Below are 285,630 nucleotides of genomic sequence, written 5' to 3'. Positions count from 1 at the left end.
TTAAAAATGTTTATTACTTCAGTTAAAATTATAGCAATAAACCCATTGTATGTTTATATAACTAACATACTACATGAAAAATAATTATATTTTCTAAAATAACAATTAGTGAAAAAAATGGCATGTTTTACTTTTTTTGTTGTTTTTTTTTTTGAGATGGAGTCTGACTCTGTCACCAGGTCGGAGTGCAGTGGCTGATTCTCCTGCCTCAGGTTCAAGCAATTCTCCTGCCTCAGCCTCCTGAGTAGCTGGGATTACAGGCAGCCACTACCAAGCCCAGCTAATTTTTGTATTTTCAGTAGAGATGAGGTTTTGCCATGTTGGCCAGGCTGGTCTCAAACTCCTGACCTCAGGTGATCTGCCTGCCTTGGCCTCCCAAAGCGCTGGGATTACTGGCGTGAGCCACCGTGCCCAGCCATGTTTTGTGAAGTTCTTTCATGTCTTGCTTAATAGAAAAGAGCTGGATTCTCATATCTTCTGCTTTCAGTCTACTGAGATATGCTGTTTTGGTTGAAGCATATGAAGAAAATCTGGTCTCATGCAGATATGTTATTGGAAAAGGGAAGAGTATTTTAAAAGTCTTTTTTAAAATAATTGTGAATATTTTTCTTTGGTATTATACCATAATCAACAAATTGTAGTTTCCTTCTGTTTTTTTTAATAGGATCTCACTCTGTCACCCAGGCTGGAGTGCAGTGGCATGATCTCGGCTCTCTGCAACTTCCACCTCCTGGATTCAAGCTATTCTTTTGCCTCAGCCTCCTGAGTAACTGGAATTACAGGTGCGTGCCACCATGCCTGGCTAATTTTTTATATTTTTAGTAGAGACAGGGTTTCAGGTTTCATCATGTTGGTCAGGCTAGTCTTTTTATTTTATTTTATTTTTTGAGACAGAGTTTCACTCTTGTTGCCTAGGCTGGAGTGCAATGGTGTGATCTCAGCTCACTGCAACATCCGCCTGCCAGGTTCAAGTGATTCTCCTATCTCAGCCTCCCGTGTAGCTGGGATTCCAGTCATCCACCACCATGCCTGGCTAAGTTTTTGTATTTTTAGCACAGACAGGGTTTCACCACGTTGGTCAGGTTGGTCTCGAACCTCTGACCTCAGGTGATCCACCCGCCTCAGCCTCCCAAAGTGCTGGGATTACAGGCATGAGCTATTGTGCCCAGCCAGCCAGGCTGGTCTTGAACTCCTGACCTCAAGTGATCCACCTGCCTCGGCCTCCTAAAGTGCTGGGATTAGAGGAGTGAGCCACCGTGCCTGGCCAACAAATTGTAGTTTCTTAAAGGGTAGTTTCAATGTGGAATCTGAAACCACACCAATGAATTTTTGGTATTCTGTTACATCAAAATCCCTCAGTCTGTCTTGTAACGAGTGACTGTTCTACCTATGAATAATTTTGTAACACCATGCATTTGGAAAATATTGATTCACGAAGTTATGCCAATCTTTCAAATAAAAGATCTCATTCATTAATATCATTATAAACATTAAAAAATCCCATTCATAATATCACAACCAATCTTATAATAAAAACCTTCAGTATTGCAAAGTTGTCAAGCTCAAGATGGCAAATACAACTTTTCCAAAATTCTCATTTTATGTGAAAGCTTGGATTTATTATTGGCAGTGAATACTATCGGTTGTTTTCCATGAATTAATGGTCTCACTTCACTCACTTTTGAGAAAAATGCCAAATACCCGTCTGTATAACCATAGTTTATCTGTCAGTCATTCTTCCAAGCAAAAATGGCATTTTATGAAAAAAAGGGCCCAGCAAGGTGGCTCATGCTTGTAATCCCAGAACTTTGGGAGGCCAAGGCCAGTGGATCACCTGAGGTTAGGAGTTTGAGACCAGCCTGGCCAACATGGTGAAACCCTGTCTCTACTAAAAATACAAAAATTAGCTGGGCATGGTAGCGGGAGCCTGTAATCCCAGCTACTTGGGAGGCTGAGGCTGGAGACTCTCCTGAACCCAGGAGGCAGAGGTTACAGTGACCGGAGATCGCGTCATTGCACTCCAGCCTGGGTGACAAGAGTGAAACTCCGTCTCAAAAAAAAAAAAAAAAGAAAAGAAAAGAAAAAAAAAAGGAGCTATTCTGTTCCTAGAACTAGATCCAATCCCACAAGTGCTTTTCCTTGAAGTAGTTATTATGCTTGGATGTACAGCAGAAGTGCTTTATTAAGAAGACATGTCTTGGCCAGGCGTGGTGGCTCACGCCTATAATCCCAGCACTTTGGGAAGCCAAGGCAGGTGAATCACCTGAGGTCAGGAGTTTGAGACAGGCCTGGCCAACATGGTGAAACCCCGTTTCTACTGAAAATACAAAAATTAGTTGAGCGTGGTGGTGCATGCCTGTAGTCCCAGCTACTCAGGAGGCTGAGGCAGGAGAATTGCTTGAATCTGGGAGGCGGAGGTTGCAGTCAACCAGGATTGAGCCACTGCACTCCAGCCTGGGTGACAGAGTGAAACTCAGTCTCAAAAAAAAAAAAAAAAAAAAAAAGACATGCCTTGAGGGTTGTGATTTGATAAAATTAAAATTAATAATTTTTACTGCTTCACCAAGAACATTTGTTTTACTGTGTCAGTAAAGGTGTCGGTAAAGAGTGTAATGAGGGCCGGCCGCAGTGGCTCATGCCTGTAATCCCAGCACTTTGGTAGGCCAAGGCGGGCAGATCACAAGGTCAGGAGATCGAGACCATCCTGGCTAACAGGGTGAAACCTCGTCTCTACTAAAATACAAAAATTAGCCAGGCATGGTGGCGGGCGCCTGTAGTCCCAGCTACTCGGGAGGCTGAGGCAGGAGAATGGTGTGAACCTGGGAGGCGGAGCTTGTAGTGAGCCGAGATCACGTGCCACTGCACTGCAGCCTGGGCGACAGAGTGAGACTCCATCTCAAAAAAAAAAAGAGTGCAATGAGTACAAGGTCAGCCTGGCACCACTGTGTTAAGTAAGGTCCAGCAGATAAACCTGCCATTGATTTGCAGCATCAATGCAAATGTCAGCCCAGTTAAAAAGGCTAATAACAGAATAGAAAATGGTGTACCTGCTATGGAAAACAGTATGGTGGTTCCTCCAAAAATTAAAAACGAAAATACTGTATGATCCAGCAATCCCACTGCTGAGTATATACTCAAAGAAATTGAAAGCAGGATCTTAAAGAGATATACGCATACCCATGTTCATAGCAGCATTATTTACAATAGCCAAGAAGTGGAAGCAATCCAAATGTTCATCACAGATAAATGGGTAAACAAAATGTGGTGTATATATATGCAATGGAATATTACTCAGACTTTAAAAAGAAGGAATTTTTTTTCTTTTTTTTTTTTTTTTTTAAACAGAGTCTCGCTCTGTCACCCAGGATAGAGTGCAGTGGTGCCATCTCGGCTGATAGCAACCTCTGCTTCCCAGGTTCCAGTGATTCTCCTGCTTCAGCCTCCCAAGTAGCTGAGATTACAGGCACCTGCCACCATGTCCTGCTAATTTTTGTGTTTTTAGTAGAGACAGGGTTTCTCCACGTTGGCCAGGCTGGCCTCGAACTCCTGGCCTCAGGTTATCCACCCGCCTCGGCCTCCCAAAGTGCTGGGATTACAGGCATGAGCCACTGTGTCTGGCCTAAAAAGGAAATTCTGACACATGCTACAACATGGATGAATCTTGAGGACATTATGCTAAGTGAAATAAGCCAGCTACAAAAAGACAGCTTCTATATGATTCCAATTATATGAGATTTTTTTAAAAAAGTTTATCAATCTCAAATAAACTATATATCTGTATATGCTGTATATCCAAGCATAATAAAAAAAGTCTGTAATCCTAGCACTTTAAGAAGCCGCGGCAGGTGGATTGCTTGAAGTCAGGAGTTCGAGACCAGCCTGACCCACATGGTGAAACCCCATCTCTACTAAAAATACAAAAACTTGCCAGTCGTGGTGGCAGGCACCTGTAATCTCAGCTACTTGGGAGGCAGAGGCAGAAGAATCACTTGAACTTGGGAGGCAGAGGTTGCAGTGAGCCAAGATCACATCACTGCACTCCAGTCTGGGCAACAATGTAAGACTGTCTCAAAACAAAACAAAACAAAACAAAACACAAATGTAGCAAGGAAGCCCCAAACCAGAATAGGTTCAGAAAGGCTCCTTTTAAAAGGTGTCCAAAGTAGTAAAATACCCAGAAAGATAAAGTAGGATTGTGGCTGCCAGAGGCTTGCAGAGGGGGAAAATGAAGAGTTGTTTAATGGGTATAGATTTTCAGTTTTGGAAGATGAAAAAAGTTCTAGAGATCTGTTGTGCAATAATGTGAATCTACTTGACACTACTGAATTATACACTTAAAAATGTACAAACGTAGGCTGGATGCAGTGGTGCATATATCATTATAGATGTTTAAAAGTGTTATTCATTAATATCACAATCAACCTTATTAATATAATAAAAACCTTCAGTATCACAAAGCTGTCAACCTCATGATGGCAAATACAACTTTTCCAAACTTCTAATTTTATGTGAAAGCTTGGATTTATTATTGGCAACAAATACTGTCTGTAGTCCCAGCTACGCGGGAGGCTGAGGCAGGAAGATCACTTGAGGCCAGAAGTTTGGAGCTGTAGTGCACTATGATCATGCCTGTACCCTAGCTTAGTAAACATAGCAAGACCCCATCTCTAAAAAAATAAATAAATAAAATTTAAAATTTTTCAATGTACAAAGATGGTACATTTTGTTATTTTTATCACAATTTTTAAAGGCAAATAAGGTAGTATAACTATTATCATCATTACTGTAAGAATAGTTTTGACCTCATAAACCCTCTGAAAAGGTCTCAAGGATTCTCCAGAATCAGGAATCCTTGAGAATCATTGCTCTAAACCAGGCATTGACATAATATTTTTGTCCTCATTTCTGCTTATATATTTCCTGCATTCAGAAACAAGTCTACACTCCACAACATGGCCTTCAAGACCATTCATGATCTGGCGGTATTACCCCTTTTTGTTCTGCCTTCTCTGTGTTCTAACCACAATGACATTTGTTGTACTCCGCACACAAAATACACTTTCACACTTCTATGATTTTGCTCAAGCCACATTCTGGGAACCCCTTTTCATTCTGTTAAAATCCTACTTGTTGGGCCAGGCGCAGTGGCTCACACCTATAATTTCAGCACTTTGGGAGGCCAAGACAGGCGGATCACCTGAGGTCAGGAGTTCAAGATCAGCCTGGCCAACATGGTGAAACCCCATCTCTACTAAAAATACAAAAATTAGCAAGGCGTGATGGTGGGTGCCTGAATCGCTTGGTCTCAGGAGGCGAAGGTTGCAGTGAGCTGAGATGGCGCCACTGCACACCAGCCTGGGTGACAGAACAAAACTCTGTCTCAAAAAACAAAACAAAAAAAATCCTACTTGTCCTTTAGGATTCAGCACAAACACCTGTCCCTCACCAAGTCAGGATAAAATGTCCCTTTCTGTAGGCTCTCTGGGCATTTTATTTGTCCCTTTACCTTTCTACTTATTTTCTTTGTTCTCTATTTAGTCATTTGTGTGTCTGTGTTTTCACTAGATTGTAAAAATTCCCAGGGTGATTTTTACAGGAAACAGGTAACCTGTTTCCCTTGCTGCATACTTAGCACAGTGCCTCCTTGGGTGAGCTGGGCAAGTTAGCTGTTCTCCTAACTTCTGTTTCCTCATCTGTAAAGTAGGAACAACGACACCCATCTTGTAAGTTCCTGGGAAGATTCAGTAAGATCATATCTGTTGATGTCTAGCCTAGTTCCAGGGACATTGTAGGACTGAGGTGGGAGAATAGGGTCTGGAGACAGGAAGCCTAAGGCCAACCCATGGTTGCCTTCTTGGAAGTGGACTAAGAGGAAAACCCCACCTTTCCACAACAAAGTAATGAGGGACCAAATGTCCCCCACTTTCTGAACCTCTCCTCCCCTACATCCTGAACAGGAATGTCTGTAATTGGTCTATTCTGAAACCTTCATTTGCATATGCATCACAGGCAGGATGCCTCTGATTGGTCCTGGGCAGAATCCTCCCTCTGACTGGTCCTGGGCAGAAGTCTTCATTTGTGTAGGATATAACCTATACAAATCAGAGGTCTCTAAAGGGTACTTAGGGGTGTTACCATGCTCTTTTAATTCAATAAAAATCCCAAGGAACATTACAATCAGGGCTCTTGCTCCAGTGGTCTCCAACTCTGTGGAGTGTACTTTCACTTCAATAAATCTGTGCTTTCATTGCTTCATTCTTTTGCTGCTTTGTTTGTGCATTTTGTTCCATTCTTTGTTCAATGTGCCAAGAACCTGGACAATTGGTAGTCAAGACTTTCTATCCGGTAGGAGGACCACAATAAATGGGAAAGCCTTCCCTTTCCTTAGTACGTATTTAGTGAACAGATTTGAATAGGGAAGCATTATAAAATACAACAAGGGGATTTAGACAAATCTCAGAATGGTTATTAATAAACAATACTAGTATTATGATGTCCTAACAGTTGTTGCTACCAATACCTGGAGAAAATTTGTTACAAGGGAAATCTAGTCTTTTCTCCATAGCCTTCTGACTTTATCATCCAGGTTTGATCTCATGAGCCTTTTCATACTCCCCCAGGGAACACTACCACTCAAAAGTTAGTAGAATAGGCCGGGCACAATGGCTCACACCTGTAATCCCAGCACTTTGGGAGGCTGAGGTGGCAGATCACGAGGTCAGGAGTTTGAGACCAGCCTGGCCAACATGGTGAAACCCCATCTCTACTAGAAATACAAAAATTAGCTAGGCGTGGTGGCAGGTGCCTATAGTCCCAGCTACTAGGGAGGCTGAGGCAGGAGAATCGCTTGAGCCCGGGAGGTGGAGATTGCAGTGAGCCAAGATCGTGCCACTGAACTCCAGCCCAGGGAACAGAGTGAGATTCCAACTCAAAAAAAAAAAAAAAGTTAGAATGATCTTTTAGGCTGTAAGTGCAAGTCAGACAAAATCTATGAGATATTCAAAATTAAGTGAGGTATCAAATATTCAAAGGAATTGTTTCACTCTGGTAATATGTAAGAATGCAAGATTCTAAGATTCCTCTAAGCTCCAGTCTTTAAAACTCAAAACATTTTAAATGGAAGATACTAATATATTATAGGATCTCATCAAATTAAATGGTTTTAAGAATTTGAAAAAAAAAGACATGTACACATCTGAAGAACCAAAGAAATGCAAAATCAATTAATTAATTAACATGACAAGAATGTGAGAAAAAGATAAATTAGGAAATGGGTATATTTGACGTGGGCTGTGGTATCATTGTGTTATAACTCCACTTGATGTTACTGATTCATCAATATAATTTTTTTTTTTTTTTTGAGACAGAGTCTCGCTCTGTCACCCAGGCTGGAGTGCAGTGGCTCAATCCTGGCTCACTGCAACCTCTGCCTCCCAGGTTCACGCCATTCTGCTGCCTCAGCCTCCCAAGTAGGTGGGACCACAGGCACCCGCCACCACACCCGGCTAATTTTTTAATTTTAGTAGAGACAGGGTTTCACCGTGTTAGCCAGGATGGTCCTGATCTCCTGACCTCGTGATCTACCCACCTCAACCTCCCAAGGTGCTAGGACTACAGGCATGAGCCATGATATAATAATTTTAAAGAGTTTTCAGTATGTCTTTGGTCATTCGTAATCTCAATCAATGTTTCCTTTTCTAGTCTACATCTTGAAACTCTGGAAAGTTTTATAACGTAATATAGAAAAGTTTAAGGGAATCAAGCCATATTATTAATATTTCTGTGTCAAGAAATTTGTAAACAATTGACATTTTATATACTTTTTTTTAAGATAAATTGTTTCCAGATTGAAAGAGCTTACCAATGGGCCCAGCATATGAATTTTAAAAGCCTGGAATCACAGTGAGACCCCATCTCTACAGCCTAAGGCACGTCATCTAAAAATTTCAAACTGCAAGATATTAAAAAAAAAAAATCCCTCAAAGTCTCCAGAGAGAGAAAACAGATGACATTCTGAAAGCAGAATGTAACATTGAAAGCTGAAAGACAATCGAACAAATCTTTTCAAACATTGAGGGGGAGAAACAGGCTGATCAATCTAATTTTCTTCAACTAGCCATACTAGTAAGTGTGAGAATAGAATTAAGACATTTTCTTTCTTTTTCTTTTCTTTTCTTTTTTTTTTTTTTTTTAGTCAAGGTCTCACTCTGATGCCCAGGCTGGAGTGCAGTGGAGTGCAGTGCAGTGGATCTTGACTCATCACAACCTCCACCTCCTGGGCTCAAGTGATCCTCCCACCTCAACCTCCTCAGTAGCTGGGACTACAGGTATGCACCACTATAACTGGCAATTTTTTTTTCTTTTTTTTTTTTTGGTAGAGACACGGTTTTGCCATGTTGCCCAGCCTGATCTTGAACTCCTGAGCTCATATTCCACCTGCTTTGGCTTCCCAAAGTGCTGGGATTACAGGTGTGAGCCCCTGCACCTGGCCAAAACATTTTCATTTTATAAAGATTCAGTAGATTTACCTTAGAAACTCTCTTCAATAGAGAAGCAACTGGGAGATGTGCTGCAGTAAAATAAGGGAATAATCCTACAAAGATAATGAAATAAGATCAAGGAAGCAGAAGACACAACACAAGAAAATGGTGAAAAGAAGTCCAGTGGTAACATCTTGTTGCAGACCTAGACATCTAGCTCTTACTGCAGAATGTAGTAGTAGCGGGCTATGGAACAGCAATGTCGGTGGGGGGCAGGGAAATGGAATTGATTTGATCAGTTGAAAAATAGTATTGATAGGCATACAGTGTATCGTGGAACACATAAGGAAAGCTGATCGTATGAATAAGGGAAACTAAGCAAATTTAAAAGTGAAGCAATACCTGTAGGAAAATACAATAGGACAAAAACTAAATTGCATAGTATACTCATTGGCATAGAAGTAAATAATGCTTATGAAACCATAATAATGCAAATATTGATTACTGATTCAACGAACAATTGTGATACTGGGAGAATGAAAAGAGGAAGAGGGAGTGGTGGGTGTTAGGAGCTAAATTATCACTTACCTTAAGAAGTCAATGAATAATGTTTAAAGTTTAGAAATCATGGCTGGGAAGCGATGGCTCATGCCTACAATGTTAGCACTTTGGGAGGCCAAGGCTGGAGGATCTCATGAGGTCAGGAGTTCAAGACCAGCCTGGGCAAAATAGTGAGATCCATTCCCCCCTCCCCTCCCCAATCTCTACACAAAAATTTAAAAATTAGCTGGGCATGATGGTGTGTACCTATAGTTCCAGCTACTCAGGAGGCTGAAGAGGGAGAATTGCTTGAGCCCAAGAGGTTGAGGCTGCAGTGAGCCAGGATTACACCATGGTATTCCATCCAGCATGGATGACAAAATAAGGTCCTGTTTCTAAAAAGAAGAACAAGGCTGGGACTTTGGGAGGCCAAGGCAGGCAGATCACCTGAGGTCAGGAGTTCGAGAACAGCCTGGCCAACATGGTGAAATCCCATCTCTACTACAAATACAAAATTAGCTGGGCGTGGTGGGGCATGCCTGTAATTCCAGATACTTGGGAGGCTGAGGCAGGAAAATCACTTGAACCCAGGAGGTGGAGATAGTAGTGAGCTGAGATTGCGCCACTTCACTCCAGCCTGGCCAACAAGAGCGAAACTCCATCTCATAAATAAATAAATAAATAAATAAATAAAGGCCAGGCGCTGTGGCTCACACCTGTAATCCCTGCACTTTGGGAGGCCAAGGCAGGTGGATCACCTGAGGTCAGGAGTTTGAGACCAGCCTGGCCAACATGGTGAAACCCCGTCTCTATTAAAAATACAAAACATAATTAGCCTGGTATGGTGGCAGGTGCCTGTGATCCCAGCTACTCAGGAGACTGAGGCAGGAAAATCACTTGAACCTGGGAGGTGGAGGTTGCCCTGAGCTGAGATTGTGCCACTGCACTCCAGCCTGGGCAACAGAGTGAGACTCCATCTCAAAAAAAAAAATAATAATTTAAAGTAAATAAAAATAAAAGAGGAAGAGGAATAAAAAATAGTGTATCAGTATATGATTAAGAGATATGAAAGTAGATTTCAGAAAAAATATATAGGTAATATAGTTGACATCCTGGGAAGTGAAGCTAGTGGGCAGGGACTGGTAGGAAAAGGATCACTGGGTTTCTTGATAATTCTACTTATATTAATTTATATATTAGTTTTATGTAATATTTAAAAGTGTTTATATTTACATTTATATTTATTTATTTATTTTGAGAGTGAGTCTTGCTCTATCTCCCAGGCTGGACAGTGTAGTGGTGCAATCTTGGCTCACTTCAACCTCTGCCTCCTGGGATCAAGCGATTCTCCTACCTCAGCCTCCCAAGTAGCTGGGATTACAGGTGCCCGCCACCACGTCCAGCTAATTTTCATATTTTTAGTAGAGATGGAGTGTTACCATGTAGACCAGGCTGGTCTCAAACTCCTGACCTCAAGTGATCTGCCTGCCTCAGCCTCCCACAGTGCTGGGATTACAGGTGTGAGCCACTGTGCCGGGCCAATATATTTATATTTTATTTTATTATTTATTTATTTATTTATTTATTTGAGACAGAGTCTTGCTCTGTCACCAGGCTGGAATGCAGTGGCATGATCTTGGCTCACTGCAACCTCTGCCTCCCTGGTTCAAATAATTCTCCTGCCTCAGCCTCCCGAGTAGCTGGGACTGCGGGCATGCGCCACCATGCCCAGCTAATTTTTGCATTTTTAGTAGAGATAGGGTTTCACCACATTGGCTGGGATGGTCTCAATCTCTTGACCTCGTGATCTGCCTGCCTCGGCCTCCCAAAATGCTGGGATTACAGGCATGTGCCACCACGCCTGGACTATATTTTAAAAATTGAAAATGATGCTACAATAAACATCAATGTATATACATCATCGTGCTCATTCTGATTATGTCCTTACAATAAATTCCAAGAAATGGAATTTCCGGGTCAGGACACATACATATGTTAAAGGCTTTTGATACAAGTTACAGAAATAACTCTCCAGCAGAAAAATAACTTCTCTCAGCAGAGAAGTAGCCTGGCCTGTCATCTCCCAACCAGATTGTCAATAGCTCCAAAGCTAAATTAACAGATTATTCTCCTTGGCTTTCTGACTCATTCCTCTGCCTTTTATTAGAAACCAGAATTTTGAACTGGGAAGGTTGTCTGGTCAAACAAGAAGCCTGGGTGAGAAATACTATTTTGGCTACGCTACTGCCTGTCTATATGGTTTTGAACACCTCTCTTCCTTTCTCTGGCCTCAGTTTTATCATGTCTAAAGTGAGGTGCGTGGACCAGATTATTACTTCTCAACGTTTTTACTACCCCTCTCTTGAACAGCATGTTTTTATCTATTAAACAAAATGCGTTTACTAAGAAATTATTTATTCTCCTTCCTGGTATGTATTACTCACATAAGATGACAGTTGACCAGGCGCAGTGGCTCACGCCTGTCATCCCAGCCCTTTGGGAGGCCAAGGCAGGTGGATCTCTTGAGGCCAGTAGTTCAAGACCAGCCTGGCCAAAATGGTGAAATCCTGTCTCTACTAAAAACATAAAAATTAGCCAAGTGTGGTGGCAGGTGCCTATAATTCCAGCTACTTAGGAGGATGAGGCAGGAGAATCACTTGAGCCCAGGAGGCGAGGTTGCAGTGAGCCGGGGTCGTGCCACTGCACTCCGGCCTGGGCAACAGAGGGAGACTCTGTCTCAAAAAAAAAAAAAAAAAAGATAACAGTCTATGAGAACTTCTGGATAGCAGGGGAGAGACACCCCTTGCAACCTAACTGAATTAATAAATTTAAGCCAAAAGAATATTATTTTCCAGCTTGCACAGCCTGACTGTAGCAAATAATGTAAACTATGTTAGCTCCCTTTGCTGCTTGTAGATTCCCCAGGGTGAATGGGGTGAGATAACTGTCTCAGATTCAGTAATCAATTTTCTCTACCTATGCCCCACCATCATCAGAGTTTATTCTGTCAAGACCGCTGCCCAGGCCAGGTGCTATGGCTCACACCTGTAATCCCAGCACTTTGGGAGGCTGAGGCGGGAGGATTGCTGGAGCCCAGGAGGTCGAGACCAGCCTAGGCTGTAGCCAGACTCCATCTCTACATTTAAAAAGAATTTTTTTTTAATTAAAAAGAAAAGAGACTGCTGTCTAGATAAATCAGTTAAACAACTGGCCTTGTACATATTTACGGAAGCTAGCCTACAGCAAAGGCCAGTGAAGCAAAGATTAGCACCAAGGCTGGGCATGATGACTCTAGCCTGTAATCCCAGCTACTCAAGGAAGTGGGTGGAGGAGGGTTTTGAGGCAAGAGGATGGCTTGAGCTTGGTAGGTCGAGGCTACAGTGAGCTGAGATGGTGCTAATGCACTCCAGCCTGGGCTGTCTTAAAAAAAAAAAAAAAAAAAAAATTAGCACCAAGCCCTGTAAGGAGAGAAGGAGGGAAGGAGGATTTATTTTGAAGTTAATGGAGCTTAAGTTTCAGGGCCCCTCACTTGCAGGGGCTCCTCTGAGAGATGGGTGTTGCTAGGAGTTGTAGTCTGCTCTAGAGAAGGAGAGGAAGCGGTTTGCAATCAAGAAGAATTTCTGCATAAGCATTTCCGAAAAATTGCCTGGAATATCTCAGAAAAGAGGGATCTGAATCTCTGTCTTCAATAATTTGTCTTGATGTCTTTTCTCATTCCAAACAAATATTCGCATGCATACTTAATACTGTAGTCATAATTTTGTATTCTCTTTCTTGGAAAGGGCCTCAGGAATTGCAAAAGCTCAGGCCCTACAAAACCTGGATCCACTCCAAATATAGAAATGCATCTCCTCCCAGCAAGATAAAAGCTAAAGATCTGGCTTATTCACTGGTAGCAGAAGAGAAACAGTTTTACTGCCTCTCCATCTTTGACCAGCATATGTGGACAAATATCCTCCAGGCCAGGCCTGTAACATGAGAGCACATGTGTAACCAACAATTCCAGTGTAGTCCCAGATTATTGCAGCTACCTCTCTGGGGACCCTGATAGTCCATGCGAACGACCAGCTATTCAGATAATTTCTCAAAACTAATCTCTTCTTAACCATTGCTTTCAAATCTTCTTCCAACAGTCTTTTGCCCTCCCTTGTAATACATTTCAAAAGCAATGTGTTTGCTTTCCTATGCCTGGCACATTTGAAAGCATGCAATAAATAATTGTTAAATGAATAATTTAGGAGAATGAATCCTAGCCTTTCTGGTTCCCAGCCTCTGACAAGAGTGTGAATAAGCTGTAAAATTACAAAAATATGGGCAGTCGTAGGAAGTAGGATGACAGCTTTTCTTTTCTGTTTATTCACTAAAGCAGCGATTTGCAAACTTAGTGTGTTTTAGAAAGTCATATTTAAAGTCCAGATTCACAGGCCCTGCCCCCAGAGGTCAGATTCGGTGGTCTAGGAAGGGATTCAGGAAGCCACATTTTTGTTAATGAACACTGGTGATTCTGATTGTAGGCCACTTTTTGAGAAACACTGAAAAAAATGACTGGGTCTGTCTAGGTACAGAATTTACTGATCTCACCAAAAGCAGTGGCTCACACCTGTAATCCCAGCACTTTGGGAGGCTAAAGCAAGCAAATTGCCTGAGCTCAGGAATTTGAGACCAGCCTGAGCAACTTGGCAAAACCCTGTCTCTACAAAGAAATACAAAACTTAGCTGGGCATGGTGGTACATGCCTGTAGTCCCAACTATTTGGGGGGCTGAGGCAGGAGAATCACTAGAGCCCAGGAGGTGGAGGCTGCCATGAGCCAAGATCTTGCCACTGCACTCCAGCCTGGGTGACAGAGCGAGACCCCATCTGAAAAAAAAATAAATAAATAAAAAAAGAATTTACTGATCTCTTGCAACCATTCTGTCTGGGGGTGGTTCTAGAAGTTTGGTCCCTTGAGATTGTAGCAATCCTTAATTTCTTTTCTGTACATAAATGTTAACAGCTGCTATAGTGGAAACAATACAGGTTTGAGAAATCAGACAGATCTGGGTTCAAATTGTTTAATCTCTCTGAGCCTCAATTAATGTGCAAAATAGGCATAATAATGCCACCATAATTATTGTGAGAACTAAATACACTGACATGTGAAAGTCTTGTGTAGAATGCTAGTGCATACAAGCCTTCCATACAAAGCTGTTCAGTAAAAGCTCATTTTTTACCTCATTCTTTTGCCTGAATGATATGAAAGATGAAGGAATTTCCCCCAAGAACCATGGAATTCTCCCATTTAGACATTCACTTCCTAGGCTTCAGTCTTTAATTCTTGTTAAAATGTATATGGCTCTGAAATTAGTAACCAGACATCCCATTGTTATTTATATCTTAGTTAAATGCAGTTGCTGAATTGTTTTGGGAAAGCAAAGGCAAGAAGAAGGCTTGGGGGGTGAGCAGCCTATGGTGGGAAAAGAGAGAGGGAAGAGGTTGAGGGAGAGGAGAAGGATGTAGGGGAAAAACTGTAGGCACTCTTCAAATGTTTATAGTCTCATATGGGGCCAGGAAGCCTGCTGTGAACAATGATTTTCAGCCTATGCTCCTAGTGGCCATGTGAAGAAACACAAGGGGTCTGTTGGTGGGGAGGACGTTTTAGTGAAGAGGTGCTGAAAATGTTAGCAATTTTTGTGGCCAGGTGTGGTGGCTCACGCCTGTAATCCCAGCATTTTGGGAGGCCATGGTGAGTGGATCACTTGAGGTCAGGAGTTTGAGACCAGCCTGGCCAACATGGTGAATCCTGATCTCTACTAAAAATACAAAAAATTAGCAAGGCGTGGTGGCACATGCCTGTAATCCCAGGTACTCTAGGGGTTCAAGCAAGAGAATTGCTTGAACCCAGGAGGTGGAGGTTACAGTGATCCTGGATCCTGCCACTGCACTGCAACCCAGGGGGCAGAGTGAGACTCCATCTCAAAAAACAAACCATTTTTGTAAGGGAAGGTATTTCTTTGGAAAAATATCTTGGTAAAATCCTCTTGGAGTGAAGGCGAAACCTTAAGGGCATGACTGTGGCTAAACTACTTTGAGTTGAAGAGTTTAGTTTTTCTCCTGAGTGGAAGGGTAATGGAGAGTGGGGTTGGAAAAAGAAAGGTGGAAATGGCATGAAGGTGGTGACTCTGTGGAGTGAAAATTATTGGTGTAAAATCCTTAGCAGTGGGCAGCCAGATGACATTAGAAAGGAATGTCTGGCTGGGCGTGGTGGCTCACGCTTGTAATCCCAACACTTTGGGAGGGCGAGGTGGGTGGATCACCTGAGGTCAGGAGTTTGAGACCAGCCTGGCCAACATGGTGAAGCCTCGTCTCTACTAAAAATACAAAAATTAGCTGGGCGTGGTAGTGGCCACCTGTAATCCCAGCTACTCTGGAGGCTGAAGCAGGAGAATTGCTTGAACCCAGGAAGTGGAGGTTGCAGTGAGCTGAGATTGCACCACTGCATTCCAGCCTGGGCAACAAGAGTGAAATTCTGTCTCAAAAAAAAAAAAAAAAGAAAAAAGAAAAGAAAAGAAAGAAAGGAATGTCTGGTGTTCACATTGACATTTTTGATAGTAATATGGAGGTAATAGTTAATGGCCACTAGAGTGTGAGATTTCTGGGTTTTCCATGTCCATCTTTCATGGCTGGATAATTGCAATCCAGCTTTGGCAGAGATTGTTGACTGGCTCCCCCAAAGGCAGCCTCCTCTTCCTTGATAGTTATAGAAATTGTTATTATTATTATTATTATTTTGAGATGGAGTCTTGCAATGTTGCCCAGGCTGGAGTGCAGTGGCACGATCTCTGCTCACTGCAAGCTCCGCCTCCTGGGTTCACGCCATTCTCGCCTCAGTCTCCCCAGTAGCTGGCACTGCAGGCGCCCGCCAACGCGCCCAGCTAATTTTTTGTACTTTTTTGGTAGAGACGGGGTTTCACCGTGTTAGCCAGGATGGTCTCGATCTCCTGACCTCGTGGTCTGCCCGCCTCGGCCTCCCAAAATGCTGGGATTACAGGCGTGAGCCACCGCGCCTGGCCGATAGCTATAGAAATTTTAGCTGAGCATAGAGCTGCCTAGTAAAAGACCACATTTTTCGGTCTTCCTTGTAACTAGACGTGGCCATGTGACTAGGTTCTGGCCAATGGAATATGAGCAGGATGAGTGAAATGTCCAACTTCCAGGTGTGTCTTTAGAAGCAAAGAGTATATCCTCCCTTTTGCAGTGGATGTGCATGTGATGGCAGGTGCTAGAGTACCTATACCTATGCAACCACGGAAACTTCCATAATAGCTAGGGAAGCTACTTGCTAAGGAACACAGAACTATAGGATAGAAGAAACCTGGACCTCTTACTAATCTTGTGAAGCAGATTGCCCAACCAGGCCCCAACTGCTTTGTCTAGACCTTTTGTTTTTGTTTTTCTTTTTTTGTTGTTATTTTATGTATTTATTTATTTTATTATTATTATTATTTTTTTTTTTTTTGAGACAGAGTCTCGCTCTGTTGCCCAGGTTGGAGTGCAGCGGCGCGATCTCGGCTCACTGCAAGCTCCGCTTTCCGGGTTCACGCCATTCTCTTGCCTCAGCCTCCTGAGTAGCTGGGACTACAAGTGCCCTCCACTACACCCGGCTAATTTTTTTTTTTTTTTTTTTTGAGACGGAGTCTCGCTCTGTCGCCCAGGCTGGAGTGCAGTGGCGCGATCTCGGCTCACTGCAAGCTCCGCCTCCCGGGTTCACGCCATTCTCCTGCCTCAGCCTCCCGAGTAGCTGGGACTACAGGCGCCCGCTACCACGCCCGGCTAATTTTTTGTATTTTTAGTAGAGACGGGGTTTCACCGTGTTAGCCAGGATGGTCTCGATCTCCTGACCTCGTGATCCACCCGCCTCGGCCTCCCAAAGTGCTGGGATTACAGGCGTGAGCCACCGTGCCTGGCTGTTGTTATTTTAGAGACAGGGTCTTGCTCTGTCCCCAGACTGGAGTGCAATGGTGCAATCACAAGTTACGGTAATCTTGAACACCTGGGCTCAAGAGATCCTCCCACTGCAGCCACCCAAATAGCTTGAATTACAGGCACATGCCACCACGCCCCATTAATTTTTTAAATTTTTTAAATTTTTTGTAGACATGGGGGTCCCACTATGTTGCCTAGGGTGGTTTTGAACTCCTGGCCTCAGGTGATCCTCCTGCCTCAGCCTCCCTAAACACTTGAATTACAGGTGTGAGCCAATGGAACTGGCCTGTCTAGACTCTTTTTAGAGAAAGAACTTCTATCATGTTTGAAATTTGGTTTTGTTTCTTTTTGTTATTGCAGTCAAACTTCCAACCTAAGCTAATATATAAGAAAATGCACTGGATTTGTTCTTGAGCAGAACTTTAAAAAGCACACATTTATTTCTTCATTATAAAAAGAACCTGGCCGGGCGTGGTGGCTCATGCCTATAATCCTAGGGCTTTGGGAAGCAAAGGTGGGTGGATCACCTAAGGTCAGGAGTTGTAGACCAGCCTGGCCAATGTGGCAAAACCCCATCCCTACCACAAATACAAAAATTAGCTGGGTGTGGTGGTGGGCGCCTATAATCCCAGCTATTCCAGAGGCTGAGGCAGAAGAATGTCTTGAACCCAGGGGGAGGAGGTTGCAGTGAGCCGAGATCACGCCACTTCACTCTAGCCTGGGTGAAAGAGCGAGACTCCAGAAAAAATAAATAAATAAATAAATAAGTAAGTAAACAAACAAACAAACAAACCTACCAACAATACTCTTGATATGATGTGATGAGCATGGTACCTGATTTCTGTGGTCTTCTTCCCCAAAACCCATAACTCCAGTCTAATCATGAGAAAAACATCAGATAAGTCCAAATTGAGGTTTATCCTACAAAATACCTGGCCAGTGCTCCTCAAAACTATGAAAGTCATCAAAAAGAAGGAAGCCCAAGAAACTCACAACCAACGGGAGCTTAAGGAGACAGGACAACTAAATGTAATGTGGTGTCCTCTGAGGGATTCTGGAACAGTAGAAGGACATTAGATAAAAACCAAAGAAATCTGAATAAAGTGTGGACTTTTATTTATTTAATAATAAAATTCAATAATTTTATTGATTTTTATTACGTCAATAATGATTCAGGCCCAGCACTTTGGGAGACCAAGGCAGGTGGATCTCTTGAGGTCAGGAGTTTGAGACCAGCCTGGCCAACATGGTGAACCCCATCTCTACTAAAAATACAAAAAATTAGCTAGGCATGGTGGCAAGTGCCTGTAATCCCAGGTTCTCAGGAGGCTGAGGTAGGAGAATCGCTTGAACCTGGGAGGCAGAGGTTGCAGTGAGCCAAGATCGCACCACTGCACTCCAGCCTGGGCGACAGAGTGAGACTCCATCTCAAAAAAAAAAAATAATAATGATTCAATAATAATTTAATATTGGCTCATCAATTATGACAAAAGATGTTAACAGTAGGGAAAATTGGGTATGAGGTATAAGGGAACTCTGTTCTATGTTTGCAACTTCTCTTTAATCTAAATTTCTTCTAAAATAAAAAATTTATTGAAAAAATAGGCTGGGTGTGGTGCCTCACGCCTGTAATCTCATCACTTTGGGAGGCTGAGGCAGGCAGATTGCTTGAGGCCGGGAGTTGGAGACCAGCCTGGCCAACATAGCAAAACCCTGTCTCTACTAAAAATACAAAAATTGGCTGGGTGCAATGGGTCACGCCTGTAATCCCAGCACTTTGGGAGGCCGAGGCGGGCGGATCACCTAAGGTCACAAGTTCGAGATCAGCCTGGCCAACTTGGTGAAAACGTGTCTCCATTAAAAATACAAAAATTGGCCTGGCATAGTGGTGGGCGCCTGTAATCCCAGCTACTTGGGGGGGCTGAGGCAGGAGAATCACTTGAACCCAGGAAGTGGAGGTTGTAGTGAGCTGAGATCATGACACTGCACTCCAGCCTAGGTGACAAGAGCGAGACTCCATCTTACCAAAAAAAAAAATTAGCTGGGCATGGTGGCGCATACCTGTAATCCCAGCTTCTTGGGAGGCTGAGGTACGAGAACTGCTTGAACCCGGGGGGGTGGAGGTAGTAGTAACCCAAGATCACACCACTGCGCTCCAGTGTGAGTGACAGAGCAAGAGAAAAGGAGAAGAAAAGAGAAGAGAAGAGAAGAGAAAAGAGAAAGAGGCGGGGCGCGGTGGCTCATGCCTATAATCCCAGCACTTTGGGAGGCCGAGGCGGGTGGATCACTTGAGGACAGGAGTTCAAGCCTGGCCTGGCCAACATGGCGAAACCCCATCTCTACTAAACATACAAAATTAGCCGGGCGTGGTGGCGCGTGCCTGTAATCCTAGCTTCTCAGGAGGCTGAGGCAGGAGAATCGCTTGAACCAGGGAGTCGGAGGTTGCAGTGAGCTGAGATCATGCCACAGCACTCAAGCCTGGTGACAGAGTGAGACTCCATTTCAAAAAAGAAAGAAAGAGAGAGAGAGAAGGAAGGAAGGGAGAGAGAGAGAAAGAAAGAAAGAAAGAAAGAAAGAAAGAAAGAAAGAAAGAAAGAAAGAAAGAAAGAAAATATTACACTTTGAATTTTTTGTTTGTTTTTTGTTTGTTTTTGTTTTTTTTTGAGACAGAATCTTGCTCTGTCACCCAGGCTGGAGCGCAGTGGTGCGATCTCGGCTCACTGCAAGCTCCGCCTCCTGGGTTCACGCCATTCTCCTGCCTCAGCCTCCGGAGTAGCTGGGACTACAGGCGCCCACCACCACGCCCAGCTAACCTTTTGTATTTTTAGTAGAGACGGTATTTCACCGTGTTAGCCAGGATGGTCTCGATCTCCTGACCTCAGGATCCACCCGCCTCGGCCACCCAAAGTGCTGGGATTACAGGCATGAGCCACCGCGCCTGGCCACACTTTGAAAATTTTAGAATACAAATTGAAATGAAAAAAAAAAAATCACCCCAAACACCATAATTCAGCAATTTGCTATATCTGCATGTGTGCTTTAAATGAAAACTACCATACTGTATATACAATTTCTGTCTTATGTTAATTAAAATTTATCCTTAAGCATTTGTATATACATTCATTTCCTAGCTTTTCAAGAGGACCTGAAATCAATGACATATAACAGCAATTAATACAGTTGGTTTCCAAAAGGAACAGAGCCCCCTAGAGAAATGACCGATTCCAGAGTTGGGACAGAATGAGCCTGTGGATATTGTGTGCCAGACAGTAAATAGTGCTCAAAGAATGACGGCATAAGTCAAGAGGACACATGAGTTAGCTCGAACAGGCTCCACTGGCCAAATCTGGGACAACTTGAGAATCAACATCAATAGAAAGTGTAATGAAAAATAACACATTGAATAAAATAAGAAAGCAATTGTACCAGTTTACTCTTCCCTACACTCTTGCCAATACTAGATATTAGCAACAGTTTACTTTTTGCTAATCTAAAGGGTAAAAAGCAGTATCTTACTATTGTTATGGTTTTAGGAATTGCTATTTATTAAGCAGGAAAATTTATTGACCATATGTGTTTCTTCTTCAGTGAATTTTTGACTCCTATTACTTGCCAAATATTTCAACTGGGTTATTTGTAATTTTCTTATTAATATGTGAAAATTCATACACATTATGAAGACTACCTTTTTGTTTGCCATATGTTTATTTCAGGGGCAACTATAATGTAATGGTCAAGAGTATGAACCCTGGAACCAGACTGGATGAGTTCAAAACTGGGCTCCACCACTTAATAGCTATTTGATCTCTAGCAAAAGATTTAATCTTTTTTTTTTTTTTTTGGAGCCGAAGTTTCACTCTCCTCACCCGAGCTGGAATGCAATGGTGCAATCTCGGCTCACTGCAACCTCTGCCTCCCAGGTTCAAGTGATTCTCCTATCTCAGCCTCCCAAGTAACTGGGATTACACGCACCCACCACCATGCCTGGATAATTTTCATATTTTTAGTAGAGACAGGGTTTCACCATGTTGGCCAGGCTGGTCTTGAACTCCTGACCTTGTGATCCACCCGCCTCGGCCTCCCAAAGTGCTGGGATTACAGGCATGAGCCACCACACCTGGTCAAAGTATTTAATCTTGTTGTGCCTCCATTTCCTATCTATAAAAGGCAGATAATCATAATGCTTGCACCATAAGATCACTAGGATGCTTAAATGAGTTAAGACATGTAAATTGCTTAGAACAGAAATTGGCATGTATAAAGTGATAAATAATTGCTGGTTATTATGTTATTACTCTTCAGATAGAATGTCTAAAAAAATTTTTTTTTGTTTTGAAACAGAGTTTCGCTCTTGTTGCCCAGGCTGGAGAGCAATGAGGCAATCTTGGCTTACTGCAACCTCTGCCTCCTGGTTCAAGTGATTCTCGTGCCTCAGCCTTCCAAGTAGCTGAGATTACAGGTGCCTGCCACCACGCCCAGCTAATTTTTGTATTTTTAGTAGAGACGGGGTTTCACCATGTTGGGCAGGGCTGGTCTGAACTCCTGACCTCAGGTGATCCACCTGCCTCGGCCTTCCAAAGTGCTGGGATTACAGGTGTGAGCCACCGTGCCTGGCCCTACATTTTTTATGTAGTCAGATCTAGTGATCTTTTTCTTCATGGCTTCTTGATCTTCTCTTTTGTTAAGGAAGGTTTTATGAACCCCAAGAATAGAAAAATAAATGTTTCCTAATATCTCCTTCTAGCATTTGCATAGTTTGTTTTCTATGTTAGTATCTATAACAATATGCCAGGCATTCTGTTGGTTGCAGGGGATAGAAGGATGAGCAAGACAGAGGGGCCTGTTCTTGCCCCTCCTGGAGCTTACATTGTAGTGGGGTAACAGACAAAAAAACAAGAAACCGGGCGCAGTGGCTCACACTTGTAATCCCAGTACTTTGAGAGGCCAAGGCAGGTAGTTTATCTGAGGTCAGGAGTTCGAGACCAGCCTGGCCAACATGGTGAAAACCCATCTCTACCAAAAATACAAAAGTTAGCCGGGCGTGGTGGTGGGCACCTGTAATCCTAGCTACTTAGGAGGCTGAGGCAGGAGAATCCCTTGAACCCAGGAGGTGGAGGTTGCAGCGAGCCGAGATTGTGCCACTGCACTCCAGCCTGGGTGACAGAGTGAGACTCTGTCTCAAAAAACAAAAACAAAAGCAAACAAACAAACAAACAAAAAAACCCAAGAAAACAATCAGTAAAATGATAAATTCAGTAAGTGCCATGAAACAAAAACATTATAAACTTCTCTATATATTTATAATCTGTTACCTCCTCCCGAGAAAAGTCTCTCCCCAATCTAATGTAGGGAAAACAAATACAAAAGAAAAAAGGGAGAAGGCAATAAAGCTGTCCCAGCCACTTTTGGTACAGTTATATTCCTTTTCCTCCATTTTCTGTGGCCTGGGTATTATCTCCATGGTTCTGTGGCATTGTAGAGCTTTCCTGTAACCTTTTGACTGTGTCCTTGCCATTGTGCCCTTAACATACCTCTTAGGACTTAAAGGCTTCGGTGTGGAGCAAGAAGTGACAGCTGGCCTCTGCAAGAAGGATGAAGGCTGAAGAAAGGCCTGGACTGGCTCAAAGGGGATATCGGTGACTTCCAGAGTAACAACTACCGTAACATGTTTGAGACAAGGGCAAAATTTCAAGGCATTTGAGCTCGTCTTTAGTTGTGCTTGTGGACACTGCCAACCCTTCTAACCTCTGAATCAGTCCTTGTTCTCCTTCTTGAGGCCTGCTCTTCCTTCATTCAACTCTGCAGACATTCTCATTTCCACGAGTTGAAATATTTTCAAATCCAGAAATTGAGCCACTGCTGTTTCACCAAAAAAGTTCTGACCAGATGGGTTCATTTAGCCTCTTTCACTGATGAGAGGTACTTTACCCTTGTAAGATTAAGCATTCAGGTGACCAGATCGGAGAGTGGGATAAGGTTGCAATAGGGTTTAAATAGACTGGGAATGGCCAGGCACGGTGGCTCATGCCTGTAATCCCAGCAATTTGGGAGGCCAAGGCAGGTGGATCACCTGAGGTCAGGAGTTTGAGACCAGCCTGGCCAACATGGCGAAACCCTATCTCTACTAAAACTACAAAAATTGGCTAGGCGTGGTGGCACACACCCGTAATCCCAGCTACTTGGGAGGCTAAGGCAGGAGAATTGCTTGAACCCTGGGGGCGGAGGTGGCAGTGAGCTGAGATCATGCCACTTCACTCCAGCCTGGGCGACCGAACGAAACTCAGTCTCAATAAATAAAATAGACCGGGAATAATGGCTTCTCAGAATGATCTGGGATGTAAGTTCCAGTTGCCATCTATTTACTGGTGTTCAAGTCTACATTCCAGTAAAACAATAGCATGCATTTTTCCAGTATGTTTTATGTGCTATCTGCTGTTCTATGTGCTTTAAACAATCATTTAATCTTCCTGATGATAAAGGTAAATATTATCGGTATTCTTGCATTTCATATTGAAGAAACTGAAGCCCTGAGAGGTTAAGAGATTTAACAAAGCCAGGCTGGATATGGTGGCTCAGGCCTGCAATCCCAGCACTTTGGGAGGCTGAGCGGAGAGGATTGCTTGAGGTGGGAGGATTGCTTGAGGCCAGGAGTTTGAAACCAGCCATAACAAGGCCTCATCTCTACAAAACATTTTGAAATTAGCCGGGTGTGGTGATGCATACCTGTAGTCCTAACTGCTTGGAAAGCTGAGTAAGGATGATCCCTTGAACCCAGGAGTTTGAGACTACAGTGAGCTATAATTGCACCACTGCACTCCAGCCTGGGTGACAGAGTGAAAGAACTTGTCTCTAAAAAAAACAAAAGAAACACACACACACACACACACACACACACACACACACACACACACCCACCCACAGAGAGAGAGAGAGAGAGAGAAACAACAAAAAGGGAGACTTAACAAAACATTTACAACTAGTTAGTAACCGGCAGACCCAGGATTCAAAACCTAGACAATCTAGAGTCTACGCACCACTTTTTTTTTTTTTTTTTTGAGACAGCATTTCACTCTGTTGCCATGCTGGAATGCAGTGATGATGTGATCATAGCTCACTGCAGCCTTGACCTCCTGGGCTCAAGTGATCCTCCCAACTCAGCCTCTCAAGAGTAGCTAGGACTACAGGTGTACACCACCATGCTCGGCTAATCTTTAAAATTTTTGTAGAGACAGGATCTTGCTATGTTTCCCAGGCTGATCTTGAACTCTTGGGCTCAAGCAATCCCCCAGCCTCAGCCTCCCAAAGCACTGGGATTACAGACATGTGCCATCCTGCCTGGCCTTAGAGTCTCTGTCCTTCTTAATAGCTACGCTATATTGCCTCTCAAGAGTAAATTTGTTTTTATTGCCTGACATGTTTTTTGTTATTTATTTATTTTTTCTTTCATGACCAAGAAACTGGTTTCAGACATCTGGAGGTAGGCAATTCCTTGAGAATGTTGAGAGCATGAGAAAATAGCATAGGGGAATTTTCTTACAGAGTTGGATAAGAGATCCCAAGAAAAGAGGTGGGAGGTGCTAAAGTTTTAGAAATAAGGGTTTTGAGCTTTTTTCAGAATCAAGGATTTCAGACTTGTGAGGCTGAGGTAATTTTCTGAAAAAAACTTGTTAACTCGGGGGAGACAGAGGGAGTAAAAGAGGCCATTCTCCCCAGAGTAGGCAACAGTGGGAAGGCATTTGGAAAGAAGGCAGTGGCCGGTGGTGGACGGGTGCTGAAATGATGGCCCAAAGGGGTTGCTGCGGGATTTAATCCAGCGTTATGAATATGCTGTTCATAGTTTTGGCCATTAACTCCAGATAATGGAGGCCAGCTGCAGAGAAGAGAGGGCGCAGGCTGTTTAACTTTGTGCAGTGGATTACCGGGCTGCTGCAGAAGCATCAGATCCTCACTCCCAGGTGGGCTCTGAAGAGGCAGCAGGCACGTGGCTTGTGGTCTAAATTCAGCACGCAGTACAAAGGCAGTGGGGGAGGGCTGCAAGGTGGGCGATGCCGGACTGCAGAGGAGGTACTGGCAACCTCAGAATCTGGCTTACATCGGCGTTCGTAGGAAAATCTCTCCACTTACCCTTCTGGTTTCTTTCTCCTTCTCATCATCTTTCACTCTCTGCCTCAGATGTGTGTCTGTTTAAAAGACAGTCTCCTCTGTCAGACTCAGCCCTTGCTGTCAGCCATCCGCCAGGCCTGGTGAATCCTGAGTCCTGTTTCCAGGCTTGGTCTTGTTGGGGTGGCTCATAAGAAGCTCCGGGGGGAGGAGGAGGATGCACTTAGCAGGGTCTATTGGTGTCCACATAGAGGACTGGGAAAAAATGCAGCTGCCTGGGGTGGGGGATTGGCCCCAGGCCTCCCTGATGACTCCCTCCCTGGGCCCTCCCTCCTGTGAGTGGCATTCCTTGAATGAACTCCAAGGAGAATGTATTTACATCCGTAAGGTCAGACTATCAGAGAGGGCTTCATTAAGCACAGGAACAAAACACACGACTTTCCCTTCAACTAATGCACCATTGCTTAGCCAAAGACATCAGAGTACTTTACATTGACCTCATGTATTCTGACTCCATGAGAATTTTACAAGTGAAGGAAACTCAGCCTCCAGATTTGTGTTTCCATCTCTTTTGCTTATTAGAAAGGAACACATTTACTGAGCACCTAAAATTGGCCAGGTCCTGGGGATACATGTTTTCTTATTCTATCCTTGTTAATCCTCACAACAATGCCACAAGGGAGTCATGATTGCCCCCGTTTTTAGGTGACGAAACTCTGAGAGAAGCAACTTACTATGGTTACACAGCTATAATGATGAGGCTGGGATTCAAATCCAGGCCTATAAAGATTCTAAAATGCAGCCAGGTGTGGTGGGTCACACCTGTCATCCCAGCACTTTGGGAGGCTGAGGCTGGTGGATCGCTTGAGCTCAGGAGTTTGAGATCAGCCTAGGCAACATGGTGAAACCCTGTCTCTACAAAAAATACAAAACTTAGCTGGACATGGTGGCATGCACCTGTAGTCCCAGCTACTCAGGAGGCTGAGATTGCAGCGAGCCAAGATTGCACCATTGCACTCCAGCCTGGGCCACAGAGTGAGACTCTGTCTCAAAAAAAAAAAAAAAAAAGTCACCAGAAAAGAAAATAAAAAAGACTCTAAAATGCACACTTTTTTCAACATACTTCACTTTATTTAACAGTCATGAAACATTCATCAAGCACCTAAGATATGAATTCACAGATGAAAAACGTGATCCCGGGCTGAGCATGGTGGCTCACACCTGTAATCCCAGCACTTTGGGAGGCTGAGATGGGTGGATCTCTTGAGGTCAGTAGTTCGAGACCAGCCTGACCAACATGGTGAAACCTCATCTCTACTAAAAATACAAAAATTAGCCAGGTGCAGTAGCAGGCATCTGTAATCCCAGCTACTCGGGAGGCTGAAGCAGGAAATCGCTTGAACCCGAGAGGCAGAGGTTGCAGTGAGCCGAGATGGTGCCACTGCACTCCAGCCTGGGCAACAGAGCGAGACTCCATCTCAAAAAAAAAAAAAAAAAAAAGATAAACGTGATCTCTGCCTTCAGAGAACTCACAACCATGTGGAGGAAACACACAAGTAAGCAGACAATTGAAACAGAATGTAGAGTGGTAAGTATAGTGACAAACAAAGAACAGGAGATTTAGGAGCCCAAAGGAGAAATTATGGGCTCTGCCCAAGGAAGTCCCAGGAAGGCGGCCTTTAATCAACCCATGCCCACTGCATTCCTGGTCACATGAGCATGGAGGTGCTGAAGAAAAAATAGCTGACATTTCTTGGCGGGCATTTTACTAAATATGCATTATTTCACTTAATCCTCACAACCTTGATCCTGAATAGGGCAATGAAGGATGGCAAAAGGATTTATAGGCATGCCCCCTGTGTTAGTAAGGTGCTCATGGAGCCCAAGGTAGGTTATTCAATAATAATGAGAGCCTTGAAGAGTGGCAGTAAGCCTGGAGCTAAGTCCTCAGTCTGGGCCTGTCTGGGGGGAAGCAGGTGAGACGAGGCTCTTTTACTGTGTTTACTGCAGTGCCAGTGTCCAACCTGGCTTCCACCACAGTGTCTTATCCCCTTTGTGGTCTGAAGAATATTGAAAGCTAATCCTGCTTGCCCCAAACACTCCCCTGCAGTGCACAGAATGCCTGCCAAAAACCAACCAGACTAGGTGATTTTGCCTGCTTGGCCCTGACCTTCCAGATTGTTTCCTTGTCTTCTCAGGAAATATCACTCATGCCATGCTTCCATTGTGTTCTTCTCTGCTTAAGCAGGTGAGATTATATCTGTCTATCTATCTATCTATATAACATGTATTATTATATATTATATATTATACATATATACATATATATTATACATATACAATACATATATTTTTATATATAATATATGTATTTTTATGTTTTATATATATAGTCTCACCTGCTTAAGCAGAGAAGAACCCAACGGAAGCATGGCATGAGTGATATATATATGTATTGTGTATATATATATATATATATATATATATATATATATATTTTTTTTTTTTTTTTTTTTTTTTTTTTTGAGATGGAGTCTTGCTCTGTCACCCAGGCAGGAGTGCAGTGGCATGATCTCAGCTCATTGCAACCTCCACCTCCTGGGTTCAAGCGATTCTCCCACCTCAGCCTCCTGAGTAGCTGGGATTACAGGCACTCACCATCATGCCCGGCTAATTTGTGTATTTTTGTAGAGACGGGGTTTCACCGTGTTGGCCAGGATGGTCTTGAACTCCTGACATCAGGTGATCCACCTGCCTCAGGCTCCCAAAGTGCTGGGATTACAGGCGCCTGCCACCATGCCCAGCTAATTACAAGTTTATTTTATTTTATTTTATTTTATCTTATTTATTTATTTGGCACAGAGTCTCACTCTGTTGCCCAGGCTGGAGTGCAGTGGCATGATCTTGGCTCACTGCAACCTCTGCCTCCCGGGTTCAAGCAATTCTCCTGCCTCAGCCTTCCGAATAGCTGGGACTACAGGCGTGAGGCACCACACCCGGCCAAAAGTTTATTTTATTTTCTTATTTTATTTTATTTTCTTATTTTATTTTATTTACAGGCATGAGCCACCACACCCAACCAAAATAATTTATTTTAGATTAGCATATAGTTAAAGGCAACATTATACAGTTGTATTTATAAAGCTTTTTTCTTTTCTTTGCCAGACGTGGTGGTTCACGCCTGTTATCCTAGCACTTTGGGAGGCCGAGGTGGTCAGATTGCCCGAGCTCAGGAGCTCGAGACCAGCCTGGGCAACATGGTGAAACCCTGTATCTACTAAAATGCAAAAAAAAAAAAAAAAAAATTAGCCAAACGTGGTGGTGTGTGCCTGTAGTCCCAGCTACTCGGGAGGCTGAGGCAGGAGAATTGCTTGAACCCGGGAGGCAGAGGTTGCAGTGAGCTGAGATGGGGCCACTGCACTCCAGCTTGGCGACAGAGCGAGACTCCGCCTCAAAAAAACAAAAACAAAAACAAAAAAACTTCTTTTTTTATTAGTTTTTTTTTTTTTTGAGACGGAGTCTCGCTCTGTCGTCCAAGCTGGAGTGCAGTGGCATGATCTTGGCTCACTGCAAGCTCCGCCTCCCTGGTTCATGCCATTCTCCTGCTTCAGCCTCCCGAGTAGCTGGAACTACAGGTGCCCGCCACCACGCCTGGCTAATTTTTTGTGTGTTTTTAGTAGAGACGGGGTCTCACCGTGTTAGCCAGGATGGTCTCGATCTCCTGACCTCATGATCCGCCCACCTTGGCTTCCCAAAGTGCTGGTATTACAGGCGTGAGCCACGGCACCTGGCCTTTTTTTTTTTTTTGAACTAGAGTTTTGCTTTATCACCCAGGCTGGAGTGCAGTGGTGCCATCTCAGCTCACTGCAACTTCCGCCTCCCGGGATCAAGCAGTTCTTTTGCCTCAGCCTCCCAAGTCGCTGGGATTACAGGCATGCACCACCACGCCTGGCTAACTCTTGTATTTTTAGTAGAGACGGGGTTTCACCATGTTGGCCAGAATGGTCTTGAACTCCTGACCTCAGTTAATCTGCCCACCTCTGCCTTCCAAAGTGCTAGGATTACAGACGCAAGCCACTGTGCCTGGCCTGTATTTATAAATCTTTAATAACACTCATAAACTGTAATTTTTTACACTTGCCCATTTAATTAGTGATACATGTTTAATTTCAATAAATCATGTAACAAAAACATCTATATATATATTTGTGTGTATGTATATATATGTGTGTGTGTATGTGTGTGTGTGTGTGTGTGTGTATTTTGAGACAGGGTCTCACTGTGTTACCCAGGCTGGAGTGCAGTGGTGTGATCTTGGCTCACTGCAGCCTCAACCTCTTGGGGTCATGTTGATATGGACCAGAGGCAGGGAAATACTGGGTAGAAGAGGGTGGTTCCCCGCAAAAGCCCCACCCACAAGCCTGGGGCTGCAGCCCTAAATAAGAGCTTTACATCTCTCTTTTCCCACCCACACGTTGCTTTTTCCAAAACCACCCTGGCTTGCCATGCCCACCATCCTGTATGCATAAAAACCCCAAACTCCACTGGCAGAGGAGCAGAGTAGCATGGCAGAGAAGGAGAGAAGAGAAGAAGCGTCTGAATGTTGAAGAGACAGCTGGACTATCAGAAAGGAGGTCAGCTGGGGATGGCTGAAATCCAGGGGAAGATTATTTTCCCACTCCACACCCTTTCTAGCTCCCTGTCCCACTGACAGCCACCTCTATCACTCAATGAAACCTCCACATTCACCATCCTTCAAGTCCATGTGGCCAGATTCTTCTTGGGCACCAGAAAAGGACCTGGGTACCAAGAAGGAAAGGTGTAAAAGGCTGTCACCCTGACTCTCCACTGAGCTGGTTAACACTTAGCTGTCTGCAGACAGAAACTGCTAAAAGAACATTAATTGTAGCATACCCTTAGATGCTACCATGGAGATGGAGCCCAAAAGCTCTCGTCAGAGCCCCAGCACCCACTTGCCTGCATGCTCCCCCTCCCACAAAGGGTTTCAGGATGGCAGCCGAGTAAGTGAGCCACACTCCTGTTGCAAGTCCTGTGAAGTGGTCCAGGGGGCTCTCCTGTCTTAAAGCAAGCCTCCCACCTCAGCCTCCCCAGTAGCTGGGACTACAGGCACATGCCATGACTCTCGGTTAAATTTTGTATTTTTTGTAGAGATAGGGGTTTCGCCATGTTGCCCAGGTTGGTCTTGAACTGGCTTCAAGCGATCCACCTGCTTCAGCCTCCCAAAGTGCTAGGATTACAGGCATGAGCCACCACACATGACCTACAAAAAATATTATTTTTCCATCAATCCATTTAAAAGTGGTATGTGGCCCAAGCATGGTGGCTCACGCCTGTAATCCCAGCACTTTGGGAGACCAAGGCGGGTGGATCACCTGAGGTCAGGAATTTGAGACCAGCCTGGCCAACATGGTGAAACGCTGTCTCTACTAAAAATACAAAAAATCAGCAGGGCATGGTGGCACACGCCTGTAGTTCCAGCTACTCAGGAGACTGAGGCAGGAGAATCGCTTGAACCTGGCAGGCAGAGGTTGTAATGAGCCATGATCTGTCACCCAGGCTGGAGTACAGTGGCACGATCTCAGCTCACTGCAATCTCTGCCTCCTGGGCTCAAGAGATTCTCCTGCCTCAGCCTCCTGAATAGTTGGGATTACAGGCCTGTGCCACATACCCAGCTCATTTTTGTATTTTTAGTAGAGACAGGGTTTCACCATGTTGGCCAGGCTGGTCTGCAACTCCTGACCTCAGGTGATCCGCCCACCTCAGCCTCCCAAAGTGCTGGTATTACAGGAATGAGCCACTGCGCCCAGCCTCATATGTTGAAATTTAAACAGATCGAGAAATGAGCCCAGAGTGAAATAAATAAATAAAAAAATAAATATAAATAAGTTTTTATTAATTTATTTTTTTGAGATAGAGTCCCGCTGTGTTCCCCAGGCTGGAGTGCGGTGGCTGGATCTCAGCTCACTGTAACCTCTGCCTCCCAGGTTCAAACAATTCTCCTCCTCAGCCTCCCAAGTAGCTGTGATTACAGGCGTGCGCCACCACACCTGGCTGTTTTTTTAAATTTTTAGTAGAGACGAGGTTTCACCATGTTGGCCAGGCTGGTCTTGGACTCCTGACCTCAAGTGATCCACCTCCCAAAATGCTGGGATTACAGGCATGAGCCACCACGCCTGGCCAATAAAAAGAAATTTAAACAGATATAACTATACATCAAAAAGATAATTCATAATTGGGTATTTGGGATTCTTCCATTTTATTTGTTAATGAATTCTTGCATTTTATTTTCAATTACTGTATTTACAATGTATTTATAATTAGTGGACTTAAGAGAACATATTTTGTTTGTAAGAGATAGACACATTTTGGGGCTACTATTTGTATGTACTTTCCAAATAACATTTGTGAGCATAGGTAATCTTTATCCCCCCATAAATGAATAAGAAGTCCAACTGGATATAGTTATCCCTATGGACAGGATAACTTGCTGTTTAAAGGTCTGGATATGGACTATGCAGGTGTAAATCTTGGTTCTATCACTTCATAACTATGTGACTCTCGGTGACTTAATCCCTTATCTTAAAAAAAGGGGGTGAAATAAGAAAAATAAATAATTACGGGGTTGTGAAAATTAAATGAGTTAATGCACGTAAAGCCCACACACGTAAAATCCATTTTAGAAAATCTAGAAATTGCAGAAAAATAGGAAACCAGAAATCATCCAACCTTAGTAACTTAATGGACAGTGGCTAATCCCAATGGTGCTTTTGTACAAATTAGAAAAACTGGCCCTTCCTCAAGATACTTGACTGCTATCAGCCAGAAAGCTGTCTTAGTGGGGGGGGGGGGGGGCACTATTTATTAATTATACTGGGATATCAAACATAAACTAAGATTGTCTTAAGCAAAAGAAGACCTTGCCTCTGGATGACAATGTAGACAATGTAGGATGTTTTTGATTTAATGCTATTAGTAATCATGTGGAGATGAACAAATTTATACATAAAATTTTTCTGTATTTAGAATTTAGGCTAGATTCCAGCACCTGGCAGGCACACAGAGGGTATTTGTTAAATAAATGAATGAATGAAAGCGGGGAGGATGCAGAGAGGGAGGGAGAGGGGGAGGGAAAAGGAGAGAGAGAGGGAGAAAATGAATTTGCCAAATTATTTTTCAAAAGAATTATGTCAGTAGTGGCTGTTTAAATTTGTGTTAACTTAGATGAAAAATAGTCTCTCATTTTTATTTCTAGTTCTGTAATTATCATCAGAGGATGAATATTTTCCATGTGTTAGTTCATTTATTTTGGCTATTAATTGGGATCTTGATTATTTTTCTTATAAAATTGTACACATCCTTTACATAGGAAAGATATTAACCACTTATTATAATTTTTTCTTGCAATTATTTTTTCAATTTAACTTTTAATTTTTATTATCGTCTTGGTTTTTAACCTGGTGGTTTCTAATCTTCATGCAGGGAAATTTACTAATATTTTGTTTTGTGATTTATTCTATCAGAGTAAATCTTAAAAATTGCCCTTCCTGACAAAGATCTGATATTCACTTCTATTTTCTTCTCATTCTTTCTGGGTTTGTTTAAAAAATACACATATTTCTTTTATCCATCTAGAATCAGTTTGATTATATATATATACATATATACATATATATACACATATATATACATATATACATATATACATATATACATATATATACATATATACATATATATACATATATACATATATATACATATATATACATATATAGCAAATTAAATACTCTAATACCATTTGTTGAATATTTCTTTCCTTTCTCATTAATTTCTGAAGTACACTTATGGTAAAAATTTATACCTACCTCTGAGCTATCTTCCTCCATTTGATGAGTCTTTAAACTCCATTTTTTTTTTTTTTACCTTTAAAATCAGTTCAAGTGGTAAACTTAGGGGCAGCTGAAAATAAATGCCTTCAAGACTAAAGTAACTGTGTGGAAAAAACCTGGAAAGATATTTAGTTCAGTGTGGGGGTGACAGGTGATGAATATGGGGTCGCTCATCATGACTAAGGAAGACCTCTCCCCATCCCCCAACACAATAAAGAAATAAATTAGATGGAGAAATAATTAAATAAATAAAGGTACTACAAACAGAGCACGTTTTCCCTAAATAAAGGAAGGCAGTAACAGAGGAAGACACTGCAGTTAATCCAATGTTTCTCTCATTAAGAGAGGCAATCTAGATACTGATTAGATCTACTGGAAAATTTACCCAGGTATTGAAATCAACCCTTCCAAAAGGTTCTTTGCTTGGAGGCTCAATAACAATAGAGTAATGGAGTGTATGCCGCTATTTGCTTTCCAAGGAGATGGAGGAAGTGGCACAGCCACTGAGACACCTAGTGGTGAGGGTTTTACTGCACGGTTAGAGTTTGCCAGTTGGGCTCATCTAAGAGCCACTTCCTTGGGGGAGGCAGTGTGCATTTGAGGAGCTTAGATGTCCTTCTTTTAGCTCTCCTTTTCTGCCCCCAGCAAAATAATTTGAGCTCTCTATTGTGTGCATGAAGCCTCAGAGACAAGCGCTGATAGATCTGAAAACTGAATAGCCTCTTCAAAGTTGGAAAAGAGAACTACGAAGCTAAATTAACACCTGCTGACCAACATGGTTTCTCAAGCCCTGGGGGACAGCTGAAGATGTAAATTTAGTCAATTGAATTAATATTCATTAGAGAGCGGCAGCGTGTTTCATCAAGCATATTATTTCCATCCCCTACCCTTCTAGGCCTTATAAATACTCAAACAAGAGGATAATTATAATTTTCATTTTATTGTAATTATAGTGTTTGAACTGTAAGTTCACCCACATTCAGAGTATTACAAGGTAAAGATTGTTCTACATATTATTCAGGCATGATAATTGACCACAGATGTGAACTACAGAGTTGTGTTTAATATCTGAAATTTGTCATTTATGTTGAGGACATTCTTCAATGGTTCAGAAAAGGAAAGATTAATGGGCTCATTCACTTATTCATTTGTTCAAATATAGAGTATCACAGCACTAGGCCCTGAGGATTTGGTGCTTAAAAGAGAATCTCAGTCATTGTCCTCATGATCTTACAGGCTAAAGTGTACAATTTTGCAAGTCTCTATAATAAAGTGGGATGAATACTATAGGAGTGAAAGTACAGGATGCTAATGAAATGCAGCAACTTGGTCCTTGGGGTCACAGAAGGCCTCCAGAGAAGGGCAAGTGTAAGTCAAGTCCTGAAAGATGGATAAGAGCTAACCATAAAGGAGGGAGACGGTGACCAGGAAGATACTATTTCAGGTGAGAACGTGAGAAGTTAAAAGAACTAAAGGCAGTCAGTGTGACTACAGCAAAGAATTCAGGAGTCAGGGATGAGGCTGGGGAGGAATGCGATGGCCAGGGAATGGAGGGACATCATAGGAGTTAAGGAGGTTGTTTTTTCTCCTAAGGGCAATAGGAAGACAATAAGGAATTTAAAAGAGGGGAACTGAAGCATCAGATTTGCCTTTAAAAATGATAATTTGCTTGCTGCCTGGAAAATAGGAAGGAGGAAGGCAATTGGGATGACCAGTCAGAAAGCTTTTGCAGAAGTCTAGGTGAGAAATCATGTTACATTGTTAGTTTCCAGTGTGTATCCTGGATGTAATAAAACAACGTTAGCTTGGCTGGGCATAGTGACCTGTGCCTGTAGACTCAGGAGGCTGAGGTGGGAGGATCACTTGAGCACAGAAGTTTGAGACCAGCCTGGGCAACATAATGAGACTCCACCTCTCAAGAAATAAAAAAGAGAGAGAAAGAATAATGTTACCTTGGATTACAGTAATGGTGGTTTTTTAATCTGAAAGATGAGCAAATAATACTATAAATCTCAGAGTTGTAATAAGAATTCAATATTAAGGCCGAGTACAGTGGCTCACGGCTATAATCCCAGCACTTTGGGAGGCCAAGGTGGGTGGATCACCTGATGTCAGGAGTTCGAGACCAGCCTGGCCAACATGATGAAACCCTGTCTCTACTAAAAATACAAAAATTAGGTGGGCCTGGTGGTAGGTACCTGTAGTCCCAGGTACTTGGGAGGCTGAGGCAGGAGAATTGCTTGAACCCAGGAGGCGGAGGTTGCAGTGAGCCAAGATCGCAATACTGCACTCCAGCCTGGGCGACAGAGCAAGACTCCATCTCAACAAAACAAAACAAAACAAAACAATACCAAAAACAAAAACACAATTCAATATTAAGTATTTACTACATTGTATGGCATAAACTAAATGATCAGTTGATTTTGGCTATTTTGATACTGGCTATTATTTGAAGTAGATATTACTCACAGTATTAAATAATTACTCTTTTGGTACACATACCAAACTTTTAACTTTTATTTAGAGACAGAATCTTGCTCTGTCACCCAGGATAGAGTTTAGTGGCACCATCACAACTCACTGCAACCTCCAACTCCTGGGTCCTGGCTTCAAGAGATCCCTCCACTTCAGTCTCCCAAGTAGCTAGGACTACAGGCACCTGCCACCACGCCCAGATAACTTCTTCTTATTACTTTTTTAGATATGGGGTCTTGCTATGTTGCCCAGGCTGGTCTCAAACTCCTGGCCTGAAGTGGTCCTCCTGTCTCAGCCTTTTGAATAGCTGGGATTACAGGCTCAAACCAGTGCACCTGGCTTTACTGAGCACTTAGAAAGTACTAAACACTTCACACGATCCTCACAATGTCCCCAAAAAGCAAGTGTGTCAGAAAAGTGAAAGATCTTGGGACAATACCCTGCTCAGATGGAAACAGCCTGTTCTTCACCATTATGCTTTTATTTATTCATTCACTCAACAAATGTTTATTTCTGTGCTAGTGTCTGTTTTAGGTGCCAGTGATACAGCCTTAAAGAAGTCAGAGTTTCAGTCCAACAGAGGAGACAGACAATGGACAAATGAAGAAATAGGCTGCATGCGGTGGCTCATGCCTGTAATTCCAGCACTTTGGGAGGCTGAGGCTGGCAGGTCACTTAAGGTCAGGAGTTTGAGATCAGCCTGGCCAACATGGTGAAATCCCATTTCCACTAAAAATACAAAAATTAGCTGGGTGTGTGAGCCAAGATCGTGCCACTGCACTCCAGCCTGGGTGACACAGTGAGAATCTGTCTCAAAAAAAAAAAAAAAAAAAAAAGAAAAAAAAGAAAAAAGAAAGAGAAAAAAGAAATAAACAAGAAAACACAAGTTGTGAAGACAGCTATAATGTATATTACATACAGGATGTTATAACAGAGAGGAGGAGCCTACTTTGGATGTGATGATGAGCACAGAAGACTTCTCTGAGGTGATTTTCAAGCTCAGATAGAAGGATGAAGAGATCATTCCATAAAGCAGCGAAGGAAAAAAAAAGATTAAGAAAAGATATCTGTGCAAAGAGCCGGGGCGGGGCGAGTGGGGAGAACACTGCAGGCTGAGTAAAGAGCAAGTGCAAATGCCCTGAGGCAAAACATACAGGTAAAGTAACTTGATAAATCTTAAGAATAGCTAGCGCCGGTGGCTCACGCCTGTAATCCCAGCACTTTGGGAGGCCGAGGCGGGCAGATCACAAGGTCAGGAGATCAAGTCCATCCTGGCTAACGCGGTGAAACCCTGTTTCTACTAAAAATACAAAAAATTAGCTGGGCGTGCTGGTGGGTACCTGTAGTCCCAGCTACTTGTGAGGCTGAGGCAGGAGAATGGCGTGAACCCGGGAGGCGGAGCTTGCAGTGAACCGAGGTCGTGCCACTGCACTCCAGCCTGGGCGACAGAGTGAGACTCCATCTCAGAAAAAAAAAAAAAAAAAAAAAAAAAAAAAAAAAAAAAAATAGCTAGGGCTTAGTGCAAATAGAGTAGGGAATTAGGGAGGTAAGACTGGGAAGGCAGGCAGGGGTCAGACCAAGTCAGGACGTGTAGACCTTGCTAAGGTATTTGGATTTTATTCTAACAACAATGGGAAGCCATTGAGGGCCTTTAAATAGGGGAAACAAATTACATTATTTGATTTTTTTTTTTTGAGTGAGCTGAGATCGCTCTATTGCACTCCAGCCTAGGTGACAGAGTGAGACTCCATCTCAAAAAGAAAAAATAAATAGATAAATAAACAAATAACACTCTAGCTGCCATGTGAAGAATGGATCAGAAGACCGAAATATTAGTGGTTGCAGGACTTTACGTGAGACATAGAGATGGAGAAGATTAGGATGTAGTGGTAGAGGGGGAGGATTCAAGATATACTTTGGAGGTAGAACCAATCTTTGGATTTTTATAAAGAGGACCAATTCTAGGTTTTTGTTTTGAACAACCAGGTGGTACTATTTACTATGCTGGGAGAGTTTGAGGGAAGGAATAGGTTCAGTTGATAAAATCAATAGCTCCAAGTTGGACATATTAAATCTGATATATCGGTCAGACGTAGTGGCTCATGCCTGTATTCCCAACACTTTGGGAGGGTGAGGTGGGAGGATCACTTGAGGTCAGGAGTTCGAGACCAGGAGCTCAATTACAGGCTCAAACCAGTGCACCTGGCTTTACTGAGCACTTAGAAAGTACTAAACATTTCACACAATCCTTACAATGTCCCCAAAAAGCAAGTGTGTCAGAAAAGTGAAAGATCTTGGAACAATACCCTGCTCAGATGGAAACAGCCTGTTCTTCACCATTATGCTTTTATTTATTCATTCACTCAACAAATGTTTATTATCTCTGTGCTAGTGTCTGTTTTAGGTGCCAGTGATACAGCCTTAAAGAACTCAGAGTTTCAGTCCAACAGAGGAGACAGACAATAGACAAGTGAAGAAACAGGCTGCATGCTGTGGCTCATGCCTGTAATTCCAGCACTTTGGGAGGCTGTTCGAGGTCAGGAGTTTGAGACCAGCCTAGCCGACACGGCAAAAACCCGTCTCTATTAAAAAAAAAAAAAAATTAGCGTGGTGGCACGTGCCTGTAGTCCCAGCTACTCGGGAGGCTGAGGCAGGAGAATCACTTGAACCCATGAGGTGGAGGTTTCAGTGAGCGGAGATCACGCCACTGCATTCCAGCCTGGGCGACAGGGTGAGACTCCGTCTCAAAAAAAAAAAAAAAAAAAATCTGATACATCAACTAAGTAGTCTCCAGGCGGCTATGTCTAATAAACAGCTGGATATCTCAGAACTGGGTCCTTTTTTTTTTTTTTTTTTGAGACGGAATCTCGCTCTGTCGCCCAGGCTGGAGTGCAGTGGCGCGATCTCGGCTCTGCAAGCTCCGCCTCCCAGGTTCACGTCATTCTTCTGCCTCAGCCTCCCAAGTACCTGGGACTACAAGCGCCCGCCATCACGTCTGGCTAAGTTTTTGTATTTTTAGTAGAGACGAGGTTTCACCGTGTTGGCCAGGAAGGTCTCGATCTCCTGACCTCGTGATCCGCCTGCCTCGGCCTCCCAAAGTAGTGGGATTACAGGCGTGAGCCACTGCGCCCGGCGAGAACTGAGTCCTAAAATATTTCAATGTTTGGAGGTCCTACAAGGAGGAAATGGGATGATCAGTGAGGCAGGAAGAGAAAAATCCTGAGTGTGGTGTCACAGAATGCCAGTGAAGAAAAAGTGCTTCAAAAAAGACAGATTACTATATATGTTGAATGTTGCTAACAGGTAAAAAAAAGATGACTATAGATAAGTGTTTACTGGATTTGGCAACATGGAAATCATTGGTATCCTCCCCAACAGTTTAGGAGGAGTAGTGTGGACAGACTGGGGTGGATTGAAGAGGAAAGAGAAGTGAGGAAATGGAGACTGTGAGTGTAGACAACTTGTTTTAAAAGTGTTGTTACAAACATGGCCGGGTGCGGTGGCTCACCCCCATAACCCTAGCACTTCAGGAGGCTTAGGCGGGTGGATCACTTGAGGCCAGGAGTTTGAGACCAGCCAGGCCAACATAGCAAAACCCTGTCTCTGTTAAAAATACAAAAAAAAAATTAGCTGGGTATGGTGGCACATGCCTGTAATCCCAGCTACTCAGGAGGCTGAAGTAGGAGAATCGCTTGAACCCAAAAGGCAGAAGTTGCAGTGAGCCAAGATCGGCCACTGCACTCCAGCCTGGGGTATAGAGCAAGGCTCCGTCTCAAAAAAAAAAAAAAAAAAAAAAGCCAGGCGTGGTGGCTTATGCCTGTAATCCCAGCACTTTGGGATGCTGAGGCAGGCGGATCATGAGGTCAGGAGTTTGAGACCAGCCTGGCCATACGATGAAACCCTATTTCTACTAAAAATACAAAAATTAGCCAGGCATGGTGGCACGTGCCTGTGGTCCCATCTATTCAGGAGGCTGAGGCAGGAGAATCACTTGAACCCAGGAGGCGGAGGTTGCAGTGAGGCAAGCTGATGCCACTGCACTCCAGCCAGGATTTTTTGAGACAGAGTGAGACTCTGTCGCAAAAAAAAAAAAAAAAAAAGTTTTGTTACAAAAAGGAGCAAAGATGAGATAGCATAAAAGAAACGGGATGGTGATGATTCAATAGAAGTAATTGATAGACTAAAGAAAAATTCTGGTGAAGGCTTGTGTAGATGGAATCCATAGCACAAGAAGAGGATTTGCTTTTTTTTTTTTTTTAAATAGTGCCAGTCAAGTGGGAATGGAGAAGGAACAAATAAATCTGTAACTGGTTGTGATCAATTAGTTGTAAACACCGCCGCACTCAGACCAGCCATGGGTTTGCCCTTTGATAAGGGCAAAGACACATTTTTCGTGGTATCAGGGAAAAAGATTTAAAAAGACAAGGCAAATTTAAGTAGGCTCATGGCTTTTCCAGTTGGGTTGGAAAGTTCCTCTCCGATGACTGTTATATTCTCAAAGAAATATGAGGAGAGGGGCAGGGCATGGTGGCTCACATCCGTAATCCTAGCACTTTGGGAGGCTGAGGCGGGTGGATCATCTGAGGTCAGGATTTCAAGACCAGCCTGGCCAATATGGTGAAACCCCCGCCTCTATTAAAAATAAAAAAATTAGCCGGGCGTGATGGCACGTGCCTGTAGTCCCAGCTACTCGGGAGGCTGAGGCAGCAGAATAGCTTGAACCTGGGAGGTGGAGGTTGCAGTGAGCCGAGATTGCACCACTGCACTGCAGCCTGGGTGACAGAGCGAGACTCCGTCTCAAAAAAAAAAAAATAATGAAAGGAATCATGAGGTTACTATGTTATGTGAGTCAGAAAGAAAAGGGATGATCAGTAAGAGGCATGCTTGAACTAAAGATTTCAGAGATAGTGCAGTTACTGGTAATAACAATCAGGAGTGAGTGTGATGAGGGGAGGATGGGAGACTGGATGGTGATACAGGGTAGAAGAAAATACTAATGGAGGAGGTAAGGAACTGAGCCATTAGGGTGTTGGGTGGGTCATCTGCCTGGATCTTTTTTTGGTTTTTATGAGACGGAGTCTCACTCTGTGCCCAGGCTGGAGTGCAATGGTGTGATCTCGGCTCACTGCAATCTCTGCCTCCTGGGTTCAAGCGATTCTCCTGCCTCGGCCTCCCGAGTAGCTGGGATTACAGGTGCATGCCACCACGCCCTGCTAATTTTTGTATCTTTACTAGAGAGGGGGTTTTGTCATGTTGGACAGGCTGGTCTCGAACTCCTGACCTCAAGTGACCCTACTGCCTCAGCCTTGGGTCCCAAAGTGTTGGGATTACAGCCGTGAGCCACCGCACCCGGTCCCGCCTGGATCTTGAATGAAGAGAGTTAGATGCAGAAAAGAAGATAGAAGCTATGAGCTAATGTTGAGGGAGGAATTATTCCGCAAAAGGTCTGTGGACCTCAAAGAAACTGGAGATTGTGAAATACAGGCTGGGCGTGGTTGCTCACTCCCATAATCCCAGCACTTTGGGAGGCCTAGGTGGGTGGATCACTTGAGGTCAGGAGTTTGAAACCAGCCTGGCCAACATGGCAAAACCCTGTCTCTACTAAAAATACAAAAATTGGCTGGGTATGATGGCTCGCGCCTGTGGTCCCAGCTACTCGGAAGGCTGAGGCAGGAGAATCACTTGAACCTGGGAGGCAGAGGTTGCAGTGAGCTGAGATAGTGCCACTGCTCTCCAGCCTGGGCAACAGAGCGAGACTCTGTGTCAAAAAAAATAAGACTCTGTGTCAAAGAAAATAAGAGAAAAATAATTGATGCATCTGACTGGTTAATACCCTATAGACATTGTAACATTGTAATTTTTTTTTTTTTTTTTTTTTGAGACAGTCTGGCACTTGTCGCCCAGGCTGGAGTGCAATAGCGCGATCTCGGCTCACTGCAACCTCCGCCTCCTGGGCTCAAGCAATTCTCCTGCCTCAGCCTCCCAGGTGGCTGGGATTATAGGTGTGCACTATCAAGCTCAGCAATTTTTTTTTTTTTTTTTTGAGACTGAGTCTTGCTCTGTCGCCCAGGCTGGAGTGCAGTGGCACAATCTCGGCTCACTGCAACCTCTGCCTCCCGGGTTCAAGCAATTCTCCTGCCTCAGCCTCCCGAGTAGCTGGGACTACAGACGTGCACCACCACGCCCAGCTAATTTTTGTATTTTTAGTAGAGACGGGGTTTCACCATATTGGCCAGGCTGGTATCGAATTCCTGACCTCGTGATCCACCCACCTCGGCGCCCAAAGTAAGTGCTGGGATTACAGGCGTCAGCCACCCCACCCAGCCAAATTTTTGTATTTTTTAGTAAAGACGGGGTTTCGCCATGTTGGCCAGGCTGGTCTAGAACTCCTGACCTCAGGTGATCTGCCCGACTCGGTGTCCCAAAGTGCTAGGATTACAGGCGTGAGCCACAGTGCCCAGCCTAACATTGTAATTTTTTAAAAGTACCTTAGTCTGTTCGTAAAGTGTTGAGTGGAATATTTACATTCCTCCTGTGATTGGTGTTTGTAAACGTGTATATATACACACATACACACAAGGGCTCTTTTTGAACAAAGCGCGCACCCACAGAAGCCTATTGAAAAGTTTATGCTGCTACAATAAATCTGTATTCCTATGAGGTTCCATAATGAAATCAGTTAAGACTGCGTATGTTTGAAATCGGTAAGATTTTACTTCTCTACTTTCATTGAGTTGGCACGAGGTAGGGTAGACAGCAGGCACTCAATTTCTGATTTTGAATCGGAAAACATCTGTTTTTCTGGGCAAGGATATCAGTAGATTGCTCCTAGGGACAATCAAGAAAGAAAAGAGACCTCCAACGCTTCTCTGCAGGAGCGGATAGAGCCCTGGTTATTTGCTCGCAAGTGAAAATTGCCCTGGCATACCCATTCAAATTTCTCCTAGCAAATCATAGTGGCCTACAGCCAACGCCTTCTTCGCTCACTGGCCAACTGGAAACTTCAGTCCCCCCATGCCTCCCGCCTCTCACCCAGGGGCCAATAGGAATGATCAGAGGTTCGCAACTTAGTGTCATCAAGCATAGTAATTGCAATTGGCTATTGGAGCTGTCGATCGTGGAGTAGGCGGGGCCGTGCCAGCTGGCCTATATAAGACGAGGACAAAGGCGGCGCGCCGCCTGTGTCATCCGCCATTTTGTGAGAAGCAAGGTGGCCTCCACGTTTCCTGAGCGTCTTCTTCGCTTTTGCCTCGACCGCCCCTTGACCACAGACATGTCTCGGGATCGGTTCCGGAGTCGTGGCGGTGGCGGTGGTGGCTTCCACAGGCGTGGAGGAGGCGGCGGCCGCGGCGGCCTCCACGACTTCCGTTCTCCGCCGCCCGGCATGGGCCTCAATCAGAATCGCGGCCCCATGGGTCCTGGCCCGGGCCAGAGCGGCCCTAAGCCTCCGATCCCGCCACCGCCTCCACACCAACAGCAGCAACAGCCACCACCGCAGCAGCCACCGCCGCAGCAGCCGCCACCGCATCAGCCGCCGCCGCATCCACAGCCGCATCAGCAGCAGCAGCCGCCGCCACCGCCGCAGGACTCTTCCAAGCCCGTCGTTGCTCAGGGACCCGGCCCCGCTCCCGGAGTAGGCAGCGCACCACCAGCCTCCAGCTCGGCCCCGCCCGCCACTCCACCAACCTCGGGGGCCCCGCCAGGGTCCGGGCCAGGCCCGACTCCGACCCCGCCGCCTGCAGTCACCTCGGCCCCTCCCGGGGCGCCGCCACCCACCCCGCCAAGCAGCGGGGTCCCTACCACACCTCCTCAGGCCGGAGGCCCGCCGCCTCCGCCCGCGGCAGTCCCGGGCCCGGGTCCAGGGCCTAAGCAGGGCCCAGGTCCGGGTGGTCCCAAAGGCGGCAAAATGCCTGGCGGGCCGAAGCCAGGTGGCGGCCCGGGCCTAAGTACGCCTGGCGGCCACCCCAAGCCGCCGCATCGAGGCGGCGGGGAGCCCCGCGGGGGCCGCCAGCACCACCCGCCCTACCACCAGCAGCATCACCAGGGGCCCCCGCCCGGCGGGCCCGGCGGCCGCAGCGAGGAGAAGATCTCGGACTCGGAGGTGAGTGTCTATGGGAGCGACGCGTCGGCTCCCCTAAGATGGCGGCGGCCCCCTCCTCGCCCCCGCCCCCGCGCTGGGCTTCCATTTTGTCGGCTGCCGGAAGGGGCGCTTGCGCGCGCCGCTGCGGGGGCGGGGCGGCCTGCGGGGCCGTCGGTCGGCGGGGGATTGGCCGCCGCCGGGCCTTGCTCTCCCGGCGGGCGGAAGGCTAGGGGAGGTTTCCTTTCGGAAGGAAGCGCGGGGCCGCGGTGGTCGGCCCTGCAGAAGGTATCCTGTCCCTGGGACTGGCGTAATGCAGAGCATGCGGCGTAGGTTTGGAGAGAACCGGGAAGTTCCATAAAAGCGCAGGCGCAGATCGTGTAGGTTACAGTGGCATTTGGATTTGTGTTATTTTCCTATTTTAATTTTCATACTATTTAGATTTTTTTAGGGACACTCAACATATGTGGGTGACAGTTGCTGATGGACGTCTACTCTTTGGGGAAGTGTGTCTATTCTCGAACATTCTGGATGATGGGGCTCCTTTTTCAATGTTAAGATAGTGCTCATGTTAGAAATCTCACATAGTAAAACCTTGATTTTGACCAAACGGAACAGAAAGGCAACTGATAGGTTTCAGATAAGCAAATACTATCTTGGGGATTTTCACTTGCAGAGGTCTCTGGTGTTTGAAAACTTCTTTCCTTTTTCATTAGGGGTTTAAAGCCAATTTGTCTCTCTTGAGGAGGCCTGGAGAGAAAACTTACACACAGCGATGTCGGTTGTTTGTTGGGAATCTACCTGCTGATATCACGGAGGATGAATTCAAAAGACTATTTGCTAAATATGGAGAACCAGGAGAAGTTTTTATCAACAAAGGCAAAGGATTCGGATTTATTAAGCTTGTGAGTGTAATTGTTTGATTTTACGTAGAATTAAAAAGGGTGGGGGATTTTTTTGTCACTACAAACGCTGAAGGCTTGGTTTTTAAACTGGGGAGGATAAATTGATCTTTTAGATTTTTCACCATTCTTACAGGAAAAATGCTTGCGGTATAATGCATAATTGTTGCTACCTAAGAGAAAAGAGGGGTGGGGTGGGTAAACTAAGTGGTGTTAGTGGGTGCTGCCTAAAGGTAATGGTCGAACTGAGCTGAAGGAAGAAAGGGAGTAGGAAGTAGGCCTATGACAATTTAAGAGTAGACATCATCCAATTTTGAGGTCATTAACATGAGTGTCTCTGATACACAGGAATCTAGAGCTTTGGCTGAAATTGCCAAAGCCGAACTGGATGATACACCCATGAGAGGTAGACAGCTTCGAGTTCGCTTTGCCACACATGCTGCTGCCCTTTCTGTTCGTAATCTTTCACCTTATGTTTCCAATGAACTGTTGGAAGAAGCCTTTAGCCAATTTGGTCCTATTGAAAGGGCTGTTGTAATAGTGGATGATCGTGGAAGATCTACAGGGAAAGGCATTGTTGAATTTGCTTCTAAGCCAGCAGCAAGAAAGGCATTTGAACGATGCAGTGAAGGTGTTTTCTTACTGACGACGTAAGTTGTCTTGTTTATTCTAATAATTTCTATCAACTTATATGAGAATGGTGGCAATAAAACTGGAACAAAGCTAAGATGGAACCATTTTTGTTATTAGAACTCCTCGTCCAGTCATTGTGGAACCACTTGAACAACTAGATGATGAAGATGGTCTTCCTGAAAAACTTGCCCAGAAGAATCCAATGTATCAAAAGTAAGATTGATTAAACTTTTTTGGCAGTTTTTAAATCAAGTGTAAAGGTTAAATTTATTTTAGTGATTTTCCAATTTTGCTTAAAATATGCAAAATTATTTGATGTGGATATGCTTATTAGTAAAAAATCTCAGGCTGAGAAAGATTTGAAGCTGTTATTCAGATAGCTGTTTGCTTCTAAGGTGGATACATTCACATGCAGTCCTGTTTTGTCCCTGCAATAATGGCATAAAGTCACGTGTGTGACTGAGTCTCTGTTGCCCAGGCCAGAGTGCAGTGGCATGACCTCAGCTCTCTGCAACCTCTGCCTCCCAGGTTCAAGCGATTCTCCTGCCTCAGCCTCCCAGGTAGCTGGGATTACAGGCATGTGCCACCATGCCTGGCTCGTTTTCTATTTTTAGTAGAGATGGGCTTTCACCATGTTGACTAGGCTGATCTCGAACTCCTGACCTCAGGTGAGTCGCCCACCTCGGCCTCTCAAAGTGCTGGGATACAGGCATGATGCACCGTGCCTGGCTGAAGTACGTTTTTTTTTGTTTTGTTTTTGAGCTGGAGTTTCGCTGTTGTTTCCCAGGCTGGAGTGCAGTGGTGTGATTTCAGCTCACTGCAATCTTTGCCTCCCGGGTTCAAGTGATTCTCCTGCCTCAGGGTTCCAGAATAGCTGGGATTACAGGTGCCTGCCACCATGCCCAGCTAATTTTTTGTATATTTAGTGGAGACGGGGTTTCATCATGTTGGCCAGATGGGTCTTAAACTCATGACCTCAGGTGATCCACCTGCCTTGGCCTCTCAAAGTGCAGGGATTACAGGGGTGAGCCACCGCGTGTGGCCTACAGTACATTTTTATGGGTGGAAAAAATAAGCCTCGGTAAGGAATTTGGCTAGAGGAAAACAATTAGAAAACGAGGAAGGTAGGATTTATCTCCAGTGCCTGCATTCTTTTACTGAGTGTTCTGAGTATTTTTGCTGTGAAGATATTTATAGATGAATCAGGAAAATTTTTGCCTTTTGTACTCTTTACAAGAAATAGAACAGGAAAAAGATCAGTACTAGGGCAAGTATTTTCTGGTATGCATTCACAAATCGGTTCATGTTAAAATTTTGTGTATTGTTAGGGAGAGAGAAACCCCTCCTCGTTTTGCCCAGCATGGCACGTTTGAGTACGAATATTCTCAGCGATGGAAGTCTTTGGATGAAATGGAAAAACAGCAAAGGGAACAAGTTGAAAAAAACATGAAAGATGCAAAAGACAAATTGGAAAGTGAAATGGAAGATGCCTATCATGAACATCAGGCAAATCTTTTGCGCCAAGGTAAAAAGACCTGTGCGTGAACATCATTGCTAAGGTCAATTGTTTTTCACCTTATTAGAACCTTGTTAATGTGAATCCAAATATTTTCCAATGTTCAGATCTGATGAGACGACAGGAAGAATTAAGACGCATGGAAGAACTTCACAATCAAGAAATGCAGAAACGTAAAGAAATGCAATTGAGGTAAAATTGTGTTTAAGGTTTAAGCCTTCATTTATTTTTTTCTTTGAAACGTATCATTCTGTTGCCCGGGCTGGAGTGCAGTGGTGCAGTCTCAGCTCACCACAACCTCCGCTTCCTGGGTTCAAGCGATTCTCTTGCCTCAGCCTCCCGATCAGCTGGGATTACAGGCATGCGCCACGACACCTGGCTAATTCTTCCTGTATTTGTAGTAGATAACGGGGTTTCGCCATGTTGGCCAGGCTGGCCTTGAACTCCTGAGCTCAAGTGATCCACCTGTCTCTGCCTCCCAAAGTGCTAGGATTACAGGCATGAGCCGCCACGCTTGGCCATTTTTTTTCTTCCTTTTTTGAGATGGGCCCAGGCTGAAGTGCAGTGGCATGATCATAGCTCACTGCAGTCTCAAACTCCTCAGCTCTAGCAGTCCTCCTGAGTAGCTGGGACTAGAGGCACAGGCCACCACCCCCAGCTAATTTTTTAATTTTTTTTGTATTTGTGGAGATGGAGTCTTCCTATATTGCCTAGGCTGGTGTCAAACTCCTGGCCTCCTAAAGTACTGAGATTACAGGCATGAACTACCAACCCTGGCCTTAATCCTTGACTTATGCACTAACATTTATATTCTGACATTTAGGGAAAAGATGTACTTAGTTTTTCAGGTCAGTCAGGCAAAATACAAAGGTTAAATATGTCAGTGTTGGTTTAACACTTAAAATCGAATACAGTGTAAGATTATCCTTAATAAAGCCTACATTATTTGCCAGAATGTCTTTAGTACTATGCCCCTAGGCTCACTCTAAGCCTTTGTGTTTTTTAGTGCTAACCTAGTTCTTAGGTCAACTGCTAGGTTTCTTCACATTGAATTCTAAAAGATGTGGATAACACTTCAGTTATGTACCTGATGGGTATTTCTAGGCAAGAGGAGGAACGACGTAGAAGAGAGGAAGAGATGATGATTCGTCAACGTGAGATGGAAGAACAAATGAGGCGCCAAAGAGAGGAAAGTTACAGCCGAATGGGCTACATGGATCCAGTAAGTCAGCCTTTACTGCCTTCCAATTGGAGTTGTCTATAGAACTTGCAGGTACCTAGAAGGAATTACAGGAAATTTTAATATCAAATTACAGTTATTTTCTGCTTTTTTTCTAACAAAGTATATTATGTTTGATTTCCTTGTATGGGTCAGAGGATTTAATTGAATAGGAAGTTTTTTTGTGTTTTGTTTCTTGGTTTTTTTGTTTTGTTTTGTTTTTTTGTTTGTTTGGTTTTTTTTTTGGAGAGAGTTTTGCTCTTGTCACCCAGGCTGGAGTGCAGTGGCTTGATCTTGGCTCACTGCAGCATCTGCCTTCTGGGTTCAAGTGATTCTCCTGCCTCAGCCTCTTGAGTAGGTGGGATTACAAGTGCCTGCCATCAGGCTCGGCTAATTTTTGTATTTTTAGTAGAAATGGCGTTTCGCCTTGTTGGCCAGGCTGGTCTTGAACTCCTGACCTCAGGTGATCTGCCTGCCTCGGCCTTCCAAAGTGCTGTGATTACAGGCGTGAGCCACTGCTCCCGGCCTTGAATAGGAAGTTTTGTAGGTCTTTGGATAATTGAGTCTAACTTAGTTTTCAGAATATTGATTTCAAAAATAATTCACATGATGAACTTTTGAACTTTACCATGTTTTTTATTTAACTCTTGAAAATTTCTCAGTTCTTAAGAATGCTTGCTGTGGGTATAGTGCAGGTATATTGAAAGGAATTTTTTTCTTGCAGCGGGAAAGAGACATGCGAATGGGTGGCGGAGGAGCAATGAACATGGGAGGTAAGTGTGAAATTTAAATTAATGATATAAGTAGAGAGTAGTATCCTGGTGGAGTTGTAACCACTATTTTTGTTTTCTAGATCCCTATGGTTCAGGAGGCCAGAAATTTCCACCTCTAGGAGGTGGTGGTGGCATAGGTTATGAAGCTAATCCTGGCGTTCCACCAGCAACCATGAGTGGTTCCATGATGGGAAGTGACATGGTAATGTATCCTGTGGGACGTAGTACCAAGGAAATTCTCATTTTCACAACTTAGGTGTGTTTGTTTTGTTTTGTTTTGTTTTTTTAAGTAGGTGACTGGACCTCTTTTAGTTTCCCCTACCAATTTCATACATAAATATGTAATATTGAGGAATACTTTGGCAACATAGAAGAACTCGGTGTGTGGTAACCTAAACAGATAACGGTTGCCAACAAGGAGTCAATGCTGTTAGTATTATGTGGAATTACCTTTGGCAATAAGTAGATTTAGGTGCTTTTGAACTCTAGTGCATGGCAAATCCAAATTCTAGATGCTAGATAATGTATCTGATTATTCTACATCCAAGTGAGAATAATCAAATGGCAAACTCATTCTTTAAGCTGGTATTTGCCATAAGTAGGAATCAGACTTGTAGTTTGAAGCTTTAGGCACGTTTTAGTGATGTGTAGGACTTTGACCTATATTTGGTGTGGCTTCTATCCTATGAAAAGGGAATTGAGTGTTTTGACTCGTCGTTTCCCACCTGTTGGGCCTGTCTGTAGGTATACCTTCTAAAATCAACTGACATCTCCATTTTGCTACAGAGTAGCAAAAATCAACAATTTTTAAGCATACTAATGGTGTGCATTTGATCTGAACCTTCTTGATGCTATCATGTTTCAGCTGTGAATATAGCCTGTCAGATGCTTAGAACAATCAGTTGAACTGGTATGAGTGGCTGCATTAGGGCTTTACAAATCGTTAGGACTGAATTTTGGTGGGTTTAGAGAGTGCATTTTTATAGCTGAGTTGAATGTGATGAGTTCACTACAGGCTTTTGGCAAAGGAGGGGAGCTGCAGTGAGTAGCTCATAAGATTCATTTTATAAATAGAAACATAAGGATTTTGTATAAGGCCTCACCTGTTTATAATCTACCTAAGACTTTTTGGGAATTAAAGTTAGAATTATAAATGGCTGGTTGGGTAAAATGTAATACTATGGGCTTTCTTTAGATTTTTCAGAGTATGTGGGTAACATTTTGGTTTATATTCTTCCTAAAGACAGATTGTTAGGTAATGTGTAAAATCTAATTTGACCTTATGTTCTCACAATTAAAGGTTTATATTCTAGATAACAGGTAGCTGATAGCTCCTGGGTTCTCAGCTGGTGTAATTAACATAATTATGAAAGCCCCAACTTTTTCTTTTTTTTAAGTTCTTAGAGGTAGAACACAGAACAATGAGCCAAAAACCCTGTAATTTATAAGATTTTGAAAAACAAAGGATAAAAGTTTAGTCATGTTGAGTAGCTCAATAGTATTTTGTTTAAAAGAATGTTGAAATTGTGTATAGGAACAGTTAAACCCTGATGCCCTTTTAGTTTTTTATTTGGAGTAATACTCTTAGTAACTGGTCTATTATAAATGGAATGAGAAAAAGTGTAGGCTGCTGTGTTTGCATACCTGAGGGGTCTGCTATTTAGGCACATATGTTTCTATTGAAAACTTCTATCTCCAGAATTACCTAAAACTAGATGGGAATAGTGAAGTCACTCACTGCTTTATTGCAGTTACTTTAGCTTCGTGTTTCACTGTTCGGGAAGTGTCTAAAACATGGAATTACAGCAAAGTGTCTGCACTTTTCAAAGACCTAAGGGAAAAGATGGACTGATGAAGGTGGGTGGGGTTTGTTCATTTAGTTTGCAACAATATAGAATAGTACTGAGAACGTAATTGTCTCTGGTTATATAGTGATGGCTCGGAAGGTAGTGTGCCTGTGAGAATTTGGCAACATAAGTTTTTTTGATCAAGTTACTGTGCCGGTTAAGTGACTAAATCTATAGTCTTATGCTTTTTCTTTTTGTAGTCTGGTAGCATTTTATTAAAACTTTCAACCTTTTAAGATTTCTGCAACTTAGCAGATGTGTCTTAAGATCTTGAAAAGCACAAGGTTTCTTAAGCAGCACATGCCACTAACTGGTGAGTAGGTCTTTGTCACTTCATTGAGTGAATTGAATCTCTGGTTGGGCTTGTTAGGCTTACTTGGAAATTAAATTTCCGTTCAGACGTTGAAAGTGAGAGTTTGCAAGTTTTTCAGTGGGTTAATCTGATGTGAAATTTCTTAGAACTCATTTTGGAATGGATTTTCACATCTGCACTAATTCTTAAATTTTTTAGCACTACAGGGAAGATCTGTTCTTTGAAACAGGTGTATGAGAATGGCTCAAGTGGGAACATACCACAAGGCATGTATTACCGTAAACTAATTTTCAAATTACCCTTTTTTCCTTTCTATGTTCCCGGTACCTGTGGATCGACTCATTGGTGATTGTATCGACGAACGTTGACTACGGAACCTTCTAAAATATTTACTTAACACACATGGACATCAACTACTTATAATGAACTGTTAATTACTGTTCCAATAGCGTACTGAGCGCTTTGGGCAGGGAGGTGCGGGGCCTGTGGGTGGACAGGGTCCTAGAGGAATGGGGCCTGGAACTCCAGCAGGATATGGTAGAGGGAGAGAAGAGTACGAAGGCCCAAACAAAAAACCCCGATTTTAGATGTGATATTTAGGCTTTCATTCCAGTTTGTTTTGTTTTTTTGTTTAGATACCAATCTTTTAAATTCTTGCATTTTAGTAAGAAAGCTATCTTTTTATGGATGTTAGCAGTTTATTGACCTAATATTTGTAAATGGTCTGTTTGGGCAGGTAAAATTATGTAATGCAGTGTTTGGAACAGGAGAATTTTTTTTTCCTTTTTATTTCTTTATTTTTTCTTTTTTACTGTATAATGTCCCTCAAGTTTATGGCAGTGTACCTTGTGCCACTGAATTTCCAAAGTGTACCAATTTTTTTTTTTTTACTGTGCTTCAAATAAATAGAAAAATAGTTATAATATTGATCTTCAACTTTGCCATTCATGCTTCTATGCATATTAGGCTACGTATTCCACATTGAAAGCATGAGAGTGTCTAGGCCTTTGAATGGCATATGCCATTTCTGGGAAATGCATCTGGAGGCTAAGTATTGCTTTCTACAAATAATTGCCCCCTTTGTTTTAAAAAGAAGAAATGCATATTGAAGTAGTTTGATGATTTGTTTGGCATATAGGAAGCACGCTGGTGCTAAGTATTTTTTAAATGGTTATGTAAGCAAAGCTGAACTGTAAATCTTCAGGAATATGTATTAAGATTGTGGAATGGGTGTAAGACAATTGGTAGGGGGTGAAAGTGGGTTTGATTAAATGGATCTTTTATGGCCCTATGATCTATCCTTTACTTGAAAGCTTTTGAAAAGTGGAAAGGTCATTTTGTTGCATTTCCCCATTTCTTGTTTTTAAAAGACCAACAAATCTCAAGCCCTATAAATGGCTTGTATTGAACTTTTACATTTGAATTAAAGATGTTAAACATGAAGTCTTTTCATGTATTCAAGTGATTTATAAAGATGGGGTGTAGTCTAAAAAACAAAACTTGAAAGTAAGAAGGTTTAGTAACTGGGCCGGGCGCGGTGGCTCACGCCTGTAATCCCAGCACTTTGGGAGGCTGAGGTGGGCAAATCATGAGATCAGGAGTTCAAGACCAGCCTGGCCAACATGGTGAAACCCCGTCTCTACTAAAAATACAAAAAATTAGCTGGGCGTGGTGGCAGGCGCCTGTAATCCCAGCTACTCGGGAGGCTGAGCCAGGAGAATTGCTTGAACCTGGAGATGGAGGTTGCAGTGAGCTGAGACTGCCACTGCACTCCAGCCTGGACAACAGAGCGAGACTCTGTCTCAAAAAAAAAAAAAGGTTTAGTACTGAAGTAGGTTTAGTTATATATACATTTGTACTCTGTAACTTTTACATCTCCTTGTGCTACTTCTGTTGGGCAAAATCTATAGGACTATAAAAATCTATTGGTTCTCTTCTAAGAGCTAGTGGTGATTGTTAACAAATAGGGTTGCAGATAATCATTCTTATTGTAAATTTAACTTGTTTTCACATAGTTTCGTTTTCATGTAGCACTAAATCTGGAGAAAGTTGCTCATGCTACACAGTACAAATATCCCTTCCTCCCACCATAAAGGCTTGGAATGTTTCCATGGTGTTGTCAGTTAATTGTCAACTTCATTGAACCCCCTTCCATTAGAACAAGAGACTTTGACTATTAAAGTAGATTGTTTATTGTTGCCTGTTAGTATAATGGGAGCCTGATTTCCCAGTGTAAATATGTTAGAGGAACAGCTTCCTAACAGTAGGTAAAGTAATTGAATGGTTTGGCTTTGTTCTGAGTTACGTTCCATTCAAATCTGTACATTGTAGAATTCTTACTATGGAATGTGTCTTCCTCCTTTTCACCTCTTTTCTTGGTGCTAATTGGCAAAAGAAAAATTCTAAGTCAAACCTTTATTAACATGCTGAAGTTTAGTATTGTGCCTGTGTACAAAAGGAGACCTATTGTTGGAACAATCTGAGCACTTTCTGCATAGGAAACAGGATAATGCTGAAAGTAAACACTAGTGTATAAAAGCATCTCACCAAATACTGGTTGTATGACTGACAGGTACATGGTGTGCTAAGGGAGAGAATCTCATTAGAAAGTAATGCTCATTATATCATTCACCAGCACACTCGGAAATATGAGTAGTTTTACCATGATTATATCAGTGAGGAAGTTTTGTCCCCAAACAGGTTATTAATTGGTGATACATAAGAGATTTTCTGTACGGAAACAAGGGTCTTGATTAGAAAGGAATCCATTACAGTTTGGTTGAATTATATAGTAGGGACTCTACTAAAGACAAGAAAATAAGGGGTGTTCCATGGGACACCCACAGAGGGTGAACTTTGAATGTGTGTGGGTGGGGGCTGGTCGGGAAATGGGAAAATCTGCCTATAAAATTAATGTTTCAGTTTATTTTTCAGATTACATGCCTTTCTTTATAAGGGATGCTGGCACAGACCCCCTAAAATAAGCTTTTGGTAGTACTGTACCTTTGAAGAGTGGTGAAGGATGCTAATGGATAATCTCCTGAAAGTTGTGGCTTTTGATACCCTTACTGTGGACTGTAGAGTTGCTAAACGTTGTTTAGCAAATAATGTTGCTTAGTTTCAAATGACATTTGACTTTCATCACTAAAACAGCAATGTACTCAGGGTTGTAAGCTTACTCAAATAGACTTTCAATAAGTCTTCAATGTATATATGATAGTTTTTAGCCTAATGTGAATTTAAATAATCTTAATAGTTTCCTAAAAGTCGATCTGAAACTTGGGGTGGGAAAGGGGAGGTAGCAATTTTTGAAGTATTTTAGCCATTTTTTTCATTTAAAGAAACCACTTGTCCCCATTTCCTCTTCTCCACTTTCTCATAATTTTGTTTTAAGAGGAACACTGGTTGTTTTTTATACTTCTCCTAATCTTTAAAAACTGCATATTGTTAAGACCCCAGTGTATTTAATAGGTATTTTATAAGCATAGCCCATTGGCTCATGTTAGTGAAACCATAATCCTCTTTGCTTAGAACATTAAACTCATAAGAAGTACTACAAACCCCACCACTCTTTATAGATGTATTGTACCACTAATATAAACAGCTAAAAAATGGGGAAATTGTAATGTTACGCCTGTGCAATTTTTAAGTGGCATATTATGGCAGATTAAAATTTAGATACTTGGCTTTTCTTGGGCAAGCCACTAAGTTGTGGCGGAATGTTTTCTGGTGTTCTTGGACTGCAATTATGCACTATTAAAGTAGTGGCCTGCTACATAACTGCATTTAGCCAGCATTTCTGCAGTGCGTAACTGTGAGGAACGTAGTACCGCAAATGGCAATGGACATTAGGACCCGGATGTAGTATTCCTGCTTGCTCCAAGATTCTCATTGCCGACTGCATACAGGTAGGTAACAAGCAATATAATCTAACTTGGTGACTTGTATGTACTTTTATTCCGTGGGCATTCTGGCATCACATTTCTGACAATGAAATTACAGTGCAGCACCTAACACTTGTATGGTAAAGCTAGCTTACATCAAAACTGTGTGGGTGTGGGGTTAGAGCTGTAATTTGTCAGGCAGAATTCAGTGCTGTTGCAGTTCTCAGATAAAAAGTGCAAACTTGATTCTTTGGTATATCTGACTCAGTTGTGTGGTTTCCTTTAGTTGCATTGTAACTGAAGATAACATGGAACACATCAGTGGTGTGGGGGAGAGGGAACTAAACTATACTTGGGAACTAGGGTGCTTTTAGCACCTTGACATGGACCGTATAGCATGTGATAATTAGTCTCTATTGTAGCAAACTGACCTGCCCATAGATCGGCAATATCAGTAATTTCATTATGCAATCTTGGTAATTCTACAAGTTGAGTTGAACTAAAAGTACAGGTTTTTTTGTAATGCGATTTAAAATTTTTAAAAACATGGGCTTCATGAAAACACCATTGTTACTAACTTGGGCTTAGATGGGAATCTAATGTGAATAGTTCAAGTTATGGGACTTGTCTAAATGTGTCTATACTCTAAACCTGGGGGAAGGTGGTGTGGAACATTGACTTGACTACAGTCGAATACATGTTGGGAATCATTCCCAATCATAAGACATCGTCGTTTCTGTAGGATGACTGCATATGTTCAGAGTAGCTTTTTGAATTTGGTTCCCTTAGCTTTAGGGATGTGATGTTATAGTCCAAAATGTTTACAAGAAAACCTAAGTCTTCAAAAGCACAACTTTTGTTGCTTAGGACTTTGCATCAACTGTTGTTCCAGACCTCACTTCAACTTCTTGGTCTCTGAACTGGTTTTAGCTAGCATGCATGAGAGACAGTTTTCATGTATAATGTTTCTGCTCTGTAACTGGAAAGTGGTTTACTTTGCATAAATGCTGATGAAAACTTCATGACTATGAGACTTTTCTTCTGTGTATCAAGAAAAAGCTTGCTCGTTGGCAAGCAATTCACAAGGTGGGGACAGACTTGTACTTTAACATGTAGTCCATTCAAGCAAACAACTTTGGACTCTACTGATAGATGAAAGAGCAAATGATGACTAGTTTAGCCTCTGCATATCAACAATATAATGCAGATCAAGTATAATGCTCAATATTAGTGACATGAGTATCACTAAATTACATAGAACCCTGATGGGGTTTCCTGTGTCGTAATCCATTAAATCGGTGGCCAGTGCTTGCTGCCGTGGTTTAGTGATTGGGTGTTAGAAATAAAAACTCAGGTCTATTTCTTACCAGTCAGTAACAATTTTTAGAGAATGTACTTGGTATATAATATATGGACTTCAGGAACTTTATTGGGGTGGGGGGTTAATTTTGCCTTACCCTGTTCACTTTCAGATGATTAGGCTTTTGCACTTTAGAATGAGAAACTTGTGACGTTAGTGTGTTCTTACTAGCTTTAATTTGTATGTAGCAATGAATTGTGAATCTTAGTGCAGTGGGTTTTTTTAAAAAACTCAAAAAGCTGGGAATTAAGTGGTTTCAGTAATAATGCTATACCGAGGTGCTTGCATTGTATTTCATAATTTTGTTACAAACCAAAATTATTTTTAATGAGAACAGTCTTGGGTTCAGAGGTGTGATGCCAGAATGTATTTTCGTACTGTTAGGCCCTTGGAACAGATACCGGTGCTTTCTGAAAGATGAAAGAAATGCAATGGGTGCTCTTCATGCAAGGTTGCAAACCTACCAAGAATGCATAATAGTCTCACTTTTCCCCAATAAAGAGATGCGTGTGACTAGTTTTGGACTTTTAACCTTAATGGGGGTTGCATGTCTCCTATTGTTAATCATTGTCAGCTGCAGTGACATGATCCACAGTCCTGCATTTACTGCCTTTCACTTAATGATTTTGGACAGGTTTTAGAGAGCCAGGATGTTGGTCTGGGCCTTTATTTGGTTTTGGCTTTAGCTGATAATGTTTTAGTGATGTCAGCTAGTGCAGTTCTCAAATGGCTGCCTATTAGGGAAAGAATTCAGAGGATTTGACTGCTCCTAATCATCTGTCATTGCTGCTAGATAATGATTGGCAATTTTTAAGACTCAACTGGAAATCTCAACAGTTGCTGGTAAACCATTAACCATAAAAACGTTGCTTTTGAACACCAGTGCTGAAAAAAATATTTTTTTTTTTTTTTTTGAGAGTGAAAAGGGCTTGGACTTAAGATAGGACAATGTGGAGAATGGGGGGAAGAATGCAAAACGATATAGTATCCCTTATGGATGGTACATGTGCAACAGGGAACTCTTACTTCATATACCCTTTGCAGTAATCATTCAGGGAGGAAGAAAAACCTGGAACTTGAATGAAGGCTGATCTTTGTTTTGTGCACTGTGGCCCTGCCAGGCATATAGTGAAGGTGAATGTCTTCTCCCTCAGAAAAAAATTGGTTCCTTGCTGTCCCAGTAAGGCATAGCTTTTCCAGCCCTAACTTTAAAACTCAGTGAGGACTTAGATGGGAAAGAATGAGGTAAATACAAAGGATTGCAGGACAACAACTACAGCGTTGTGTACTGTGGGAAGGGGAGTTGGGCACTCTTGGAGGACTCCTGCTGAAGGTGGTCAGCCTGCCTGACAATGGAAGACATACTTGAATGGGGAGCAGGGTATGTGCTTTCATATGAAAAAAGAGCTGATGTTAAAACTCATTTGGTGAGGTCAACGTTGTCACATACCTTCACATAAGGGATAGTATATTTTGGGTTGCAGTCAAACTTGTGCTCAGACTGGTGAAACTGAGAGTCAGGCTTTTACATTTTAAAGAAAATACAGTTTTCATTCTAATTCAGGTGTCTACTTATTTTATGTAAGAATAATTTTAGATTTCCCCCCCACCATGAAGTTTCTTCCTATTTTTTTATGCTGTAACTTACCCCCAATCTTTATCTCTGGATTTTTACTCTTTAAATTTTGAAGTTGACTAGCATTTTCAAACCTTTATTTTATACCCTTGTCTTTTATATTAACTTTTTCTTATTATTCTTTAGGTAAGAATGATTGATGTTGGCTGATATTGGAGTGCTCATTCACATGAAGTAAGTTTCCTTTAGAAATCTTAACCCCTACAGGCTTTTGAGTTTGATTTAAATAATTTCATTTAGATATGTGGAGTGAAACTTCGATATTTGAGATGTTTACCGTTTCTAAGATAATATCCCTTTATTTTTGTTTGGAAATTAGGGATGTATGTGAGAAAGCAAGTGAGAGGCATTATAAAAATGTCAAACAATAGAATTTTTAAAAAGTGGATGGTTATATAACGGTCATAGAAGAACAGAAAAGAAAACTTGACTTAAGGGGAATAGGCCATATTGTCAATATTCAATTCAATTTTAGACTCCATCTAAAACTCCATGATTCTTTTTTTACTTAAGAAAATGTAGGAGAAGGTCAGGCATGGTGGCTTTACACCTATATTCCTAGCACTTTGGGAGGCAGAAGTGGGAGGATTGCTTGAGCCCAGCCTGGGCAAAATAGTGAGACCATGTCTCTACAGAAAAAAATATAGCCAGGTGTGGTGGTGTGTGCCTGTGGTCCCAGCTCCCTTGGAGGCTGAGGTGGGAGGGATCGCTTGATCCTGGGAGGTTGAGGCTGCAGTGAGCAAGTTAACATTTTTTGTTACAGGTGGATAGATACTTCTCAAGACATCACACAGCGTGAGTCAATCAAGGAGGGAAGCCACAAGCAGACTGACAACGTTTCTAGGTAAGTTAAATGATTCTTAGTCTGTTAAACTGTCTTCAGAAAGGCCCTTGGGTGGTACAAAAATAACAATACTAATGTGGGAACCATTAATTTTTTATTTTTTGAGATGGAGTTTCGCTCCTTTTGCCCAGGCTGTAGTGCACTGGCATGATTTTGACTCACTGCAACCTCCACCTCCTGGGTTCAAGCGATTCTCCTGCCTCAGCCTTCCAAGTAGCTGGGATTACAGGCATGTTCTGCCACGCCCGGCTCATTTTGTATTTTTAGTAGAGACAGGGTTTGACCATGTTGGTCAGGCTGGTCTCAAACTCCTGACCTCAGGTGATCTGTCCACCTTGGCCTCCCAAAGTGCTGGGATTACAGGCTTGAGCCACTCCGCCCTGCCTGTTAATTACAATTAATGCCATGTTCTTTCATTCATTAAAAGATTTTTTTTTTTTTTTTTGAGACGGAGTCTTGCTCTGTCGCCCAGGCTGGAGCAGTGGTGCACAGTCTTGGCTCACCGCAAGCTCCGCCTCCTGGGTTCACGCCATTCTCCTGCCTCAGCCTCCCGAGTAGCTGGGACTGCAGGCGCCCGCCACACACGCCTGGCTAATTTTTTTTTGTATTTTTTAGTAGAGACAGAGTTTCACCATGTTAGCCAGGGTGGTCTTGATCTCCTGACCCTGTGATCCGCCCTCCTTGGCCTCCCAAAGTGCTGGGATTGCAGGCGTGAGCCACTGCGCCAGGCCGATTAATAAGATTTCTTTGGTATTAGTTCACTTGACAGTTATATAATGTTATGTTTGAGAATTTGGTAACTCTGATTCTTGTATCCTTTGGAGTAATCATACCCTTTAATTAGCAGGATCAGGTGAGCTGTGTCCAGAAAACCAACGAGAAGGAGTGGAAGGAGGAATGAACGTTTCATTCTCGTTAATAAAGGCATTATCCTAATTATCCTTTGGTTTTGTTTTTGTTTTTTTAGTACTCGTTTATTTTCTAGAATTTACCTGACTTCAACGTATTCAAAGTGACATTAAAAAAAAAAAAAGATGGTCTGTATTACAGACACAGAACCAGATTAAGTATAATTCAGGATCCTATTGTGACTTGGCAGTGCTGCTTTCAGTCTCAGTTACTGATCAATTTTTATGGTCCATTTTAGATATTTGCCTTCACTGTAATTTTTATTTCTAAAATTAGCATGTTATTTAGCAATTACTACCTACATCTTGATTGGATTTCAGACATAGCATTTTGTATTTCCAACTTCTGTATGTACGAATTATAAGATGATGTTTATGAGATAGTCACACATCGCTTCACAAGTAAGTATAGTCAAATAACAATATAGTAATATCCCCTTATCTGCAACCATGGTTAACCACAATCTCAGAGTTATTAATTTTTAAATTGTGTGCTTTTCTGAGAGGCATCCTGTCCTTCCCACCTTGGGCAGAATACTGATGGGAATGTTGGATACAGCATATACATGCTGTATATGCTATTTGCCATCCAAAAAGGCCATGTAGGCTAGGCTAGGCTTTGGTACCATTTGTGATTTTGGGCATCCACTGTGGGGGGGTCTTGGAATGTTATCTCCTCACAGACAAGGGAGGACTCTACTGTGTTTTTGATTGGTCTGAGTAATAACGAAGGGCTGTCAATTTCTCAAAGTCAAATAAAATTTGATAATGGAGTGTGAAATGGGTAATTTTTGAGAATATCTAAATGTAAGGAAAAATCTGGAACTGACTTAAAAGCTGTTAGTAAAAATTGTACACAAATTATCTGTCCCCTTCACTCTTGGAGCCCTTATACTAAAACTTGCCAAGCTGTTAGTCTCGCACACTAATTATTATTATTACTATTTTTTGAGACTGAGTCTCTGTTGCCCAGACTGGAGCGTGGTGGCACCATCTCAAAACGTTCAATGCCACCTAGGTTTCACCACGTTGGCCAGGCTGGTTTCAAACTCCTGACCTCAGGTGAACTGCCCACCTCGGCCTCCCAAAAGTGCTGGGATTACAGGTGTGAGCCACCACGCCCGGCCTCACACAAACATTCCAGTTTTACAGTATGTTCTGCCAAAGCAAGCGCTCACTAAAGCATTGGTTCAGGACGAGATCTGAGGCTCATGCTTAAAGGTAATTTGTGTTGCTGTGTTTGCCTGTGGACTTTAATTTGGGGCCTCATTACTAATATTGCAGGATTTCAGGAAGTTAATTATTTTGCTTCAATTGAGCAGAAAAAAATTCAGGTTTGCTTGAGATTATTTGAAATAGCCACAAAGAAAGAGTTGAGGTACATCATCTACTCATCCCGTGAAATATTTTTTCTTTTTTTTTTTGAGGTGGAGTCTCGCTCTGTCGCCCAGGCTAGAGTGCAGTGGTGCATTCTCGGCTCACTGCAAGCTCTTCCTCGGGTTCATGGCATTCTCCTGCCTCAGCCTCCCGAGTAGCTGGGACTACAGGCACCTGCCAGCACACCCGGCTAGTTTTTTTGTATTTTTAGTAGAGACTAAAAATGTTAGCCAGGATGGTGTCGATCTCTTGACATTGTGATCCACCCGCCTCGCCCTCCCAAAGTGCTGGGATTACAGATGTGAGCCACCGCACCGGCCAATATGAAATTTGTATTGAGAAGTTGTGTACAGTTACTCCCAGGAATGAGACCAAGATCTGGTCAATTTTTTTCATACTGTGTTTTTTAAATAATCAGGTCAGCTTACACCCAAATCAAGAATCTTCTTGGAGTCATTGTTTGGCTCAATTCTGTTAATACTTGGTTTTCCCTCTTGTGGATCTGAAGCCTTGTGGTTCTCAAGGCAAAACCAATATAAAGTATATTATAGTGGTTAGGGGTATGTGAGGTCATTATTTCTGCAATTTGCCTGGCTGCGTTATCTTGTAAGTTTGTTTAGTTGTAGTTTGCTCATCTGCAAAACACCTTTTTCATAGGGTCATTGAGATAGAAAGTGATGCAAAAACATTTAGCAGTGCCTAAAGATGCAAAAGGAGCACATGGTATTTTCAAGTCTCTACCAGTGATAAGGTTCACAGGCAAAAACGATATTTCCCTTAGTATACCATGTAATCAGAAGAGCCTGATTAGCAGTTTTTTGATAGCAGGGAGAAAATTTAACTTGCAGATCATGTAGTCCATAGGGAACAATTAGAAAGAGCCTAAGTACTGAAAGGGATGGAAGTCCCAAGGAGAGGCCATCTGTTGCCAGTGTACTTAACCTCAAATGATAAGTAGAATTAAGTACAAGAATTGCTGCATAGCAGAGTTGTTGATTAGTTGGTATGTTAAGTACTTGACACAATACCTGACTCAGGTGTTCTAAAACAATAAGGGTGGAGAAGCCTAGAACTTAAACATGGCAAAGTCCACATTTTAACAAAATAGTGGGCACATAATGTTTTGTATCTAAAACAGGTTTAGTTCTAAACAGACTTGAAGAAACAGCACTATTGAAATAACTAAAGGATTCAGAGGTAAAGAAATTGTGGAAAGAATACACATAATTGGGGAAATATTCCATAATAACATTGTTAACATGGTAATACTTCACTAGGCTGCAGATTCAGCATAATCCTAGCCAATTTCTTGAAATTGATAAACTGATTGTGAAATTCACATAGAATATTGTAAGAGACCCAGAATAGCCAAAACAATCTTGGAAACAAATCTTGAACAAAGTCGAATTCACACTTCTGATTTCAAAACTTACTACAAAGCAATGGTAATCAAGGCTGTTGTACTAGCACAAGCATAGATGTAGAGTAATAGAATTGAGAGTCCAGAAATAAACACTCACGCATATGGCCAGCTGATTTTCAACAAGGGTACCAAAATCATCCGATAGAGAAATAATGGTGTTTTCAACAAGTGGTGCTGGGAAACTAGGTAGCCACATGTAAAAAAAGTTAGACCACACCTCACACCATATACAAAAATTAAAAAATGGATTGAAGCCCTAAATATGAGAACAAAAACTAAATATTTGCAAATCGTGCAGCTGATAAGGGATTTGTATGTAGAATATATAAAGAATTCTTAGGACTGGCTGGGCATGGTGGCTCATACCTATAATCCTAGCTGAGGCAGGAGGATCTCTTGAGGCCAGGAATTCAAGACCATCCTGCACAGCATGGCAAGACCCTGACTCTATAAAAAATTTAAAAATAAGGTGGGTGTGGTGGCACCTGCCTGTATTCCCAGCTATTCAGGAGGCTGAGGTGGGAGGATCACTTGAGCCCAGAAGGCTGAGGCTGCAGTGAGCTGTAATGGCACCACTGCACTCCAGCCTGGGTGACAGAGCAAGACCCTGTCTCAAAAAAATGAAAAAAATAATATTTAGTAAACACACTTAAGACATAGGCACTGATGCCTGTAATCCCAGCACTTTGAGAGGCCAAGGCAGGCAGATCACTTGAGGCCAGGAGTTCAAGACCAGCCTGGCTAACATAGTGAAACCCCGACTCTAGTAAAAATACAAAAAATTAGCCAGGTGTGGTGGCTGGTACCTGTAATCCCAGGTACTCAGGAGGCTGAGACAGGAGAATCATTTGAACCCAGGAGGTGGAGGTTGTGCACTCCAGCCTGGGCGACAGAGCAAGACTCCGTCTCGAAAAAGGCAAGGTGAATAGATATTTCTCAAGGAAGATTAGTAAGTGGCTAATAAGCTCCTGAAAAGATGCTAGACATTATTAGTCATTAGGGAAATCCAATCAAAACCCTTTACACTCATTAGGCTAGAATCAAGGCCAGGCTTGGTAGCTCACGCTTGTAAAACCAGCACTTTGGGAGGCCAAGGCGGGTGGGTCACTTGAGGTCAGGAGTTTGAGACCAGCCTGGCCAACATGGCAAAACTCTACTGAAAATACAAAATTAGCCAGGTGTGGTGGCGCATGCCTGTACTCCCAGCTGCTTGGGAGGCTGGGGCAGGAGGATCATTTGAACCTGGGAGGTGGAGTTTGCAGTGAGCTGAGATCGTGCCACTGCACTCCAGCCTGAGTGACAGAGTGAGACTCCATCTTGGGCGGGGGAGGCGGGGGGCAGAAATGGGAACCCTCATACATCACTGGTGGAAATGTAAACTGGTGCAGCCATGTTGGGAAACAGTCTCGCAATTCGGCAAATAAACATAGGGTCACCAAGTGACCCAGCAATTCCAATGCCCAAGAGAAACGAAAACATTTGCTCAATAACTTGTATGCAGATGTTTATACCAGCATTAATAATAGCCAAAAGCGCCAGGTTTGGTGGCTCACATCGGTAATCCTAATACTTTGGGAGGCCAAGGCAGGAGAGTTGCTTGAGCCCCAGAGTTTGGGAGTAGCTAGCCTGGGCAGCATGGTGAAACCCCATCTCTACAAAAAATACAAAAATTAGCTAGGCATGGTGGCACTGTGCCAGAACACCTGAGCCCAGGAAGTCGAGGCTGTGGTGAGCTGTGATTGTGCCACCTCATTCCAGCCTAGGTGGCAGAGCGAGACCCTGTCTCAATAATAATAACTAAAAGGTAGAAACAACGCAAATGTCCATCAACTGATGAATGGATGAGCAAAATGTAGTATATCTGTACGAAAGAATATTATTAATCCATAACAAGGAATGAAGTACTGATAACATGCCACAGCATGAGTAAAGCTTGAAAACATGCTAAGTGAAAGAAGCCAGTCACAAAAGACCACATATTGTATTCACATGAAATGGCCAGAACATGGAAATCTACAGAGACAAAGTAGATTAGAGGAAGTGGCCGAGAGAGTGATGGGGAATAATAGGTGTATCATAGCTGAATGATGCAGGGTTTCTTTTTGAGGTAATGAAAATATTCTAGGCCAGGCACAGTGGCTCACGCCTGTAATCCCAACACTTTGGGAAACTGAGGTGGGTGGGTCACCTGAGGTCAGGAGTTCAAGACCAGCCTGGCCAACGTGGTGAAACCCCATCTCTACTAAAAATACAAAAATTAGCCAGGTGCATGCCTATAATCCCAGCTACTAGGAGGCTGAAGCATGAGAATCACTTGAACCCAGGAGGTTGAGGTTGTAGTGAGCCAAGATGGAGCCACTACACTCCAGCCTGGGCAAGAGAGTGAGACTCCATCTCAAAAAAATAAAATAAAATATTCTAAAATTGAGTGGTGATGGATGCACATATCTGTGAATACACTGAAAACCATTGAATTGTATAAATGGATCAACTGTTAGATGTGTGAATTATATTTAAATAAAGCTTTATTGAAAAAAGACTTGGAGTGGTGTAAGAAGAGGCCTTGGCTGGGCGTGGTGGCTCACGCCTGTAATCCCAACACTTTGGGAGGCTGAGGTGCGCAGATCACCTGAGGTCAGGAGTTCGAGACCAGCCTGGCCAACATGGTAAAACCCCATCTCTACTAAAAATACAAAAAAATTAGCAGGCGTGGTGGCACACACCTGTAATTTCAGCTGCTTATGAGGCTGAGGCAGGAGAATTGCTTGAACCTGGGAGGCGGAGGTTACAGTGAGCCAAGATCGTGCCACTGCCCTCCATTCTGGGCAACAGAGTGAGACTCCATCTTAAAAAAAAAAAAAGGTCTTATAGGCACGGGTGAGATCATAAAAGGCCTTGTAGGCCATGCTAAGTATTTTGAACTTTATCTGAAGAGCAGTGGGAATCCTTGAACAAGAGCACCTGGATTATTAAAATCACTTCCTCACTGGTTTTACCCTCTGCTGTGCTGTAGTCTGTTTCTTAGCACTACCTCTAGTTCAGTTATCTATTGCTTCCTAACACACTACCCCTAAACTCAGTGGCTTTAGACAACAACTCATTATGGTTTTCAGGGTTGGCTGGGCTTGGCCAGGCAGCTCCAGGTCAGAGGGAGGCCAGGTCTGAAGTCTTCTGAAGGCTGTTGGTGTCCAAGTCCAAGATGGCTACTTCTCTCACATGTCTGACAACTCTGCTGAGATGATTGGAACACTTACATCCTTTCTTTTTCCTTAAAGTGATTAGATGTGTCTCAATTCCTAAAGGAAAAGGGACTGGTGATTGTTTTTCAGAACAGTGAGGAAGGTGCCTTTGGACAGGGTTCTACCCTGAGGCTGTGGCATGGCGAGGGAAAAGACACGTGAATGACAGATTCTGTGGTAGTGATCACAATGGATTGGAAAGCCGACTTGCATCAAGAGAAAAGAGGAGCAAAAGAAGCCAGTCTGTATCTGAGAAGAGGGCTTTGGACTGAGCAGTAAAAAAACATTTGTGTGATGACTTCTCCCTTGGCAAGACCTAAAGAAGAAGAAGAATTGCATCTGAGAATTTATCAATATTTTATCTTATGTCTTAGGTACTCTCCATTTACCTATTGGTTTGGAACCAGGAGTTTCTTTTCATCAAATATTAAGACAAAATAAAAACCTTTGGCTGGTGAATTTAACAAAACGGTGGTAGTACCACAAGGACTACTGGAAAAAACTAAAGATGATCCTGACGATATACACCCAGTTTATTTTGTTTTCTTATTTTCTGTTTCAAACTTTTTTTTTATTTTTTGAGACAGGGGTCTCACTCTGTTGCCCAGGCTGCAGTGCAGTGGCACAATCACAGCTCACTGCAGCCTCGACTTCCCCAGCTCAAGTGATCTTCCTGCCTTAGTCCCCCAAGTAGCTGGACCCACAGGCATGCACCACCATGCCTGGCTAATTTTTTTATTTTGTAGAGATGGGCCTCACTATGCTGCCCAGGCTGGTCTCGAACTCCTGGGCTCAAGTTATCCTCCTGCCTCAGCCTCCCAAAGTGTTGGGATTACAGGTGGGAGCCACCACACCTGGCCCTTTTACTTTTTTTTTTTTTTTTTTTTGAGACCGAATCTTGCTCTGTCGCCCAGGCTGGAGTGCAGTGGTACGATCTCGGCTCACTGCAACCTCTGCCTCCCAGGTTCAAGTGATTCTCCTGCCTCAGCCTCCGGAGTAGCTGGGACTACAGGCGTGTGTCACCATGCCCGGCTAATTTTTGTAATTTTAGTAGAGACAGGGTTTCACCATATTGGTCAGGCTGGTCTCAAACTCCTGACCTCAGGTGATCCACCTGCCTTGGCCTCCCAAAGTGCTGGAAGTACAGGTGTGAGCCACCGCAGGCGGCCTCCTTTTATATTTCTTAAAAGTCTTTAACTTCAGCATTTTTTGTATCTGCCAGCACAGTTTGAATTCAGTGTCTCAGTTTATATAACCCCAATGGACTTTACCAGTATCCCTTATCCCAGTCTTCCTGCCTTTTCTCTCTCTCTGTTGACAAATAAAAATTATATATATTTATAGCATACAACATGATGTTTTGAAATATGTATACATTGTGGAATGGCAAATTGAGCTAATTAGCATATGCATCACCTCACATACTTATCATTTATTTGTATGAGAACAATTAACATTCATCCTCTTAGCAATCTGCAAGTATGCAATACATTGTTATCAACTGTAGTCACCATGGTGTACAATAGTAGAACTCTTGAATGTATTCCTCTTAACTGAAATTTTGTTGTCTCCCCAATCTTCCTTCTCACCCTCCATCCCCTGGTAACCACCATTATACTCTCTGCTTCTATGAGTTTGACTTTTTTAGATTCCACATATGAATGAGATCATGAGACATTTGTATTTCTGTGCCTAGCTTATTTCGCCCAGGTAATGTCCTCCAAGTTCATCTATGTTATCAAAGATGACAGAATTTCCTTCTTTTAAAGGCTGAATAATACTCCACTGTGTATGTATCTTACATTTTCTTTATCTGTTCATCCATCAATGGACACTTGGATTGATTCCATAGCTGCCTTCACTCCTGCACCTTTTGCTCATGACATAGTTTCCTTCCTAAAACACTCACCTGATCATTTCTCTTCAGCTTGGAATCACTTTCTCTTGTACAACAAAGTTCAAACTCCTTATCAGGTCACACAAATCTGGTTCTTTCTTTAGTTCATCTTGCATTATGCCATTAAAACTATGCTCTATGTAAACCAAACTCTCTCTTTTTTTTGAGACAGAGTCTCGCTCTGTCACCCAGGCTGGAGTGCAGTGGTGTGATCTCGGCTCACTGTAACCTCCGCCTCCCAGGTTCAAGAGATTCTTTTGCATCAGCCTCCCGAGTAGCTTGGACTATAGGCATGGGCCACCACATCTAGCTAATTTTTGTATTTTTAGTAAAACGGGGTGTCACCATATTGGCCAGCCTGGTTTCAAACTCCTGACCTGGTGTTCCGCCCACCTCAGCCTCCCAAAGTGCTGGGATTATAGGCGTGAGCCACCGCGCCCGGCCCAAACTCTCTATTTCCCTGAGTGTATCTTGGGTTTTCTTCCTCTTTGCCTCTCTACATATTGCTGCAGCTTCACCCTTCATTTGTCAGACTGGCAAAAGCCAACTTTTATATATATATTATTTTCTAGGGTACTTTTGTTATAGCAAATGCCAACTTTTTTCTTTTTTTAAATTGTAAATTGACAACTTATAATTGTATAGACTTATGAGTTCTGTGAAGAGGGTGTCGTGTGGGGAAAACATTTATAGGGTACAAAATGCTGTTACAATTTATGAATGCAATGTGAAATAATTAAATCAAGCTAGTTAACATATCCGTCACCTCAAATACTAAACATTTTTTTGTGGCAAGAACACTTGAAATTTACTTAGCAATTTTGAAATTTTCAACACTCTATTATTAACTATATTCACCAGGCTGTGCAATAGAACGCATAAAAAGAGAAAACATTCTCTCTGTTTGAAATTGTATACCCTTTGGGCCAGGCACAGTGGCTCATGCCTGTAATCCCAGCACTTTGGGAAGCTGAGGTGGGTGGATCACTTGAGGTCACGAGTTCAAGACCAGCCTGGCCAACATGGTGAAATCCCATCTCTGCTAAAAGTACAAACACACAAAAAAATTAGCTGGGTGTGGTGGTGCATGCCTGTATAATGCCTGTAGTCCCAGCTACTAGGGAGGCTGAGGCAGGAGAATCACTTGAACCTGTGAGGTAGAGATTGCAGTGAGCCAAGATCGTGCCACTGCACTCCAGCCTGGATGACAGAGCAAGACTCTCTCTCAAAAAGAAAGAAAGAAACAAACAAAAAACCGAAGAAATTGTATACCCTTTGACCATCACCTCCCCATTTCCCCCATCCTCCAGCTTCTGTCACTACTGTTCTACTCTCTGCTTCTATAAGTTCAGTTTTTAAATTCCACATATAAATGAGAACATGTGGTATTTGTCTTTCTGGGCCTGACTTATTTCACTGAGCATAATGTTCTCCAATTCCATCAATGTCGTCACAAATGTCAGAATTTCTTTCTCTCTTTTTTTTCTTTTTCTTTTTTTTTGTTTGAGATACACTCTCACTCTGTCGCCCAGGCTGGAGTGCAGCGGCGTGATCTTCGCCCTCTGAAACTTCTGCCTCCTGGGTTCAAGCGATTCTCCTGCCTTAGCCTCTGAATAGCTGGGATTACAGGCGTGCACCACCATGCCTGGCTAATTTTTGTACCTTTTTTTTTTTTTTGAGATGGAGTCTCGCTGTGTCTCCCAGGCTGGAGTGCAGTGGTACGCGATCTTGGCTCACTGCAAGTTCTGCCTCCCAAGTTCACGCCATTCTCCTGCCTCAGCCTCCCAAGTAGCTGGGACTACAGGCGCCTGCCACCATGTCCAGCTAATTTTTTTTGTATTTTTAGTAGACATAGGGTTTCACCGTGTTAGCCAGGATGGTCTCAATCTCCTGACCTTGTGATCCGCCTGCCTCGGCCACCCAAAGTGCTGGGATTACAGGCGTGAGCCACCGCGCCTGGCCTAATTTTTGTACTTTTAGTAAAGACGGGGTTTCACCATGTTGCCCAGGCTGGTCTCAAAGTCCTGACCTTAAGTGATCTGCCCACTTTGGCCTCCCAAAGCGTTGGAATTATAGGCACGAGCCACTGCACCCAGCCACAATTTCCTTTTTCTTTCTTGGAGACAGAGTCTTGCTCTGTCATCCAGGCTGGAGAGCAGTGGTGTGATCTTGGTTCACTGCAACCTCCACCTCACAGGTTCAAGCCATTCTCCTGTCTAAGCCTCCCGAGTAGCTGGGACTACAGGCGCACACCACCATGCCCGGCTAATTTTTTGTATTTTAGTAGAAACAGGGTTTCACTGTGTTGCCCAGGCTGGTCTCAAACTCCTGAGCTCAGGCAATCCACCCACCTCGGCCTCCCAAAGCACTAGGATTACAGGAGTAAGCCACCGCGCCTGGCCCAGAATTTTCTTTTTTTCTTTTTTTTTTTTTTTTGAGATGGAGTCTCACTCTGTCACCCAGGCTGGAGTGCAGTGGTGCGATCTCAGCTCACTGCAACATCCACCTCTCAGGTTCACACCATTCTCCTGCCTCAGCTTCCCGAGTCTCTGGAACTACAGGTGCCCACCACCACGCCTGGCTAATTTTTTGTATTTTTAGTAGAGACAGGGTTTTAACTGTGTTAGCCAGGATGGTCTTGATCTCCTGACTTCGTGATCCACCCACCTCGGCCTCCCAAAGTGCTGGGATTACAGGCATGAGCCACTGTGCCTGGCCCAGAATTTCCCTTTTTTTAAAGGTTGAATAGTATTCCATTATGTATATGCACTATAATTTTTTTAATCCATTCATCTGTTGATGGGCAGAGCTTGAATCCATAACTTGGCTACTGCAAATAGTGCTGCAATGAACACAGGAGTGCAGATATCCCTTTAACAAACTGATTTCAAGTCTTTTGCATTAATACCCAGAAGTGGGATTTCTGGATCATATGATAATTCTATTTTTAGTTTGGATTTTTTTTTTTTAAATCTCCATACTGTTTTCCTTTTTTTTTTTTTTTTGAGATGGAATCTCGCTTTGTTGCCAGGCTGGAGTGCAATGGCGTGATCTCGGCTCACTGCAACCTCTGACTCCCTGGTTCAAGCAATTCTCCTGCCTCAGCCTCCCAAGTAGCTGGGATTACAGGCACACCCAACTAATTTTTGTATTTTTAGTAGAGACGGGGTTTCACCATGTTGGCTGGGATGGTCTCGATCTCCTGACCTCTTGATATGCCCACTGCAGCCTCCCAAAGTGCTAGGATTACAGTCATGATCACTGTATGAGATGATATCTCATTGTGGTTTTAATTTGCATTTCTCTAATGATTAGTGATGCTGAGCATTTTTTTATTATCTGTTAGCCATTTGCATGTCTTCTTTTGAGAAATGTATCACTGGAATGCAAGGATGGTTCAACATATGCAAATCAATAAATGTGACATGCCACTTAAATAGAATGAAAGATAAATACCATGTAGTCATCTCATTAGATGCCAAAAAGTGGCAAATACCAACTTTTAAGATACTCAGTTTTCTTTTTCTTTTCTTTTTTATTTGACAGAGTCTCGCTCTGTTGCCGAGGCTGGAGTGCAATGGCTTAATCTCAGTTCACTGCAACCTCTGCCTCTCAGGCTCAAGCCATCCTCCCACCTCAGTCCCCCAAGTAGCTGGGACCACAGGGGCACACCACCACACCCAGCTATTTTTTTTTTTTGTATTTTCAGTAGAGACAAGGGTCTCTCCGTGTTGCCTAGGCTGGTCTCAAACTCCTGCACTCCAGGGATCCACCCACCGTGGCTTCCAACAGTGCTGAGATTATAGGCTTGAGCCACCATGCCCGGCCTCTTTGTTTTTTGTTGTTCTTTTTTTTTTTTAATTTTTAAATTTTAAAAATTTTAATTTTAAAAATTTTAATTTTTCCATAAGTTATTGGGGGTACAGGTGGTATTTAGTTACATGGGTAAGTTCTTTAGTGGTGATTTGTGAGATTTTGGTGCACCCATCACCCGAGCAGTATACACTGTAGCCTATTTGTAGTCTTTTATCCGTCACCAACCTCCCACCATCCCTTGCCCCCTCCCACTTGTTTTTTGTTTTTTTGATGTTCTTTCTAATTTTTACCTGCTTAAGGGGTGCACACACACACACACACACACACAGATACACACAAATAGAAATGATTATTCGTTTTTAAATTTTAAGAGATGGGGCTAGATTCCAACTCCTGGGCTTAAGCAGTCCTCCCACCTCAGCCTCCCAAGTACAAGTAGCTGGGACAACAGAGCTTGGCCTCACTGCACCTGGCTGATTATTCTGTTTTGTGCTGTTCATTGTTAACCAGTCATTCTCTACTGGATTTATTTTTACTTTTTTTTTTTTTAAACCAGGTATTGCTCTTGTCCCCCAGGCTGGAGTGCGATGGTGCAATCTCAGCTCACTGCAACCTCCACCTCCCAGATTCAAGCGATTCTCCTGCCTCGGCCCCCCAAGTAGCTGTGATTACAGGCTCCTGCCACCACACCCGGCTAATTTTTGTATTTTTAGTTGAGACAGGGTTTCACCATGTTGGTCAGGCTGGTCTTGAACTCCTGACCTCAGGTGATCCACCCACCTCAGCCTCCCAAAGAGCTGGGATTACAGGCATGAGCCACCGTGCCTGGCCTTATTTTTATTTTTCTTTAAAAAATATATTTATATTTTAAAATCCATTTATTATAGTTATATTAATATATATTACTATATTATGTTTATAAAACTAAACACATATTGTATTCTTTTTTCTTTTTTGACTTAGAACTTTAACTTTTTTTTTTTAATTTTTTTTTCAAGAGGGAGTCTTGCTCTGTTGCCCAGGCTGGAGTGCAGTGGCATGATCTTGGCTCACTGCAACCTCTGCCTCCTGGGTTCAAGTGATTCTCCTGCCTCAGCCTCCCTAGTAGCTAGGATTAGAGGTGCATGCCACCACGGCCAGCTAATTTTTGTATTTTTAGTAGAGACGGGATTTTGCCATGTTGGCCACTCTGGTCTTGAAATCCTGACCTCAAATGATCCTCCCACCTCAGCCTCCCAAAGTGCTGGGATTATAGGTGTGAGCCACCATGCCCGACCTTTTTTTTTTTTTTTCTATTAGCTGATTTTTTCTACTGCTGTGGTTCACATTTTCCTGCTCCTTGACATGTCTAATAATTTTTCACTAGATCCTGGACATTGTGAATATCATGTTGTCGAATGTCTTACTTTTAAGAGTAATTAGTTTTGTTTTGGCAGGCAATTAGATTTGATAGAGCAAGTCTGGAGTGACTTTTTCTCTAGGCCTAATTCTAGTATTTCCACTGGATGCCTTAGGTGTATAACAAGGTTCTTCTATTCAGAATAGTCAGAATGTGAATGTCTCCCCAGCCCTTGTAAGCTCTAGGAATTGTCCAACATAAAACTCTCTAGTTGTTGTTCCTTTTTCAATAGTTGTTTTTTCTCTGACCTTGTGGAGTCTTGTTCTATACTTGCACAATTTAGTATTCTGCCAATAACTCCAAATAAATTTTATGCAGATTCTTTTTCTGTATAGCTCCCTTCTTTTTAGTATTTTGTTCCACAAGTTCCAGCTGCTTCAGCCTTATCAAACTCCAATCTCTGGCTGGGCTCAGTGGCTCATGCCTGTAATCCCAGCACTTTGGGAGGCCGAGGTGGGTGGACCACCTGAGGTCAGGAATTTGAAACCAGTCTGACCAACATGGTGAAACTCCGTCTCTACTAAATATACAAAAATTAGCCAAGTGTGCTGGCGCGTGCCTGTAATCCTAGTTACACAGGAGGCTGAGGCAGGAGAATCACTTGAACCTGGAAGGTGTAGGTTGCAGTGAGCTGAGATTGTGCTGCTACTGCAGTCCAGCCTGGGCAACTGGAGACTCTGTCTAAAAAAAAAAAAAAAAAAAAACTCTGAACTCTGTCTCCTCAATGCAGCAAGAACTCCACGCTCTTGTTTGGGTCCTCTTCTCTACACCATGGATCAGATAAAGCTTCCAGGCAGACAGCATGTGACAATCATGAGTTTCACTTTCACCCAGGCTGGAGTGCAGAGGTGCTTGCCTCATTTACTACCCTTTTTTCAAGAATCACAATCCTGTATAGCCTATTTTGCAATGTGTTATGGACTGAATTGTGTCCCCCAAAAATCCAATTGAAGTCTTAACCCCTAGTGTATCTCAGAATGTGACTATATTTGTAGATAGGGCCTTTCAAGAAATAATTAAGGTAAAATGAAGGCATACGGGTGAGGCCTTACTCCATTACGGCTAATATCTTTATGAGAAAAGGAAGAATCACCATGGATGAGTGGACCACATGAGGACCAGGAAAGGACACAGCAAGTAGACTGCCCTCTGCAAGCCAAGGAGAAAGACCTCAGAAGAAATTAAACCTGCCAACACTGCCATCTTGATCTTCTACACTCAAGAACTGTGAGAAAATACACTCCTGGCTTTTTTTTTTTTTTTTTTTCTGAAATGGAGTCTCACTCTTTTGCCTAGGCTGGAGTGCAGTGGCACAATCTCAGCTCACTGCAACCTCTGCCTCCCAGGTTCAAGCGATTCTCCTGCCTCAGACTCCTGAGTAGCTGGGATTACAGGCGCCTGCCACCATGCCCAGCTAATTTTTGTATTTTTAGTAGAGACAGGGTTTCACCATGTTGGCCAGGCTGGTCTCGAACTCCTGACCTCAAGTGATCTGACTCCTCCTCGGCCTCCCAAAGTGCTGGGATTACAGGCGTGAGCCACTGCACCCGGCCTATTTCTGTTTTTTTTTGTTGTGTTTTGTTTTGTTTTGAGACGGAGTCTCGCTCTGTTGCCCAGGCTGGGGTGCAGTGGCATGATCTCGGCTCACTGCAAGCTCCGCCTCCCAGGTTCATGCCATTCTCCTGCCTCAGCCTCCTGAGTAGGTGGGACTACAGGCGCCCATCACCACGCCCGCCTAATTTTTTGTATTTTTAGTAGAGACGGGGTTTTACCATGTTAGCCAGGATGGCCTCGATCTCCTGACCTTGTGATCCACCCGCCTCAGCCTCCCAAAGTGCTGGGATTACAGGTGTGAGCCACCGCGCCTGGCCCCTATTTCTGTTTTTTAAGCCACTAGTCTGGTATTTTGTTATGGCAGCTCTAGCAAACACATATACCATGTATGAACAGCAGTTGTTTTGTATACTTCATGCAGTTTTCTAGTTGTTTACAGCACTAAGGGAAATCTGGTACCAGTTTTCTGTCTGAGCTGGAAGCTGAATACAACAGATTTGTTTTAACAGAGACAGAACAAGTTGGAAAAAGTTATAAATAGTCACACGAATTTCCATTTTACACAGGAAAACGTAATGAACATTTTAAAAAACAGCTTAAATGAAGTAATTGATATACAATAAACTGCACATATTTGAAGTACAAACTTGATAAAGTTTGACATATGTATACACCAATAAGATCATTACCACTGTCAATCTAAATAATAAAGAGAAAGAGGCTCTCTAAAAGAAAAAGAGATTTATTCAGGAGTTACGCATTGCAATGGGAATATGTGTGCCACAGTAAACTATGTATATGTATTGAATAGGTAAAGAAAGACAAAGGTTTTGGCTGGATGCGGTGGTTCATGCCTGCAATCCCAGCACTTTGGGAGACTGAAGTGGGTGGATTACATGAGGCCAGGAGTTCGAGACGAGCCTGGTCAACATGGCGAAAACCTGTCTCTACTAAAAATACAAAAATTAGCCGGGGATGGTGGTGCATGTCTGTAATCCCAGCTACCGGGGAGACTGAGGCGGGAGAATCAAACCCAGGAGGCAGAGGTTGCAGTGAGCTGAGATCACACCACTGCACTCCAGCCTGGGTGACAGAGCAAGACTCTGTCTCAAAAAAAAAAAAAAAAAAAAGAAAAAGGAAAAAGACAGAGGAGAAAGGTTTTCAAAGGAAAAAATGAAGAGGATTACATCATTGTTTTGAAATGATATCCTTGGCTATAAAAATCCTTAACAAGGGTGTTGCCTGGCTGAGGTTGGACAGGCAGTTGCTTGGTAGATGTCTTTGCAGATGAATTTTTTGTGTAAGTTTGTGATGGCTTTTTTGCAAGGTTGTGTTTTTTCAAGGGTCTTTTGTGATAGCTTCTGTTATGAGACATACAAGCCTTCCCTGGCTCTATTTTTTTTTTTAAACACTAGTGACTCCTAGTGTTAAATCTCAATTCTAACAACTTTCACATTACAATCAAGATAAAATGGCTGCCACCCCCAAAAGTTTCCTTGTGTCCCTTAGTAATCCTTGACTCCTGTACCTATACATCCCTCCTTTGCCTCTACCAATCTACAGGCAACCACTGATCTGCTTACTTACCACTATAGGTTAGTTTCCATTTTCCAGAATTTTATATGAATAGAATCTTTGACATGTGTTTTGTGTGTGTGTATGTGTGTGTGTGTGTGTGATGGAGTCTCCCTCTGTTGCCCAGGCTGGAATGCAATGGCGCGATCTCAGCTCACTGCAACCTCTGCCTCCCGGGTTCAAGCAATTCTCTGCCTCAGCCTCCAGAGTAGCTGGGATTACAGACACCAGCCACCACGCCCAGCTAATTTTTGTATTTTTAATAGAGATGGGATTTCACCATCTTGGCCAGGCTGATCTTGAACTCCTGACCTCATGATCCACCCACCTTGGCCTCCCAAAGTGCTGGGATTACAAGCATGAGCCGCTGCACCCGGCCTCTTTTTTTTATTTGGCTTCTTTCACTCAGCATTATTTTGAGAGTCATACACATTGTTAGGTGTATCAATAGTTTGTTGGGTTCTTTTCTGAGACAGTCTCACTCTATTACCCAGGCTGGAGTGCAGTGGCATGATCACAGCTCACTGCAGCCTCGACCTCCCAGGCTCAGGTGATCCTCCCACCTCAGCCTCCCAAGTAGCTGGGACCGCAGGTGCTCACTACCATATCTGGCAAATTTAAAAAAAAATTTTGCAGGCCAGGTGTGGTGGTTCACCCCTGTAATCCCAGCCTGTGGGAGGCCAAGGCAGGGCCAATCACAAGGCCAGGAGTTCGAGACCATCCTGGCCAACATAGTGAAACTCTGTCTCTACTAAAAATACAAAAAAAAAAAAAAAATTAGCCAGGAATGGTGGTGCGTGCCTGTAGTCCCAGCTACTTGGGAGGCTGAAGCAGGCGAATTGCTTGAACCCAGGAGGCAGAGGTTGCAGTGAGCTGAAATCACATCACTGCACTCCAGCCTGGGCAACGAGTGTGTCTCAAAAAAAAAAAAAATTTTTTTTTTTTTTTTTAGCAGAGATGAGGTCTTCCTATGTTGCCCAGGCTGGTCTGGAACTCCTGAGCTCAAGCAATCTTCCTGCCTCAGCCTCCCAAAGTTCTAGGATTATAGGTGTGAACCACCATGCCTATCAGTAGTTTGTTTCTTTATTTCTTTTCTTTTTCTTTTCCTTGTTTTTTTTTTTTTTTTTTTGAGATGGAGTCTCCCTCTGTCACCCAGGCTGGAGTGCAGTGGTGCAATCTCAGCTCGCTGCAATCTCTGCCTCCCGGGTTCAAACGATTCTCCTGTCTCAGCCTCCCGAGTAGCTGGGATTACAGGAGCCCACCACCACACCCGGCTAATTTTTGTTTCTTTAGTAGGGACAGCATTTCACCACGTTGCCCAGGCTAGTCTCGCACTCTTGGCCTCAAGTGACCCACCCGCCTCAGTCTCCTAAAGAAATACCTAGTTTTTGTATCTACGCAATGTAATGTATTCTAATAATTTTCTTTCTTTTTTTTTTTTTTTGAGACCGAGTCTCACCCTGTCACCCAGGCTGGAATGCAGTGGCGTGATCTGAGCTCACTGTAACCTCCGCCTCCTGGGTTCAAGCGATTCTCGTGTGTTGGCCTCCCAAGTAGCTGGGATTACAGGCGCCTGCCACCACACCAGGCTAATTTTTGGTATTTTTAGTAGAGATGGGCTTTCACCATGTTGTTCAGGCTGGTCTCAAACTCCTGACCTCAAGTGATCCACCTGTCTCAGTCTCCCAAAGTGCAGGGATTATAGGTGTGAGCCATCATGCCCGGCGCTATTTTTAAATTTTAAATTTGGCAATGTCCAAAATTTAAACACTGGTTATAATATTCAACATAATATTAAATTTCAATACTGAAAAGCTCTATAAAAGAAAGAAACTATACTTAATAGTCACGTTCTATCTAATGCTGTTTTTTCTCCTAGTGAGAATAAAGCTTTTTTAAAGCTCTGACCGTAGCTCTTGAAGTTTCTGGTTCTTATTGTTGATCTCTGCTCACTGCAACCACAACCTCCCGGGGCAAGCAATTCTCCTACGTCATCCTCCCAAGTAGCTCGGACTACAGAGGTGTGCACCGCCACCTCTGGCTAATTTCTATTTTTTTAGTAGAGATGGGGTTTCACCATGTTGCCCGGGCTGGTCTTGAATTCCTGAGCTCAAGTGACCTGCCCTCCTGGGTCTCCCAAAGTGCTCATGCTCCCAAAGGCATGAGCCACCGCGCCTGGCCTTGATTGTAAAATTACCTTTCATTAGGCACACTGCTTATTACAGGACTGGACTTTTCAGCTCTTCCATACTGTGGATTACTGAGCAAATTTCATCTAGCAGGTCACCACCTTCTACCAAGAAAATTTGCCCAAGCTGCTCAGAGTGAAACAGAATTCCAAAGTCTGTGACCTATTTCTTCATTTCTGTGTATGTAGTTCTTAGAGCATTAGGTATAATTTTCTACATTTCCATATTCCTGAATTAATGTCACTTTATAGAATAATATGTTACTTCTGCTTTCAAACTTCTTAGATTTCCTCATAAAGACCTTTTAATTGAGGAGTTTATAGATTCTAAAATTCTAGAAGCTTCAATTTTCTTCAAGGCTAAATAATGTGACTAGCTACTTGAAAGAACATCTGAAGGCCAGGTATGGTGGCTCACGCCTGTAATCCCAGCACTTTGGGAGGCCGAGGTGGACAGATCACAAGGTCAGGAGTTCGAGACCAGCCTGGCCAATATGGTGAAATCCCGTCTCTAGTCAGGAGATGGAGACCATCCTGGCTAACACGGTGAAACCCCGTCTCTACTAAAAAAAAAAAAAAAAAAAAAAAATTAGCCGGGCATGGTGGCACATGCCTGTAATCCCAGCTACTTGGGAGGCTGAGGCCAGATAATAGCTTGAACCTGGGAGACGGAGGTTGCAGTGAGCTGAGATGGTGCCACTTCACTGCAGCCTGGGTGATGGAGGGAGATTCCGTCTCAAAAAAAAAAAAAATAGTGTAGAAGATTCTAGTATGCCTCGTTCCTGTAGACAACTACTATTTAAACATCATTCATTATTTAACAAAGACCAGACCAGGTCGTTTTCAAAGCCTCAAGAAAAAGAAAGTTACTGTTTTTTTTTTTTTTTTTTTTGAGACAGAGTTTTGCTCTTGTCTCCCAGGCTAGAGTGCAGCTGCATGATCTCAGCTCACTGTAGCCTCTGCCTCCCGGGTTAAAGCTATTCTCGTGCTTCAACCTCCCAAGTAGCTGGGACTACAATCGTGCACCACCACACCTGGCAAATTAGTTTGTATTTTTAGTAGAGAGGGGATTTCACCCTGTTGGCAGGCTGGTCTTGAACTCCTGACCTCAGGTGATCCACCTGCCTCAGCCTCCCAAAGTGCTGGGATTACAGGCATGAGCCACTGCGCCTGGCCAGAAAGGCTTGGTTGTATAAGGTTTCATATATTTAATATTGGCATTAAATATGGAGTATTTTAGTACAACTAGATATAAAAGTGGTTTCCCCCTATTTTTTTAAAGAAAATTAAATATGGTTTTGTTCTTAAATATGCTGGAAACATCTTACTTGTAATAACATTTTATTTTGTTTCAGTCTCAAGAAATTGAACAGATAGGAGAAATTTTTAAAAAGATTTTTGATGTGTTTTTTTTTTTTTTTTTGAGATGGAGTCTCGCTCTGTCACCCAGTCTGTAGTGCAGTGGTGAGATCTCGGCTCACTGCAACCTCCACCTCCCAGGTTCAAACAATTCTCCCTGCCTCAGCCTCCCGAGTAGCTGGGATTACAGGCGCCTGCCACCATGCCTGGGTAATTTTTGTATTTTTTAGTAGAGATGGGGTTTTGCCATGTTGGCCAGGCTGGTCTTGAACTCTCGACATCAGGTGATCTTCCTGCCTCGGCCTCCCAAAGTGCTGGGATTACAGGCATGAGCTGCCAAGCCTGGCCGATGTGTTTCTTTTATAGTATTTAAGAATTACGATTAGTCTTAAAAGTACTTAGCTTGATTTCCTTATCCAGGAACCTACTTTTCTCTCAGACTAGCCACTTTGGTCAGTCTCCTTTTTCTGTTTTGTACCAGTAAAATTTTTGTACCCTTTGATTTGCTTTTGCCTTCAAAGCCTATGATTAATTCTGTAAGAATATCCTGAGTGATGAGGAAACTTTGCCCTTTGAGGTAAAGTTACCTGGAATCTTCTCTGATGAATAAAATACATAATTGAATTGTTACCACGTGACAAATACTGTGCTAGGCACTTGATATGCATTATCTAAATTTATCTCTGCGGCCGGGTGCGGTGGCTCACGCCTGTAATCCCAGCACTTTGGGAGGCCGAGGCAGGTGGATCACCTGAGGTCAGGAGTTTGAGACCAGCATGGCCAACATGGCGAAACCCCCTTTCTACTGAAAATACAAAAAGTAGCCGGTGTGATGGTGGGTGCCTGTAGTCTCAGCTACTCGGGAGGCTGAGGCACGAGAATCGCTTGAACCCAGGAGGCAGAGGTTGCAGCGAACCGAGATTGCGCCACTGCACTCCAACCTGGTGACAGAGCGAGACTCCATCTCAAAAAAAAAAAAAAAAAAAAAAAAAAGTTGCTCAGGCTCAAAGTACAAAATGATGGAAATGAGATTTGAACCAGTGTGGAATGACTCCAGAACCCTTGCTTTTAATCACTTTTACAGTCTTGCTCCATCCACTTAAGAGGCTCACTTGAGTGCAGCTTTGATCTCTGTGTGGAAATTCTCATGTACTTATCATCATCCCACATCAAACAAAGGCTATTAGAGTATCTCTTTTCCTGCTTCGGGGGTACTGCTTGCCATTTGGAGGCACAGCTTGTAAGTGTGGGGGAATTAATATCCCTGGGGAATTCTCAGTGGGAATTGGTGGATAAATGCCCCAACCTCCCTGCTCTTCAGGACGGTCCAAAGTACTGTCTACATGGTTCCTTAGAGAGTCCCTATAAGATCGACCCCCAGTTGTTCTTTGCATGGTGACCACTTCAGTAACACCCTTTATTGGATTTTTTCCCCTTTCTTATTTCAATCATATTCTCCACTCCTTCACTTCCACTTCCTGGGGTCACTTCCCAAATAAACAACCACAACCATGTCTTTATCTCAGGCTCTGCCTTTAGGGAAAAAATACCTAAGAAATCTATGAATTCTGCCTCTAAGAAATGAGACTTAAAAAGTAATTGAACATGAATATAAAAACAAGAATATGGAACAAGATGTTCTATATATAGATGTTCTTATATTGCTTGTCAGTTGTTCTTGAAATATTATATCTGAGCCTCTATAGAATTCCTAGTGTCTGTGAGTCACTAATTCTACCAACATTTATTGAGGGATATGTGATACACAATAAAATGCATATATTTAAACTGTATAATTTGATACTTTTTAGTTTTTTTATTTTTTTAGAGACAGGGTCTCACTTTATCACCCAAGTTGGAGTGCAGTGGTGCAAAGATAGCTCACTGCTGCCTTGACTTCCTAGGCCTGAGAGATCCTCCTGGCTCAGCCTCTTGAGTAGCTGGGACTATAGGCCTGTGCCACTACGCATGGCTGATTTTTTTTTTTTGAGACAAAGTCTCGCTTTGTTGCCCAAGCTGGAGTACAGTGGTGTGATCTTGGTTCACCACAACCTCTGCCTCCCGGGTTCAAGCGATTCTCCTGCTTCAGCCTCCTGAGTAGCTGGGACTACAGGCACACACCACTATGCCTGGCTAATTTTTATATTTATTTATTTAGTTAGTTAGTTCTTGAGACGGATTCTCGCTCTGTTGCCCAGGCTGGAGTGCAGTGGCACGATCTCGGCTCACGGCATGCTCCGCCTCCTGGGTTCACTCAATTCTTCTGCCTCAGCCTCCCGAGTAGCTGGGACTACAGGTGCACACCACCAGGCCTGGCTAATTTTTTTGTATTTTTAGTAGAGACAGGGTTTCACCATGTCAGCCAGGATGGTCTCGATCTCCTGACCTTGTGAGCCACCCGCCTCGGCCTCCCAAAGTGCTGGGATTACAGGCACCCAGCCCATGAGCCACGGCACCCAGCCCATGCCTGGATAATTTTTATAGTTTTAGTACAGATGGGGTCTCATCATGTTGACCAGGTTGGTCTCGAACTGCTGACCTCAAATGATCTGCCCACCTTGGCCTCCCAAAATGCTGGGATTACAGGCATGAGCCATCGCGCCCGGTTTATATGGCTGATTAAAAATTTTTTTTTTTTTGTGGAGATGGGGGTCTCCCTATGTTGCCCAGGCTGGTCTCAAACTTCTGGCTTCAAGTGATTCTCCCACCTACAGCCTCCCAAATCACTGGGATTGCAGACATGAGGCACCGCACCTGGCCATCCGCAGTTTTTAACTCTTGGCCACATGGAGCCTCCAGGGATTTGTTAATTAGGTTTAAAGTGTCCCTACTACTACTGCCTTCAGCTGCAGGCTTCTCATCCTGGGCTTCTGCCCCCAGTAGGCTGTGTTTTTCTGTATCGGCTCATTTGTCTCTCCAGTTTGGGGGGGCAACAATTTGTCCTGTGACCTCAATTTTCTTATGGCTTTAAGAAGAGTTATTGCTTTTCAGTTTTTTCAGCTTTTTCTTGTGGTGAGGAAAGAAATGATGACTTTGTAGGGGAACCAGAGATCACCTCCAGCACCTCTTTAGCTATTATGTGGGCTCTTTGGCTGGATCTGGAAACCAAATTGATACCAGACAGATTAACAAGATAAAAGCATACAAATTGTATTGGTTTTACATGTGCATGGGGATCTTCACAAGATGGTGAAGTCTGAACAAGTGGTCAAAGCAAGATGCAAGATGCGTTTATACTTTTTTTTTTTTTTTAAGACAGAGTCTCACTCTGTTGCCCAGGCTGGAGGGCAGTGGACCAATCTCGGCTCACTGCAACCTCTGTCTCCCAGTTCATGCAATTCTCCTGCCTTAGCCTCCCAAGTAGCTGGGACTACAGGCAGCCATCACCACGCCTGGCTAATTTTTGTACTTTAAGTAGAGACGCGGTTTCACCATGTTGGCCAGGCTGGTCTCGAGCTCCTGACCTCAAGTGATCTTCCCGCCTCGGCCTCCCAAAGTGCTGGATTACAGGCATGAGCCACTGTGCCTGGCTGTGTTTATACATTTTAGACAAAGGATGATGAATTTGAGAAGAAATGACAGGACAAAGAAAATCTGGCGAGGGGCAGTAAATTTCTAGGGGAGTCATTAGGCGATGTAGGGGAGGGTGTAAAACTAATAGAAGACAAGAGTTACTTGGTTAAGTATGTTTATTCAGGTCCATGGCAGCCCCCCCCAGTGTGTCTCTGATAATGAGGGCTATTTTCTCACCCTGGTATGGGGAGGGTACTCCTCCTAGAGGAATCCTTATGGCTTGCTGCCTGCTGGAAGGCACAGGTTAGCTAGTTTTTCCCGAAACTACAATTTCGCCAACATTTTGTTTTGTTTTTGTTTTCAGTCTCCCTCTGTGGCCCAGGCTGGAGTGTAGTGGTTTAATCTTGGCTCACTGCAACCTCCACCTCCCTGGGTTCAAGCAATTCTCGTGCCTCAGCCACCCAAGCAGCTGGGATTATAGGTGCCACCATCCCCAGCTAAATTTTGTACTTTTTGTAGAGTCAGGGTTTCACCATGTTGGCCAGGCTGGTCTCGAACCCCTGGCCTCAAGCCATCAGCCCACCTCTGCCTCCCAAAGTGTTGGGATTGCAGACGTGAGCCACCACTTCTGGCCTCACCAATGTTTTCAGCTAGAAATAATCAATATACCAATCCAGCATCTTTTGGGATGGCACGTCCCTCACTCCTTCAACATCAAGGTCTTTAAATTTGTACCAAATGTCCAGGTATCTGCAGAGGGCCTCCCTCAAATACTCAGCAGAGTGCTGATCAGTGCATGTGTGAGAGAAACTTCCTGAAGCTGAGATAAAACCATTAGAATGGATTGGAGAACAGTGCCTGGCACTCATACATGACTGGGAATAGTGCCTGTTCTCACCAGCTAGACTAGAAAAACTCATAATTCACCAGGCACTGGGAAAATACTCAGGTAGGGCTTGCTTCGTCTAATTAGCCCCAGCTTGAGCACTACTTCAGACCTGCTGGACAAATGACAAAAGTAGTAACAAAAATGATCAAACTGTTTCCACATAAGTTAACTGAATCTCAGAACAAAGAACAAGAAGTTGCATAAGAATAGAAAATATTGGGCCAGGCACGGTGGCTCACACCTGTAATCCCAGCATTTTGGGAGGCCAAGGCAGGTGGACCACCTGAGGTCAGGAATTTGAGACCAGCCTGGCTAACATGGTGAAACCCTGTCTCTACTAAAAATACAAGATTAGCTGGGTGTGGTGATGCACACTTGAAGTTCCAGCCATTCAGGAGGCTGAGCCAGGAGAATTGCTTGAACCCAGGAGGTGGAGTCTGTAGTGAGCCAATATCGCACCACTGCACTCCAGCCTGGGCAAGATGGAGCAAGACTCCATCTAAAAAAAAAAATCAAGTAAGCAACAAGGTAAAATTCATTTCTACCATTCAATTAATGATTGTCAGACATGCAAAGTAAGAGGGAAACATGACCCATTTTAAAAAAAAAAATCAAAACTAATCCTGAACAGACACAGATGTTAGAATTAGTAGACAAATTGTTCAAAAGAATTATAACCCAATGTTCATCAAAGCATTAATCACAATAACCAAAGGGCAACAACCGAAGTGTCTATCAACTGATGAATGAATAAACAAAATGTGGTATATCCATATGATGGAATATTATTCAGCCATGAAAAGAAATTAAGTTTTGATATAGGATGAACTTTGAAAAAACTAAATGAAATGAAATAAGCAGGCACAAAAGAACAAATATTGGAGGCCGGGCGCTTTGGCTCATGCCTGTAATCCCACCACTTTGGGAGGCCGAGGCGGGCAGATCACAAGGTCAGGAGATTGAGACCATCCTGGCCAACATGGTGAAACACCGCCTCTACTAAAAATATGAAAAATTAGTTGGGTGTGGTGGCGGGTGCCTGTAGTCCCAGTTACTCAGGAGGCTGAGGCAGGAAAATCATTTGAACCTGGGAGGCAGAGGTTGCAGTGAGCCAAGATTGTGCCAGTGCGCTCCAACCTGGGCGACAGAGCGAGACTGGGGGAAAAAAAAAAAGAACAAATATTGGTCTAGGAATGGTGGCTCACGCTTGTAACCTCTGCACTTTGGGAGGCCGAGGTGGGTGGATCACCTGAGGTCAGGAGTTTGAGACCAGCCTGGGCAACACGGTGAAACCCCGTCACTACTAAAAATACCAAAAAAAAAAAAAAAAAAAAATTAGCCAGGCATGGTGGTGGGTGCCTGTAATCCAAGCTACTTGGGAGGCTGAGGTGGAGAATCACTTGAACTCAGGAGGCAGAGGTTGCAGTGAGCTGAGATCACACCACTGCACTCCAGCCTGGGCAACAGTGAGACTCCTCTCAAAAAAAAAAAAAAAAAAAAAAAAAAAATATATATATATATATATATATATATATATATAGTATAGGCTGGGTGTGGTGGCTCACGCCTGTAATCCCAGCACTTTTGGAGGCTGAGGCAGGCAGATCACGAAGTCAGGAGTTTGACACCAGCCTGGCCAACATGGTGAAACCCGGTCTCTACTAAAAATACAAAAATTAGCAGGAATGGTGGTGCATGCCTGTAATCCCAGCTACTGGGGAAGCTGAGGCAGGAGAATCTCTTGAGCCTGGGAGGCAGAGGTTGCAGTGACAGAGCAGGACTCTGTCTCAAAAAAATATACATATTGTATGACTCCACTTACATGAGATCTCTCGGACAGACTAAGGGAGGAGACCACCCCTCATATTGTCTTATGCCCAATTTCTGTCTCCAAAGAAGGAAAAAGTAAAAACTAAAATGCAGAAATGAAATCCACAAGCAGACAGCCGGGTGCCACACCCTGGGCCTGGTAAAGATCAACCTCTGACCTAATCGGTTATGTTATCTATAGATTACAGAGATTGTATAGAAAAGCACTGTGAAAATCCCTATCCTGGCCAGGTGCGGTGGCTCATGCCTGTAATCCCAGCACTTTGGGAGGCCAAGGCGGGTGGATCACGAGGTCAGGAGTTCGAGACCAGTCTGGCCACCATGGTGAAACCCCGTCTCTAATAAAAATATAAAAAGCATTAGCCATGCATGGTGGTGGGCGCCTGCAGTCCCAGCTACTCGGGAGGCTGAGGCAGGAAAATTGCTTGAACCCAGCAGGCAGAGGTTGCAGTGAGCTGAGATCACGCCACTGCACTCCAGCCTGAGTGACAGAGTGAGACTCCATCTCAAAAAAAAAAAAAAAGAAAGAAAATCCCTATCCTCTTTTGTTCCGATCTAATTACCGGTGCATGCAGCCCCCAATCACGTACCCCCTGCTTGCTCAATCAATCATTACCCTCTCATGTGCACCCCCTTAGAGTTGTGAGCTCCTAAAAGGGATTGCTCACTGGGGAGCTTGGCTCTTGAGACAGGAGTCTTGCCGATGCCCCCGGCCGAATAAACTCCTTCTTTTTTTTTTTTTTTTTTTGAGACAGAGTCTCGCTCTGTCGCCCAGGCTGGAGTGCAGTGGCGTGATCTCGGCTCACTGCAAGCTCTGCCTCCCGGGTTCACGCCATTCTCCTGCCTCAGCCTCCTGAGTAGCTGGGACTACAGGCGCCTGCCACCACGCCCAGCTAATTTTTTTGTATTTTTAGTAGAGATGGGGTTTCACCGTGTTAGCCAGGATGGTCTTGATCTCCTGACCTCGTGATCCACCCGCCTCAGCCTCCCAAAGTGCTGGGATTACAGGCGTAAGCCACCGCACCCCGCAACCCCTTCCTTCTTTAACTTGGTGTCTGAGGAGTTTTGTCTGGGCTGGTCCTGCTACATTTCTTGGTTCCCTGACCCAGAAGCGAGGTGATTGGTGGATGGTCAAGGCAGCTCCTTAGGCAGCTTCTTAGGCAGCTTAAGCCTGCCCTGTGGAACATCCCTGCGGGGGACTCCGACCAGACCAGCCCAAGCGACGTGGATCCTGAGAGCGTTCCTGGGTAGGCATTTGCCCTGGTGGGACGCCTCGCCAGAGCAATGTGTGGCAGGTCCCCGTGGGGGATCAACGCAGTGGCTGAACACCAGGAAGGAATGGGCACTTGGAGTCTGGACACCTAAAACTTGGTAAGACTAGTCTTTGAAACTTGCCCACTCCATTTGAGTGGAAGTGTGGCCTGATCACCCACGGTGTGCCTGTACCGGCACTTTGGTTTTTGTTTTTGACTTGACTTGGATTGCTTGATACTTTGGTTTTGGTTTTGACCTGGCTTGGATTTCTGGATACTCTGATTTTGGTTTGGTGCAAACTGTAAAAGTGTGTGTGTGCCCTTTTTACCCGTTGTTTTGTGGTGTGCGTGTGGTGTGAGCGTGGTGTTTTGTCTTGAAGAAGATAGGTCAGGCACAAATAAGCCCACCCTATTAGAAACTATGTTGAAACATTTCAAAAAAGAATTTAAAGTAGACTATGGAGTACTATGACACTAGGAAAACTTAAAACTTTGTGTAAGATAGACTGGCTAGCATTAGAGGTAGGTTGGCCATTAGAAGGAAGCCTGGACAGGTCCCTTGTTTCAAAGGTATGGCACAAGGTAACCTGTAAGCCAGGGAACCCAGACCAGTTCCCGTACATAGACACTTGGTTACAGCTGGTTTTAGACCCCCCACCCCCAACACACAGTGGTTGAGAGAACAGCAGCATAAGTGGCTGGCAGAGGCAAGGAAAGACCAGCAGAGAGAGAAAAAGGAAAGAGAGAGGACAAGAGGCAAAGAGAGAGAGGAAGAGACAGACAAAGAGGGAGTCAAGGAGAGAGAGAGAGAAAGAGGCAGAGAGAGAGAAAAAGAGAGGCAAAAAGAAAGTCAAAGAGAGACAAAGTCAAAGAGAGAGAGAGAGAGAGAGAGAGATAGAAGTAGTTTAAAAAAAAAAGTGTACCTTATTCCTTTAAAAGCCAAGGTAAATTTAAAACCTATAATTGATAATTGAAGGTATTCTCCATAACACTATAACACTCCAATACCACTTTGTTATTAGTGTAAACAAGGGCATATCCCAAAAGCACTGAGGCCTTCCTATCAAAAATCCTTAACCTGGTAACCCACGGATGGCCCAGAAGCATTCAATCTGTAGCAGCAACTGCTTTGCTAACAACAAAAAATTAAAAAAAATAACCTTTAGAGGAAACCTCATTGTGAGCATACCTCACCAGTTCAGAAGTATCCTTGCCGAGCGCGGTGGCTCACGCCTATAATCCCAGCACTTTGGGAGGCTGAGGCGGGTGGATCATGAGGTCAGGAGTTCGGGACCAGCCTGGCCAAGATGGTGAAACCCCATCGCTACTAAAAATACAAAAATTAGCCAGGCATGGTGGCGCACGCCTGTAGTCCCAGCTACTTGGGAGGCTGGGGCAGGAGAATCGTTGAACCCAGGAGGCAGAGGTTGCGGTGAGCCAAGATCATGCCATTGCACTCCAGCCTGGGCAACAAGAGCAAAACTTCATCTAAAAAAAAAAAAAGAAGTATCCTAAGGAAAAAAAAAAAGAAAGAAAGAAAAAAAGGGGGGGCGGAATTTATATAAAAAGAGTATTATATGGTAGATTCTTGTCCTGAAATAAGTTAACTGGTTGTTTAAAGAAAGAAATATTTGTAATAAGTCAGAAAGTTGAGGCATGTCGAAGAATTGTCTGTGAAAGTCATGAAAGAGAAAAATGTTATAAAAAAGAATTTATGCAAAAAATGTTGTATAATTTAAAAGTAACTAGGCCTCCTGAATGTAAAACTATTAAAAAAAAAAACAGTTTATGTGCAAGGTGTATAAGAAAAGTAAAATATACCTTTGGTAAAAGGATTATAAGGAAGCATAAGAATGTACATTTTTACCTACATTAAAAAAAGAAAATTACTGTTTTGAAGGTTTAAACATGTTTTAAAATGTTAATTGTAAAGAAAATTCTGTGTGTAAACATATTAGCTAAAGTTAAAGAAGTATCATCCAGTTTTTCTGTGAACTGGACATTAAAGTAAAAGCATAACAGGTTTATCTTAAAGCACCAACCTGCTCTTTAGCAAAAATTGTAAGGAAGGAGACCACTACTACTCCTGCTGCCCTCCTCTCCCCACCTTGCCTAGTTCACAAGACAGGAAGAGAGAAAAAGCAAAAAGTTGGAAAAAAACAAAAGTAAGATAAATAGCCAGACAACCTTGGAACCACCACCCGACCCTAGGAGTTAAAAAAAGTAATAATAACATCAACCCCTGACCTAAACTACTTGTGTGATCTGTAAATTCCAGACACTGTATGAAAAAAAGCATTGTAAAACTTTTTGTTCTGTTAGCTGATGCATGTAGCCTCCACGCTTGCTTGATGTATCACGACCCTTTCACGTGGACCCCTTAAAGTTGTAAGCCTTTAAAAAGGCCAAGAATTTCTTTTTCGGGGAGCTCAGCTCTTAAGACGCGAGTCTGCTGATGCTCCCGGCCAAATAAAAACCTCTTCCTTCTTTAATCCAGTGTCTGAGGAGTTTTGTCTGTGGCTCGTCCTGTTACATTTCTTGGTTCCCTGACCGGGAAGCGAGGTGATTAAGGGATGGTCCAGGCAGCCCCTTAGTTAGCTTATGTCTGCCCTGTAGAGCATCCCTGCAGGGGACTCTGGCCAGCTTGAGCAACACGGATCCTAAGAGCGCTCCCGGGTAGGCATTTGCCCCGGTTGAACACCTCACCAGAGCAGCGCACAGCAGGCCCCCGCGGAGGATCAACGCAGTGGCTGAACACCGGGAAGGAACTGGCACTTTAAGTCTGGACATCTGAAACTTGGTAAGACTGGTCTTTGGAACTTGCCACTCCTCTTGAGTGGAAGTGTGGCCTGATCACCCATGGCGTGCCTGTACCGGCACATTGGTTTTTGTTTTTGACTTGACTTGAATTGCTTGATACTTTGGTTTTAGTTTTGATTTTGACTTGACTTGAATTGCTTGATAAACAGACATGCCTTTATTGGCACTTTGGTTTTGGTTCTGATTTTGACTTGGCTTAAATTGCTTGATGAACAGGTGTGCCTTTAACAACACTTTGGTTTTAGTTTTCATTTTGATTTAGTGTGAATTAGATGAGTGAGTGACCTTTTATCCTTTCCTTCTTGTAGTGTGAATGTTGTTTTGTCTCAAGAGAAAAATAGGTCAGACACAAAGTAAGCCTACTCCACTAAGAACTGTGTTAAAAAAAATTTTCAAAAAGAAAAATAAAAGGAAAGTCATCAAATCATCAAAACTTATTCCATTAAAATGCAGGTTACAGAACCTTAAGAAGGGTTTTGCAGGAGATTATAGAGTTAAGTTAACCCCTAGAGGCTAAGAACTCTGTGTAAATTAGAATTGCCCTCTTTTGGTGTTGGATGGCCCACCGAAGGAACTATAGACAGGGAACAATTGGCCATGTATTTAAGGTGGTGACAGGGGTTGGAGGACAGCCAGTGTACCTAGATCAAATTACTTTATATTGACTCATGGTTAAATATAATATAGACAAAATGGGCATAAATTTAGCCCTGTTTAACAGCTTATTGCAAAAAAAGCCAAAAGTAAAAGTAAGAGCAGCTTCGCCAGCAGACATGGAGTTAAAAAGGGAGTCCCAGAAACAGCAACAGAAGCCAGTTTTGCAGGAGCTGCCAGAGATAATAGAAATTCTTTCTCCATATGTCCCAGCCTATCCCCCTTTACCGAGGCCAACAGCCCCCTCAGAAATGAGATTCAGGAGCTAACATGCCCCAGGTCTCACCTCAAAGGGGAGGATCGGAGCCTCGAGAGGCCGAGGAAGGAAGTCAAGATAGTCAAGTGGGCCCTCTCAGATCTGGTCTTGCTCGAGCTATGCAAATGCCTCTCAGGGAGACGCGAGGACCTGTCTATTATAATGACCAGGCCCACATCTGGGGGGGCAACAGACTTTCATCTATCAGCCCTTTTCAACCATTGATCTACTAAACTGGAAATACCCTGAACCCTCCACCTTGCTCCTGGCAGCTAGAGCCCTGTCGAGCATAACTGTGTAGAGGTGTTGGACTCAAGTTTACTCTAGCAGACCTGACCTCCAGGACCAGCCTTGGGCATCAGTAAACTGGGAGCTATACGTGGACGGGAACAGCTTCATCAACCCACAAGGAGAGAGATGTGCAGAATATGCGGTGGTAACCCTGGACACTGTCGTTAAGCTGAGCTGATTGCTTTAATTCAGTCCTTAGAACTCAGTGAAGGTAAGACTGTAAACATTTACACTGACTCTCGGTATGCCTGTTTAACCCTCTAAGTGCATGAAAAATTATATTAAAAAAAGAGCCTGTTACTCTAGGAAAAAGGGGAAAAAAACCCAGAGAATGCAACTCAGCTTCAGCGTTTGCAGAGGTACTGAGAAGCACTTCTGCAGAGGCTAAGAGTTGGTAGAAAAAAGCAAGTAATATAAAAAAGATTTCAGAAATTTTTCAAGGAGCTGACAAGAGCCTAAGTCAGTTTTATAAGAGACTCTATAAAGCATTCTGGCTTTACACCCCATTTAACCCTGAGGCCGCTGAAAATCAGTATATAGTGAATACTTCATTTGTAAAGCAAGCCCAGGGTAACATCAAGCAGAAGCTGCAGGCATGAATACCACCTAGTCTATAAAAGTGGCCACCAAGGTGTATGTTAACTGTGACCAAGGAACAAAACTAGGAAAGAGCAAAAGAAAAAAAAAAAAGACTGAGAGTAAGTGTGAAAAAGAGAATCAGAAGGAAACAGGAGAGACAGACCGCAGTGCGCAGGGGCAGGGCCCGTGCTGTTGCCTGGCCCCACCAGCTGGCCGTAGGAGTAGGATAACTCAGAAAGAAAAAAAAAAAACAAAGACTTAAGTAAAAAAGCCAATCTGTTAGCAACAGCTCTTATACAAAGAAAAATTAGCAATGTGAGAGGATGTGGACGTGGATGTAGACGTGAAAGAAGTCAAGTTAGGCAAGGATTCAAGAGCCGGACAAGGCTAGAGAGAGATTAATGTGCGAGATGCAAAAAGAAAGGACACTAAAACGGTAAATATTCAAAAGGCAATAAAGGAAATGGCCAAGGCCACAAGGCAAAGAGGGCCGAGGGCCGCCGCACCTTGGAGGAACAAAATACTGACCTGATCAGGCTGACAGGAACTAAAGAATGTAAAGACTAGGGCAGACTAGGCACCTTCTCATTAGGCTCCTAGGAGCCCATGGTCACAACAAAAGTTAAAAGCAGCAGATTCTGCTGTATCTGGATTCCAATTTCTCACTGAAGGTTAAGCACTAGATAGAGTTACAAAGTGGAGGGGGGAAGAACCCCTCCTCTAAGAAACTTAAACAGGAGAAAGAGCCATACCTTGTGAGAACTTGCTTGTAGACTTTACAGAACTGCCCCGTGCTGGAGGCTATCGGTACATGCTAGTGCTTGTTTGCACCTTTTCAGGGTAAGTTAAAGTTTTCCCCACCAGGACAAAAAAAATTACAAGAAGTAACTAAAGTACTGTTAAAAGACATTATCCCCAGGTTTAGACTACTTCTAACTTTAAAGTCAGACAATAGGCCAGCATTTGTAGTTGAAATAGTACAAGATTTAACAAGGCTGTTAAAAATAAAATGGAAGTTAAACACAACCCATCAGCCACAAAGTTCAAGAAAAGGTGGAAAGCATGAACTGGACACTTGAGCAGCTACTGAAAAAAATATTGCCAGGAAATTCATGTAAGATAAAATCAGGTTTTTGCCTATGGTCCTCCTCCGAGTCAGGTGCACCCCCAAACAAACAAGGTATTTGCCCTATAAGATTTTGTTCAGTCGGCCACCCCCAAATCATAGGTCAAATTAAAGGTGACCTCCAGAAACTACAGGAATTAACCTTAAAAAAGCAAATGCAGGCTTTAAAAATAGCCATACAAAGTGTTCATAATTAAATAAATAAAAATGCCTATAAGCCTGACACCCCTTTAAATCTAGTGACTCTGTTTAAAGTAAAAAAGTAAAATCAAATTTTTCTAGGACCCATATAGGATGGACCCTATACTGTAACCTTGTCCACTCCCACTGCTGTTAAAGTTGCAGGTGTTGTGTCTTGGATCCATCACAGTCAGCTAACACTGGCAGCTCAGGACAAGTGGACCAGCCAGCAGGATGCAGATCACCCAACCTGGCTGATCCTGAGACGAGACCAAGCTGCTGCTGAGGACGACAGCCCTGCTCTGGTCACTCCGGAGGCTGACCAGTCTACGCACGGCCGAAGCTTGAGGACTCATCGAGCAAGTAAATGTAGTTAAAAATCTTAAGACTAATAGTTTTCCTGTAATACTAACTGTTTTCCTATTGTTCGGTCGCTGTATTCAACCTTTTTCCCAGGTAAGGACCTCTTTTGTCCTTGCTGGATACGAATATGCTGTACATTGTTTTGTTGTTGTTAACCCCCATAACCATGTTAGAAGAAACACCTATATAAGGTGTCCCCACTGTACACATACTACTTAGGAAACCCAGACCTGTCCAGCCCAGTAACAATTCTGAGTCTTTCAGTCATTCTTTAAACATATAAACCAGAAGTTACCAGAACCTCCTCCTTTAGCAAAAACAGAAAAAACCTATTTGCTCAGCTGGCTGAAAACATTGCTAGCTGCCTAGATGTTTCTTCATGTTATGTTTATAAAAAGGCTAACATAAGAGACCAATGGCCTTGAGAAGCAAAAGAGTTAATGCCTCAAGATAACTTTAACTAGCTCTTTCCCCAAACAGATGCCACAAGTTCAAGCATCTGGCTCTTAAAACTTCTATTATTAAAAAATACCATGTTACTCACTAGGAAAAAGCTTTTAAGACACAGTAAAAAGAACTAACCTGCTTAAGGCATGACAAAGTTGGTACATGTGCATATACAGGTTTAACACAGGTCTGATCCTAGGTGTTCATTTAGAACATAGTTTCCAGCTGTAAGAAAATTTAAAACCCTCATTGTAAGTGTATTACTAGTAATAGGAACTTGCTTGCTGCTCCCCTGTATATTATATTTGCTCCTTCAAATGATAAAAGGTTTTGTAGCTACCATGGTTCAGCAGAAAACTTCAACACAAGTATATTACATAAAATACTATCACTCTGTCTCACAAAAAGACTCAAAAAGTAAAAATAAAAGAACTCCCACTGATTAGTGAAAATTCTCAAAGGGGGAGATAAGGAAGGAGACCACTACTACTCCTGCTGCCCTCCTCTCCCCACCTTGCCTAGTTCGCAAGACAGGAGGAGAGAAAAACAAAAAGTTGGAAAAAAAACAAAAGTAAGATAAACAGCCAGACAACCTTGGCACCACCACCCGGCCTTAGGAGTTAAAAAAAGTAATAATGATAACCTCAACCCCTGACCTAAACTACTTGTGTTGTCTGTAAATTTCAGACACTGTATGAAAAAAAGCATTGTAAAACTTTTTGTTCTGTTAGCTGATGCATATAGCCCCCAGTCATGTTTCCCATGCTTGCTTGATGTACCACGACCCTTACACGTGGACCCCTTAAAGTTGTAAACCTTTAAAAAGGCCAAGAATTTCTTTTTCGGGGAGCTCGGCTCTTAAGACACGAGTCTGACAATGCTCCTGGCCGAATAAAAACCTCTTCCTTCTTTAATTCAGTGTCTGAGGAGTTTTGTCTGTGGCTCGTCCTGCTACAATAAAAGGTTAAAAAGAGTCTATAAAATCTTACCTTATGGTCAAACATTAAAAATTAGATAAATATGTCTACAAGGTTTTATTAAAATTAAGTTTAACATTAATAACACACTAATATAAAAATAAAATTTAGCTTATCTGGTATAAAAATCACACGAGAAGCACTGTTAAGTGTAAAATGGTATTTGGCTTTCTTTGGTTTAAAAAGTAATAAACATTTTTCTCAGTAAAAAGGCACTAAGGAATATAAAGTCCACTGCCAAGGTCCCCACATTTAAAACAAAGGTCAATTTCTTTCTTTTTTTTTTTTTTTTTTTTGAGACAGAGTTTCACTCTTGTTGCCCAGGCTGGAGTGCAATGGCGCAATCTTGGCTTACGGCAACCTCCGCCTCCCGGGTTCAAGCAATTCTCCTGCCTCAGCCTCCTGAGTAGCTGAGATTACAGACATGCACCACTATGCCCAGCTAACTTTGTATGTTTAGTAGAGATGGGGTTTCTCCATGTTGGTCAGGCTGGTCTCGAACTCCTGACCTCAGGTGATCTGCCCACCTCAGCCTCCCAAAGTGCTGGGATTACAGGCGTGAGCCACTGCGCCCGGCCCCAAAAGGTCAATTTCTTAAAAATTATATACTTCATTTATCTTCCACTTTCCTTTCTCTCAAAAACTAAAAGTCTTTTAGCACATGTACCACTCCTAGAATTTCCGGTAAACCAGCACCAGCCTGAAGATCACATTCTCATCAAAGGGTGGAAAGAAGAAAAACTCGAGCCAGCCTGGGAAGGACCCTACCTTGTGCTGCTAGCCACTGAGACTGCTGTTTGTACAGCCAAAAAAAAAAAAAAAAAAAGAATGGACTCATCACACCCGAGTCAAGAAAACACCATCACTTCCAGAGTCGTGGGCCATAGTCCCAGGGGAAAACCCTACCAAACTAAAGCTAAGCAAAATTTAACTCTTTTCATCTATTCTATTACTCTTTCTTCTTTCCTCATTCTATTGCTGACCATCTAGTTATTAACATAACCAAGTCAATTTCACCTCAAACTATTGCATTTAATGCTTGCCTTGTTATAACCTGTGAGGACTTGCCAAGTCAAAGACAGCTTTCTACTTCAGAAAGGTACTTCTGTCTCTCCTGCCTCTCCTCAGACTGGGCATTAGTAAACTAGGACCATTTAATCCGAGGAGATTTCGATAAAGACCCCAGTGCCAACCAGGAGTCTTGCCCCCCGATGTAGAGCTTTCATGCCATAGTTGGTCCAACATTCTGTGGACCACTAAAGGGCAAGGATGGACTGCCCCAACCGGTTTTTGTAATTTCCTAAAACCATACATTCATTTTACTAGAGGATCATAGAAGTTAAAGACTTAAACTTTAGCAATTAAGACAGGATACCAAGATGCAAATGCCTGGTTAAAATAGATCCAATATTCCATCTGCATGTTAAACAAAAACAATTGTTTTGCTTGTGCACATGGCAGGCCAGAGGCCCAGATTGTCCCCTTTCCACTAAGGTGGTCTTCCAGTTGACCAGGTGTGGGCTACATGGTAGCTCTTTCCAGGATTCTACAGCCTGGAGTAATAAGTCGTGCCAAGCTCTCTCTGCTATATACCAAAGTCCGGCACCCTGTGGGTCAGCCCCTGAGGGCCATCCAGCCTCCGTCTCCCAACACTAAGTTCACTTTGTGTCTCTCACGACAGGGAGGAAATTTAGCATTCCTTGGAGACCTGAAGGGATGCAGTGAGCTTAAGAATTTTCAAGAAATTATCAATCAGTCAGCCCTTGTTCATCCCCAAGCGGATGTGTGGTGGTATTGTGGTGGACCTTTACTGGGCACTCTGCCAAATAACTGGAGTGGCACTTGTACTTTAGTCCAATTGGCTATCCCTTTCACCCTGGCATTACATCAACCAGAAGGAAAAAAATAAAGCATCGTAAAGCGAGAGAAGCCCCTTATGGGTCTTTCGACTCTCACATCTATTTAGATGCAATTGGAGTCCCATGAGGAATACCAGATCAATTTAAAGCTTGAAATCAAATAGCTGCAAGATTTGAGTCAACATTTTGGTAGGTGACAGTCAATAAAAATGTAGATTAGATAAACTACATCTATTACAACCAACAGCAACGAGATTTTCATGAGTTAAAAAAAAAACTCACGTCGGCCCCAGCCCTGAGGCTACCTGACCTGACAAAACTCTTTACACTCTATATGTCAGAAAAAGAAAAAATGGCAGTTTTAACTCAGACTGTGGGGCACTGGCCAAGGCCAGTGGCCTATCTCTCAAAACAACCAGACAAGGTTTCCAAAGGCTGGCCCCCAGGTCTAAGGGCCCTAGCAGCAGTGACCCTGTTAGCACAAAGCACAAGAAGCAGATAAACTAACCATTAGGCAAAACCTGAATATAAATGTCCCCCATGCTGTGGTAACTTTAATGACTACCAAAGGACATCATTGGTTAACAAATGCTAGATTAACAAGTACCAAAGCTTGCTATGTGAAAATCCCCACATAACCATTGAAGTTTGCAACACCCTAAACCCCACCACCTTGCTCCCGGTATCAGAGAGCCCAGTTGAACATAACTGTGTAGAGGTGTTGGACTCAGTTTATTCTAGCAGGCCCAACCTCCGAGACCATCCTTAAACATCAGTAGACTGTGAGTGGTACATGGACAGGAGCAGCTTCGCCAACCCCTGCAAAGTGACTCTGAAGAAGACAACAAGCCCTGCTCCAGTCACACCCGGACGCACGACCGAAGCATGAGAAAACTCATCACGGGACTCATTTTCCTTAAAATTTGAACTTTTACAGTAAGGACTTCAACTGACCTTCCTCAGACTGAGGACTGTTCCCAGTGTATACATCAAGTCACTGAGGTAGGACAAAAGGTTGCTATGGTCCTATGATATTATGGTTATTATAAGTGTACTGGAACTCTGAAAAGAACTTGTTTGTATAATGTTATTCTATACAAGGCATGTAGCCCAGGAAATGACCAACCTGATGGATGTTATGACCCATCTGAGCCTCCCATGACCACAGTTTTAAAAATAAGATTAAAGACTGAGGACTGGTGGGGGCTCAAAAACGATATGAATAAAGTGTTAGGCAAAACAGAAGAAAAAGGGGTGCCCAAACAAATCACCTTAAAATTTGATGCCTGTGCTGTCATTAATAGTAATAAGTTAGGAATAAGTTGTGGTTCTCCTAATTAGAAAAGAGGCTATATGGCAGAAAATAAGTACATCTGTCATAAATTAGGACTGTGTGGAAATAAATGTAAATACTGGTTTTGTGTCATTTAGGCCACTTAGATTAAAAAAAAAAATGAAAAGGATCCAGTCCACCTTCAGAAAGGAAAAAAAGGCCCTTCCTGTACTAAGGAACAATGTAACTGTCAGGCCTCTGAGCCCAAGCTAAGCCATCATATCCCTTGTGACCTGCACATACACATCCAGATAGCCGGTTCCTGCCTTAAATGATGACATCCCACCACAAAAGAAATGAAAATAGCCTGTTCCTACCTTAACTGATGACATTATCTTGTGAAATTCCTTCTCCTGGCTCATCCTGGCTCAAAAGCTCCCCTACTGAGCACCTTGTGACCCCCCCACTCCTGCCTGCCAGAGAACAACCCCCCTTTGACTGTAATTTTCCTTTACCTACCCATATCTTATAAAACAGCCCCACCCCTATCTCCCTCCACTGACTCTCTTTTCAGACTCAGCCTGCCTGCACCCAGGTGATTAAAAGCTTTATTGCTCACACAAATCCTATTTGGTAGTCTCTTCACATGGACGTGCATGAAATTTGGTGCCGTGACTCGGATCGGGGGACCTCCCTTGGGAGAACAATCCCCTGTCCTCCTGCTCTTTGCTCCGTGAAAAAGATCCACCTAAGACCTTGGGTCCTCAGACCCACCAGCCCAAGGAACATCTCACCAATTTTAAATCGGGTAAGTGGCCTCTTCTTACTCTCTTCTCCAACCTCCCTCACTATCCCTCAACCATTTTCTCCTTTCAATCTTGGTGTCAGCCTTCAATCTCTCCCTTCTCTTAATTTCAATTCATTTCATTTTCTGGTACAGACAAAGGAAACATGTTTTATCTGTGGACCCAAAACTCCGACGCCGGTCATGGACTCGGGAAGGCAGCCTTCCCTTGGTGTTTAATCATTGCAGGGATGCCTCTCTGTTTATTCACTCATGTTTCAGAGGTGTCTGACCACGCGGGGACACCTGCCTTGGTCCTTCACCCTTAGCGGCAAGTACCGCTTTTCTGGGGGGCAAGGACCCCCCAACACCTCTCCATGTCTCTACCCCTTCTCCACTTTTCTGGGAGGCAAGAACCCCCCAACCCCTTATCTCTGCACACTGATCCCTTATTTCCATGCCCTGACCCCTTATCTCTGCACCCCAATCCCTTATTTCCATGCCCCAACCTCTTATCTCTTTGCCCCAATCCCTTATTTCCACACCCCAACCTCTTATCTCTGTGCTCCAACCCCTTATTTCCATGACCCAACCCCTTTCCCACTTTTCTAGAGCATAAGAACCCCCGAACCCCTGCCCTCTGTGTCTCTACTCTCTCTTTTCTCTCAGCTTGCCTCCTTCACTATGGGCAAACTTCCACCCTCCATTCCTCTCTCTTCTCCCTTCGCCTGTGTTCTCAAGAACTTAAAACCTCTTCAACTCACACCTGACCTAAAACCTAAATGCCTTATTTTCTTCTACAATCCCGCTTGACCCCAATACAAACTTGACAGTAGTTCCAAATAGCCAGAAAACAGCACTTTCGATTTTTCCATCCTAAAGATCTAGATAATTCTTATCATAAAATGGGCAAACGGTCTGAGGTCCCTGACATCCAGGCATTCTTTTACACATTGTTCCCTCCCTAGTCACTGTTCCCAATGCGACTCATCCCAAATCCTCCTTCTTTCCCTCCCGCCTGTCCCCTCAGTCCCAACCCCAAGCATTGCTGAGTCTTTCTAATCTTCCTTTTCTACAGACCCATCTGACCTCTCCCCTCCTCGCCAGGCCGAGCCACGTCCCAATTCTTCCTCAGCCTCCGCTCCTCCACCCTATAATCCTTTTATCACCTCCCCTCCTCACACCTGGTCCGGCTTACAGTTTCGTTCCTCAACTAGCCTTCTCCCACCTGCCCAGCAATTTCTTCTTAAAAAGGTGGCTGGAGCTAAAGGCATACTCAAGGTTAATGCTCCTTTTTCTTTATCCAACCTCTCCGAAAATCAGTTAGCGTTTAGGCCCTTTTTCATCAAGTATGAAAAGCCCAGCCCAGTTCATGGCTCGTTTGGCAGCAACCCTGAGACGCTTTACAGCCCTAGACCCTAAAAGGTCAAAAGGCCGTCTTATCCTCAATATACATTTTATTACCCAATCCACTCCCGACTTTAAATAAAGCTCCAAAAATTAAATTCCAGCCCTCAAACCCCACGACAGGACTTAATTAACCTCGCCTTCAAGTTGTACAATAATAGAAAAAAGTTGCAATTCCTTGCCTCCACTGTGAGACAAACCCCAGCCACATCTCCAGCACACAAGAACTTCCAAACACCTGAACCGCAGCAGCCAGGCATTCCTCCAGAACCTCCTCCCCCAGGAGCTTGCTAGAAGTGCCAGAAATCTGGCCACCAGGCCAAGGAATGCCCGCAGCCCGGGATTCCTCCTAAGCCACGTCCCATCTGTGTGGGACCCCACTGAAAATCAGACTGTTCAACTCACCTGTCAGCCACTCCCAGAGCCCCTGGAACTCTGGCCCAAGGCTCTCTGACTGACTCCTTCCCAGATCTTCTCGGCTTAGCAGCTGAAGACTGACACTGCCTGATTTCCTCAGAAGCCCCCTAAACCAGCACGGACGCCGAGTTTCGGGTAACTCTCACATGGAGGGTAAGTCCGTCCCCTTCTTAATCAATACGGAAGCTACCCACTCCACATTACCTTCTTTTCAAGGGCCTGTTTCTCTTGCCTCCATAACTGTTGTGGGTATTGATGGCCAGGCTTCTAAACCTCTTAAAACTCTCCAACTCTGGTGCCAACTTAGACAATACTCTTTTAAGCACTCCTTTTAATTATCCCCACCTGCCCAGTTCCCTTATTAGGCCGAGACACTTTAACTAAATTATCTGCTTCCCTGACTGTTCCTAGGCTACAGCCACACCTCATTGCCGCCTTTTCCCCCAGTTCAAAGCCTCCTTCACATCCTCCCCTTGTATCTCCCCACCTTAACCCACAAGTATAAGACATCTCTACTCCCTCCTTAGCAACTGATCATGCACCCCTTACCATCCCATTAAAACCTAATCATGCTTACCTCGCTCAATGCCAATATCCCATCCCACAGCACGCTTTAAAAGGATTAAAGCCTGTTATCACTCGCCTGCTACAGCATGGGCTTCTAAAACCTATAAACTCTCCTTACAATTCCCCTATTTTACCTGTCCAAAAACCGGACAAGTCTTACAGATTAGTTCAGGATCTGTGCCTTATCAACCAAATTGTTTTGCCTATCTACCCTGTGGTGCCCAACCCGTACACACTTTTGTCCTCAATACCTTCCTCCACTACTCACTATTCTGTTCTTGATCTTAAAGATGCTTTTTTCACTATTCCCCTACACCCCTCATCCCAGCCTTTCTTTGCTTTCACTTGGACTGACCCTGACACCCATCAGGTTCAGCAAATTACCTGGGCTGTACTGCCGCAAGTCCTCACAGACAGCCCCCATTACTTCAGTCAAGCCCAAATTTCTTCCTCATCTGTTACCTATCTTGGCATAATTCTCATAAAAACACACGTGCTCTCCCTGCTGATCATGTCCAACTGATCTCTCAAACCCCAACCCCTTCTACAAAACAACAACTCCTTTCCTTCCTGGGCATGGTTGGATACTTTCACCTTTGGACACCTGGTTTTGCCATCCTAACAAAACCATTATATAAACTCACAAAAGGAAACCTAGCTGACCCCATAGATCCTAAATCCTTTTCCCACTCCTCTTTCCATTCCATGAAGACAGCTTTAGAGACTGGCCCCACCCTAGCTCTCCCTGACTCATCCCAACCCTTTTCATTACACACAGCTGAAGTGCAGGGCTGTGCAGTCGGAATTCTTACACAAGGACCGGGATCGCGTCCTGTAGCCTTTTTGTCCAAACAACTTGACCCTACTGTTTTAGGCTGGCCATCATGTCTCCGTGCATCAGCTGCTGCTGCCCTAATACTTTTAGAGGCCCTCAAAATCACAAACTATGCTCAACTCATTCTCTACAGTTCTCATAACTCCCAAAATCTATTTTCTTCCTCACACCTGACACATATACTTTCTGCTCCCTGGCTCCTTCAGCTGTACTCACTCTTTGTTGAGTCTCTCACAATTACCATTGTTCCTGGCCTGGACTTCAATCCGGCCTCCCACATTATTCTGGATACCACACCTGACCCTCATGACTGTCTCATGACTGTATCTCTCTGATCCACCTGACATTCACCCCATTTCCCCATATTTCCTTCTTTCCTGTTCCTCACCCTGATCACATTTAGTTTATTGATGGCAGTTCTGCTAGGCCTAATCGCCACTCACCAGCAAAGGCAGGCTATGCTATAGTATCTTCCACATCTATCATTGAGGCTACCACTCTGCCCCCCTCCACTACCTCTCAGCAAGCCGAACTAGTTGCCTTAACTCAAGCCCTCACTCTTGCAAAAGGACTACGCGTCAATATTTATAGTGATTCTAAATATGTCTTTCATATTCTGCACCAGCATGCTGTTATATAGGCTGAAAGAGGTTTCCTCACTACTCAAGGGTCCTCCATCATTAATGCCTCTTTAATAAAAACTCTGCTCAAGGCCGCTTTACTTCCAAAGGAAGCTGGAGTCATTCACTGCAAAGGCCATCAAAAGGCATCAGATCCCATTGCTCTAGACAACGCTTATGCTGGTAAGGTGGCTAGACAAGCAGCTAGCTTTCCAACTTCTGTCCCTCACGCCAGTTTTTCTCCTTCACCTCAGTCACTCCCACCTACTCCCCCGCTGAAACTTCCACCTATCAGTCTCTTCCCACACAAGGCAAATGGTTCTTAGACCAAGGAAAATATCTCCTTCCAGCCTCACAGTCCCATTCTATTCTGTTACCATTTCATAACCTCTTCCATGTAGGTTATGAGCCGCTAGCCCATCTCTTAGAACCTCTCATTTCCTTTCCATCCTGGAAATCTATCCTCAAGGAAATCACTTCTCAGTGTGCCATTTGCTATTCTACTACCCCTCAGGGATTGTTCAGGCCTCCTCCCTTTCCTACACATCAAGCTCTGGGATTTGCCCCTGCCCAGGACTGGCATATTGACTTTACTCACATGCCTCGAGTCAGAAAACTAAAATACCTCTTAGTCTGGGTAGACACTTTCACTGGATGGGTAGAGGCCTTTCCTACAGGGTCTAAGAAGACCACCGCAGTCATTTCTTCCCTTCTGTCAGACATAATTCCTCGGTTTGGCCTTCCCACCTCTATACAGTCTGATAGCAGACCGGCCTTTATTAGTCAAATCAGCCAAGCATTTTTTCAGGCTCTTAGTATTCAGTGAAACCTTTATATCCCTTACGGTCTTCAGTCTTCAGGGAAGGTAGAACGGACTAATGGTCTTTTAAAAACACACCTCACCAAGCTCAGCCACCAACTTAAAAAGGACTGGACAATACTTTTACCACTTTCCCTTCTCAGAATTCAGGCCTGTCCTTGGAATGCTACAGGGTACAGCCCATTTGAGTTCCTGTATAGACGCTCCTTTTTATTAAGCCCCAGTCTCATTCCAGACACCAGACCAACTTGGACTGTGCCCCCAAAAACTTGTCATCCCTACTATCTTCTGTCTAGTCATATTCCTATTCACTCTTCTCAACTACTCATACATGCCCTGCTCTTGTTTACACTGCCGGTTTACACTATTTCTCCAAGCCATCACAGCTGATATCTCCTGGTGCTATCCCCAAACTGCCACTCTTAAATCTTGAAGTAAATAAATAATCTTTGCTGGCAGGACTATGCTGAATCTCCTTAGGCACTCTAATTAGATGTCCTGGGTCCTCCCAATTCTTAGACCTTTAATACCTGTTTTTCTTCTTCTCTTATTGTGTTTAGTTTTTCAGTTCATACAAAACCATATCCAGGCCATCACCAATAATTCTAAATGACAAATGTTTCTTCTAACAGTCCCACAATATCACCCTTTACCACAAAATCTTCCTTCAGCTTAATCTCTCCCACTCTAAGTTCCCACTCTGCCCCTAATCCTGCTCGAAGCAGCCCTGAGAAACATTGCCCATTATCTCTCCATACAACCCCCAAAAATTTTTGTCATCCCAACACTTTACCACGATCATATCACAGGGGATACGATGGCTTAGCTTGGGCTCAGAGGCCTGACAGTTACAAGCTGTCTTAAAAATAATCACTAATAAAACCGGCAGAGCCTTGACTATTCTGGCCCTGCAAGAAACTCAGATGAGAAACGCTATCTATCAAAATAGATTAGCTCTCAACTACTTGTTAGCAGCTGAAGGAGAGGTCTGTAGGAAATATAACCTTACTAATTGCTGCCTACACATAGATAATCAAAGGCAAGTAGTTGAAGACATAGTTAGAGAGATGACAAGACTGGCTCATGTGCCCGTGCAAGTGTGGCATGGATTTGATCCTAGGGCCAAGTTTAGAAAATGGTTCCCAGCGCTAAAAAAAAATTTTAAACTCTTATAAAAAAGAGTTATAATAGTAATAGAAACCTGCTTACTGCTCCCTTGTTTGCTACCTGTACTTCTTCAAATGATAAAAAGCTTCATTGCTACCTTAGTTCACCAAAATGCTTCAGCACAAGTGTACTATATGAATCACTATCAATCTGTCTTGCAAGAAGACATAGGTAGTAAAAATGAAAGTGAGAACTCCCACTGTTGAGTGAGAGTCTCAAAGGGGGGAAATAAGGGAGGAGACCACCCCTCATATTGTCTTATGCCCAATTTCTGCCTCCAAAGAAAGAAAAAGTAAAAACTAAAAGGCAGAAATGAAATCCACAAGCAGACAGCCCGGCGCCAAACCCTGGGCTTGGTAGTTAAAGATCGACCCCTGACCTAATCGGTTATGTTATCTATAGATTACATTGTATAGAAAAGCACTGTGAAAATCCCTATCCTGTTTTGTTCCCATCTAATTACTGGTGCATGCAGCCCCCAGTCTTGTACCCCCTGCTTGCTCAATCGATCACGACCCTCTCACATGCACCCCCTTAGAGTTGTGAGCTCTTAAAAGGGACAGGAATTGCTCACTTGGGGAGCTTGTCTCTTGATACAGGAGTCTTGCTGATGCCCCTGGCCGAATAAACCCCTTCCTTCTTTAACTCGGTGTCTGAGGAGTTTTGTTTGCGGCTCGTCCTGCTACAGACAAATTCATAGAGACAGAAAGACAAGACATTATCAGATGTTGCGGTAGGTATGAATGGGAGATTTCTGTTTGGGGTGATAAAAAAATGTGTAAATGGATTGAAGTGATGGTTGGATAATATTGTGAATGTAATTAATGCCACTGAACTGTATACTTCAAATGGTTAAAGTGGCAAGTTAAAAAAAAAAAACACTCAATAAAAGAAGAGCTCCCCCAACACCTTAAGGAGATTAGAGGGCAGGCATACATGCAAATAATTACAATACAACGTGCTAATGTTATAATTGTGATGTATACAGAGTGTGAAGAGTTATAGGAGAGAGCTCATATGTTTGTGGGTGTTGGGAATTTGGAATAACCATGGTGGGTGCCGGAACCTCTCTCAGCTCAGTGTTAACAGGGTGTGGAAGGAAAATATCTTGGGTCCCCAAAATCACTGAGCTACAGGGAAAAGTCAAGCTGGGAGCTGCTGAGGGCAAACCTGCCTCCCATTCTATTCAAAGTCACCCCTCTGCTCACTGAGATAAATGCATATCTAACTGCCTCTTTTGGAGAGGCTGATCAGAAACTCAAAGGAATGCAACCATTTGTCTCTTATCTACCTATGACCTGGAAGGCCCCTCCCCACATCGAGTTGTCCTGCTTTTGCTTCGAGTTGTCGCACCTTTCTGACCCAAACCAATATTCATTTTACATATGTTGATTGCTGTCTCATGTCTCTCTAAAATGTATAAAACCAAGCTGTGCTCTGACCACCTTGGGCACATGTCATCAGGACTTTCTGAGGCTGTGTCACAGGCATGCGTCCTCAACTTTGGCAAAATAAACTTTCAAAATTAACTGAGATCTGTCTCAGATTTTCAGGGTTCACGTTTTGGTAACCATGAAGGGATTCTGAGTGGAGGTGCCCCTGACCTTGACAAACCTCCTATCAGTGCTTGGTACCAGCTTGAGCTATCTTTATGGCTCAAACAAATAGGACAACTTGCTGAGGCCTGGATCACCTCCTCCAGAGAATCCCTGATTTCCCAAGATTTGGTTGAGATCTAAAGTTGATTTTGCTGTACAACTTCCTTTTTTTTTTTTTTTTTTTTTTCAGTTTCACTTGCTTCCAACAAGGAAGGCAAATTTTCCAGCTTCCATGATGATGGAAAACAGGTTAACTCCTTTGCCGGGTTTGAGCTTGCTTCCAATAGGGAAGGTGAGTTTTTTTTTTTGTTTTCCTGCTTCTAGGATGGTAGAGAGCAGTCTTCAGCCTGAGACCCATCCCTAAGTAAGTAGCTGAATTGGGATTTTGTCTAGGCTAAAGTTAACAACCAGCTGGTCTTAATTTCTCTTTACTATTAGAGCACTCAGTAATCCATATAAGTTGTGGGGTTGTTTGTTTTGCTTAACTGTTTTTTGTTGTTGTTTGTGTCCATTTTTGTTGGTGCTTTGGTCCTTTTCCCATTGGGTTTGACCAACTTTATCTGACTTGATCAAATCCAAAGGAAAGTTCCAAATTATGGGGAACAAGGCCCTGAAATGGTTAAATTCTCCCCCCAACCCCCCCACACAAAGGTGGTATGGTGGGGGAGAAAAAACAGCCAGCAAAAGGAAAAAAAAAAAGAGGAAAGATTTTTTTATTTTGACTACTAAGGGGTTTATTTACATAACAAGGTCATGTTTTTGCCAGCCAGGCCAAACTGAAAGAGCAATAGCTGTACTTCTGAAATAGCAGCAAGTTGTCCTAGCTGAAATATGGTAATGAGGTTAAAAAAAATTTTTTTTAAAGGAGCTCAATGGTTAAAAGTCAGCTTAATTAAAAGCTAACATCCAAGATGTGTGTGTGATGGCTGGGTGCATTGGCTCACACCTGTAATCCCAGCAGGAGAATCTCTTGAAACTGGAAGGTGGAGGTTGCAGTGAGCCGAGATTGTGCCACTGCACTCTAGCCTGGGCAATAAGAGCAAAACTTCACCTCAAAAACAAAAAACAAAAAACAAAAAAAACCAACCAAACAAAAAACGTTGCTGATTCTTTTTTTTTTCATAGTAGTAAAATTTTTCTTTTAAGCTATTTACAGCTTTTAACAATCGAGTAAAGTATACTCCTATGAACAAAATTAGGAGCATATTTGTCTCTCTCTACCTGATTTCTACAGAATTTGGAAACTATTTGTGAGTATTCTTAACTTATGACAATACAATTGTTTGCATAAGTGCAATAAGAATCTGTTTTTGACTGGGTGTGGTGGCTCATGCCTGTAATCCCAGCACTTTGGGAGGCTGAGGCGGGCAAATCATGAGGTCAGAAGATCGAGACCATCCTGGCTATGGTGAAACCCTGTCTCTACTAAAAATACAAAAAATTAGCCAGGTGCAGTGGCGGGTGACTGTAGTCCCAGCTACTTGGGAGGCTGAGGCAGGAGGATGGCATGAACCGGGGAGGTGGAGCTTGCAGTGAGCCGAGATCGTGCCACTGCACTCCAGCCTGGGCGACAGTGCAAGACTCCATCTCAAAAAAAAAAAAAATCTGTTTTCATTTGTAACAGGACACAGTTGGAGAAACTGGATATTTTACCAAGGCTTTGACTTGAATGGTGTGCTTTCCTTTAAGGAATTGAACGTGACTTATGTAGCCAATAAAAGCCCCTTGGAAAAAACTGGCCTCATACTTTCATCTACACAGTCCCTGTACAGGGTTCCTGACCTGTGGTAAGTAAAGAATGTCACTTTCTGACAGGCCCAGGAGCCCCAGATATATCTTGGAACCTCAGAGGAGACGAATTCACCCAACTCGTAGGTATTTGATGATACAAATGCATGGCTGGGCTCACCTTTAAAAAAGTCTTATCTGAGATTCCTTCTACTGAACAAAGTTCCATCAAAGCCACTTTAAAAGCCTATGGAAAAAAATAATTGTTCTTGCTGCAGTGTATACAAATAATCAGGCCAAGTATAATAAAGCAAATCAGTCCTACCATGATTTGTCTTTAGTAAAAATGGGAAACTGGAGAGAGAAAAATTATGTTTCAAAAACTTTAGTACACCTGTTGTTAGATTCTAGTCTTGCCTAATGTTTACCAATTTTTATTTTTTTCTACACTTTGGACCGAATTCTAATTGTCTTGGCTACGAGCCTGCAAAATATTATTTTTAATTTTTTTTCTCCTCCTTTTTCTCCATTTTCCCTAATTTGGAGTCACTGAAAATCAAGCTGTGCTTTCTTTTCTTTTCTTTTTTGAGAGAGTTTCGCTCTTGTTGCCCAGGCTGGAGTGCAATGGCACGATCTCGGCTCACCGCAACCTCCGCCTCCCAAGTTCAAACGATTCTCCTGCCTTAGCCTCCCGAGTAACTGGGATTACAGGCATGCACCACCATGCCCAGCTAATTTTGTATTTTTAGTAGAGATGGAGTTTCTCCATGTTTGTCAGGCTGGTTGTGAACTCCCAACCTTAGGTGATCTGCCCACCTCAACCTCCCAAAGTGCTAGGATTACAGACGTGAGTCACTGAGCCTGGCCTAAGCTGTGCTTTCTTAAAGCCCTGCGAACTGAAGCTAGACAACTTAAATTTCAGAAGAAAATAACAACAACCTATTTACATAGATAAGCAGCTTTCATACCTGCCTACTGATGTATTGACTTCAGAGTATTGTGGCCTATATTGATTTTTCAGGATTGTTCTTTGTTTGTTGTTTTCTCCCTTCCTCCTCTATTTTGTCTTTATAGGACATGAGACTTCACAACCTTCTAAAAATGAGCTTTCTGGCCAGGTGCAGTGGCTCATGCCTGTAATCCCAGCACTTTGGGAGGTCTAGCAGGGTGGATCACTTGAGGTCAGGAGTTCAAGACCAGCCTAAGCAACATGGCAAAACCCTGTCTCTACTAAAAATATAAAAATTAGCCAGGTGTTGTGGCATGAGCCTATAGTCCCAGCTACTTGGGAGGCTGAGGCATGAGAATTGCTTGAGCTTGGGAGGCAGAGGTTGCAATAAGCCAAGATTGCACCACGGCACTCCAGCCTGGGTGACAGAGCAAGACTCTGTCTCCAAAAACAGGTTGGGGGGAAATGGAATTGTCATTTTATCTCTGAAAGGATATTATATTAAACAAAGAAAAGGGGATACAGAACTGCTGTACAGCCTCCTTAGAGGACTGAACAATAAGGAATATCATAGGCAACAGGAAGAGCTGAGATTTAAACAAAGAAAGAACTTCCCCAGGCCCTGGAACCAGTGGACAGGGAGATTTGAAGCATCTACTTCCCCAGGACATTTCAGTTCTTCTTTTACATACTGTGAATGGAAACGGTATTTTTTTAATAAGCAGCCAGATGGATCATCTGAGGTCAGGAGCTCAAGACCAGTCTGGCCAACATGGTGAAACCCTGTCTCTACTAAAAATACAAAATTAGCCAGGTGTGGTGGCTAGCACCTGTCATCCCAGCTACTTGGGAGGCTGAGGCAGGAGAATCGCTTGAACCTGGGAGGCAGAGGTTGCAGTGAGCCGATATCGTGCTATTGTACTCTAGCCTGGGCGATAAGAGCAAAGCTCCGTTTCCAAAAAAAAAAAGAAATAGAAAAAGCAGACAGAGAAAAAAGGCACAGCATGTAGAGAATAAAGATAAGAATGACAGCCAAGTTCTTAAAGAAAATAATGCAAGCAGAGGTAGTAAACTCCTTCAAAGTACTGAAAGAAAAGAAAACAACTATTAACCTCTAATTCTATACCCAGCAAAAATATCTTTCAAAACAAAATGCAGGCCATTTGCAGTGGCTCAAGCCTGTATTCCTAGCACTTTGGGAGGCCGAGGCGGGCAGATAACCTGAGGTCAGGAGTTCAAGACCAGCCTGACCAATATGGCAAAACTCTGTCTCTACTAAAAATACACAAAGTAGCTGAGCGTGGTAGCTCATGATTGTAATCCTAGTTACTCAGGAGGCTGAGGCAGGAGAATTGCTTGAATCTGGGAGGCAGAGGTTGCAGTGAGCTGAGATCACGCCACTGCACTGCAGCCTGGTGACAGAGTGGGACTCCGTCTCAAAAAAAAAAAAAATTAGCCCAGCATGGTGGCACATGCCTATAGTCCCAGCTACTTGGGAGGCTGAGGCAGGAGGATCACTTGAGCCCAGGAAATGGAGGTTGCAGTGAGCCGAGATTGAGCCACTGCACTCCAGCCTGGGGAACAGAGTGAGACTGTCTCAATTTAAAAAAAAAAGTAACTATGAGGGTTAACATAAAAGACTATTTAAAAAATTATTTACATGTCTTTAAAAGATAATTGCTTAAAGCAAAAAAAATGAGTTATGGGAGTTATAACATATGTAGAAGTATTGTATGATGAGTTCAAAAGTTGGGACGGCAGAAGTGGAAGTATATTGGTACAGGAGTCTCATCCTATACGTGAAGTAGTGTAATATCAATTGAAGGTGAATATGTATACTACATACCTGAAAGCAACCACTTATAAAACAAACAAACAAACAAAATGAAGTGTTATACTAATGATAAGAAAGGCGATAAATATATTTATTTATTTTTGGAGATGGAGTCTCGCTCTGTCACTAGGCTGGAGTACAGTGCCACAATCTCAGCTCACTGCAACCTCCGTCTCCCGGGTTCAAGTGATTCTCCTGCCTCAGCCTCCCAAGTAGCTGGGACTACAGGCACACGCCACCACGCCCAGCTAATTTTTTGTAGTTTTAGTAGAGACGGGGGGTTTCACCATGTTGGCCAGGATGGTCTTGATCTCTTGACCTCATGATCCACCCGCCTCAGCCTCCGAAAGTGCTGGGATTACAGGCTTGAGCCATCGTGCCCGGCCAGAAAGGAAAAAAAAAAAAAAAGAGAGAGAGAGAGAGAGAGAGAAAGGGGAACAAAGACACATTGGTCGAATAGAAAACAAATAGTAAAATGGTAGATTTGAGCCAGGTGCAGTGGCTTACGCCTGTAATCTCGCACTTTGGGAGGCTGAGGCAGGCAGATCACCTGAGGTCAGGAGTTCAAGTCCAGACTGGCCAACATAGTGAAACCCCATCTCTACTAAAAAACCACAAAATTAGCTGGGATTTGTGGTGCATGCCTATAATCCCAGCTACTCAGGAGGCTGAGGCAGAGGTTGCAGTGAGCCGAGACCACACCATTGCACTCCAGCTTGGGTGATAAGAGTGAAACTCCGTCTCAAAAAAAAAAAGATGGTAGATTTGAACTTGATCATATTAATAACCACATTTTTTTTTTTGGGACAGCATCTTGCTCTGTCACCCAGGCTGGAGTGCAGTGACACAATCTTGGCTCACTGCAGCCTTGACCTCCCAAGCTCAAGCGACCCTCCCACCTTAGCCTCCCAAGTAGGTGGGACTACAGTGCATGCCACCACACCCAGATAATTTTTTGCTTATTTTTTTTGCAGAGACTAGATCTCACTATGTTGCCCAGGACAGTCTTGAACTCCTGAGCTCAAGGGATCTGCCCACCTTGGCCTCCTGAAGTCCTGGGATTACAGGCATGAGCCACCATGCCTGGCCACATTAGATATAAATGGTCTAAATACCCCAATGAAAAACCAAAGATTGTCAGATCATACTGAATAAAAAAAGACCCAATCATATGCCACCTACATAAAGGCCACCTTAAATATAAAAATAGACATAAATTAAAATAGGCTTATATTTTGATAATATAATAATTAGGTGTGTACCCTTATAATAGGGGACAGTGGCTCATACCTATAATCCCATGTTTTGGGAGGCCAAGGTGGGAGGATTACGTGAGGCCAGGACTTTGAGGCTAGCCGATGCAACCCAGTGAGACCCCGTCTTTACAAAAGTTTAAAAATTAGCCAGGCATGGTGGCACATGCCTATAGACCTAGATAGGAGGCTGAGAAGGGAGGATCACTTGAGTCCAGAAGGTTGAGGCTGCAGTGAGCCATGATCATGCCTCTGTACTCCAGGATGGGTGATAGAGCAAGACCCTGTCTCCAAATAATAATAATAATGTTGGCTGGGCGCAGTGGCTCACGCCTGTTATCCCAGCATTTGGGAGGCTGAGGTGGGTGGGTGGATCACCTGAGGTCAGGAGTTCGAGACCAACCTAGCCAACATGGTGAAACCCCATCTCTACTAAAAATACAAAATTTAGCTGGGCGTGACGGTGCGTGCCTGTAATCCCAGCTACTCAGGAAGCTGAGGCAGGAGAATCGCTTGAACCCAGGAGGTGGAGGTTGCAGTGAGCCAAGATTGTGCCACTGCACTCCAGCGTGGGCGATAGAGTGAGACTCCATCTCAAAAAACAAATAAACAAAAAGACATACCTGTTCTAAACACTGCACACTTAATAAAGATTCAAAATACACAAAGCCAAAACTGCTAGAACTGCAGGAAAAATAGAGAAGTTCATAATTAAGTTTGGAGATTTCAGTATCCCTTCATAATCAATATACATTTAAATAACTCATAAAGGAGGAATCAAAAGGAAAATTAGAATTTTTTATTTTTTTGAGATGGAGAAATGGACAATTTAAAAAATTTTTTTTTTATGGTTAAATATTACTTTTATGTTTTAATTAATGAATTAATTTTTTTAAATTGAGATGGAGTCTTGCTCTGTCACCCAGGCTGGAGTGCAGTGGCGTGATCTCGGCTCACTGCCGAACTCTGCCGCTGGGTTCAAGCAATTCTCGTGCCTCAGCCTCTGGAGTATCTGGGATTACAGGTACATGCCACCAGGCCTGGCTAATTTTTTTTATTTTTAGTAGATGAGGGTTTTGCCCTGTTGGCCAGGCTGGTCTCAAACTCCTGACCTTGGGTGATCTGCCCACCTCGGCCTGCCAAAGTGCTGGGATTACAGGCGTGAGCCACCATGCCCAGATACTTTTATTTTTCTACCTATTTTGGTTTAGGACAGATGCCTCTGACTTGAATAGACCATCAGAGATGTGTAACATTAATTTTAGAAAACCACTCAGAGAGCTCCCTTAGGAAACAACACAAGTTTCTGCTTTCCCACCACCCATGCTTCTGGACCTGTGCTCGCAGAGAAGTCCTCTGTTATCAGGCTGGCTTCATAAGTCAGTCCCAGAATCTTTGAAGGCATGTTGATGCTGAAATGGAAAGGGTTTCAGTGCAATCTCTTCCAGCTTCATAGATGAAGCCCTAGGACAGAAGTAAACTTTCCTATTTACAGCAGGTCCTTGAATAATGTTTTGTTCAACGTCATTTGGTTATAACATTGAGGAGAAAAAAATCTGACTCCTGGCCGGGCCACTGTCTGTTTGCATGTTCTCCCCATGTTGGCGTGGGTTTTCTCCAGGTACTCCCACATCACAAAACTGTGCATGTTTGGTTAGTTGGCATGCGTAAATGGTCCCAGTCTGAGTGTGAGCGTGTGTATGAGTAAGCCCTGCGATGGGATGGCTTCCTGTCCAGGATTGGTTCCCGCTTTGCACTCTACGCTGCCAGGATAGGCTCTGGCCACTCATGACCCGACCCTGCACTGCTTATTCATTTCCGTGATGTTTATCCAGACTTTGTTCAAACTCATCTCTCCAGATTCAATCTTCTCAAGTTTTTTTTGCTTGCTGAATAGTTCTTCATTAAGTTTGGGGATTTCCTGGAATGAGCTTTTCTGATTAGATTCCATTGTTCGAAATTTTTCCTTGAGGGCATCCAGATCCTCCTTGAGAGCAACCTGCATCCACACCAAGCCAACACAGGCCACAACACAGGCAGAGAGGGTGACAAAACCACAGAGCGGATAGCAGATCTTGCAGCATCGTCAATAGCCTCCCTTGGCAAAGCGAGAGCGATTTCCAACCACACCGAATTCCTCTTCCTCCTTGGAGCTGGACTCAGAGTCTAAGTCAGGAGGCTCAGGGCGAAGCAGGCGGTGACTGCTTGGGCTTCTTTCTCTGGCTGTCCCCAGCCAAACCAATCAATACATTGAGCTCTTTGGGCATTTTCATCTTCTTGTGTGGGGTGAGTGGAGCCCCGACTCCTGAGCTGCCAGGTGCGCACCCGACGCCCAATTCTCTTCCTGCGTTAGAGCTGCCTTCCAGGGTTGGGGATCCTGGGCCAGAGCCCCCTAGTCACTCCGCCAGGGACTGGAGATTGGAGCCCAGAGGAAGCTGGAACTCAGATGGGTGGGGGAAGTCACATAGAAATGGCCAAGGAGCTGATGACCCCAAGGATAAGGGCTGGTGGGCAGAGCGTTAGTAAAGAGGGTGGAAAGGGACCTTTATCTCCCAAAGGGCGAAAAAAGCCAAGTCAAAAATGAAGGATTCTCAGCCCTGATGAGTAGGCAATACTTCTAAGGGTGCTGCTCCAGGAGCTGGGGAAGGGCACACAAAATAGATGTTTTGGACCTCCGGGGCAGAATTTTCAATGGAGAGGGAAGAGAAACTTATTTATTTATTTATTTATTTATTTTTTCTTTGAGACGGAGTCTCGCTCTGTCGCCCAGGCTGGAGTGCAGTGGCACGATCTCCACTCACTGCAAGCTCCGCCTCCCTGGTTCACACCATTCTCCTGCCTCAGCCTCCTGAGTAGCTGGGACTACAGGCGCCTGCCACCACGCCCGGCTAATGTTTTTGTATTTTTAGTAGAGACGGGGTTTCACTGTGTTGGCCAGTATGGTCTCGATCTCCTGACCTCGTGATTCGCCTGCCTCGGCCTCCCAAAGTGCTGGGATTACAGGTGTGAGCCACCGCGCCCGGCCGAGAAACTTATTCTTGAGTGGGAAGAGTGGGGAGGTGCAGAGCAAGAACGTGGGAACGCGTCAGTCCCTTCCTAGCAGAAGAGGTGGCGGCAGGAGGGAGCTCCCAGCAGCTACAACCCCAACACTGCTTGGCCGCGGAGAAAATGCCCAGGCCAGGAAGCCGGCTGGGGTGTGTGATGATCACCGTTCTCTGGCCTCTGTCCTGAAAGTGAAAGGGGCCCGAGGCTGAGAAAGATCCGGAGCCCGGCTCTAAGGGCTCATCCTGAGAGAAGCCAGTCCCGCGCCTACGAGACCTCCGCCCCGCTGTCTGGGCCTGGGGGTCGCCGTGCGGCGGGCTACGGCTGCTCAGCCAACCGATAGCGCTTCCGCCTGGAGTTTGAGGTCTCAGGCAGGGGCAACTCTCAGTCACTCAAACGCGCAGGCCCTACTCTAGCCGCAACTCTGGCCCCTGCTCCGGCTCTGGCCGCGGCTGCTCCCTACACGTTGTTGTTATTGTGGGCGGTGGAGGCCGCGGGCTCCAGACCCAGGCCATCGCTCCGGCCCCATATTTTTAAAAATTTATTTATTGAGACAGTGTCTTACTCTATCATCCAGGCTGGAGTGCAGTGGTACAGTCACAGCTCACTACAGCCTCGACCTCCTGGGCTCAAGCAATCCTCCCACGTTTGCCTTCTAAGTAGCTGGGACTACAGGTGCGAGCCACCACGTCCAGCTTTTTTTATTTTTTGCAGAGACGGGGTCTCACTATGTTGCCCAGGCGCTTTTAGCTTGTTTTGAAACATCATGTTAATTTTCACCTGTTTGGTAGGGATTTACTTTGCTGTTTTCTATGCAATTTTGTATTATATTTCATAATCTTTTTCTGTTGCTTACTTTCACGTGAAATGCATTTTCCTGTACTTATTGGGAGAGACACGACAGAATAGCTTTTCTAGCCTCAAGGCTCATGAAGTTCTATTATTTTCAGAAAGTGACTAAAATAGCCTAATACTTTGAGATGTTTCCTCTGCTTCTCTCTCACTTCTGTCTATACCTTTTCTTTCTTTTACCTCTTATTGTCACTGTCCTGCTCAATTTGGAATCTACAACCTCAGAGGGGTTTTGTTTTGGAATGAAGCTCAAATTTGTTAGTTTCAAGAGTTCATGAGAACCTAGACCACTACATCTTCAGAACTTAGCACCATCCCCACAAACTCACGGGCAAATTGGAGTCTATAGAAACCTTCTGTGTTTTGACTGTTGCTAGAATTTTTTTTTTTTTTTTTGAGATGGGAGTCTCATTGGTTCTGTTGCCCAGGCTGGAGTGCAGTGGCAGGATCTCAGCTCACTCCAACCTTCACCTCCTGGGTTCAAGCGATTCTCCTGCCTCAGCCTCCCAAGTAACTTGGATTACAGGTGCCTGCCACCACCACGCCTGGCTCATTTTTGTATTATTAGTAGAGATGGGGTTTCACCAGTTGGCCTGGCTGGTTTCAAACTCCTGACCTCAGGTGATTCACTGTCTCTGCCTCCCAAACAGTTGGGATTACAGGCGTGAGGTACCACACCTGGTTCCAATTTTTTAAATTTTATTTTTGGCCTACCATGCTTTCCAGTGAAAACATGTTGACTTGAGGGCTCTCCTATTCTTAATGCCATCAGATGTCCCATTGCCTTTCCTCCACGGCTTTCCACACAGATGTCCCAAGCAGATCTTATAGCTGCTTTTGTCACTATCTGATCATATTTTGGGATTGTGGAGATACCTTGTCACAAAGATTAGCAGTAGATGCTGTGCATGGATTTCTGCTTTAACTCTCCTAGTTGCTGTTTTTATGAAGGGATTTGGGGAGATTAACAAAAATGACACAACTATTTCTGACTTTTTTTTTTTTCTGTGACAGAGTCTCACTCTGTTGCCTAGGCTGGAGTGCAGTAGCGCAATCTTGGCTCACTGCAACCTCTGCCTCTCACGTTCAAGCGATTCCCGTCTCAGCCTCCCAAGTAGCTGGGAATACAGGTGTGCACCACCATGCCTGGCTCATTTTTTTGTATTTTTAGTAGAGATGGGGTCTCACCATATTGGTCAGACTGGTCTTGAACTCGTGGCCTCAGGTGATCCACCTGCCTCGGCCTCCCAAAGTATTGGGATTACAGGTGTGAGCCACCATGCCCAGCCATCTATTTTTTAATGGACTTCTGATAATCTTTTATTTAGGAATATTTATAAGTGATAATGGTTGTCTAAGAGGTAGTAGAGCATGGTGATTGACAGCATGGGCTTTGGAGTCAGACTACCTGGGTACAAATCCAGTTTCACCCCTATTAGTTGTGTAATCCATAATGTGTTTTTTTAGTTTCTTCTGTAAAATAATAGGTTGTTATGAGAACTAAATGAAATAATATATGTAAAACACTGAGGGAAGTACTAGGTTACTTAATAGGCTAATAGGCATTCAACCAAGATAGCTGTTATACTTAATGTAAGTTTATTTTTTACATTATTGGCTGTATAATAGACTACAAGAATAGAAAACAAACACTTGAAAATGAAAACAAGAACACCAACCTCGATTTTTTTTTTGAGATGGAGTCTTGCTCTGTGGCCCAGGCTGGAGTGCTGTGGTGCGATCCCGGCTCACTGCAAGCTCCGCCTCCCGGGTTCACGCCATTCTCCTGCCTCAGCCTCCCCAGTAGCTGGGACTACAGGCACCCACCACTGCGCCTGGCTAATTTTTTTTAGTAGAGACGGGGTTTCACCATGGTCTCGATCTCCTGACCTCGTGATCCGCCCACCTCGGCCTCCCAAAGTGCTGGGATTACAGGCGTGAGCCACCATGCCTGGCCCAACTTCTTGATTTTATGACAAGATAGAAACTACAACTAAAAACAGCTAGAAAATGATGAAAATGAAAAAACACATGGTTGACCAAGCTGACTTTAGAGGAAAGTTCATAGCCTTAAGCACTTCCATTAAAAGAATGAAAATATATGCAACACACATTCAATACTAGAGTTAACTTCTATTTTCTTTTTTTTTTTTTTTTTTGAGACGGAGTTTCACTCTTGTCGCCCAGGCTGGAGTGCAATGGCACGATCTTGGCTCACTGCAACCTCTGCCTCCTGGGTTCAAGTGATTCTCCTGCCTTAGCCTCCTGAGTAGCTGGAATTACAGGCACCCACCACCACACCTGGCTCATTTTTTTTGTATTTTTAGTAGAGATGGGGTTTCACCATGTTGGCCAGGCTGGTCTTGAATTCTTGACCTTGTGATCCGCCTGCCTTAGCCTCCCAAAGTGTTGGGATTATAGGCGTGAGCTACCGTCCCCAGCCTATTTTCTCTCTTTTTTGAAACGGAGTTTCTCTCTTGTTGCCCAGACTAGAGTGCAATTGCACGATCTCAGCTCACTGCAACCACAGCCTTTGGGGTTCAAGCTATTCTCCCGTCTCAGCCTCCCGAGTAGCTGGTATTACAGGCATGTGCCACCACGCCCGGCTAATTTTATAGTTTTAGTAGAGACGGGGTTTCTCCATGTTAGTCAGGCTGGTCTTGAACTCCCGACCTCAAGTGATCTGCCCGCCTCGGCCTCCCAAAGTACTGTGATTACAAGTGTGAGCCACTGCGCCAGGCCTGTTTTCTCTTTTTTAAGGTGGAAATCAATAAATTAGGGCCGGGCATGGTGGCTTATGCCTGTAATCCCAGCACTTTGGGAGGCCAAGGTGGGTGGATCACCTGAGGTCAGGAGTTCGAGACCAGCCTGGCCAACATGGTGAAACCCCATCTCTACTAAAAATACAAAAAAATGAGCCAGGCGTGGTGGTGGGCACCTGTAATCCCATATACTTGGGAAGCTGAGGCAGGAGAATCACTTGAACCCGCGAGGTGGAGGTTGCAGTGAGCCAATATCACGCCACCGTACACTCCAGCCTGGGCAACAGAGCGAGACTCCGTCTTAAAAAATGAAAGAAAGAAAGTAAAACAGGTATATAGAAGATACTGAGAATATTTTCTACAACTCTAGGCAAATGCATTTGAAAGAAAGCCTCAATGAAATAGATGTTCTCCTAGAAAAAGTACAAGTTATCAAAATTGATGAGAGGGTAAGGGAGAAACAGCTGGAGAAAAGTGCCAGAGAAATAGTCTTTAAAAAAAAAAAAAAGGCCGGGCGCGGTGGCTCACGCCTGTAATCCCAGCACTTTGGGAGGCCGAGGCGGGCGGATCACGAGGTCAGGAGATCGAGACCACGGTGAAACCCCGTCTCTACTAAAAATACAAAAAATTAGCCGGGCACAGTGGCGGGCGCCTGTAGTCCCAGCTACTCGGGAGGCTGAGGCAGGAGAATGGCGTGAACCCGGAAGGCGGAGCTTGCAGTGAGCGGAGATCGCGCCACAGCACTCCCGCCTGGGCGACAGAGCGAGACTCCGTCTCAAAAAAAAAAAAAAAAAAAAAAAAAATTCCAGGCCTAGATATATATACCACTTAATTCTTTCAAATCTTTGAATATCACATTTTCTTTGTTATTTAAACTTTTCTGGCTGGGCGTGGTGGCTTATGCCATAATCCCAGCACTTTGGGAGGCCCAGGTGGGCGTATTACCTGACGTCAGGAGTTCAAGACCAGCCTGGCTAACATGGTGAAACCCCATCTCTACTAAAAATACAAAAATTAGCCAGGCGTGGTGGCGTGCGCCTGTCATCCCAGCTACTTGGGAGGCTGAGGCAGGACAATCACTTGAACCTGGGAGGCGGAGGTTGCAGTGAGCCGAGATCATACCATTGCACTCCAGTCTGGGCAACAAGAGCAAAACTCCATCTCAAAACAAAAACAAAACTTTTTTGAAGTATAAAGAAATAGTCTTTTCTTTGCAGGTTACTTAAATATAGTTATATTTTCATAACATGGCTTAATAATTTATTGTGCCATCCAGCTGAGATGTATAAATCAAAACCACAGCAGTGATTTTAACGTTTAAACAGGACAGTCTACAAAAAAGGAAATACAAATGGCTCAAACAAATAAACAGATACCTAACTTCATTCTTGTTTGTTTTAAAGAGATAAGGTCTCACTCTGTTGCCTAGACTCTGGAGCATAGTGGTGCAATCATGGCTCACTGCAGCCTCAAATTTCTGGGCTTAAGCAATCCTCCTGCCTCAGCCTCCCAAGTAGCTGGGACTTCGGGTGTGCAGTACCACACTTCACTAATTTAAAAAAAAAAAAATTGTAGTGATGAGGTCTTACTATGTTGCCAACCTCATCTTGAACTCGTGGCCTCAAGCGATCTTCCTTCCTGTGTAGGCCCTCAAAGGGCTGAGATTATAGGTGTGAACCACCACGCCCAGTCCCCAACCTTATTCTTAAGTGAATATACAAAATTCTACTGAGATTAAAACGCCATTTTTAAAGTAAGAGATTAGGAAAGATCAAAACATTTGATAACACTTACAAAGATTTAATAGGCACTCTCATGCATTGTGGGTGGGACTGTAAACTGGCACAATCCTTATAGATGGCAACTTGCCAATATCTATCAAAAGTAAAAATGCACATATCTTAACCTAGTAATTCTAACTTTAGATTTCCAGCTTACAGTAAACTCACTCATGTGCAATGTGACCTATATAAAAGGTTATAAAATGAATCATTATTTATAATAGCAAAAGGTTAGGAAAAAAATGTCAGCAGGGACTGCTCAAATATATTATGGTACATTCATACAATAACATCTGCAATTATAGACCAAGAATCAAGAAACTCTTCATGTAACGACATGGGACAATCTCAAAAATATGTTACACAGAGAAGACAAGCTGAAGAACAGTATACACCGTACAATACCACTTAGGAAAAATACCTCTAGAGGGATATTTAAGGAAAAGATAACACTTTTTGGGAAGAGAAAATGAGTTCTAAAGGAGGGAAGGAGACTTCACTGTTTATCGTTCTGTGTCTTTTGAATTTTGAACAATTTTGAAATGAAAACATCCCAATGGAAATACAAGTCTTTTAGGTAAGTTCAAATGAGCATGTATTATATTTCTTTCATCTGACTGATAAACTTTTCCACAATTTCATTGAGTCTTTCAGGCTCCATTAGTTTATTTACCAACTCCTGCTCAACAGCCATTAGGGCTGGGCCAGTAAGCTTCTCTTGTCCCATGGTATTACATAAATATGTCTTAAGACGAGGCAGGGTAGAAAATGAGTTCTCAGTACTTGCTGAAGTAATTGGCCAAGACAAAGCAATATATAATAGCTTTGAGAGACAAGGAATATTACTGTGAAGACCATGCTGAATAAACAAACAGCCGAGACTGACGAAGTTTATGCAACTATCATCTATGACAAAGTTAAGCTTTGCATAATGTCGATAAAATCTAAGTTCTGGGATAATGTCCTCATCAAGTTTATAAAATTCCTGAACATGTTTTGCTGTTGTTTCATTTAATGGTTCATTCCATTTAAATAACAGTTCTGAAATTTGCTTTATTTTGCAATAATCAAACTCCGAAAAACATAACTTTAAATTTTGTAATATAGTATCTAATCCTTGGTAATAGATATTAATTTTATATTGTTCTTCTGTTGAAGTAGGAAAAAACATATTATCTGAATTGCCAAGATCTACTGATTTCTGAATTTTTCTTCTTTTCTGAAGAGAAGGTTTTTCAACTTTAAAACCTTTACAGGTTATTTTTTGACATATTTCCTCTGTTCCATCCCAGATTGTTTTAAAGTATACGTCATTTCTTTCAGATGATAAACATTCCAAAATTGCTTCTATTTTTGAAGACAAAGAAAAAATGTCTATGGTTTTATTTTGAAGCTCTTTGGAAAGAATTCCTGTAACACTCAGCACTCGATACAGGAATTTCAAACAAAAGACAAATTCAAATTTGGAAACCAATGTCAGCAAATGACTCAATTCATCGGCGAAACTTGTATTTGAAGAATGGCTTGCTATAACTTCCAATGTTTCAATAATCTCTGGAAGACTGTCAATCACAGATAGTAATGTACGATCATGGACTGTCCAACATGATTGTGATATATGTTTCTTGCATGTTTTGTTTTGACTTAGCCTATAAATGTTTCGAAAATTTGCCAACATTTCCCCAGACATACAAATAGTGTTGAACAAAGAACTGAGAGTTTTTAGAGCACTTCGGAGTTCTTTTACTTCTTTACAAAACCTAATTATTGATAAATCCAAAAAGTGTGCATAACAATGTATGTATAAAGCTCTTGGTTCTTCTTTCTTGAATTCTGCTGCTATTTTATTAAATTTTATCTTCAAATTAGTGGTGCTATCATAGGCCTGGCCATGTATTTTATCCATATCAACTCCAATTTGCTGCAGATAAGTTTTGATAGTCCTATGTAAGTGGGTCCCAGTCATCTCCTCAGTATCAACAAAACCCAAGAATCTTTCCTTAATTAAGATAGCCTTTGATGATTTTTGTGGGTATCTTACACAAATTGAAAGCTGTTCTTTCATGGCACTATTGATTGTCTCATCACATATGATTGAAAATGCTGAGGAGTCATTGATCTCATTCACAATATCCTGCAACATTTCAGTCTTTATTATTTCGATAATATCACTTTGAATTTGTGTACTGTTATAGAAGTCAACTTGTGAATTCATAAGTCGAAATGTTTCTTCTCCTTTATCTTTTGCTCTCATTTCTAACAATTCTAAAAAATTGCCTTTATTCACAGATGAAACTGACTGGTCGTTTCCTCTTAAGGGTAAACACTGCTTTCCAAGAAATAAAATATTTTCAATTATAAGCTTTAGGTACTTTTTATTTCCCTCAATCTGTTTCGAATGAATAGATAAATCGTCACTGACAGCTCCATCACAAAATTGGTATTCTCTCCAAAATTCCAATGACTTCAAATGCATTTCACTTTTTTCATGCTTTCTGAATTTTTCCAGGGTTTTTTTCCAATTAGAAGTTCCGTGGGTTGCAAATGACTCTCTTCCACAGCTAAAATATTTTTGGCAGAACAACTGGCATGAATAACAGAATGCCACATCTTTTTTACTGTTTTCCAAACACTCAAAATCTGCACAACAAGATTTTTTAATACTTCGTGATTTACCTTTAACTTTTTGTACTTTGGATGTACATTTTGGGTGACATAGTTCATCACTTATTTTCATAGATTTCATATTGTCTTTTTGTACTTCTGTACTGGAACCAATTGCATGCTGACTGAATACTGATGAAGATGGTGAAACGCTTGGCTGTTCCGTACTACTACTAGCAACAGCATTACTGGGTTCACTAGGTGAACTCTTAGAAAGCTTTGGGAGAAAATGAGAAAAGAACATTTAACAGTTTTCAAAAATTAATTAAAATATCAAATATATCTACTCTAATAACATAGTAAAATAAATGGCTGAGTTACAGTATGAGCTCCACTAGGGGGAAACGTTAACAATTACGTATAACTTATTTATTTGCAATCTAGATTCAGCATTAAATGTTTGAAGGACCTTTTGGTATGTAATTGTCATAAAAATAATTTTTATTGCTCAGATGACTCAAATTGTGTAGTATTTTTTTAAAAGAAGAACCCAGAGGAAAAAAATACTTCTGTTTAAACAATCTACAAACATACACACACACCCCATATATGAATACATAATACATAAAATATATATTAAATATATAAATATAATATATAATAAATATACATTATAATATATTTATATTATATACAATATATTATAATATATTTATATTATATATTTATATTTTTATATATTATAGTATATATTATATATATATATAAAAAATCTGGGCCAGGTGTGGTGGCTCATGCCTGTAATCCCAGCACTTTGGGAGGCCAAGGTGGGCGGATCACCTGAGGCCAGCAGTTCGAGACCAGGTTGGCCAACATGGTGAAACCCCTTCTCTACTAAAAATACAAAAATTAACTGGGCATGGTAGCAGGCGCTGGTAATCCCAGCTACTCAGGAGGCTGAGGCAGGAGAATCGCTTGAACCCAGGAGGCAAAGGTTGCAGTGAGCTGAGATCACGCCACTGCACTCCAGCTTGGGTGGCAGAGCGAGACTCTGTCTCAACAACAACAACAACAAAAATCTGCTTATTAAAAAAAGACAGTGGTAAAAAAAGTTAAAACTTACATCCACAATGACATCTGCTGTTGCTGTTACTGAAGAAACTGTATCTGTTAAAATAGAGCATAAATTCAAGATCTTATATACTATAACCTATAAAATAGCATCATAAACTATATTTGCTTATTTCATATAAGAAACAAAAAGAAAATTTAGCATATAGACAGATTTATCAAGTATGACAAAACAATATTTATGTCAAATATCTTAACATCAACTTTTACCTTGTAAGACATCAGTGTTCATGATGGGCAAGGCAACATCGGTGTCTGCCAATGACACTATATTGCTTATAACTGGAGTCGTATCTTTCTTTGGAGAAAGAAGCTCTGTTGAAGTATCATGCACCACAGAAACAACACTTACTGACAACAATAAAAAGATTTCTTATAAACAAGGCAAAATCAATCATCAGAAAGTACTGTTTAGTAATACTGTTTAAAGAAATAATGCAAGCATCTAATAGCTTAAGGAATTGGTAGGTACTGAAGTAATTTTTATTAGGGCTTAGGAATAGCCAGGTTCTTTAGTATCGTATTTATAATTACAACATTACACTGAAAATTTACACTTCTCCAACATTTTATGTCTTTTACCTTTGTACACAATTTCCCAGTCCTTTTAAAGAATTTGTTTAAAATTATGAGCAAATTTTTCTGTGAAATTACTCATGAAGAAAAGAGATTCTGATTGAATCTCCTAATGGGCATCTATTTCAAACTCTTCCAGGATTCATAAACCTTAACATCAATGGAGCGCTAGGTTGGTGCCCAAGCCACTATTGCAGAAATTTCTGTAACAAGCCAGTTTGTATGACTTACAAATCCCAGAGGCATTAGTCACTCTATGGTCTATGTAAATAGCACCACTGGTCCTACATGAGGCTTTTTGATGGAATACTTAGTTGGCTCAGATTATTTGTGCTTTTTTATTATTGAGTCTTAAAGCATTTACAATCACTTCTATTTCATGTGAAAAATGTAATGAAAACTTGTTTTTACAAAACAGGGCTAAGTAAAACATTCTATATTCTAATAAAAGCAGTCTTGTAAATGTATTAAACTCTATATTGACCAAGTGCCTCCTATGTACCATGTTTTGCAGTAGGTGCTCAATATATATTGATGTAAACATACATATATTCATTTACTAAATAATCTAAAAAAAGACATGTATCTTTTAATTTTTATTATTATTATTTTTGAGATGGAGTCTCACTCTGTCACCCAGACTGGAGTGCAATGGTGCGATCTCGGCTCACTGCAACCTCCACCACCCAGGTTCAAATGATTCTCCTGTCTCAGCCTCCTAAGTAGCTGGGACTACAGGGACCCACCAACACGCCCAGCTAATTTTTTTTGTATTTTTAGTAGAGACGGGGTTTCAACATGTTGCCCAGGCTGGTCTCAAACTCCTGACCTCAGGCGATCTGCCCACTTTGGCCTCCCAAAGTGCTGGGAATACAGGCATGAGCCACCGTGCTTGGCCTACAAATATTAAATCTCTGGTGGTAAAGTAGCCTTCCTTTTATACAAAAATACTGAAAAACAGTTCTTTGCAACAAGTTTAGATTGTTTTGACTTTTAAAAGTCGGTTTAATTTGAAAATGAATCAAGGTTATAAATTAAAGTCAAATAATATTATTTATTAATAATTACTAAACCCCTACAATTGCTAAACAAACATTACCTGAAGAAGATTCCATCTTAGCTTTACTGTATGCAGAGAAACAATTAATAGAGCAGAAAAGCTCTGTCTTCCCCAAATCACTCGTAGTCTCAATCATTTCATCTGAGGGCTTCAATGGTTTGCAAGGAACAGATATAAGTGGTTTGGCAGGTTTCTGTTTAGAGATTAAAATAATATTCATATTCCTGGTATATGATATGTTGTTAATGAAGAAGAACCTATTACCACTGCTTTTAGTTGGAATATTAAAAAGAATAACAATTAAGACAGTTTTTACATTTTCTTAAAAAGACACTACAGATTGCAATAACTAAAAGAATATTGGCAAATCTGAAAATGATTTTTATTATTTATCAGATATATTTAACAGCAATAATAATAATACCTATGAAAGCAGTAAGGCCAGGTGCAGTGGCTCATGCATGTAATCCCAGCACTTTGGGAGGCCAAAGCAGGCAGATCACCTGAGGTCAGGAGTTCGAGACCAGCCTGGCCAACATAGTGAAATCCCGTCTCTACTAAAAATACAAAAAATTAGCTAGGTGTAGTGGCGAGCGCCTGTAATCACAGTTACTCAGGAGGCTGAGGCAGGAGAATCACTTGAACCTGGGTGGCAGAGGTTGCAGTGAGCTGAGATTGTGACACTGCACTCCAGCCTGGGCAACAAGAGTGAAACTCCTTTTCAAGGGAAAAAAAAAAAAGCAATGAAGAAAGTGGTCACAGAAGTTCATTTCAGGCAGTCAAAGCCTACTGGATAAACAAAGGCCTTATATAGTTATAGATCTGTCCTCAATGGTAGCTTGGGAATTAACTTGGGAAGATGTCTACCGATGCTGAGGAGGAGCCAGGAAGGAGTGCTTAACTTAAATACCTTACAAGATACTGTGGGAATCACTGTTTTTCTAGGCTAACTTCATGGTAAAAATTACAAGCATATTGTAAGAAAGCAGCATACAAGCAATAGAAAGTATAGAGTACTGTGAGTTCAGTAAGTAGTAACCATGCAAAAGAAAGGATATAAACTTTGAAAGGCAGGCATTACTGTAAAGATTATGCTCACCACCTATTCTTTCTAGTCAAACAGGAACCAATATTCCTGGATTTCAGAATATGTCAGAGCCTAGGCACAGTGGCTCACGCCTGTAATCTCAACTTTCAGAGGTTGAGGCGGGGGGATCACTTGAACCCAGGAGTTTGAGACCAGACTGGTAAAATAGTGATACCTCATCTCTAATAAATAAATAAATAAAAATAAAAAATTAGCCTAGTGTGGTGGCGTGCGCCTGTAGTCCCATTTACTTGTGAGGCTGAGGTGGGAAGGATCACTTGAGCCCAGGAAGACAGAGGTTGCAGTGAGCCGAGATCATGCCATTGCACTCCAGCCTGGGTGACAGAGTAAGACTCTGTCTCAAAAAAAGAAAGAAAAAATAATACATCAGGCTCAGTGTGGTGGCTCTTGCCCGTAATCCCAGCACTTTGGGAGGCTAAGGCAGGAAGATCACTTGAGCCCAGGAGTTCGAGACCAGCCTAGGCAGCAAAGTGAGACCCATCTCTACAAAAAACACAAACATTAACCAGGTGTGGTGGCGCATGCCTGTGGTCCCAGCTACATGGGAGGCTGAGGCAGGAGGATTGCTTGAACACCTGAGGTTGGGCCTCCAGTGAGCTTTGCTCACACCATGCACTCCAGCCTCCATCCTGGGTGGAAAAGCAAGACTCAGTCTAAAAAAAAAAAAAAAAAAAAAAAATCACCGATGGAACAAAACTGCTTTTGGAGATGCAAAGTACACAGACAGGCTGGGCACGGTGACTCACACCTGTAATCCCAGCACTTTGGCAGGCCGAGGCGGGCAGATCATCTGAGGTCAGGAGTTCAAGACCAGCCTGGCCAACATGGTGGAACCCCGTCTCTACAAAAATACAAAAATTAGCTGGGTGTGGTGGTGTGCGCCCAAGTAACCCCAGCTACTTGGGAGGCTGAGATGGAAGAATTGCTTGAACCTGGGAGGCGGAGGTTGCAGTGAGCTGAGATCGTGCCATTGCACGCCAGCCTGGGCAACAGAGCAAGACTGTGTCTCAAAAAAACAAAAACAAAACAAAACAAAACCCACCAAAGTACAAAGACAAAAAAATACATATACGTTTTATTTTTCTGTGAGAGAACAGGATATTGGCAAAGGCACAACAAAACAAAAAGGATAATTTCGAAAATTTCTATTTTTATCCTTTATTAGTATGAACAACTTTTATATTTTGAGAAATCTTAACAATTCACTAATCTTTAACGTTAAGCAACAATAGTGGCATAATTTATTTTTATTTATTTATTTATTTTTGAGACAGAGTCTTGCTCTGTTGTCCAGGCTGGAGTGCAGTGGTATGATCTCGGCTCACTACAACCTTTACCTTCCCCAGGTTCAAGCAATTCTCCTGCCTCAGCCTCCCGGGTAGCTGGGATTATTAGGTGTGTGCCACTATGCCCGGCTAATTTTTGTATTTTTAGTAGAGATGGAGTTTCACCATGTTGGCCAGGCTGGTCTTGAACTCCTGACCTCAAGTGATCCTCCCGTTTGGCCTCCCAAAGTGCTGGGATTACAGGCGTGAGCCACCGCACCTGGCCCAATAGTGGTATCATTTATAATTAAGTTAGTTTAATATTCATAAGGGAAGGCTAACTTAATATATTCTATTAACATATGGCCAAAATAATTACAATTACATCTAATAATCCACTTTTTAAAAATAAAAAGCTACCCCATTTTTAGATTCACATATTTGGACATTTTTCTAATTCTGGATTATAGTTCACTAACATTGTAGATTTACTCCATTATCACTGTCACATGATGTCTTACATTCAGATGCAAGGGGAAAGTGTTAGGCTGTGCTTGTTAACTAACTCGTTTACCCAAATCAGTCTTGCCCCATCACATAAGCTGAACAACTGGGTACTCAATACAGGTTTTTTTTTTTTTTTCTGAGACAGAGTCTCGCTCTGTCGCCCAGGCTGGAGTGCAGTGGCACGATCTCGGCTCACTGCAAGCTCCGCCTCCCGGGTTCATGCCATTCTCCTGCCTCAGCCTCCAGAGTAGCTGGGACTACAGGCGCCCGCCACCACACCCCGCTAATTTTTTTTTTTTTTTGTATTTTTAGTAACGATGGGGTTTCACCATGTTAGCCAGGATGGTCTCGATCTCCTGACCTCGTGATCCACCCGCCTCAGCCTCCCAAAGTGCTGGGATTACAGGCGTGACCCACCGTGCCCGGCATATAGGCTTTTAAAAACAGAACAAGGCCGGCCAGGCGCGGTGGCTCACACCTGTAATCCCAGCACTTTGGGAGGCCGAGGCGGGCGGATCACGAGGTCAGGAGATTGAGACCATCCTGGCTAACACGGTGAAACCCTGTCTCTACTAAAAATACAAAAAATTAGCCAGACGTGGTGGTGGGCACCTGTAGTCCCAGCTGCTCGCGAGGCTGAGATACGAGAATGGCGTGAACCCGCGAGGCGGAGCTTGCAGTGAGCTGAGATTGCGCCACTGCACTCCAGCCTGGGCGACAGAGCGAGACTCCGTCTCAAAAAACAAACAACAACAACAACAACAACAAAAAACAACCCAGAACAAGGCCTATTGAGTGTCAAAAAGAAAGAAAGAAAAAAAAAGGAATATTATTTCCTGCCTTTGGGAGAAGTCTTCTGTGCTTTCCGTTCTGGTCCCAAGGCAGGATACTCTCAAGATGGGGGCCATAGAAAAGATGTGAGTCACAAATGATCTATTTGAATTATGGCTTGTTTTGACTCCCATCTTCAACTGCTTTTTTTTTTTTTTTTTTTTTTTGAGACGGAGTCTCACTCTGTCGCCTAGGCTGGAGTGCAATGGTGCCATCTCGGCTCACTGCAACCTCCACCTCCCGGGTTCAAGAGATTTTCCTGCCTCAGCCTCCCAAGTAGTTGGGATTATAGGCGCCTGCCACCATGCCCAGCTAATTTTGGTATTCTTAGTAGAGGCGGGTTTTCGCCATGTTGGCCAGGCTGGTCTCCAACTCCTGACCTCAGGTGATCGGCCAGCCTCGGCCTCCCAAAGTGCTGGGATTATAGGCATCAGCCACTGCACCCGGCCAACTGCTTGTTTTTAAGGAAGTCTGTATAGGGATAGAGTTGGGTCTCAAAATATGATATGAACAAGCAACATATCTAAGAAGTCCCACCTCATCTCATTTGCTCTTTCTCTGCTCTCAGAAGCACCCACCCAGAGCTTGTCTATCAGAAATAGGGACAAATAATACTAATCTCACTGGATTATTTCCTCCTATGACTGACTCAGAGAAAGCATGTGATATTTTTTGTTTGTTTTTTTAAAGACAGGTTCTTGCTATGTTGCTCAGGCTGGTTCTGAACTCCTGGCTCAACTGAACCTCCCGCCTTGGTCTCCCAAAGTGCTGAGATAACAGGTGTAAGCCACCATGACTGTCCACATGTGACATTCTTGATTCATCTTTGCATTGTTTGGTGTAAGAGTTAAACACGTGGAATTAAAAACAAAAACATGGCTAGGCTCACATCTGTAATCCCAGCACCTTAGGAGACCAAGGCAGGAGGATCAGCTGAGTTCAGGAGTTGTAAGACAAGCTTGGGCAACATAGTAAGAGCTTGTCTCTACAAAAAAATTAAAAATTAGCCAGGTGTGGTGGTGTGTGCCTGTAGTTCCAGCTACTCGGGACGCTGAGGTGGGAGGATCACTTGAGCTAAGGAGGTCAAGGCTACAGTGAGCCATGATTGCCACTGCACTCCAAGCTGGCTGACAAAGACCTCGTCTCAAAAAAATCAAAATAAATAAAAAAAATAAATAGCTGGGCACAGTGGCTTACGCCTGTAATCCCAGTTCCTTGGGAGGCTGAGGCAGGAGAATTGCTTGAACCTGGGAGGCGGAGGTTGCAGTGAGCCAAGATTGTGCCACTGCACTCCAGCCTGGGCAAGACAGCGAGACTCCGTCTCAAAAAAAATAAATAAGGTCAGGTGTGGTGGTTCATGCCTGTAATCCCAGCACTTTGGGAGGCCAAGGCAGGTGGATCACGAGGTCAGGAGATTGAGACCATCCTGGCTAACACAGTGAAACCCCATCTCTACTTAAAATACAAAAAATTAGCCAGGCGTGGTGGTGGCGGGTGCTTGTAGTCCCAGCTACTTGGGAGGCCGAGGCAGGAGAATGGCATGAACCCGCGAGGCAGAACTTGCAGTGAGCCGAGATCGCGCCACCGCACTCCAGCCTGGGTGACAGAGGAAGACTCCATCTCACCAAAAAAAAAAAAAAAAAAAAAAAGAAAGAAATAAAATAAATACATAAAAATAAAAACAAAAATACTTTTGTGTTTGGGTTTTATTGACCAGCAGACTATTGTTATTTTTGCTATACTTATTTCTAGTTTATAAACCGGCTCCAGCCTGCCTGCCTTTTCTTTAAGGTGAGATAATCGATCTGAGATTATTTAGGAAAATCTCCATATAGCATTTATCATGAATTCTTATGCAAGAAGAAACCGTTAAAAGCCTTCTATTTCATCTTCATCAACTTATCGACATTATTCCAAAGGGTACCAAAAACTACTTCCCACATTTTCCTAGAGTGAAACCATTCATAGGCCAGTTAATAGAAGAAACAATAGGTCTTTATTCATACCTGCTTATATGCTGTAATACTCTTTGAACTATTAAAGTAATGAGACTGTCCTTCCATCTGAAGTATGTGGGACAGACTAGAGCTGGTGTAACAGTAAGTGCCACAGTTCTCACAGCAGTTCATGATGAAGTTGTTAGCAGAGTGAAACTTTGAAAGGCAGGCATTACTGCAAAGATTATGTTTCACATTTTGGTATTTTACTTCATACTGAATCTAGGATTTAATAAAAAGATTCAGTAAAAACTCTGATATTTAAGCAGAATCATCAGAATCCCTGTAAAGGTTATAATTGGAACTTACAATAGCAGTCTTCTGGCACATGCTGCACTTGGTCAAAATGCTATTAGTACATATGGTAACAAATGGTTTTCTTTTTTCTTCATATGATGAAAGACAAGATAGGCTGCAAAAAGTTTTGCAAGAGGTAGTGTCTTCCAGCTGGACACTAATCACATCCTTTGGATTTAAAATGTCTCTAAGAATAAATAACAAGGACATCATTAAACAGTTTAAACACAATTATAACTTCTCTTTATAAATGAAATGACCTCTCAAATTAGAGTAAGAACATTAGCCTTGAAATAAGAAAACCTGAATTTGGTACCCAGTTCTGTCACATTTATACTCCCTAAATTTTAATTTTCTCATCTATACATTACAGATTATAAAGCACATCTAATAGTGCAGTTTTGTTTTTTAAGAGATAGGGTCTTGCTGTGTTGCCCAAGCTGGCCTCAAATTCCTGGGCTCAAGAGATTCTCCCACCTCAATCTCCCACATAGCTAGGATTACAGGCACATAATCCCACCATGCCTGACTTTGAAGATGTAGTTTTGGAGACTAGCCAGCCTGTATTATTAGGTGGTGCTAGTGAAAACCGAGGGATGATGAGAGATCACATATTCACATGAGCAACTCTAGAATCTATAGGACAGAGAATCTTAAAATATGGTCTTCAAATCCCTGGGGGAGTCCCCAAGATCAAAACTATTTTCATAGTAAGATGTTATTTGCTTTTTCACCGTGTTGATGTTTGCAACATCACTTTGCAACTGATGTTGCAAAGCTAATGGTAGGACCCTGCAATCCCACTCCTTGGTAAACACCCAAAAAAACTGAAAACAGGTACTCAAACAAGCACATGTACGTGCATATTCATAACAGCACTATTCACAATGGTCAAAAGATGAAAACAGCCCAAATGTTCATCAGTAAGTGAATGAATGAATAAGCACATTGTGTTACATACATACAGTGGAATATTATTCGCCTATTAACAAAAAGAATAAAGTACTGATACATGTTACAACATGGACAAACCTTGAAAATATTATGCTAAGGGAAAGAACCAGACACAAAAAGTCACTGCACTCTAGCCTGAGCAACAGAGTAATAATACCCTGTCACAAAAAGGTCATATATGATTCCATTTACATGAGATATTCAGGATAGATAAAATCTATAGATATAATGCATACTGGTGGTTGACAGGCACTGGGGGGAGAGGGAAATTAGGAGAAACTGCTTAGTGTTTAAGGTGTTTTACTTTGAAGTGATGGAAATGTTTTGGAACAAGATAGAGGGGATGGTCACACAACATTATGAATATACTAAATGCCAATGAAATGGTTAATTTCTTGGTATACAAATTTCACTTCAATGAATTTGGAAAAGAAAAAAGGCAATGGTGGGTAAAACCGTCAGAGCCTTAGCAGAAATCAAGGCAGTGGCACCAAAATGTGCTAATATTCATGTTATTCCCTGCTATACATTCACTGCCAAAAAAAATTCTTTTTAAAGTATCAGTTTCACTTAAGGAAGTACTCAATGAAACAGCAAAATATTTTAAATTATTTAAACTTCATCCTTAAGTACATTTAAAAAATATTCTGTCTTGGCCAAGTGGTAGGGTGAGAAAAAAAAATTCCGTGTGACAACACAGGACATAAGCATAAAGTACTTCTGTACACCAAAGGATGATGGTTGTCTCAAGGAAAAGCCCATATGGAAATGTTGAGTTATAAATGAATTAGCCACTTTTTTCATGGAAAACATTTTTACTTGAAAGTACTGTAAACAGTTTACTGTAAATAAAGACAAACTATTATCCAGAAGTGGGTATCTGCAGATATTTTCTTGAAAATGAAAAAAATGAGACTGTCACTTCAAGTAAAACGACAGTATTTATCGCCAACAATAAAATTTTGTCTTTCAAGTGATAATTAGAATTTTGGAAAACTTGTATCTTCCAACTTCAACTTGATCGATACCCAAAACTTAAAAACTTTTCTGAGATTAGTGGTGATTTTTAAAATACTGCATAATAAAATGAGAACATCTAGAAGATCTGCAGAACTCAGTGAACCAGTATTTTCCAAACTACAATAGCATATTACAAAAATCATTCACGGGTAAAAGATCCATTCAAAGTACAAGATAGATTAACGAATTCTAACATAACAGAGTGCAAAAAGTTCACTGATCCACATGGTACAAAAAGTTTGATCCCACATTGCAACTAGCCTTTAAGAAACTACCACTTGATTTTTGGTTGTAGTATCAAAGAACACCCACAACGATCTAAAAGGCTACTAAAACACTCCCCCCTTTTCCAATCACCTATTTATGAGGCCAGGTTTTCTTCAGACTTCAACCAAAACAACACTTTGCAATAAAGTGAAGGCAGAAACAGATACAAAAATCCAGCTAGATGTAAAGTGATTTGCAAAACTGATAAAACAATACTTATCAATTTTTAAAAATATGGGTATTTTTCATTTAAAATGTCATTTAATTTTTGATACAGTTAATATTCATAATCTACATAACTAAAGCTCTTTGGGTGTTCAATAATTTTTAAGGGTACAAGAAGTCCTGAGACCAGAAAGTTTGAGAACAGCCACTATAGAAAATATCAATACACCTAATAGCAGGCGCGGTGGCTCACACCTTTAATCTTGGGAGGCCAAGGTGGGCAGATCACTTGAGGTCAGGAGTTCGAGACTAGCCTGGCCAACCCCGTCTCTACTAAAAATATTTAAAAACATTAGTATTTTGTGATCAATGTTTTGGGAGTTATGAACACGACACTGTAAAATCACAGACCACAGAAGAATTAATTTGGGGGGTGGGCGGTTGTAAGAGGAGAGTGAGGAATGGTGTGGGAATAGACAAAAGGTAAAGATATTTGAGGCATACCTTTCAGACAGAATAAAGATACCAGCCAGATGGGAAGGGAGGAAGAAGAAACTACATCAGCGACGCATGGAAGTCTGAAAATGCTTCTTAGTTTTTATTGCTATCAGCATACTAGATTGCTGGCTTCTAAGAATCTACTAAAGCTTTATAAAAAATTGAAAAATGAATGTTGGCCAGGCACGGTGGCTCACATGTGTAATCCTGGGAGGCTGGGGCAGGCAGATACCTGAGGTCAGGAGTTGGGAGACCAGCCTGGCCAACACGGTGAAACCCCATCTCTACTAAAAATACAAAAATTAACGGGGCATGGTGATAGGCACCTGTAATCCCAGTTACTAGGGAGGCTGAGGCAGAAGAATCGCTTGAACCTGGGAGGCGGAGGTTGCAGTGAGCTGAGATCCCGCTATTGAACTCCAGCCTGGGCAAAACGGTGAGACTCCGCCTCAAAAAAAAAAAAAAAAAGAATGTTGGCTGGGTACGGTGGCTCACGCCCATAATGCCAGCACTTTGGGAGGGCAAGCCAGGAGGATCACTTGAGCCCAGGAGTTCAAGACCAGTCTGGACAACATGGTGAAATCATCTCTACAAAAAAATACAAAAACTGGACAGGCAGGGTGGCATGTGCCTGCAATCCCAGCTACTTGGGAGGGTAAAGGTGGGAGTATTGCTTAAGCCCAGGTGGTCGAGGCTGCAGTGAGCCAAGATGGTGCCACTGCACTCCAACCTGGGTGACAGACAGGGACCTTGTCTCAAAAAAAAAAAAGAAACGCCAACAAATTAGGAACAACTTTCCGATAAATAAATCAAACCTTAGTGCAGGGGCCTATTTTGGACTTTATTGATTGCATTCAGGATTTGCGGTTGGTTCCAACTGAGATACTAAAGTGAAGAAATGACACTTCTTAAATACAAAGTTCCCAAGAACAAGTCACATCTTTTTTTTTTTTTTTGAGACAGGGTCTCACTCCGTTGCCCAGGCTGGAGTGCAGTCGTACAATCTCAGCTCACTGCAACCTCCGTCTCCTGGGTTCAAGCAATTCTCCTGCCTCAGTCACTGGTGTAGCTGGGTTTACAGGCACACACCACCACGCCTGGCTAATTTTTATATTTTTAGTAGAGACAGGGATTTGTGGTGTTGGCTAGACTGGTCTCGAACTCCTGACCTCCAGTGATTCTCCTGCCTTGGCCTCCCAAAGTGCTGGGATTACAGGTGTGAACCACCTCGCTTGGCCCACAAATCGCATCTTTCTAATAAGATTTAAAATGTCATCTTCAAAGGGATCTTCCATTTGGTCCATGAAATAGAATAAAAAGTGCATTGACTCAAAACAGATATTAAATCATTCCTATAAAAGAAATCTTAAAAAGTAACTAAAAATCAGGCAGGGCGTGGTGGCTCATACCTATAATCCCAGCACTTTGGGAGGCCGAGGAAAGCAGATCACCTGAGGTCCGGAGTTCGAGACCAGCCTGGCCAACATGGCGAAACTGCATCTCTACTGAAAATAAAAAAACTAGCTGGGCACAGTGGCACACGCCTGTAATCCCAGCTACTTGGGAGGCTGAGGCAGGAGAATTGCTTGAACCCAGGAGGTGGAGGTTGCAGTAAGCCAAGATTGCACCATTGCACTCTGGCCTGGGTGACAGATTGAGACGAGACTCCGTCTCAGACAAAACAAAACAAAACAAACAAACAAACAAAACTGAAAATCAGCACGGTGGCTCACACCTGTAATCCCGGCACTTTGGGAGACCAAGGCAGGAGGATCACTTGAACTCAGGAGTTTAAGATCAGCCTGGGAAACATAGTGACTCTGTCTCTGCAAAAATAAATAAATAAGTAACTGAAAATTATTTTCAGTTCAGGATAGTTTCACTGGAAGATAAAAAAACCCCAGAAGAATAGCTAAAATTTATGTAAAAGGCTAATTAATGTGGAATTTTTAAGTTTTGAAAAAAGCAGCCTACTCTGAATCATGGATGGCCTTTTCCAGCCTAAAATTTACTACCATCTTTCTACCCACTACAATATAATATTTTTTATAAAAAAATTTTATTCTAGAGGAAGTAAAACTTATCTCAGATTTTTACTCATATTGGATTTCCATGCCTAGGAGAACTTACACACTAAATCTTTCCTGCTTCAGCCTTTTTCAATCTGTCTGGGACATCTGCTGAAGATGTGTAGTGAGTCTCTAAGGTCCCTTCCAGTTTTATGACTCTGCAGGGAGAGAAAGCAGGCTGAAGAGAGTACTATATGGCCCATAGCAAAAAAGTAAAAAGACAAAAGACTAGTATAGTATTGAAGGGTTGAAAAGCAAAAGAGAATGGTAAGTAACGTGCCATGGAATAAGACCTGAAGCAACAGATAATAACTGAAGCAGCAGCCAGAGGAGCTGAAGCAAACCCATCAAAAGGGTTTGTGAGTTTGTTAAGAGAATAATAATAGTTAACATTTATTGAGTTCTTACTACATGCTGGTATTGTTCTGACCACTTAAATATACTATTTAATGCTCATAATTCTTTTGTACATTTATCAAAAACAGATACGAATACTAAGTAACAAAGAAGTTCTCAATACTGCTCCAACTTTAGCATGTATAGGAATCACATGGCGATAAATGCAGTTCTGAATCAGCAGGTCTGGGTAAGACCTGAGAAAGTGCATTTCTTTTTTTTTCTTTTTGAGACAGTCAGTGCAGTGGCCTGATCTCAGCTTACTGCAACTTTAGCCTCCCGGGTTCAAGCAATTGTCCTGCTTCAGCCTCCCAAGTAGCTGGGATTACAGGTGCATGCCACAGTGCTCAGCTAATTTTTTTGTATTTTAGTAGAGACAGGGTTTCACTGTGTTGCCAGGCTGGTCTCAAACTCCTGAGCTCAGGCATTCTGCCCACCTCGGCCTCCCTAAGTGCTAGGATAACAGGCGTGAGCCACTGCTCCCAGCCTGAGAAAGTGCATTTCTAACAAACTCTTGGGTGATGCTGATCTAGCAACTCAGGGATGAAACTTTGAGTAGTAAAATATAACTAAACAGAAGAAGCAAAATTCAAATTATGGCAACCTGAGTCCAAAACAAGTATTATTTGAAAGAAATTTGTTATATTTAGAAGCACTGTGGTTGCCTATGGATTTTCTTGTTCTGAACAAGAACATTTAAAAATTAGCATATCCTAAGTGCTAACAACCATAATTATACAGCCTTAGGACTCTCAAAGCCAAAATGACACTGATTCTTCACACATTCTCACATAAATTTTTAAAAGATTACATAGAGACATGTAGGTTTATCTATGGCCATCAATTTTTCAAAAGAATCACTTCATTTACCATTATAAAAGAAATATAATATTATTCCACATCTTGGAAAATCCAAACTAACTGTCATAGGATTAATTTTTTAGTAGGTTGCTCCCTATACAGTTAAATAGAACAGAATGGATAAACAATAATCCCATTTACAGAGAATTTCAAATGAAAAGAGTAAAGGTGAAGAGAAACAGTACTTTTCACATTAATTTCTGCAAAAAAAAATATTTCTACAGAATCCATCAGAGGAACTAAAAGTAGAAAAAACTTCTTTTTACTAAACCAAGACGACACGTCTTCAAAAGAAATGAAAATGGCCGGGCGCAGTGACTCACACCTGTAATCCCAGCACTTTGGGAGGCCAAGGCAAGCGGATCACCTGAGGTCAGGAGTTCAAGACCAGCGTGGCCAACATGGCGAACGAAACCCCATCTCTACTAAAAAATACAAAATTAGCCGGGCGTGGTGGTGCATGGCTGTAATCCCAGCTACTTGGGAGGCTGAGGCAGGAGAATCGCTTGAACCCAGGAGGTGGAAGTTGCAGTGAGCCGAGATCGTGCCACTGCACTCCAGCCTGGGCAACAAGAGTCAAACTCAGTCTCAAAAAATAAAAAAAGAAAATGTAGAAATTACAACTAAGACTATGATCAAGAACAAGGTAGGGAAATAAAAGGGGGCATAATTTAGAATTATATACTTTGAGCAGTTTGAACAAGTTCTCTTAGAAGGAACTGGTGAACTGGCAGATGAAATGTATTCAGTGATGCATGGTATGGAGCAGAAAAGTTGAGCAGATCCTTTCCTCTGATAAGCAGTTTGCCCCTTCTGGAGAATTTTTTTACAACCAGCACAGGAAACCTGAATAGCTGTGGTTGAAACTGAAGGAAGCATTTTATTCACGCCAGATGATGCCAGAGAAAGCTGAATGCCTGCAGTCAACTGTGAAGCTATAAAAACACAAGAGGGAGAAAAAAAAATTGTTATTTACACAAAATTAAGTAGGCATTCCTTTATTTTCTTTCTTTCTTTTTTTAGAGACAGGGTCTTGTTCTGTTGCCCTCTTTTGCACTCTAGGCAGTGTAGTGATACGATCATGGCTCACTGCAGCCTTGACACCCTGTACTCAAGTGACCCTCTCACCACCTGGTGCGGTGGCTCACGCCTGTAATCCCAGCACTTTGGGAGGCCAAGGCAGGTGGATCACCTGAGGTCAGAGTTCAAGACCAGCTTGGCCAACATGGTGAAACCCCATCTCAATTAAAAATACAAAATTAGCCAGGTGTGGTGGCTAACGCCTGTAATCCCAGCATTTTGGGAGGCAAGGTGGGTGGATCACGAGTTTAAGAGATTGAGACCATCCCGGGCAATATGGTGAAACCCCGTCTCTACTATAAAAATTAGCTGGGCATGGTGACACATGCCTGTAGTCCCAGCTACTCGGGAGGCTGAGGCAGGAGAATCGCTTGAACCTGAGAGGTGGAGGCTGCAGTGAGGCGAGATCATGCACTGCCCTCCAGCCTGGCAACAGAGCGAGAGCGAGACTCCGTCTCAAAACAAACAAAATTATCTGGGTGTGGTGGCACGGGCCTGTGATCCTAGTTACTTGGGAGGCTGAGGCAGGAGCACTGCTTGAACCTGGGTGGCAGAGGTTGCAGTGAGCCAAGATCGTGCCATTGCACTCCAGCCTGGGCAACAAGAGCGGAAACTCCATCTCAGAAAAAAAAAAAAAACCTCCCGCCTCAGCCTCCCAAGTAGCTGGGACTATAGGCATGCACCACCACACCTGGTTTTTAAATTTTCTGTAGAGACAGGATCTCGCTATGTTGCCCAGGCTGGTCTCAAACTCCTGCCCTCAAGCTGATCCTTCCACCTTGGCCTCCCAAAATGTTGGGATTACAGGCATGAGGCACCATGCCCAGCCTCTTTGATTTTCTTCTCTTTTTTTTTTTTTTTAGACAGAGTCTCGCTCTGTTGCCCAGGCTGGAGTGCAGTGGTGCAATCTTGGCTCACCACAACCTCTGCCTCCCAGGTTCAAGCAAATCTCCTGCCTCAGCCTCCTGAGTAGCTGGGATTACAGGCATGCGCCACCACGCCTGGCTAATTTTGTATTTGTAGTAGAGACAGGGTTTCACTATGTTGGCCAAACTGGTCTCGAATTCCTGACCTCATGATCCGCCTGCCTCGGCCTCCCAAAGTGCTGGGATTACAGGTGTGAGCCACTGTGCACGGCCTCTCTTTCATTTTCTTACAGGTTACTTCTCCTGGACTTAAAACCCAACACAAACAAAGCAATATTCAAAGGCATTAAAAAAGAATGAATCAGCTGTCGTATTGGTCTGAATAAACATAACTAACTTAAATAATTCTATTACCACTCTCTGAAAACACAGCATTTATTTTCAGTTCATTCTCCTGAGTTCTGGACTGTTGCCTATGACAATACTCCTAAAAAGAAAAAAAAAATAATAATTAAAAATAGTGAATACAATGAATTTAAGACAACCAGTCATTCAACAGAAAATGATAAATTGTGGTCAAGTCTGGTCAATGAATTGTATAACTGAATTGAACCAAAATACACAGGTATGCACTACCCTTTTGGTGCTCTTTGGCTGACAACACTAATCACCCAATACATTATTTTCTATGGTATCCAGGTGTGACATCAAAATCTTTGTCAACAAAATCCCTCCATTCACTATCAATAGGGAGCAGACATATTGAATTACAACTATTTTCCCTACTTGTTTTTTTTTTTTTTTCTTTTTTTTTTGAGACAAGATCTCACTCTGTCACCCAGGCTGGAGTACAGTGACGCGATCTCGTCTCACTATAACCTACTTCTGGGTTCAAGTGATTCTTCTGCCTCAGCCTCCCAAGTAGCTGAGACTACAGGCACATGCCTCCATGCCCGGCTAATTTTTTAATTTTTAGTGGAGATGTTGCCCATGGTCTTGAACTCCTGGCCTCAAGTGATCTGCCTGTCTCACCCTCCCAAAATGCTGGGATTACAGGAATGAGCCACCACACCCAGCCTTCCCTGCTTGCTCTAATCATTAACAGCTAATTGTCTTCATAAAGACCTTAACCCAAGAAATTGTTAATTGGGCAGAATGATTCTTACAAAGGACAATTTTTTCAGAGCAGGAGGCAATTTCATAGCCACCATATCTAAACTTGATCTATGCCTGAATGTCCATGGCATGAAGAAGCAATAGATAGTTCCTAGATGAGTAACATTCCCCAGTGTTAACAACTCAATGGTAAGCATACCCTTATTTAATATTAATCTACTTTAGGCTATTTCTAAATAGAATACTACAAATAAATTACCCTTTTTAGTGATTTTTTTCTTTCATTAGAACTTTCAGCTGGTTCACAGTTCATATACAAACATTCCTTTTTTTTGTTTTAAGAGACAGGGTCTCGCTTCGTTACCCAGGCTGGAGTGCAATGGCACAATCATAGCTCATTGCTTCCTTGAATTCCTGGGCTCAAGCGATCCTCCTGTTGTAGCCTCTGAAGTAGCTGAGACTACAGGCGTGCACCACTATGCCTGGCTAATTTTTGTATTTTTTATAGAGACAAGGTCTTGTCATCCAGTTGGTCTCAAACTCTTGGGCTCAGGTGATCCTCCCACCTTGGCCTCCCAAAGTTCTGGGATTACAGGTGTGAGCCACTGTGCCTGGCCATATATACAAACATTCTAAGGAATGTTTTCCCTACTTAAACAATACTCACAGTTCAAGTCAGTTCATCCTTTATAGGTTCTTTAGTGATATGTCTAAAAAAATTTTTTTTAATTTACATAAATTAATTTAGATTAAAAAATGTAATTTGTATTAAGTTAAGAAAAACAAAAACAAAATGTGTTAACCTTCTCTGGAAGTAGAATCTGGCAAAAGAAAAAAAGTGTTAACCTTAGCTAGGCCCACAACACCCTAAACAATCCTTTTACCTATGCAAAAACCCAATTCCAAACAGTCTAATCTTTCCTCAAATAATTTTCTTACATATACTTGTAGTGGCACTTAACACCATATACCTTGTATTATTTAATTAACTGCTTTGGAGGAGATAAGGATTTGAGTTTTTCAATGAATCATTTCAGCACCTTTGTAACTAAAATTTATAGTTAAATGCTGCTCTAGAAATAATGGAAATAAGGGAAAATATTTACTTGAGCATTGTCGGGTTCTGTCTTAATTTCATCTAGCAGCCCCAGCTGTGATGCCACTGCCTTGTCACACTCACCACCTAAAAGTGGTTCTTTCATTTTAGTATCTGATGCAAAGGAATTCTCCAGTTCCAAACTAATGGGTTTCTTCCTGAAGAACAGTTTCCAGATTCCTAAAATAAAATATTGATAAAGAGTTTGATTTTAAAATTAGTCCTTTTAAATATGGTAATTTTCTAGAACCACAAAAGGGTCTTTAGACAGCTTGGCATCAAGGTTCCTTCATTGAAAGAACACTGGCTTCTTTCCTTTCATCCATTATTCTTCAATATAGTTTTGCTCTATACTTCTCTGGTAGCTACTACCAACTCTGTGCCTTCTTCTGGAAATAGTCTCCGTTTCTGTTCCCCCAAGACTGAATGCAGCATAAAACCACCAAAACTTACAAGTTTATTTTTAACTTTTCAATAGGAGAAAATGTAAAGCTTTCGGCCAGGGTCGGTGGCTCACGCCTGTAAACCCAGCACTTTGGGAGGCCAAGGCGGGCAGATCACTTGAGGTCAGGAGTTTGAGACCAGCCTGGCCAACATGGTGAAACCCCATCTCTACTAATACAAAAATTAGCCGGGTTGTGGTGGCACATACCTGTAATCCCAGCTACTCGGGAGGCTGAGGCACGAGAATCGCTTGAACCTGGGAGGTGGAGGTCGCAGTGAATGGACATTGAGCCACTGCACTCCAGCCTGGGTGACAGAGTGAGACTGTGTCTCAACAAACAAACAAACAAACAAAAAAGAAATGTAAAGCTTTCTATCTGAGGTTAACCCAATCTGTACTCACTACCCCTCTCTGCCCTCCAGTTATCCTTCTCATTTGCTTCTTCAGTTCCTCTTCCCCTCCTATTGATTCCAGGATATAAGCATTTAAATACATTCTAGAATCTAAAGCTATCCGCCCTCTCTCTGACCACCCCTTTCCCCATTCTTGAAATTTCTTTCATTTTTCTTACTCCGAGGTCTTTTACCTCTTTGCCAGTATTTCTCACAAATACTTATTTTACCTGCTTCTAAAATGTTTGTGTTCCACAAAAACACAATTCCCCAGTACTCTCCTTGCCTGCTCTATGATCTTGAACTCCTGGCTTTAAAAAAATAACGAAGTTGGCTGGGCACAGTGGCTCACGCCTGTAATCCCAACACTCTGGGAGGCTGAGGTGGGTGGAGCACGTGAGATCAGGAGTTTGAGACCAGTCTGGTCAACATGCTGAAATCCCATCTCTACTAAAAATACAAAAAATTAGGCTTGGTGGCATGCGCTGGTAATCCCAGCTACTCGGTAGGCTGAGGCAGGAGAATAGCTTGAACCCGGGAGGCAGAGGTTGCAGTGGGCCAAGATCGCGCCATTGCACTCCAGCCTGGGTGACAGAGCGAGACTCTGTCAAGAAAGAAAAGAAAAGGAAAAGAAAGGAAAGAAAGAAAGAAAGGAAGGTAGGAAAGAAAGAAAAGAAAGAAAGAAAAGGAAAAGAAAAGAAAAGAAAAGACCTGTTGGCCGGGCACAGTGGTTCATGCCTGTAATCCCAGCACTTTGGGAGGCCAAGACGGGTGGATCACCTGAGGTCAGGAGTTTGAGACTAGCCTGGCAAACAAGGCGAAACCCCGTCTCTACTAAAAATACAAAAAAAAAAAAATCAACCGAGTGTGGTGGTGTGTGCCTGTGATCTCAGCTACTCAGGAAGCTAAGGCAGGAGAATCACTTCAACCCAGGAGGCGGAGGCTGCAGTGAACTGAGATCGCACCACTGCACTCCAGCCTGGGAAACAGAGCGAGATTCTGTCTCAAACAAACAAAAAAACGAAGTCTTTGGCCGGGCGCAGTGGCTCATGCCTGTAATCCCAGCACTTTGGGAGGCCGAGGCAGGTAGATCACCTGAGGTGAGGAGTTCGAGACCAGCCTGGCCAACATGGCAAAACCCTGTCTCTACTAAAAATACAAAAATTAGCTGGGCATGGTGGCAGGTGCCTGTAATCCCAGCTACTCTGGAGGCTGAGGCAGGAGAATCACTTGAAAACGGGAGGCAGAGGTTGCAGTCAGCCAAGATTGTGCCATTGCACTCCAGCCTGGGAGACAGAGCGAGACTCCATCTCAAAACAAAACAAACAAAAACCAAGTCTTTTTCTCTTTTTTTTTTTTTTTTTTTTTTGAGACAAGATCTCGCTCTGTCACTCAGGCAGTGGCACTATCTCAGTTCACTGCAGCCTCACCCTCCTGGGATCAAGCAATTCTCCCACCTTAGTCTCCCACGTAGCTGGGACCACAGGCATGTGCCACAGTGCCCAGGTAATTTTTTTTTTTTTTTGTAGAGAAGGTGTTTCCCTATGTTGCCCAGACTGATCTCGAACTCCTGGGCTCAAGTGATCCTCTCACCTCAGCCTCCCAAAGTGCTTCAACGACAGGTGTCCATCTGCTCCCAGCCTATGATCACAACCTCAGATTCAACTATCACCTATGGGCTGTTTTTCCCCAACATTCCTGAGCTGTGGCCCATATACCTAATTGCCTATTAAATATCTCCACTTGGCCGGGGCAGTGGCTCACGCCTGTAATCCCAGCACTTTGGGAGGCTGAGGCGGGTGGATCATGAGGTCAGGAGATCAAGATCATCCTGGCTAACACGGTGAAACCCCGTCTCTACTAAAAATACAAAAAAGATTAGCCAGGCGTGGTGGCAGGCACCTGTAGACCCAGCTACTGGGAGGCTGAGGCAGGAGAATGGTGTGAACCCGGGAGACGGAGCTTGCAGTGAGCCGAGATCGCGCCACTGCACTCCAGCCTGGGAGACTCCGTCTCAAAATAAATAAATAAATAAATAAATATCTCCACTTGAATGTTCCACAGGTCCCTCAAACTCAAGGGATTTGAACTCTGGTCTCAAGCAATCCTCTTGCCTCAGTAAAACTATATTCTTTTATTACCCCCACAAACCTGTTTTACAGATATTCCTTTTTTTTGGTAAATAGCAGTGTCATATACCTAATTTCCCATGCCAGAAATCTAGGATTAACCTGGAATTATTCTTCTTCTCCCTAAATCTAATTATGAAATTAGATCAATCTACCTTTTAATTAAGTCTTTTTTTTTTTGAGACAAGAGTTTTGCTCTCGTTGCCCAGGATGGAGTGCAATGGCGCGATCTCAGCTCACTGCAACCACAGCCTCCCAAGTTCAAGTGATTCTCCTGCCTCAGCCTCCCGAGTAGCTGGGATTACAGGCATGTGCCATCACGCCTGGCTAATTTTGTATTTTTAGTAGAGACAGGGTTTCTCCATGTTGGTCAGGCTGGTCTCGAACTCCCAACCTCAGGTGATCCGCCCACCTCGGCCTCCCAAAGTGCTGGGATTACAGGTGTGAGCCACCACACCCAGTCAAATAAGTCTTAAGTCTATTTTCCCATCACACATGCCTGCCTGCTTCTCCTCACTATCCAAATCAATAGATTCCTTTTTGGTCAATCTTACAACTTTTGAGGAACTACGAAAGCAAGGTCTCTTTTTCTTTTTTCATTAAAGTTCTGGGGTGTATGTGCAGAACGTGCAGTTTTGTTATATAGGTATACACATGCCATGGTGGTTTGCTGCACCCATCAACCTGTCACCTATATTAGGTATAGCTTCTAATGCTATCCCTCCCAGCAAGGTCTCTTTTTCAAAGACAGATTGGTTCCTTCTTTTCTCCTTTTTCCTTGACTGAGGCCTACTTTCCACTTATCTGGTAGCTGTTACCTCTGATTCTAAATCCTTTGGAACCCTTTCCCTTCCTGCCACCCTAGCTTGGCTTCAGAGTGCAAGTCTTCCTGTCTCCTAGATCCTTAAAAAAGAGCCTTATAGGCCAGGCTCGGTGGCTCACGCCTGTAATCCCAGCACTTGGGGAGGCCGAGGTGGGTGGATCACGAGGTCAGGAGATCGAGGCCATCCTGGCTAACATGGTGAAACCCCATCTCTACTAAAAATACAAAAAAATTAGCCGGGCGTGGTGGCAGGTGTCTGTAGTCCCAGCTACTCTGGGAGGCTGAGGCAGGAGAATGGCATGAGCCCGGGAGGCGGAGCTTGCAGTGAGCCGAGATCGCGCCACTACACTCCAGCCTGGGCGACAGAGCGAGACTCTGTCTCAAAAAAAAAAAAAAAAGAGCCTTATATCGGGCACCTGTAGTCCCAGCTACTCGGGAGGCTGAGGCAGGAGAATGGCGTGAACCTGGGAGGCAGACCTTGCAGTGAACCAAGATCATGCCACTGCACTCCAGTCTGGGTGACAGAACAAGACTCCATCTCAAAAAAAAAAAAAAAAAAAAAAAAAGCCTTACAACTAATCATTATGGAGGGCAGATGATAACTAACACAAATGTGGAGAAGTTGAAGTTGTTACAGGATCACTTAGAATAATGGGCTCAAAAAAAGAAAAAAATAACAAAAAACCTCTTACAGGAGTAATTCCAGGACTATGGTTTTATTCTGGGTTAGTACATGAAAGACCCAAGTAATTCTGCCATTATTTTTTATTTCTGTGATTGGGGCTCAACCACCTTCCCTCATTTCCATCTTTAGCTCAGCTTTTGTTGAAAGTTCCTATCCCAATGCAGAAAGTTAAATAAGGCCTGAGAGTCAAGTGCAATAAATAGCTCATACAGCCTCTGTCCAGCCCATTTGAGCATTATACACAAACAGTAAAGCAAAACTCACTAAAAATTAACTATTTGTCATTAGGTAGATTCCCTTCACCTGAAAGTACACATGCCATGCAAGTCTTAAACATCAATTAAAAACAAAGCACCGAGTTTTGTGCAGTGGCGGTATCACAGCCAATGAGGTTTACGTGAGGTACAATTATTGTTATTCGTAAGATAAAACAAAACAAAGTACCTATGAGCTTTGGCATCTTGCAACTCCTTCAAATGTGTCACCATACAAACATAAAAATAGTGGAGGCTGGGCGCAGTGGCTCATGCCTGAAATCCCTGCGCTCTGGGAGGCTGAGGTGGGTGGATGAGGAGGTCGGGAGTTCAAGACCAGCCTGGCCAACACAGTGAAACCCCATCTCCACTAAAAAATACAAAAAATTAGCCGGGCGTGGTGGTGGGCGCCTGTAATCCCAGCTACTCGGAAGGCTGAGACAGTAGAATTGCTTGAATCTGGGAGGCAGAGGTTGCAGTGAGCCGAGATCATGCCATTGCACTCCAGCTCAGGCAAGAGTGTGAGACTCTGTCTCAAAAACAAAAAAAAAAAAAAAAAAGGAAAGCATCCTGAAAATTTCTGAGGCAAGGGAAAATGCTATGCAACATTTGTTTGGCTATAAGAAGAGCAAAACATGTATTAGTGACAGATCCATTACTTCCTTTTCCAACAAGATGCACATTAGAGTAAAATAAGTCCTACAGACTTTCTTTTAATATAGCCCTACTCATCTTTCCAAACTAGGGCTAAATCATAGTATGAAAGAGTACAGGTATTAATAGTCAAAGGATGAATGTTGCACATCTTCCTGCTGGGCAATACTACTTGGTAGTAATATAAAATATATATACATATATGTACATACACACACACACACACACACACACACACACACACACACACACACACATATATATATATATATATATACACATAAACACATTTTTGAGATGGAGTCTCACTCTGTTGCCCATGCTGGAGTGCAGCGGTACGATCACGGCTCACTGCAACCTCCACCTCCCGGGTTCAAGCGATTCTCCTGCCTGAGCATCCTGTGTAGCTGGGATTACAGGCACGTGCTACCAAGCTCAGCTAATTTTTGTATTTTTAGTAGAGACGGGTTTTCACCATGTTGGCCAGGATGGTCTCGATCACCTGACCTTGTGATCCGCCTGCCTCGGCCACCCAAAGTGTTGGGATTACAGGTGTGAGCCACCGCGCCCAGCCATAAAATATTTTAATTTAAACCAAAGAGAGAAATATGATAAGAGCAGACAACAAAATTCACATTCATTTTTTTTTCTTGAGATGGAATCTCTCTCTGTCACCCAGGCTGGAGTGCAGTGACATAATCTCAGCTCACTGCAACCTCCGCCTCCCAGGTTCAACCAATTATCTGCCTCAGCCTCCTGAGTAGCTGGGATTATAGGCACCAGCCAGCATGCCTGGCTAAGTTTTGTATTTTTAGTAGAGATCGGGTTTCACCATCTTGGCCAGGCTGGTCTTGAACTACTGACCTCATGATCCACCGGCCTCAGCCTCCCAAAGTGCTGGGATTACAGGCATGAGCCACTGCCCTCGGCCCATATTCATTCTTAAAGTAAAACACGAGATCACAAAGAAACTGCAAGTTTCGAGGCCAGGCGTGGTGGCTCACGCCTGTAATCCCAGAACTTTGGGAGGCCAACGCGGGCTGATCACCTGAGGTTGGGAGTTCGAGACCAGCCTGACCAACATGGAGAAACCCTGTCTCTACTAAAAATACAAAAAATTAGCCGAGCGTGGTGGGGCATGCCTGTAATCCCAGTTATTTGGGAGGCTGAGGCAAGAGAATCACTTGCACCCAGGAGGCAGAGGTTGCAGTGAACTGAGACTGCGCCATTGCACTCCAGCCTGGGCAAGAAGAGCGAAACTCCATCTCAAAAAAAAAAAAGAAAATGCAAGTTTCAAGAGTTATTTCCAGATACACATATAGACCTCCAGGGGATATCATCCAGATTCCTCCTGGAAAATTAGTACAATAGTATTTATATAACCCTGATGGTTCAAACTACTGTTAAAAAATGAATTTTTGGGCGGGCACAGTGGCTCACCTCTGTAATCCCAGCACTTTGGGAGCCTGAGGCAGGCAGATTACCTGAAGTCAGGAGTTCGAGACTAGCCTGGCCAACATGGTAAAACCCCATCTCTACTCAAAATTCAAAAAATTAGTCAGGTGTGGTGGCACACACCTGTAGTTCCAGCTCTTGGGAGGCTGAGACAGGAGAATCTCTTGACCTGGGAGATGGAGGCTGCTGTGAGTGGAGATCGTGCCACTGCACTCCAGCCTGGGTACGACAGAGCAAGACTCCATCTCAAAAAAAAAAAAAAAAAAAAAAAAAAGGCTGGGTGCGGTGGCTCATGCCTGTAATCCCAGCACTTTGGGAGGCTGAGGTGGGTGGATCACAGGGTCAGGAGTTCAAAATCAGCCTGGCCAAGATGGTGAAACCCTGTTTCTACTAAAAATACAAAAAAAATTAGCCAAGCGTGGTGGTGGGCGCCTGTAATCCCTGCTACTCGGGAGGCTGAGGCAGAGAATTGCTTAAACCCAGGAGGTGGAGGATGTAGTGAGCTGAGATCAAGCTCACTGTCGCTCAAGCCTGGGTGACAGTGCGAAACTGCATCTCAAAAGAAAAAAAAAGAATTTTTTAATTGAAAAAAAAATTGCATGAGATTTCAATGAAATATAAGGCAGTTACAATAATGAAAGGAAACTGCATGACGATGAATAAGATTCACAGACATATAATCTCAAAACTAATTTATATAGAGACTATTTTTTTTACTGCTACAGATTAAGTTACAATCTTGATTGGAGACAGAGTTGAACAAATTTAGCAACAAACAGTCATTTTCTGCTTTTTATAAATAGCCCAGACTGTAGTCCCAGCTACTCAGGAGGCTGAGGCAGGAGGATCACCTGAACCTGGGAGGCAGAGGTTGCAGTGAGATATGATTGCGCCACCACACTCCAGCCTGTGTGACAGAGTAAGATTCCATCTCAGAATAAATAAATAAAATAAACTAATAACCCAATATTGAAAATTTTGGGAAAAAACCTTAAAATTCTGTATATATTGAAAATTTTGGGAAAAAACCTTAAAATTCTGTATGAATATAAATATGACTTGAAGAAATGATTTTAAAAAGCCACATTATGAATGACAGTGATTTATATAATGAAATTCAAATCTTCAATATTTTCTGTGATAACAATTTACCATGAGTAACCCAAATACAATGTTTAAACGTAATACATAAAATTGAATTCTGTCATCATTGAAAATTTGCTTACTTTCAGTCCTGAAAACCACAGCTTTACACGTGTTTTTCTATTTGGTCATTACAAAGGTGTATTTGTCACGGCAGGAGGATGGAACTCATTTTATTCCACGATGTGTTAGCTTAATTTATAACTTTTAAATATTTAGACACAGAGTATGTGGGCTTCCATTCATACTCTTAGCAAGGACCCCACAAATGCTAGGGGCCAGTGTGAACCTAGCACTCCAACCACAAGTACATTTCAAAACTAGGCTGGGAATGAGGGGTACAGAATACTGATTTAACAACAATAATTCCCTATTAGAGCTAGGTGGCTGGCATGTGCCACACCAAAGGCAAGAAAGGGCAGGCCCAAGAGAGCTCTAGGAATGACTGTTCAAGGAAGGAGGCTATTGTCCCTGAAGCTGGAATGTAGTCATGGAGGTGGTTTCAGGGTCAGGAAAGGACAGCTGCAGCCAAAGGGAGATCTACAACAACCACAGGAGAAAACACTATCCTCCTCTTTGGGCCAGAGGGAAAGGGAGACAGATGTCAAGGCAAAGAATCAGCTGCACCTTAACCTCCTCACTTTACTTGTCCTCATACTGCTTTCCTTCCTGCCAAAGTCATTTCTGCCTAATCAGATCCTATGCAGTTTGGAAACCAACTGAGCTCCAGATTTTAACAGACTAGCATGAAGTAAAAATAATATGGGGGCCGGGCGCGGTGGCTCACGCCTGTAATCCCAGCACTTTAGGAGGCCGAGGCGGGTGGATCACAAGGTCAGGAGATCGAGATCATCCTGGCTAACACGGTGAAACCCTGTCTCTACTAAAAATACAAAAAATTAGCCAGGCGTGGTAGTGGGCACCTGTAGTCCCAGCTACTTCGGAGGCTGAGGCAGGAGAAGGGCGTGAACCCAGGAGGCGGAGCTTGCAGTGAGCTGAGACAGTGCCACTGCACTCCAGCCTGGGCGACAGAGCGAGACTCTGTCTCCAAAAAAAAACCAAACCAAAACAAAACAAAAAACGGATAAATCCAGGCATAACAGAGTAGCCTTTAGCATACTAAATCCTTTCACTGGAATTAATTACAAAATTTAACAGACTTTACTGGTAAGGGGACTTTCCATGACAAAATAGTGGAAACCCAAGCAGAAAACAGCAGGAGACAGTTAGAAGTACTGGATTCTAAAGTAGCTGGAACTCAAGAGGCACAATCTGGGAGAGGAGGGAACTACAGAAAAATAATATGCATAGAAATCTCCCCTCCTCCAAGTCATTGGCGGACTCCTAAACTGCACATTTACAGAGTGAGACTTCAAAAACTTAACAGAACACAGCAGTTAAACGTCAAAGAGCTAATAAGATTATAGCAGCTATGCTGAGTTGAGAGTTGAAATTTAAGACCAGCAAGATAGAGGGGTTTTGGTAAAGACCTGGATTTCGGGTTGAGACTCAAGGAGGGCCTTGCCCTAGGAGTAATGGCTATGCCCCAGGAGGAAAAGAGACCACTTCCAAGAAGAAAGGACAAACTGAAATAGACCAGTCTTAACAAGACCTATAATCAACCCTCAACAGGATCAATGTCATCTGCTACTACTATCCACGTGCCTAATGGCAACCTTAGTCTGCTTTGAAGGAAGTACATCCGGATGCTAATAATGTTCATCCAAAATTTCCAGAATCCAGTAATAATTTATGGACTAAGAGGAATTTTTAAAATCCCAAAACTGACTGGAAAAAAATGGCAATAGAAACAAACCCACAGGTGACTCAGATATTGTTCTTGTCAGGCAAGGACTTGGTTATGTTTGAGAAAACAGAGGAAAGATGGAGAAGTTCTGTAGTGACCTGGCATCCATCAAAAAAAAAAAAAAAAGTTAAATGGAAAATCTAGAATTGGAAAACACAGTGAGGAAGTTAAGAATTCAATCGATGAATATCAAATTAGTGAAGAAGACAAGCTAGAAGGTACACTGATGCACAGAGATAAAAGGATGGAAAATTGAAATAATGTGCCATGTGGGATTCCTATTCAGTTCTAGAATAAGAATCTAGAATAATGTGCCACGTGGGATCTCTTATTCAGTTCTAGGATAAGAGAAAATAGACAATGCAAAAGAAGCAGTATTTGAAAGAAAATACCAGGCAAGGTGGCTCACGCCTATAATCCCAGAACTCTGGGAAGCCAAGGCAGGAGTTTGAGCCCAGGAGTTCGAGACCAGCCTGGGTGACATAGTGAGACCCTCATCTCTACAAAGAAATTAGAAAAATTAGCTGGGCATGGTGGTGGATGCCTGTAGTACAGGCTATGTGGGAGGCTGAGGCTGGAGGATCACCTGAGCCCAGGAAAGAGTTCCAGGTTACAGTGAGCTATGATCGCACCACTGCACACCAACCTAGGTGACAGACTGAGACACTGTCTCGAAAAAAAACAAAAACAAAAAATACCTACAATTTTTTAGGACAATTTCCTAAAACTGAAGAAAAACATCAAACCACATGAATTCAAGCTCTGTGAATCACAAATAAGATATAAAGAAAAACGCGAGTAGGCATGTCATAGTTACACTGGTGAAAACCAAAAAGAAAATCTTAAAAGCACTAAGGTTGGGTGTGGTGATTCACACTTGCAATTTGAACATGTCGGGAGGTAGAGGACAGAGGACTGCTTAGCCCAGGAGTTCGAGGCCACCCCCTGGCAGCATAGTGAGACCCCCATCTCTAAAAACAATTAAAAGATTAGCTGGGTATGATGGTATGCATCTGGAGTCCCAGCTACTCGGGAGGCCGAGGTGGTAAGACTGCTTAAGCCGGGAGGGTGAGGCTACAGTGAGCTGTGATCAAGCCACTGCACACCAGTCTGGGGGACAGTGAGACCCTGTCTTAAAAAAAAAAAAGAAAAGAAACAATAAAACCCCAGAAGCCAATGTAATATCTTTAAAGTGCTGGGGAAAAATCTACTTAAAATTCTATATTCAGTAAAAATATCCTTCAAGATTAAGAGCAAAATAAAGACATTTTCAGACAAATGAAAACACTGTAGAAATGCTACAGGAAATTCTTTTTTTATTTTTGGAGACAGAGTTTTACTCTTGCTGCCCAGGCTGGAGTGCAATGGCACAATCTCAGGTCACTGCAACCTCCACCTCCCGGGTTCAAGTGATTCTCCTGCCTCAGCCTCCTGAGTAGCTAGGATTACAGGCATGCACTACCACTCCTGGCTAATTTTTTGTATTATTAGTAGAGACGGGGTTTCACCATGTTGGCCAGGCTGGTCTGGAACTCCTGACCCCAGGTGATCCACCCGCCTCAGCCTTCCAAAGTGCTGGGATTACAGGGGTGAGCCACCACGCCCGGCCACTAAAGGAAATTCTTTAAGCTAAAGTAAAATAGTAGATGGGAATTTAGCATAAAAGTTGGAAAGCAGGCCAGGCGTGGTGGCTCACGCCTGTAATCCCAACACTTTAGGAGGCTGAGGCAGGCGGATCACTTGAGGTCAGGAGTTCGTGACCAGCCTGGCCAACATGGTGAAACCCCATCTCTACCAAAAATACAAAAATTAGCTGGGTATGGTGGTGCACGCCTGTAATCCCAGCTACTCGGGAAGCTGAGGCAGGAGAACTGCATGAACCCAGGAGGTGGAGGTTGCAGTGAGCCCAGATCATGCCACTGCACTCCAGCCTGGGTGACAGCGCATGACTCCATTTAAAAAAAAAAAAAAGTTGGAAAGGAAGAAAACTTTTTATTTGTAGACATGACTGCATATAGAAAACTCTAAGGAACCTCCCCCAACTCACCCCCCGCAAAAGAAACTATTAGAATAAGTGAATTCAGCAGAATTATAGGATAATACAAGATCCGCATTTTAGAATTTTTCTTATCACTTATCTTCAACATTGTAGTAGAAGTTCTAGTTAGATCAATAAAGCAAGAAAAAATAAAAGACAAACTTTGAAAAGGCAGTTAAAATTGTTATTATTCATGGATGACATGATTCTATACAAAGAAAATTCAAAAGAATCTCCAAGTTATTAAGCTTAGCAAGACATTCGAAAATAAATTTTGGCCAGGTGCAGTGGCTCACGCCTGTCATCCTAGCAATTTGGGAGGCAGAGATGGGTGAATTACCTGAGGTCAGGAGTTCAAGACCAGCCTAACATGGTGAAACCCGTATCTACTAAAAATACAAAAGAATTAGCTGGGCATGGTGGTGGGCACCTGTAATCCCAGCTACTCAGGAGGCTGAAACAGGAGAATCACTTGAACCTGGGTGTCAGAGGCTACAGTGAGCCGAGATTGTGCCACTGCATTCCAGCCTGGGTGACACAGTGCGACTCCGTCTCAAACAAACAAACAAAAAATCAATTTTATTTCTTTATACTAGAACAGAAAAATATAAAAATAACCATTTTCTGCAGCATCATAAATATCAAATATAGGAATAAATCTAATGAAAGCTATTAAAGAACTCTACAGTGAAAACAAAACATTGCTGAGAGAAATTAAGGAAGATCTAAATAAATGCTCATTGATGGAAAGAGTCAATATTAATTTTTCTCCTAATTAAGCTGTAGATGAAAATCCCAGCAGGGGTTTTTGTGGAATTTGTAAGGTAATTCTAATGTATATACAATGTGCATACAGAGCCTAGCATAACCAAGACAATATCAAAAAAAAAAAATGTTGGAAGGGCTTATAAAGCTACAGTAAATTAAGATAGTGTGGTATGGACACAAGCAAAAACAAAACAGAGTCTGGAAGCAGATATACTCCTATCCCTTATTTCTTCGCATTATACCACTTCTTTATACATTACACTTTGCTAAGATTTATTTTATTCGGCCGGGCACGGTGGCTCCTGTCTGCAATCCCAGCACTTTGAGAGGGTGGATCAGCTGAGGTCGGAGTTCTAGACCAGCCTGGCCAACATGGTGAAACCCTGTCTCTACTAAACAAAAATTAGCCAGGTGTGGTGTAATCCCAGCTACTTGGGAGGCTGAGGCAGGAGAATCACTTGAACTGGAGGTGGAGGTTGCAGTGAGCTGAGATCGCGCTACTGCACTCCAGTCTGGGAGACAAGAGTGAAATGCTGTCTCAAAAAAAAAAAATTATTTTATTCAACTGAGTTCTGCAAGGTCTTTTACTAGCCTGATGGGAAGGCTGGAGGCAGAAGGCTATATGTTTTTCAAACCAAACTAAAATGTCCATGGTTAATTCTGCAGGCAATGAAGAGCCATCATTTCCGAAGTGCCTTGGTACCGGGTTACACTGATGAGTAGGATGTCCCAACCAGTAAGTATATACAAGGTACTGAGAAGAAATGAAAAAAGAAGACGGTCAGTCTTCTGGGAGGTGAAATTTGAGCTGGGTTTTAAAGTGTCTACCAACCAATGATGGCGGATATTCCTGGTATAGAGACAGCATGTACAAAACCACAAATAGCCGGGCACAGTGGCTCAAGCCTGTAATCCCAGCACTTTGAGAGGCCCAAGCAGGTGGATTGCTTCGATTCAGGAGTTCGAGACCAGCCTAGGCAACATGAAGATAACCTGTCTCTACAAAAAATACAAAAATTAGCTGGGCGTAGTGGGGAGCACCTGTTGTTCCAGCTACTCTGGAACCTGAGGTGGGAGGATCGCTTAAGCTCGGAAGGCTGAGGCTGCTTGTGAGCCGTGATCGTGTCACTGCACTCAGCCTGGGCCAAAGAGCGAGACCCAGTCTCCAAAAAAAAAAAAAAAAAAAGAAGCACAAATATATGGGAACTAGAAGGAGTGGGACTGTTGTTGCAGATAAAGTACAAGTGCAAGAGTGCTAGTAGAAGGAACTGGAAAGTTTGAAAAGTAGACATGGGTCATGTCAGGAAGGTCCCTGATACCAAATACCTTAAAATTAATCTTGTAAATCAGCAGCGTTCAAACTGTGCTTTTGGGGTTCAGCAAACATTTCATTTTTTTTTTTGAGACGGGGTCTCGCTCTGGAGTGCAGTGGCACGATCTCGACTAAATGCAACCTCTGCCTCCCGGTTCAAGCGATTCTCCTGCCTCAGCCTCCTGAGTAGCTGAGATTACAGGCGCCTGCCACCAAGCCCAGCTAATTTTTGTACTTTTAGTAGAGACGGGGTTTTGCCATGTTGGCCAGGCTGGTCTCGAACTTCTGACCTCAAGAGATCCGCCCGCCTGGGCCTCCCAAAGTGTCGGGATTACAGGCTTGAGGCACCACGCCCGGCCAGGAGTCAAACTTTTGAAAAATCACTGCTCAATGAAGGAGAGATACAGGTGTGATGGGGCTTCTGAAACGGAGGCTGCGGAGCGAGACTAAAGTCTGAAGGCCCAGTTACTACACAGGAGCAGGAGGCGGCGAGAATCGCTGGAAGCGGGGAGCACTAACCCCCCCAGTCTATGAGGGCAAGGTTAAAGGAGGCGGCAAACACAATCCACGTCAGGGCCTGGCCCGGAGTTCCCGACCCCCATCTGGCGGAATCCGCACTCAAAGCTCCGTCTCTAAAACCCCGACCCGGCGCGTCATCCTCCCTCCGACCGACAGCAGAAACCCTGCCCCTTTCGAGTAAGGCGCAGGAGTAAAGACCGAAACCAGAGCCGCATGAGGAGGCTTACTAATTTCTCTCAGGGACGCCCCGCCCAACGCTTCTGAAACAATCTTCGAAGCGAAACGGCCCCGCCGACCCCGCCCCTCTCCCGTCGTGCTCTGCGGTTGAGCATGCGCAGGGCCGCTGGCTCAGGGTGGTCCCAGCTCCCTGAATTGGGAAGAGCGACTTTGGGATAGAAGAAGTGGGAGAGGGGGAGGGGAAGAGTCCTTACGGCCCGCATAGGATCTTACCCTTGAAGTCGTCGCTGGCTGGCAGCCAAAGTAGGACCCTTGACTCAGAGCTCAGGCAGGGCAGTTAGATTTCCTGGATTTGAGAGATGGCTTTACTACTTATTAGCTGTGTGCTAGTAAGCGATTTGACAACTTCTATAAATCTCCATTTCTTCGACCTTGAAATGGGGATAATTGTAGTGGCTGCATCGTAGGTTTGTAAACATTAGGCAGGCTTCTGCAGAAGCTGGACTCAAAAAAAAAAAATATGACAGGCAATGTTAGCAAAGTGCCAGTTGCAGAGTAAATTCCTAGTAAAAGGAAATTATCCTCAGAGGTAGGGAGGGAGTTCAGACTTCTTTCATTAGTACGTTAAAATTAAAATGACCCCAGGCTGGGTGTGGTGGGTCACACCTATAATTCCAGCACTTTGGGAGGCCGAGGCGGGTGGACTGCTTGAGTTCAGGAATTCAAGACCATCCTGACCAACATGGTGAAACCCCGTCTCTATTAAAAATACAGAAATTAGCCGGGCATGGAGGCGGGCGCCTGTAATCCCAGCTACTTGGGAGTCTGAGGCAGGAGAATCGCTTGAAGCCAGGAGGCAGAGGTTGCAGTGAGCTGAGATTGTACCACTGCACTTCAGCCTGAGCGACAGAGAGAGACTGCGTCTCAAAAAAAAAAAAAAAAAAAAAAAAAAAAATTAAAATAACCCCAAACTGCATGTCAAAAATAATGGCATATTTTAAATGTTTTTTGACAATACTTTCAACACCTAAAAAAGTATAGGACGAACTAACTGTGCTATTCCTAAAGGCATAAGAGGATTCTAAAATATATATATAAGGTTGAATGATGAACTTATTATAATCATATTTGACAATTACTTTTAAAGGAGATATTCTCAAAAATCTAAATTTGAGGCCCTTGTGAAGGTGAGGTCCAGACCAAAAGGGCCTCCTAATCCTTGCTGCTATGGTCCTTAAATATCCTTTGGAATTAGCCTCAAATCTAATATAAACCCTTTGGTAATTTGAAATATTATACGAGTAACTGAAGTTAATTTCTCCAACATTTATTATTACCTTCTAATATTCATAATAATCTGTTTAGACTGTTAGGATTAGAAAGGACCTTACTGAAATGATCTCTCCTCTAATGCTCCCTTCCTACCAAAGGAAAAGCTGAAGGCAAGAGGATAAAGGTAATTTGCCCCAAGTTACACAGCAACTCAGTGACTGGGATTAGATTGGAACCCAGAAATGAGTCCTGGTTCAGTGGGCATCCAAAGGCAAGTGATGTCATTGTAAATGCCCCGTGGGTTCACCTTGCCCGCTACCTAAACACAGTCCATTTATCAAGACGGGGAATTGCAATAGAGAAAGAGTAATTCACGCAGAGCCAGCTGTGCGGGAGACTGAAATTTTATTATTATTTAAATCAGTCTCCTCGAGCATTTGGGAATCAGAGTTTTTAAGGACAACTGGTGGGTGGGGGGAAGCCAGTGAGCCAGAAGCGCTGATTGGTTAGGTAGGAGATGAAATAATGGGAAGTTGAAGCTGTCTGTCCTCATGCGCTGAGTTAGTTCCCTGGTGGGGGCCACAAGATCAGATGAGCCTGTTTATCTATCTGGGTGGTACCAGCTGATCCATCAAGTGCAGGGTCTGCAAAATATCTCAAGCACTGGTCTCAGGAGCAGTTTAGGGAGGGTCAGAATCTTGGCCTCCAGCTGCATGACTCCTAAACCATAATTTCTAATCTTGTGGCTAATTTGTTAATCTTATAAAGGCAGTCTAGTCCCCAGGCAAGGAGGAGGTTTGTTTTGGGAAAGGGCTGTTATTGTCTTTGTTTTAAACTATAAACTAAATTCCTCCCAAAGTTAGTTTAGCCTATGCCCAGGAAGGAACAAGGACAGTTTAAAGTTAGAACCAAGATGGAGTCCATTAGGTTAGATCTCCTTCATGGTCTCAGTCATAATCTTGCAATGGTGGTTTCATCGTCATTACTAACTTCCTTGGGAGTTGAGTTGAAAAAATGGTAGGATTCATGATATCATAAAAAATTGTAAGGATGTGTGATAATTTTGAGATGTGATATTCCAACCACCCCCAGTGATAGATCTGAAAATTTGGCCCAATATTTCAAGCAGTAGATGTAGGTCACAAGTTTCATGCGTCTTTCTTGCCCTGAAGTCTCAATAGTTTATACTGGCTGAAAGATTAAGTCCTAAGGAATAGGAGGAGAGCTCTGGGAGATAGGAAGCTTGATTCATTCTTTTTCTTTTCTTTTCTTTTTTTTTTTTTTTGAGACAGAGTTTTGCTCTTGTCACCCTGGCTGGAGTGCAATGGCGTGATCTTGGTGGCTCACTGCAACCTCTGCCTCCTGGGTTCAAGCGATTCTCCTGCTGCAGCCTCTCAAGTAGCTGGGACTACCGGAGTGCCCCATCATGCCCAGCTAATTTTGTATTTTTAGTAGAGATGGGGTTTCGCCATGTTGGCCAGTCCAGTCTTGAACTCCTGACCTCAAGTGATCTGCCCACCTCAGCCTCCCTGGGTGCTGTGATTACAGGCGTGAGTCAACGTGCCTGGCTGATTCATTTGTTTTCCTTTCTTTTTTTTTTGAGATGGAGCTTCGCTCTTGTTGCCAGGCTGGAGTGCAATGGCGCAATCTTGGCTCACCGCAACCTTCACCTCCTTGGTTCAAGTGATTATCCTGCCTCAGCCTCCTGAGTAGTTGGGATTACAGGCATGCGCCACCATGCCCAGCTAATTTTGTATTTTTAGTAGAGATGGGGTTTCTCCATGTTGGTCAGGCTGGCCTTGAACTCCTGACCTCAAGTGATCCGCTCACCTCAGCCTCCCAAAGTGCTGGGATTACAGGTGTGAGCCACCACATCCGGCCAGAAATTGAACCTTTTTTTACTGGGGGCATATGGGTAAAATCAATTTGCCAGTCCTGTCCTGGAAGGTGTCCCCTGGCTTGACAGGTTGGGAAAGAAGGGGGTCTAGTGTTGCAGTGGGGTGAAGTTTTCTGGCAAATAGAGCGTTGATGGGGAATGGCTTTTAACTGTTCCTTTATATCTGGGGTTATGTGTATATGGGAACTTAAGAAATGTAGAGGGCAATGGCTAGTGTGGAAGAGGTTGTGAATGTCCTGTGAAAGAGTTGCTTTTTCAGGGTCAGGTAGGACTAATTTGTTTTGTATGAACCAGTATGGGGGTTTGAATTGTGCCCTTGCCATGATTAGTTGTTGTATTTGGTGTTCTGGATAAAAGGAGGGGATATGTTGTATGAGGGGAAATAGGTATTGGGGAATTGGGTGATTGGTTGAGCACAATAGTCAGCCTCACAGTTCCCTAAAGAAATGTAGCTTTTATCTGATTGATGTCTTTGCAATGAATAACTGCAACCTTTCCTGGAAGTAAAGCTGCCTTTAGTAGATGATGGATTGGTTTTCCATTAATGATAGTTGTTCCCTTAACCATGAGATAGCCCCACTTGCTCCACATTTGGGCATTGGAATGGTTGATGTTATAGGCATATTTGGAATTGGTGTATATATTAACTTGTGTGGTTTTTGCTAGGGTTAATGCTCTTATTAGGGCAATTAATTTCTGCTTTTTGGTAGGATGTGCCCAAAGGCAAGGGGGCAGCCTCTACAACTCTTCTAGGTGGGAGAGAGTGGGTATCATCATGATATCCCTCAGTAATGGCATATCCTCTTGGAGGGGAGGGTTTTTTGATGGCTGCCATCTATAAACCAATCCGGGGCTTCCTTTATGTGAGTGGAAGTAAGGCAGGAGAATCACTTGAACCCAGGAGGCAGAGGTTGCAATGAGCTGAGATTGTGCCATTGCACTCCATCCTGGGCAATAAGAGTGAAACTCTGACTCAAAAAAAACAAAAAACAACAAAAAAGCAAGACCCAACATATTGCTGCCTACAAGAGACTCACCTCACCATTAAAGACAAACACAAGCAAAGTGAAAGGATGGAAAAAGATTTTCTATGCAAACAGAAACCAAAAGTAAGCAGGAGTAGCCACACTTATATCAGATAAAATAGAACTTAAGTCAAAAACTGTAAAAAGAGACAAGGTCATTATGTATGACAAGGGGGTCAATTTAACAAGAGGATATAACAATTATAAATATATATGTGCTACCATCCTGGCTAACACAGTGAAACCCCATCTCTACTAAAAATACAAAAAATTAGCTGGGCGCAGTGACGGGCGCCTGTAGTCCCAGCTACTCAGGAGGCTGAGGCAGGAGAATGGCGTAAACCCAGGAGGCAGAGCTTGCAGTGAGCCGAGATCGCGCCACTGCACTCCAGCCTGGGCGATGGAGGGAGACACTGTCTCAAAAAAATTAAAAAAAAAAAAAATATATATGTGTCCAACACCAGAGCACCCCAATATATAAAACTAATATTACTAGAGCTAAAGAGATAGACTGCATACAATAACAGTACGGGACTTCAACACCCCACCCTCAAAAATGGATAGATCATTTAGCTAGAAAATCAACAAAGAGGGCTGGGTGCGGTGGCTCATGCCTGTAATCCCAGCACTTTGGGAGGCTGAGGCGGGTGGATCACGAGGTCAGGAGTTCAAGACCAGCCTGGCCAATATGGTGAAACCCCATGTCTACTAAAAATACAAAAATTAGCTGGACATGGTGGCGTGTGCCTGTAATCCCAGCTACTTGGGAGGCTGAGGCAGGAGAATCGCTTGAACCCAGGAGGTGGAGGTTGCAGTGAGCCAAGACGGCGCCACTGCACTCCAGCCTGGTGACAGAGTCTCAAAAAAAAGAAAAAAAAAGAAAATCAACAAAGAAACATCAGACTTTAGCTACACCATGGACCAAATGACTTAACAGACATTTACAGAACATTCCATCCAACAGCTGCAGAATACACATTCTTCTCAACTGAGCATTATCCAGGATAGACCATATATTAGGCCACAAAACAAATCTCAGCAAATTTAAGAAGATAGAGATCATAGCAAGTATCTTTTTGGACCACATGGTATAAAATCAACAATAAGAAAAACTTCAGAAATCTTACACATGTGTGGAAAGTAAACAAGATGATCCTGAATGACCAATTGGTCAATGAAGAAATTAAAGTGGAAATTAAAAAATTCCTTGAGGGCAGCCACGGTGGTTCATACCTGTAATTCCAGCACTTTGAGAGGCTAAGGTGGGTGGATCACTTGAGATCAGGAGTTTGAGACCAGGCTGGCCAATATGGTGAAAGCTCATCTCTACTAAAAATACAGAAAAAGATTAGCTGGGCATGATAGCGCACACTTGTAATCCCAGCTGAGGCAGAAGAATCGCTTGAACCTGGGAGGCGGAAGTTGCAGTGAGCCAAGATTTCACCACTGCACTCCAGGCTGGGGGACAGAGCGACAAACAACATGGAAACACATCATCACAAAATCATAGGGACACAGGAAAAGCAGTTTTAAGAGGGAAGTTCCTACCAAAAAATGGATCAAAAAAGAGAAATGATTTTCCTTCCTTCCTTCCTCCCTCCCTCCTTTCCTTCCTTCCTTTCTTCCTTCCTCCTTTCCTTTCCTTTTTTTCTTTTCTTTTCTTTTTTTATTTCCTTTCTTTGTTGTTTCCTTTCCTTTCCTTCTTTTCTTTTCTTCTTTTCTTTTTTTCTTTCCTTTCTTTCTTGTTTCACTCTATCACCTAGGCTGGCGTGAAGTGGTGTGATCATAGCTCACTGCAGCCTGGAACTCCTTCACTTGAGCAATCTGCTTGCCTCAGCCTCCTGAGTAGCTGGGACTACAGGCATGTGTCAACATACCTGGCTAAAAAAGAAGAAATATTTCTCTTCCTTTCTTTCCTTTCTTTCCTTCCTTCCTTCCTTCCTTCCTTCCTTCCTTCCTTTCTTTCTTTCTCCCTTTCTTTTTTTCTTCCTTCCTTCCTTCTTCCTTTCCTTTCCTTCCTTCTTTCTTTCCTTTTTTTTTTTTTTTTTGACAGAGTGTTGCTCTGTTACCCAGGCTGGAGTGCAGTGACGTGATCTCAGCAACCTCCACCTCCTAGGCTCCAGCAATTCTCATGCCTTAGCTCCCTGAGTAGCTGGGACTACAGGCATGTGCCACCATGCCTGGCTAATTTTTCGTATTTTTTGTATTTTTTTTTTCGAGATGGAATCTCACTCTGTCACCCAGGCTGGAGTACAGTGGTGCAATCTCAGCTCATTGCAACCTCTGCCTCCCAGGTTCAAGTGATTCTCCTGCCTCAGCCTCCCAAGTAGCTGGGACTATAGGCTCCCACCACAATGCCTGGCTAATTTTTGTATTTTTAGTAGAGACAGGGTTTCACCACATTGGCCAGGCTGGTCTGGAAATCCTGACCTCAGGGGATCCACCTGTCTTGGCCTCCCAAAGTGCTGGGATTACAGGCATGAGCCACTGCTCCCAGCCTTTTTTGTATTTTTAGTAGAGATGGGGTTTCACTATGTTGACCAGGCTGGTCTTGAACTCCTGGCCTCAAGAGATCTACCCTCCGTGGCCTCCCAAAGAGCTGGGATTACAGGTGTGAGCCACCACGCCTGGCCAAGAAGAAATATTTCTAATTAACTACCTAACCATGCACCTCAAGAAACTAGAAAAACAAGAAAAAACTAAACCTGAAATTGATAGAAGGGAGGAAATAATAAAGCTCAGAGCAGAAATAAAAACATAGAGGCTAAAAAAAATTCAAAAGATCAATAAAATGAAGAGTTGGTTTTCTGAAAAAAAAATTAACAAACTTTTAGCTAGACTAACCAAGCAAAAAAGAGAAAAGACCCAAATAAATAAAATGACAGATGAAAAAGAAGACACTGCAACTGATATCACAGGAATTCAAAGGACCATAAGAGACTATCATGAACAACTATATGCCAATAAACTTTAGAAGATTAAATTCCTGGACAAATACAACCTGCCAAGATTATATGATGAAGAAATAGAAAATCTGAACAGAGCAAAAATGAGTGAGGAAATTGAAACTGTAATAAAAAGTCTGCCATCAAAAAAACTCCAAAACATAAACACATCCAGGACCCAATGGCTTCACTGCTGAATTTTATTTTATTTTATTTTTTGACATGGAGTTTCTCTCTTATTGCCCAGGCTGGAATGCAATGGCGTGATCTCGGCTCACTGCAACCTCCACCTCCTGGGTTCAAGGAATTCTCCTGCCTCAGCCTCCCAAGTAGCTGGGATTACAGGCATGCACCACCACTGGCTTATTTGATAGTTTTAGTAGAGACAGGGTTTCACCATGTTGGTCAGGCTGGTTCGAACTCCTGACCTCAGATGATCTGCCCGCCTTAGCCTCCCAAAGTGCTGGGATTACCGGCATGAGCCACTGCGCCCAGTTTTCACTGCTGAATTCTACCAAACATTTAAAGAAGAACTAATGTCAATTATTCTCAAACCATTCCTGAAAATTGAAAAGAAAGGAATACTTCCAAACTCATTTTAAGATGCCAGCAATACCTTGATTCCAAACCATACAAAGACAAAACAACAACAAAACTACAGTTCAATATCCCTGATGAACATAAATGCAAAATTCTCAAGAAGATACTAGCAAACTGGAAGGCTGGGTGCAGTGGCTCATGACTATAATTCCAGCATTTTGGGAGGCTGAGGTGGGAGGACTGCTGGGGCCCAGGAGTTAGAGATCAGCCTGGGCAACATACTGAGACTTTGTCTCTACAAAAAATTAGAAAAGTTAGCCAGGCATGATGGCATGCACCTGCAGTCCCAACAACTCAGGAGGCTGAGGTGGAAGGATCACTTGAGCCTGGGAAGTCAAAGCTGTAGTGAGCCATGATTGCGCCATTCCATTCCAGCCTTGGTGATAGAGTGAGACCCGACCCTGACTCCAAAAATAAATAAATAAATAAATAAATAAATGGCAGCAAACTAAATTCAAAAGCACATCAAAAATATCATTCACCACGAACAAGTGGGATTCATCCTAGGGATGCAAGTATGGTTCGACATATTCACATCAATATGATATATCACATTAACAAATAGAAGGCTGGGCACAGTGGCTCATGCCTGTATTCCCAGCACTTTGGGAGGCTGAGGTAGGCGGATCATCTGAGGTCAGGAGTTTGAGAACAGCCTGGCCAACATGGCGAAACCCCATCTCTACTAAAAATATTAAAAAAATTGCTGGGTGTGGTGGCGCACACCTGTAATCTCAGCTACTTGGGAGGCTGAAGCATGAGAATTGCTTCAACCTGAGAGGTGGAGGTTGCAGTGAGCCAAGATCATGCCACTGCACTCCAACCTGGGCAACAGAGTGAGACTCCATCTCAAAAAAACCCAAAAACCAAAAACCCATTATTTCAATATATGCAGAAAAAGGATTTGACAAAATTCAACATCGCTTCATGATTAAAAAAAAAAAACCCTCAAGAAGTTAGGCATAGAAGGTATGTAACTCAACACAATAAAGGCCATATATGACAAACCTATTGCTAACATTATCATATATCACAAACCCACAGCTAATATTAGCTTTTCTTGTAAGAACAGGAAGAAGACAAGGATGCCCACTTTCACCACTCCTATTCATCATAGTACTGGAAGTCCTAGCCAGAAGAATTAAGCAAATGAAAGGAATAAGAAACATCTAAATTGGAAAGGAGGAAGTCAAATTGTCTCTGTTTGAAGACAGCATAATGTTTTTATTTTAAACAACATAATCTTATATATAGAAAATCTAAAGACTCCACCAAAAATCTGTTAGAACCAATAAACAAATTCAGTAAAGTTGCAGGATACAAAATCAACATAGAAAAATCAGCAGTGTTTCTATATATTAATAGTGAACTATTAGAAAAGTAAATCAAGAAAACAATTCTATTTATAATCGCTACAAAAAAGATACCTAGGAACCAACTTAATTAAGGTGGTGAAAGATCTCTACATGGAAAACCATAAAACATTAGTGAAAGAAATTGAAAAATACCCAAATAAATGGAAAGATATCCCATATTCACAAATTGGAAGAATTGATATTGTTGAAATCCCCACACTACCCAAAGCAATCTATAGATTTAATGCAATCTCTACAAAAATACCAATGACATTATTCACAGAAATATAAAAAACAATCTAAAAATTCAAATGGAACCACAAACAACTCCAAATTGCTAAAGCAATCCTGAGCAAAAAGAACAAAGCTGGAAGCATTATTCTATCAGACTTCAAAATATACTATCAAGCTATAGTAACCAAAACAGCATGGTACTGGCACAAACACACACACATAGACCAATAGAACAGAACAGAAAGCCCAGAAATAAAGTCATGCACCTACAGCTAACTGATTTTCAACAAAGGTGCCAAGAGCACACATTGGGTAAAAGACAGTTTCTTCAATAAACAATGCTGGGAAAATTGGATATGCATATGCACAAGAATGAAGCTAGACTCCTACCTCTCACCATATACAAAATTCAATTCAAAATGAATTAAAGACTTAAATGTAAAACCTGAAACCATTAAATTACTAGAAGAAAACACAGGGAAAATGCTTAATAACATTGGACTGGGCAATTTTTTTAAAAAAATAAGTCCTCAAAAGCACAGGCAACAAAAACAAAAATAGACAAATGGAACTACATCAAACTAAAAAGTTTTTGTGCAGCAAAGGAAACAATAGAGTGAAGAAAGACAATCTATAGAATGGGAGAAAATATTTGCAAACTATACATCTGACAAAAGGTTAATATCCAGAATATATAAGGAAGTTAACTCAACAACAAAAAAACAGATAATCTGATTTTAAAATGGACAAGATAACTTAAGAGACATTTCTCAAAAGAATTAATTCAAATGGCCAACAGGTACACGAAAAAATACTCAACATCACATATCAGGGAAATGCAAATCAAAATCACAATGAGATAACACCTCACTTCAGTTAGAATGACTATAATCAAAAAGACAAAAAGACAGGTGTCAATGAGGATATGGAGAAAAGGGAACACTTACACACTGTGGTGAAATTATAAACTAGTACAGCCACTATAGAAAAATGGATAGAAGTTCCTCAAAATATTAAAAATAGAACTTCCAGGCCAGGTGCGGTGGCTCATGCCTGTAATCCCAGCACTTTGGGAGGCTGAGGCAGGCAGATCACCTGAGGTCAGGAGTTTGAGATCAGCCTGGCCTACATGGTGAAATCCCATCTCTACTAAAAAACCCCGTCTCTAAAATTAGCCAGGCGCACCTGTAGTCCCAGCTACTTGGGAGGCTGAGGCAGGAGAATCGCTGGAACCTAGGAGGCGGAGATTGCAGTGAGCCAACATCACGCCATTGCCCTCCAGCATGGGTGACAGAGCAAGACTCCATCTCAAAAAAGAAAAGAAAAGAAAAAAAGGACTTCCATTTGATGTCACATCTAAGAATTCTTTGCTTAATCCCATGTTATGAAGATTTTTCTCATACTCTTTATTCCAAAAATTTTATAGTTTTATATTTTACATTTAGATCTAGGATCCATTTTGAGCTAATTTTTGTGTGAGATGAGAGGTGTAGTTTTATATATATATATATATATTTTTTTTTTTGCGTATGGATTTCCAGTTGTTCCAACACCATATGTTGAAAAGTCTGCTGTCTCTTCATGGAATTTCCCTTTTACCTTTGTCAAAAATCAATTGGCCATATTCGTCTGCATTTCTCCTTGACTGTCTACCCTCTGTTACATGAATCTATGTGTCTATCCCTTTGCAAATACCACAGTTTCTTTTCTTCTTCTTCTTTTTTCTTTTCTTTTTTTTTTTTTTTTGAGGCAGAGTTTCACTCTGTTGCCCAGGCTGGAGTGCAACGGTGTGATCTTGGCTCACTGCAACCTCTGCCTCCCGGGTTCAAGCAATTCTTGTGTCTCAGCCTCCTGAGTAGCTGGGACTACAGGCGCCTGACACCACACCTGGATAATTTTTGTATTTTTAGTAGAGACGGAGTTTTGCCATGTTTGCCAGGCTGCTCTTGAACTCCTGGCCTCAAATGATCCTCCCATCTTGGTCTCTCAAAGTGCTTGGATTACAGGCATGAGCCACTGCACCTGGCCAACACAATTTCTTGATTACAGTAGTTATACAGTAAGTCTTAAAAATTTTAGGCTGAGTGCTGTGGCTCACGCCTGTAATCCCAGCACTTTGGGAGGCCAAGCAGGGAGGATCACTTGAGACCATGAGTCCAAGACCAGCCTAGCAAAATAGCGAGACCCTGTCTCTACAATTTAAAAAATTTTTTCATTTTTCCATAGGTTATCGGGGGTACAGGTGGTGTTTGGTTACATGAATAAGGTTTTTTGTTTTTTTGTTTTTTTTGGACAGAACTTTGCTCTTGTCGCCTAGACTGGAGTGCAATGGTGCAACCTCAGCTCACTGCAACCTCCGCCTTCCGGATCCAAGTTACTCTCCCTCCCTAGCCTCCCAAGCAGCCGGGACCACAGGCGCGCACCACCATGCCTGGCTAATTTCTGCATCCCTAGCAGAAATGGGGTTTCACCATATTGGCCAGGCTGCTCTCGAATTCCCGACTTCAGGTGATCCACCCACCTCGGCCTCCCAAAATGCCAGGACCACAGGAGTGAGCCACTGCACCCGGCCATGAGTAAGTTCTTTAGTGGTGATTTGTGAGATTTTGGTGAACCCATCACCTGAGCAGTATACACTGCAACCCTATTTGTAGTCTTTTATCCCTCACCCCCACTGCCAACCTTCCCCTCTACAAAATTAAAAAAAAAATTAGCCAGGCATGGTGGTGCATGCCTGTAGTCCCAGCTACTTGGGAGGCTGCAGTGGAAGGATTGCTTGAGCACAGGAGTTAGAGGTTGCAGTGAGCTGTGATCACACCACTGCATTCCAGCCTGGGCAACAGAAGGAGACCTTGAGCTTTATTTTTATTTAAATAAAAATATTTAGGCTGAGCACGGTGGCTCATGCCTGTAATTCCAGCACTTTGAGAGGCCAAGGTGGACAGATCACTTGAGGTCAGGAGTTCAAGACCAACCTGGTCAACATGGTGAAATCCCATCTCTACTAAAAATACAAAAATTAGCCAGGCGTAGTGGCGTGTGCCTGTAATCCCAGCTACTCAGGAGGCTGAGGCAAGAGAATCACCTGAACCCGGGAGGCAGAGGTTGCAGTGAGCCGAGATTGCACCACTGCACTCCAGCATGGGTGACAGAGTGAGCCCCTGTCTCAAAATAATTAAATAAGTAAATAAAAATATTTAAATACTTTGATCTTTTTCAAAATTGTTTTGACTATTTTAGTTCCCTTGATTTTACATAACATTTTAGAATCAGCTTGTCTATATTTACAAAAAAATTCTGCTGAGATTTTTTTTTGAGATGGGGTCTTGCTATGTTGCCCAGGCTGGCCTTGAACTCCTGGGCTCCAGTGATCCTCCTACCTTAGCTTCCTCAGTAGTTGGAACTATAGGTGCAACAGGTGCAATTACCACCTTTGCTGAGATTTTGATTGTGTGAAATTTATGGATCAATTTGGGAAGAATCAGTGTCTTTACTACATTAAGTCTTTCAATCACGAACACCTATAGCTCACCATTTATTTAAATCTTCTTTTAATTTCTTTCATTATTCCTTTCAGCATACAACACAGAACATGTTTTATTAGATTTATATCTAATTATTTCATATTTTGAGCTATTGTGAATGCCATTTAAAAATTTTTATTTTTGGCCAGGTGCAGTGGCTCATGCCTGTAATCCCAGCACTTTGGGACGCCCAAGCAGGTGGATCACCTGAGATCAGGAGTTCAGGACCAGCCTGGCCAACATGGTGAAACCCCATCTCTACTAAAAATGCAAAAATTAGCTGGGCGTGGTGGCGTGTGCCTGTAATCCCAGCTACTTGGGAGGCTGAGGCAGGAGAATTGCTTGAACCCAGGAGTTGGAGGTTGCAGTGAGCCGAGATCAGGCCACTGCACTCCAGCCTGGGCAACAAGAGAGAGACTCCGTCTCAAAAAACCAAAAAATTATTTTCTAATTGTTCATTGCCAGTATATAAAAATACAATTGGTTTTTGTGTGTTAACCTTGCAACCTTACTAAACATATTTATTAGTTGTAGGAGGTTTTTTTTATAGATTCCTTGTGAAATCATCTGGGCCTGGAAATTTCTATTTTAGAAAATGTTAAACTACGAATTCAATTTATTTAATTTGTATAGAACAGCTTATCTGGTTTATCTTGGATGGGTTTTGCTAGTTTTTGTTTTCTGAACTCTTGGTCCATTTCACCTAAATTGTTGAATTTTTATGGGTAGAGTTGTTAGTGGTATTTTTGTCCTTTTAATGTTTGTGTGCCCTGTAGCAATATCCCCTCTTTCATTCCTGATATTAATAAGTTGTGGTTACTCTAATTTTTCTTTATCAGTCTTGCTAGAGGTTTATCCATCTTACTGATCTTTCCAAAGAGCCAAGTTTTGGTTTTATCAGTTTTCCCTATTTTAATTTCATTGATTTCTGCTCTTTATTTCCTTCCTTCTGCTTGCTTTGGAATTATTTTCCTTTTTTTTTTCTAACTTCTTAAGATGGAAGCTTAGATTATTTATTTGAGATCATTCTTCTTTTCTAACGAATTAATGCCATAAATTTCCCTTTAAATACAGTTGACTCTTGGCCAACCACCCTGCACAGCCGAAGATTCATGTGTAACTTTTGAATCCCCCAAAACCTAATTACTAACAGCCTACTGTTGACCAGAAGCCTTACCAATAACATAAACGTCAATTAACTATATTTTCTGTATGTATTATATACTATATTCTTACAATAAAGTAAGCTAGAGAAAAGAAGATGGTATTAAAAAAATCAAAAGGAAGGGAATATATATTTATTATTCATTATGTGTAAATGGGTCATAAAAGTCATTTTTTTTTTTTGGTGCCGAAAGCCGGGAATGAACCAGTCATAAATGTCTTCATCCTCCTCATCTTCAGGCAGAGTAGGTTGTGGAGGAGGAGGAAGGGAAGACAATGGTCTAGCTATCTCAGGGGTGGCAGCGGGGAGAAAACCTACATATAAAAGTGGACCCATGCAGTTCAAACTCATATTGTTGAAGGGTCAATTGTACTGCTTTAGTTGTATCCCACAAATTTCGATAAATTGTATTTTTTTGTTCAATTAAAATATTCTAATTTTATTTGAGTCTTCTTTAATCCATGGTCAGTGTGTTTAGAAGTTTTAGAAATACGTTGTTTAGGCCGGGCGCAGTGGCTCACGCTTGTAAGCCCAGCACTTTGGGAGGCCGAGGCAGGCGGATCACGAGGTCAGGAGATAGAGACCACGGTGAAACCCTGCCTCTACTAAAAATACAAAAAATTAGCCGGGTGTGGTGGCGGGCGCCTGTAGTCCCAGCTACTCGGAGAGGCTGAGGCAGGAGAATGGCGTGAACCCGGGAGGTGGAGCTTGCAGTGAGCCGAGATCACGCCACTGCACTCCAGCCTGGGCGACAGAGACCCTGTCTCAAAAAAAAAAAAAAAAAAAAAAGAAATATATTGTTTAATTTCCATATGTTTGGAGATTTCCTGTTATCTTTCTGTTATTGATTTCTCATTTAATTTCTTTATGACCAGGGAAAATGTTTATTATCTTAATTATTTTAAATTTGTTATGGTTTTATAACCCAGGATATTGTCTATTTCGGTAAATGTTCCTCATGTACTTGAAAGAATGTATGTTCTACTGTTGTTGGGTGGAGTGTCCTATAAATGTAAATTAGATCCAATTGTTTGATGTTATTCAATTTTTCTATTTCCTTGCTCATTTTCTGTCTACTGTTTCTATCAACTACTTTGAGAGGAGTGTTGAAGTTTCCAACTATAATTGTGGATTTGTCTATTTCTCCTTTCAGTGTTTTTTGTTTTTTTTTTTTTTTTTTTTTGAGACAGGATCTCACCGTGTTTCCCAGGCTGGCCTTAAACTCCTGGGGTCAAGCAATTCTCCCGCCTCAGCCTCCTGAGTAGCTGGGATTACAGATGTGCACAATCACGCCCGGCTGATTTTTATATTTTTAGTAGAGATGGGGTTTCACCAGGTTGGTCAGGCTGGTCTTGAACTCCTGACCTCGTGATCCACCAGCCTCGGCCTCCCAAAGTGCTGGGATTACAGGCGTGAGCCACTGTGCCCGGCTGAAACTTTCTTTTTTTAAATCCATGCAGATTACAGATGTACTGGATATCTATCATTTCGGGCTATCTAGCATCTATCTCTCCACCTATCTGTAAACACCTTGATCTCCCTTTTAGGGAAATTCTCCATTATCAGTGAGGGAAATTCTTCTGCCTTCTCTTTTAGTGCCACCTCTCACAGTGGAAGTAAAGACGGACAGATCCTTCCTATATTTCTTTCCTGATAGAACTAGTAGGTTAGCATGTGACCTAAACTTGTCCAATCAGGTGATCCTTCTCAGAACTTTGAATCTTGTTCACGTAATATTGTGATAGAGATCGTCAAATGTTCAGCAAACCCTATTTCCTTATCTTTTTGGGCATACAGATGGACTACATTTTTTTGTTGTTGTTGTTAGCTGCGGCCTTATGTCTTGGGTTCCGGACGATAGAATTTAGATAGAAGCTAGGTTCAGTGGCTTGTGCCTGTAATCCCAGTTACTTAGGAGGCTGTGGTGGAAGGACTGCTTGAGGCCAGGAGTTCTAGAACCAGCCTGGGCAACATGGTGAGACCCCATCTCTAAAAAAAATTTAAAAATTCGCCATTGGTTTGTGCTTGTGGTCCCAGATACTCGGGAGGCTAAAGTGGGAGGATTGCTTGAACCCAGGAGTCTGAGGCTGTGGTGAGCCAGGATCATGCCACTGCACTCTAGCCTGGGTGACAGAGCAAGACCCTGTCTCTTAAAACAAAACAAAAGGAAACACAACAAAACTTAGCTGAATGTGGTGGCACATTCCTGTAGTCCCAGCTACTCTAGAGACTGAGGCTGAAGAACCACTGGAGCCCAGGAATCTGAGGCTGCAGTGAGTTATGATGGCACCACTGCACTCCAACCTGGGTGATAAAGTGAGGCCCTGTCTCTTAAAAAAAAAAAAAAAAGAAAAGGCTTGACCTATTAAAACCTCCCACATTTGATCTTTGCCCTCTCTTTTCCTCTCCAAGAGAAGACGGAAGGAGTCTGGGTCCCTGAGTCACTGCCTGGAGGAGAGCTGCCAAGAAAGCCACTAGACCAGAAGCACCCATGCTGGACTGTGGTGTGAGACAGAAATAAACTTCCGTTGTGTAAAACCTCTGTGATTTGGAAGGTTATTTTAGCATTTGTTCTTACCCAGATTAAAAGACAGAATGTTTGGCATAAGGTTTATTTTAGCATTAGCAGTGATGTGGATCAAGCTGTTCTTACTGACAGATCTTGGGAGGTCCCTGGTTCTGCCTATTGTCTAAACCTTTTATCTTAGCTTCTCATCGTTTTGTAAGCCATCAGTATCCTTATTACACATTTCCCCTTTTTGGCTTAAAGTAACCAGACCCGGTTTCTGTTGCTATAACCAATAATTTAGATGTATTTATTAGATAAGAATTTAAGGCTTTAAATGGCAAGTGATTTGCCCAAGGGCACAACTGGTTAAGTGGCAGATTTAGGATTACAAACCTGTGCCTGGTATCTCCTACTTCAGTGTACTTTCTACTGTACTACTGGGAATTCAAAGGGAGCCCAATAATTAACACTGCTCTTCCCCACTCACTTCTAAACCAATTGAGAAATAAGAGTCAATAGAAATGGCAAATAAAAGATAGTATCACCTTCATTACTGGAAAAAGCTAGGTTGGAGGGTAGAACCTCCTTACATGACAGGTCTGCTCCTGTGAGATTTAAGGCAGAAAAGAGCAAAGAATAACTAGTGTTCTCTGTTGACAACTTGCTTCTAAGTAGAAAGAAAAGAGGAAGAGGCTGGACTGCACACAATGAGTTTCTTCTTCCAAAGTTTCCATTTAGAGAAGTCACTACCTCAACTGGGTAAGAATGAGAGGGTGGACAGGAGTCAGGACTAGAATGCGAATAATTGACGCTTTACATAAAAAAAATGGGAAATAAGGCTGGGCGCAGTGGCTCACGCCTGTAATCCCAGCACTTTGGGAGGCCGAGATGGGCAGATCACGAGGTCAAGAGTTCGAGGCCAGCTTGGCCAACATGGTGAAACCCCATCTCTATTAAAAATACAAAAAAATTAGCCAGGCATGGTGACGCGTGCTTGTAGTCCCAGCTACTTGGGAGGCTAAGGCAGGAGGATCACTTGAACCTGGGAGGTGGAGGTTGCAGTGAGCTGAGATCATGCCACTGCACTCCAGCCTGGGTGACAGAGTGAGACTCCATCTCAAATAAATAAATAAATAAATAAATAAAAATAAAAGGGAAATAAGATGTCTATATTTCTTTTTTTCTTTTTTTGACACGGAGTCTTGCTCTGTCACCCAGGCTGGAGTGCAGTGGTGTGATCTCGGCTCACTGCAAGCTCTGCCTCCTGGGTTCACGCCATTCTCCTGCCTCAGCCTCCCAAGTAGCTGGGACTACAGGCGCCTGCCACCATGCCCGGCTAATTTTTTGTTTTTTTACTAGAGACGGGGTTTCACCATGTTAGCCAGGATGGTCTTGATCTCCTGACCTTGTGATCTGCCTGCCTCGGCCTTCCAAAGTGCTAGGATTACAGGCGTGAGCCACCGCACCCAGCCAAGATGTCTATATTTCTATCTATCTATGTATCTATCTATCTATATCTATCTATCTTGATTGACAGATAATGTTTTGGCTGCTAGAAATACTTCATTTCTGATGATACATGATTGGGTTAAACATTGAAACAAAATCCCCTAATATTCTCCCCATCACATTTAAATGTTATTAACAGTTTAGTAGTATGTGTCCTTCTTTATGAACATGCTGAAGTTGAGTTATGGTGAGGATTAAAAGATTAATCTGTGTGAAGCACCCAGCGTGGTGCCTGGTACAGGAGGAACTCACTTGCTTCCTTTCTTCCTTTCTAGTGTCCCAGAGCCTTCTGTAGTCTAAGAATCCATGACTAGTGTTAGACTAGGCTGATGTGACCATAGAATCCAAGGTGTGTCCTGGCTTTTGGGGGTGCTGACAGACTTAGGCCTGGCAGGACTGCCAGAGAACAGTAGTTAGGGGCTCAAGGCCATGGCAGGTGTCCATTGGGGAGGAGCTGTTCAGCCTAGCCAGGCTCATGGCCTTTCCTACCCTGTTCCAGGTGGGCCCAGAGCTTGGGACTGCCTCCTGGGTTAGCATACTGTCCTGTGAGCTCTCTGTGTGAGCTAGGACAGGAGTTTCAAGCACCAGGGCCAGTCTCCTTCTGGGCCTCTCTCATAGGACAGTCAGGCATAGGGCTGGGCCCTAGGAGGTCCCACAAAGGCTGGCTGGTTGGCTGACTTCTGGGTTAATGTGGTGCCACCTCAGCTCTGCCTGAAACTCTGCCTGATCTTGCTCCAGCCTCAGGGATGTCCAAGCCCCTGCCCTCCTTTGTAGATTTCTGGACTTAGCAGGAGAAAAGAAATGTGGGAGCTGAGGACACAGCAGGAGAGGAGGGGCGAAGGAGGCAGCACAGACTGAGAGCTACCTCTGCCTGCCTTTGCCCTCTGACTTAGTTCAGAGGTCTTCCTTCCTCCAGGAATTCCTCCTGGAAGCCACCTCTCTTTCCCCTAGGCCAAGTTAATCAATCCCTCCTCTATTCTTGTTAATAGATTTTTTCCAGCCGGGCGCGGTGGCTCACGCCTGTAATCCCAGCACTTTGGGAGGCCGAGGGGGGTCGATCACCAGAGGTCGGGAGTTCGAGACCAGCCTGACCAACATGGAGAAACCCCGTCTCTACTAAAAATAGAAAATTAGCTGGGCATGGTGGTGCATGCCTATAATCCCAGCTACTTGGGAGGCTGAGGCAGGAGAACTGGGGAGACAGAGGTTGCAGTGAGCCGAGATTGCGCTATTGCATTCTAGCCTGGGCAACAAGAGCGAAACTCTGTCTCAAAATAATAATAATAATAATAATAATAATAATAATAATAATAACAACAAATAGTATTTCCCCCATGTTTGTCTCTCTACTAGGGTGTAAACTTTAAAGGCCAACATTTATTTCATCCATCTATATGTATCTAGTGCTCAGCACTGGCTCTGGCTCAATGATACTCAATGACTTGAGACTCAGTGATCTAGAAAAGGAAAGGTGGCACCCTAGAGATGAATTATATAAGTAAGGGTGAGGGCAAGAGAGAGAAACGAAATACCTTTTTGTGGCTGGACTGGGTTTTGTAATCAGAACCTCTCTGACAGCCAAGTTGTTCACTGTGGAAGGAGCTGCAAGGAAGAAGTCAACTTCCTGTCTTGAAAACTGCAAAGAGAGGCTGGAGACTCCTATAAGAATGCTGCCGTGGGGATTCAAGTACGACACAAACCTGAGATCATGTAACCACCAAGGTGCATTGCAACTCTGAATACACTAGTCTGAATACAAGACTAGTCCCAGAGATGCAAAGACTCAGAAGATTATGTATCTGTTTTGTCAAGGTTAAGGTTGCTGGGAGGACACTCAGGATAATGTCACAGGCTAATCAGCCTCTACTCCTTCTATCCCTTGCATGCAAATACATATTCACAACAATTTAAATAACAAAAAAACTGGCTGGGTATAGTGGCTCATGCTTATAATTCCGGTACTTTGGGAGGCCAAGGTGTGAGGATTGCTTGAGGCCAGGAGTTCAAGACCAGCCTGGGCAACATAGTAGGACTCTAAAGTCTCTAAAGTCTTTAAGTCTCTAAAAAAAAAAAAAAAAAAAAAAAGTCACATAAAACTTACATAATCACCTGCCTGTATATACATGTTGCAATAAATTTTTTTGGGCTGTCAAATTATCTTTTATTGAACATCTTTTTTGTGCATTTTAACTAGTGGAACATTCTGCTGCACCATTGTTGATGTCATCTATGATGTCATGAGGGCGGGTGACAATCAACATTGCAGCCCACAGCCTGGGCAATCCCCAAGATCTCTTTAATGGTTCTGGCCAAAGACTGGTGCCACACCTGTTGGGCAATGTTGATTATCTCATCAAAAGTGACATTTCCACTGTGTTTAATATTTTTGTTTCTATCTCTTGGAGGTTCCTTGAGGGCTTAAAGGATCAGTGTTACTGGTGGCAGGTATCCGAGTTATGCCAGCAGCAAATCCGTACAGGTCTGCAGCAACTTCAGTCCTTGCCTCCTCAGAAGAAAGAATTCAACTGAGGGGCATAAGGCAGAAGGAGAGACCGAGACAAGGTTTCAGAGCAGGAGTGAAACTTTCTTAAAAAGCTTTGGAACAGCAAGGAAAGGAAGAAAAGTGTTATAAAGTTTTGGTGCTGCAAAAGAAATAGCACTCGAATATAAAAATTTCTTTTTAATTCTCAGCAAGTCAAGGGTGTGCCCTTACAGATGGAACAATGGTGAGCGCACACCTGGACAAGGGAGCGGAAGGGGTTCTTATCCCTGACACATGTGGCCCCTGCTGCTGTGTTGTTCCCCTATTGGCTAGGGTTAGACTGCACAGGCTAAACTAATTCCGATTGGCTAATTTAAAGAGAATGACAGGGTGAGTGCTTTGGTAGGAGTCAGGGCAGAGCAGGTAGCAGGTAATCAGTGCGGGTGGAGCAGGTGATTGGAATGCACGGTGGAGCAGGTGATTGGAATGAGTCAGGGTGGAGCAGGTAATCGGAAAAGGTTGCTTTACAAGGAAGTTAAGTTTAAAAGTAGAAGGCAGGGGGGTGGCACCAAAATGGCCAAATAGGAACAGCTCCAGTCTGTGGCTCCCAGAGTGAACGACGCAGAAGATGGGTGATTTCTGCATTTCTAACTGAGGTACCGGGTTCATCTCAGTGGGGCTTGCCAGACAAGTAGGTGCAGCCCACGGAGCAGGGCAGGGCATCGACTCACCCGGGAAGCACAAGGGGTCGGGGAATTCCCTTTCCTAACAAAGGGAAGCCATGAAAGACGTCACCTGGAAAATCGGGACACTCCCACCCTGATACTGCACTTTTCCAACGGCCTTAGCAAATGGCACACCAGGAGATTATATCCTGCACATGGCTCGGAGGGTCACATTTAAAGCAGTGTGTAGAGGGAAATTTATAGCACTAAATGCCCACAAGAGAAAGCAGGAGAGATCTAAAATTGACACCCTAACATCACAATTAAGAGAACTACAGACACAAGAGCAAACACATTCAAAACCTAGCAGAAGGCAAGAAATAACTAAGATCAGAGCAGAAATGAAGGAGATAGAGACACAAAAAACCCTTCAAAAAATCAATGAATCCAGGAGCTGGTTTTTTGAAAAGATCAACTATCCTAAATATATATGCACCCAATACAGGAGCACCCAGATTCATAAAGCAAGTCCTTACAAAGAGACTTAGACTCCCACACAATAATAATGGGAGACTTTAACACCCCACTGTCAACATTAGACAGATCAATGAGACAGAAAGTTAAGAAGGATATCCAGGAATTGAACTCAGCTCTGCACCAAGTGGACCTAATAGGCATCTACAGAACTCTCCACCCCAAATCAACAGAATATACATTCTTCTCAGCACCACATTGCACTTATTCCAAAACTGACCACAAAGTTGGAAGTAAAGCACTCCTCAGCAAATGTAAAAGGACAGAAATTATAACAAACTGTCTCTCAGACCACAGGGCAATCAAACTAGAACTCAGGATTAAGAAACTCACTCAAAACTGCTCAACTACATGGAAACTGAACAACCTGCTCCTGAATGACTACTGGGTATGTAATGAAATGAAGGCAGAAATAAAGATGTTCTTTGAAACGAATGAGAACAAAGACACAACATACCAGAATCTCTGGGACACATTTAAAGCAGTGTGTAGAGGGAAATTTATAGCACTAAATGCCCACAAGAGAAAGCAGGAAAGATCTAAAATTGACACCCTAACATCACAATGAAAAGAACTAGAGAAGCAAGAGCAAACACATTCAAAAGCTAGCAGAAGGCAAGAAATAACAAAGATCAGAGCAGAAATGAAGGCGATAGAGACACAAAAAACCCTTCAAAAAATCAATGAATCCAGGAGCTGGTTTTTTGAAAAGATCAACAAATTGATAGACTGCTAGCAAGACTAATAAAGAAGAAAAGAGAGAAGAATCAAATAGACACAATAAAAAATGATAAAGGGGATATCACCACTGATCCCACAGAAATACAAATTACCATCAGAGAATACTATAAACACCTCTATGCAAATAAACTAGAAAATCTAGAATAAATGGATAAATTCCTGGACACATACAGCCTCCCAAGACTAAACCAGGAAGAAGTTGAATCCCTGAATAGACCAATAACAGGCTCTGAAATTGAGGCAATAATTAATAGCCTACCAACCAAAAAAAGTCTAGGACCAGACGGATTCACAGCTGAATTCTACCAGAGGTACAAAGAGGAGCTGGTTCCATTCCTTCTGAAACTATTCCAATCAATAGAAAAAGAGGGAATCCTCCCTAATTCATTTTATGAGGCCAACATCATCCTGATACCAAAGCCTGGCAGAGACACAACAAAAAAAGATAATTTTAGACCAATATCCCTGATGAACATTGATGCAAAAATCCTCAATAATATACTGGCAAACCGTATCCAGCAGCACATCATAAAGCTAATCCACCACAATCAAGTTGGCTTCATCCCTGGGATGCAAGGCTGGTTCAACATACACAAATCAATAAACGTAATCCATCATATAAACAGAACCAAAGACAAAAACCGCATGATTATCTCAATAGGTGCAGAAAAGGCCTTTGACAAAATTCAACAGCCCTTCATGCTAAAAACTCTCAATAAACTAGGTATCGATGGGATGTATCTCAAAATAATAAGAGCTATTTATGACAAACCCACAGCCAATATCATACTGAATGGGCAAAAATTGGAAGCATTCCCTTTGAAAACTGGCACAAGACAGGGATGCCCTCTCTCACCACTCCTATTCAACATAGTGTTGGAAGTTCTGGCCAGGGCAATCAGGCAGGAGAAAGAAATAAAGGGTATTCAATTAGGAAAAGAGGAAGTCAAATTGTCCCTGTTTGCAGATGACATGATTGTATATTTAGAAAACCCCATCGTCTCAGCCCAAAATCTCCTTAAGCTGATAAGCAACTTCAGCAGTCTCAGGATACAAAATCAATGTGCAAAAATCACAAGCATTCCTATACACCAATAACAGACAAACAGAGAGCCAAATCATGAATGAACTCCCATTCACAATTGCTTCAAAGAGAATAAAATACCTAGGAATCCAACTTACAATGGATGTGAAGGACCTCTTTAAGGAGAACTACAAACCACTGCTCAGCGAAATAAAAGAGGACACAAACAAATGGAAGAACATTCCATGCTCATGGATAGGAAGAATCAATATCATGAAAATGGCCATACTGCTTAAGGTAATTTATAGATTCAATGCCGTCCCCATCAAGCTACCAATGACTTTCTTCACAGAATTGGAAAAAACTACTTTAAAGTTCATATGGAACCAAAAAAGAGCCCACATGGCCAAGTCAATCCTAAGCCAAAAGAACAAGGCTGGAGACATCACGCTACCTGACTTCAAAATAAACTACAAGGCTACAGTAACCAAAACAGCATGGTACCGGTACCAAAACAGAGATATAGACCAATGGAACAGAATAGAGCCCTCGGAAATAATACCACACATCTACAACCACCTGATCTTTGACAAACCTGAGAAAAACAAGCAATGGGGAAAGTATTCCCTATTTAATAAATGGTGCTGGGAAAACTGGCTAGCCATATGTAGAAAGCTGAAACTGGATCCCTTCCTTACACCTTATACAAAAATCAATTCAAGATGGATTAAAGACTTAAATGTTAGACTAAAGCCATAAAAACCCTAGAAGAAAACCTAGGCAATATCACTCAGGCCATAGGCATGGGCAAGGACTTCATGACTAAAACACCAAAAGCAATGGCAACAAAAGCCAAAATTGACAAATGGGATCTAATTAAACTAAAGAGCTTCTGCACAGCAAAAGAAACTACCGTCAGAGTGAACAGGCAACCTACAGAATGGGAGAAAATTTTTACAATCTACCCATCTGACAAAGGGCTAATCTCCAGAATCTACAAAGAACTTAAACAAATTTACAAGAAAAAATCAACCCCATCAAAAAGTGGGGGAAGGATATGAACAGACACTTCTCAAAAGAAGACATTTATGCAGCCAACAGACACATGAAAAAATGCTTATCATCACTGGGCATCAGAGAAATGCAAATCAAAACCACAACGAGATACCATCTCACACCAGTTAGAATGGCGATCATTAAAAAGTCAGGAAACAACAGGTGCTGGAGAGGATGTGGAGAAATAGGAATGCTTTTACACTGTTGGTGGGACTGTAAACTAGTTCAACCATTGTGGAAGACAGTGTGGCGATTCCTCAAGGATCTAGAACTAGAAATACCATTTGACCCAGCCATCCCATTACTGGGCATATACCCAAAGGATTATAAATCATGCTGCTATAAAGACACATGCACACGTATGTTTATTGTGGCACTATTCGCAATAGCAGACTTGGAACCAACCCAAATGTCCATCAATAATAGACTGGATTAAGAAAACGTGTCACATATACACCATGGAATACTACACAGCCATAAAAAAGGATGAGTTCATGTCCTTTATAGGGACATGGATGAAGCTGGAAACCATCATTCTGAGCAAACTATCTCAAGGACAGAAAACCAAACACTGCATGTTCTCACTCATAGGTGGGAATTGAACAATAAGAATACATGGACACAAGGTGGGGAACATCACACACTGGGGCCTGCTGGGGGATGGGGGGAGGGGAGAGGGATAGCATTAGGAGATATACCTAATGTAAATGATGAGTTAACGGGTGCAGCACATCAACATGGCACATGTATACATACGTAACAAACCTGCACGTTGTGCACATGTGCCCTAGAACTTAAAGTAAAATAAATAAACAAATAAAAAGAAAAAAAGTAGAAGGCAAAGAATTGAACATACTGACATATTAATTCTTTGAAAAGAAATTTAGAACTCACATCTAACAAAAGGAAAGAAAAGAAGGAAAGTACAACTTGGAATAGGGCAAACGGGCGACTTGAGAAATCAAGTGTGCAGCTTGACTTCTTGACTTGGGGTTTTATACATTGGCATACTTCTGGGATCGTGCCTTACTTCTCCCCACCCCTGAGATCTTATTGGGAAGCTGATGATCAATTTTCAGGCGTTTTCTATCTATTAGGAGACTGCCTTTCCCCGGCGCTGGCTGTGACCAATTATTTAGAGAAACAGTTAACAGCTGCCTGACCATCACCTGATGGTTGCCTGGCACTCCTGGTGTGTGTGTGAGCCCTTTCTTGCTCTGCTCATACCAGGCTAGCTACCTACTGTAACATCAGGACAGAGGCAAAAGGTCCCAGTTCAACCTGAGTCTGTCTATTCTGAAGGGTCAATGTCACTGTAATCCTGAAACCCTTCTAGTCACCCATTAACTTGGTGATGTCATTGCCAGCCATTTTTGGAGATGGACTCAGGGGCTTGATCTTAGGAGCCGGGGCAGAAATGGCACTGACTTCCCCATCGGTACACCTAAGGTTTGCAACATTAATCTTGTTGGGGTTGAACTTAGGCAGTACGGTGGAGGTGGCTGGTGTCAGATGTACCCAGATGTGAGATGACGGAAGAAAGTTGCACCTTAGGCCAGGCATGGTGGCTCATGCCTGTAATCTCATCACTTTAGGAGGCTGAGGTGGGTGGATCAGAAGGTCAGGAGTTCAAGACCAGCCTCACTAACATGGTGAAGCCCTGTCTCTACTAAAAATACAAAAAATTAGCCAGGCGTGGTGGCACACACCTGTAAGCCCATCTACTCAGGAGGTAGAGGGAGGAGAATCGCTTGAACTCAGGAAGCGGAGGTTGCAGTGAGCCAAGATTGTGCCACTGCACTCCAGCCTGGGCAATAGAGTGAGACTCCATCTCAAAAAAAAAAAAAAAAAAAAAAAAAAGCAAGTTGCACCTTGGCCTCCTCTGAGCAGAAAACCAAAAGGCTTGAATGTCTTCACAGGCAAACATGTTAAAACCTATACTCAACACTAAACAAACACTCACTTGTCTACATTGATACACACCCCCTCACCCTAACTAAAACTTCATCCATTGTTTCTAGACCTAGAGAGCCATGGAGTTTCTTCCTCTTGGAATTGGCTAGGTAGCCCTGAGAAAGGAACAAGAGGAGAAGGCATGGCCTGCCTGTGATGGATAGGATTAATCTTCTAAGATGAAGAAACAAAATAATTAAATTCTTAATCACCCCTAAGCCAGCACGGCTGATATAGCTGAGGGAGGGAGGGGGCTCTGAGGCCCAGACCAATATCCTAGAAATGGAGAGGGACTTAGGAAGAGTGGCACAGACAGAACCTTTTAGGCCAGAAGGAAAACCAGTAGGCAGGTAGGCAGGAAGGCAGATACACCTCGCTAGCGCCACAGAATCTTTCTTTCCAAGAGGAAATGGAGAAGCCCTGGAAAGAAAGCCTCCCATCATCCACTAAAACAGGGTGTTAGGAGGGTCTGGGCCCTCTTCAGCCCTCCCCAGAGCCCTTCCTGCCCCTCCATGGGAAGCATCCTGGGAGTGTATAGGAATAGTAGAAATAGTATACAGGACTCACAAATTGCCTGGAACCTTGAGTTTCATCAGGCATAGGGTCAACATTCCTCCTGGGATCCCCAGCTCTCAGTAGTGACAGGCCTATTTTCTGGTTTGGCAGAATGGCAGGAGATGATGTCTTCTACACAGATTCTTTGGCTCCCTTCAGAAAGTAAAATAGGCTGGGTGTGATGGTTCACATCTGTAATCCCAGCACTTTAGGTGACTGAAGCAGGAGGACTGTTTGAGCCCAGGAGTTCAAGACCAGCCTAGGTAGCACAGTGAGACCCTACAAAAAATAAAAATCAGCTGGATATGGTGGCACACGCCTGTGGTCCCAGATATTTGGGAGGCTGAGGTGGGAGGATCATTTGAGCCAGGAATGTTGAGGATGCAGTGAGCTGTGATAGCACCACTGCACTCCAGCTTGAATGACAGAGTGGGACTTTGTTTCAAAACAAACAAACAAACAAACAAAAAAACAAAAGAAAAACAAAAAGTAAAATAAAAATAGTGATAAGTATTTGATAGTAGAATTGACAAGAACTAAATTCTGATTTAAAATGTCTTCCTGGCTGGGTGAGGTGGCTCGCGGCTGTAATCCCAGCACTTTGGGAGGCCAAGGGCAAGTGGATCACCTGAGGTCAGGAGTTCCAGACCAGCCTGGCCAACATGATGAAACCCAGTCTCTACTAAAAATACAAAAAGTAGCCAGGCATGGTGGCACGCGTCTGTAGTCCCAGCTACTAGGGAGGCTGAGGCAAAAGAATCACTTGAACTCAGGAAATGGAGGCTGCAGTGAGCTGAGATTACGCCACTCCAGCCTGGACGACAGAGCGAGACTCCATCTAAGAAAAAAACAAAACAAAAACAAAATGTCTTCCTCCTGAAACCTGAGTAAAATGACATTAAAGGAATTTTTTTTTAAAGCTACAGAAGGGCAAGAAGAATGGGAAAGGAGATACCAAAGAATGAAAGAGTTCAACACATTTTTGAAGACCGAAAACTTACAGAAGGTGAAAACTACTATGTACCTGCAGAGGTAGGTACCTTAGAAGGAAGTCAATCCATTCCACAGAACTCCAGAAAGGCTCAAGGTGCAGAGGCATTTGGCGTCTCAGAGGGTGAGTGGTGACATCGGGATGAAAACATAGGAATTGGTAGAAACTCTAAATGTGGATCAGCTAGATCCCCTAGTAATCTCTCCAGCATCCATTACAGCCAGACAACAACCTAGACCAGACTCTTTCATTTTGGAGAAACAACCAGAGAGACTTCATGTTTGGGGATATCTGGCACGATGGAGAGTAGAGACAATGAAAATGGGGGGAATAGGGAATGAAAAGAGTGGAAGTCTACAGAGTGATAGGGCTTGCAGCCCTCTTCCTCCATGTTGTTCTCAGATCCGTGGTCATAAGGCAAGAACTTGAAGGATTTTTCTTTGGAGAAACCGAATGACTCTAGAGTAAAGATCTTTAGATGGGCCATTTGGTGATCCCTCAATGAAAAAGCCAGTGGAGCCCACTTCTCCATGTGCTTTACTAAAAAATGAGTAAAGCAGCAGGGATCATAGACATTTAAGGAAACTTTAAAGGTGAAAGAGAGACTACAATTATTAATAAGAAGCAGGAAAAAGAAACCTGGAGTAAGTAAGGACAATACAAGAAACAGAAAATTATTTAAGAAAATTACTTAAGCCAGGCGCAGTGGCTCATGTCTGTAATCCTAGCACTTTGGGAGGCTGAGGCAGGCGGATCACAAGGTCAGGAGATCGAGACCATCCTGGCTAACACAGTGAAACCCCGTCTCTACTAAAAATACAAAAAAAATCAGCCAGGCGTGGTGGCAGGCACCAGCTGTCCCAGCTACTCGGGAGGCTGAGACAGGAGAATGGTGTGAATCCGGGAGCAGAGGTTGCAGTGAGCCAAGATCGTGCCACTGCACTCCAGCCTGGGAGACAGAGGACAGAGTGAGACTCCGTCTCAAAAAAAAAAAAAAAAAAAGAAAATTACTTAAAAAGCTCACCAACATTAGTTAATATACCTGAAGAGTTACTATACTTTTCATATGGATAAAACAAGAAGCAATTCTATGAAAAAAAAAAAAAAAACAAAACCAGAATTAGGGAGTAAGAAAGAGCTCTTGGAAATTAAAAATACAGTAGTTAATATTAGAAATTTAATAGAATAGGCTGGTTGCAGTGGCTCACACTTGTAATCCTAGCACTTTGGGAGGCAGAGGTCAGGGGATTGCCCAGCCAACTTTTGTGCTTTAATAAAGGACACCATTAAGAAAGCGAAAAGACAACCCAAAGAATGGGATAAAAGTTTTGCAAATTCTATATCTGATATGGGACTTGTATATAGAATATACAAAGAACTCTTACATCTCCGCTGGGCGCGGTGGCTCACGCCTGTAATCTCAGCACTTTGGGAGGCCAAGGTGGGAGGATCACTTGAGGTCATGAGTTTGTGACCAGCCTGGTCAACATGATGAAACCCGTCTCCACGAAATATACAAAAATTAGCCAGGCATGGTGGCATGTCCCTGTAATCCCAGCTACTTGGGAGGCTGAGGCAAGAGAATGGCTTGAACCCAGGAGGCGGAGGTTGCAGTGAGCCGAGATGGCATTATTGCACTCCAGCCTGGGTGACAGAGTGAGACTCCATCTCAAAAAAAAAAAAAAAAAAAAAAGAAGAAGTCTTACATCTCAATAATAAAAGGACAAATAAACCAATAAAAATGGACAAAGAATCTAAATAGACATTTCCTCAAAGAACATACACAGTTGGCCAATAAGCACATGAAAAGATGCTCAACATCGGCCAGGCGCAGTGGCTCACGCCTGTAATCCCAGCACTTTGGGAGGCCGAGGCGGGCGGATCAAGAGATCAGGAGATCGAGACCATCCTGGGCAACATGGTGAAACCCCGTCTCTACTAAAAACACAAAAAAATTAGCCGGGCGTTGTGGTGGGCGCCTGTAGTCCCAGCTACTCGGAAGGCTGAGGCAGGAGAATAGCGTGAAACCCGGGAGGCGGAGCTTGCAGCGAGCCGAGGTCCCGCCACTGCACTCCAGCCTGGGTGACAGAGCAAGACTCCGCCTCAAAAAAAAAAAGAAAAGAAAAGATGCTCAACGTCATTAGTCACAAAGAAATGCAAATCAAAACCACAGAGAGAGAGAGAGATACCTCTTTGTGCCAAGATAGCTATAATAAAAAACAGAGATAACAACAAATGTTTTTGAGGGCAAGGAGAAAATGGAACTCTCATACACTGCTAGAGGGAATGTCAAATGGGTGCATCCACTTTGGAAAACAGTATGGCAGTTTCTCAAATGGTTAAACATAGAGTTACCATATAACCCAGCAATGCCACTCGTGGGTATATAGCTAAGAGAAATGAAAACATGTCCACACAAAAGCTTGTACATGACTGTTCATAGCAGCATTTTTCATAATAGCCAGAAGGTAGACACAACCCAAATGTCCATCAATTGGTGAATGGATAAATAAAATGTGGTATATCCATACAAGGGATAAATAAAATATGGTAATCCATCCATATTATTTGGCAATAAAAAGAGGCTTGGCATGGTGGCTCATGCCTGTAATCCCAGCACTTTGGGAGGCTGAGGCTGGTGGATCACTGGAGGTCAGGAGTTCTGGACCACCCTGGCCACCATGGCGAAACTGCATCTCTACTAAAAATACAAAAATTAGTCGGGCATGGTGGCATGCTCCTGTAATCTCAGCAACTCTGGAGGCTGAGGCAGGAGAATCGCTTGAACCTGGGAGGCAGAGGTTGCAGTGAGCCAAGATTGCGCCACTGCACTCCAGCGTGGGTGACAGAGTGAGACTCCATCTCAAAAAAAAAAAAAAAAAAGGAAAAAAAGGAATAGTAATATTTGCTACAACATGGATGAACCTTGAAAGCATTATACTAAGTGAAAAAAGCTAGTCGCAAAGAACCACATATTGTATGAATCCACTCATACAAAATGTTCAGAACAAACAATTCCATTGAGACAGAAAGTGGATTGATAGTTGCCTAGGGGTCAGTGGGAAATGGGGAGTGACTGCTAATGGGCAGGGCTTTTTTGTTTTTTTTTTTGTTTTTTGAGATGGAGTCTTGCTCTCTTGCCAGGCTAGAGTGCAGTGGCGCGATCTCGGCTCACTGCAACCTCCACCTCCTGGGTTCAAGTGATTCTCCTGCCTCAGCCTCCCAAGTAGCTGGGACTACAGGCGCACGCCACCATGCCCAGCTAATTTTTGTATTTTTAGTAGAGACAGGGTTTCACCATGTTGGCCAGGATGGTCTCGATCTCTTGACCTCGTGATCCGCCCGCCTCGGCCTCCCAAAGTGCTGGGATTACACGCATGAGCCACCGTGCCTGGCCTTTTTTTGTTTTTTTTTTTTTTTTTTTAGCAATGAAAATGTTGTAATATCAATTGTGGTAATGGTTGCAGAATTCTGTGAATAAACAAAAATCCATTGAATTGTACCCTTTAAATGGGTGAATTGTATGGTATGTGAAATGTATCTCAAAAAAGCTGTTATAAACTTATTTTTCAAAGAAGAAAACCATTCCATGAGAGCCATTTACAGGACATGCTCAATTTAGAGGCAGGTAAAGCACCAGAGTACCAGAAGGGGAAGTCCCAGAGAGAGCCTCCTGAGACCCTTTCTGGCCAGCAGAGTTACAAAATAGAAGTTCCATTCCTAGAGGTCAGATAACAGAGGCAAGCTGGTGGTTTCTGAGTCACATAAGGACAATTTAATCCCACAAAGGAATTCTGGGACCCATGGGAGAAATTGTCTTCCTCCTCCTATAACCAGAGAAAAAGGAAATGCCAAGTGCAGAGAAGCCCAGCAGACAGAGTGAGTCAAGCCTTGACGTGAAGGAAGAAAAATGAAAGAGACCTCACTTCTGAGGCCTGTGGAGCAACAGCTGGAGGTGAGGGTGAGAATCGAGGCCAGAGTGGGTCCAGTCAGAGGATGCAGGGCCAGTGTGTGCAGGTGTGTGCAGAGCTGAGGAGCTGGGTCAGCTCTGGCCATGGGTGGGAGACCTATGATCAAGGCTGAGGGAGAGTGAGAGAGTGAGAATATTTCTATGGTCTCTGGGAAGCAGCAGTTTCTGGATTAGAGCCTGAACCAGTTCTGGCCCCACAGAATTAGGGCATAACCAGAGTGTTTGTGGGTGGGGGCAGTGATTGAGTATTGTTCTCTCTGCTGGAGAGAGGGGGAGCCCAAGGCAGTCAGATGGTAGCTACTGAGGTGTAGCAAGAGAGTTTTTCTCAGGTCTGGGACCAGCATGTGGTCAAGGCCAAACCAGGGCTTCAGTCCACGTAATTCCATGGATGCATTTGTCCTCATTCTGGGTTGAGGAAGGGACTTGCATCAAATCTCTGAAGGTTGAAATAAACCTACAGCGGAGGCATGCTGAAATATTGGCTGAACACTATCCTGTGTGGGCTCACGTTCCTGGGATAGTTCATATTCACTGTCTGACTCTTCTCCAGATGCCTCTGGGTACAGCCCTTGCATTGACTTGTTTTTCTGCCCTGAACCCAGAAGCTTGGTGTTGGAGTTGGTTTTGGCACGATACAAAGCTGGGCCCTTTTACCTCTATTTGCAGGTTCTTGCTTGGTCTTGCTATGGGTCATGTGACTTCGTGTTGGCACCATTGTTCCCCCAATTTTCCCCTAAGTCCACCCCCTCATCTGGTTGCCAGAAGACTATTTATCCTCCCAATTTAAAATTTATCATTACCAGCCTGGAAAAGATTGTGAGTCCTTATCACTACAAAAATTTTTTTTAAAAATTAGCTGGTCATGGTAGGGTGTCCCTATAGTTCCAGCTGCTCAGGAGGCTGGGGGTGGGAGGATTGCTTGAGCCCAGGAGCTCAAGGCTTCAGTGAGCTATGACTGCACCACGGCACTCCAGCCTGGGTGACAGAGCAAGACCCTGTCTCAAATAAATAAAATAAAATAAAATAAAATAAGGCACTCACAGAAGGATTCCAAAGTTCATTTCCTCAGAAGTAGGCCTTCTGGAGGGCTAGTAATGTCCTATATCTTGGTCTGGTTAATGGTTAAAATACTATATTTGCTTTGTAATAATTCATGGAGCTGGTCAGGTATGGTGGCTCACACCTGTAATCCCAGCACTTTGGGAGACTGAGGCAGATGGATCGCTTGAGCTCAGGAGTTCAAGACCAGCCTGAGCAACATAGTGAGACCCTGTCTCTATAAAAATACAAAAATTAGCTAAGCATGGTAGTGCATGCTTGTAGTCCCAGCTACTCAGGAGGCGGAGGCAGGAGGATCACTTGAGCCCAGGAGGCAGAGGTTGCAGTGAGCTGAGATTGTGCCACTGCATTCCAGCCTGGGTGACAGAGTCAGACCTTGTCTCAATAATAACAGTAATAATAATAATAATAACAAAATTCATGGAGTTTTACACTTATAATTTGTACTTTTTTTATGTTTATGGATCTGCCATACCAACAACCTGTGAACTTCTATGTATGTAAAAGAGAAATAAATTTCCATCTTGTTTAAGCCACATATGCAGACCAAGGTAGTGCTCCCAAATCACCAGAAAAGGGGTGATGTAAAGTGCATATTAACAAAAACCTCATGCCTGTAATGCCAGCACTTTGGGAGGCCAAGGCAGGTGGATCACCTGAGGTCGGGAGTTCAAGACCAGCCTGACCAACATAGAGAAACCCCGTCTCTACTAAAAATACAAAATTAACTGGGCATGGTAGCGCATGCCTGTAATCCCAGCTACTTGGGAGGTTGAGGCAGGATAATCACTTGAACCTGGGAAGCGGAGGTTGCAGTGAGCTGAGATCACGCCATTGCACTCCAGCCTGGGCAACAAGAGTGAAATTCCATCTCAAAAAACAAAAACAAAAACAAAACAAAACCTTTTCCTTGATTCTTACCATCATAAACAGAAACTTCATGAGAAAGTAGGAAAAGTTTAAACTTAAATTTACGGGTCCACAGTCTCTTACTTAACAATCTTGAAATTTGAAAGGCTCTAAAAATGAAAGTTTTTCATAATTCAGTTGGTGGCATAATATAACTACACCTGAACTCTTTTAGCAGCAAAGCCTGACCAGAACTGATGTGAGGCTATGTTTAGTTTTATTTACTCTATTTAGGAGAAAAAATCACTAAGTTTTGCTGAAAAAATAATATATTGGGTTATGAAATGTTTTTAAAATGTTGCTGGAGGCCAAGTGCCATGGCTCACGCCTGTAATCCCAACACTTAGGGAAGCCAAGGCAGGCGGATCATTTGAGGTCAGGAGTTCAAGACCAGCCTGACCAATATGGTGAAACCCCGTCTCTGCTAAAAATACAAAACTTAGCTGAGCGTGGTGGCATGTGCCTGTAGTCCCGCTACTTGGGAGGCTGAGGGAGGAGAATCGCTTCAACCCGGGAGGTGGAGGTTGCAGTAAGCCAAGATCGTGCCACTGCACTTCAGCCTGGGCCACAGAGCGAGACTACATCTCAAAAAAAAAAAAAAAAAAAGAGTTGCTGGAAAGTGATAGGCAGCTCTCCAGTTACTGAGCATAGTGCAGGGTGGGTGAGTAGTAACTGGGGAAAATCCTAACTGAAACAAGGATAAAGAAAAAAGGCTTATATGATTCCAGGCATTAAAAAGAACATTTTACTTATAAAGGAAAGAGAATTAGACTAGCTTTGCATTTCTGTTCTACAGTACTGTGATAGAAACTAAAATCCAAGAATCTTATGCATAGCTATCATTCTTGGGCAAATTGATGACAGTTTTGTGAATACTGTACAAGATGTTAGGGAGATTGCTAGCCTTCCAGTAAAATTCAATCTTCTCCTTTCCTGTGGGATTATAATTGTAGCCTCAAACATGACATTCTATTTCCCAGCCCCCACTGTAGTTAGACGTGGCTACATGGACTAAGCTGTCTCTAATAGAATGTGATCAGAAGTGTTATGTGCCATTTCTGAGCCCAGTGACTTAAGACCAGTGTGTGCCCTCTTCACACTCTCAGGAAGATGTGCCTGTGACTCAGTTTCAATGATAAAGAAACAAGATGGGGGAATACTATGTCCATAAATGATTGTGTAGCAGCATAACTGCGAATGTCCTAAAACAATGCTCTGAAATGCAACATGAGAGAAAAATAAACTTCAATTTTGCTTGAGCTATTGCATTTTGGGGTTTCTTTGTTATAGAAATTTAGTCATTAACTAATAATCAGGGATTCAGGCAGTATATCATCCATAACTTTATCTGAGAAAAGTAATTGAAAGAGTACTCTAACTAGTTTTCAAGGTAGGAGAAAATAAAAAGAAAGAGTAATAATAAATCTGTAATCTATACAGTGAAATCTAAATACAACATAACATTGCAACTGGGAATTTTTCATAGAAGGACAAAGAAAACATTCTTGAAACTGAACACGCATACTGAGAGGAAATTGTTAATAACATCAGACTAAAAGCTGCAAACTATTTTAGTGTGTCAGTTGTCTGTTGTTATATAGCAAAGTACCCCAAAACTTTGTGACTTAAGATGATAATTTGTTATTTCTCACGATTCGGTGATTGGCTGGGCTCAACCTGGGAGTTCTGTTCCACTTCATGTTGACTGGGGTTATTTCTGTGGCTACATTCTTCTAGGATCTTGGCTGGAACATCCAGAATGGCTTCACTCATGAGCCTGGGACATTGGCAGGGAGGTTCTGGGACTTTTTTTTCCCTCTCTCTCCATGCGGTCTCTCCAGCAGGTTGGCCAGACCTATTTATGTGGTGGCAGAAGTTGCCAATCCTCTTAAAACCTACACTTGTAACTGTCACAGGGTCACTTCCCTTGCAATTGATTGGTCAAGGTAAGTCACAGTCCAGCCCAGATTCAAGTGGTGGGAAACTAATTCCACTTTCTTTTCTCTTTTTTTTTTTTGAGACAGGGTCTCACTCTGTTGCCTAGGATGGAGTGTAGCAGTGTGATCTCGGTTCACTGCAAACTCCACCTCCTGGGGCTCAAGCAATCCTCCCACCTCAGCCTCCCAGCCTCCTGAGTAGCTGGGACCACAGGCATGTACTACCAGGCCCGGCTAATTTTTGAGGTATCTTGCCCAGGCTGGTCTTGAACTCCTGGGTTCAGGCAATCCACCTGCCTCGGCCTCCCAAAGTGCTAGGATTACAGGTGTGAGCTGCCAGGCCTGGCCTTCCCACCTCTTTTAAAAATTATTTTTATTTTTAATTTTTGTGGGTACATAGCAAGTATATATACTTATGAGATACATGAGATGTTTTGAGACAGGCATGCAATGTGTAGTAATCATATCATGGAAAATGGAGTATCTATTGCCTCAAGCATTTATCCTTTGTGTTACAAACAATGCAATTATACTTTTAGTTATTGTAAAATGTACAATTATTATTGACTATAGTCACCCTGTTGTGTTACCAAATGTTAGGTCTTATTCATTCTTTCTAATTATTTTTTTGGTACCCATTAACAATCCCTACTTTCCCACCACCCAACTATCCTTCCCATCCTCTGGTAACCATTACTCTCTATCTCCAAGAAGTCAATTGTTTTGATTTTTAGATCTCACAAATAAGTGAGAACATCTTATGTTTGTCTTTCAGTGCCTGGCTTATTTCATTTAACATAATAACCTCCATTCCATCCATGTTGTTGCAAATGACAGGATCTCGTTCTTTTTTTATGACTGAATAGTACTCCATTGTGTATAAATATCACATTTTCTTTATCCATTCATCTGTTGATGGGTGCTTAGGTTGCTTCCAAATCTCGGCTGTTGTAAACAGTGCTGCAACAAACATGGGAGTGCAGATATCTCTTCAATATACTGATCTCCTTTCTTTTGGGTATAAACCCAGCAGTGGGATTGCTAGATCATATGGTGGCTCTAGTTGCAGTTTTTTGATGGACCTCCAAACTGTTCTCCACCGTGGTTGTATTAATTTACATTCCCACCAATAGCGTATGAGGGATCCCTTTTCTCCACATTTTCGCCAGCATTTGTTATTGCCTGTCTTTTGGATAAAAGCCATTTTAACTGGGGTGAGATGATATCTCATTGTAGTTTTTATTTGCATTTCTCTGATGATCAATGATGTTAATCTTTTCGCCTTTTCATGTCCACCTTTTCATCATGACTGCCATTTGTATGCCTTCTTTTGAGAAATGTCTATTCAAATCTTTTGACTTCTTTTTTGTTGTTTTTGAGATAAAGTATGGTTCCGTTGCCCAAGCTGGAGGGCAGTGGCACGACCTTAGCCCACTGCAACCTCTGACTCCTGGGCTCAAGCCATCCTCTCACCTCAGCCTCCCAAGTATATGGGACCACAGGTAAGCACCACCACACCTGGCTAATTTTTGTATTTTTTGTAGAGACAAGGTTTTGCCATGTTGCCCGTGCTGGTCTTGAACTCCTGGGCTCAAGTGATCTTCCTGCCCTGGCCTCTTAAAGTGCTGGGATTATGATTTGATTTCTGTATATGGCGAGAGAAGGGGGTCAAGTTTTAAGTTTCATTCTTCAGGGTTTGGATATCCAGTTTTCCCTGAACCATTTATTGAAGTGACTGTCTTTTCCCTAGTGTATGTTATCGGCCCCTTTGTGGAAAATGAGATCACTGTAGGTGTGTGGATTTGTTTCTGGTTGCTCTATTCTGTTGTATTGATTTATGTGTTTGTTTTTATGCCAATATCATGCTGTTTTGGTTACTATAGCTCTGTAGTATAATTTGAAGTCAGGTAATGTGATTCCTCCAGTTTTGTTCTTTTTGCTTAAGATAGCTTTGGCTATTCTGGGTCTTTTGTAGTTCTACGTAAAAAAAAAATTTTTTTTTTTAGGTTTGGAGTGCATCGTCTTACTGCAACCTCTGCCTCCTGGGCTCAAGTGGTTCTTGTGCCTCAGCCTCCAAGTAGCTGGGACTACAGGCAGGTACCACCATACCCAGCTAATTTTTTGTGTGTTTTTAGTAGAGACGAGGTTTCACCATGTTGGCCAGGCTGGTCTCGAATTCCTGACCTTAAGCAATCCTCCCATCTTTGCCTCCCAAAGTGCTGGGATTACAGGTGTGAGCCATTGTGCCTGGCCAGTTCTATATACATTTTAGGATTGTTTTTTCTATTTCTATGAAGAATATCATTGGCATTTTGATAGAAATTGCATTGAATCTGTAGCTTGCCTTGGGTAGTATGAACATTTTAACAATATTGAGTTTTCCAATTCATGAACGTGGAATAGCTTACCATTTTTTGATGTCCTCTTCAATTTCCTTCATCTGTATTTTATAGTTTTCATTACAGAGATCTTTCACTTCTTTGATTAATTCCTAGGTATTTAATTTTATTTGTTGTTACTGTAAGTGGGATTACTTTTTTAAATTTCTTTTTCAGATTATTCACTGCTGGCATATAGAAATCCTGCTGATTTTTGTATATTGATTTTGTATTCTACAACTTTACTGAATTTATCAATTTTTTTTTTTTTGAGATGGGGGCTCACTCTGTCACCCAGGGTGGAGTGCAGTGGCATGATCTTGGCTCACTGCAAGCTCCACCTCCCAGGCCCAAGCAATCCTCCTACTGTAGCCTCCCAAGTAGCTGGGACCACAGGTGCACACCAACACACCTGGCTAATTTTTTGTCTTTTTGGTAGAGATGGGGTTTCACCCTGTTGCCCAGGCTGTTCTTGAATTGCTGAGCTCAAGCAATCTGCCCACCTTGGCTTCCCAAAGTGCTGGGACTACAGGTGAGTCACCGTAGCTAGCAATTTATCACTTTTTTTTTTTTTTGAGACAGTCTTGCTTTGTTGCCCAGACTAGAGTGCAGAGTGGTGCGATCTCGGCTTACTGCAACCTCTGCCTCCTGTGTTCAAGTGATTCTCCTGCCTCAGCTTGCCGAGTAGCTGGGATTACAGGTGCGCGCCACAATGCCTAGCTAATTTTTGTATTTTTAGTAGAGATGGAGTTTTGCCATGTTGGCCAGGCTGGTGTCGAACTCCTGATCTCAGGTGATCCATCCGCGTTGGCCTCCCAAAGTGCTGGGATTACAGGTGTGAGCCACCATGCCCAGAGGAATTTATCATTTCCAATAATTTTTTGGTGGACTCTTTAGGTTTTTTCAAATATAAGGTCCTATCATCTGCAAGCAAAGATAATTGGACTTCTTCCTTTCCAATTTGGATACCCTTTTTATTTTTATTTTTATTTTTTTGAGACGGAGTCTCACTGTGTCACCCAGGCTGGAGTGCAGTGGCATGATCTTGGTTCACTGCAACCTCCACCTCCTGGGTTCAAGCAATTCTCCTGCCTCAGCCTCCGGAATAGCTGGGACTACAGGTGTGTGCCACCATGCCCAGCTAATTTTTGTATGTTTAGTAGAGACGGGGTTTCACCATGTTGGCCAGGCCGGCCTTGAACTCCTGACTGCAGGTGATCCACCCACCTCGGCCTCCCAAAGTGCTGGGATTACAGGCATGAGCCACTGTGCCCAGTGATACCCTTTATTTTTTTCTCTTGTCTGACTGCTCTAGCTAGGACTTCATTACTATGGTGAATAACAGTGGTGAAAATGGGCATCCTTGTCATGTTCCAGATCTTAGAGGAAGGTCTTTCAGTTTTTCCTCATTCAATATGATACTAGCTGTGGGTCTGTTGGATACAGCTTTCATTATGCTCAGGTATGTTCCTTCTATACTGTTTTTTAAGGGTTTTCATCTTGAAGGATGTTGAATTTTATCAAATGCTTTTTCAGCATCAATTGAAATGATTATATGGTTTTTGTCCTTCATTCTGTTGATATATCACAATGATTGATTTGCACATGTTGAACCATCCTTGGATCCCAGAGATAAATCCCACTTGGTCATAGTAAATGTTCTTTTTAATGTATTATTGAATTCTTTTTGCAAGTATTTTATTGAGGACTTTTGCATCAATATTCATCAGAGATATTGGCCTGTAGTTAATTCCACCTCTTGATGGGAGAAGCATCATGCACATCAAAGATGGGATTATTGACAGCATCTTTGGAAATAATCTTTTATTTCTTTCTTTTTTTCTGTCTCTTTCCTTCTTTCTTTTCTTTCTTCTCTCTTTCAGTGTCTCACTCTGTCACCCAGGCTGGAGTGCAATGGCACAATCATAGCTCACTGTAGCCTTGACTCACTGCAGCCTCAACCTCCTGGGCTCAAAGGATCCTCCTGCCTCCATTTGCTGAGTAGCTGGGACCACGGGCACACGCCACCATGCCCGGTTAAATTTTGTATTTTTTGTAGAGATGGGGATCTTACTATGTTGCCCAAGCTGGTCTGAAACTCCTGAGCTCAAGTGATCCTCCTGCCTCGGCCTCCCAAATTGCTGGGATTATAGGTGTTAAGCCACCACACCCAGCCCAGAAACAATCTTTCATAGTTCACCTTCTGGCCATAGCAATCCACATCCTTTCCCAATCAAAACACACTCATCCACTCCACCAAAAGTCTCAAACCATTATGGCCTTGGATCAAAGTCCAGCATTTCACTATCTAAATAAGGCCCATGAAGAAGAAGTTCCTGTGGTATAGTTTATTGGGTGTACAGGTACAACTTCTTCAACCCAGAGACCTGTGAACTAAATAGATGACTTACCTGCTCCCCTTATTCCTCACTCCCCACACCCACACACCAACACACTTGATAATATAGAGACATAATGACTCCACCGAATACTCCTATTCAAAAAAGGGAAGAATAGAAGGTACATTAATAGTTATTGATTCATAATAATTCTGAAATTTACCTGGGCACCTGTTCTCCTACTCTGAGGATAGGAATTGTTCTTTGATTTGTTTTATTGAATGGCTTTTTTTTTGAGACTGAGTCTCACTTTGTTGCCCAGGCTGGAGTGCAGTGGCATGATCTTGGCCACTGGGCTCAGGTGATCCTCCCACCTCAGTCTCCTGAGCAGCTGGGACTGTAGGCACGTGCCACCACGCCCAGCTAATTTTTGTATTTTTTTTGTAGAGACAGGGTCTCACCATGTTTCCCAGGCTGGTCTCGAACTCCTGGACTCATGTGATCTGCCCACCTTGGCCTCCCAAACTGCTAGGATTACTGGTGTGAGCCACTGCCCCTGGCAGGAATGGTTTCATGATCCATTTTATTTTCAGAAGCTTTTAATTCTGCCTTTTGCCCTCTGAGATGTTGGCTTTACACCCTGAGAAAGCATTTTCCATAAGAAACAGTCCATATTTGTAGTTGAGTAGCTTTTTCAGTTTCTTTCCACCCACAGAAAGTTGAGGGCCCAGGGATCCTTTTTGTTTCAAACTGTCTTTGCCCCTTACAATCTATAGTTTCACTTTTGCCAATATACTTCTCTTTAAAACTTTGCGGGTATTTTATGAATATTACTTGGATTCACACCATACCCCCCAAACCACATCCATACTTCTTTCTGAGACAGAAGTCTCTCTACTTTGGATGTGTCTGATTGCTGTAGTGCAATGCCCTTATGTTTCTCCGAAGTCCTTCTGTCTAGGTGAGATGGTCTACAAGGCACTGCCTAATTCCTTACGAAGTCTTACAGCTGCACTCTTGATTTGATCTGAGGCCTCATTTAACTTGCAATTTCCTAAATTTGATCTTTGCTCTGAAGCCATTTCTTATTTTGGTGATCTTTTGCTAAGTCCTTAGTCCTTTACTCACTAAGTCCTTTACATTTTGTCTCATTTCTGCTTGAAAATTGAATAATTTCTTCTTTGGCTTATTTCTCTTTTGCAATACAACATCCTACGTGGTTAAAAGAAATCAGCAAACGCTTTTAACATTCTGCATGGGAATCTCCTAAGGCAGATCCAGAAGGTCATTAAGTATGTCTCCTAGCTTCTAAGTTATCACAGATGACAGTGCTGCCAAACATTCTGCCAACGCATCACACTGGTTGTTCTCTCTCCAGGCTTTAATAAGTTTCCTCACTGCTCTTCTAACCTCCACTCAAAGCCTCCTTGCTGTCTTTCCAGGCTCTGCCTGCTGCCTGGTCCCAACATCAATGCCACATGTTTTATGTTTTAGTTATGGCAGTATCCCATTTCTAGATATCAGTTCTCTAACAGTTATCTACAAAGGGGTGTTTTGTTATATAACAACAGATGCTGTAATCATCTAGTAATCTGGAGGATATAAGATGGCTTCACTCATATGTATGGGGCCTTGGTGCTGGCCATGGGGTCACTCTCCATATGTGACTTCTCATCAGTCAGCAGTTATCCCATTTAACTTTGACATGGTGGTAGGAGTGTTCTATGACAGCGTAAGCAGAAGCCCCAAGGACAATAGAGGCCTATGCTTAGGAACTCATATGGTATCACTTCTATAACATTTTGTCAGTCAAAATAATTCACAAGCCCAGTCAAGAAACAACAGGTAGGAAAAAAGACTATGTATTAGTCAGGGTTTTCCAGAGAAACAGAACTAATAGGATACGAAGATTTATTATTATGAAGAATTGGCTCACATGATATGGAGGCGAAGAAGTCCCACAATCTGCTGTCTGCAAGCTGGAGACCCAGGGAAACCAGTGGTGTAATTCAATTTGAGTCTAAAGGTCTGAGAAGCAGGGGAGCTGATGGTATAAATCCTAGTACGAGGGCAGGAGAAGATAAGAGGGGATGTTTCAGCTCAGACAGTGAGGCAGGAAAAAAAAAAAAAGAGCGAGAGAGAGGGCAAATTCCTCCTTCCTCCACCTTTTGTTCTATTCTGGCCTGGCCTTCAGTGGATTGGATAATGCTTTTCTATATTGGGAGGACATTCTATTTTACTGAGCCTACAGATTCAAGTTGACACATGAAATTAACTATCACAGACTCCCTCTCTCTCTCTTTGTTTTTAAATCTGCCATCTGCACACTAAAGACTCCTCTTGATGGGAAAAGTTGTAACAACTTTATGGCCATATTTAACCTTCCACAGGTAACTACAAACATCTTAAAGTAAATATAATATTCAATAATTTTATGTTGAAAGCAACATAACAGGAAGATATAGATGCCCAATATCACCATTTCCATTCAACATATTACTACAGGTTTTAGCCACTGCAATAGGCAAGAAAAAGAAATAAGTTATATAATTGGAAAGAAATAAAATGGTCATTATTCTCTACATAGCTGGAAACAGAAAGTAAGAAAAATGGCTAGACTATTAGAATTAATTAGTTTAATTAATAATTCAGCAAGGGTGCTAGCTTCAAGACCAACATACAAAAATAATTGTATTTCTATATTTACACTGAAAACAATTAGAAAATAAAAATTTACATTTAAAATGACATGAAATATTAAATGCCTAGAATAAATCTAACAAAGAGGTGTGCAATATCTACACTTAAAAACTATAAAGCATCAAGATAAATTACAGACACCAAAATAAATGGAGGAATATATCATTTTTATGGATTGAAAGATTCAACCCCACAGAATGCTGTTATTAGTTTCCTAAGGCTGCTTTAATAAAGTACCACAAACTAGGTTTAAAAAAAACAAACAGAATTTATATCACCATTCTTGGGGCTAGAAGTCTAAAATTAAAGATCGGTAGGGTCATGCTTTCTCTGAAACCTATATGGGAGAATCTTTCCTTGCCTCTCTTAGCTTTTGGTGTTATCAACAATCCTTAGCATTCCTTGGCTTGCAACTGCAGTACTTCAATCTCTGTTTCCATCATCGCATGGGGTTCTCCTCCAATGTGTATGTCTTCATATCTTCTCCTCTCTTAAGGACACCAGTCATAATGGATGAAGCGCCCACCTTCCTTCAGTGTGGCCTCATCTTAACTAATTACATCTGCAACAATCCTATATGACTAAATAAGGTCCCATTCTAAGGGTTAGGACTTCAACATATCTTTTTAGGTGACACAATTCAACATAATGAATAACAAATACCAATTCTCCAAAACAGGCATACCACTTCAGTATAATACTAAACAAAATCCCAATGGATTCTAAAATTTGTAAGGAAAGTTTTGTCACAACTGACAAGCTGATTCAAAAATTTACATGAAGATGCAAAGGACCAAGGAAAGCCAAGATAATCTTGAAGGACATAATAGGAGGGAGGACTTTTTCTATCATATACTAAGATTTATTATAAAGCTATTACAGAAATTAAGACAGTATGGTATTTCCACAAGGAGAAACAAAAGGAACAGCCTTCATAGTCCTGAAATAAACCCACACATATATAGACAACTGATACATGACAAAGGTGTCAATGCAGAACAGTGGGGAAAAGGACAGTCTTTTTAAAAAATAGTGCTTAATCCATGCAAAATTCACATGGAAAGGTTGAAATCTGACTTACCTTACACTATACACATAACCCAACCACAGATGGATTATAAAACTAAATGTGAAAGACTAATAACACTTCTAGAAATTTTCTTCATTTGGTAGGAAAATATTTCTTAAGAGAATACAATAAGCACTAAGCACAAAGGGTTTTTTTGTTGTTGTTGTTTGTTTGTTTTTTGGATGGAGTCTTGCTCTGTCACCCAGGCTGGAGTGCAGTGGCATGACCTCAGCTCATTGCAACCTTCGCTTCCTGGTTCACGTGATTCTCCTGCTTCAGCCTCCCGAGCAGCTGGGACTATAAGTGCACACCACCATACCCGGCTAATTTTTTTTTTTTTTCCTGAGGCAGAGTCTTGCTCTGCCACCCAGGCTGCAGTGCAGTGGTGCGATCTTGGCTCACTGCAACCCCTGCCTCTGGGGTTCAAGTGATTCCCCTGCCTCAGCCTCCCTAGTAGCTAGGATTACAGGTGCCCACCATGCCCAGCTAATTTTTGTATTTTTAGTAGAGACAGGGTTTCCTCATGTTGGCCAGGCTGGTCTCAAACCCCTGGCCTCAAGAGTTCCGCCCGCCTCAGCCTCCCAAAGTGCTGCTATTATAGGCATGAGCCACTGTACCCGGCCACAAAGGTCTTTTAAGTTCATCAAAAGACACCAATAACAGAGTGAAAAGGCAAGCTACCGAGTGGGAGAAGATATTTGCAATATATACAGTAGTCCCTCCCTTATCCATGAGGATATGTTCGAAGATGTTCCACAGATGCCTGAAACCTCCAGTAGTATCAAACCCTATATATGCTATGTTTTTTCCTATACATACATACCTATGATAAAGTTTAATTTATAAATCAGGCACAGAAAGAGACTAACAACTAACAATAGAACAATTATAACAATAGACTTTAATGAAAGTTGTTTAAAACTTATGAATTATTTGTTACTGGAATTTTCCATTTAATATTTTCAGACCGTGGTTGAGTGTGGGTAACTACGACTTCAGAAAGCAAAACCGTGGATGAGGGGGGCTAGTGTATATTCAAAAAAGACTTATCTTAGTGTATTCCTGATTGCCAAAAGAAAATGCCACAGACTGTGTAATTTATAAATAGTAGAAATTTATTTCTCACAGTTCTGGAGGTTGGCAAGTCCAAGATCAAGGCACTGGCAGATTTGTTGTCTTGGAATTACTCTCTAATTCCAAGATGAAACTTTGTTGTTGTCCTCTTGCTGGGAGGAACATTGTTATCATACAGTGAGGGGTTAAAAGGGCAAAAGGAATGAATCTTTGTGAAGGGCATGAATGCCCTCTTTTGTAAGGGCATGAATCCCATTCATGAGGATGGAGTCCTCATAGCCTAACCCCTCCCAAAGGCTCCACTTCTTATACCATCGCCTTAATGTTTAAGTTCCAATATATGAATTTTGAAGGGACACATACATTCAAACCATAGCAGGATTCATATCTAAAATATATGCCCATAAGAAAATGTCAATCCAATACAAAAATGAGCAAGAGACTTGAACAGGCACTTATGGGGGATATCCAGATACCCAAGGAACAAGAAAATGGGCTCATCCTCATTAATAATCTGGGAAATGCAAATTAAAACCACAGTGAGATACCACTATGCCCCCATCAGAATGGTTATAATTAAAAAGATATGCAGCAGTAATTATTGGCAAGGATGTTGGGAAACTGAAACTCTCATACATGGCTGAAGGGAGTATAAACTGAAACCACCATTTTCTAAAATTGCCTGAGATTATCTACCTAAATTTTACATATACATAACAAGCAATTTCACTTTTAGGTATGAACCCAACAGAAATGTGTGCATATGTATCACTGTTAAATAAAACTTGTAGGCCATTGTTTCGGGCTAAGCTCCTGCAGTAGGTCTCAATGAACCAGACTAAAAATCAAAATGGAGTCACTCACACTGAGGTTCCATGTCATCAAATGGAAACTACGTTGTTATTTGAAGTTCTGAAAAGTCAGGAAAAAGAGATAATAAGAGTCTAATTTCCCCTGAGTGCCAGTTTCAATTAGCATAATAATGAAATTTCTTCTGCTTTAATCGTTACCAAAAAAAGATAAACTGAAGTTACCTGATGTTAACCAATCAGTTATTTCTCTATTGTTTTGTTTCTTGGTTCTGCTTTACAAGGAAATTAACTTATTTATTTATTTTTTGGAAAGTTACTTTGAAATGAACCAATCTGTTTTTTGTTCTTTACTTCTGCTTTCTCCAGCCCTTCTCTGTCTATAAAACCTACCTCTTCTGCTCAGCTCATTGGAACACTTGTTCTATTTTATGGAATGAAGTGCTGCCAGATTCTAGAATCACAAATAAAGCTAATTGAGATATTTAAATTAAATTTGTTGTAATTTTGTCTTTTAACATCACCAATGACAAGAATGTTCACAGAAGCATTATTCCTAATAGCCACAAATTGGAAACAACTCAAATGTCCATCAGTAGTAGATGATTAAAATTGTATCATATTCATAAAATAGAATACTATACAGCAGTCAAAATGAATGAACAGTCACAAATCATACACGTATCTGTGAAACAATGTTGAATTAAAAAAACCAAATCTCAATTTTGAGCAAGTTTTTTCATTTATATCTCAAGAGATTAAAAAATTATACCTCTTAGGGTTAAATGGTGAGGATTAAGTGGGATGGTGCATGTGAAGTGCTCAGCAAGCCAAGTATTATTTAATATCATGCTCTCTCAGTAGGCCACCTTTCAGGAAATGGGCACTAAAGGATGCTACAGATTAGCTAGGTGTGGTGGCACGTGCCTGTAAGCCCAGCTACTCGGGAGGCTGAGGCAGGAGAATCGCTTCAACCCAGGAGGCGGAGGTTGCAGTTAGCCGAGATTGTGCCACTGCACCCCAGCCTGGGCAACACAGTGATACTCTGTCTCCAAAAAAAAAAAAAAAAAAAAAAAAAAAAAAAAAAAAAAAAAAGAATGCTATAGAGCACTTACAGCGCCTTCTAACGCCATCTCCACCTTTTCACTATTGAGCCTCGGTCTCTTTAAGAAGTGAACCATAATTGAGGAAAGAGGAATGCTGGGAAGTTCTACTCAGCTCAGGTCCGGAGCCTGACGGGAAAAGAGGGCGGAGACCAAGGCTGCGCAGGCGTGGTTGGCCGGTCGTTGCGTTGGGATGGATCAGGCGGAATTCCAGAAGAGAAAATAATCCCTGTCTAGATGCAGAGGACTTGGTTCCTATTCCAGTGCTCCTCCGGTAGCAGGGAGGCGACAGAAGGTGGGTGCGGCCGCAGTGGTAGTGGGCGGGACGGCGGGGCGGAGGCCACACCACGTGACGAGGCGTTGCGGCGGGGGCGGTGCCAGGTGGGCTACGCGGCTGGGGCGGCTGCGGATATCGCCTTAGGGACGCGTTGACATTCACTGGCTAGTCCACCGCTCTCAGTCGGAGACCACATTGCCTCGTTAGTCCTCAATGATGGGAGTGGGAATTCTTGGTGGGAAGGAGAATTTCGGAAAGCGTGCGGTTCTCAGAGGAGGGATGAGCGCCCGTAGATATTTTGTGGCGAGTGCGCAAAAGTTCTCATTTCTTCTTTGGAACAGGCTTTTCAACCAGTTGTCCGTTTCCATCCCGGACTATTCGGATAAAGACAACTTTGAAGAGCTTTTTGTTTTAGGTTTAATTCGTCCCGTTTAGTTCTTTGACTTTTAGGGGAAGGGAATTTACTGAATGGCCAATTGAGTTTCTTTTCTACAGGAAGGCGATTGTGAAGCGGGGCTCTGAGGGGCTTGATGCCCCCCACCCCTCACACGGAGACCTTGAAAGAGGCAGGTGACTCACTTTCAGTAAGGGCGTTCCTGTTGTTCGCCTGCGATGGATGGCATCTTGAGCTCACATCTAGCGTTAGGCCGAGAAATGGGGCCCTTAGGGAGGCTTCCAGTGAAGGTTGAGTTATAGGTCAGGGCCGGGAGGTTGTTGTGCCCCTCTTTGAGAAATAAAAGCCGACGTGGGCCTCTAAGTACTGATTCTTATGGGGTCAGAAACTATTTCTTGAGTCCGTTCTTCTCAGAGTTTATTACTTCCTCCCACGTCTTGGTCTGCTGGTCTAATTCCCTTCAATAACCTTCAACATAGGAAAAAACCAGAGTGTGTTGTGTGTCTTTAAAGATATTAGAGAAGTGGGAGCTGTTGCCCCAAAACTGTTTTCTTATGTAGCTACTGAAGGAACAGAAAGCAGGAAGAAAGAAAAAAGTTAGTTGTGGCCCCAGAAGAGTTGTTTTTCAAATGCCGAGCCGTGAAGCCTCATGCACTCAACACAAAGTTTTTCTTTCATATAGATAAGCCTGAAGAAAAAAGAATAAGCCTGAGTATGTATTTTAGGTGTCCAACTATCCATTACCAAGAAGAAATCTATTCGTTTGAGCCTGAGACACTCTTTGAGGTAAAAAATTAGAATGAAAGAACCTTTGGATGGTGAATGTGGCAAAGCAGTGGTACCACAGCAGGAGCTTCTGGACAAAATTAAAGAAGAACCAGACAATGCTCAAGTAAGCATTTCATCTTCATTTAAAAATTTAAAAAAATTCCTTCTTTTCCATCTGGTCAACTGAAAAATTTTAGTTAAACGGCTTCTGGTTTGTAAGTTTAAAATAACCCAAACTGAGACAGGCTCTCGCTGTCGCTGAGGGTGTAGTGCAGTGGTGCGATCTCCTTAGCTCACTGCAGCCTCCACCTCCCAGGCTCAAGTGATCTTCCCACCTCAGCCTCCTGTGTAGCTGGGACCACAGGGCACACACCAACATGCTCAACTATTTTTTTGTATTTTTGGTAGAGACGGGGTTTGGCCATGTTTCCCAGGCTGGTCTCAAACTCCTGAGCTCAAGCAATCCACCCACCTTGGCCTCCCAAAGTTCTGGGATTACAGGCATGAGCCACCATTCCTGGCTGGTTTTTTGCTCTTTGAATGAAAGCTATAACTACATGATTTTTTTGTGTGTGGAAGGAAAGTAATATATTTACCATTTTTCCATACTTGTCACTTAAAAAAAATTCTCTTGTATCTGGTAGTACTTTCCTTTATTCTGTTAAGAATTTGTGGTCTGTGCTAGTCTCTGGGGATCCAGGATTGAGCAAAGTCAGCTTAGTCCCTTCCCTTGTAGAGCTTATATGTTAGTAGAGGAGGCAGAGATTACAAAAGTATTGGTCAAGTAATATATATAATTACAAACTATGACAAGTACTCTGGAAGAAAAGCCTAAAATGGGGAATCTGACCTAGTTTTGGTTGTGGTCTGCCTGGGGATGGCTAGGGAAGGCCTCTCTAAGGGAAGGATGTGTAAGCTGAATTATGAAGAATGAATTGATTAGGCAAAGGGTATGGAGAAGAGTATTACAGACAGAGGGAACTGTGAATAGGAAAGCCCTGAGTTGGAAAGATGCATGGTTCTTTTTAAGACCTGCAGGAACAGTGAGCCTGGAACAGAAAAGGTATGAAAATGGTGATGATGATAATGATTAAAACAACAACAATAAAAATAGCTGGCATTAGTATATCAGTATGTAGTATATATTATATCATAATCATATGTGACATTATTAACTTAATATTTATATATGCTTAAGAGTGTGTCAGGCACCATTCTTACCACCATATTATTATCCCCATTTTACAGATGAGGAAACCAAAGCTCAAAAAAGCCAAATAGTTTACCACAGATCACAGTTAGTAGTAAATGACAAAGACTGGATTCAAATCCAGGTGGTCAGACTCCAGAACTTGTGCTATTCTGCTTCTCTATGATAAGGCTGTATATATAGTTTAAGGCTGGATTATGTAGGACGTAGCAGACCTTGTTATAAATTTTGGTTTTTATCCTAAGAGCAGTAGATAGCCATTATAGGGTTTTTTGTTTTTGTTTTGAGATGGAGTTTTGCTGCAATGTTGTAATCTTGGTGGCTCACTGCAACTTTCACATCCCGGGTTCAAGTGATTCTCCTGCCTCAGCCTCCCCAGTAGCTGGGATTATAGGCGCCTGCCACCACGCCTGGCTAATTTTTTGTATTTTTAGTAGAGACGGGGTTTCACCATGTTGGCTAGGCTGGTTTCAAACTCCTGACCTCAGGTGATCCACCCACCTCAGCCTCCCAAAGTGCTAGGATTACAGGCGTGAGCCACCACACCTGGCCAATTGTAGGGTTTTAAGTGAGAAAGTAAGATGAAACAGATTTGTGTTTGGAAAGATCATTCTGGCTACCCCATAGGGACCCAGAATGGAGAGCACGGAAATCAATGTGGAGGCTGGGCACAGTGGCTCACGTCTGTAATCCTAGCACTTTGGGAGGCCAAGGCAGGCAGATCACGAGGTCAGGAGATCGAGACCATCCTGGCTAACACGGTGAAACCCCGTCTCTACAAAAAATACAAAAAATTAGCTGGGCGTGGTGGTGGGCGCCTGTAGTCCCAGCTACTTGGGAGGCTGAGGCAGGAGAATGGCGTGAACCCAGGAGGCGGAGCTTGCAGTGAGCCAAGATTGCGCCACTGCACTCTAGCCTGGGTGACAGAGTGAGACTCCGTCTCAAAAAAAAATAAAATAAAATCAATGGGAGAGATGAGTTAGTTGTTTTGGCAAGGAATTTTTCTTCTGGGACAGTTCTTTCGCTTTACACTCAAAGTTATTGACTTTATTGTATCAGCAAAGCAATTATATTTTAAAATAATAAAAAACAATTTTATTTTTCACACCATCTCACAGGCAGTATCATTCCTTTTTTTTTTTTGAGATGGAGTCTTGCTCTGTCACTCCCAGGCTGGAGTGCAGTGGCGCGATCTTGGCTCACTGCAACCTCCGCCTCCCAGGTTCAAGCGATTCTCCTGCCTCAGCCTCCTGAGTAGCTGGGATTACAGGTGTGCGCCACCACGCCTGGCTAATTTTTTATATTTTTGTTAGAGACTGGGTTTCGCCATGTTGGCCAGATTGGTCTCAAAACTCCTGACCTCAAGTGCTCTGCCCACCTCGGCTTCTCAAAGTGCTGGGATTATGGTTGTAAGCCACCATGCCCAGCCACAGGCAGTATCATAAGAAGACAGGGATGTCAGGTAGGTTTTGTTTCACTCATGAACTCTATGCCTTGCTAGAGTGCTGGGCTAAGAAGAGTTCTGAGGTAGTGTCTGTTAGATGTGGAGTGGGGGATGGTGGCATCCATGCTACTTGTTTTCCCTCCAGATGGTAAATTCTTACTCTTTCTCTGCCTAAAGTAACCATTTCTTTGCCAGGTTTTGTGGTTTTTAGCTTTTAAATATTTTTTGTATCTGACCCATGATGTTCTTCTATATTTCATTATTTCTCTCTCTCTTTTTTTTGTTTCCTTTTTTTGAGACAGGGTCTCACTTTGTTGCCCATACTGGAGTGCAGTGGTGTGAGTATGGCCACTGCACTCTAAACGATCCTCCCATCTCAGCCTCCCAGGTAGCTGACCACAAACATGCTCCACCACACCCAGCTAGTTTTTGTAGAGACGGGGTCTCCTTATGTTGCCCAGGCTGGTCCTGAACTCCTGACCTCAAGCAATCCTCCTGCCTTGGCCTCCCAAAGTGCTGGGATTACAGGCATGAGCCATCATGCCTGAACTATTTCATTATTTTTCATTTGGACTTTTATAATAGTTTCCTACCTATTCTCCTTCCTTCAGTCACATATCCCATCAAAACACTCTACAGTGATGCCATTGTACTGTATAGATCGAGTGATATTTCTCCCTTTAAAGACCCTGTTTCCTCCAGTGTGATGAAGCAAAGATCTTTCAATGTGACATCCAAACCATCCATGTTTAGGCCTTTGTTTCCCTCTCCAGTGTCATCATTCATTGTTTCCACCTTTTCAAATCTATGCTGCTGCCAGCTATTTGCAGTTCACTCAAAACTATCTTCTAAAACTCGGTTGCATTTTATTTCCCTGCCTTTGCACCTGCCATTTCTTGTGCCGGTGGAAGAAGAAATAAGCTAGGTAGGCTGGCAAAATTTTGTCCTCTTTTAAGATGAAGTTTCTCACTCACAAGTAGAATGAGCTGTTCTCTCTCTCTTTTTTTTAATTGTATAGTGCAATCACTTTTATTATGGTATCTACAGGTCAATGAATTTTGTCTTCATACTGATTATACTAATCTGGCCATCTCCTCCTCATCTTTCATTGACACACTAGACTGCAGTCTCTCTGAAGTCAGAAATTGGTCTTATTGACCTGAATCTCCAATTCCTAGCACAGGATTTGGCACAAAGTACATGTTCAATAATTGGAATAAAAGAGCCTCTTTCACATATAAGGAAGCTGAACCTGAAGGAATAAGTGACTTCACCAGTGTCTCATGGTAAAACTGGGATACAACAGTTTGTTGTTACTCCAGATGCAATATTTCTTTCATTATACCTTGCCTATACACTTAACAAATAATGTGCTTTAAGTTAATTCAATGTTCTTTCTGAATATAAAAATTGTGATAATGGAAATCTCCCTAGCAGCTTAGATTGTATATTTAAGAGGGTAGGAACTGCTCAGTTGTCTTTGGTTTATATTAATGTTTTCAGGTGAATAGGCTATATTTTTTCATGATTGAGGGTATAGACTATGATTGAAAAGCCAATTGAACAAATTGTGTATTATTTTCTATGTTGCATTGATGAATCTCCTTTGAATATTGGAAAATAAGAGATAAATAAAAATGTTTTTTATTTTCTGATTTTCTAAGAGTTTGTTCTGGATATTAAAATTATAGTTGAAGGCCAGGCGCGGTGGCTTGTGCCTGTAACCCCAGCAGTTTGGGAGGCTGAGGTGGGCAGATCCCTTGAGGTCAGGAGTTCAAGACCACCCTGGCCAACCTGGTGAAACCCTGTCTCTACTAAAAATACAACAATTAGCCGGGCGCGGTGGTGGGCGCCTGTCATCCCAGCTACTCAGGAGGCTGAGGCATGAGAATCACTTGAACCTGGGAGGCGGAGGTTGCAGTGAACTGAGATTGCGCCACTGCACTCCAATCTGGACGACAAAGGGAGACTCCATCTAAAAAAAAAAAGTTGCAGTTTAGTCCTTATATTCATATATGTTGAGTATTCATATTCATTCAGTGAGTTTTTATTCCTGCCTGCTGTAATCCATAATACTTGAACATTGTTGTGAGCAGTTTACATACCTTAATCCATTCGATGCTCACAACCCTCAGTTAAGTACTGTTTCTCTTCCCACTTTACCCATGAGGAAGCTGAGTCCTAGATAGTAACCCGTTAAAAGTCACATAATTAATAAATGGTTGAGTCAGGATTTGGACTCCAGCAGTCTGATTCAAGAGCCCAAACCCTTAACCAGGATGGTAAACTGTATTAGTTACTTTGTTTTCAGAAAGGCTACAGAGATGAAAAGATAGGACTTCTGCTCTCAAGGTAATTGATAGTGTAATGGAGAGAAAAGTTATGAGAATGAGAGAAGTAATATTTGTTGAGTGACTGTGCCTTGTGAGAAGCTATGCTAAGCATATCTTATGCATTCTCATTTAAACCTAATTGTCTTCAAACTTGTATGCTTTCTGCTGCTTTGTGCCACCTTTTTTTTTTCTTTCTTTTTTTTTTTTTTTTTTTTTTGGGATGGAGTCTTGCTTTGTAGCCCAGGCTGAAGTGCAGTGGCGCCATCTCGGTTCACTGCAACCTCCACCTCCTGGGTTCACGCAGTTCTCCTGCCTCAGCCTGCCGAGTAGCTGGGATTACAGGTGCCCACCACCACACCTGGCTAATTTTTGTATTTTTAATAGAGACGGGGTTTCACCATGTTGGCCGGCTGGTCTCGAACTCTACCTGCCTCGGCCTCCCAAAGTGCTGGGGTTACAGGCGTGAGCCACCGTGCCTGGCCTGTGCCACCTTTTGTGCAAATACAAAATCAAGGCCATGAGTGGTGGCTCATACCTGTAATCCCAGCACTTTGGGAGGCCGAGGTAGGTGGCTCACTTGAGGTCAGGAGTTCAAGACCAGCCTGGCCAACACGGTGAAACCACAACTCTACTAAAAATACAAAAAAATTAGCCAGGCTTCGTGGCACATGCCTGTGATCTCAGCTACTGGGGAGGCTGAGGCAGGAGAATCACTTGAACCCAGGAGGCGGAGGCTGCAGTGAACAGAGATTGCTCCACTGCACTCCAGCCTGGGCAACAGAGCAATATTCCATCTGAAAAAAAAAAAATACAAAATCACAGTCTTAGGTAAGTGCTTTAAAATTGTGTGAGGTGCATTGGGAGCATAGGGGAAGGAGCCCTAAATCTATATGGGAAGGAGAGGAAGGTTTCACATAGCAGGTAGCAATTGTATTATAAAAATTGACTAAGAGTTTCAGACAGAGAAAATATAGCAGAGAAAATAGCCACGTCATGGAGGGGTGAGAGAATGTGGTGTGTTTAATAGTTGAGTATCAACAATAAAGTGGGAAAAGATAATAGATTTAAAAATGGTTAGGTAGGATTGATCAAATTTAGAGATTGTTTATGGGTGTGAAGGTCAAAGAGGAGTCCAAGGATACTTACAGGTTTTGGGGTTTATGGTGATACCATTTACTGAGGGGTTAGAACAGGATTTTGGAGGAAGTACTAAGTGCAGTTTGAGGTCTGTTGTGTTTAAAGGGCTTGTGGGACATTCAAGTGGTAAACTGCACAAGGAGGCATTTGCACATAAAAATCTGGGATTTGAGATTAGAAAGTTATCTACTTGGAGATGTAGGGCTTCCAGATAAAATACAGGATGCCAGGTTAAATTTGACTATCAAATAAACAATGGTGATTTTTACTATAAGTGTATTGCTTGCAATACTTGGAACATAATTATTCTAAAATAGCACTATTTCAGCTATAGCTAAAAAGAAGGTTTCCTTTTCCTGTAAGATAGCAGGACAGTTTGCTGAGCAATTTGTAGGTAAGGTGGAGGGGGCTGAGGGATGTTGAGGGAGTTCTTAGTTACTTGTTTTTACCTGGTGCAATTGAAACATCAATGAGCAGGAAAGATGTGGAGTTGGGACTCGTGAGCTATGAAGGTTTAGAAAAATTACTTTGTGAGGTAAAAGAAACTGGTCAGGGAAATATAACAGAAATACTAGAAAAATTTTAGAAATTGAGTTGATAAGGCAAAGAAATTTTTATTGAATCTGGCCGGGCGCGGTGGCTCATGCCTATAATCCCAGCACTTTGGGAGGCCGAGACGGGCAGATCACGAGGTCAGGAGATCGAGACCATCCTGGCTAACACGGTGAAACCCCGTCTCTACTAAAAATACAAAAAAATTAGCCAGGCATGGTGGTGGGCGCCTGTAGTCCCAGCTACTCCGGAGGCTGAGGCAGGAGAATGTCGTGAACCTGGGAGGCGGAGCTTGTAGTGAGCCGAGATCGTCCACTGCATTCCAGCATGGGTGACAGAGCGAGATTCTGTCTCCAAAAAAAAAAAAAAAATTTTATTGAATCTTAAACACTCATTTTGGTAATTTGAAGATGTATATAATATTTTTAATGTCCTCTTCATTTTGCAAGTGTCAATAAATATTGTTATTTAAGTATAATGTTTAAGAACATGCACTTTGGATTGAATAGACTTAGATTCCTTCATTTAGCAAGTATTTATTAAATGCCAGTTATGAAACTAATAAATAAGTATGAGAACTAGCATTTTGGCCAGGTGCAGTGGCTCACGCCTGTACTCCCAGCACTCTGGGAGGCCAAGGCGGGCAGATCACCTGAGGTCAGGAGTTCGAGACCAGCCTGACCAACATGGAGAAACCCCGTCTCTACTAAAAATACAAAATTAGCCAGGCGTGGTGGCGCATGCCTGTAATCCCAGCTACTGGGGAGGCCGAGGGAGGAGAATCGATTGAACCCTGGAGGTGGAGGTTGTGGTGAGCTGAGATCCGCCATTGCACTCCAGCCTGGGCAACAAGAGCGAAACTCCATCTCAAAAGAAAAAAAAAAAGAACTAGCATTTTGTGTACATATCGTGCTTGCTTTTGACTAACTGTAAGATGTCATTCTGTATACCTTATTTATATTAAGTCATTTGCCCCCTCCCTCCCCGTTGGCCCTATGGGTTAGGTAATATTATCTTTATTTTACAGATAAAGAAATTGAAACTAAGAAAGATTAAATAGCTTGTTTAGGAGTCAAGATCATATCTGTTTCTGTCTGCTGTTAGAACCTATAGTCATTACTGTTATGTTGACTGTGTTGGGCGATTGGGTATACAGGGGTGAGAAAAACAGGTATTGTCCATAATGGATGTGATCTTTTTAGTCTAATGTGTGTGTAGGGGGAAGGATGAATGTTAAGCATTAATCAAATTATCCAAATAAGCAATGAAATGATTTACTATGGTAACTGCTGTGAGAGAAAGGAGATGGGAGAGACTACTGCAACAGGGGAACTTAATTTCAGTTGGACCAGAGTTTGAATTCATTGTAGTAATTACTTTATATTTTCACATCTATGACAGTGCTATCTTGGGTTTTAGAACAGAGAGACTGGCTGGGTGCGGTGGCTCATGCCTGTAATCCCAGCACTTTGGGAGGTGGAGGTGGGTGGGTCACCTGAGGTCAGGAGTTCAAGACCAGCCTGACCAACATGGTGAAACTCTGTCTCTACTAAAAATACAAAAATTAGCTGGGCATGGTGGTGAGTGCCTGTAATCCCAGCTACCCAGGAGGCTGAGGATCACTTGAACCCGGGAGGGAGAGGTTGCAGTGAGCCGAGATGGCACCATTGCACTCCAGCCTGGGCTACAGAGCGAGACTCCGTCTCAAAAAGAAAAAAAAAACAAAACAGAGAGACTGGGTTTGATTCCCATCTGTGCACGTAGTCTCTTTGTGACCTTGGGCAAGTTGCTGAACATCTCTTAGCTTCACTTTCCTCATCTATAAAGAAGGCATATCTTATAGAGAGCACCTCTTTGGGTGCTCATAATACATATCATGGGAAGTGGTGAATTAATGCAATGGTTCCTAGTTTTTGGCATTTAATAGTCTAAAGAAATTTCTAAAGTAACTTTGGAACTAACATAGCTACTCATTTATTTTGCTATGTGTGGAGAGATTAAAAATACAACTGCCATTTATTACCATCATTGATTCAGAAAAGTAAGACTTTTTAAAAAACTTCCTGTTTTGAAATATGTAAGGGTATTTTAACATTAAAAAAAAGGATGGTTGCAATTTCAGAATAAAGATAGGCATTTACATTTTAAAAATGTTTCATGATTACATTTTGTTTTAAAACGTTTTAAAGAATGTGGTAAGAATAAATAGGATTTTGTCTGTGATGATTTTATGTATAATGAGCAGATTGCATTGACACTCTTGTATCTTTTCTGCCATTAACAGAAAAGGCAGCTTGTAAATCTAAAATGATTGAAATCCAAACTCTAAATCATTCAGATTTAACTTTTCTTTTTTTCTTTTTCTTTTTTTTTTTGAGGCAGAGGCTCGCTCTGTTGCCCAGGCTGGAGTGCAGTGGCACAATCTTGGCTTACTGCAGCCTCCTCCTCCCGGGTTCAAGTGATTCTCCTGCCTCAGCCTCCTGGGTAGCTGGGACTATAGGTGTGAGCCACCACGCCCAGCCAGATTTAATTTCATTTATTGCTCCTTTTTGCCGGGTGCAGTGGCTCACACCTGTAATCCCAGCACTTTGGGAGGCCAAAGTGGGCGGATCACCTGAGGTCAGGAGTTCCAGACCAGCCTGGCTAACATAGCAAAACCCCTTCTCTACTGGAAAAAAACACAAAAATTCGCCGGGTGTGGTAGCGCAAGCCTGTATTCCCAGCTACTTGGGAGGCTGAGGCAGGAGAATCGCTTGAACCTGGGTGTTGGAGGTTGCAGTAAGCCAAGATCACGCCATTGCACTCCAGCCTGGGTGACAGAATGAAACTCCAGCCTGGGTGACAGAATGAGACTCCATGTCAAAAAAAAAAAAAAATTTTTTTTTTCATTTATTACCCCCTTTTAAACACACTACCTAAAAAATAGGTAGTGCTCAGCATTTGGAATAGCTATGTATTACTCCCATATATCAAAATTTCATTTGAAAAGTAGATAAAAGTATTTTAAAAGATTCTCTAATTCTGAAAGATTGTCTTTGTAAAGATTAGTGTAATAACTTGTAAATTTTGACTTTTGAGGTGCTTGTGAAGGTATTTATGATTAGACTGTTTAAGAGATGAATAGGGCCGGGTGTGGTGGCTCACGCCTGTAATCCCAGCACTTTGGGAGGCTGAGGTGGGTAGATCACAAGGTCAGGAGTTCGAGACCAGCCTGGCCAATGTGGTGAAACCCTGTCTCTACTAAAAATACAAAAAATAGTTGGGTGTGGTAGCACATACCTGTAGTCCCAGCTACTCGGGTGGCTGAGGCAGAAGAATCGCTTGAACCTGGGAGGCAGAGGTTGCAACGAGCTGAGATCGCGCCACTGCACTTCAGCCTGGGCACCCAAGTGAGACTCCATCTCAAAAAAAAAAAAAAAAAAAAAAGGAGATGAATAGGATAGAATAATTTTTTTTTGCTTGAATTTCTAGTTTACTTACATACATTGTATTCATTGCTCTTTTCTCTTTTCTTTTTTTTTTTAAAGGAGTATGGATGTGTCCAACAGCCAAAAACTCAAGAAAGTAAATTGAAAATTGGTGGTGTGTCTTCAGTTAATGAGAGACCTATTGGTAAGAAATGGAACTGTATAAGTTAGTTACAATTAATTTGCTTATTCTGACTTTTAAAATTGAGGGAAAGCATCTTTTCATGTATGTCTTTCTCTTTCTTTAGAGCTGTGTTTTTTCAAACTGTGAGTAGCTGGTTTTCAGCAGCGTTTTAAAAAATAGAGTAAGATTATATCAGAATATGATATGTGTAGTAAGGAAACATATTGTTTCATAAAACTTCTGTTTCAGTGATTAAATTGTACATACATCCCCACGTTTACAAACATATGTATGTGAGAACTGGGTTATAATATTAAATGTATTTCTTGCGTTGAGTAATGGTTAAAAAAAAATTGAAACCTCTGTTTTAGAGCTCTTATTGCCTCATTAACTGGATTTCAAGATTGGGAATTTGTCCTGAAAAAGAGAGACTGGGCTGGGTTTAGTGGCTAACACCTGTAATCTCAGCAACTTGGGAGGCTGAGGCAGGAGGATCGCTTGAGCTCAGGTGTTTGAGACCAGTCTGGGCAACATACCTTATCTTTGCTAAAAATTAAAAAAAAATTAGCTGGGTGTGGTGGCATGTGCCTGTAGTCCTAGCTACTCAAGAGGCTGAGGCGGGAGGACTGGTTAATCCTGGGAGTTTGAGGCTTCAGTGAGCCTTGATTGCACCACTGCACTCCAGCCTGGGTGACAGTGAGACCGTGTCTCAGAAAAAGAAAAAAGAGAGAGAGAGAGAGAGACTGAGACTGTATATGCATTAGTATTGATACTAAAACTTTTTTTATTTTGTTTTGATAGCCCAGCAGTTGAACCCAGGCTTTCAGCTTTCTTTTGCATCATCTGGCCCAAGTGTGTTGCTTCCTTCAGTTCCAGCTGTTGCTATTAAGGTTTTTTGTTCTGGTTGTAAAAAAATGCTTTATAAGGGCCAAACTGCATATCATAAGACAGGATCTACTCAGCTCTTCTGCTCCACACGATGCATCACCAGACATTCTTCACCTGCCTGCCTGCCACCTCCTCCCAAGAAAACCTGCACAAACTGCTCGAAGTATAAAATTCTTAACATCCCTTTTTACTTTACCTTTTTTTTAGTGTGTATATTGTTTAGTTCAAACATACTGTTGATACTTTAAATCTCTTCAGCATGTATCTGTAGAAATAACTTTTTAGTTAATGGAAGAATTCACCAATTTTAAAGTTTTGCAACATTAAATAAGTGACTTGGTGTTAGAATATTGCCTAAACCAGTTTTCTATCACTTTAAATTTTACTATGGAAAGAAATAACAAATGACATGTGGGAATTGCAGGACTATCCTGTAATTGTAGACACCCACCATTTAAATTTATTTAACAGTTATCTTGAAAGCTATTGGGTATAGCATAAAATAATATCACTCTTTTAATAGTATACAAAAGCTATTTAATTCTTTAAAAAGTAAAAACTCTACATGGTCGCAAAAATGTGTTTATTTCTAATGTCCTTGTGGGGTCATTGTTGCTTTACAATAATGCTTAGATGCAGAGAGAGGAAAAAACAGCAACAAAGTCACATAAATCTTTCCCTGACTTAGTACATTTGAAGGATTTGGCATATTTTGCCTATTTCTGTGGTAGTGTAATTTGAGGAATACAGTGTGTTGTTAATAGTCACTACAGGCAAAAAACAGTAAGAGCTTGCTTTTAAATTGTGGCTCTGTCATTTATCTCTGTGACTTCGGGCTAGATGTTTAACTTTCTAAGCCTCCATTTCTCATCAGTAAATAATAGTTGCTTCCTAGGACTTTAATGAGACAGTGTTAGCAAATGGCCTAGCACATAGCAAGTACTTAAAAAATGGAATCCTGTTATTATTAATAATAAAAATTATATCGTGCGATTATTTATAATTAACATAAATAAATATAATAAATATATGTGTATATAATACATATTACTATGTATACTTAACATATCACTTGTAGGCCCCTATTTTGTCTTTGGCTGTGTTTATCTGCTTTGTGTCTTGACTTAAACTATTTAAAAGTAGATCCTGCTATATGGAAATTTCCAAGTAAAGAGGAGAGAGGATTTTTTTTTTTCTTTGTTGCCCATGGTAGAGTGATCACAGCTCACTGCAGCCTTGAACTCCCCGGGCTCAGATGATCCTCCCACCTCAGCCTTTCAAATAGCTGGGACCACAGGCGCATACCACCATGCCCGACTAATTTTTGTATTTTTTTGTAGAGATGGTTTTGCTATGTTGCCCAGGCTGGTCTCAAACTCCTGGGCTCAAGCAATTAGCCTGCCTCAGCCTCCTAAAGTGCTGGGACTATTGGTGTGAGCCATCACATGTGGCCAGGAGAGAGGAATTTTAAAATATTTATATACTCTAAATTAGTTTGTTGCAAAATACCATTCTAATTAATGCTTTTATGTCATTCTCATGAAACTAATCTGAAAGAGTAAACTTAGTTTTCTATTTTTAGATATTGTTTCAACATACCAAATACCAAAATAAAATTAAATAATTTTAAAGAACATAACACAACTTATACATCCAAATGCCTATTGTTTTCTTAAAAGTAGTCACCCCCGTCAGTGACTTTTTAGCATAAGGTTAGGAGACAGATTCTTATCTTTTCAGCATGCATTTGATTTTTACAAATTTTCAAAGGCTGCTTGATACCTTAATCAGGCCAATATATTAGCTAATTAAATTAAGTCATACTGTTAAAACATGATATTTATAAAATTAAAAGTTAAAAAATAGTCTAAGGGTTTATCTTAAGTTTTATCTTAAAAAAATTAGAAAAATGTTTTGAGCTATGTTATTGTTGGAAGGTGTGGTTTTTCTACGGTAAATGTTACGATATAACACTCATTTGCATGTGTAAGGTTCAGAGTACACTTATAATTTATGTGCACAGATTTTCATTATAAAGTCATTCTCTTTGATTTACATATTTTTACTTGCTATTTTTGTACTTATTATGCCACTGGCAGATTCACCTTATTAAGTGAAACTCTTTATTGCTCTGTTTTCAGTAGAAAAATCACTTTTCAAAATTAATACTTCATCTGTGTATAAGCATATTCTTTTGGTTTCTAAGATTTGCTGTCATATTTTTAAAGTTGAGTTTTAAAGAATTAAAATAATTTTTGTTGTTGTTATTTTCTCATGGTTTACCATTGAATATACCTGTATAATAAAGGTGCAGGATGGGAGGCAGGATAGTGGAATAATTAATTCCATAGACTAGAATCAGATTGCCTGGATTAGTATTTCAGCTTTATTGCCTACTAGCAATATGACTTTGACAAGCTATTTAACCTCTCATTCAGTTTCCTCATCTGTAAAGTGGCAGTTACAGTAATACTTAACCTTATAGTGGTTTGGGGATTTTTTTTTTTTTTTGAGACACGGTCTCACTCTGTCACCCAGGCTGGAGTGCAGTGGCGTGATCCCAGCTCACTGCAGCCTCTACCTCCCGGGCTCAAGCAATCCTCCCACCTCAGCATCCTGAGTAACTGAGACCATGGGCATGAGCCAGCATGCCCTGCTAATTAAAAAATTTTTTTTATAGAGATCGGGTCTTGCTCTGTTGCCCAGGCTGGAGTGCAGTGGCATGATCATGGCTCACTGGAGTCTTGAACTCCCTGGGCTCAAGCAATCCTTCTGCCTTGGCCTTCCAAAGTGCTAGGATTATGGGGGTGAGCCACTGCACTCCATCATTTTTGTGGTATTTAAATTGGGTAATTTGAGTAAAGAGAATAATGCTTGGCACATAGTAATTACTCAACACACTTATTGTAGTATATATTATTGCCATTATTATTTACTTTGTGGCCTGCACTAGTGTTTATAATTAGTGACTATTTCCTTTAGTTTTTATACTTGTCAGAAGAATGGCAATACTTAACCTCTGTTTTACCAGGGTATTGCTATTTGTGCTTATTGCAATAATTAGCTCTTACAAATTGGCTCTAGGAGTCTCACAGAACCACCCAATTATTTTTGTTCTTCCTGTCTCGTTCTTGTTTCCATCTGTCCTCTGATACAAAGCCTTAACAGCCCTTTTGTCATATATCATGCTTATTTTTTGTCTTCTGTTAGCTCATTTGTTTCTCAAAATCTTGCACTTTTAATTTTTAAACATTCATTTATTGTCTTGGCTGGACACGGTGGCTTATGCCTGTAATCCCAACACTTTGGGAGGCTGACGCAGGCGGATCGCGAGGTCAGGAATTTGAGACCAGCGTGGCCAATATGGCGAAACCCCGTCTGTACTAAAAATACAAAAATTAGCCTGGCATGGTGGCACGTGCTGGTGTCCCAGCTACTCGAACCGGAGGCTGAGACAGGAGGATCGCTTGAACCCAGGAGGTGGAGATTGCAGTGAGCCGAGATCGTGACACTGCACTCCAGCCTGGGCAGCAGAGCGAGACTCCGTCTCACAAAAAAAAAAAAAAAAAAGAAAGAAAAAATTCATTTATTGTCTCATTTCAGTTCTACTTTGGGCAGCCTCTGGCTAATGAGAGAACCAGTGTCTTGTGGTCTGGAGTTGTGGGATGGACACTGGTCCCATTGGCTATAGCAGATGAAACTTGGTTGGGGCTGGAAGCCTTCCTATTTTTGTCTTCAGCATCTGGCTGGCCACATATATATATATATATATTTTTTTTTTTTTTTTTTTTTGAGATGGAGTCTAGCTCTGTTGCCAAGGCTGGGGTGCAGTGGCACAATCTCGGCTCACTGCAACCTCCACCTCCCGGGTTCAAGTGATTCTCCTGCCTCAGCCTCCCGAGTAGCTGGGATTACAGGCGCCCACCACCACGCCCATCTAGTTTTTGTATTTTTAGTAGAGACGAGGTTTCACCATGTTGGCCAGGCTGGTCTCGAACTCCTGACCTCATGATCCGCCCACCTCGGCCTCCCAAAGTGATGGGATTACATGCATGAACCACCGCACCTGGCCCTGGCTGGCTATATTTTAAATATAATTCACTCTTGACAAATTTATGAATTAGATATTATAAGCCCCATTTTATACATGAAGAAATTGAGATAGTAATTACATCATTCATTGTCACTCACCTGATAAATAGCAGAACTCATCAAACCCAGGTTTGCAGATTCCTTATCCTTTTTCTACCATACAGTACCTGCCCTTAGTAAGTGTTATTTCACCTCACAAAGAGGAGGAAGTTACAGTTGTGAAGAATACATTTCATTTTTACCTTTGTTATTTATTTTTAGAGACATTTTAAATCCTAAGGATGTGATCACAACTCGCTTTGAGAATTCCTATCCTAGCAAAGATTTCTGCAGCCAATCATGCTTGTCATCTTATGAGCTAAAGAAAAAACCTGTTGTTACCATATATACCAAAAGCATTTCAACTAAGTGCAGTATGTGTCAGAAGAATGCTGATGTAAGTTACATTTTACTTTTATTGGGATTCTGCTGAAAGAGATTTTTTTTTAACTGGCTCTGCTTATTTTGTGTGTGTATGTGTGTGTTTATTTCCTAGACTCGATTTGAAGTTAAATATCAAAATGTGGTACATGGTCTTTGTAGTGATGCCTGTTTTTCAAAATTTCACTCTACAAACAACCTCACCATGAACTGTTGTGAGAACTGTGGGAGCTATTGCTATAGTAGCTCTGGTCCTTGCCAATCCCAGAAGGTTTTTAGTTCAACAAGTGTCACGGCATACAAGCAGGTATGAATATCTATTTGTTGCATGTACTTAGGCCCACTCCTTCTGATTTGGCTGCACAGGGATGAACTACAAAATGAGAGTGAGCTCCTCCCATTAGTCCATCCTGATATGTGATTTCCCTTCCAGAAAATGGGATAGATTCTGATGGTGTGAGGGATGATTGTGGTGGTAAGTTGATATAGGTAAAATAGGTCCCTTTTTTAAGGCTCCCTTCATAGCTAAGAATTTACAAATGTGATTTCTTTTCTTTTTTTGAAATCGAGATAGGGTTTTGCCATGTTGCTCAGGCCGGTGTTGAACTCCTGAGCTCAAGCCATCCACTCGCCTCAGCCTCCCAAAGTGCCGGGATTACAGGCATGAGCAACCACACCTCGGCCTCATAAATGTAATTTCATGATTTTCTGTGAGCATGAAATATTTTGTGATGTATTGATAGCAAGAAAACCATATTATAAATAAACCATAAGCAAGAGTTAAGATGATAAAATCAGTGAATCTAAACAAAGCTTGTCTTTTTCATTTCAAAATGTGTTTGGGAATGAATTGTAATTATTTGGTCAACACTGTCTCATGAGAATACTTCAAGTAATTTTATTTATTGTAATGAATAATGGATTAAGCCGGTTACTAAATATTATCACCTTGTGTCAATTTAATTATTACTAATTTGTGGTTTTAAAAAGTTTTTCTTAAAGAAGTATCTTGTAAGGCCGGCGCGGTGGCTCACGCCTGTAATCCCAGCACTTTGGGAGGTCAAGGCGGGTGGATCACGAGGTCAGGGGTTCGAGACCAGCCTGACCAACATGGTGAAACCCTGTCTGTACTGAAAATACAAAAATTAGCTGGGCGTGGTGGCGGGCGCCTGTAATCCCAGCTACTCAGGAGGCTGAGGCAGGAGAATTGCTTGAACCCGGGAGGTGGAGGTTGCAGTGAGCTGAGATTGTGCCACTGCAGTCCAGCCTGGGTGACAGAGCAAGACTGTCTCAAAAACAAACAAACAAACAAAAAAAAAAAACAAAGATGTATCTTGTAAATGATAATTAAACTTTTTTTCAGTTAGCAAGTTTGATTTGTTGCTTCCTTTGAGCAGTTGGTAATGGACATATGGACATTCATCACTGAAAAGAATCTCTTTTTTTAAGATTTGCCATTTTTGGCAGTCTGGTTCTACTTTCACAGGAAAAGAATCCATGTTATTTTATATATGATCCCAAAATCAGTTCCATTTCTAATTTTGTTACTAGTATTGTACTCTGTCTTTTTACTAGGAAGATTATGTAGTGAAACCTCACAATTTATATTTTCCTACAATTTCTTTTCATATTGAGAGACCTTATAATGTATCACTGACAGCATAGTGTAGTGGTTAGGAGCCTGAACTTTGGAGCCTGATGAAATGAGTTTAATTTCCTACTTCTTCTGCTCATCTGTTAATTTAAACTTTTTGTTAATGTAATTTTTGAGAGCGCCTCACTCTGTTGTTGAAAGGTTTCTGTGATACACTATATATAAATTTCTTAGCCTGGGGCCTGACTCATGGTAAGCATTCAGTAAGTTATAATATTGGTTATGTAAATGGTAGCTATTTTTATTATTTCTTAAAACATGAATAAACTTATAAGCAGATTTTATTATGAAACTCAGCTTGAAAAATAGGTAGTTGTGTAGGATCTCTATTAATATACATTAAATATCATTTCTATCTCCTGCTAAAGAATCTCACAAATTAAGTAACCTTAAAGGTGGTAGACTCTTCTAGATTGATGTACAAGACTATACCAAGAATGACCCTTTGGTTCATGGGTTAGCTGGTCTTCTCTGGTTATTGGTGATTAAAAAGTATGTAATGACTATTTAATTCATTACTTGTGTTTGAATTCATGTGTTTTGTTTGCTAAGATCTCTATCTGAATAGTTACTAATTTTCTTCAGTTTCTATTTTATTGTTGTCTGGAAGAACTTATTTTCCCACCTCCCAATAGTGTGGTTTCATCATCATGCTCAAATATTTCAACCAAGGACCGTGGTTGTAGGTAGCTTTTCTTTTTACTTTTTTGAACAATATGTAAATATGTATGTTTGTACTAGGTATCTAATGTTATTTTATTTTAATAGAATTCTGCCCAAATTCCTCCATATGCCCTGGGGAAGTCATTGAGGCCCTCAGCTGAAATGATTGAGACTACAAATGATTCAGGAAAAACAGAGCTTTTCTGCTCTATTAATTGCTTATCTGCTTACAGAGTTAAGACTGTTACTTCTTCAGGTAATGTTTAAATTTGATAAATTTATAGATTTAATAACTATTGAAGAAAAACGTAACTGCTTTTCTCTGATTTTGTTACAAGCTAAATTTATCTATTTAGTTAAATAAAAACCCAAGACTGACTTTTAAATAACTGACTTTTATGTGAAAATAGTTTTTCCCCGATTTTCTTGGTTGCAATATATACAGTATTTTATAATTTCATATGTGAGAGGAAAGAAAAAACACTTAAAATTTCCAAGTTAGTTTTTGTGTAAGTGGGACTTAATAGAGGTTAGTTGTGGTTAGATTTCAGATTTTTATAAAGTTCCTTGATTTTTTTGGTATATTATTGATTATTTAATTTTTTCATTCTCCCAATACATTTTTGTATTGTTTGTTCATTGGTATAACTTAATCATTGTTTTTAATTTTTTGTCACCAAGGTGTCCAGGTTTCATGTCATAGTTGTAAAACCTCAGCAATCCCTCAGTATCACCTAGCCATGTCAAATGGAACTATATACAGCTTCTGCAGCTCCAGTTGTGTGGTTGCTTTCCAGGTATGATCTAAGGTAGCACATTATGCATGTGGTTCTGTTAGGCATCGATCTGTGGCACAGTGTTAACTGCTGAAGGCCTGTTCTTATGAAAGTTTAAATTTGAATTAAAAAGAAAAAAATTTGTTTCATCCAGGGGCCCAACCAGGTCATTTCTACAAAATATCTGAACCCAGATATTGGGTCTCAGCAGTTTCTTCTTTATTTAGGATCCTAGCCTAAACTGTCATTCCCTCCCACTTTCTCCCTTGGGTCTCTCCCCTTCAAAAAGATGGAAGCTAGGATTGTGGTTTGGGTAGGTGGTATGGTGAAGAACAGTAGCCTGATGGGATTCACATACCCCTTCCTCTCATCCTGTGTCAGAAACACAGTGACTCCTGGCATGGAATTGTAAGCATCCACTTGTCCCATTTTCTCCTCCCTCTCTGCAATACATACACAAAGAGTAGAGTTTAGTAATCTCCAGGGTAGGAACATGCCTGATGTAGTATCCCTGGCATTAGGGAGAAAGAGACTGCTGGTAGCTATTGTGTCGTAGTAGCCATCAGAAGCTGGTTGATGATGGGAGTGCAGGTAGGGGGAAGTTTTAGGGGGAAGGAGAGGCCTGCTCTAATTTATTAGAGGCATATACTGGAGGTCTTTGTCAGGAAAGCCTGAATTCCAGTCCTTGACCTTTTAATGTTGTATTTCTCAGTCCTTTTATTCTGGAAATATACCATTTAAACTCTTTCTGTGAGATAGAAAATTTTAAAAAATGTTTGTGGGAGACTTGATTTATTAAAATGAGGAAATGAAAAGTACAAAGTTATCTTATTTCTCAGTTGATAAAATCTTTACCTTATTTGTTTTCATTCAGAATGTATTTAGCAAGCCAAAAGGAACAAACTCTTCGGCGGTGCCCCTGTCTCAGGGCCAAGTGGTTGTAAGCCCGCCCTCCTCCAGGTCAGCAGTGTCAATAGGAGGAGGTAACACCTCTGCCGTTTCCCCCAGCTCCATCCGTGGCTCTGCTGCAGCCAGCCTCCAACCTCTTGCTGAACAATCCCAGCAAGTTGCTTTAACCCATACAGTTGTTAAACTCAAGTGTCAGCACTGTAACCATCTATTTGCCACAAAACCAGAACTTCTTTTTTACAAGGTAAAGAGAGATCATGAAAGGGATTGTATATAAACTCATCCAGTAGAAACACTTTTGTGTTTTCAATTTTGATCACTCAATTTGCTTTGACATGAAAAGGAGTTCTTAAAGATAAAGCAACTGTTTAGTTGGCTCTTAATGGACTGTTGTTTCTCTGCAGGGTAAAATGTTTCTGTTTTGTGGCAAGAATTGCTCTGATGAATACAAGAAGAAAAATAAAGTTGTGGCAATGTGTGACTACTGTAAACTGCAGAAAATTATAAAGGAGACTGTGCGATTCTCAGGGGTTGATAAGCCATTCTGTAGTGAAGGTAAAGACAAAGTTGTTTTATTCACAGAGCATGGGTTGTTATAATTCATGACGACTTGGGCAATTAAGCCATGATTAGTTTTCACATTCTTTTTGTCTTACAAGGTGTAATTAGAAGTATTTTGGAGGCCGGGCATGGAGGCTCACGCCTGTAATCCCAGCATTTTGGGAGGCTGAGGTGGGTGGATCACTTGAGGTTGGGAGTTCAAGACCAGCCTGACCAACATGGTGAAACCCCATCTCTGTTAAAAAACACCGTCTCTATACAAAATTAGCCGGGCATGGTGCCGCACGCCTGTAATCCCAGCTACTTGGGAGCCTGAGGCAGGAGAATTGCATGAACCTCAGAGGCAGAGGTTGCAGTGAGCTGAGATCATGCCATTGCACTGCAGCCTGGGCGACGAGCGAAACTCTTGTCTCCAAAAAAAAAAAGGTTTTTTTGAATTGTGTTTATAGTTAATTCACTTTAAAGTCAATCTTTTTATTTATTATTTTTGTTTGTTTATTTTTTTGAGACAAGGTCTTGCCCTGTCACTCAGGCTGGAGTGTGGTGGCATGATCTTGGCTTATTGCAGTCTCTGCCTCCCCGGTTTAAGGGATCCTCCCACTTCAGCCTCCCAAGTAGCTGAAGCTACAGGAGCGTGCCACCATGCCTGGCTAATTTTTTTTATTTTTGGTAGAGACGGGGGGTTTCACCATGTTTCCCAGGCTGGTCTTGAACTCCTGAGCTCAGGTGGTACTCCTGCCTCGGCCTCCCAAAGTGCTGGGATTATAGGCGTGAGCGACTGTGCCTGGCTGAAAGTCAGTCTTTTTAAATGTTGCAGTAATTGCAATAAAAAACTGTAAAAATGATTACATCAGTGGTATTAATAAAGAAAATCTCTTCATAAGTTTAGCTATGACATCAGAGATCTTTTTGTTCTTGCACTCATTTGCGAAGAGGAACTTAAAACAGTTGCTGCTTCTTGGCTTAAAAAACTTTTATACCTCTAATGTTTCTGAATATAAATGGCCTAATATTTAGAGTATATTTAAAAGGTGGTGGCAGGGCGCAGTGGCTCACGCCTGTATTCCCAGCACTTTGGGAGGCCAAGGCGAGCCAGATCACCTGAGGTCAGGAGTTTGAGACCAGCCTGGCCAACATGGCGAAATGCCATCTCTACTAAAAATACAAAAATTAGCTGGGTGTGGTGGCAGGTACCTGTAATCCCAGCTGCTCTACTCAGGAGGCTGAGGCAGGAGAATCGTTTGAACCTGGGAGGCAGAGGTTGCAGTGAGCTGAGATTGTGCCACTGCACTCCAGCCTGGGCAAAACGAGTGAGACTCTGTCTCAAAAAATAAAATAAAATAAAAGGTGGTATGAGTTTGGTTTGTGAATATAGAGACTGTCCTGTAATCTAGAGGCAAATAATTGTGTATTAGAAATTAGCTTAAAGTTTCATATCTAAGACCACAGAAACTTATTATACCTCCTCAGTTAATGTAAATTTGATTTTTCTTCCTTTCATCCCTCTGATCCTCAGTTTGCAAATTCCTCTCTGCCCGTGACTTTGGAGAACGATGGGGAAACTACTGTAAGATGTGCAGCTACTGTTCACAGACATCCCCAAATTTGGTAGAAAATCGATTGGAGGGCAAGTTAGAAGAGTTTTGTTGTGAAGATTGTATGTCCAAATTTACAGTTCTGTTTTATCAGGTAAATGTGATAATATACTTTTTTTGGCTTTCTGAAATCAGTGCAAATTGTTTTTATTTAAAATGTATTCAAATTATGTGAAGAAAAATTTGGTGTTTAGCACTGGATAAAATAAGTTATGGGCTATAATAGAAAAATTCAATTGAATATAAACAGGAAATCTTTGGGATAAAAAGTATAGGATTTCTGCAGACTTTGTTGTTGGTTGGATATGTTCCTTTTATTTTTGCCTTCTTATGAGGCACTTTGCCCTTATTTGACTTCTTTCAGGTTAGAACTTCACATAATGTTGCCTGAAGTGGCTCTCTCATTCAGGTTACTCTGAGGAATTTGAAGTTAGACCTTGTCTCACTTCATAGGTCAAAGGACAATAGCTGGCAACCATTCCTACCTCATTTTTAAAAAGATTAACTTTTTGAAAGGCTAACAATGGTAGCTACAGTTAATTGAACCACTAATACATGTCTGGTGCTCTGTAAGTGTCATTTCATTTAATCCTTACCATAGTCCCAAGAGGTAAGTATATTACTGCCATTTTATAAATAAGGAAAAGGAGAGAGGTCCAGGGAAGTTAAGTAATATGCTCTTGAGGAAGCTGGTAGGTGACAGCAAGACAGCATCTATAACACTCTGGTAAATCACTGTTTGTTTTTCTACCTCTAAAAAAATAGAATTTTATTGTTGGGGGAGGGTAATATATTTTTCATGATTATATAATTAGGGCCAATCACAGTGCTTAAGACAAAGGATGTCTAATTAAATATTTGCTGAATGAATCAAAATCTTTATGACTCCAAAGCCCATATTATATCAACTACTGTAAGCTGCTGCTTAATTTTTTAGAAGTTGAACCTATCTTTATTTTTTTTTTACTTACTTTTTTCATTGTGTATCTTTTCTTCCCCCATCCCACCTGCCCACCCCCCATCCCCCAGCCAGACAGAATCTTGTTCTATTGCTCAGGCTGGTGTGCAGTGGCGTGATCAGTGGGCGATGTTGGCTCCCTGTAGCCTCTGCCTCCTGGGTTCAAGTGATTCTCCTGCCTCAGCCTCCCGAGTAACCAGGAGAGGTGGGCACCACCATGCCCAGTTATGAACCTATCTTTAGATAGATTCCCTTATTGGTAATTTTGAAAACAGAAGAGCATTTTTTTTTTTTTCTATTGAGACAGAGTCTTACTCTGTCACCCAGGCTGGAGTGCAGTGACGCGATCTCGGCTCACTGCAACCTCTGCCTCCTGGATTCAAGCGATTATCTTACCTCAGCCTTCTAAGTAGCTGGGATTACAGGCGTGCGCCACCACACCTGGCTAATTTTTGTACTTTAGTAGATACGGGGTTTCACCATGTTGGTCAGGCTGGTCTTGAACTCCTGACCTCATGATCCGCCCACCTCGGCCTCCTAAAATGCTGGGATTACAGGCGTGATCCCACAATTACCGTGCCTGGCCACAGTTTTTATATTATCTTGATTTAGGGCATCTATATAAAACAAATAATTAAATAAAATCAGTATTTTAAGGTAAGAACCTTACATTTTGTAGTCTCAACTGACTCATATATCCTGTTTTCGTAGTCCCTCTTTTTATGATTAATGTTATCTTTTCATTATTTTATAGTTTTAAGCCTATCTTGTCTAACATTTCTTTTTCAGATGGCCAAGTGTGATGGTTGTAAACGACAGGGTAAACTAAGCGAGTCCATAAAGTGGCGAGGCAACATTAAACATTTCTGTAACCTATTTTGTGTCTTGGAGTTTTGTCATCAGCAAATTATGAATGACTGTCTTCCACAAAATAAAGGTAAAATTAAACTTAGCTAATGGGATTTTTATGTCAGTGCTAGGACACTATCAGCATATACAGTTATAAATAATATAATAAAAACAAAATTTCATTGGATTCAAATAGCCTGAATTTCCTTAAATTTTTCTTTAAGAAGTCTTTAAGATTTCCCCTTGAGGGAAAAGTAATTCTAATACTTTTTGCTCTGATAGTCAAGCACACCAAAAGGCCAATAATGTATATGCACTAATTTTTATAGGAAACTTAGATTTGATTGCTTTTTGATTGAATGTATCTGTACATAAATAACTTAAACTAGGGATATATACTATTTAGTTAATAAACCAGAAATAAAAACAGAAAATCAGGGCAAACAAAGGGAGAGTATAGTTAATATAGTTGCTGTGACTAGTGTAAAATTTGTTTCAGAGCTTGCTTATAGGCAAGGAGAAAAGAACAACACGTTAATTATCTCAGAAAATATAAAATGGAACAGTTCTTCATGGGTAGCAAAGTTTATCCTAGCTAAGAATAAAATAATTTTGCAAGTAGGACAGCTAATATGGTCAGAATATCCAGGTGAGTAGATAGATCCATGATATATTCATAAAGTAGCTCTCCTAAGTATTTCTTTCTAAGTATTAGATTAAAAACATTTGGTAGCCAGGTGCAGTAGCTCGCACCTGTAATCCCAGCACTTTGGAAGGCTGAGATGGGCAAATTACTTGAGGCCAGGAGTTCGAGACCAGACTGGTAAACATGGTGAAACCCCATCTCTACTAAAAATACAAAAATTAGCCAAGTGTGGTGGTGTGTGCCTGTAAGCTCAGCTGCTCAGGAGGCTGAGGCACGAGAATTACTGGAACCCAAGAGATGGAGGTTACAGTGAGCCGAGATCATGCCATGGCACTCCAGCCTGGGCTACAGAACGATATTCTCTCTCTCAGAAAAAAAAGCCACTTGCTATTATGTTCTCTGTTCAAAGCCTGGAGTGCTACCTGATTGACAGAGCTTTGGCTCTTTGCAGTCTGGCCATTGCCTACCTCTGCAGTCTTATTAATGATTACCTTAATTATAAATGCCTTGTGCTAATCTTTCGTGTTAGCCCTCCATTCCCCAGAACCAGTCAGGCTGGTAGTAGAATATTCATTTTATAATATGGGTTAAGAAAACTAGTGTTATGGGGTTGGACAGCTCCCTCATTAACTTATTTATAAAAATTGTCATGTTAAGTTTTTATCTGATGCATGCTTAGGTCTAGGAGTTTTAATAGTCACTAATAGAACAGTCCAGTGAATCCTGAAGCTAATACCTGTCTTTTTTTTTTTTTTTTTTTTTTGAGACTAGGTTTTGCTATGTTGCCCAGGTTGGTCTTGAACTCCTGGGCTTAAGTGATCCCCCTGTTTCAGCCTCCCAAGTAGCTGGGATTACAGGCTGGTGCCACTGTATCCAATACCTGTATTTTTACCTGTTAAATGTCATTTGAGGTTTATGACTTTATAGAATTGGACTCTCTTTAAGTCCTAAAGAACACTAATCTGACCAGAGTCACCCAACCTAACATGATACAGAATCAGATATTTATATTGCTTCTTGAAAACCTAGTTACTAAACAGGGTTTTGTGTGTGAGTGTGAGTGTGTATGAGAGAGAGACCCTTTTGCTTATTCCAGATCTTAACTTTTTATTTTAATCAGTAAATATTTCTAAAGCAAAAACTGCTGTGACGGAGCTCCCTTCTGCAAGGACAGATACAACACCAGTTATAACCAGTGTGATGTCATTGGCAAAAATACCTGCTACCTTATCTACAGGGAACACTAACAGTGTTTTAAAAGGTATGACTTGATATAATGGCATTTGGCTAAGCCATAGAAGTGAGTGTTGTCTAGCCTAAGTAGTTCTCTCTTTTTGAGACAGTTTCACTCTTGTTGCCCAGGCTGGAGTGCAATGGCGTGATCTCAACTCACTGCAACCACCGCCTCCTGGGTTCAAGCAATTCTCCTGCCTCAGCCTCCCGAGTAGCTGGGATTACAGGTGCCTGCCACCACGCCCAGCTAATTTTGATATTTTTAGTAGAGACGGGATTTCACCGTGTTGGCTAGGGTGATCTCAAACTCCTGACCTCAGGTGAGCCACCTGCCTCGGCCTCCCAAATAGCTGGGATTACAGGTGTGAGCCACCGTGCCTGGCCAGTAGTTCTTACTGGTAATATCTTTCTTTACGTGATGTAGGGGAACATGCACCCCCTCCCACCGCCTCCCCACCCCCGCCTCAGGGGAGTGGGTAGCAAGCAAGGTGGTGTGGATGGGAAAGGAAGTGTTTTTATTTTTGTTTTTTCAATTTTTAATTTTTTTTTTTGAGACGGAGTCTTACTGTGTCACCCAGGCTGGAGTGCAGTGGCGCAATCTGGGCTCACTGCAACCTCCGCCTCCCGAGTTCAAGCGATTCTTCTGTCTCAGCCTCTTGAATAGTTGGGTTTACAAGTGCCTGCCACTACACCCAGCTAATTTTATATTTTTGGTAGAGATGCGGTTTCACCATGTTGGCCAGGCTGGTCTAGAGCTCCTGGCCTCCCGCCTTGGCCTCCCAAAGTGCTGGGATTACAGGCCACCACACTGGGCTAATTTGTTTGTTTTCTTTTTAATCAGGCAGGCTCTTGAGCCATAGAAGGCTCAGAGGTACTCCCTGGGAAGTGATATTTTTTTAGGAGCCCACATGATTTTAATATACCTACTCCTTTACTGCCAGAGATTCTAATACAGTTGGATGGGATTGGGGCCCTGGAATCCTTACCGTTATTAAGCACCCTGGGTGATACTGATGCAGTTTCCTTGTACCATTTTTCTGAGAAACTCTGGTTTAGACTCTAGCCCAGCTTAATGGGAGGAAAGTAACTTCTTGATTTCAGTGTTTACTTCTGTATATTCTAAGGATAATAATATTTGTTTTAATTTACAACAGGTGCAGTTACTAAAGAGGCAGCAAAGATCATTCAAGATGTGAGTTTAATTGTTAATACTTTTCTTGATAATGCCACTTGGGCTTATTTTCACTTTGGATATGGCATTCTAATATATCTGAATACTTTTCTTTTTGCTGGAAGAGGGTCCTAGTCATTAATCTAGGTCTTGGGCACAACTAACAGTAAAGTGACTGGCATAGGCTTTTGACCATATTTCGGCAGCAATTACTGTTTTTGAAGATGATGTAAATGTGGATTGCTGTTCATAGTGGCAAGCTTAGTCTTTAAAAAAGTGGAGTAATAGATGGTGTGCTTTTGTTTTGAATCTTACAGTTTAATCTTAGATCATTAGTAAGAATGCATTCTTGATTTATTTTATTATTTGTATTCAGGTTCTTTAATTTATTTAAATTCTTGTTAATTCCACCTGGTTGGAAATAACAAAACTACATTATTTTTCTCTTTTACTATATTCAAGTATTTTCCTTTAAGTTTTGAAAGTTCAGTGTAGTCCTGTTTTATGCAACTTTGAATTATGTGAGACTGAAAATAGTGCAAAGTAAAAATATATTTAGACTTTCACTTTATGTCTCAAATTTGAAATATTGTGAGACTTCTCAAAATTAAAAGAAACGTTCAAGAAATGCATACTTTCAAGTCTGGCCGGCTGATTGCAAATTATGGCATTGTTGCCCTGTATCAGCATCACTTTAGCAGGAAAACAAAATTCCCATCATCCTTTATTAGTATCACATGATACTGTATCAGGTCTTGGGTTAATGTTTTTGATGACTGTTATGCTTTTTTTTTTTTTTTTTTTTTTTGAGACAGGGTCTTGCTCTGTTGCCCAGGCTGGAGTGCGGTGGCATGATCATAGCTCACTCAACCTCGAAATTCTGGGCTCAAGCAGTCCCCTACCTCAGCTTCCTGAGGAGCTAGGACCACAGGTGTCTGCCACCACACACAGCTTATTTTGTTTTTTTTCTTTTGTTGAGATAGGGTCTCAGTCTTGCTATGTTGCCCAGGCTAGTCTCAAACTCCTAGCCTCAAGTGATCCTCCCGCCTCAACCTCCCAAGCTGTTGTGATTACAGGCATGAGCCGATGGTGCCCAGCTTGTGCTGCTGTCCTAACATTTGCTCTTGATATAATTAAAACTCTTTTTTTATATCGTAGAATAATGCCATTTAAGTGTTATATTAAGTGGTGGTGCTAGTGCTAAAAAAATGTGCCCCAAATTTAATAACTTTAGAACAAAAGTTAGATGTGATAAAAAATCTATGAAGATGACCAAACCACTGCTGTGATATCTCATGCTATTAATTTAGGAGAGTGTACCCAGCAGAATATTAGCAGTAGTGCTCAAAAAACTGAAAGCAGTATTAAAGCAGGTATGCCTCTTAGTTCACAAAAATTATAACCAGGCAATGATAATGGAATAAATGGAAAAAAATTCTGGTAACACAAGTTGCAAGATCAGTGCTGCCATAATGCACCCCTGAGGGCAATCTATCATCTATGCTAAGGCATCAGTATTTTCATTTTGATTTGAAAAGAGGTGACAGTGAGACAAAAGGTTTACTACAAGTTATGGCTGGTTCTCCAATTTTAAAGCCCACCAAGGTTTTAGGAATATAAAAATGCACTGGCAAGCTGTATCTGCTAACTCCAAAGCTATGAAAACATTTCAGCTTTACCATAATTTAAAGAGGCTTTAACTTGGAAGACAACATAACACCTGCTAATAAGGAATCTGTGTAAGTAGAACAGAAGGTAGATTTGCACAGAGTTCCTGAAGAGGATATTGAATATTTGCTTGGGTTGTCCCCCATGGATTAATAAAGGAAGTCTTGCTAGAATTAGAAGAACAAAAGCAACTGGAAGAGGGTCCTAGCAGTCAATCCGGGCCTTGGGCACAACTAACAGTAAAGTGACTGCCATAGGCTTTTGACCATATTTTAGCAGCAATTACTATTTTTGAAGGTGATCTAAATGTGGATTGCTGTTCGTGGTGGCAAGTCTAAAGATGAAAAATGTGTCTGCATACCAAGAAATCCTCAGTGATAAAAAAAAGAAAGAAAAAACTCTCAAACCACATTAGAGTCATTCTTTAGCAAAAGTCTTCCAAGGAATCAGACCAGCCTTCACTGTAATGTGGAGAGGTAGCTTATCCTAATTTAGTGTCTCGTAACTCTCTCATTATTTGTGTTATTGGAAGATGATAGTAATTTCTCCTTAATTATTTTCAAGCAGTATACCACATTAGATAATTAACTGTCATTAAGTTAACTTGGTATTTATTTGAATATTATGTATTTTGCATTAAATTATATTTTAAAATTACATAATAAATCACTGTGTTGTACATTATTAACCACACAATTGTATAATCAAGGTATTAATGTATTATATATTAGTAAGTATTAACATGTATTCATAAAAACATTCTATATTAGTTGTAGATTTATGTACTCTGAGAATGCTTCTTTCCTCTGTATATATGAGATAATTAGTCTTGAATTATGTTAGTTTTGAATTATTTAGTTTTTTAGGAACATATACCTCATATTTCATGTAGCTGCCCTATATATGTTTTCCCTATGTGGAGTATTTCTATAATTCACCAGTCATTTAAACTATGTTACAGAATAGTTTTGATTAATATTTTTACTTTAGTCTATAAAAAGTATAATAAATAATGTAGTGCTCTTACAATGTGAAAAAAAAAAAAAAAAACACCTGACAGTTTTAGAATCTTTTCTTGGTTTCTCTGAGAACTTTGTTGTGAATCTCCCTCAAGTTACTTAAATGATTTTAAATTTTTGGGAAAGGTGAAAAATACAGAAAATTACAAAGAGGAAAATCTGTAAAACTCAGCAAACTTTTTCTATAAAAGTCTAGATAGTAAATATTTTAAACTTTGCAGGCTCTATGGTTGCAATTGTAGACTCTGTCACCTCTGCCATTGTAGTGAAAAGCTGCCATAAATAATACATGAAAGAGTGAGTGTGGCTGTGTTCCAGTAAAATTTTATTTACAAAAACAGATGGTGGGCTGGACGTGGTGCACAGGCCATAGTTTGGCAACCCCTGCTCTATGATATTCCCACTATCCAGAATTAACCATTGTTAGATTTGGTTTATTTGCTCAGTTTCTTTCCCCTACCTTTTTCTTCTTTTTTAAAAAATTAACCACTACTACCAGTTAGTCTCCCTTTTACATCCCTGGAAGCAACTGCTATTATGAGTTTAGCATGTGTTCTTTTAGACAATCTTTAATATTTAATATTAAATGGAAAATATTTAATATTGTTTTAAAAAATACCTATCCATGTTGATACTGAGTAGGTTTGGTACATTCCTGTTGATTATAGTAATGTTTTGCCTGTAGGTACCACATTTTATTTATCCATTGTCCTATTGATGAACATTAGATCGTTTCCAGGTTTTTGCTATTAAAAATCTTTGCAGTTAGGCGCGGTGGCTCACGTCTGTAATCCCAGCACTTTGGGAGGCCAAGGTAGGTAGATCTCTTGAGCTCAGGGGTTTGAGACCAGCCTAGACAACATGGCAAAACCCCATCTCTACTGAAAATACAAAAAATTAGCTAGGTGGTGGCAAGTGCCTCTAGTCCCAGCTACTTGGGAGGCTGAGATGGGAGAATCACCTGAATCCAGGAGTTCAAGGCTGTAGTAAGCCTTGATTGCACCACTGCACTCCAGCTTGGGTGACAGAGACCCTGTCTCAAAAACAAAAAAAAAGAAAAAAAAAATCTCTGGGGCGAAGTGTGGTGGCTCACGCCTGTAATCCCAGCACTTTGGGACGCCAAGGATCACTTGAGTCCAGGAGTTTGAGACCAGCCTGGGCAACATGATGAAACCTCATCTCTATAAAAAAATACCAAAAAATTAGCTGGGTATGGTGGTGCACGCCTATAGTCTCAGCTACTTGGGAGGCTGAGGTGGGAGGGTTGCTTGAGCCTAGAAGGTAGGTCAAGGCCGCGGTGAGCTGAGATCACACCATTGCACTACAACCTGGGTGACAGAGTGAGACCCTGTCTCTAAATAAATAAATAAATAAAAATATCCGCTACAGTGAATATCCTTGTATATGTCTCCTGTGTGTGTAGATGTGTAGAAATGGGAGAGTAGAATTGTTAGGTCAAAGAGCATTTTCATTTTTAGGGCTGTTCCAACTTTTATCCCTACCAACAGTTATGACTGTACCCATATATTACAGCCTCACCATCATTTAGTGTTGTCAAATTTAAACTTTTTTTGCTAATCTGTTTGGTGGTATCTTATTGTTATCTTATTTTATGTGTTACTGATTACCAGTAGGTTTGCTTATATTTCTGTTTTTTGGTCATTTGAATTTTCTTTGAATTTCCTGTTTTTAATTTTTCCCTATTTTTGTGTTGAATTATCTTTTTCTTAATGATTTTTAGGTGGTCTCTCTGTAATCTGGATTTTCCCCCTTTTCAACTCATTATTTTCATCAACACAAAAATATGCAGTCCTACATCTTATCTGAGAATAATCCTTTTTTAACACCATGGCCCTCCAGCAACTATCCCTTTTCTCTGCTCTCTTTATGGAAAAACTCCTCTAAAGGTAGCCTGTTCTTGCCACCTCTGTCTCCTTATCTGTAATCTCTCCTTAGGTCATTCCAGTCAGGCTTTTGTCTGCACCACTGCATTGAAACTGTTCTTGTCAATATTGCTATCAGTCTTTATATTGCCAAATCTGGTAGTCAATTTACTGTATTTAACACAGTCACTCTTTCCTCCTTTCTTGAAATACTTTCTTCATTCAACTTCCAGGACATCATACTTGGCCCTTTTCTCAGTCTACATTACTTTTAGTGAATTCATGCAGTCCTGTGGTTTTATTTATTTACTGATTGAGACAGGGTCTTGAGTGCAGTGGCATGATCTCAGCTCACTGCAACCTCCACCTTCTGGGATTGAGAGACCCTCCCACCTCAGCCTTCTGGTAGTTGGGACCACAGCGGCATGCCACTATGTCTGGCTAACTTTGTACATTTTTAGTAGAGATGAGGTCTCGCTATGTTGCCCAGGCTGGTCTCAAACTTCTGGACTCAAGCCATCCTCCCGCCTCAGCCTCCCAAAATGCTAGGATACAGGTGTGAGCCATTTCTCTTGGCCCACTCCTGTGGTTTTAAATACCACCTAGATGGTGATTGATTCCTTCTAGATTTATTTAGATTTATTTCTCTTACCCTGACCTTTGAGCTCCAGATTCCTGTATCCAGCTGCCGACTTGACATTTACACTTATATGATTAACAGCCATCTCAAATAATATATCTAAAACAGAACCCTTTTATCCCTCCAGACTTCTCTTCAGTGATCCCTACTTCTTACCACCTCCATTACCGCCTCCTTAGTCTGAGCATCATCATTCTTTTGGATTATTGCAGTGACCTATCTGTCTTCCTGCTTCCATTTTTGTCCTTTGCAGTTTTTTCTCTACACTGTTACCAGAATGATCTTTTAAAAACCCAAATCAGATCATGTCATTCCTCCGCTCAAAAACCTTCAATGACATTCTGAAAAGAATAAAGGAGGCAAAGAGCAAGTTTCCACATATTGAAATTATAGGAAAACTACAGATATAAAGCTACGTAGTTAAAACAATTGGTACTGGTGCACGAATAGACAGACAACCCAGTAGAAGAGAAATCCAGAAATAGGTCCAAACATATATATATATTTTTGAGACGGAGTCTTGCCCAGACTGGAGTGCAGTGGTACAATCTCAGCTCATTTCAACCTCCGCCTCCTGGGTTCAAGCAGTTCTCTGCCTCAGCCTCCTGAGTAGCTGGGATTACAGGCGCGTGCCACCACGCCTGGCTAATTTTTGTATTTTTAGTAGAGACAGGGTTTCACCATCTTGGCCAGGTTGGTCTTGAACTCCTGACCTTGTGATCCGCCTGCCTCGGTGTCCCAAAGTGCTGGGATTACAGGCATGAGCCACAGCACCTGGCCCAAACATATATTTAAAATGTGGGAATTTAGTAATGATAGAGGTGGCATTTCAGATCAGTAGGAAAAATATGGATTATTTAATAAATAATGCTGTGACAACTGAGTAGACATATGGAAGAAAATATAGATTTGCACCTCACAATTTAGACCAAAATAAAGTTCAGATGGAGAAAGACTTAAGAAATTGTAAGTATGTACTCAGAAAAATATAGGAAAAAATTTTAACGGTGTAGAGGTCTTTCTAAATATGTCACAAAACCCGGAAGCCATAAAAGAATCAATGGGGAAATTCAACCATATTTCAAAATCAAAAGACAAATGACAAAATGAAAAGGTTACATACAACTCATGTTACAAAAATCTAGTGTTTTTTAATATGTAAAGAGCTTCTATGGGCCAGGTGCGGTGGCTCATGCCTGTAATCCCAACACTTTGGGAGGCCGAGGTGGGCAAATCTCTTAAGGGCAGGAGTTCAAGACCAGCCTGGCCAACATGGTGAAACCCTCTCTCTACTAAAAATACAAAAATTAGCTGAATGTGTTGGCACATGCCTGTAATCCCAGCTACTCAGGTGGCTAAGGCACGAGGAATTGCTTGATCCCGGGAGGCGGAGGTTGCAGTGAGCCGAGATCACGCCACTGCACTCCAGTCTGGGTGACAGAGTGAGACTGTCTCAAAAAACAAAACAAAAACAAAAAATCCCCAAGGAGCTTCTATGAATCATTTTAAATGCCAGTAGGAAAATGGGCAAAAGTAACATATGCAAAGATATTTAACTTCAAAATGAGAGAAATGCTGGTTAGAACTATGGCTTAATTAGATTGGCAAAGAAAAACGATGGATAACACTGCTAAGGTATTCTTATTGCCAGTAGGAGTGTAAATTGATAAAAGTGCTGCAGAGGGCAATTTAGTAGAACCTGTTAAAATTTTAACTTCCATTTACCCAGGAACTCCATTTTTAGGAATTTATCTTCCAGATACATTTTGTACATTTATGAAATGAAGCATGTACAAGGATTTTAATCATAGCATTGTTTATAGTAGCAGAAGCTTGAAAACAACCTAATTTAAATTTCACCAGTGGTCAGGGCCATGGTGCATTCACTCTGAGTTATTGTGTGAATTAGAAAAAAATAGCTCTACATGGGCAGGGTCTGAAATGTACCCTTTTTGAATTTCACACCTATTTATGTGGCCTGGCAAGTAGAGTTGCTGTGCAGGCATACACAGTGGCCTTGTTCAGGCTGTAGTTAAAACTGAACAAGGTATATATCCATAACAATGGAATATTACACAGTTGTTAAAAAAGAATGTGGCAGCTCAGTATATACAGACATAGAGCAGTCTCAAATATCATAAGTGAAAAAAGACACAAAATTGTGTAACATGGTGCCATTTGTGCTACACACACACACACATACACACACACACTTGTATATATGTATAGACTATCCCTGGAAGACAACTAATAAATGGGTAATAGTGGTTGCCTCTAAGGATAATTGAATGACTAGGGGAGAATTTTAAAAGGGAAAATTATTTTTTCATTGTGTATTACGTGAATCTTTGAATTTTTTGGCACATCTGTTAAAGAAACATTCATAGAATTTTTTTTTCAAAAGATAAAGGAAAGTGGTAATGAATATGAATAGAGAGTTCACAGAAGAGGGACTACAAATAATGCTTACATGTGAAAAATATCTAACTACACTAAAGTAAAATAATTTTTCACTCATTGAGAAATAACAAAATGGTAATACTCTATTGACTAGGATACTGGGAAAGGCCCACATCTATTGATAATGGTCACATAATTTGATATAATGTCTATCAGTACCATCAGAATTAAAATTATATATTTGGGACCCACCAACAACACTTCTAAGACTTTATTCTGTAGATAAACTAGCACATGTAGAATTAATTTATGTCTAAATATACTCATCATAGCATTGTTTATAATAGTAAAATATTTATAACATCCTAGATATGTTCATCAGGGATTCTTCAGATTACTTATGGTACATTTAATAATGGAATACTATACAAGCTGTTATTAGGCAGCTTTATACAATGTTATGTAAATGGACCTCCAAGATAGTTTGCTAAGTGACAAGAGCAAGGTTCTGAATCTTGGTAATAATAGGCTACACTTTGTAGTCAGAAGCAACTTTGTTTAATTACATACACCATCTCTAGAAGGATATATAGTAGTGCCACTTATCTGTGGCTTGAAAATATTAAATGGAAAATTCCGGAAATAAACAATTCGTAAGTTTTAAATTGTGTGCCATTCTGAGTAGCACGATGAAATCTCATGCCATTCTGCCTGGGATGTAAATCATCTCTGTCTAGCATATCCACACTGTGTGTACTACCCATCACTAGTCAGTAGCCATCTCAGTTATCAGGTCACAAGAAGAAGGATGAGTACAGCACATTAAGATATTTTGAGAGAGAGTACCTTCACATAATTTTTATTATAGTATATTGTTATAATTGTTCTATTTAGTAGTTACTGTTAACCTCTTATGCCTAATTTATAAATAAAACTTTATCATAGGTATATATGTATAGAAAAAACATTGTGTGTGTGTGTGTATATATATATAGAACCCTATATACATAGAGGCAACATATATACATATACAACGTATATACATATATTGTATATGTGTATACAATCCTGTAGACATATTTCAGGCAACACAGTGGTTGCCTGAAACCATGAATCATACCAAACCCTATATACATATATACATATGTATATATATAGAGAGAGAGCACTTAGCACTTACCACTACCTGGAATTATATATATATATACACACATACATATGTGTGTGTGTATGTGTGTGTGTGTATATATGTATATGTATACATATATACTTACGTATATACATACATATATACGTATGTAAGTATATATATTACATATATATACGTATGTAAGTATATATATTACATATATATACGTATGTAAGTATATATGTATACATATATACATATAGATATGTATATATCCATATTATGATATATTATGGATATATGTATACATATATATATATATGTCTATATATACACACATATATACATGTGTGTATAGGCTTCGGTATGATCCATGGTTTCAGGCAACCACTGGGGGTCTTGGAACATATTCCCGGCAGATAAGGGGGAACAACTGTATAAGAAACTGGGAACAGTGGTTGTGTTCAAGGTTGAGTCTGGGTGGACGGCAGTCATTCATGTGTATATTACTTTAATTGCAAAAACCACAATTATTTTTGTACCAACGCAATACTTCTGTACATTTTGAATTTTGCACTGAGTTCATGTATTACTTTTGTTTAAATTAAATTTAAATATAACCTCCAATGGCTTCCCATCACATTTAAAATACAATCCTAATTTTGTTTTTGACTGAGACCTTCCAGATCCTATACAATTTAGTTTCTGCCTACCTCTCCAAATGTATCATTCTCCCCTTGCTTACTGTCTTTCAGCCTTGTTCTTGTTGATGTTCCTAAAGCATGCCAAGCTTTCTCCCACTTCAGGGTTTTTGCACCTATAGTCTGCCTGCCTGGACTCTTCAGACCTTAGACCTTTGCATGGCTTACTCTTTTGAATAATTCAAAAGGTCTCTGCTCAGATGTTTACTTCAGAATTGCCCCTCCTCCATGCCATCACTCTCCATTCCTGTACGCTGCTTTATTTTCTTCATCGCACTTATCACTACCTAGAATTATATATTATTTGTTTTACTTGTTTATTTTTTGTGTCTTCCTCTAGAATGTAAGGCTCATATGAGCAGAACTTTGTCTTGTTTTCTGCGGTATCTCCACGGCTTAGAACAGTGCCTGGCTTGTAGTAAACATTCAGGAAATAAATATTGAGTGAATACACATGTTTTAAGTACATTCCTCCACTCTGTTGTTTGCCCTATAACTTTGTTTTATAAAGACCTTTGTTTACAGAAGTTTTTTTTTTTTTTGGATTAAAAAACTTTACTTTTTGGCCGGGCACGGTGGCTTACGCCTGTAGTCCCAGCACTTTGGGAGGCCAAGGTGGGTGGATCACGAGGTCAGGAGATTGAGACCATCCTGGCTAACACGGTGAAATCCCATCTCTACTAAAAATGCAAAAAAAATTAGCCGGGCGTGGTGGCGGGTGCTTGTAGTCCCAGCTACTCAGGAGGCTGAGGCAGGAGAATGGCATGAATCCAGGAGGCAGAGGTTGCAGTGAGCTGAGATCATGCCACTGCATTCCAGCCTGGGTGACAGAGCGAGACTCCGTCTCAAAAAAAAAAAAATTAATTTACTTTTTAAGAGCTTTATTATGATAGGCAGAATAGTAGCCCCCCAAAGATGTCCATGTCCTTGTCCACAGAATCTGTGAATATGTTACATTACATGGCAAAGGTGAATTAAGGTAGCAAGTGGCATTAGGGTTCCTAATCAGCTAACCTTAAAATAGGGAGATTATCCTGGATCATCTGAGCAGTTTTAAATTTTGAGGTAGTCAAATGTATCAGTCTTTTCTACTTTGATTTACTCTTTTGTGTTTTATTTAAGAATACTTTGTGATCCCAGCTGGGAGTGGTGGCTCACGCCTGTAATCCCAGCACTTTGGGAGGCCGAGGTGGGCGGATCACGAGGTCAGGAGTTTGAGACCAGCCTGGCCAACATGGTGAAACACCATCTCTACTAAAAATATAAAAAATTAGCCAGGCGTGGTGGCGCACGCCTGTGGTCCCAGCTACTCAGGAGGCTGAGGCACAAGAACTGCTTGAACCTGGGAGGCGAAGGTTGCAGTGAGCTGAGATTGTGTCACTGTACTCCAGCCTGAGTGACAGAGTGAGACTCCGTCTCAAAAAAAAAAAAAAGAAAAAAGAAAAGAATACTTTGTGATCTGTTTATTTGAAAGTTCTCTAGTGACTTTAGTTCTTTTTTTTTCCCTGAGATCTTTAATTGATGTGGAATATATTTTTGTGTATGGTCTGAGGTTGGATCTAATTTTTCTGAGTAGCCAGTTGTCCTAATCAGCAAGATTAACAATTGTTTTCATTGTTTTGATCATACTTATTTTAAAAATATATATTATATGTATAATTTTTATATTTATAGTTTATAAATATATTTTTATATTTATAGTTTATAAGTATATTTTTATATTTATAGTTTATAAGTATATTTTTATATTTATAGTTTATAAGTATATTTTTATATTTATAGTTTATAAGTATATTTTTATATTTATAGTTTATAAGTATATTTTTATTTTTATAGTTTATAAGTATATTTTTATTTTTATATTTACAAATATATTTTTATATTTATAGTTTATAAATATATTTTTATATTTATAGTTTATAAATATATTTTTATATTTATATTTATAAATGTTTTTTAAAATCAGTAAATTAAACTAATACTGATTGGGAGAAGTAGGAATCTGTGTGTATTTTCCAAGGTGACTTTTTTATTGCAACCACTCTTTCAGAGGAATTATATTTCTCTTGATGTATATGAACTTTCAATTGATAGCAATTATAGTCAGTGATAAGGTACTAAAAAAAATCTTTCTTTGGTTTCTGAATTTGCTTTTAACTAGGAAAGTACACAGGAAGATGCTATGAAATTTCCATCTTCCCAATCTTCCCAGCCTTCCAGGCTTTTAAAGAACAAAGGCATATCATGCAAACCCGTCACACAGACCAAGGCCACTTCTTGCAAACCACATACACAGCACAAAGAATGTCAGACAGGTATGTATCCTTGTGCGTTCCCATGTACAAAGCTTGTTTTCTGGCTTGTTTGTTTTTGTTTTTTAAGAAAGGAAAAGAAAATAATTGACAGAGTCTTAAATGTGAAAACATTCCTTTTCTTGGATCACATGCTTTGAATACTTAATTTATTGCTTTCATAATTATTAACACTAATAACCAGCTATCATAACAAGCTATTATAATTACTAACATACAGTTTTAGTTAAAAGCATTAGTGATTTAACCTGTTTTTTTTTTTAAATACTGCGAATTCAGTTGTCAGTTGCTAACAGTACAATTAATTTATCTGAGGTATTGGTGACGATGAAAATTGTTTGAGCTTTACTTGAAAAAGTTGTGAAGTATTACTTTTAATCCCACTACCCTTAGATTTTCAATTGCTTTAATAGTCTACTGTGCCTAAAGCACTGGGTTTTTTTTTGTTTGTTTGTTTGTTTTTTTTGAGATGGAGTTTCACTCTTGTTGCCCAGGCTGGAGTGCAATAGCGTGATCTTGGCTCCCTATAACCTCTGCCTCCTGGGTTCAAGCGATTCTCCTGTCTCAGCCTCCTGAGCAGCTGGGATTACAGGTGCCTGCCACCATGCCCGGCTAATTTTTGTATTTTTAGTAGAGACGGGGTTTCATCACTTTGACCAGGCTGGTTTTGAACTCCTGACCTCAGGTGATCTGCCTGCCTCGGCCTCCCAAAGTGCTGGGATTACAGGCATGAGCCACCGCCCCTGGCCTGATTTTTGTTTTTAATAATAATTTTACTTCATAGAATACACTATATTTAAAAGCTTAGTCTGTCAACAAGTAGTAAGTTTTTATGTAGGGTACCTTTATTTTGGTAGAAGTCAAGCAGAATCCTGTTTTCCTTCCTCAGGAAATTTATTTTATATTCCTATTAAAACAATATATTATTTGTACCTGAATTTATATTATATACACGTTCACACATGGAGAGTACTAAAGGATCTGTGGGCATCTATATGTGTGTATGTGTGTGTGTATGTTTGTGTGTGTGTGTGTGCTTATGTTTTGAGTTCTAGATTAAATATTGAATTGTTGGTCAGACGTGGTGGCTCATGCCTATAATCCCAGCACTTTGGCAAGCCAACATGGGCGGATCACCTGAGGTCAGGAGTTTGAGACCAGCCTGACCAACATGGTGAAACCCCATCTCTACTAAAAATACAAAATTAGCTGGGCATGGTGGCACAGGACTGTAATCCCAGCCACTCAGGAGGCTGAGGAAGGAGAATCGCTTGAACCTGGGAGGTAGAGGTTGCGGTGAGCTGAGATCGCGCCATTGTGCTCCAACCTGGGCAACAAGAGTGAAACTCCGTCTCTTTTAAAAGAATAAATCTCGAATGTTTTCTAACAATCGAAATTACTTTTTCATTTGACATTGCATTGGAAACATTATTCCACAACAATATAAATTTAAATATACATTGAGATTATTTTTTTCCAATTTTTATTTTATTATGTTTATTTTATTTTATTCGGGGGTACATGTGCAGATTTGTTACCTGGGTATGAGATTCTTAACATAGATTTCAGTGTATATAATATAACCAACTCCGTTAAGATTGGAAATTTAGATATTTGTATTATAAGCAATGTTGGGTTAAGCTATGTTAATGGATCTTTGTCCACTTGCCTAATTATGTCCTTAGGATAAATCCTAATCAGTGGAAGTGTTGATTCAAAGACTATCATCTTTTTTTTTGTTTGTTTTTGTTTTTGAGACAGAGTCTATCTCTGTCACCCAGGCTAGAGTGTAGTGGCGCGATCTCGGCTCACTGCAACCTCCACCTGCCAGGTTCAAGCGATTCTCCTACCTCAGCCTCCTGAGTAGCTGGGATTACAGGCACCTGCCACCATGCCCAGCTAATTTTCTTTTGTATTTTTAGTAGAGACGGGATTTCACAGTGTTGGCAACGCTGGTCTCAAACTCGTGACCTCATGATGTGCCCGCCTCAGCCTCCCAAAGTGCTGGGATTACAAGCGTGAGCCACCGCGCCGGCCTATCATCTATTCTTAAGTATTTTGATACCTGTTGCCTAAATTGCCCTCCTGAAAAGTTACATCAATGTATGCTCCAACCAGCAGTGTTCAGGAGGATCCATTTCTCTACAACCTCACTGACACTGAGTATCAAAATTCAGAAAGGTTGAATATACAGTACAGTCAATACTAGTATACTCTTCATCCAGATTAATGAAATGTTAACTTTTTGCAATATTTATTTTCTTTTTTTTTCTGGATTGTTTGAAAGTAAAACATTATTTTTCTGTCTCTTTTTCTTCCTTTTCTTTCTTTTTTTTGAGATGGAGTTTCACTCTTGTCTCCCAGGCCGGAGTGCAATGACATGATCTCGGCACATTGCAACCTCCGCCTCCCGGGTTCAAGCGATTCTCCTGCCTCAGCCTCTCAAGTAGCTGAGATTATAGGCATGTACCACCATGCCTGGCTAATTTTGTGTTTTTAGTAGAGACGGGGTTTCACCACGTTGGCCTGGCTGGTCTCGAACTCCTGACCTCAGGTGATCTGCCCGCCTTGGCCTCCCAAAGTGCTGGGATTACAGGTGTGAGCCCCATGCCTGGCCTTTTTTTTCTTTTTCTTTAAAAAAATTTTTTGACACCAGTGTCACTCACCAATAAAAAATTTATTCTTTTTGTTTTTTTTTGAGACGTAGTCTCAAGAGTGCAGTGGTGTGATCATGGCTCTCTGCAGGCTCAACCTCCTGGGCTCAGGCAATCCTCTTGCTTTAGCTACCCAAGTAGCTGGGACTATAGGTGTGTGCCATTGCATCCAGCCAATTTTTTTTCTTCTTCTTTTTTTTTTTTTAATGTAGAGATGGAGTTTCGCCATGTTGCCCGGGCTGGTCTCTAACTCCAGGGCTCAAGTGACCCACCCACCTTGGTGTCCCAAAGCACTGGGATTATAGGTGTGAGCCACCCTGCTCAGCCAAAAAGTTTATTGTTAATTTGATGTGTATCATGGTCTTCAGCCCTAATTTCAATAACCTATTGGGTGCTTGGGATTACTTGTACATGTACCACATCCTACAGTTTTATTATACCTAGTGATCAAGCTTTGGGCAAAGGAGAAATTCAGTTTTCAGTAGCATCATTGGAAGTATTATGACTTGTGCTTAAACTTTTACCAGTGCATTCTTTTGATAAATAGAAATAGTAACAAAATATGAATTTTAAATATGTGGGGAGATACATAAAGAACATTGCTTATTTGTTCTTGAAAATAACAGTGATTCAAATATTTCATTCAGATTTACCTATGCCTAATGAAAAAAATGATGCAGAACTTGATTCTCCACCTTCAAAGAAAAAAAGATTAGGTTTTTTCCAGACTTATGATACAGAATATTTAAAAGTTGGTTTTATTATCTGTCCTGGATCAAAAGAAAGTTCACCAAGGCCACAGTGTGTCATTTGTGGAGAGATCTTATCCAGTGAAAACATGAAGCCAGCAAATCTTTCTCATCATTTGAAGACAAAACATTCAGAATTAGAAAACAAACCAGTAGATTTTTTTGAACAAAAATCTTTAGAAATGGAATGTCAAAATAGTTCTTTAAAAAAGTGTTTACTAGTTGAAAAGTCACTTGTGAAAGCTTCTTATTTAATTGCTTTCCAAACTGCTGCAAGCAAGAAGCCATTCTCCATTGCTGAAGAATTAATTAAACCATATTTAGTAGAAATGTGTTCAGAAGTTTTGGGTTCAAGTGCTGGAGACAAAATGAAAACTATTCCACTTTCTAATGTTACAATTCAACACAGGATTGATGAACTATCTGCAGACATTGAAGACCAGCTGATTCAAAAGGTCAGAGAGTCAAAGTGGTTTGCCCTTCAGATAGATGAGTCATCAGAAATCTCAAATATCACACTTCTTTTGTGCTATATTCGTTTCATTGATTATGATTGTCGTGATGTAAAAGAAGAATTATTATTTTGCATTGAAATGCCTACTCAAATAACTGGCTTTGAAATATTTGAACTAATAAATAAATATATTGATAGTAAATCTCTGAATTGGAAACATTGTGTTGGTCTCTGTACCGATGGGGCTGCAAGCATGACTGGCAGGTATTCTGGTTTAAAAGCAAAAATTCAAGAAGTTGCCATGAATACAGCGGCATTTACACATTGTTTTATTCACCGTGAACGTTTAGTGGCAGAAAAGTTGTCTCCATGTTTACATAAAATTCTTTTGCAGTCAGCACAAATTTTAAGTTTTATAAAGAGCAATGCATTAAATTCACGTATGTTAACAATTTTGTGTGAAGAGATGGGATCTGAGCATGTGAGTTTACCGCTTCATGCTGAAGTACGTTGGATATCAAGAGGGAGAATGTTAAAAAGATTATTTGAATTACGACATGAGATTGAAATATTTTTAAGTCAAAAGCATTCAGATTTGGCCAAGTATTTTCATGATGAGGAATGGGTTGGAAAGCTGGCCTACTTATCAGATATATTTTCACTTATAAATGAATTAAATTTAAGTCTCCAAGGAACTTTGACTACTTTCTTCAATTTGTGTAATAAAATTGATGTATTTAAGAGAAAGTTAAAAATGTGGTTGAAGCGCACACAAGAGAATGATTATGACATGTTCCCTTCATTTTCTGAATTCTCAAATTCATCAGGCTTAAATATGACAGACATCACAAGGATTATTTTTGAGCACCTGGAAGGACTTTCTCAAGTGTTCAGTGACTGTTTTCCACCAGAACAAGACTTGCGTTCAGGAAATTTGTGGATAATTCACCCTTTTATGAATCACCAAAATAATAATCTCACCGACTTCGAAGAAGAAAAGCTAACAGAGCTATCTTCAGATTTAGGATTACAAGCACTATTTAAATCAGTGTCTGTAACTCAGTTTTGGATAAATGCAAAGACAAGTTACCCAGAACTCCATGAAAGGGCAATGAAATTTTTATTACCCTTTTCAACTGTTTATTTATGTGATGCTGCCTTTTCAGCTTTGACTGAGTCAAAACAAAAAAATCTGTTGGGTTCTGGCCCTGCCCTAAGACTTGCAGTCACATCTTTAATTCCAAGGATAGAAAAATTAGTGAAGGAGAAAGAGTAGCAATATGCACATTGCTTAACAGTGAAGTCAATAATCCTGTGTTAAGTTTTGTATAAGTATCCTAAAAGATAATTTCCTAATGTGGATTTGTGTTTTCAGTGATTAAATGTTTTAATAATTTTTCCCTTTTTGTTGAGGAATTTAATAATTATGATTGTTATAAATAATTATGTATAATTATAATCTAGGGTAGAAAATTTAGTTATTTCATTAAATTTGGACTAGTGACAAAGACTGCAGGTAATGAGAAGCCCAGTTTATAATGTAACAGCACAACCTGGATGTTGAAACAGCTTGGCCTTTAGAAGCAAGTGGAACATTTCAGTCTTCTAGCCAACCAGCTACTTACCCCTGCAAGGTTGTGAGTAGGTGGAAAAGATAGATCTTTTTTTTGAGATGGAGTTTTGCTCTTGTTGCCCAGGCTGGAGTGCAATGGCGTGATCTTGGCTCACTGGAACCTCTGCCTCCTAGGTTCAAACAATTCTCCTGCCTCAGCCTTCCAAGTAGCTGGGGTTACAGGCATGTGCCACCATGCCCGTCTATTGTATTTTTTTTAGTAGAGACGGGGTTTCACCATATTGGTCAGGCTGGTCTCTATCTCCTGACCTCAAGTGATCCACCTGCCTCGGCCTCCCAAAGTGCTGGGATTACAAGTGTGAGCCAACGTGCCCAGCTGGAAAAAGATAGATCTAAGCAGCTTGGGTAACTATAAATGGAAGCAGCAGGGGGATTTGAGACCCCTGCTTGGGGCCTTTCTGGCCCAATATACCAGGGCTTAGCAAACTTTTTAAATAAAGAGCCAGATAGTAAATATTTTCAGCTTTGCAGGCCATACTGTCACAACTACTCAATTCTGCAGTTGCAGTGCAAAAGCAGCCATAGACAATATGCAGATAAGTGTGGCTGTTTTTAAATAAAACTTATTCATGAACACTGAAATATGAATTTCATATAATTTTCCTATGTCACACAAGCTTCTTTAAAAAATGTTTTTATCATAAAAAATGTAAACAAACATTATTAGCTTGGGGGAAGGGGAGAAGCATGGAAAAAAATCAGACATCTGGCCAAATTTGGCCCATGGTTTGCCCATCCCAGCTTTAGACAGATTTCCAGGTAAGAGCAAATGGGCCAGGAGTGGACTGTAGGGCTTGGTTCAGTGAAAGCCTCTCTATCCATGCAAGTATCTGAATTTTCAAACACCTTTCACATTTCATTGTCAGCCGAGATAAATTAGAGGGAAAAGATATCTCAGGCAAAGAGACTTATTTAATAATTAATGGTTATTGATTTATTACAATTTTATAAATTAATTTACTAATTTACAAATAACTTTCTGAGCTCTTACATGTGCAGGCACTGTGCTAGGCCTGTTACAAACTCTGGAGAACTGAGTTATCCCCATATACAGATGCAGATACTGAGGCCCTTTGGGGTGGGTGACAGCTCAGATCCCACAGCTAGTGTGGCACAGGCAGGAACGAAGCCCGGGGTCTTTTGATGGTAGCTGAACCGCACCCAGACACCCACCCGTGTCTGCCAGCACTCCGTATTGGCTGGGAAACACTCCCTGAATCCAAAGGTGCCTGTTTAGTCAGTTACCAGCCAGTGGTCCTCAAGTGTCCCCACCTGTAAGATGGGGGCGCCCTGCCCCAGTACTGCAGCCTCGCGACCCCCTGGAGGGTGGGGGACGGTAGCTCAGGCGAGAGTCTTCCGGCTGCCCCGGGGAGGGAGGAAATGAGCCGGCGGCAGGGGCGGGTTTTCGGCGGGGCCAACCCACGGTGGGGGGAGCGCGGCCATGGCGCTCCTGCTTTCGGTGCTGCGTGTACTGCTGGGCGGCTTCTTCGCGCTCGTGGGGTTGGCCAAGCTCTCGGAGGAGATCTCGGCTCCAGTTTCGGAGCGGATGGTGAGCGGCGCGGGCGGGCGGCAGGGGATCGGGCCCGCGGCGGCGTGTGCTCCGCCCTGCCGCTCCTCGCCCCCGGCCCGGCAGGCCGCCTTCGGGCTTCCGAGGCTCAGCTGGAGCTGGGGGAAAGCGCCTGGCTTTCGACTGAGGCGCAGGTCCTGCCTGGGGAGTTCCTCGAGTTCTCTGGATCTTCCCTAGACGGAAGGGGACAGAACCTCCCCTTCCTGCAGAATATTGGTGGCCCCAGGCAAATCTAGAGCCTTAGGAGGTCCCTCCCACCCCCCCGGACCCTGGGGGAGGATGATGCGGTGGGAAAATGAGCTCACTTCCCGCTCTCTTCCCTCTTTTCGCCGTTTGCTTCAGTTTTTGGGAGGTTCGTGGGGTTGGGGTGTAGTAATCCTGGCTTTGCAGGGAAGGAAGCCCGCCCTGAAGGGCAAGTATATCTGCTAAAGATTGCACATCTAGTCAGGAAGCAGGACACAAGCTAGACACTCCTAACTCGGAACCCAGAGAGGGAAGCCTCTCTCGGAAGCCTGAGAGGGATGCCCTGAAGTCGTCTTTCAGCCTTCTGTCTAGTTCCAGACTCATGGGAAAGCTTTCATATCCTGTTCACCAATCTCCCCAGTCCCTCAAAAGAGCCAGACTTGTAGACCTCTGCTGGCATCTCTCTCCAAGGCCTGGATAAATCCCCAGAGACAGACAGCTTAGAGCTGCTTCCCAGCAGAGCTGAGGAGGGGAGGTAGAGCTGAGGAGTGGGAACAGGAAAAAGTATCCCCGAAAGTAAGGATGAAGTTGTCATTTGGCTCAGGGGAGGGCCTGCCTTGACAAGAAGAGTCACTTTGAGCCCACCTAACTCTGCCTCACCTCCAAATATTCCCTGTACAGCAGCCTTAAGAGAAACCAGGCCAGACACAAAGAAGGAAACTGTGGAATTCCCCAGGCCTTGGCACTAGGGAGCCAAGCCCAGCCCCCTCCTCCTGGGATTTGGGGCTGGGTTGTAATCTCTTGAGAGGTCTAGTGAGAAGATCAATCTCTGTACCACTTGGAGCATGGAGCCTGTTTCCTGATTCCAAAGCTCAGCGCCACAGGGCAGCCCTCTCCTCTTCAGGCTGACCTCAGCCCTGGACCTGACCTAGAGTAGTAGTTCTTTTCTCTGGGAAGTTGAGGGCACAGGCATAGATATGCCATGGAGCATCTGGGGAGCTCATCCTTGTTGAACAATGAGGCTAACAGGCATTCCTTGCCACCCCTAGAATGCCCTGTTCGTGCAGTTTGCTGAGGTGTTCCCGCTGAAGGTATTTGGCTACCAGCCAGATCCCCTGAACTACCAAATAGCTGTGGGCTTTCTGGAACTGCTGGCTGGGTTGCTGCTGGTCATGGGCCCACCGATGCTGCAAGAGATCAGTAACTTGTTCTTGATTCTGCTCATGATGGGTAAGGGGGCCAACTGGCCTGAGAAAATGGGGTCTTCTGGGGGAGGATTATGGAAAGACCTGGCTGTTCCCCCTTACTGTTGCCACCCTTCTTTTTTCTCTGGGATCAAGAGCACTTTCTGCTCTACCACAGTTTCCATGGTCTTCAAACTAGCACAGGTATTTTTTTTTTTTTTTTTTTTTTTTTTTGAGATGGAGTCTCGCTCTTTCGCCCAGGCTGGACTGCAGTGGCACTATCTCTGCTCACTGCAACCTCCGCCTCCTGGGTTCACACCATTCTCCTGCCTCAGCCTCCCGAGTAGCTGGGACTACAGGCGCCTGCCACAGCGCCCGACTGATTTTTTTGTATTTTTAGTAGAGACAGGGTTTCACCATGTTAGCCAGGATGGTCTCGATCTCCTGAACTCGTGATCTGCCCGCCTTGGCCTCCCAAAGTGCTAGGATTACAGGCTTGAGCCACTATGCCCGGCCTAGCACAGGTACTTTTTAAACTTAATGTGCTAGAACATTATCACATGTTAAGTGTACCTTCTACCTCCTCAATTCTAATGGCTGCATAGTATTGCCTTGTGAAGATATATTGCAAGCTCAGCGCCTCTGCTCCTTCCTCCACACATCCACTCCTAGGATGAGGGGATGGAGGAGCAGCTGCCATTTGATGCATGTGTCTGGCAGATTGGTGTAGAGAGCAGGGAAGCTGGAGAACCTTGAACAGGAAGGCAGAGAATTTCCCTAGGGAGTCCCCCTCAAGTAGCTCTGCCCACAGGAACTGCTGATGTACAAAGACAGCTGTTGCTTCAAAGGCCAGATATCTTCAGGCTCTTCTATATGCCCTGGCATCTGTTACCATTGCTGCCACTGCTACCAGGCTTGCTTCCATCTCTGGAGCTTCTCCCATTTTCAGATCTTTCCCATACCTCCAACCAACAGCCCCTGGGCTAGTCCTTCCCTCCATCTTAATCTTAGTAGATGTAGGATTAAGAAAGGAGAAGGGGCCAGACACGGTGGCTCATGCCTGTAATCCCAGCACTTTGGGAGGCCGAGGCGGGCGGATCACAAGGTCAGGAGTTCAAGACCAGCCTGACCAACATGATGAAACCCCGTCTCTACTAAAAATACAAACATTAGCCGGGCGTGGTGGTGCGCGCCTGTAATCCCAGCTACTCAGGAGGCTGAGGCAGGAGAATCGCTTGAAGCCAGTACCCAGAACCCAGTAGCCCAGCTACTCAGAAGGCTGGCAGGAGATCACGCCATTGCACTCCAGCCTGGGTGACAGAGCAAGCCTCTGCCTCAAAAAAAAAAAAAAAAAAGGAAAGGAGAAGGATCAGGGAGATTTTTTTTTCTAAAATCTATCCACTCTAGCCACTGCCCTATTTGGCTGGGTCATTCCCGTTTCTTTCTTGTCCTCTGAGAGGGGCAACTGTTGCCACTGCTGCTGTTGTTCAAGAGGCTTCTAATTTCCTGGTCCTGCTTTCTCCAGGAGGCTAGAGATGAATGCCGCTAGTTTTGGGAATGTGCGTTAGGAGTGGTGGGGGTGTTTAATGGGAGGGCTTGGGCTGGAGTGGGTCAGCCTAAACTAGAGAGCCCTGAGCTCCTGGATCTCCTGGGTTCTTCCAAGGAGCCTCAGGGACCTCACTTTCCATTCCAGGGGCTATCTTCACCTTGGCAGCTCTGAAAGAGTCACTAAGCACCTGTATCCCAGCCATTGTCTGCCTGGGGTTCCTGCTGCTGCTGAATGTCGGCCAGCTCTTAGCCCAGACTAAGAAGGTGGTCAGACCCACTAGGAAGAAGACTCTAAGTACATTCAAGGAATCCTGGAAGTAGAGCATCTCTGTCTCTTTATGCCATGCAGCTGTCACAGCAGGAACATGGTAGAACACAGAGTCTATCATCTTGTTACCAGTATAATATCCAGGGTCAGCCAGTGTTGAAAGAGACATTTTGTCTACCTGGCACTGCTTTCTCTTTTTAGCTTTACTACTCTTTTGTGAGGAGTACATGTTATGCATATTAACATTCCTCATGTCATATGAAAATACAAAATAAGCAGAAAAGAAATTTAAATCAACCAAAATTCTGATGCCCCAAATAACCACTTTTAATGCCTTGGTGTAAGTATACCTCTGAACTTTTTTCTGTGCCTTTAAACAGATATATATTTTTTTTAAATGAAAATAAAACCATATATCCTATTTTATTTCCTCCTTTTAAAACCTTATAAACTATAACACTGTTTCATGTCTCTTTTGCCTCATTGCTGTTAATGGCTGCATAGTATTCCATTGCAAGGATGTACTATAATGTATTTAATCCCCCATGAGGAACATTTGGGTTATTCTCAATTTTTTGCTCTCGTAAGCCTCACAGTAAATCACTTTTGCATACTTATTTTCTTCCCCTAGAAGTGAGGGTGCTGGTTCAAAACACATGCATGTTTTTAAGGTTTTTAATACATATTTAAAACGTACAGGTTCTGTATGCAGAGCTTAAGTACTTGCTTCTGCCTATGCCCTTTGAGACATATTAGAGATTCCCTCCCACTCCTTTTTTTCTCTGACATATTAGATGTGCAGAGCTAACAGGTAGGCATTGAGTCATTTGACAGGACCTGAAATCAAGCTCTGGTGGTGATCTGTGGCACCCAGTCCAGTGCTCCTTGACACCTACGTGGAGATGAGGGACAGCCAACTCCATGAAATGCTGAATGGTACAGCAGGGCCCAAAGCCTGGGAGGAATCCCAGAGGTCCTTGGGGGTAGGAAGGGTGCATATGTGTGACAGTTCTCAGGGGAAAAGTGGACAACACGTTAGGGCACCTGCTATTATGTCACCACCATCTTTATCTTAGGTTGGCAGGGCTGTGGGCTTTTGGGAAGTGATGTACCTCCCATGAGGGACTATAGTGAGAAACAGTTCACTTATTTATGCAAATATTCTAGCTATCAGCCTACAGATTGCTTTGAGGGTGGAAAAGAAGTCTCTATTACTCCATTTCATGTTCACTACAAAATGCTAATTCCCATTCTGACTAGTGTGAACCTCAGGCAAGGTGACACTCTCAGTTGGATTTTTTTCTTCTGAGTCTGAAAGCATAGTGGTGTAGTCTGCCTATAGTAAGGATAGATAGATTACACTAAATAAATGGTAGTGTCAAAACAATAAGGAAACCTTTTCTCTCATGTAAGAGGTCCAGAGATAACCACTTCAGTTTCAATGTTGGTCAGTTTGCCTAATGATGGCATCAAGAATCAACATTCTTTAAACTTTCTGCTCTGCTGCTTTCAGTGTATTGGCTATTGCCCTCAGAATTGCGAAATAGCTGCAGCAGCTCCAGACAGTGCATTTGCTATAATATTGAAAGGTGAAAAGAGAGGAAGGGTGCCTTAGAAGACCCTAGATTTGGCTGGGCGCGGTGGCTCACGCCTGTAATCCCAGCACTTTGGGAGGCCGAGGCGGGTGGATCATGAGGTCAGGAGATCGAGACCATCCTGGCTAACAAGGTGAAACCCCGTCTCTACTAAAAATACAAAAAATTAGCCGGGCGCTGTGGCGGGCGCCTGTAGTCCCAGCTACTCGGGAGGCTGAGGCAGGAGAATGGCGTGAACCCGGGAAGCGGAGCTTGCAGTGAGCCGAGATTGCGCCACTGCAGTCCGCAGTCCGGCCTGGGCGACAGAGCGAGACTCCGTCTCAAAAAAAAAAAAAAAAAAAAAAAAAAAAAGAAGACCCTAGATTTTCGCATGGATCTCACTGGGCAGAGCTATGTCCCATTTCCATTCCTAGACTAATGACTGGCAGGAGAATGGAATTCCCATGATGGACTTAGACTAAGATTTACCCACACTGGTCAGCAAGGAAGAAGAGGGGGTAGACAATGGTTTCTGTCACTTACTAGCTTATTTGAAAACTATGGATAATGATAGTAACTATTTCATAGCCTGGCACATAGTAAATGTTCAGTAAATGCTAGTCATTATTAAATATTGATTTGTTTTACAGATGAGAAAATGCATTTGGAAAGCTTGAGTGCCTATATATCAGACCTGGAACTAGAACTAAGTCCTAATTGATTCCAGAACTCAAACTTTTCACTGCACCAGCTGCCAAAGCTGAAAATGGACAGGCATGGCACCCCAGCTCTCTTCAATCTGAGGGTAGATGGGATGACCTGTCTGGGGTGATGAAATCTGCTCTGCTTTCCCAGCATTTCCCCTCTGATTGGAATTTTTTTTTTTTTGAGATGGGGTTTCACCATGTTGGCCAGGCTGGTCTCGAACTTCTGACCTCAGGTGATCCACCTGCCTTGGCCTCCCAAAGTGCTGGGGTTACAGGCATTAGCCACTGTGCCCATCTTGCTTGAAAATTTTGAAGCCCCTGAAAGTAGAGCCTGGAGCCCCGAGGATCCTGGCCTTATTCTTTCTCCACCCCTTCCAGGATGCCACCGCCAGCCCGTCTCCTGCCAGGATGGACTTTGAGTAAAACCTCTCGCAGCTAGCATTAGATTGAGGGCTCCTGTTTACCAAGTCTGGGTCTGTAGGCTGATAAGCAGCTACTGGGCCCCCCAAGCTTGGCTGTAGGACTGCCCAGCAGCTGCAGGAAAGTCAGGGTGCTAGAGGAGTAGGCTGGGCAGCTGGTGTGTACGAGCAGTTGGGATTGACAGCAGCAGGAGGATCTTGAGCCCAAGCAGTGCCTCCTTAGCAGCCCAAGGAGAAGCCAGGCCTCAGGAAACGTGCCCCCCAAACTACAGCCTAAATCTAGGTCAGCTCAGCACGATGACGTTCAGCTGCCTGCCCTTCCTAATACATTTTTATCTCCCTCCCTGTGCTGAAGGCTTTCTTGTCCTCCGATGACACTCCCTTCCCTTGGGGCCCTACTGCAGCCCCAAAAACCCAGCTCATAGCTGCCACAGGTGGGCTCCAGCCCTTCCAGCTGTCGGACCCATTCTTCATGTCGTTTCTTGGGATTAGCTGGCGATAGGAGGGTCTGGGATGTGTGGGTGGGAGGGGATTCTCCCCTGTCTCAGATCCTTAAAGTCAGGACCCCAGAGAGAACTCCAGCAGCCATTATAGCAAGAGGCAAGAAAGGAACAGTCTGGTAGGATGGCAGGGGATGGGTCAGGGTGGGGCTACAGGCATGGAGAACAGAATAGAGGAAGGTGGGAAAGGAAATACAGTTACCCAGGGTCTCAGAAAGGATTGGAGCCTGAGATGCTCAAAGGCAAAAATGCAGATTTTGGAAGAACTGAGTTTTAGGACATCCTAGGAGTGTGTAAGTGTGTCACAAATAGTAACAGGACATTGGTTTGTGCACTTACTCCCTTGGGAAGAGGGTAGGAATATGCCCAGATGTTTTTGTGTTGTTTTGTGTGCCTGGGGTGTCTGTGTCTCTGACACACTGTGTGTGCCTGTGTGAGTGTACACATTTATCTATGTGCTGCCTAGAAGGGAAGGGAACTAACAGTAATGAAGTATCTCCCCAGTGTCAGCCACAGGGCTCAGTTTTACTTAGGTTTTCTCATAATCCTCCCAACAACCCTGTGAGGTAGGTATTTTCATCTCCATTTTACTGCAGCAAAGACAGGCTCAGTGAAGCTGAGTAATTTGCCCAAGGTCACATGGCAAATAGATGTGTGTTATCTAGAATCTGCCTGATTGCTGGGTCTGTGCACTTTTTGCTTTTCTGTCCAGAGGTTTGAGTCTGACCCAGGACCTCTTTGTGGTCAAAAAGTGAGGGGGGAGGAAACAGGATGAAAGGCTTGAGAGTGGCAAAAGCTTTTCAGCCCAGCCAAGGGTGCTCCAGGCAAGCGCTGGGGCACCTCTCTGGGAGAGGACCTTCACCAAGGCAAGTCTGAGGTCAGTGTGCATAGGCACTGCACCGCAAGCCCATTCCTCCATCCATGCTTCTCATCTGGGTGGCACAGGGATGGGGGCGGGGAGGGGGGGGCGGGTGTTGGGGCTTTTTCTGGAAAGGCCTCTTCTTTATATTTCAGCCTGTTTCTCCAGAACTCCCTGTTGGCTCAGTCCTACGTGGGTTTACTGCACAGGTCTGTGGCCCAACATGTATGAACCATACTCCATCTGTGAGGGGCATCTCTACCCTCTCAGTCACTAAGGTTGGAAATTTCCAAGTTATCTAGGACTCCTGCCTCTTCCTCGCTTCCCACAGTTTGTCACCAAAAACTCTGGAGTCCATACCCTCCTCTCAGCAGCTGCTGGCCAGGTTCGGTCTTCATTCCCTCTCACATGGACTCTGCCTCTAGTGTCCCCTCCCAGCAAGGGCTGAAGAAGAGGAGACTGGGGTGGGAGAAGGTGGAATGGGGGCTGCCTTTGTCGCTAGCCTCCGCAGTAACCTTTCTTCTGCCACTTCAAGGTCAGAGATGAACAGCAGTGTTGGGGACCTGGGTGTTGGCGGCTGCAGCCTCTGGGATGACCCTGCTCGCTTCATCGTGGTGCCCGCGGCCTATGCCTTGGCACTGGGCCTGGGGCTGCCAGCCAACGTGGCGGCCCTGGCAATGTTCATCCGCAGCGGCGGGCGCCTGGGCCAGGCCCTGCTTCTCTACCTGTTCAACCTGGCTCTGGTTGATGAGTTCTTCACGCTCACGCTGCAGCTGTGGCTCACCTACTACCTGGGCCTGGCCCGGAGGCCGCCTGCCACGCGGCCGGGGCCACCTACTACGTGTCCACCTATGCGGCGGTGGTCTTCGCCGCGCTCATCAGCGTGTGCCGCTGCGGCTTCGTACGCGGTCCCGGGCCCAGGGCGGCTGCCCGCCTGGCCCGGTGCCTACGGCGCCCCGCGCGCGCTGCCTGCGCCTTCGCCTGGCTGGCGGGCCTGGCCCCTCCCTGCCTGGAGCACCGCTGGGCAAGCTCGGGGCTGGCCTCCGCCACGGTGGCCTTCGCGGCCGCCTTCCTGCTGGTGCTCGCGGCCAACGTGAGCCTGGCGCGGGCGCTCAAGGCGCCCTCTGGCCCGGGCCCGGGCCCTGCAACCGCCGGCGCGCACCGGCGCGCGGCCAAGACCATGGTCCTGGGGTTCCTGCTGGTCTTCGCCCTCAGTCTGGCGCCCAACCACCTGCTGCTGGCGCCCTAGGTGGCTGGGGGGGAAGACAACGGAGACCGGTGTCGCGCCGCCTCCACGCTCGACATCCTGCACACCCTCAGCCTGGCGCTGCTGAGCCTCAACAGCTGCCTGGACCCACTCATCTGCTGCTTCTTCGTGCGCCTCTTCCACCAGGACTGCTGCTGGGCACTGAGCTGCCGCCTGGTGAAGGGGGCGCCCAGGGCGCATGGGGCCTCCTTGGCCTCCTCTTGGAGAGTCTCCTGGCCTCCCCTCCTGTCTCACCCCCCTGTCACCCTCCCAGTGGCATCCAGGGTGGAGAAAGCTCTTTGGAAAGACCTAGATTCTAATCCTGACGCAACCACATACTACCCCTGTAGCTGTGAACCTCCGGGCTCATCTGTACCAAGGACATAGAACATTCTTTGTAACCCGAATGTTCCCTGGATGTTGCCAGCTTTTGGATACAAATAATATACCACTGTGTTTTTTTTAAACCTCTTGGGATAAAACCCAAAGTCCTTATCATGGCCTACAAGGCCCTGTCTGATTTGGCTCCCCTTTCTCTCCCTAACCCACCACCCCTGCGTCTCCCTGCAGGCAGTCACCTTCTTAGGCCCGGGAAAATGCCGGTCTCCTACTCTTCATGGCCTTTGTACCTGACTTGGCCAGGAATGATCTCTGTTCCTCTCTTTCACTAAGTTAGTTCTTCTTCACCCTCACTTCCTCTAAAGTAACTCCTTATAGGGAAGCCTTTCTTGGCTGGCAACACACACACACACACACACACACACATACACACACGACTGAATCAGATCGGATTGCTCTTTGATAGCTCTTTTCATAATTGTAATCAAGCAATTAATTGGGTAATGCGTTGTTGTTGTTTTCTTTCTCTCTTGCCAGAATGTATTCATGTTGACCCATAAGACATTATCATTTTTATAAGTCCCCAAAAGTTGAATATTGGAAATTTTATTTCCACCCAATTCAACTTAATAAATTCTGTGTTTACCTTGCTCACTGCTGTATCTCCTGTGGTTGGTACTGTGCCTTGCATATAATAAGAGCTCAGTGTATCAGATGCGTGAGTGAAAACTGAATATCATTAATTTAAATTGCTTAAGTACTCACTCAGACATTCCAGTCTCTGATAGCTTTTCCTCAAGTGTTTCTGAGATTCTCCAAGCTTGTCTTACCCACCCCCGACCATGCATTCCTAGCCCAGTCCTGATGACTGTCTCCTTCTGCTGTTGCTGGATACTTGCAGTTCTGCCATCACCTCCACTGTACCAAGACTTGGTGGGAAGTAAGCTGGAGATCCAGGCTGCTGGAGATCCAATGCCTGCTGCCTCCAGACTCTTTCATGAGCGCCAATCTCTGCCAGGGGCTCCGGCTACCAGTGCTTCCCCTTCTGTGCTTTGACAACTCTGCAGTCTGCTTCTAATGGGAAAGGGCACCACTCTCCTCAGCCACATTATTGGGGCCCCACAGCAAGACTGCTTGGGTCTCAAGGAAATCGAGCTTAATGAATGAGAGCAAACCCTCTTCATTTGGCCATGTCAGCTTGTCAGGAAGGGTCCATCAATCAGCCACCATGTCTTACCTGCCTTTAGGTCCTATTGCTGAGTTTGACTTCTAAGGATACATTTGGTAAATTCCTTTTTTTCTTGATGAATTACCTCTTATTGGTCCCTAATTCCTTCTTTAACTTTTTTCTTTTCCATTTTAAAAGCAATATAGGTTCATAAAAGTAAATTCAAAGCAGTAGAGAAAAATGTAAGATAGGAAGTACTAGCCTGGGCAACGTGGCGAAACCCTGTCTCTACAAAAAATACAAAAATTAGCCGGGCGTGGTCCTAGCTACTCGGGAGACTGAAGTGGAAGGCTTGCTTGAGCCCAGGAGGTCAAGGCTGCAGTGAGCCGTGATGGCGCCACTGCACTTCAGCCTTGGAGACAGGGGAGACCCTATGTCAAAAAAGAAATAAAAAGAAAGTAAAAGTCCCCTAGTGATAGCCACTATTCACAGCTTCTCATTTGTGTAGCTTTCCAGATATTTTCGATTCCACTGTAAGTCCACATGTCATCAGTTTTCTTTAAAAACCTACAAATGGGATAGTATTGCAAGGTTCTTCTGCAATTTACTTTTCTCATTGTTTCTTATATATTGTTCTATATTAGCACATATAGATAGATTCATCTCGTTTTTTCAATAGAAGCAGAGTATTCGTTTTACTCAATTGGTCCCCTACTGATGGGCATTTGTTGCCATTATTTTACTGTTATAAACAATGCTTCAGTGAATGCTCTTGTTAACAAATGTTTGCATACTTGTAAATCTGTAGAATAAATTCCTGGCAACGAAACTGCTGTCAAAGAATATCTGTGTGCCAATGTTTAATGACAGCAAATTGCCTTCAAGAACGCTGCACCAGGCCAGGCACGGTGGCTCATGCCTGTAATCCCAGCACTTTGGGAGGCCGAGGTGGGTAGATTACGAGGTCAGGAGTTCAAGACCAGCCTGGCCAAGATGGTGAAACCTCATCTCTACTAAAAGTACAAAAAAATTACCCGGGCACGGTGGTAGGCACCTGTAATCCCAGCTACTCGGGAGGCTGGGGTCGCTTGAACCCAGGAGGCAGAGGTTGCAGTGAGCCAAGATCGTGTCACTGCACTCTAACCCGGGCGACAGAGCAAGACTCCGTCTCAAAATAAACAAACAAACAACAACAATAGCAAAAAAAACACTGCACCAAATTATACACATCAAAAGCATGTAATCGTCCCTCACCAGCACTGGGCATTATCACCTGCCCCTTCTTGAGTCTGGACTTCTGTTGGTGCCCTAGTTCCTCTAGATGTATCTGAATATATCTGCATTCTAATTGTGAGCATGGTCAATTTGTTTCTTTTTCCTAGAAGACTTCTCAGTTTCCTCCATAGCTATTTGAAACCTGACTGGGTCAAACTAAGATATCATACCAGCCAAATCTTAGCTGTCTTGCTTGTTGAAGGGATTAAATGAAAACCCAAATGCAAACTGGTAGGTCCTTAATAATTAATTCCCTCCCCTTCATTGGGAATTAGGCTGGCTCATGCCATGCAGCACTGACCAGCATCTCAGCCCAAGGCCAGGAGGCAGCCTGGGCCCACATCATGAATTCATTTGCTGTGGTGGAATGAGTCGCTCAGCCCCAGGGGCCATGCAAGGTTGGGTCTTTGAGAAATAACCTGGCATCCACACTAGAGCCAGCTGAATCTCCTGAGGCGGAATTTGGTTCTACCCAAATAAAAAATAATTCCTTATGGCCGCATCCCATCCCTGCAGTCTTGTACTATCATGCTTTTGATGTGACTTTTCCCCTAGTAGTCAGTTTCCTTTGGGAAATGTCTAACTTAGTCTTTTGTGTCTTACCTGGGGAAAAAGAGCCTGAGAGTCGATTGCTTCTGGCAGGTCAGACACGATGGAAAGAAGCCTCTGTCTAGAGTGACAGTGTGTGGGGGTCCCCTCCTCCCTCTGCGTTGACTCAGGGAAGGAGGAACCTTGGGTGAGGACCTAAAGGTGAAGAACCCGAGGAATGAGAGAGAACAGACTGCCTTGCACTGGCAGTCCTTTTGGACTCTCAGTCTTTATACTTATTTCAAACCATCACGAATTTGACCTAAGATCCTTCCTCAATCTAGCAAGGAAGAGAATGGAGTCCAGGTTGTTCAGGTTGGTTGGAGAAGGGAGCTCCCTTCCTCTAGGAAAGAAAAGAAAGGAGCTTGACTAGATAGATGCTGGACACCCACTTTCTCCAAGGATTCAGGGAAAACTCATCTGCAGCTGTTCTCAGTAGCTACCAATTAGTCTGCCCCAGACTCCCCCACAGTCTTGCAGGGCCAGAAATACCCTATCCATGCTCCTACCCACCCAGGCCACACCTTGTGGCTGTGAAGTGCAGACATGGTCCAGGGAAGCTGCTCCTGGCACACAAAGAACAAAATTCCCTTTCTCTACTGGACTCTACTCTTTCCCTCAGCTCAGTCACAGTCCAGGTCTCTGAACCCAGCCCAACCCAGTTCTTGACCTTGGCCAGGACTGGCCCAGGTCCTTGGCTGTGCACACACCCACCTGGGCCCTTCCACCAGCCATGCATCCTCTGTGACCCTGCCTGCTCCTGCTGGGACCTTCACTTCCAGCCCCCGTGCCACCTGCTCCCCAGGCCTCTGTAGGGAAGCCTGCCAGAGTCAAGCTTGATCTCTGTCTTGGGGCCTCAAGGCATTCTCTGCAGCTGATTCTTTGCCTTGACATCTGTCTCCCTCTCCTCTGGCCGTAGGAGGAGGATAGTGTTTGCCCCTCTGGGTCCTGCAGATCTCCCTTGGGCTGCAGCTGTCCTTTGCTGACCTTGAAACCACCTCCTTGAACTATATTCCAGCTTCAGGGACAGCAGCCTCCTTTCTTGATCAACCATTCCTAGGCCTCTCTTATGCCTGCCCTTTCTTGCCTTTGGTATGGCACGTGCCAATCACCTAGCCCTGACAGGGAACTATTGTCATTAAATCAGGCTTCCTCACCCCTTATTCTCAGTGCTCACCAGCCTAGTTCTGAAATGTATTTGTGGTTGGGATGCTGGACTCATGTTGACCCGTAGCATCTGTGGCAAGAGTATGAATGGTGGCCCACATACTCTATGTCTATATATTTAAAAATTATAAGTCAAGCTAACACATTGCTGAATAAAATGCATTTCATCCTTCTGCATTGACAAATCTACCTTTGTGATGACAAAATAGAAAAATATGTGGGAAGCTGTGGTTTTCAGGACTGAAAGTAAGCAAATTATCAAAGACGACTGCCTTCAATTTTACATATTGTGTTTAAACTTTGTGTTTGGGTCATATATGATACATGATTATCACAGAAAATATAAAATATTTGAATTTCATCATATAAATTACTATCATCCGTAATGTGATTTTTTTTACTATTTCTTCAAGCCATATTTATATTCATACAGTATTTCTTATTTTTTTCAAAATCTTCAATGATGGTCTATTAATTTAAAAAACAGAAATTCACTGTTGTATAATGACAGTTTGTTGTTAAACTTGTTCAAATTTCTCTTCAATCAATTAATACCTTAATCTGTAACAGTCAAAAAATAGTCTCTGTAGAAATTAGTTTTGAGACTATTTGACTGTGAACTCAGTCACTGTCTTGCAAACATTTTCCTTTCATTGTCCTAATTGCCTTATATTTCATTGAAATTTCACTTTGGTTGTATATTTCATATGCAGTTTTCTTCCAAACTAGAAAATCCATGTTCTGATACCTACAGAAATATTTTTTAATTTTAAAAGTAAAGTAGTTAAACTTAGTTGTCTAAGTCTGTTTGTTTTGCTATAAAGGAATATCTGAGACTGAGTAATTTATAAAGAAAAAAGGCTTATTTGGGTTATGATTCTGCTGCCTAGAAGGTTCAAGATAGGGCATCTGGTGAAAGCCTCAGTCTGCTTCCACTCATGGCGGCAGGTGAAGGGGAGCTGGCTGTGCAGATATCCCATGGTGAGAGGAGAAGCAAGAGAGAGAAGCAGGGAGGTGCCAGGCTCATTGTAACGAGCAGTTGCAGGAGCTAACAGAGTGAGAACTCACTCGTAATTGCGAGGTCAGCACCAAGCCTTTCATGAGGGATTTGCCCCCGTGATCCAGATACCTTCCATTAGGCCCCACCTCCAACACTGGGGATCAAATTTCAACAGGAGGCTTAGGGGACAAACATCCAAATGACAGCATTAGTCAATTGTTTACATAAGCTTTTACTAACATTTTAAATAGCAAACAATAGTGCAAATCCACTAACAATAATACATCTCTAAAATTAATATGTTTTTCCATCAAAGACCATAATTTGTTATTTGAGAATGTTGGTTGTCTCATTTAACTTTTTCAGTACATCTCATATCTTAAATACATTCAATTTAATTTATTTAGCAGCATTTAGTTGGGATTGCCATAATGTGTCTGAGAGTAGTTCCGAGGTCAGATTTGACGTGTTTCATCAATATGTTCCATCTTTGGGTATATCCAGAAAATATTGTGTATAATCTGGATTACACCCAAAAATGCCATTGGTATTAGCACAGTTGAAACTATGTCTTCATGGCCAAAGAATACTTCTAGAATTTTGGCCGGAATTTTGCCCGGCATACCTTTCTTTGTTCATCACATTAGCATCATGACTGTAGGCTTGTCATTGGCAATCCTTTAAATCATTGCTGACAATTGAAAGCTGGGGTTTTTTTTTTCAGTTCCTCATTCAAATCATACTTGTACTTTGAGATTCTGATTTGTATAGGAGGTAGCACCCTAACACTGCACTCTTGTTTGCAATAACGAGAAAAAGCCAAATACATGACAAAAATCATATGTTTAAGATACTGGAGAGCTGTGGAAACAACAATGACTAGAATTGGAATTCAGACAGGGAGTATCCCTTCTGAGTTGAGCTGATGGTCATGGGATGTTTTCTTCCTGGGAACATTTGCTTGTTCTGTGTATGAACTGAGTATTGGGCTTAATTCGTACAGAGGGCTTTTACAATTGCAAGACTTTTGGTAGTTAAGTGGGGCTTTTGCGAAAAGTTGGGGTCTCAAAAAACACAGCTTGCTGGGCATGGTGGTTCATGCCTGTAATTCCAGCACTTTGAGAGGCCGAGGCAGGCAGATCAATTGATGTCAGGAGTTCAAGACCAGCCTGGGCAACATGGCGAAACCCCATCTCTACTAAAAATACAAAAATTAGCCAGACGTGGTGGCACATGCCTGTAATCCCAGCTACTTGGGAGGCTGAGGCAGGAGAATTGCTTGAACCTGGGAGGCGGAGGTTGCAGTGAGCCGAGATCGCACCATTGTACTCCAGCCTGGGAGACGAGAGCGAAACTCCATCTCAAACAACAACAACAACAACAACAGCAACAACAACAATAACAACAACAACACAGCTGGTTGTAGCCGTATGACATTTTCCAGGTCCTGAGATTGAGTGTGGAAGGCTGGGAAGCTAGGTTGAGGGCTTCTAAAAGCTGGGGTGATATCCCCACTAATCTTGAAATGCTTAGAACACAAAGTCCCACTAGAGGAATGAGGCCTGATACAAAAACATGATGGTATCCCCTTCAAAAAATTAGCCAGTTTATAGCTCCGAGGGTGAAGAGGAGTTTGGGAAAAAGGCTAAAGTGCTAAGCTCAGAACCTTCCAAGGGAATCTCCTGTGTCTAACAGGGCTGAGGAGACAGAGAGCCACAAGACTTTTAATCAAAAGCCTAGGAAGCCCTCACATGAAAACAGGAATGCATTGCAGGTGGACTGCATCTATCTATCTATCTATCTATCTATCTATCTATCTATCTATCTATCTATCTATATTTTTTTGAGACAGAGTCTCGTTCTGTTGCCCAGGTTGGAATGGAATGCAGTGGTGTGATCTTGACTCTGCAACCTCTGTCTCCCGGGTTCAAGCAATTCAAGCAGTTCTCCTGCCTCAGCCTCTCGAGTTGGGACTGCAGGCGTGCACCACCATGCCTGGCTAATTTTTGTATTTTTTGTAGAGACAGGGCTTCACCATGTTGGCCAGGCTGGTCTCGAACTCCTGACTTCAAGATATCCTCCCACCTCGGCCTCCCAAAGTGCTGGGATTACAGGCGTGAGCCACCACGCCCAGCCATGGACTGCATCATATTAAAACTGCAGCCCAGCTCTGCCTCAGTTAACTCCTGATTGGATTGAGGTGATCAGTCCCTCAACCTATCTGCCTAACAGAGGAAAGGTGGAACTTGGTGGGAGATACCATGCAGAACCTCTACAGGTCTTTCATATACGGGTCTCTGCAGCTCTTTTTAAATAAAAAGCCACTAGATATCCAAAGAAGCAGGAAAATGTGGCTGATAATCAAGAGAATAGAGAGACAATAGAAATAGACCCATAAATGATCCAGATGTTGAAGTAATAAGACAAGGATTTTCAGTAACTGTAATTAAATAATTATAGGCTGGGCGTGGTGGCTCACACCTATAATCCCAGCACTTTAGGAGGCCAAGGTGGGAGGATCACTTGAACCCAGGAGTTTGAGACCAGCCTGGGCGATATGGTGAGATCCCTGTCACTATGAAAAACATCTAAAAATTAGCTGGGTGTGGTGGTGGTGCACGCCTGTGGTCCCAGCCACTCAGGAAGCTGATGTGGGAGGATCACTTGAGCTGTGGTTGCACCACAGCACCCCAGCCTGGGCAACAGACAGAGACAGTCTCCAAAAAAAAAAAAAAAAAAACCCAAACTATTTAAAAAAAACCCAAACTATAATTAAATAATTATAATAATGTAATGATATAATGATAATTAAAGTGATTTTAACTCAGTGCTCAATGGAGCCCAGGCTGGAGTGCAGTGGCGTGATCTCGGCTTGCTACAGCCTCCACCTCCCAGCCGCCTGCCTTGGCCTCCCAAAATGCCAAGATTGCAGCTTCTTCCCAGCCGCCACCCCATCTGGGAAGTGAGGAGCGTCTCTGCCTGGCCGCCCATCGTCTGGGATGTGAGGAGCCCCTCTGCCTGGCTGCCCAGTCTGGAAGGTGAGGGGCGTCTCTGCCCGGCCGCCATCCCATCTAGGAGGTGAGGAGCGCCTCTTCCCGGCCGCCATCACATCTAGGAAGTGAGGAGCGTCTCTGCCCGGCCGCCCATCGTCTGAGATGTGGGGAGCGCCTCTGCCCCGCCGCCCCGTCTGGGATGTGAGGAGCGCCTCTGCCCAGCGGCGACCCCGTCTGGGAGGTGAGGAGCGTCTCTGCCCGGCCGCCCCGTCTGAGAAGTGAGGAGACCCTCTGCCTGGCAACCGCCCCGTCTGAGAGGTGAGGAGCCCCTCCGCCCTGCAGCCGCTCCGTCTGAGAGGTGAGGAGCCCCTCCGCCCGGCGGCCACCCCGTCTGGGAAGTGAGGAGCGTCTCCGCCCGGCAGCCACCCCATCCGGGAGGGAGGTGGGGGGGTCAGCCCCCCGCCAGGCCAGCCGCCCCGTCCGGGAGGTGAGGGGCGCCTCTGCCCGGCCGCCCCTACTGGTTAGTGAGGAGCCCCTCTGCCAGGCCACCACCCCGTCTGGGAGGTGTACCCAACAGCTCATTGATAGCGGGCCATGATGACAATGGCGGTTTTGTGGAATAGAAAGGGGGGAAAGGTGGGGAAAAGATTGAGAAATTGGATGGTTGCCGTGTCTGTGTAGAAAGAAGTATACATGGGAGACTTTTCATTTTGTTGTGTACTAAGAAAAATTATTCTGCCTTGGGATCTTGTTGATCTGTGACCTTACCCCCAACCCTGTGCTCTCTGAAACATGTGCTGTGTCCACTCAGGGTTAAATGGATTAAGGGCGGTGCAAGATGTGCTTTGTTAAACAGATGCTTGAAGGCAGCATGCTCTTAAGAGTCATCACCACTCCCTAATCTCAAGTACCCAGGGACACAAACACTGCGGAAGGCCGCAGGGTCCTCTGCCTAGGAAAACCGGAGACCTTTGTTCACTTGTTTATCTGCTGACCTTCCCTCCACTATTGTCCTATGACCCTGCCAAATCCCCCTCTGCGAGAAACACCCAAGAATGATCAATAAAAAAATAAATAAACAAATAAAGTGATTTTAAAATAGAGGAAAATATTAACAAATGAGTGAAAAATGGATATTTTTTAACAATTGGAATTCATAAAAAGGAATAAAATTATTGATTTGACAACTATAGATAACATTAGCAGGATGTGGGATTCTTTTACAATACAATAACAGCTAATAAACAGAATTCGATGTTGTATAATTTCTCTCAGTCCAAACCCTATAAAGTACAACAAATTAATTGACCTCTTGCCAGAAGCAAATCTATCAATAAACATTAGTAATTTATGTTACATGGTAAAATTTCACCAGAGATATCTGGGAAGAAGGAATCACTAGCATTTCAACACTGATGGAAACAAAGTAAGAAAAGTCTGCTATCAAATATTTTATTGGCTTCAGCCATTCAGGAGGATGAGTGTTCCAGGTCCTCCCGACATCCTGTAAGCTACCAGGGCTTTTATCCTGGGGCATTAGAGGAAGTTAGAGGTGGGGTAGGTTACCCTTGAACACTCTAAGTACAGCAGCAGTTTTCGGAGGCAAGGGGGAATCACAGGAGAAAACTGTCTTTGTAAAAATGTCAGCTGAGAAAAAATTAGATATCATTTTGGTTTGAAAGAAAATGGAAAGTCTAATATTCCAATTAATTAAAATCATTTTGCTTGGATTGTCAAATTCTGCTTGGAAATTAAGGCATGGTGAAAGCCTGGAATACAGATGGGAAAAAGCATGGGATCTGGAGTTAGAGAGACCTAGGATAAAATCTCAGCTCCATCATGCTCCAACTATAGACTCTTAGCAAAATGTTGCCCTTCCACATGCCCAGTTTTTCCCAGGTGTAAAGGAGGAGGCAGCATCCATAAGACATTTCATATGGTGCTTGGATATATCAGGGGTCAATTGGTAGTGGTGATAATTCTTACAAATGGGATGCAACTGATATTTGGAGATAAAATACTCATTATTTTGAGTTTTTTTTTAACCTCCAGTTAAAAAATGGAGGTTATGGAATGCTGGATTTTTTTTTTTTTTTTTTTGTCTCTCTCTGTTGCCCAGGCCAGAGCGCAGTGGTGTGTGTGATCATGGCTCACTGCAGCCTTGACCTCCTGGGCTCAAGCAATCCTCCCACCTCAGCCTCCCAAGTAAGATTTTGTTCTTAATTGGGCTTTGTTTGAGCAGATTTGCTTCTATGGTGCTGTATAAATAAAATACAATATGATTGAATATGAAATGTGGCATCTAAACACATGTCACATGCTCTGAACAGACTCTGAAACTATACATCTACTTCTGAATATTGAAGTGGAAATTTGAATATGTGAAAATGTATTTACATTTATGTATTTTTTCCAAAGTAAAACAGAGAAGATGGAATGTAACAATGAGCAGAAACTAATTAGCAGCACAAATGTCAGAAGCGGAGACGTTTGAAATTCTGTGCTATAATTTATCTTCTGCATTGTGAATTTTAACTAAAACAAGAGGCTGTGCTGAAAAAATAGATTCCTCTGGCTAATTCAGAGGAATGACCATTCTGAAAAGCCTGCTGTTATCACAAGGTGGGACAAACTTGAGCAAATGGGAACAGCAGCTTATACCCCCTGCTAAAAGAAATGCTTACAGATTTCCACTGCAAATGGAACAGAGAATGGTATTTGCCAGAAGGGTCCCCTTCTAACACTACTTCTTAGCAAAGACTGTGATTGGCAATGACTGGTCAGAGTTGGGCTTCCAAACTGAGCCTACAGCCCAACTCTGATTAAACTCCCCAGGTATCACCATTTGCCAAGAAAACAAAAAATAAGACTGAGTTTCTCCTTTTTCCAAAAAAAAAAAAAAAAAAAAAAAGGACCAAATGGACATTTCGAACTAAAAAGTACATCTGAAATTAGGAATTCCTTGAATGGACTTAAGAGAGGACTCAATGTAGATAATAATAAAATTAGCCAACTTGAAGACGGGTCATTAGAAAATATCCAAACAGAATGTAAAGAGAATTAAGAATAAATTTATTTATTTGTTTGTTTATTTTATATTTATTGATTTAATTTATTGAGACAGGGTCTCACTCTGGTCCCCTAGCTGGAGTGCAGTGGTGCGATCACAGCTCACTGCAGCTTTGACCTCCTGGCTCAGGCGATCCTCCCACTTCAGCCTCCTGAGCAGCTGGGACTACAGGTGTGAGCTACCATGCCCAGCTAATTTCTTTTTTTAACTTTTATTTTAGGTTTGGGGGTACATGTGAAGGTTTGTTATATAGGTAAACTCATGTCACGGGAGTTTGTTGTACAGATTATTTCATCATTCAGGTATTAAGCCTAGTACCCAATACTGGCTAATTGTTTGTATAGATGAGTTTGGCCATGTTGTTCAGGCTGGTCTCCAACTCCTGGCCTCAAGTGATCTGCCTGCTGTGGCCTCCCAAAGTGCTGGGATTACAGGCGTGAGCCACCATGCCAAGCCAAGCATTATTATTATTATTTTTTTAAAAGAATAGGTCATAAAATACATGTGGGATCAATCAAAATGCCATTATGCTTGTAAATGTAGTGCCAGAAGAGAGGAGAGATGGGGCAGATGGCATATTTAAAGAAATGAAAGCCAAGAACTTTTCAAAACTGATAAAAGGCATTGCTATGGTTTAATATGATTTGTCTGCCAAAATGTATGTACTGAAGACCTAGTTCCCAGTGTAACAGTGTTGAGAAGTGGTGGGACCTTTAAGAGGTGTTTTGGTCCTGGGGACTCTGCAGCTCTCTCAGGACTGGATCCATTACCATGAGAGTGGCTTGTTTGTTGTTTTTGTTTTGAGACGGAGTCTGTTGCCCAGGCTGGACTGCAGTGGTGCGATCTCAGCTCACTGCAACCTCTGCCTCCCTGGTTCAAGCAATTCTCCTGCCTCCACCTCCCGAGTCGTGGAGATTATGTGTGAGCCACCACGCCCGACTAATTTTTGTATTTTTAGTAGAGGCAGGTTTCACCATGTTGGCCAGGCTGGTCTCGAACCCCTGACCTCAAGTGATCCACCTGCCTCAGCCTCCCAAAATGCTGGGATTACAGGTGTGAGCCACCACGCCTGGCCAAGAGTGGCTGGTTACAGAGTGAGGCTGCCTCTCATGTTTGGTCTACTGTGCATGTGTTCGCTTCCCATTCTGATTTTCTGCCATGTTATGAAAAAGCAGTATGAAAGCCCTTGCTGGAAGCAATATACTTTATAATGTAGATCCTTTCCATGGTTTATTTTCAATCTTTCTGCCTCATTTTATGTAAAGTGAATCTCATAAAAACCAAATAGTTGGTTTTTGTTTTTTATCTAATTAGATCAACATTATCTCTTAATTTGATTGTTCAGTTCATTTACACTTAGTGTAATTACTAATATGCTTTGGTTTAAATCTACCATCTTGCTATTTGTTTTCTCTTCGTCTCACCTTTTTGTTGTTGTTTTATGTATTTTTCTTGCCTTCTTTTGAATTAATCAGATATTCTTAATTTTTTTCACTTCTATTAACTCTTTTGTTATATATTCTTTTATAATTCCTTTAATGTTTACCCTAGAGATTACAATATTGACTTATTATGGTCTACCTTAGTTTTTATTGTGTTACAGATCTATTAATGAAGACTATTCTTAGCTCTGAAATTTTTTGTTTTTGAGATAGAGTCTTGCTCTGTCAGCCAGGCTGGAGTGCAGTGGCACGATCTCAGCTCACTACAACCTCCGCCTCCCAGGTTCAAGCAATTCTTCTGCCTCAACCTCCCAAGTAGCTGGGACTACAGGTGTGCACCACCACGCCCAGCTAATTTTTGTATTTTTAGTAGAGACAGGGTTTCACCATATTGGCCAGGCTGGTCTCGAATTCCTGACCTTGTGATCTGCCTGCCTTAGCCTCCCAAAGTGCTGGGATTACAGGCGTGAGCCACAGCACCCAACCTAGCTCTGAAAAATTTCTTATTTCACCTTAATTATTTATTTATTTAGAGACAGAGTCTCACTTACTGTGTTACCCAGGCTGGAGTGCAGTGGTGTGATCATTGCCCAATCCCACCCAAACTCCTGGGCAGGAGCAATCCTTCTGCCTCAGCCTCCTGAGCAGCTGGGACTACAGGTATGTGTTATCCCCCTGGCTAATTTTTAAATTTTCTATAGAGATGAGGTCTCGTTATGTTTCCCAGATTGATCTTGAACTCCTGGCCTCAAGCAGTCCTCCTGCCTCAGCCTCCCAGAGTGTTGGGATTACAAGCATGAACCATCTCACCTTACCTTTTTAACTTTATTTTTGAAGAATTTTTTCTAGGTTTCCAGTTTTTTCCCCCCTCAACACTTTAAAGATGTCATTATATTGTCTTCTGGCTTGCATATTTCCTTTGGAAAAATATTTATCAGTCTTGTTACTCCTTTGACTGAAATGTGTCTTTTCTTCTGTATGATTTTAAGACTTCCTACTGTCTTTGGATTTCGGCTGTTTGACTATTATGTGCCTATGAGGTTTAGTTTCGTTGCTTGGTGCAATAAAGAAAGAAAAAGAAATAAATATTAAAAAGATGGGAAAGGAAGAAATAAAACTATCAATACTTGTAGATAATTGTGTACAAATCCAAAGAATTGACTATTAGAATTTAAAAATGAATTTACCAAGGCCACTGGATATAAGATCAATGTGCAAAAACAATGGTATTGAAGCATATAATTAGGAAATAAAATAAAATAGTATCAGTCACTATAGTGTATGCACTCATACGCACAAACACACACACACACACAAATCCTATGAACAAAGCCAGTGAAAGATGTTCTTGACTTATAAACTGCAAACTACAAAATGTTTAAGATATTCTTAAAGAAGATTTATATAAATGAAGGGATATACCATGCTCATGAATTGGAAGTCTCAATGTTTTTAAAATGCCAGTGCCCCTCAAATTGATCCATAGATTTAATACAATCCAGTAACAATCCAAACAGGGTTATTTTTGTGGAAATTGACAAGCCGATTCGAAAATTCATATTAGAAATATAAAAGACCTAGAATAGCCAAGGCAGTCTTGACAGAAGAACTAATTTGGAATACTTACACTTCAGGTATCAAGACATATTTTTAAATTTCATGCTTGATTCAGTTTGCTAATATTTGTTGTAGACTTTTTGTATTTATATTCATGAGGTGTATTGACCAATAGCTTTCTGTTCTTGAGAGGTTTTTGTATGACCTTGGTAATACAGTAATGCTGATCTTATAAACAAGTTGGGAAACGTTTTTATCTATTTTCTGAAAACGTTTTGTGTAGAAGGTATTATTTCTTATTTGATGTTTCTAGGGTCCCTCAGTTCTTCCCATTTTTCCTCTTGTTCGGACAGAGAAACACAGAGTGCCTTGACTGCTCTGTGCCCTGGCCAGCTGCATGTTTTATCATATGCAGGTTTGAACCCAAACCTGGGCCTTGAATATTCCCAGACACTGATAAACTTGTTTAGGTTGTTGCCTGAAATACACATTGCTAAACATGTAGAAAAAACTAGCTCTTACTCTGAGCCAAATTCCTTAAACCCTCATATCAACTCCATAACCTGATCCCCTTCCTTGCAGACATACTTAGGCAGAACCTCTCTTTCTCTCACTGTTCAATGCAATGATCACTGCATCAGGCTATAAATTGCCCTAATACATGTTTTGGACTGATCACCTTGGTGTTTAGTGCCTCTTTCTTTGGAATTCGAACCAGCCCCATATCCAGAAGCTCTGGAGTAGACCCTTGAAGGAATTCCCCTGCCATTGCTTTTGGGGAAACTCTAGCTATGGGTTCAGCTGGATGGAACAATGATAGAATTCACCAGAATTCATCTGGGTTGAGAGGTTTCTTTGTGGGAAGGTTTTTAATTAGAAAATCAATTTTTTTTAAATGGGATCTCATTTTGTTGCCCAGGTTGGAGTGCAGTGTTGCGATCATGGCTCACTGCAGCCTCGACCCCCCAGGCTCAAGCGATGCTCCCACCTCAGCCTCCTGAGTAGCTGGGACCACAGGCATGTGTCACCACACCTGGATTGTTTTTTTATTTTTATTTTTATTTTTTGTAGCGATGAGGTCTCCCTGTGTTGCCCAGGCTGGTCTCAAACTCAAGTGATTCTCCCACCTCAGCCTCCCAAAGTGCTGGGATTACAGGTGTGAGCCACCGTGCCTGGCCCAATGCTTCAAGAATATAGAGCTATTGAAGTTTTCCATTTTTTCTCCAGTCAGTATTAGCTATTTGTTTCTTCCATGGAATTTGTCAATTACGTCCAAATTGTTGAATTTATTAGACAAAATCGCCATAAGATTATCTTGTTATCATTTTAATCCCTGTAGGATCATGATGTTTCCCCTTTCATATTTGACATCAATAAATTGTGTCTTCTTTTTGTAATTAAAGGTTTATAAATTTTATTGACCTTTTAAAGAACAGCTTTAAATTTCATTGATTTTTTTCTTTTTCCTTTTTTTGAGACAGATTCTTGCTCTGTCACCCAGGCTGGAGTGGCTGGCCTTGGCTCACTGCAACCTCTGCCTCCTGAGTTCAAGTAATTCTCCTGCCTCAGCCTCCCGAGTAGCTGGGATTACAGGCACATGCCACCGTGCCCGGCGATTTTTCTATTATTTGTTTTCTACTTTTTTTATTTTGCTCTTATCTTCATTATTTCTTTCTTTCTACTAATAAGTAGAAGGAAACTCTCTTTGAGTTTAATATATGCTTCTTTTTTTTTTCTGAAGGTGGAGTCTTAGATTATTGATTTTTGACCTGTATTCTTTTCTAATATAAGCGTTTAGAAGCTTATATTAGAAAGCTTGGCCGGGCTCGGTGGCTCATGCCTGTAATCCCAGCACTTTGGGAGGCCGAGGCGGGCAGATTGCCTGAGGTCGGGAGTTTGATAGCAGCCTGGCCAGCATGGTGAAACCCTGTCTGTACTAAAAATACAAAAATTAGCCAGGCGTGGTGGCAGGTGCCTGTAATCCCAGGCACTGAAGCAGGAGAATTGCTTGAACCCAGGAGGTGGAAGTTGCAGTGAGCTGAGATCACGCCATTGCACTCCAGCCTGGGCAGCAGAGCAAGACTCTGTCTCAAAAAAAATTAAAAAAGTACACATTCTTTGCTAAGCACTACTTTAGCCATACCCTTACACATTTTGATGTGTTGTGCTTTCATTTTTATTCAGTTTTAAGTATTTTCTAATTTCTCTTGTGATATTTTCTTTGACCATGAATTATTTAAAACTATGTTAATTCCTAGACACAAGTTATTTTAATATATGGCTGTTTTTTACTTTTAATGTAATTTTGTTATGACCAGAGAACACATTCTGTATGATTGAAATCCTTTTGAATTTATTGAGATTTATTTTGTGGCTCAGTGTATGGTCTTATTTTGGTGTACGTTCCCTATGCACTTGAGAAAAATATTTATTCTTCTGTGTTGGTAGAGTCTTCTATTAATGCCAATTAGGTCAGGTTGGTTGATAATTTTCAAGTCTTCTACGTATTTACTAATTTTTGTCTCCTTGTTCTATCAATTACTGAGAGAGGAGTATTGAAATTTCTAACTATAATTGCAGATATGTCTATTGTTTTTCTCTTCTCTCAGTTTTTGCTTTATGCTGCTTAAAGCTCTTTTATTAGATGAATGTAAATTTAGAGTTATTATGCCCTCTTGTTTAATCAACTCCTTACTATTATGAAATGTAGCTCTTTATTGCTGGTAATAGTCCTTGTTTTGAAGTCTACTTTGTTAGATACTAATATAGTCACTTCACTTTATTTTGTTGCATGCTGTATCTTTTCAATCCTTTTACTTTTAGCCTGCCTTTTTTTTTTTTTTTTTTTTTGAGACAGGATCTCGCTTTCTGGAGTATAGTGGTATGATCTCGGCTCACTGCAGCTTCCGCCTCCCAGGTTCAAGCGATTCTTGTGCCTCAGCCTCCCAAGTAGCTGAGACTACAGGTGCCACCACCATGTCTGGCTAATTTTTGTATTTTTAGTGGAGATGGGGTTTTGCCATGTTAGCCAGGCTGGTCCCAAACTTCTAGCCTTAAGTGATCTGCCCACCTGGGCCTCCTAAAGTGTTGGAATTAACAGGCATGAGCCACTGCGCCAGGCATGGACAATTAGCTGGGCTCAGTGGCTCACATCTGTAATCCCCACACTTTGGGAGGCCGAGGTGGGAGGATCACTTGAGGCCAGGGGTTCAAGACCAGGCTCAGCAACATGGCAAAACTCATCTCTACAAAAAATACAAAAACTAGCTAGGTGTGGTGGCATGTGCCTGTAGTCCCAGCTACTCAGGAGGCTGAGGTGGGAGGATCACTTGAGCCTCGGGAAGTTGAGGCTGCAGTGAGCCATGATTGTGCCACTGCACTCCAGCTTGGATGACAAAGCTCCAATAAATAAATAAATATGGCTCACGCCTGTAATCCTAGCACTTTGGGAGGCCAAGGCGGGCAGATTGCCTGAGTTCAGGAGTTCAAGACCACCCTGGGCAACGTGGCAAAACCCCATTTCTACTAAAAATACAATAAATAAATAAATAAAAATAAATAGCAGGGAGTGGTGGTGCCTGCCTGTAGTCCCAGCTGCTCAAGTGGCTGAGACACAAGAATCACATGAACCCAGGAGATGGAGGTTGCAGTGAACCGAGATCATACCACTGCACTCCAGCCTGGGTGACAGAGCAAGATTCTCTCTCCAAAAATAAATAAATAAAGAATAAATAAAATAAAAATAAAGTGGACAATCTCTGGCACTTTATTGGAGTGTTCTATTTACAATTAATGTAATTATTGACATGGTTGATTTTAAATTTACCATATTGCTTTTTTTCTTTTATTTTTTTATTATTTTATTTATTATACTTTAAGTTCTAGGGTACATGTGCACAACGTGCAGGTTTGTTACATATGTATACATGTGCCATGTTGGTGTGCTACACCCATTAACTTGTCATTTACATTAGGTATATCTTCTACTGCTATCCCTCCCCCCTCCCCCACCCCACGACAGGCCCCGGTGTGTGATGTTCCCCTTGCTGTGTCCAAGTGTTCTCATTGTTCAATTCCCACCTATGAGTGAGAACATGTGGTGCTTGGTTTTTTGTCCTTGCGATAGTTTGCTGATAATGATGGTTTCCAGCTTCATCCATGTCCCTACAAAGGACATGAACTCATCCTTTTTTATGGCTGCATAGTATTCCATGGTGTATATGTAAGTGCCACTCATTTTATTTTATTTTATTTTATTTTATTTTATTTTTCTTTTTTTTCTTTTATTATTATACTTTAAGTTTTAGGGTACATGTGCACATTGTGCAGGTTAGTTACATATGTATACATGTGCCATGCTGGTGCGCTGCACCCATTAACTCGTCATCTAGCATTAGGTATATCTCCCAATGCTATCCCTCCCCCCTACCCCCACCCCACAACAGTCCCCAGAGTGTGATGTTCCCCTTCCTGTGTCCATGTGATCTCATTGTTCAATTCCCACCTATGAGTGAGAATATGCGGTGTTTGGTTTTTTGTTCTTGCGATAGTTTACTGAGAATGATGATTTCCAATTTCATCCACGTCCCTACAAAGGACATGAACTCATCATTTTTTATGGCTGCATAATATTCCATGGTGTATATGTGCCACATTTTCTTAATCCAGTCTATCATTGTTGGACATTTGGGTTGGTTCCAAGTCTTTGCTATTGTCAATAGTGCCGCAATAAACATACGTGTGCATGTGTCTTTATAGCAGCATGATTTATAGTCCTTTGGGTATATACCCAGTAATGGGATGGCTGGCTCAAACGGTATTTCTAGTTCTAGATCCCTGAGGAATCGCCACACTGACTTCCACAATGGTTGAACTAGTTTACAGTCCCACCAACAGTGTAAAAGCCTTCCTATTTCTCCACATCCTCTCCAGCACCTGTTGTTTCCTGACTTTTTAATGATTGCCATTCTAACTGGTGTGAGATGGTATCTCATTGTGGTTTTGATTTGCATTTCTCTGATGGCCAGTGATGATGAGCATTTTTTCATGTGTTTTTTGGCTGCATAAATGTCTTCTTTTGAGAAGTGTCTGTTCATGTCCTTTGCCCACTTTTTGATGGGGTTGTTTGTTTTTTTCTTGTAAATTTGTTTGAGTTCATTGTAGATTCTTGATATTAGCCCTTTGTCAGATGAGTAGGTTGCGAAAATTTTCTCCCATTTTGTAGGTTGCCTGTTCACTCTGATGGTAGTTTCTTTTGCTGTACAGAAGCTCTTTAGTTTAATTAGATCCCATTTGTCAATTTTGGCTTTTGTTGCCATTGCTTTTGGTGTTTTAGACATGAAGTCCTTGCCCATGCCTATGTCCTGAATGGTATTGCCTAGGTTTTCTTCTAGGGTTTTTATGGTTTTAGGTCTAATGTTTAAGTATTTAATCCATCTTGAATTGATTTTTGTATAAGGTGTAAGGAAGGGATCCAGTTTCAGCTTTCTACATATGGCTAGCCAGTTTTCCCAGCACCATTTATTAAATAGGGAATACTTTCCCCATTGCTTATTTTTCTCAGGTTTGTCAAAGATCAGATAGTTGTAGATATGGGGCGTTATTTCTGAGGGCTCTGTTCTGTTCCATTGATCTATATCTCTTGTTTTGGTACCAGTACCATGCTGTTTTGGTTACTGTAGCCTTGTAGTATAGTTTGAAGTCAGGTAGTGTGATGCCTCCAGCTTTGTTCTTTTGGCTTAGGATTGACTTGGCGATGCGGGCTCTTTTTTGGTTCCATATGAACTTTAAAGTAGTTTTTTCCAATTCTGTGAAGAAAGGCATTGGTAGCTTGATGGGGATGGCATTGAATCTCTAAATTACCTTGGGCAGTATGGTCATTTTCACCATATTGATTCTTCCTACCCGTGAGCATGGAATGTTTTCCATTTGTTTGTATCCTCTTTTATTTCCTTGAGCAGCGGTTTGTAGCTCTCCTTGAAGAGGTCCTTCACATCCCTTGTAAGTTGGATTCCTAGGTATTTTATTCTCTTTGAAGCAATTGTGAATGGGAGTTCACTCATGATTTGGCTCTCTGTCTGTTGTTGGTGTATAAGAATGCTTGTGATTTTTGTACATTGATTTTGTATCCTGAGACTTTGCTGAAGTTGCTTATCAGCTTAAGGAGATTTTGGGCTGAGACAATGGGGTTTTCTAGATATAAAATCATGTCGTCTGCAAAGAGGGACAATTTGACTTCCTCTTTTCCTAATTGAATACCCTTTATTTCCTTCTCCTGCCTAATTGCCCTGGCCAGAACTTCCAACACTATGTTGAATAGGAGTGGTGAGAGAGGGCATTCCTGTCTTGTGCCAGTTTTCAAAGGGAATGCTTCCAATTTTTGCCCATTCAGTATGATATTGGCTGTGGGTTTGTCATAGATAGCTCTTATTATTTTGAAATATGTCCCATCAATACCTAATTTATTGAGAGTTTTTAGCATGAAGGGCTGTTGAATTTTGTCAAAGGCCTTTTCTGCATCTATTGAGATAATTATGTGGTTTTTGTCTTTGGCTCTGTTTATATGCTGGATTACATTTATTGATTTGCGTATATTGAACCAGCCTTGCATCCCAGGGATGAAGCCCACTTGATCATGGTGGATAAGCTTTTTGATGTGCTGCTGGATTCGTTTTGCCAGTATTTTATTGAGGATTTTTGCATCAATGTTCATCAAGGATATTGGTCTGAAATTCTCTTTTTTGGTTGTGTCTCTGCCAGGCTTTGGTATCAGAATGATGCTGGCCTCATAAAATGAGTTAGGGAGGTTTCCCTCTTTTTCTATTGATTGGAATAGTTTCAGAAGGAATGGTACCAGTTCCTCCTTGTACCTCTGGTAGAATTCGGCTGTGAATCCATCTGGTCCTGGACTCTTTTTGGTTGGTAAGCTATTTCTCCCATCTCTTCTTTGTTTCCTTTATCCTCTTCTCCCATTTTCTTTTGGAGTTAGTATTTTAAAATTCTTAGTTAATCTCCACGCACTACTGGCTTATTAGCTACATTCTTTGTTTTGTTTGTTTAGTGGGTTCTAGGATTTACCATATATATATATATAAACTTATTTCTATTAACTTCCAACTAATATTATTCTACTTCACATTTCACCTATTATATGAGAACTTCACAAGAGTATACTTCTGTGCCCTCCCTCCCATCCTTTGTACTAGTGTTGCCATGCGTTTTATTTCTACATATGTTATAAACTCCTATAACAAATTATTACTATTTTTTCTTTAAACATCAGTTATGTTTTTTTTTATCGTGGCAGAAAAAAACCACATAGCATACAATTCACCCTCCCAACAATTTCCAAGTATAAACTATAATATTATCAACTACATGCCCTTTGTTGTGTGACAAATCCCCAGAACCTCCCTATTCTGCATGACTGAAACTCTACATCCGCTGAATAACTCCCCATGTCCCCTCCGTTAATTATGGTTTACAGACTTTAAAAAATAATAAAAATGTTTTCATAGGCACTGTTTCCAGCACTTTTTATTCCTTTGTGTAGATCCATGTTTTCATCTAGGATAATTTTTCTTCTACCTTAAGAATTTCCTTTAATATCTCTGCAAGTGCAGGCCTGGTGACTATGAATTATCTCAGTTTATTTTGGTCTGAAACAAACTTCAGCTTCTCTTGATTTTCAAAACAGCATTATTGAAGTGTAATTTACATACCATCAGTTCGCTCATTTTCTTCATTTTAGAAGAATATCTTCTCTGCATATAGAGTTCTAGGTTGATGGAGTTTTTTTGCTTTTGTTTTCTGTTCAGTACTTTCAAGATGTTATTCCTTGTCTTCTGGAACTTGCTGTGTTTCTGATAAGAAATTTGCTTCCATCCTTATTTATGTTTCTCTTATTCGTATTTTGTGTTTTGTCCTGATTGCTGTTAATATTTTCCCTTTATCACCACTTTTTAGGAATTTAAGTATGATGTGCCTTTATGTGCTTTTTTTGGTGTTTATGCTGCTCTGGGTTCTTTGGGCTTTGTGGATCAACAACTTGAGAGGTTTTACCATATTTGGACAAGTTTTGGATTGTTTCTTAAAATAGTATTTTGTCTTCCTCCTCCTGTTTTTCCGTGACTCCAATTACAAATATATTCAACCACTTGAAATTGTTCCATTGAGTCTCTGTTTATTTTTCCCACCCTTTCTTCCTCTCTCTATTCTTCCTTTTGAGTAGTTTTTATTGTGTCACTGATATTTTTTCTCCAGTTTCTAATTTGCTAATAATTCCATCCAGTGATTTTTTTCATGTTGTATTTTTCATACCTAGAAGTTCCATTTATTTATTTATTTATTTATTTTGAAACGAGTCTCATTCTGTTGCCCAGGCTGGAGTACAGTGGTGTCATCCTAGCTCACTGCAACCTCCGTGTCCCAAGTTCAAGTGATTCTCCTGTCTCAGCCTCCCAAGTAGCTGGGATTACAGGTGCCCACCACCACACCTGGCTAATTTTTGTATTTTTAGTAGAGACGGGGTTTCAACATGTTGGCCAGCCTGGTCTTGAACTCCTGACCTCAGGTGATCCACCTGCTTTGGCCTCCCAAAGTGCTGGGATTACAGGTGTGAGCCACCATGCCTGGCTTAGTTATTTTTAAATCTTCCATTTCTCTTTTCATTATATTCATATTTTTCTTCACATTCCTGAATATATTAAACATATCTATGATAGCTATTTTGTTTTCTAATTCCATAATCTTTCTCATTTCTGATGTTGTTTTTATTGACTATTTTTTCTTTTGTTTATGGATCACATTTTGCTGTTTCTTGGTGTATCTGTTATTTTTGGATTGGATGTTAGGCATTGTGAAATGTATGTTACAGAATTTTAGTGGCTTTCTCTAAAGAAATTTGGCCTTTGTCCCGTGAGGCAGCTAAGTTACTTTAAGATCATATTGATCCTCTTGATATTGAGGATTGAGTCTTGTTTTTAAGTTTTATGAGAGCTGGTCTGGAATAGTCTCTACTCTACAGATTTTTGTTTGTTCGTTTGTTTTGAGACAGAATCTCCCTCTGTTGCCCAGACAGGCTGGAGCACAGTGGCGCCATCTTGGCTCACTGCAACCTCCAACTCGCGGGTTCAAGTGATTCTCATGCCTCAGCCTTCTGAGTAGCTGGAACTACAGGCATGCGCCAGCACACCCAGCTAAGCTTTGTATTTTTAGTAGAGATGGGGTTTTGTCATATTGGCCAGGTTGGTCTCAAACTCCTGGCCTCAAGTGATCCACCCATCTTGGCCTCCCAAAATGCTGTGATTACAGGCTTGAGCCACTGTGCTCAGCCAGATCTACAGATAATTTTGCTCTACTACTAATACATGACCCTTCTGTTCTTTACTAAATGCCAAGGGTGTTTAATGAAGACTCTTCACTCTGGCTGGTCAGAGCTTGAATGTGTCCTAACCTTGTGTGAGCTCTGATAAATTTCCACTTTACAACTCTCTACATGTTCTTTATCTAGCTTTGTGGTGTTCACCCTTTTGTGCATGGCTTAGACTTTGGCATAAACTCAAGGGGACCCCTAAACAGATTTCTGAAGCTCCTTTTCTATAGAGTTCTTCTTATGTATAACTTTGCCCTGCTATTTGCAACTACTGTAGGCTCCATGAGTGCCAGTTTCTGTTCACCTCAACTAAACAAGACTTCCATACTCTCCTGGGATCTGTTATCCTGCACCATGGTCCAGAATGTATCCTCAGGGAGAAAGTTTAGGATTCATAGGGCTTACTATGCTTATTTTCCTTTTCTCAAGTTCACAGTTCTGTACCATTTGTCTGATGTATGAAAAAAATAGTTTCATATTTTGTCATGTTTCCTAGTTATTTTGGTAGAAGCATAAGCATGGGCCCTATTACTCCATCATTGCTCAAAGCGAAAGTCAAGACGTGTATTGCTTTAAGAGTGTGTAATTAGGCTGGGTGCGGTGGCTCATGCCTGTAATCCCAGCACTTTGGGAGGCTGAGGCAGGTGGATCACAAGGTCATGAGTTCGAGACCAGCCACGCAAACATGCTGAAACCCCGTCTTTACTAAAAAAATACAAAAATTAGCCAGGCATGGTGGCATGGGCCTGTAATCCCAGCTACTCAGAAGGCTGAGGCAGGAGAATGGCTTGAACCCGGGAGGCAGAGGTTGCAGTGAACCGAGATTGTGCCATTGCACTCCAGCCTGGTTGACAAGAGCAAGACTTCATCACAAAAAAAAAAAAAAAAGAAAAAAACCCAAAAACAAGATAGCCCATGGAACAGAATAGAGAGGAAGAGACAGGCCCCCACATATACTGTCCTCTGATTTATTACTAAAGTCCTACTGCAATTTAGTGGGAGGAGGAAGATCTTTTAAATAAATGGTAGAGAAAAAAATGAACTATATCCCTACCTTACATCATCCGTATAAATTAATTGGGGATGGAGCATAGACGTATGTGTAAAAGGATAAAGCTTTCAAAACAAACCATGGGAGAATATCTTCATAACCTTCAGGTAGGCAAAGATTTCTTTTTCTTTTTCTTTTTTTCTTGAGACGGAGTTTTGCTCTCCGGGCCACCATGCCCGGCTAGTTTTGTATTTTTTAGTAGAGACGGGGTTTCTCCATGTTGGTCAGGCTGGTCTCAAACTCCTGACCTCAGGTGATCTGCCCACCTTGGCCTCCAAAAGTGCTGGGATTACAGGCGTGAGCCACCGCGCCTGGCGAGGCAAAGACTTTTTAAACAGGGCATAAGAATAACTGAAAGAAAGACTAGTAATTGACTTCATTAAAATAAAAAACTTCTCCTCAACCAGTCACAAACTTAAGACAGTATAAAGGCAAACCGCAACTGGGGAGAGAATGTTTGCAATACATATTTTGGAAAAAGAACTCATAACTGGACTATATCATGAACCGTTTCAGAGCAATTTTTTAAAAAGACTGACAACACAAGTTTCAAAAAGATCAAAAGACTTGGATAGGCATTTTGCAAAAGAAGATATCCAAATGGCTAATAAACATTTCTAAAAGTGTTCAACGTCATTATCTATCAAGTACAGGCAAATTAAAACTACCATAAGGTAGCACCTCATATCCATCTAATTTTAGAATGACTAAAGTGAATAGGCTGAGAAATCTAAGAGTTGGTGAAGATATAAAGAAACTAGGAGTCTCATATATTGCTTATGTGAGTATAAATTTCCATAAACATTTTAGAAAACTACTAGGCAGCATCTACTAAAGCTAAGCAAACATATAATGCATGACTGGGCAACTCAGCTCCTGGGCTGAGTATATACCCAAGAGAAATGAATGCATATGTCCACTAAAAGACATGTATATAGCATACTCATAGCAGCATTAATAGTAATAGCCCCGAATTTGAAGTGAACCAAATGTTAGTCAACAGTAGAATGAATACATTGTGGTATAGTTGTATCTGGAATACTACACAGCAATGACAAATGATTAACTGGATGCAATAACATGGGTGAACCTCACAGACATAAAGTTGAGCAAAAGAAGACATGAAAAATTACCCTCTTTGGGTTCTCTTTTTATATAAAGTTCAGGTAAAATATTGTATGATGATAGAGTTCAGAATAGTGATAATATTTCTTGAGGGGTATTAGCTGATATAGTGCATAAGGAGACATTATGGGGTTCTGAAAATTCCTATATCTTTATCTGATGGAAATTACATATGTAACAGTGGATCTGTACACTCAAGATTTGTGCACTTTGTTGCCTATAAATTACATCCCAATTTTAAAAATTCTTGTATTTCTTACAGCAAGCATAAAACTAATGATGTGCTAATTATTTTTGACTTCCATATTTTCTTCTGGTAGTTCACATTATATATATTAAAGTTAGTTGTTCAACATGACTCTGGTTCCTGCACAATCTAGTT

General features: G+C 42.3%; 4 protein-coding genes, 2 long non-coding RNA genes and 3 pseudogenes across 34 annotated transcripts, besides 22 other annotated features; 5 read left to right on the top strand and 4 right to left on the bottom strand.

Annotated features, from left to right (window-relative positions):
• Positions 19,242-19,838: an enhancer, noted in NCBI's record as "H3K27ac-H3K4me1 hESC enhancer chr1:35681555-35682151 (GRCh37/hg19 assembly coordinates)". NCBI's record gives its function as "activates a minimal SCP1, AML or CMV promoter by ChIP-STARR-seq in primed H9 embryonic stem cells {active_cell/tissue: H9 hESC(primed)}" and the evidence as "EXISTENCE:reporter gene assay evidence [ECO:0000049][PMID:30033119]".
• Positions 24,475-25,142: an enhancer, noted in NCBI's record as "H3K27ac-H3K4me1 hESC enhancer chr1:35676251-35676918 (GRCh37/hg19 assembly coordinates)". NCBI's record gives its function as "activates a minimal SCP1, AML or CMV promoter by ChIP-STARR-seq in naive H9 embryonic stem cells {active_cell/tissue: H9 hESC(naive)}" and the evidence as "EXISTENCE:reporter gene assay evidence [ECO:0000049][PMID:30033119]".
• Positions 25,210-25,504: a silencer, noted in NCBI's record as "tiled region #666; K562 Repressive non-DNase unmatched - State 23:Low". NCBI's record gives its function as "represses a minimal TATA promoter and a strong SV40 promoter by Sharpr-MPRA in K562 cells {active_cell/tissue: K562}" and the evidence as "EXISTENCE:reporter gene assay evidence [ECO:0000049][PMID:27701403]".
• Positions 33,566-33,745: an enhancer, noted in NCBI's record as "active region_725". NCBI's record gives its function as "activates an Ori minimal core promoter by ATAC-STARR-seq in GM12878 lymphoblastoid cells {active_cell/tissue: GM12878}" and the evidence as "EXISTENCE:reporter gene assay evidence [ECO:0000049][PMID:35858748]".
• Positions 42,150-42,942: an enhancer, noted in NCBI's record as "NANOG-H3K27ac-H3K4me1 hESC enhancer chr1:35658451-35659243 (GRCh37/hg19 assembly coordinates)". NCBI's record gives its function as "activates a minimal SCP1, AML or CMV promoter by ChIP-STARR-seq in primed H9 embryonic stem cells {active_cell/tissue: H9 hESC(primed)}" and the evidence as "EXISTENCE:reporter gene assay evidence [ECO:0000049][PMID:30033119]".
• Positions 42,150-42,957: a biological region, named in NCBI's record as "NANOG-H3K27ac-H3K4me1 hESC enhancer GRCh37_chr1:35658451-35659243".
• Positions 42,168-42,217: an enhancer, noted in NCBI's record as "active region_724". NCBI's record gives its function as "activates an Ori minimal core promoter by ATAC-STARR-seq in GM12878 lymphoblastoid cells {active_cell/tissue: GM12878}" and the evidence as "EXISTENCE:reporter gene assay evidence [ECO:0000049][PMID:35858748]".
• Positions 42,628-42,957: an enhancer, noted in NCBI's record as "active region_723". NCBI's record gives its function as "activates an Ori minimal core promoter by ATAC-STARR-seq in GM12878 lymphoblastoid cells {active_cell/tissue: GM12878}" and the evidence as "EXISTENCE:reporter gene assay evidence [ECO:0000049][PMID:35858748]".
• On the top strand, positions 42,647-59,412 carry SFPQ (splicing factor proline and glutamine rich). 8 transcript variants are annotated; one of them, XM_005271112.6, is made up of 13 exons: positions 42,647-43,570; positions 44,263-44,451; positions 44,797-45,098; positions 45,199-45,294; positions 46,410-46,606; positions 46,705-46,789; positions 47,702-47,819; positions 48,541-48,589; positions 48,670-48,791; positions 51,199-54,657; positions 57,756-57,803; positions 58,393-58,473; positions 59,318-59,412. In XM_005271112.6, exons 1-10 carry the CDS (start codon positions 42,743-42,745, stop codon positions 51,334-51,336), a joined length of 2,124 nt encoding a protein of 707 aa, XP_005271169.1. In that variant the 5' UTR covers positions 42,647-42,742; the 3' UTR covers positions 51,337-54,657; positions 57,756-57,803; positions 58,393-58,473; positions 59,318-59,412. The 8 variants fall into 8 exon arrangements, 6 of the variants coding, with proteins under 6 accessions (XP_005271169.1, XP_005271172.1, XP_016857543.1 ...); NR_136702.2 differs by lacking the exon at positions 51,199-54,657; NR_136703.2 differs by lacking the exon at positions 51,199-54,657 and having other exon boundaries at positions 46,410-46,618; positions 59,321-59,412.
• Positions 43,138-43,387: a silencer, noted in NCBI's record as "silent region_637". NCBI's record gives its function as "represses an Ori minimal core promoter by ATAC-STARR-seq in GM12878 lymphoblastoid cells {active_cell/tissue: GM12878}" and the evidence as "EXISTENCE:reporter gene assay evidence [ECO:0000049][PMID:35858748]".
• Positions 43,398-43,807: a silencer, noted in NCBI's record as "silent region_636". NCBI's record gives its function as "represses an Ori minimal core promoter by ATAC-STARR-seq in GM12878 lymphoblastoid cells {active_cell/tissue: GM12878}" and the evidence as "EXISTENCE:reporter gene assay evidence [ECO:0000049][PMID:35858748]".
• A 29,554-nt stretch (positions 59,413-88,966) lies between the features above and the next one.
• On the top strand, positions 88,967-94,323 carry LOC105378644 (uncharacterized). Of its 2 annotated transcripts, XR_947180.3 has the most exons (3): positions 88,967-89,493; positions 90,696-90,925; positions 92,759-94,323. It is a non-coding gene; the product is annotated as an uncharacterized LOC105378644 (long non-coding RNA). The 2 variants fall into 2 exon arrangements; XR_007065746.1 differs by having other exon boundaries at positions 88,967-90,925.
• Positions 107,042-107,221: a silencer, noted in NCBI's record as "fragment chr1:35594172-35594351 (GRCh37/hg19 assembly coordinates)". NCBI's record gives its function as "represses an EF-1alpha promoter that drives an FKBP-Casp9 reporter gene in an ReSE screen in K562 erythroleukemia cells {active_cell/tissue: K562}" and the evidence as "EXISTENCE:reporter gene assay evidence [ECO:0000049][PMID:32094911]".
• On the bottom strand, positions 113,302-113,970 carry EFCAB14P1 (EF-hand calcium binding domain 14 pseudogene 1; annotated as a pseudogene).
• Positions 114,699-114,818: an enhancer, noted in NCBI's record as "active region_722". NCBI's record gives its function as "activates an Ori minimal core promoter by ATAC-STARR-seq in GM12878 lymphoblastoid cells {active_cell/tissue: GM12878}" and the evidence as "EXISTENCE:reporter gene assay evidence [ECO:0000049][PMID:35858748]".
• On the bottom strand, positions 116,974-176,006 carry ZMYM1 (zinc finger MYM-type containing 1). Of its 20 annotated transcripts, XM_047430815.1 has the most exons (12): positions 156,350-156,407; positions 146,617-147,043; positions 141,709-141,878; positions 139,901-139,973; positions 138,226-138,475; positions 131,323-131,497; positions 131,023-131,235; positions 125,345-125,498; positions 123,880-124,020; positions 123,662-123,705; positions 122,611-122,815; positions 116,974-122,495 (listed from the first exon to the last, which is right to left on the bottom strand). In XM_047430815.1, the coding sequence occupies exons 2-12, from the start codon at positions 146,630-146,632 to the stop codon at positions 122,401-122,403; spliced, it is 1,536 nt and encodes a 511-aa protein (XP_047286771.1). In that variant the 5' UTR covers positions 146,633-147,043; positions 156,350-156,407; the 3' UTR covers positions 116,974-122,400. The 20 variants fall into 20 exon arrangements, with proteins under 20 accessions (XP_047286771.1, XP_047286772.1, XP_047286774.1 ...); XM_047430816.1 differs by lacking the exon at positions 146,617-147,043; XM_047430818.1 differs by lacking the exon at positions 146,617-147,043 and having other exon boundaries at positions 123,880-123,984.
• Positions 145,571-146,071: an enhancer, noted in NCBI's record as "H3K4me1 hESC enhancer chr1:35555322-35555822 (GRCh37/hg19 assembly coordinates)". NCBI's record gives its function as "activates a minimal SCP1, AML or CMV promoter by ChIP-STARR-seq in primed H9 embryonic stem cells {active_cell/tissue: H9 hESC(primed)}" and the evidence as "EXISTENCE:reporter gene assay evidence [ECO:0000049][PMID:30033119]".
• Positions 155,982-156,500: an enhancer, noted in NCBI's record as "H3K27ac hESC enhancer chr1:35544893-35545411 (GRCh37/hg19 assembly coordinates)". NCBI's record gives its function as "activates a minimal SCP1, AML or CMV promoter by ChIP-STARR-seq in primed H9 embryonic stem cells {active_cell/tissue: H9 hESC(primed)}" and the evidence as "EXISTENCE:reporter gene assay evidence [ECO:0000049][PMID:30033119]".
• Positions 176,524-182,321, bottom strand: RPL12P45 (ribosomal protein L12 pseudogene 45; annotated as a pseudogene).
• LOC124903990 (uncharacterized) lies at positions 198,822-203,072 on the bottom strand. The gene is made up of 2 exons (XR_007065739.1): positions 202,635-203,072; positions 198,822-198,986 (listed from the first exon to the last, which is right to left on the bottom strand). It is a non-coding gene; the product is annotated as an uncharacterized LOC124903990 (long non-coding RNA).
• Positions 203,494-204,018: an enhancer, noted in NCBI's record as "H3K27ac hESC enhancer chr1:35497375-35497899 (GRCh37/hg19 assembly coordinates)". NCBI's record gives its function as "activates a minimal SCP1, AML or CMV promoter by ChIP-STARR-seq in primed H9 embryonic stem cells {active_cell/tissue: H9 hESC(primed)}" and the evidence as "EXISTENCE:reporter gene assay evidence [ECO:0000049][PMID:30033119]".
• Positions 203,658-203,837: an enhancer, noted in NCBI's record as "active region_721". NCBI's record gives its function as "activates an Ori minimal core promoter by ATAC-STARR-seq in GM12878 lymphoblastoid cells {active_cell/tissue: GM12878}" and the evidence as "EXISTENCE:reporter gene assay evidence [ECO:0000049][PMID:35858748]".
• On the top strand, positions 203,847-249,627 carry ZMYM6 (zinc finger MYM-type containing 6). Its single transcript, NM_007167.4, has 16 exons — positions 203,847-203,977; positions 205,079-205,245; positions 215,325-215,409; positions 216,190-216,439; positions 220,630-220,804; positions 220,904-221,095; positions 223,211-223,361; positions 223,787-223,902; positions 224,756-225,034; positions 225,195-225,345; positions 226,868-227,040; positions 228,694-228,841; positions 230,520-230,660; positions 231,787-231,824; positions 243,405-243,558; positions 246,857-249,627. The coding sequence occupies exons 2-16, from the start codon at positions 205,153-205,155 to the stop codon at positions 248,686-248,688; spliced, it is 3,978 nt and encodes a 1,325-aa protein (NP_009098.3). The 5' UTR covers positions 203,847-203,977; positions 205,079-205,152; the 3' UTR covers positions 248,689-249,627.
• Positions 204,008-204,127: a silencer, noted in NCBI's record as "silent region_635". NCBI's record gives its function as "represses an Ori minimal core promoter by ATAC-STARR-seq in GM12878 lymphoblastoid cells {active_cell/tissue: GM12878}" and the evidence as "EXISTENCE:reporter gene assay evidence [ECO:0000049][PMID:35858748]".
• Positions 204,008-204,545: a biological region, named in NCBI's record as "H3K27ac hESC enhancer GRCh37_chr1:35496848-35497374".
• Positions 204,019-204,545: an enhancer, noted in NCBI's record as "H3K27ac hESC enhancer chr1:35496848-35497374 (GRCh37/hg19 assembly coordinates)". NCBI's record gives its function as "activates a minimal SCP1, AML or CMV promoter by ChIP-STARR-seq in primed H9 embryonic stem cells {active_cell/tissue: H9 hESC(primed)}" and the evidence as "EXISTENCE:reporter gene assay evidence [ECO:0000049][PMID:30033119]".
• Positions 238,335-238,546: a silencer, noted in NCBI's record as "fragment chr1:35462847-35463058 (GRCh37/hg19 assembly coordinates)". NCBI's record gives its function as "represses an EF-1alpha promoter that drives an FKBP-Casp9 reporter gene in an ReSE screen in K562 erythroleukemia cells {active_cell/tissue: K562}" and the evidence as "EXISTENCE:reporter gene assay evidence [ECO:0000049][PMID:32094911]".
• Positions 250,445-254,412, top strand: TMEM35B (transmembrane protein 35B). Its single transcript, NM_001195156.2, has 3 exons — positions 250,445-250,594; positions 251,845-252,025; positions 253,673-254,412. The coding sequence occupies exons 1-3, from the start codon at positions 250,487-250,489 to the stop codon at positions 253,846-253,848; spliced, it is 465 nt and encodes a 154-aa protein (NP_001182085.1). The 5' UTR covers positions 250,445-250,486; the 3' UTR covers positions 253,849-254,412.
• Positions 250,467-250,756: a silencer, noted in NCBI's record as "silent region_634". NCBI's record gives its function as "represses an Ori minimal core promoter by ATAC-STARR-seq in GM12878 lymphoblastoid cells {active_cell/tissue: GM12878}" and the evidence as "EXISTENCE:reporter gene assay evidence [ECO:0000049][PMID:35858748]".
• Positions 250,817-250,886: a silencer, noted in NCBI's record as "silent region_633". NCBI's record gives its function as "represses an Ori minimal core promoter by ATAC-STARR-seq in GM12878 lymphoblastoid cells {active_cell/tissue: GM12878}" and the evidence as "EXISTENCE:reporter gene assay evidence [ECO:0000049][PMID:35858748]".
• A 2,673-nt stretch (positions 254,413-257,085) lies between the features above and the next one.
• GPR199P (G protein-coupled receptor 199, pseudogene) lies at positions 257,086-260,093 on the top strand (annotated as a pseudogene). Its single transcript, NR_037869.1, has 3 exons — positions 257,086-257,114; positions 257,708-257,861; positions 258,390-260,093. The product of NR_037869.1 is annotated as a G protein-coupled receptor 199, pseudogene (transcript).
• The last annotated feature ends 25,537 nt before the right edge of the window (positions 260,094-285,630 follow it).

This window comes from Homo sapiens, chromosome 1 (genome assembly GCF_000001405.40).
Source record: "Homo sapiens chromosome 1, GRCh38.p14 Primary Assembly".
Lineage (NCBI taxonomy): Eukaryota > Metazoa > Chordata > Mammalia > Primates > Hominidae > Homo > Homo sapiens.
This window is presented reverse-complemented; position numbering and strand designations above follow the sequence as displayed.

Excerpts from the sequence above, each read along its gene's own strand:
- SFPQ (XM_005271112.6), top strand. The coding sequence starts at position 42,743 with ATGTCTCGGGATCGGTTCCGGAGTCGTGGCGGTGGCGGTGGTGGCTTC. Across the intron at positions 46,607-46,704 it reads GGCAAATCTTTTGCGCCAAG|ATCTGATGAGACGACAGGAA; the intron begins GTAAAAAGACCT and ends TCCAATGTTCAG. Across the intron at positions 48,792-51,198 it reads CCATGATGGGAAGTGACATG|CGTACTGAGCGCTTTGGGCA; the intron begins GTAATGTATCCT and ends CTGTTCCAATAG.
- TMEM35B (NM_001195156.2), top strand. The coding sequence starts at position 250,487 with ATGGCGCTCCTGCTTTCGGTGCTGCGTGTACTGCTGGGCGGCTTCTTC. Across the intron at positions 250,595-251,844 it reads CTCCAGTTTCGGAGCGGATG|AATGCCCTGTTCGTGCAGTT; the intron begins GTGAGCGGCGCG and ends TGCCACCCCTAG. Across the intron at positions 252,026-253,672 it reads CTTGATTCTGCTCATGATGG|GGGCTATCTTCACCTTGGCA; the intron begins GTAAGGGGGCCA and ends TTTCCATTCCAG.
- ZMYM6 (NM_007167.4), top strand. The coding sequence starts at position 205,153 with ATGAAAGAACCTTTGGATGGTGAATGTGGCAAAGCAGTGGTACCACAG. Across the intron at positions 221,096-223,210 it reads GTGTCACGGCATACAAGCAG|AATTCTGCCCAAATTCCTCC; the intron begins GTATGAATATCT and ends TTATTTTAATAG. Across the intron at positions 227,041-228,693 it reads TTACAGTTCTGTTTTATCAG|ATGGCCAAGTGTGATGGTTG; the intron begins GTAAATGTGATA and ends TTTCTTTTTCAG.
- ZMYM1 (XM_047430777.1), bottom strand. Across the intron at positions 131,498-138,225 it reads ACTTGTTCAAACTGCTCAAA|AGACATTTTAAATCCAAAGG; the intron begins GTATATAATTCT and ends ATTTATTCTTAG. Across the intron at positions 124,021-125,344 it reads TAAGATGGAATCTTCTTCAG|TAAGTGTTGTTTCTGTGGTG; the intron begins GTAATGTTTGTT and ends TATTGTTGTCAG.